The sequence below is a fragment of the Eriocheir sinensis genome, chromosome 47 (assembly GCF_024679095.1).
Source record: "Eriocheir sinensis breed Jianghai 21 chromosome 47, ASM2467909v1, whole genome shotgun sequence".
NCBI lineage: Eukaryota > Metazoa > Arthropoda > Malacostraca > Decapoda > Varunidae > Eriocheir > Eriocheir sinensis.
In genome coordinates this window covers 8,784,351-9,006,850 of record NC_066555.1, presented here as the reverse complement: position 1 = coordinate 9,006,850, position 222,500 = coordinate 8,784,351, and the positions used below count along the sequence as shown (strand labels likewise).

The 222,500-nt window shown below is 42.2% G+C and overlaps 3 protein-coding genes and 1 long non-coding RNA gene across 6 annotated transcripts in view; 2 read left to right on the top strand and 2 right to left on the bottom strand.

The window, feature by feature from the left end:
- LOC126981371 (uncharacterized) overlaps positions 1-7,165 on the top strand; it is a 7,454-nt gene extending 289 nt beyond the window's left edge. The window contains exons 1-5 of the long non-coding RNA XR_007733918.1: positions 1-723; positions 1,764-1,849; positions 1,955-2,043; positions 3,370-3,479; positions 7,022-7,165. The exon at positions 1-723 is cut by the window's left edge and continues 289 nt beyond it. This is a non-coding gene — a long non-coding RNA (uncharacterized LOC126981371). The remainder of the gene's footprint in view (positions 724-1,763; positions 1,850-1,954; positions 2,044-3,369; positions 3,480-7,021) is intronic.
- Positions 1-15,371, bottom strand: part of LOC126981369 (probable glutamate receptor) — a 203,177-nt gene extending 187,806 nt beyond the window's left edge. Inside the window, exon 1 of the mRNA XM_050832393.1 lies at positions 14,850-15,371. The gene's annotated coding sequence lies outside the window, so the exon portion shown is untranslated. The remainder of the gene's footprint in view (positions 1-14,849) is intronic.
- A 12,527-nt stretch (positions 15,372-27,898) lies between these two features.
- Positions 27,899-63,502, bottom strand: LOC126981368 (probable serine hydrolase). 3 transcript variants are annotated; one of them, XM_050832390.1, is made up of 5 exons: positions 63,308-63,502; positions 55,166-55,229; positions 47,133-47,284; positions 42,394-42,623; positions 27,899-28,674 (listed from the first exon to the last, which is right to left on the bottom strand). In XM_050832390.1, exons 3-5 carry the CDS (start codon positions 47,272-47,274, stop codon positions 28,063-28,065), a joined length of 984 nt encoding a protein of 327 aa, XP_050688347.1. In that variant the 5' UTR covers positions 47,275-47,284; positions 55,166-55,229; positions 63,308-63,502; the 3' UTR covers positions 27,899-28,062. The 3 variants fall into 3 exon arrangements, with proteins under 3 accessions (XP_050688347.1, XP_050688349.1, XP_050688348.1); XM_050832392.1 differs by having other exon boundaries at positions 55,175-55,229; XM_050832391.1 differs by lacking the exon at positions 55,166-55,229.
- A 19,949-nt stretch (positions 63,503-83,451) lies between these two features.
- Positions 83,452-214,249, top strand: LOC126981367 (DNA damage-binding protein 1-like). Its single transcript, XM_050832389.1, has 24 exons — positions 83,452-83,612; positions 98,735-98,883; positions 101,915-102,041; positions 110,780-110,915; positions 111,028-111,166; positions 111,315-111,464; positions 128,266-128,407; positions 131,226-131,447; positions 143,200-143,359; positions 162,070-162,178; positions 162,435-162,613; positions 169,040-169,200; positions 178,147-178,277; positions 186,874-187,058; positions 189,600-189,723; positions 189,871-190,078; positions 190,917-191,095; positions 195,726-195,806; positions 198,181-198,351; positions 198,531-198,640; positions 200,394-200,563; positions 206,720-206,837; positions 207,334-207,442; positions 212,644-214,249. Exons 1-24 carry the CDS (start codon positions 83,543-83,545, stop codon positions 212,725-212,727), a joined length of 3,414 nt encoding a protein of 1,137 aa, XP_050688346.1. The 5' UTR covers positions 83,452-83,542; the 3' UTR covers positions 212,728-214,249.
- Positions 214,250-222,500: the final 8,251 nt, after the last annotated feature.

Here is a 222,500-nt window from a genome sequence, read left to right as displayed (position 1 = left end):
ATCAAGATCTGTGGGTTGGTTTCCCTTGGGCTACAGGCAGGAGTGGGGGTGGTAGTATTGAAGAGAGGGTAGCCAGCTCTTGCAGAGTTCATAATACTTACAATGTGGCTTCTTTGGGGGTCCCAGAATGCAGTGCAGTGGCAAATGACTCTCGGAGAATAGAATGGAGGTCGAGGGGGGTTCAAAGGGTAGGGTTAGTTTAACTTTATTGGACACTTGGCGTCGGCCTCGTAGGGTGGAACTGTTGTAGTCCTGATGTAACTGTAGACTGGCAGAAAGAGGCAGGCAGAGACAGATAGACAACAGAGGCATTGCGGCGGGCTTTTCAGTGGCACACCATGGGGGGGGTTATCATTGTTACTTTTAGTAGTAGTAGTAGGTCAGGACATTTTTGGACAAGTTGGGGGAGGAGGAAGGAAATGGCTTCTTCACTTCCCCTAACCAAACCTTGAGCAAACACTGCAGACCTCTAAACACCTGCTGTATTAGGAGCTCAGTGTTCTCTGTGCCTCCTCCTCCTCCTCCTCCTCCCCAAATTATAAGTATGGTTTTCGTAGTCATTATGATCATTAGTGTTATTATTAACAGATTGCTGCCGCTGCTGCAGTGAAGAAGCTCCGCCACGGCTCAGGTCCAGCTGTTACCGGGCCCCCTACCCCCAGGATGGAGGAGGAAGCAGCCACCTTGTTGGGGGAGAAGCTTGCCACCAGCTGGGACAAGAAGGTGAGCCGCTGCATCTGTTATAATCTGTTCCGCTGTCAACTCTCTCACTTGCACTAGAGGAAGCAGCAAGCAGTCAAGCTTTGATGTACTATATTATGAAATGGTTGGGGTGAGGAGGGGTGATTTGTTTTCTCGCTCGGAGGGACCGTCAAGAAACGTGATACCCCCGGGTGTAGTGAAAAATGGGAAATTGTAAAAGATACTACTACGGAGATTGAAAAAGCCCCAAACTTCTCGGGTCATCAAAGTAGCCATAGCAATCCAGGCAGTTAGTTTTCAACTCGGTGGTGCTCAAAACATTCTCCCTTGCAGGCCAGAAATTGCAGGAAATAAGTTTAAATTCTCCCTTGCGGTCCAGAAATTGCAGGAAATGAGTTTAAATTATCCCTTGCAGTCCAGAAATTGCAGGAAATAAGTTTAAATTCTGCCTTGGAGGCCAGAAATTGCAGGAAATAAGTTTAAATTCTCCCTTGCAGGCCAGAAATTGCAGGAAATAAGTTTAAATTCTCCCTTGCAGGCCAGAAATTGCAGGAAATAAGTTTAAATTCTCCCTTGCAGTCCAGAAATTGCAGGAAATAAGTTTAAATTCTCCCTTGCAGGCCAGAAATTGCAGGAAATAAGTTTAAATTCTCCCTTGCAGGCCAGAAATTGCAGGAAATAAGTTTAAATTCTCCCTTGCAGGCCAGAAATTGCAGGAAATAAGTTTAAATTCTCCCTTGCAGGCCAGAAATTGCAGGAAATAAGTTTAAATTCTCCCTTGCAGGCCAGAAATTGCAGGAAATAAGTTTAAATTCTCCCTTGCAGGCCAGAAATGGCAGGAAATATGCTAAAATCCTCCCTGGAAGGTCAGAAATGGCCGGAAATAAGTGTAAATTCTCCCTTGAAGTCCAGGTGAGGTGACCTGGCCCTGGGGGAAGGTCACACTGGGGTCAAGGAGGGTTGGTGGCACTTTGACCCTTGGTAGTGTGTGTGTCAGTCAGTCAGTCTGTCAATTTTTTTTTTTTCTTCTATTTTCAACCTAATATATATTTTTTTTCCAGCAGACCTCCAGAATGGCTTGGACCATCAGTCACCTCTCCTTGAAGATGACAACCCCGAGCTGCACGCCATCATTCAGAAAGAACAGGTCAGTGTGTGTGTGTGTTAGTATGTCAGTTAGTTGGTAAGTTAGTTTGATGTGAAAGTATTTCTCTCTCTCTCTCTCTCACACACACCTTTTTTTTGGTTGCAGGTGAGGGCAGCAGTGGCGGGCAAGGTCAAGGGCTTCTGCCAAAACGTTGACCCCAGTGTGCAGGAAACAGCGTCTTGCCCTGCACTAAGGTCAGTCTCTGTGTGTGTGTGTGTGTGTGTACTGAGTCAAACTTTCATTGTGTTGCATCTACTGAAGTTCTCTCTCTCTCCTCGATAAATCATCTCTCTCTCCTCAATAAATCCTCTCTCACTTCCTTAATAAATCCTCTCTCAATAAATCCCTTCTCTCTCCTCAATAAATCATCTCTTTCTCTCTCCTCAATACATCCTCTCTCTCTCTCTCTCTCTCTCTCTCTCTCTCTCTTCAATAAATCCTCTAATCAATAAATCCCCTCTCTCCTCAATAAATTCTCTCTCTCTCTCTCTCTCTCAATAAATTCTCTCTCTCTCTCTCTCTCTCTCTCTCTCCTCAATAAATTCTCTCTCTCTCTCTCTCTCTCTCTCTCTCTCTCTCTCTCTCTCTCTCTCTCTCTCTCCTCAATAAATCCCCCCTCTCTCTCTCTCTCTCTCTCTCTCTCTCTCTCTCTCTCTCTCTCTCTCTCTTGCGTCATTCCTTTCTGGGGCATTTCCAGGGGTAGTTTAATGACCCTTCTGGTAGTGTGACCCTACTTCTGTATCACAAACCTATAAACCACACATTTGAGAAGGCTTTTGGAGGAGTTTGGGGCATTTCCAGGGGTAGTTTAATGACCCTTCTGGTAGTGTGACTTCTTCTGTACCATGAACCAAAGAAATACACATTTAAAAAAGGCTTTCGGAGTAGTTTGGAGCATTTCTAGGGGTAGTTTAATACCCCGGTGGTAGCGTGAACCTACTTCTGTACCACAAACCTAAAAACTACACAATTGAGAAGGCTTTCGGAGGAGTTTTAGGCATTTCTAGGGGTAGTTTAATGACCCTGGTGGTAGCATGAACCTACTTCTGGACCACAAACCTAAAAACTACACAATTGAGAAGGCTTTCGGAGGAGTTTTAGGCATTTCTAGGGGTAGTTTAATGACCGTGGTAGCGTGAACCTACTTCTGGACCACAAACCTTATTATTGTTATTATTATTATCATTATTATTGTTATATGGATGGGAATGTCTTTAAGGAGGAGGAGGAGGAAGAGAAGAATTAGTTGATAATGAAGGACTGGGAGGAGGAGGAGGAAGAGAAGGTCCTTCATTATCCACTATTTCCTCTCTTCCTCTTCTTCCTCCTTTTTCTCTTCTGTTTTCTTTCTCCTTCTTCCCCTTATTTTTCTCATCTTTTTGTTCTTATTCCTAATCCTCTTCCTCCTCCTCCTTCCTCTTCTCGTCCATCTTTTGACTCCTTATTTTCCATGTATTTTTATTGACTGTTCTAACTGAACTATCAACAAAGCAATATTAACAAGTCTCCCCTTTGACCAGGTTTCCCCGTGACCCGCGTGCCTATTTCATTGACCAGTGGGGCGAGCAGAGCTTCTGAGAGCCCCCGCCCCAGCCCCGAGACCCGCGGGTCGTGACCCACTGGACTCAAGGTGGGTCTGGCTTCCTAGGCTGTCCACATCCCTTAGGCAAGAGTTCACCAGCATCTTCACTCTTTCATCCCTATATATAGAGATAGATGGATAGATAGACAGACAAAGATACACACACACACACACACACACACACCGAGGTCACAACTCCTTGCCCGACGCCGTGTACCTACCCACTGCCGGGTGAACGGGCAGGGGCTACTACGCGGGGAAGAAGATAAACCCAACTCGTCTTCGCCCAGCCGGAGAATAGAACCCCAGTCCTTCTGGTGGCGAGGCAGACGCTCTACCCGCTGAGCTACCGGGCCGTGGGTGGTGAGTTGTTTGTGGGCGGCATTTCCAGAGTTAGTTTGTTTTGTGCCCCTGGTGGTAGGGTGACCCTTCCTCTGTACTGTGTGAGTGTGTATGGCATTAGTGGGGTTAATAATATGGAGGAGAGGGGAGCCAGCTCTTGCAGCGTTAATACTATTACTACTGACAGCGGGGATTCTTGGGGGGTCCCAGAAGGTGACCCGTGACTCTTGGAGAATGGAGTGGTGGAGGTCGACGGGGGTTCAAAGCCTGCCCGCCCACCGTCAGGCAGGCAGGCAGGCAGGCTGGGTCAGGGGGAGGGAAAATGGGAGTGGAAAAGATATTACAACTAGTAATTTGCACTTTTCTTTTCCCTCTCCCCAGTTCTAGGTTTGCTTCTTCCCTTCTCCCCAGATCAAAAAAGTTTCCCTTACTCCCCTATCTTCACCCCTTCTCCATCCCTGTTTTTTCCTCCCCAAATTTGCACTCTTTCCTCCTCTCCCCAGTTCTGTGGTTCCTTCTTTCCTGCTCCCCAGATGAACAAGTTTCCCTTCCTCCCCATCCATCACCCCTTCTCCATCCCTGTTTTTCCTCCCCAAATTTGCACTTCTTTTTCCTCCTCTCCCCAGTTCTGTGGTTCCTTCTTTCCTGCTCCCCAGATTGACAAGTGTGTGGACAGAAGACTCCTGGGCCATCTCAGCACCCGAGCAGAACACATTGGACAGGGCTTTCCCAGGAGCTGTGGGAGGCATTTCCAGGGGTGGTAGTAATAGTAGTAGTTTGATGTATGACTGGTGGTAGTGTGACCCTTCTGCTGTACCAGGAACCTCTGTAGAACACATTGGATGACCAGGCAGGCTTCTGGAGGAGTTTTGGGCCTTTTCAGGGATAGTTTTTTGACTCTGGTGTTAGTGTGACCCTTCTACTGTACCATGAACCTCTTTAGAATGCATTGGACAAGGCTTTCCTAGGAGCTGTGGGAGGAATTTCCGGGGATAGATTTATAACCCTGGTGGTAGGAGTGTGACCCTTCCTCTGTACCTGGAACCTAAGAAACACAGATTTGACCAGGCTTTCTTAAGAGTTTGGGACACGTTTCCAGGGCTAGTTTTGTGACCCTGGTGGCAGTGTAACCTTTCCTTTGTACTGTGACACTAAAAAACGCACATTTGACAAGGGAGTGGTGGTCATTTCCGGGGCTACTTTTGTGACCGTGGTGCATAGCTGGGCACCATAACAGGAAACCTTATTCCCGACAACTGATAATGGAAAACCTTATCCCCTCTCTCTCTCTCTCTCTCTCTCTCTCTCTCTCTCTCTCCTCAATAAATCCCCACCCTCTCCTCAATAAATTCTCTCTCTCTCTCTCTCTCTCTCTCTCTCTCTCTCTCTCTCTCTCTCTCTCCTCAGTAAATCCCCTCTCTCAATAAATCCTCTCTCTCTCTCTCTCTCAATAAATCCTCTCTCTCTCTCTCCCCTCAATAAATCCTCTCTCTCTCTCCCCCCTCAATAAATCCTCTCTTTCTCCTCAATAAATCCTCTCTCACTCCCTCAATAAATCCTTTCTCTCTCTCCTCAATAAATCCTCTCTCACTCCCTCAATAAATCCTCTCTCACTCCCTCAATAAATCCTCTCTCTCTCTCCTCAATAAAACCTCTCTCTCTCTCCTCAATAAAACCTCTCTCTCCTCAATAAATCCTCTCACTCCCTCAATAAATCCTCTCTCTCTCCTCAATAAATCCTCTCTCTCTCCTCAATAAATCCTCTCTCTCTCTCCTCAATAAATCCTCTCTCACTCCCTCAATAAATCCTCTCACTCCCTCAATAAATCCTCTCTCTCTCTCCTCAATAAATCCTCTCACTCCCTCAATAAATCCTCTCTCTCAATAAATCCTCTCCCTCAATAAATCCTCTCTCCTCAATAAATCCTCTCTCGCTCCTAAATAAATCATCTCTCACTCAATAAATCCTCTCACTCCCTCAATAAATCCTCTCTCTCCTCAATAAATCCTCTCACTCCCTCAATAAATCCCCTCTCTCTCCTCAATAAATCATCTCTCACTCCCTCAATAAATCCCCTCTCTCTCTCTCTCTCTCTCTCTCTCTCTCTCTCTCTCTCTCTCTCTCTCTCTCTCCTCAATAAATCCTCTCCCTCAATAAATCCTCTCTCTCCTCAATAAATCCTCTCTCTCCCTCAATAAATCCTCTCTCTCCCACAATAAATCCTCTCTCTCCCTCAATAAATCCTCTCTCTCTCTCCTCAATAAATCATCTCTCACTCCCTCAATAAATCCCCTCTCTCTCCTCAATAAATCCTCTCACTCCCTCAATAAATCCCCTCTCAATAAATCATCTCTCACTCCCTCAATAAATCCCCTCTCCTCAATAAATCCTCTCACTCCCTCAATAAATCCTCTTTCTCTCTCCTCAATAAATCCTCTCTCTCCTCAATAAATCCTCTCACTCCCTCAATAAATCCTCTCTCTCCTCAATAAATCCTCTCTCTCCTCAATAAATCCTCTCAGTCCCTCAATAAATCCTCTCCTCAATAAATCCTCACTCCCTCAATAAATCCTCTCCTCAATAAATCCTCTCACTCCCTCAATAAATCCCCTCTCTCTCCTCAATAAATCATTTCACTCCCTCAATAAATCCTTTCTCTCTCTCCTCAATAAATCCTCTCACTCCTCAATAAATCCTCTCTCCTCAATAAATCCTCTCACTCCCTCAATAAATCCTCTCTCCTCAATAAATCCTCTCACTCCTCAATAAATCCCATCTCTCAATAAATCATCTCTCACTCCCTCAATAAATCCTTTCTCTCCTCAATAAATCCTCTCACTCCCTCAATAAATCCCCTCTCTCTCCTCAATAAATCATCTCTTTCTCTCTCTCCTCAATAAATCCTCTCTCCTTAATAAATCCTCTCTATCTCTTTCCCCCTTCTACTTGTAATTTCTTCTCCATTTTCCTCCGATCATCACATTTTCTCTTTCTTGCCTCCTTCCTCCCTCCATTTGGTTCTCTCCCTTCCTTCCTCATCCTTTATTCTCTCTTTCTCTGATCATCACATTTTCTCTTCCTCTCTCTCATATTTCTCTTTTTAGCATAGTTTCTCCTCCTCCTTCTGTTATTGCATCTTCTTCATAATGGTATAGGTCTCTCTCTCTCTCTCTCTCTCTCTCTCTCTCTCTCTCTCTCTCTCTCTCTCTCTCTCTCTCCAATCCATTAATAGAGTTATTCTCCTCAGGTGTGTGTTGATGCTGGGACCAAGAAGAAGAAGAGGAGGAGGAGAAGGAAGATGATGATAATGGCAACAGGAAGATCAGAAGAAGAGGAGGAGGAAGACCAGAAGAAGAACAAGAGGAGGAGGAAGAATGGGAGTACACACACACACACATTATATATATATATATATATATATATATATATATATATATATATATATATATATATATATATATATATATATATATATATATATATATATAATGACAAACAACTATTTCTTTATATTTTTCACTTTTATTAGTTCATACAACTTACATATACAATACATATTATACAACATATGCATAACTATATACATTAGATCATAGACTGAGTGAGAGAGAGAGAGAGGGACTCTGAGAGGTGAGATAGAGAGGTGCCCCCTCTCTCTCTCTCTCTCTCTCTCTCTCTCTCTCTCTCTCTCTCTCTCTCTCTCACCTCACCACAGCTCACAGGACCCCACAGATGTACCCCCCACAGTATGTTGACAACCCCCCCACAGACACATACCCCCCCCAGCCTCATGAAGGACCCCCTCCCTAGCCAACATAGCACCCACATAGCCTTATCAATGTTACTATGTATATGTAGGTGTGTGTGTGTTTTTCTATTAATAAAAAGTTAATTTGTAATGTTTGTGTGTTATATTCCTATGAGAGAGAGAGAACGAAATGAGAAGCAAAAGAGAGAGAGATGAGAAAAGGAAAAGAAAGAACAGAAGAAATTTACTGATAAAAGAGAGAAAGGTATCAGAAGGGAGAGAGAGAGAGAGAAAAAGGCAAGGCAAGATAGTGTCTTAACTAACTATGGAATGACAAAGAGATGACCAGAGAGAGAGAGAGGTAAGGCAAGATAAGATACAAACAAAATCAACTGTCAACTGTACGTACATAGCTAACTGTATGAGACTCTATGTTATATATACTCTATAACAAAGGCAATATTATTTTAGCAGAGAGAGAAAGCTATCTCGAATCAGTATTTAGCAAACTGTATAGGCCTACCTAGTGAGAGGAAGCTCAACTCTATAACACAGGCAATATTATCTTAACAGAGAGAAAGAAAGCTAGCTCCCCCAAAATTGAGTGTGTATCAAGACACCTCTCCACCTGAAATTGACCTCTCTTTTGGCTACTCTTTACTTTTATCTTTTACAGGAGCAACGAGTAGCGGGCTTTTTTTGGTACTCCTTACTGCCCTGGAGACGTGTCCTTTGATGTGAAAAAAAAAAATGAATGAATAAATAGAAATGAAAATTAGTCCGTTAGATCGAGGGTTTACTGTACTTGTGTTGAGAGCGTCCATAACACCGTGGGCCGGGCCAACCCGCCGAGTCAAATGCACCGTCCAAACTGTATGTAGTAAATCTATGTGAGTGTAACTGTGTGTGACTTTAAGCTTAAAAAAAAAAAATATATATATATATATATATATATATATATATATATATATATATATATATATATATATATATATATATATATATATATATATATATATATACTTCTCTGTTCCTTCCCTTTCCTATCCTTCCCTTCCCTTCCTTTCCTTTCCTTCCCTTCCTTTCCCTCTTTCCTTCCCTTCCCTTCCCTTTCCTTTCCCTTCCCTTCCTTATCCTTCCATTCCCTTCCTTCCCTATCCTTCCCTTCCCTTCTCTTCCCTTTCCTATCCCTTCCTTCCCTTCCCTTCCCTATCCTTTCCTATCCCTTCCCTTCCCTTTCCAATAACTTAACAAGGGACTTCTCCTTTGTACGGTGACCTCCTAAATTCATGACCCCTTGTGACCTTTCCTTGGACTGGGGTGACTGGTTCTTGAGTCTTCCAAGATGGCCTTTCTTCTGTTCTTCCTTCGTTCTTCAGAGCTGTGGATAAAGACGGTTATTAACATATTTTTTCATTAGTATTATTTTTTATTCTCTGTCTCTCTCCTCATTCCTCTTTCCTCTTCCTTCTCTCCTCTCCCTTCTTTTATCTCTCTCCTTGTTATTTCTCTCTCTCTCTCTCTCTCTCTCTCTCTCTCTCTCTCTCTCTCTCTCTCTCTCTCTCTCTCTCTCTCTCTCTCTCTCTCTCTCTCTCTTTCCTTTCCTTTCCTTCCCTTTCCTTCCCTTCCCTTCCTTTCCTTTCCTTTCACTTTCCTTTCCTTTCCTTCCCTATCATTTCCTTTCCTTTCCTTTTCCTATCCTATCCTTTCTTTCCCTTCCTTGCTTTTCCTTTCTTTCCCTTCCCTTCCCATTCCTTTCCTTCCCTTCCCTATCCTATCCTTTCCTTTCCCTCCCTTTCCTTTCCTTTCGTTTACATATGGGGCAAGGCTTTCCTAGGAGTTTTGGGTATTTCCAGGGCTAGCTTTATATAATAATATAATAATAATAATAATAATAAACGGTTTATTTCATGAAGTACCAGGCAGCCCTAGAGCTGAAAATATACATCAATGGAAGATGAAATGAAATGAATGAGACAAATGAACAAAGTAGTATGATCGAAAATAAAAAGGAAAATAGAAATAACAATAATAGCAATAATCATAGTAAAGATAATAATAATAATCACGATAATAATCACGATAATAATAATGATAATAATAATAGTAATCATAATAATAATAATAATAATCATAATAACAACAACAATAAGTCCTAATGAAAAATATTTACAAAACATACAAATTGTGCTGCTCTTAATTTGCATTGTTGATATATTTGACCATCACGGGCACTGCGCTGTTCTTATAGCGGTCAGTCCGTGCCCGTATCGGGGCAATAATGTTGTGGTGTCGCACTGATTGCTGAGGGCGGTTCACTGCGGGCGCTGATGATAGTTTGACCTTAATTCTGTACCACATAACTGAAAAACATATTTAAGAAGCCTTTCATGAGAGTTGTGGGGGGCATTTCCCAGGGTAGTTTTATGGCCCTGGTGATAGGCTGACCCTAATTCTGTACCACAAACCTGGGAAACAAAACTAACTGTTCCAACCTTTCCTGAGCATTGAAATAAACGGAATATTTATTTTTAATCTTTTATCAACCTTAAACATGACTTGTAGAAGCAAATCACACCCTAATATAACGCATCCTTCTCTCTCTCTCTCTCTCTCTCTCTCTCTCTCTCTCTCTCTCTCTCTCTCTCTCTCTGATATATGGGAAATGTGTTAGATTTTTCCCATGTTTCAATTTTTGTGCATCGTTCTTTCCTCCGTTACTTTTTTGTTTCTTTTTATCCGAGGTTTTTTTTTGTGTCTGTCTTTTCCTCTGCCTGTCTATCTGTGTCCCAATTTGAGTGAGTGTGTGTGATTTTTATTTTTATTTTTCATTCTTTCTTTTTTTCTTTTTTTCTCTGTAACCTGTTCGGTTTCCCTCTTTTTCCTATTCTCTTCTTCTCTACGTCTCTTTCTCTCTTCACACACACACACACACACACACACGTACACACATACACTGTTTTCTTGTCTCCTGACCTTTTCCTCAAGCTGAAGACGATGGCGCCGTAGTCCTCCTCCTTCTCCTCGCATCTTAGGCATCACAAGAGAAGGGTTTACCCCCCACGTTGGGGTTTAACATCAGCTGCCTATCATAAAGAGGTCACGTCCTTTACAAAAGGTCATAAGTTACAGGCTGTGAGTTCGGAACGAGAGAAGAGAGGCGAGGGTGATATGTGATGAAGGGAGACGTAAATGGGGAGACGAAGGGAGATGTAAATGGGGAGACAAATGGAGGAAGAGGGAATTAGGGACGGAAAAGAGGGGGATAGAAAAAAGGAAGAAGCATATAGAGGTGAAAAGTTGAATGTTTGCGATGAAAGTGACGAGGATGATGTGTGGTGAAGGGAGATGTAGAGAGGGAAAGGGAGAGGAAGAGGTAATACATGAGAGAGGATGATGCTAAAGAAAAGAGGTAGAGAAAGGTAAAAACTTACATGGTAGGAGTTTTGCAACGAGAGATGAGTGGCGAGAATGATGTATTATGGAGGTAGATAAAGAGGGAGCAGGGGAAGGGAGGAGCAGGAAGAAGGAACAGGGTACAAAAAAGAGGAGGATGGATAGAGGAAGAGGCATATAAAGGTTAAATGTTACATGTTGAGAGATTGCAATGAGATTAGAGTGATGAGTGTGACATGCAATGAAGGTTTGATAACGAGGGAGAGAAGGAGAGGGAGGAAGGAGAGGAAATACGTTACGGAAAAGAAGATGGAGAGGCATAGACAGCTCAACAGTTTGCAATGAGAGAGAGCTAATGAGGGTAAAGTGTTATGAAGGAACAGGTAGAGGAGGAAAGGAGAGGAAGGGGGGAGAGAAAATACTGTACGAAATGGAAGATGGAATAGGGAAAAGGCATATAAAGTTAAAACTTGCTTGCTGGCAGTTTGCGATTAGAGTAACGAGGGTGATGTGACGGAGGGAGATGTAGAGAGGGAGAGGGAGAGGGAGGAAAAAGGCGAAGAGGCATATAAATAGAGGGGAAATTGAGTAGGGAGGAAACATGCATAAAAATCAGTCAGGAAATAGGGGAAGAAGATGAGCAATGAGAGGAGCAGAGATTGGCAAGTGGAAGGAACTGAGGGAGAGATGGAAAGGGGAGGAGAAAATAATAAGTATCATGAAACGGAGAATCAAAAAGAAGGGAAAAGAAGAAAAGGAGAAAGAGGAAAATGAAAACAGATAAACACAAATGGAAAAGGAGACAAGAAACAGAGAAGCAAGAAAGAAGGAAGAATAATAAGCGAGGAATAATAAGAAGAGGAAAAAAGAGAAGCAGAAAAGAAGGCACAAGAGGAAGAGGAGCAAAAGAAGAGGTGGAACAGAAACCAAGAAACAGAGAAGCAGGAAAGAAGGGACAATAATAAATGAACAGAGAGAGAGAGAGAGAGAGAGAGAGAGAGAGAGAGAGAAAACAGAGAGATGGAATAAGAAAAGGCATGAAACAAGAGGAGGCCGACAGAGAGGTGAGGAAGGAGGGAGGGAGCAGCATATATGTTTAGCTGTTAGTCAGAGAGAGAAAAAATACAAAAAAATAAACTTGAGATAAAATGGTTAAAGTTATGGTGGCGGTAAATTGTCATCTTGTAATTAGGAGTAATATGCCACGGCGTTTCTTCAGGACGTGTAAGTACATAATGATAGCTATTAGATGATACCAGGTCGTTAGAGAAGAAGGCGAGAGGGGAAAGAGAAGACGCTGGGGGCTGTTGGTTAAGGGGAGATAGTGGTAATGGTGGTAGTAGTAGTAGTAGCAATAGTAGTAATAGTAGTAGTGGTAGTAGTCGTGATAGCGGAGGCAGAAGTGTTGATAGCAATGGTTTATTTTTTAAGGCAAACTCACAGCCTGAAAGATACATGTGAGAGAGAGAGAGAGAGAGAGAGAGTGAGAGAGAGAGAGAGAGAGAGAGAGAGAGAGAGAGAGAGAGAGAGAGAGAGAGAGAGAGAGAGAGAGAGAGAGAGAGAGAGAGAGAGAGAGAGAGAGAGAGAGAGAGAGAGAGAGAGAGAGAGAGAGAGAGAGAGAGAGAGAGAGAGAGAGAGAGAGAGAGAGAAATCAGTTTTGTTTCAAGCTTGCAAACTAGAAACACACACACACACACACACACACACACACACACACACAGAAGCTCGAGTTAGAGAGCATTTCTGCTTACAAAGGTTCAATATTTAATCAACCTTTTTTTTTCGTCCACTTGATCCGGTAGAATAATTAACTTAGGTACGAAATTAAGGTGTTTAAATGTTGTTAGGGTTCAGTTCGCTTTTTTTTTTTTTTTTAGAGGGCAGGAGGAAATTGTATAAACCTAATATTTTCTGTGTCTTTTTTGTCTGTCTGTCTCTTTTCCTCTCCGTAATTTACTTTTCTCTGTGTGTCTGTCTGTGTTTGCTTTTCCACCTATCAATATACCTCTCTCTCTCTCTCTCTCTCTCTCTCTCTCTCTCTCTCTCTCTCTCTCTCTCTCTCCATTAATGTTTTCAATGTTTCAAGTGTAATTGTTTTTAAATATATGCAGACTCCCATAACTGCGTACAATTTTCTGTTTCGCTTGTCCACAAACGCATGTACTCACTCACTCACTCACTCATACACTCACTCACTCGCTCACCCAGTCTTTCCTCCATTTCCCACTCACTCATTCTTTCTCATTTTCACTTTTATCCTCACTCACTGATGCATTCAATTCCTCACTTACACACTTACCCATCCTTCCTTCCTTCCTTCTCTACTAATTCCATAATCATTATCGTCTTCACTCTCTCCCTCCCTACCTGACACCTTCATTTACCTTCTTATTGCTATTATGCTATTACTATTATTATTATTATCTTACTCCCTCCCTCCCTTACTATTACTCTCATTATCTCACTCCCTCCCTCTTTCCCATATTCACCTATCCATCCTCACTCTCTACCTCCCTCTCTCCCTCACACCCTCATTCACCTCCTTATCACTCCCTTTCTGTCTCCCTCCATCCTCACCCTTATTCAACCTTCATTTTCTCCATCCCTCCCACCCTTCCTCACACCCTCACTCGCCACCTTCTCTCTCTTTCTCACAGGTCGAAGGAGGGTGACAGCCGCTGAAGTGAGGGAGGTCGTGAACGCCGCCCTTGAGGAACAACTGCAGCCGCTCCACACCGCCCTCGGCCTCATCCGCCTCGACACCTTCACTGAACACATGCATCGTCGGGTAAGGTGGTTTGTGCGTGCGTGCGTGTGTGTGTAGGTGGATGGGTAGGTGGGTGGGTGGATGCAGGTAGGAAAGTGAGGAGGTGGGTTGAAGACAGAGAAAACATGATGTGGAAAAGAAACAATAAAATAATTAAAAGAAAACAGAAAACAACCTCCTGTGAGAGCAAAGTAAATCTTGACAGCCAATATATCGGTTCATGCCAGCCTTCGCAGTACCAGGAGCATATATAACTCTAGAATGACACCCGATGGTCTAGGGTAAGCACATGTGGTCAAGGCAACAACACTAATCTACATATTCCCCCTTAGAGTTAATATATGTTCACCACCCGGGTCATGTATCACCTAAAATCACCACAATCATCATCAATACCACCTCAAACACACATGAAATCACAACCATGACGATGAAAACACGAACAAATCAAGAGAAATAACACTGAAATAAATAAATCTGAAAAATTAGTAAAATTCACCCCGCCCGCTTTAGACGAGTCACCCTTAAAACACTTCTAGCTCCCGTTAACCTTCAATATTTCCTGAGTAACACAACCCACACCTCATATCTACAATAATACAACACAAATACACCCTAATATAGGAGTACCCAGGCATCTTATACTGGTCACAAGTCACGGATATAAGGTCACATAGGTTCGCTCCCATCCGCCGGTTACGCCCTTATGACCTCACCGCTAAACGCCCATAATTCCATATTTAAGACACTCACACCTCATTTGACCCCATACATTAGGTCATTCAGCTTAGTTCTTCCTTACTTCTTCTTAGGGATCATTAATAACTGACATAATAGGTCACTTATGTGGAGCCAGACACCCCGCAGCCGTCACCCCAAGCCTATTTTTATATGACCTTTCTGACCTTACCGGCTTATATCCCGCCCTGCCCCTTCACACACAGGAATATAATGCACGTGTCGCCATGCCCCTCAAGCCCCGTGCCGCTACGTACTCTACTCTACCGGAAATCAGTAAAAAACGATGAACTGAACGACCTCACAGCAGCCCTTTAAATCCAACTGTCCCGCCAGGCCGCCCGATACATTTTCCTCATTCCCACCTATTACAAGCCTTAATTCACTTCCCTTACCCACTCACAACAATCAGAAGGGACTATTTACCGTTTCCAGATGCATGGCTCCCTCGGCAACAGGATAATTCGCTTCAAAAAACACAAAAATAACACACCAGCCTCCCTCCACGGCTGGCGCCGGGTGTGTGCGAGAAATAACTCCTCGGGGAAATAAGTCGCGATACTTCCCACTACACATGTCCACTGGGGTAAAGACAGCAAAAAACGTCTTAATTTGCTTTTATTTATGTCTCTTTAACCACCTGTGATCTATATATAAGCGTTGAGATTGCCCAAACCAGCAGGAACTGAGTGAGTATCAGCTCAGAGTAGTTCCTCCTATGTAATCTCCTATGTGTTTGTTTTAAACCCTTCTACTGATTTTAAGTGTTTATCTGATGTATTTGCAGTGTATTAAAGCCGAAAAGGGATAGTTAAACGGTAGTAGTGAGTGATAGATTGAAAATTAAGCATGTTCCAAGCCCTCATCGCGAGCTATTTTCCGGCTGCGAGGTGATTCCTACCACCTCAATAGATTCTCGTACTTTAATTAAATGACCCTCGAACTGTCTTCTCCGCTCCAATAACTCGATTTATTTAGAGATAGGGTCGAAATGTTTAATTAATAGGGCTTTTTTTGCAGTGCTTAGGTATATTATCGCTGCCATAAATAGTTTTAGTTTAACCTCGGAAACATTACTCTATTTAACTGCCCCTTTGCCCTTTTATAGCGTGTCCTGTCATTAGTAAACCCCAATTAAGTCCTGCCGGAGCCTTAATAACAGCAGTAAAGCCTTGGAATCATTATTATTCGTTATTAATGGGTTGGTCTGGGTCTGGGTCTGGGACAATTGTAACCTAACTGAGTGATAATATAAAATACAAGCCCTCTTTCCATTTTCTTTGCAGTATTGAGGGATATATATATCATGTTGCTAACTCATCCCTTGCTCATGGTAGAAGATTCAGTAATATGTCTTTGATTAACTAACTCAAAAGATGGACAATTGTACCTGATATATACTGAACAAGCCCTCTTTCCATTATCTTTGCAGTATTGAGGGATATATATCAAGCTGCTAACTCATCCCTTGCTCATGGTAGAAGATACAGTAAAATGTCTTTGATAAACTAACTCAAAAAATGGACAATTGCAACCAACCTGAGTGATAATATATACTGAACAAGCCCTCTTTCCATTACCCATGCAGTATTGAGGGATAGCCTATATCTATCAAGCTGTTAACTAATCCATTGCTCATGGTGGAAGATTCAGTATTATGTCTTTGATAAACTAACTCAAAAGATGGACAATTGTAACCTATTTGATCTAATATATAATACAAGCCCTCTTTCCATTACCCATGCAGTATTGAGGGATATATCTATCAAGCTGCTTACTCATCCCTTGCTCATGGTGGAAGATTCAGTAATATGTCTTTGATAAACTAACTCAAAAGATGGACAATTGTAATCTATCTGATATAATATATAATACAAGCCCTTTTTCCATTATCCATGCAGTATTGAGGGATATATATATCAAGCTGCTAACTCATCCCTTGCTCATGGTGGAAGATTCAGTAATATGTCTTTGATAAACTAACTCAAAAGATGGACAATTATGCCTGATATATATACTGAACAAGCCCTCGATCCATTGTCTATGCAGTATTGAGGGATAGATACATCAGCTCCTAACTCACCCTTGCTCATGGTATCTTCCTAAGGCATTGCTAGACTTCTTTTTATATGCCAAAGATTGAGTACATTAAGACCTTCTCAAAGTCTTACCCAAGAGTTAGTACGTGCCTGATATAAAACTATGCTCATGATAAATAAGGCTTCACAAATGCTGACACTGGTGATAGCCCCATGGTAAGACACTTAATGTCAGGTAATGATCAAAACTAACACATACTTAATGGTTTTAATCCACCCATAAAATAAAGTAGTTGGGTGTCTGGAAGAGGCTGAGGGTCTGGGGGCTTGAGCTAGGGGGGCTTTAGGTAAGGGAAAATACATATAATTAATAGCTTGGACATCAATAATCTAGACCAACCCTTGCTTATGGTAGCTTTCCAAGGCATCGCTTATAGACTTTTTTATAATATAGCAAAAATAGAGTACCATCAAGGCTTTGTCAGTCCAATTACTCGAGAATTAGTTCAGTGTGCTATAATATTTTTTCTCGGCCATCCCTTGCTTAGGCTATTAAAACTGTTCTTGACAATGCTAGTAATTATCTAACATATACTGGAACCCTTACTAATGTTACATAACAAATTGGAGACTTAATTGCTGGGATATATGATTCATAGTTCGAGACCGGATGTTAATGGGCCTGGTGTTATTGTTATATTATGGTAGGTCTTATTGTTGGCAAGAACTATGTCGGGGGTAGTGGATGCGTTATGGGAGAAGAATGTTGGGAAATTGGGTCCCAGAAAGTCTAGTTTATTGTTGTCAATTAACATTTCAATTCCTTTTCCTACAGTATTTGTTGTTGTGCTGTTCAAGTATGGATGTCTTGCGTTTAGGTCTCCTAAAATATAAGTTGGTGAGGCCTGAGATGCTATTGTGTGAAAATCAGTGATTGGTAAGTAAGGTCTACGTGGAGGCAGATAGGTTGTTGCTAAGTTTATTGGACCTGTGCTCGTATCAACTGTGATTTGTAAGAAGTCAGTATCGAAATTGTCTTTTAATCTATATTTTATATTGTTCTTGATCATGACTGCAGAGCCATCATGTAACTCATTGCTGGAATTAAAGAGATGAGATGAGTAGCCATACATTTTGATGTTTTCGTTGTTTTTGAGACCGTGACTGTTTAATATGATTATGTCTGGTTTTAGGTTGCTATATGTATTTATGAGATTGTACTTATTTGTTTTTCAGTTATAGACATTGTGTTGTACTATTCTTAGTTCTTCAATGAATGTGGAGAAGTTGAGTGATCTACAGAGAGACTGTTCTACTTGCTGCTTTTTCTATCCTTGCTTTTACTTGGTGGTGGTGTGTTTTGCTGAGTATACCCGTTTCTGATCTTTCTGAAAATCTGGTCGTCCACAAGTCTCCAGCATTCCTTTAGGCTTATTTTGTTATTGTTTAGAGAGCACAATACGTCCTCTTCTCTGTATTGGCTACTGCTATATGTCCATTTGTACTCCCCTTGTAGTAGACCAGTTGTTAGTGCTCTTAAGCTGAATGTTTCTTTGGGAAAACCCACGCTCTTTCTGGCAATAATTTCTAGCCCTATGTCTTTTCCGATGATCTGCTCGGACTCATCATCCTCTGGATCTACTTGATGTTCAGCTTCCATGACCTTCCCTTCATCCTCCTTACATGTTTGGTTATCCTCTGTAGGCTGCGGTTGTGAAAATTGATAATTTTCCTGAGAGGGGGGATTATCAGGTAAATTGACACTGGGTTGTTCGCTTTCAGCAACTTATTAATTTCTATATTGTAGGTTCCTGGGTTGGCTATGTTCATCATATGTGCGTGCATCATGCAGGTCAATATTGTTGCTGCTGTGTCCTTTCCGATATTTAATGATGGGGTGTTTAGAGGTTGTGGAGCTGGGGCAGTAATCTGGCTATAAGTGACTTTGTTCTTTTCCTTATCTTCTTCAGTCTTTTTGTCTCTAATTTTCTTTCTCTCTGGACATTTGAAAGCTAATGTTCTGTGTTCACCTGAATAATTAATGCACTTTTTAATGTTTGAGTTGTAGTCTTTCCATGTATGTTCTTTGGAAGCAAACTCAGAACAGATTTTGTAGTCATTACCTTTCTTACACTGGTTGGTATAATGATCGTCTATTAGATAACATCTCAGGCAGGTAATTATTGGTATATAGTCCTCTATTTTGATGTTGTAGTCTGGGATGCTCATACTGAAACCCAGTAACCCGGTTTCCGTGGCCTTCTTTGCATTTCCGGTGGTTTTGAATTGGACTTTAACATGTTCTCTCTTGAGAAACGTCACCTCCAAGGAAAACTAATCGAATGTTCTAAAATACTTAATGGTTTCACGAATGTAGACAGAACAAAATTGTTTATGATCGATGACACTTTGCGAACGAGGAACAATGGCATAAAACTCAAATGTAGACAAGTAAATTCAGACTGCACCAAATTTTTCTTCACCAACGTTGTAGTGCGAGAATGGAATAAGCTCCCACCGTCAGTGGTCCAGTGTAACACGATTGACTTCTTTAAAAAGAAGCTCGACCGTCACTTCCTTGAACTTAATATTAACTAGAGTAGAAATGCAACGTTTTGGAGCCATCTGACTAATGTAAAATCACTTAGGTTTAAGGACAGACCACCTAGTCTGGACCATGGGGTCTGTGTGGTCTGATTTTCTATGTAATTCTATGTAATTCTCTCTCTCTCTCTCTCTCTCTCTCTCTCTCTCTCTCTCTCTCTCTCTCTCTCTCTCTCTCTCTCTCAATTCCTCCCTCGCACATCCCTTTCTTCCTCCTTCTCTCTCTCTGTCTATAGTGTCTGGTCAAGGATGCCGACTGACCTGAGTGGAGTCACCTGACCTCTCCACCTGTGTGGATGGCGGGCGTGTCTGAGTGTTGGCCGGGAGCATTACCGCCGCGAGGATTTTAATGTTTTTTTTTTTTTCATACTTATGTCAGCTTATTTTAATGTACATTCCTTCACGATATAATCTAAATATAATTGTGAAACCCCTTACCCATCCCAAAACGTAAGGGAAACTCAATAATAAGTATAGCATTTTTTTTAGCAACACTGTAAAATATGTATGCCACGTTTCTTTGCATGCTTACAAATATCTTATCCATGATAAGTTAACTGTTCTTCCATACGTTATAATACTAACATTAAATGTGTATGCATGTTTACTGATCATATTTGCCATGGTTTTACTTAAATTAGAACATTTCTACATCGCGGGCTGGGAGACACGCGGCAGGGCTGTACAAGGGATCCCGTACGCTTACTCCGCCCACAACCGCATGTTTAGTGTAGCCAAGGTATAGTGGGCATGGTAGGGTCATGAATACAGTTACACTAGAGATGGAGTTATTCCAACAGTTTGCTTTAATAAAGTGAGTTAATCACGTTGCCATATTACTGCCATAATTCATACACAGAATCTGCCATAATTTATAGGCAAATTCCATAATATTAACAGTGCGGCACAATAATTTGGTCCAGCTGGCAGCGCAACCCTGCCTTCAAAGACCCTTCCCATGTCCTCAATAACCGTTTCCCTTTTGTCTCATCAACACCATACAGGTGCCCTGCGCATTATTATCCAGATCCAGATCCAGAACACCAGAGAGCAGTTCAGCATGCTCTCTAAAGACAGTTCCTCTCTTTCTATACCACACTACACTCACACAACACACACACCTTTTCCCAAAATTCAAAATTCAAAATGGCGAAAAACAACACTGCCTCGGAGTCCCCGCCTGGGGGGGGACCATAAATTCCCCTAGGGAGGACTACCCTTCTGGCTGCCGACTTGATTTACATAGATAGATTTACATAGAAAATCAGACCACACAGACCCCATGGTCCAGACTTGGTGGTCTGTCCTTAAACCTAAGTGATTTTACATTAATCAGAAGACTCCAAAACGTTGCATTTCTACTCTAGTTGATATTAAGTTGAAGGAAGTGACGGTCGAGCTTATTTTTGAAGGAGTCAATCGTGTTACACTGGACCACTGATGATGGGAGCTTATTCCATTCTCGCACTACAACGTTGGTGAAGAAAAATTTGGTGCAGTCTGAATTTACTTGTCTACATCTGAGTTTTACGCCATTGTTCCTCGTGCGCAAAGTGTCATCGATCATAAACAATGTTGATCTGTCTACATTCGTGAAACCATTAAGTATTTTAAAACATTCGATCAGTTTTCCTCGGAGGCGACGTTTCTCAAGAGAGAACATGTTAAGGGTAGAAAGCCTTTCTTCGTAGGATTTGTTGCGCAAGGAAGGGATAATTTTCGTTGCCCGACGCTGAACACCTTCTAATTTAGCAATATCCTTTGCATGGTGAGGAGACCAAAACTGTACCGCATATTCCAAGTGGGTCTGACTAAACTGTTGTAGAGCAGTATTACATCTTTATTCTTAAATAAATAGTTTCTTTTAATGAAGCCCAACATTCTGTTCGCTTTATTTGCTGCATCGATGCATTGCTGTGAGAATTTGAGGTTTGACGCGATTTTGACCCCCAAGTCCTTGACGCATTGAACGCTTTTGAGTTTAACGCCGCGCATTTCGTAATCAAACTTTTATTCCTCGTTCCAACTTGAAGGACCTGGCACTTGTCTACGTTAAAGGGCATCTCCCATCTATCCGACCAAGCTGAAATTTTGTGCAAATCCTCTTGGAGGCTTTGCCTGTCTTCGTCAGTGAGAACCGAGTTACCAATCTTTGTGTCGTCTGCAAATTTACTAATGCGGTTATTGAGTCCAACATCCACGTCGTTGATGTAAATAATGAAGAGCACTGGGCCAAGAACCGAGCCCTGAGGACGCCACTAGTGACAGGCGCCCACTCTGAGTTAAATCCGTCAATCACTACTCTTTGTTGTCTGTTGCTCAACCAATTCGCGATCCATTGGTTTACCTGACCGTCAATACCTATTTGTTTTAATTTGTAAAGTAATTTATGATGCGGGACTTTATCAAACGCTTTCTGGAAATCAAGATAGACTACGTCCAGTGATTTGGTTACGTCATAAACAGTGAAGAGGTCGTTATAAAAGGTTAATAGATTTGATAGGCAGGATCTTTTGTTTCGGAAGCCATGTTGTGAGTCCCCAATTAATGAGTGGCTTTCAAGGTGACTCACAATTTTGTCTCTAATTATGCCCTCAAGTAGCTTACCTACAACCGAAGTTAGACTAATGGGCCTGTAATTACCTGGTACTTTTTTGTCTCCTTTCTTAAAAATCGGTGTCACGTTAGCCTTTTTCCAATCTGAAGGGACAATGCCTTGTCGCAAGGACATATTGAATACGGTTGTGAGGGAGGAGAGTATTTCGCTCTGGTGTCCTGATAACTCCTTGAACCTCCTCTTTATCAATTTCTGCAACATTCGTGGTCTTCGTTCTAATTTTCATTCTGTGGAACACCATCTCTCCTCCTCTAAACTTCATCTTCTCTTCCTCACCGAAACACAGGTTTCTGAGGCTACTGACAGCAACCTCTACTCTGTTCCCTCCTTCTATCTCTATCCTAAATTTCAATCCAAACCTGTATGTTGCGCCTACGTGCACAACGACATCACTTGCTCTCGTGCCCACGACCTTGACTCTTCTGAATTTTCCACCATCTGGCTAAGACTTCATTGTCATTCTATTACTAAATACATCTGTGCTGTTTATCTCTCACCTAACTCTACTAACTATGTAAAATTCTTTGACTATTTGAATTCTAAAGTGGAGCACATCTTGTCTCACTCTCCCTTCACTGAAATCTCCATCTTGGGAAAATTCAATGTTCACTACCAGCTTTGGCATTCATCCTCTTTCACTGACCAGCCTGGTGAACAAGCCTACAACTTTGCTTTCCTCAACGACCTAGAGCAGTTGGTTCAGCACCCTACACATGTTCCCGACCGTCTTGGAGACAGGCCCAACATTCTAGACCTCTTCCTTACCTCTAATCCTTCTGCTTACTCTGTCAAACTGTTCTCTCCGTTGGGCTCCTCCGATCATAACCTTATTTCTGTTTCCTGTCCTATCGCTCCTGTACATCCTCTGGACCCACCGGAGAGGCGATGCTTCTGGCATTTTGCTTCAGCTCGGTGGGATGACCTGAGGATGTACTTTTCCGATTTCCCGTGGAATGATTATTGCTTCCAGGAGAGACCCCTCTGTGTGTGCCCAACGCATCTCAGAGGTGATTGTCTCTGGAATGGAAGCATACATTCCACGTTCTTTCTCTACTCCTCATGCTAAAAAGACTTGGTTTAATCATGCTTGTTCTCGTGCTATTAAAGATAGAGAGGCAGCTCACAAAAGGTTCCAGAGCCTTCGTACTCCCGCTAACTATGACCTTTACATTTCAGCCCGGAATCATGCCAAATTTATTCTCCGACTTACCAAAACTTCTTTTATCAATAGAAAATGTCAACACCTTGCTTCTTCTAATTCTTCCCGTGACTTCTGGCATCTAGCCAAAAATATCTCCTCCAATTTCACTTCTTCCTCTTTTCCTCCTCTCCTTAACCCTGATGGCAGCACTGCCGTCTCATCTGTCTCTAAGTCTGAACTCTTCGCTCAAACTTTCTGTAAGAACTCCACCTTGGACGATTCTGGGCATATTCCTCCTACTCATCCCTCCTCTGACTCCTTTATGCCTGTTATTAAGATTCTTCCAAATGATGTTTTCTATGCCCTCTCTGGCCTCAACTCTTAGAAGGCTTATGGACCTGATTGAGTGCCTCCTATTGTCCTTAAAAACTGTGCTTCCGTGCTGACACCCTGCCTGGTCAAACTCTTTCGTCTCTGCCTATCAACATCTACCTTTCCTTCCTGCTGGAAGTATGCCTTTGTACAGCCTGTAACTAAGAAGGGTGACTGTTCCAATCCCTCAAACTACCGCCCTATGGCTTTACTTTCCTGTCTATCTAAAGCTTTTGAATCAATAACCGGAAGATTCAAAAGCACCTTTCCACTTCTAACCTTCTATCTGATCGCCAGTATGGGTTCCGCAAGGGGCGTTCTACTGGCGATCTTCTTGCTCTCTTAACTGACTCTTGGTCATCCTCTCTTAGCTGTTTCGGTGAAAATTTCTCTGTTGCGCTAGACATATCAAAAGCCTTCGATAGAGTCTGGCACAAGTCTATGCTTTCTAAACTGCCCTCTTTCGGATTCTATCCCTCTCTCCGTTCCTTTATCTCCGGTTTCCTTTCCGTCCATTCTATCTCTGCGGTGGTAGACAGTCGCTGTTCTTCCCCTAAACCTATCAACAGTGGTGTTCCACAGGGCTCTGTCCTATCACCCACGCTCTTCCTGTTATTCATCAATGATCTTCTTTCCATAACAAACTGTCCTGTCCACTCATACGCCGACAACTCCACTCTGCATTATTCAACTTCTTTCAATAGAAGACCCTCTCAACAGGAAGTACACGACTCCAGACTGGAGGCTGCAGAACACTTAACCTCAGACCTTGCTATCATTTCCGATTGGGGCAGAAGGAACCTTGTGTCCTTCAATGCCTCAAAAACTCAATTTCTCCACCTATCAACTTGACACAATCTTCCAAACACCTATCCCCTATTCTTCGACAACACTCAGCTATCACCATCTTCAACACTAAACATCCTCGGTCTATCCTTAACTCAAAATCTCAACTGGAAACTTCACATCTCCACTCTCGCTAAATCAGCTTCTTCGAGGTTGGGCGTTCTGTATCGTCTCCGCCAGTTCTTCTACCCCGCGCAGTTGCTATCCATATACAGGGGCCTTGTCTGCCTTCGTATGGAGTATGCATCTCACGTGTGGGGAGGCTCCACTCACACAGCTCTTCTGGACAGAGTGGAGTCTAAGGCTTTTCGTCTCATCTGCTCTCCTCCTCCTACTGATAGTCTTCTACCTCTTAAATTCCGTCGCGATGTTGCCTCTCTATCTTCTATTGATATTTCCACGCTGACTGCTCTTCTGAACTTGCTAACTGCATGCCTCCCCCCCTCCCGCGGCCCCGCTGCACACGACTTTCTACTCATGCTCATCCCTATACTGTCCAAACCCTTTATGCAAGAGTTAACCAGCATCTTCACTCTTTCATCCCTCACGCTGGTAAACTCTGGAACAATCTTCCTTCATCTGTATTTCCTCCTGCCTACGACTTGAACTCTTTCAAAAGAAGGGTATCAGGACACCTCTCCTCCCGAAATTGACCTCTCTTTCGGCCACCTCTTATGATTCTTTTTTAGGAGCAGCGAGTAGCGAGCTTTTTTTTTATTATTGTTTCCTTTTTGTGTGCCCTTGAGCTGCCTCCTTTGTTGTAAAAAAAAAAAAGAGGAGAAGAAAATATGGAGTACCTGGAAGGATACAAGCTCCAGTACAAAAAGAGAGAAATAACGTAAGGTCTGGACTTAAGGAATGCATTGCGAACGGATGGTGTGTCAGGCTGGGTCCTGATGGAGTGCAGTAAGCAGTTAGCTGATAAAATCCAATGGTTCCACCAGACTGGAAATGAGCAGACATTATACCAGTTTACAAAGGAGGATGCTGTGAAGATCCTTGGAACTATAGGCCAGGCTCTTTGACAAGTGTGGTAGCAAAGATCTGTGAAAGGCTTATCAAAGATAAATGGACAAACTACCTGGAGGGAAAAAATAAATTTGATGGAAAAACAGTATGGCTTTTGAGGAGGAAGATTTTGTAGAAAAAATGAACTGGATGTGGTTTTACTCAGCTTACTAGTAGTGGGTAAGGTCCCTTCAGACTGGAAACAAGCAGACATTATACCAATTTACAAAGGAGGATGACAGGAAGACCCTTGAAACTATAGGCCAGTTTCTTTGACAAGTGTGGTAGTGAAGATCTGTGAAAGCCTGATCAAAGAGAAATGGATGAACTTCCTGGAGGGAAAAAAACAAACGGACGGACAAACAGCATGACTTTCGAAGAGGAAGATTTTGTACAATGAACTTGATATGGTTTTACTCACAAGTGATAGACATAGTACAGGAAAGGGAAGGTTGGGCTGACAGAATTTACTTGGATCTACAGAAAGCATTCTACAAAGTGCCACATAACAGACTACTGTGGACGATGGAGCGCATTGGAGGACTTTTGAGGTGGATGCAGGACTTTTTAGAAAACAGGGAAATGAGGATAGTGATCAGGGATGTGTAAGGACCTCGTGGAGAAAAGTGATCAGTGGAGTCCCACGGGAGTTGGTGCTGGCTCCAGTCATGTTTGCAATTTATATCAGCAACATGATGGTTTTTTTTTTTTTTTTTTTTTTTTTTTTTATTTTTTCAAGATGCTGTCTACAGCACAGTAGGTTGTCTTGAGGGGCCTCTTGGGTGACCCCAGCCCATTGGTGGTGCAGGCAAATTCTATTTATAGTGGCTGCCTAAGTCACTCAGTTGCTGAGGAAGATTGGAAGTGAAGAGGATTGTCAAGCACTGCAACAGGACCTGGACAGGATATGGGAATGGAGTTGTGGATGGGAAATGGAATTTAATATCAGAAGGCACAGTGTGATGGAATTTGAAGAAAGCAAAAAGAGAATTTCAGGTAACTATACAAAGGAAAATAAGAGCATTACAAATATATCAATGGACAAGGACCTCGGAGTAACTGTATCAGATAATTTGTCGCCAGAGAAACACATAAACAGAATTGCAGGTGAGACATACAACCTGGTGAGAAACAAAGTTTTCAGTATCTGAATGAGGAAATAATGAAGAAACTGATTGTGACAGTGATACATCCAAGGTTAAAATATGCAGCAAACAGTGTGGTCACTGAGTGCAAAGTCGAATATAAGGAAAGTAGAGAGGATTCAGAGGGCAGCAACAAAGTTGGTTCCAGGACTAAGAGATTTAACATATGAAGAGAGACTGAAGCAGTTGAACTTACCAACACTGGAACACTGATTGCAGTGTATAGGGTGGTGAATGGAATGGAGAAAGTGGACAAGGAAGATCTAATAACATAGGACACAAGAGAATCAAGAGGTCATGGAAGGAAGCTGAAAAAGGAGGCCTGTAGAAGAGACATTAAGAACAGCTTTCCACAAAGTGTAGTGGAGACCTGGAATGGCCTGGAAAAAGATGTGGTCCACACAAAGATGATTCATGAATTTAAGGCCAAGTTGGATAATAGTAGATATAGAGGCGGGACAGTACCACAACTAGGTAAATACATACTAGACCTCACCGTGGTCAGACATGGGTCATGGCACTCCTTAGAGCAGCCAAAGATCAGTCTGTTGGTCCTCCCCCTCCCCTCCCCCACCCACCCCTCCCGTTTTAGCAAGAACCCCACATCTCAAAGAACTTTTTTGTGATATTAAGTGAAATCTTAGTGACAAACAGCAAGAGTGAAGTGTGTTAGTGGTGCCGTGAGGGGAAGCGATGCACACCTGATGTTGGGAAAGTCTGTTTGGGTGCTGTACAGTAGTGTTGGAGCCTCATCACTTAGGCGGGGCAAGATGCATGCCACTCACCATCAAGGCTGTGCAGATGTTCCCACAGCAAACTACTACTAGCTGTGCAATAACGACCCTTTCCATCCTGGCTCGCCAGCAAGGTTGGCACTACGGTACGGTACGGTTGAAATTTTGACAAAAAAGTACAGTATGGAACTACAGTACGACATTTTTCCTTATGTACAGTACAGAAAATTTTGCAAAATTCCGAACTGTACCGTACCACAGGTTTAACAAGTGATCCTAAGATTTTTTTACTTTCTTGCCCATTAGCATCTGGTAGGCTATATTTAGGAGGCCTGATACATGTATAGTTACTTTGTAAATGTGCCTTTTCAAATTTATTGATGTACCTTAATTATTTTTTCACAGGTATTTTTTTATGTATGTACATATATATATTTTCCTGATGGTACAATAATAGTGCGGAATTACAGTACGATATTTTTACCATACTGTACGGTATGGAAAAATAGCTAAGGGTACAGTACAAAATTATGGTATGGTATTTTTTTTAGGTACAGAGTACAGTTAAAAATTAAGTACCATACCGTACTGTCAGCCTTGCTCGCCAGATACAGGGATTAGCATATCACCACTAAGTCCATTATTGCCACCAATACCACCTCTACCTGCACCCATGCCATCAGCTGCCATCTAACCCAGATGACCTGGGACTAACACCAACCTGCTATCTGGAAGAGGATGCCCTCCCCCCTCCCTTACAGCACCACTACAATGTACCCCACCCACCCCCAGCTGCCATCATCACAAAATAACCATAGATAATGTAGGCCATTGAACCCCCAAACCCCCTTCATATTGTACTTTTTATTTTTTATTGATTTTGACAGTGTTTATAATATGTACATTTTTAGCCTCATGGCTGCAAACACTGAATAAATCAATTATTATTATTTACAGAGAGAGAGAGAGAGAGAGAGAGAGAGAGAGAGAGAGAGAGAGAGAGAGAGAGAGAGAGAGAGAGAGAGAGAGAGAGAGAGAGAGAGAGAGAGAGAGAGAGAGAGAGAGAGAGAGAGACTTAAAACATCTCAATTTCAATTATTACCAAAACTCTTCACAGACTACTACAAAAACATTCATGTATCACAAGCAGAATCCTCAATAAACTGCCCTATTAGTGGAGCTATAATATCTGGATTATTCATATGAACATGATGTGTCCCCTCTACCATTTTGTATACAAATCTTTTTGCTTTTTTTTCATAAATCTTTAAAATTTCATCATAGTCCTCTTTACTTTCATAAAAAGGTCCACTAGAAGCTTTAATTATCATCAGCTCACAGTTCAATCTGTTTGCAAATTCCTTCTGTTGATCAAATGTCATACCTAATAAGTTAGGAATTTTCAGCCTTGGATCATGGCTGAATGAATATAAACCATTTGGATATTTAACTGAGCCTCGTTTTAATAAGACTTTGGCAGCTTCCTCAGTGATACTAGAATCATATCCTTTCACTAGCTTATCTACAATGGAATGAAATTCATAACACTGAGGATCTCTTTCAAATTTAGTCTCAACTTCCAAAAGTTCTTTAATACTACGAGCTGTTCTTTGTGGCTGCTTGTCAGCTGGGGTTGCAAGTGGCTTAATGAGATCAACCACAACCAATTTCTTAACTTTTTCTGGAAATGTGCTGGAATATAGCATTGCTGCTGCACCTCCCATGCTGTGTCCCAGCAGATTAACCTGAAAAAAAAAAAAAAAATGAGGAATAAAAAATATACAATCCAATATATTAAATCAAATATATGTATCTTCGCAATACGTACAAGATAGGATATCTTACAGTGCAGAAATATAAGTAACTGCAACATTTTCAGTTTTGGTTAACTTTTTCCAAGTTTGCAAATGAGATTGGGGCCTGGGTTCAGCAGTCCCACAAAAAAGTATTTTCTGTATCACAAACTTAAAACACATGTAAATAACACAATATCTAATAGTCATACCTCAGTTTATGAGCTTAATTCATTCCGGATTTGTTTTTTGTTTTTTTTATATTTCACCAGTGAGGAGGGTGTGCTGGACCCCCAGGTGGATTAAAAACAAAGACCATTCTAAGGGCAGATGAACTCATGTTTATCAGAGTCAATGGCCATCCAGTCCCAGCTATGGGTGAAATAGTGGGTGGTAAACCTCATAGCCCCCTGCTGCCTTGTAGGGTTTGCCTTTTCTTTTAGGCAAAGGCTAGGGCCACCACTTGAAATAGGTGGTTGGGGTTAGCAAGGACATGCACCTGGAAAATTTGGTCCAAAAACTTATATGGCTCGAATCCAGAATATGTCCCCCAGTACCCGGCAGCCCTTGAGTGGGCAGGGGGTGCGAAGAATCTCCAGACTTAGCTTTAGAATAGGGACGATGAATGTGGGAACGATGAGAGGAAGAGGCAGGGAGGTGGTGGAGATGCTGGGTAGGAGAAAGGTTGACATTTATTGAGTACAGGAAGTGCAATTTAAGGGTGAAGGAAGCAGAATGATAGGAAGTGGGGAAGAAAAAAAGTACAAGATGTGGAGGAAAGGGGAGAGTGGTGAAGGGGGGAGAGTCGGAGGGGTGGGGATGATGGTGAAAGAGGAGCTAATAGAGGATGTAATAGAAGTGAGGAGGATAACATCAAGGACAATGCTAATAAGAATGGCAATAGGAGAGAGACTATTCAATGTTTTCTCTGTGTATGCCCCTCAGGTGGGGAGGACAGACGAGGAGAAGGAGGAGTTTTGGGGTGCTGGATGACGAGATGGCAGGTCTAAGAAATGAGGTGTTTATTGGAGGAGATTTGAGTGGTCATATAGGGCAACGTAGAGATGGGTTTGAGGAAGTAATGGGTGTGTATGGTCACAGAGAAACAGAGAAGGTGAGAAAATATTGGAGTTTTGTCAGGGCAGGGGACTGGTTGTGGCAAACACTATGTTCAAGAAAGAAAGAGAAAAGGTGGTAACATATAAAAGTGGAAGAGTGGAAATGCAAGTAGACTATATTGTGTACAGAAAGGTTGAAGATACAGCTGTCCCTCAAATAGTATGGGGGTTAGGGACCCAGGACCCCCGTACTTTTCTTTTTCATCTTCTGTTGTAAGGAGTTCGTCAGCCAGGACAGCTAGTAATGCATCTTAACCCCTTCAACATGAGGACGCGAATACTGCGTCCTTGCGTGCCCCGTACCATATCCGAGGACGCGCATACTGCATCCTGGCTCGCTTTAGCCAATATACGAGTTATTTTATCTCTATATTTATGCTTATATCTCAAAATTATCAATAAATTTATGTTTCTTAATATGCACCATTTAAATTTGCATGTTTTCATTTATAATACATGATGATTATGTTGAGTTTATGGCTGAAAACTTGTTATATTCAATAGCGACATTTGAAATTTGGCGCGCGAGGCGGTCCTGGATATGGCGCGGGGCGCTATTTTGGCCCGCCCATAGTGAAGGGGTTAAACATCGCCAGGGGTGGTCTGGGCGCCCAAGATGTCCCAACTCGCTCTCTCAAATGCACTGGCAGGAAGATCAGCTTATGCCATTTTGCTGCGAGTGAGACGCCGTTACCATAGCAATGACAAGGCTTAGTAAAAGGACGGCCTTTATCTCCACTCTTGCAGCACTCTTGGAGCACTGCAGTTACTGCGGCAAGAGTTTCTTTTACACTATGATAGATACAGCGAACACTTATCTCATTCACGTGGTATGCTACCCCTACTGCAACGTAACTCATCCCAAAACGTAACCTCTCCGAAATCTGAATTCTTTTGCAAGATGAACACCTTTCTCGAACGCTTTGGGGTGCTTTCAGCAGGTGTTTTGGTAGAACAGTGTTGACACTCACGCCAAGGCTATTTGGTGCGACGAGCTGGAAATTTAAAAATCCAAAAAAATATCTTCCATAACAATCCGCGTAAAACCAAAACCATAGCATTGGAAACCGTACTATGTGAGGGACGACTGTATTTGGATAAAAGGCGTGAAGGTGATCCCGCATGGACGGAGAAAAAAAAAAAAAAAATCTATAGTAGTAGTCTCAAAACAACGGAAAAACAGTATACAGTAAAACCTCACGATTTGCGCACTCACCATTTGCACAGCCTTAATTTGCGGCCATCATCCCACCATTTGCACAGGTGTTCTTGCCATTTGCACACCTCGCTGCTATGGTAACGGCGTCTCACTGGCAGCAAAATGGCATCCGCTGATCTTCTGAGGACGTTTACTAGCTGTTTTGGCAGCAAAATGGCGTCCTTTGATCTTCTGAGGAGGTTTACTAGCTGTTCTGGCAGCAAAATGGCGTCCGCTGATCTTCTAAGGATGTTTACTAGCTGTTCTGGCAGCAAAATGGCATCCGCTGATGTTGAGGACGTTTACTAGCTGTTTACATAGATTTACATAGAAAATCAGACCACACAGACCCCATGGTCCAGACTTGGTGGTCTGTCCTTAAACCTAAGTGATTTTACATTAATCAGAAGACTCCAAAACGTTGCATTTCTACTCTAGTTGACATTAAGTTGAAGGAAGTGACGGTCGAGCTTATTTTTGAAGGAGTCAATCGTGTTACACTGGACCACTGACGGTGGAAGCTTATTCCATTCTCGCACTACAACGTTGGTGAAGAAAAATTTGGTGGTCTGAATTTACTTGTCTACATCTGAGTTTTACGCCATTGTTCCTCGTGCGCAAAGTGTCATCGATCATAAACAATGTTGATCTGTCTACATTCGTGAAACCATTAAGTATTTTAAAACATTCGATCAGTTTTCCTCGGAGGCGACGTTTCTCAAGAGAGAACATGTTAAGGGTAGAAAGCCTTTCTTCGTAGGATTTGTTGCGCAAGGAAGGGATCATTTTCGTCTTGACGCTGAACACCTTCTAATTTAGCAATATCCTTTGCATGGTGGGGAGACCAAACTGTACCGCATATTCCAAGTGGGGTCTGACTAAACTGTTGTAGAGCGAGTATTACATCTTTATTCTTGAATACAAAGTTTCTTTTAATGAAGCCCAACATTCTGTTCGCTTTATTTGCTGCATCGATGCATTGCTGTGAGAATTTGAGGTTTGACGCGATTTTGACCCCAAGTCTTTGACGATTGAACGCTTTTGAGTTTAACGCCGCATTTCGTATTCGAACTTCTTATTCCTCGCTCCAACTTGAAGGACCTGGCACTTGTCACGTTAAAGGGCATCTCCCATCTATCCGACTGTTGAAATTTTGTGCAAATCCTCTTGGAGGCTTTGCCTGTCTTCGCCAGTGAGAACCGAGTTGCCAATCTTTGTGTCGCCTGCAAATTTACTAATGCGGTTATTGAGTCCAACATCCACGTCGTTGATGTAAATAATGAAGAGCACTGGGCCAAGGACCGAGCCCTGAGGGACGCCACTAGTGACAGGCGCCCACTCTGAGTTAAATCCAATCACTACTCTTTGTTGTCTGTTGCTCAACCAATTCGCGATCCATTGGTTTACTTGACCGTCAATACCTATTTGCTTTAATTTGTAAAGTAATTTATGATGCGGGACTTTATCAAACGCTTTCTGAAATCAAGATAGACTACGTCCAGTGATTTGGTTACGTCATAAACAGAGAAGAGGTCGTTATAAAAGGTTAATAGGTTTGATAGGCAGGATCTTTTGTTTCGAAGCCATGTTGTGAGTCCCCAATCAATGAGTGGCTTTCAAGGTAATTCACAATTTTGTCTCTAATTATGCCCTCAAGTAGCTTACCTACAACCGAAGTTAGACTAATGGGCCTGTAATTACCTGGTACTTTTTGTCTCCTTTCTTGAAAATCGGTGTCACGTTAGCCTTTTTCCAATCTGAAGGTACGATGCCTTGTCGCAAGGACATATTGAATACGGTTGTGAGGAGGAGAGTATTTCGCTCTTTGTTTCTTTCAGCAGAGTTGGATATACTTTGTCAGGTCCAGGACTTTTATTTGTTTTAAGTGAATGGAGAGCTTTAAGGACTTCATCGGTTGTTATTTCAAAATTAGGCAATGCATGCTCGAGATTTACAATAGTACTGGTGTTGGTGGTAGCGAGAGGAAGACTGTTAGTATTAAACACCGAGGAAAAGTAATTGTTTAAGAGGTTTGCAATGTGTTGGCTGTCAGTCACTAGTGCACCGTCGCTGCTTGTTAAAGGTCCAATACCACTTTTGATCGCCTTTCTGTTGTTTATGTAACTAAAGAAAGAGTTCGGATTATTTTACAGTTGGCTGCAATATTTTCTTCGTATCTACGCTTTGCCTGACCTACTAGTCTTTTTACTCGTCGCCTGGCATCATTATAAAGTCTAATGTTTTCGGGCGTGCTTTGTTCTTTCTTTAACCTGTAAAACAATTTTCTCTCATTGACTGATTGTTTAATTTCGCTATTAAACCACGGTGGGCTTTTATTAGTGTTAATTCGCTTCTCGCACAAGGGGACGAATGTGTTCTGCTGAGTGAGTAAGTGATTTTTAAGGCTTAGCCAGGCTTCCTCTACGTTGCCGTCATCTGATAGTTGTATTTCTGTTAGTTTTTGTCGGATTTCTACGAAGTTAGCTCTTTTGAAATTGGGCACCTTTACTTTATTTTCAGTCACTGATGATTGAGCTTTAATGTCGACGCGCACTAATTTATGATCGCAAGAACCGAGGTGTTCTCCTACCGTGACACTACTGATTAGGTTATCTTGGGTCGTTATAACAAGGTCGAGTATATTATTTTGTCGAGTTGGCTCAGAAACCATTTGGCTTAGATAATTTTCTTCTAGAAATTCGATCATTCTATGTTCTGGCAGCAAAATGGCGTCCGCTGATCTGAGGATGTTTACTAGCTGTTCTTGCAGCAAAATGGCGTCCGCTGGCGAGCTACAGCTGTCTACCACCCACGCGCCCTCTGCTGCCAGTGAAGAAAACTGCCAACGTACACAACATGTCGTTTCCCGCCATAACCCGATCGCCTCTCCTGGTCTCGTGGTGACTGCGATTATTCGATGTTTTCTGCCTCACCTTTGCACCACCATCATGCTGCACGCAGCGTCATCAAAGCCTAAACCCAGGAAGAACCCGATGATGACCATTGCACAGGTGGAAGTGATTAAGATCGCCCATATGTGTGCAAATGGTGAGGTTTGACTGTAACCGGCATGAGCTTCCCCCCGTTCATTTTCTTTTATTATTTTATCACAGCAAAAGAAGACAGCTCAAGGGCTTAAAAAAAAAGAAAACAATAATAAAAAAACAAGCCCGCTACTTACTGCCCCTAAAAAGATTAGAGAGCAGCGGCCGAAAGAGAAGTCAATTTCGGGAGGAGAGGTGTCCTGATACTCTCCTTGAAAGAGCTCAAGTCATAGGCAGGAGGAAATACAGATTAAGAAAGATTGTTCCACAATTTACCAACGTAAGGGATGAAAGAGTGAAGATGCTGGTTAACTCTTGCATAAGGGGTTTGGACAGTATAGGGATGAGCTTGAGTAGAAAGTCGTGTGTAGCAAGGCCACGGGAGGGGGGGAAGGCATGCAGTTAGCAAGTTCAGAAGAGCAGTTAGCATGAAAATATTGATAGAAGATAGAGAGGCAACATGGCGCCGGAATTTAAGAGGTAGAAGACTATCAGTAAGAGGAGGAGAGCTGATGAGACGAAGAGCCTTAGACTCCAGTCTGTCCAAGTGAGCTGTGTGAGTGGAGCCCCCCCACATGTGAGATGCATACTCCATATGAGGGTGGACAAGGCCCCTGTATATGGATAGCAACTGTGCGGGGGATAAGAATTGGAGGAGACGATACAGAACGCCCAGCCTCGAAGAAGCTGATTTAGTAAGAGAGGAGATGTGAAGTTTTCTGTTAAGATTTTGAGTTAAGGATAGGCCGAGGATATTTAGTGTTGAAGATGGTGACAGTGGCAGTGCCAGATAAGCGAGGTTCTACTGTATAAGGAAACTCAAAAGGATTCAGAGGATTGAAACTAAGATGGTACCAGAACTATCGATCTGTCATACGAGACTAGATTAGAGGAAGTGGGCCTACCAACACTGGGAGAAAGAAGAGAAAGAGGAAACCTGATAGCATTGTACAGGAACACAAGTGGAATGGATGTGTTGGACAGAAATGATTTAATAGAGATGGAAGAAAGGAGGCAACTAAGAGGACATAGTAAGAAATTGAGGAAGGGGACTTGTTTGAAAGACCTAAAGAAGTACAGTTTTCCATACAGGAGTGTGGATATATGGAATGGACTAAACAAAGACATTGTTGAAGTGGGCAGTGTCCATATAATGTACGTAAAGTTGGACAAATATAGATTGGAAGACAGGACTGACCAAGCTTGAGCTCAGGCCCTGTATACTACAAATAGGTATATACACACAAACACACTGAGGAACTCTGTGATGGGCGAAGGAGGTGTAAGAGGATGCGTGGAAGGAAGAAGAGGAAGAGGAGCAGCAGTAGTGTGTGAAAAGTAGGATGAGGAATAGGGCATGGCATGGGTGATGATTTAGGCAAGGCAATGGGAGAGAAGTGGGACGAGGTACAGAAGGGAGAAAGGAAGGGAAAAGGTGAGAAAAAGCAGTCCTGGGAGAGTTGTCGACCATATACAGTCAAGTCTCTTTTATCTGAGATTTTCTTAACCGAATTATTTGAACAACCGTAACTTTTATGAAATCTTTCTCATTTCATTTAACCGAAAAAATCAGAAATTTATCCGAAATTTGAACCTCGTGCCACTAGTGTTCGTTTACTAATATTCCACCAGAGTGCGTGCCAGCCACCACCAGCTCCCCTCCCTCCCCCGCTACTCTTAAGGGTAACCCAGTTGGTGGAAGGAGGGTGATGTATGTACTACTAGTGGAAAAATATTCACTAAAAATCAGGGAATTACCATATGTGAGAAACTGTTGTATGGAAATACACTTCAGGGTTAGGGCTTTCTTTGACTTACTAACAAATATTGAAAACAGGGTTTATGTTTTACCCATAACTCTATTTATAACCTCCCACACTTTGTATGGACCGCTGGGGGTGGTACACAGTGGTGGACACCGCTAACCGAAAACTTAGCTTCGCTAACTGGTAATCCACAAACTAAAAAGTTAGTTTCGCTAACGCTAAACCACTAAACTGATAAAGAAATTAGTGGAAGCTAACGCTAACCACTAACTTTTAATTAAGGATTTAGCTTCGGATTAGTATTTTGGCTCTAAAACCCTTAAAAACAGTCATAGTGACCTGAAATTTCAATATGTTGTAGCTTAGACATAGAGTTTCCCTAATAATTGTCCAATTACCCTACTTTAAGCCATAGTTTACCCAAAAGTGCAAGCCTTGGACTTATTGTGCCATGTGGCTCAACTGGTGCTGTCTGCCCACAATGGACAGCAAGAAACCTATATGAATTTTTAAGTGGACTTTAAGTTGGAACCGTGCCCACCACTGGTGATACGTACAAGGGGTGGGGGGGTACCATACAATTCAATTTTCATGCATCAAATATTTAAATATATATGTATTAAATATGAAATAAAGTCTTTTGGTAAGTAAAATAAACAAAATCAATCCACACGTCTTTATTAAGATTAAGAAATATGAGAAAGGCACATTCTCCTGAAATAATGAGATGAAACTTAAAATGGACGTTTTCACAAGTTTATAAGATGTAACAAAATAAAAAAAGGCACATTCTCCTGAATTTATAAGGTGAAACAAAATAAAATGCACATTCTCCTGAGTTTACAAGATGAAACAATATAAAAAAAAAAAAATTTCCTGAGTAAATGAGGCATGAATATATAATGACAAACAAAAATTTGAAAGAAACCTTATCGCATATTAAATTAATTAAGAGGTGGCTGAAAATGTAAAGTAGTGGCTAAGCTCTTAGTCTTGGCTGTCACAGGCACCAAAGCTCAATTAATATTTTCTCTTGTCACCTTCCGCAAATCTTCATTCCATGGGAAACAGGTGTCCCTCAAGCCGAACTGGATGCTCATCCACAGGAAAGATATATGATATTGGCATTTATCTTCAATACTGAGGATTTTGCCAACATAATGTACCTTTAAGCCTGCAATACACCCCCCTCAAGCTTAAGCTCCACCAAAACAAAGCCCCTTCCCCTGGAAGGGGTAAGGTGCATCAAAGTCCTCCTCCTGTACCTCATCAGAATACTCCAAAGAGTCATCCAGCTGTAATGTCACCCCAGGTTCATCCTCATCAGTGCTGTCTCAGGGGTGCAGCCAATGCTCTCCTCTTCTTCCCCTGCTTCTTCTGCAATTTCTTCCTCTTCCTGTCCTCTTTGGCCTTAAGAGTGAAGATGGCTTCTTCATCTTCTGTGAGGATGAAAGCTCTAACCTTCTTTCTCCTCTTTCCAAGCGGACGTACTGGAGCTTTGGGGTAGGGAGGAATGGATTCTGGGGCGATATCCCCGGGGATGGAGGTAACCACAGGGTTTGGGCTGAGGTGTCCTTAAGCACTGGGGTAATGGTAGAGGTTGATTTCTTAACCCGGACAAGAGCTGCCTTCACAGCAGAATGTTCACCAGAGGTGTCAAATGAGGGACTTTGAGCTGGTGAATGCACACCTTCATCATCTTCAACTGGCTCTGATGTTGGTGGTGGCCTCTCACTCACTGGAGACCTTAGGAAGGCCTCATCAGGGAAGATGTCCCTATTGATAGGCCAGATACCAGTGGCTAAGAAGCCACTGAAAATGTTGGAAGGCGTGCACGCTTTAATCAGTGCTTTGGAGGCAAATTCAGGCAGCATGTGCTCAGTAATGTGGGTGTGAGGGTGCATCAGAGAATAGTCTAATGGGAGACCTCACATATGAGTCTTGAAGGGGCCAAATACTGAAATGTCAAGGGGTTGCAGCTTGTCAGTCACATGGGGTGGGAGTGTCACAAACACAATGCCATTCTCAATGGCATACTCAATGGCATGAATGCTCATGTGACACTCCACATTGTCAATTATAAGCAAGGTCTTGTTGTTGTTGCTGCAGTAGGTCTTGGCCTTTAGGTGTTGCAAGGTTTCCAAAAAGCATTCTCCATTCATCCAGCCATTTTCATGGAGGATGCCTTTTGAGCCATCAATCGTTCCCCCCATGAACGAGTCATTCCTGAGTTTTCGGGGTATTATAAATACTGGGGAAATGTAATGGCCCGCAGCACTTATAATCCCCACAAAAGTCATGGAGGCACCTTGTTCATGAGAGATTTGAGAGGCTATTGGCTGTCCCTTCTCACGCACAACTTTTCAAAAAATTATATTAAATAATACATTTGCTATATAGAGGTGCAAGCTTCATGTCACACTTTATAATGTTTAAATGTACAATACATATCTTCAAATATATGTAATCACAGTTCAACAGCATGAACAAATGCAATTATATTTGATCTACATTTAAACTATGCGGCACTAATTTCTCAGCAACAGTTTCAAATAAGATAGTTAACACCATTACCAGCAACACATTCACATATTTTTTTTAACGTTTCGTTGATTCATGGCAGGACTCTAAGATCTTCAAAGAAAAATTATTGTGGGGGTGCTTCGTACTGAACGGTGCGACCCTGTATGGTACGTCACCGCGGCGGCCATTTTGTGCAGAGAAACACCACATGGCCCCTTTGAGCAGGATGACATACTTGATTGTCAGTAATCACTGTATTATTGTTATTCTCACTATTAAATACCATACCACTGCAATCACGACATTCAACATCATGATGTGCTAAAATCATAGTATGGAAAATAAACACACACTGATAAAATCGAAAACCTCCCTGTTATCAAACACAGCAGCGGTGTTGTCATACTGGTGTAGCCATCTTGCCCACACCCATTCTCTCTTTCTTCATTGAAGAGGAAATTTTTCTAGCCTTAAAAGATCAGGAGTTAGGGCTTCTGTACGGTACGCCCCCATGTACAGTATATACCCACATCACCCTACTGAGAAAAAAAAAAAAAAGTTGTGCTAACTCTGAAAGGAAAAATAGAAATATGTAAGAAGAGAGAAAGTGGTGTAAGCAGAATTGTGTTGATGAAGGATTACAATGTCGGGTCTACCTCACTGTACGGCATATGAAACCAGAAAGACCAACTCCCAGTTTCGTGGTTAATTCTGACGTTTCACAGACTGAAAAAGCGATGTACATTAAAGGAAGCAAAGTTTCAAGAGCTGAACAAAGTTTTATACGAGTGATCTCTTACTAAGCATGCTGAGGGACGTGCAGTGACTGGCCCGCTCATCACAGAAAATGCTAAGCATTTCTATGAACTCATGGAACTGTAAGAGCCATGTAAATTCTCTATTGGTTGACTACAAAAGTTTAAAAATAGACATGGCATCAGGAAACTAGATGTGTGTGATGAAAAAAATTTGGCCGACATGGACGCTGCAGAGGAATTTGTCAACATATTTCATCAGCTCGTTTACTTAACCCGTGCAGCATTTTTGTATTTTGTAATTCTCTCTCCACCCCAGCGTCGGAGGAAAAATCGATTTTTTTTTTTGCATAGAACAGCTTAAAACCATGAAAAATGAAGAAATGCAACATCTTTTAGCTACCGTCGCCTAGAGGTTGGTGTTTTTGGCCATTTCTATCCAATTCTATCAATTCGGTAAGTGAAATGGTCGTGTTAATTTCTGTAGACCTTCTTGGATTTGAGGGTGTGTATCCGAGTAAATCGTTTTCTCTCGACATATTTAGCACAGACTTATATATATTGTTAGAGAGTAACTCATTTTGAGCTTTTTGATAGTTCAACTCATTGTACAGTCGCCCACAAGAGTGTTTGCTCATGCACTTACAGTTTATAGAGGGTTCATAATTGTTGAGTTCATGGTATGTTTTTGGCATTATTACGAACAAAATATGCTGGTAAACCATTGCCGTGACTGGCCAGCGTCTGACAGAGTGTACCTCGGTCACAACCCACCCTCTTCTCACTCCTGCACCCCCCATCAACCAACCATCTCCTCACACCCACCCTTTCAGGACCTCACACCTAGCCCACAGCCCATTTTGTACAGAAACTGCCGGTGTAAAATTGCTGTGTGTGAACGTCAGCGCCTCAAGTAGCTTTCATCCAACTTCACTTTGACCCCACTACCACTATCCTGGCCACCATCCAACACCCATCCGTTACATGGCCCCCCTCCTTACCAAAATTGCCAGTACAAAATTGTCGGTTCTGGACGTCAGTATACCCACTATACCTCACCCACAACACTGTCAAACCACTTTCCAACCACCAACCACTTCAATTTCCACATCACAATCTCCAAAACCACCTCCAACATCCACACAAATAAAAAAAAGTGTACCCAGAATAACGGCTGCCAGGCTTGCCAGTTATGGCAATAAATAAAATATATTGGGTGGTCAGTATTCCCAAAGGATCAGTCTACCAGGGCACCACCACAGAAATCACCCTCAACACACTCCAGTGACGGGAAAAAATAATACATTAAAAACGTACGAAGTACGTATCTGACGCTCAGTGGTATTAAAAAATAATACGTATGTCGTACATATCTGACGCTGTATGGGTTAATCTGTTTTCCCTTGTATTTTATAGATTATTGTTCATCTGAAAAATTTGATTTAACGGCACTTTTAAAGTCCCATGATTTTCAGATGAAAGAGACTTGACCATACCCTTTAATACATGGTTTTTAATGTTTTTACTTTGCAAATTCGCACTTTGTGATGCTATTTGTCAACCATACTTTCACAAAGTAGGAAAGCCACCTATAATTAAGATATGTGGCCCTATAATGGCCCAATGCATGGTTAACTGATTAAGACTTGATTAAGGCTCCTCTCAACTGGAGCATTAGAGGGCCGTAATTGGATCTGTACATCCCAGGGTGCAAACAGATAACTAAAATAAATCGGTCCAATCCTGATGATGGATTTTTTGGATATCAGACCTTTAGCATAAAGAGTGCCGCTATTGGTCATACATTGGCCTGTTAAACAAATGTTTGCAGAGTACATGCAAATTAGCAGGTAAAAATACATAACTGCAAATGATCTTTATATAGAACAATTTGCAGAATACATATTTTAAGGAACAGAGTTAAAATAACAAAAGTATTAATCTTTACATGATACATTGGTAAGGGAGTGCTACAACACCTGAAAATTGAAAGTTCGTCTAATTTGCATAATTTATGCAAAATATGTTCTATTAAAATAAAACTGTGAACTAATATATGATCAATCTCATAAGATTAGACTAGACTATCTTAAGCTTTAAAACACACTTTTTTTCTAGTAAGAAGAAAATTCTTAACATTTGAATTTTTATTGAAATTTTAAAAAAATTTAGTTTTTTGTTTTTACAGCACAGAAAACAACTCGGGGCAACAAAAAGAAAGTGTAGAAAAAAAGCCCGGTAATCGTTGCTCCAAAAAGCAAAAAATAAAGAGTGGCCAAAAGAGAGGTCAATTTCGGGTGGAGAGGTGTCTTGATACACTCCTCTTGAAAGAGGTCAAGTCACAGGCAGGAGGAAATACAGACGAAGGAAGGCTGCTCCAGAGTTTACCAGTGAAGGGGATGAAAGAATGGAGATGCTGGTTAACTCTTGTATAAGGGGTTTGGACAGTATATGGATGAGCTAGAGTAGAACGTCGAGTGCAGCGGGGTCACGGGAGGGGAGGAGGCATGCAGTTAGCAAGTTCAGAAGAGCAGTCAGCATGAAAATATCGATAGAAGATAGAAAGAGAGGCAACATTGTAGCAGAATTTAAGAGGTAGAAGTGTCAGTAAGAGGAAGAGAGCTGATGAGATGAAGAGCCTTAGACTCCACTCTGTCCAAGCGAACTGTGTGAGTGGAGCCCCCCCCACGTGAGATGCATACTCCATACGAGGGCGGACAAGGCCCCTATAAATGGAAAGCATCTGTGCGGGAGAGAAAAACTGACGCAAACGATACAGAACACCCAACCTCAAGGAAGCTGATTTAGTAAGAGAGATGTGAAGTTTCCGGTTGAGATTTTGAGCTAAGGATAGGCCGAGGATTGTTAATGTAGAAGAAGGTGACAGCTGAGTGTTGTTGAAGAATAGGGGATAGGTGTTTGGAAGATTGTCGAGTTGATAGGTGGAGAAATTGGGTTATTGAGGCATTGAAGGACACAAGGTTCCTCTACCCCAATCGGAAATAAGAACTATACACGATACAAAATTGGTCCCAGCAAAAATCAATTCTATGGAGAACATTACCCTAGAAACAACTGAGAAACCTTTGGTAGATAAATTTTTGTATTGCTTTAGTATTTTCCCAGTCTAAAGCAATTACCCTTTTTCCCAATGGATTTTCCAATTGATAAGTTTGCATAATTTAAAGGGTGCTTGATGCATCTACAAGTGCCTAAAATCACCTAAATTCAATACAGCTATTGAATATTCAAGATGTCAGCACTCACCTCTTTCCATTCAAAATGTTGCACAACACGTTCAATATCAACTAGCAAATTCATGAACACAGATCCGATTCCCATGGGTGAGTGTGAAGAATGGCCATGACCTGGGAAATCTATGGCCACCAGGGAAATACTTTTGGGCAGCAGAGGTGCCACTGCATCCCATGTACCAGCATTGTCCATCCAGCCATGCAGTCCCAGAAGTGGGATACCTCCTTCATTCCATATTTTGCCTGTATATTAAAATAGTAATAATAATAATAATAAAAATAGCAATAATAATAATAATAATAATAATAATAATAATAATAATAATAATAATAATAATAAGCAACTGAAGAACTTCTAATTTCTTTCATCATGTAAATGAAAGATTGGTGGTGTAAAAGCACTATGAACTATTGTGTTTTGGTCTGAAATTGCCATACGGGCACTGATGAAGAACATCTATTTTGCCAAATTTTATCAACGTGGCACAAGCTCTTGAGCAGAAAACCACCCTCTAGCCCGTCCCTTAGGGGTTAAGACAAGTCAAAATCAAGATTATGGGTAGGTGGTGGCTGAGTGGTAGCGTGCTGAGCCCACATTCACCGAATGATGGATGACGCGAGTTTGAATCCCCACGCTACCACCTCTGATTTTTCAGTCACCGCCGAGTGGCTTAAAACTACCCACATGCTGTCCTGAAGACCACCCATCAATCCGGACTCTAGTGGACACCGTCCAAGTTAATCAAGAACGAGTTCCGGGGAGCAGCATGAGCCAAGAGAAGATGGCGCCACTATAAACACTTGCCTGTGCCATGACGGGCTGGGGCTGACTATCGTCCAGGCCCATCAAGCAAGCCTACCGGCGCTATAGGTTTAGACATAAAAAAAAAAAAAAAAAAAAAAAAAAAAAAAAAATACTGCTCAATTTGCTAATGTGACATCTTTCGATGCCTCACCCCAGTGAACCCTACACTATGGACCAGAAACTTGCCCCAGCCCTTTCATTAAGCCATGAATTTTGGAAAATCAACCACTTTGGTGCAAATCACCATAACTCCCTTATTTTTGGGGCTACAGAAATGTGTTTGGTATCAATCAACAGCAAAATGAAAGGGCTATATTTTTTTAATAAGTGACCAGGCTCAAAAACCGACTCGAAAGGGTAAAAATCGAATACATTTGCAAAAAACGACTGAAAAAAAAACTAGTTTTGAGTTCCCAACCTTGAAACCCACTCAGTGGTAGATATAATTTTTAAAGTAATTTTTTTGTATACCGGTACTTATTGTCTGTAAGTATTTTCAAGCAACGGACTTTTTCAAGCAATGGACTACCTTTCCCCCCTTTTAATCCATTAAATCGAGGGCCAAGTGTATATGAGTTTCATATGGGTTATCTTTACAAGCTACAACCATGCATAATATGTAGCCTAACTTTTGTATGTAGTGCATAATAACAGTGTTTAGGAAAGATTTTTCTGAGTATATTATTATGTACATACTAAAAGCAGAAAAGACATTCAATACTGCCATGAGTTATTTTTGTAGAAGCTTCAAACATGGGTACCATTTGTAATAAAAGAACTATGAAAATTATTATGTATGTTAAAAGATGTATGTTAAAAAAACAATGTACCATTGCACTTTTGAATGGGCATAATGGTCATAAGTTGCATACTATGGAATTTGAGGAATGTTATATACACTCAATGCACATCGAGGGTGGGTGAGGCAATCAAACTGCTAGGTGTAAATGCATGTTGTGCAGTGGCCCGGTGCTCAGCATGGGGTGAGGCAGTAGAACCAGGCCATGGTCAAATGTATCTGCACAAACAAGTGTGCTGGCCTAGTCAAAAGAGGCACCTCTTCCCAACTTCATATCTCTGCCGTGCTGCAACCGAGGGACTTCTAGTTTATTTCAACTTGTAGAGGAAAGATTGGCAGTGAAAAAGCACTAGAAACTTTTGTTGTCTGAAACTGCCATACACGGCATAGATGAAAGACACATAGTTCACCAAAATTTACCATTTACCATTAGGGAAGTTTCAAGCACCTCTGCTGCAAGTGCAGCACTCCGCAGGGCTGGCAACAATAATATGAGGTTAGCATCTAAAACAATCCTCTGTGCACTTGTTTGTAATGTCGCAGTTTATGAGTGAGTCTTGAGTGCTTTCTTGAAGGTTACTGGTGTTATTTCAATAAACTTGGCATTATGATATAGTCACTTAGCCATATTTCAGTTCACGCTAAAATATCAAGATTTTTTCCGTTTATAGTTTTACAAATATCCAATGTTTTATTTATTGTTTGTCAGATATTTTCTTTTATAGTATCACAAATATCCAACGTTTATTTCCATGATTGGTTACATTACAAATTCTCTCAATTTCAGTCTGAAAACTACATAACACTGGTCTTCGCTTAATGTGATTAATTTCAGGCTTCTTATGCCTCATATAATTTATGGATTTCTTTTCAGCCGTGGTGCAATCCTTTGATTTATGATCTCCAGCACATTTGTAGCATTGTAGGGCCTCCCTACTGCTCTTGGCATTACAGTTGGCTTCAAGATGGCCATATCTCTGACAATGATAACATGTAATTGCATGGTATCTGTCTCACTGTATATATTCCCCAATCTAATTTTAACTTGTCATGATTCTTATAAATCAGCTCTCTCACAGTTGGGTCGCACTTCAAAATGTACAGTATGCGCGGAAAGTTTTGTCGGCACCTGAAAAAAACACTGTTTATTGTTAGCAGGGGGAAAGGTTGTAAACACACATGCAATATTGAACTTAACAGTATTTACTAGCATTCCCCTTTTTCTTTACAATCTCATTGAGGTGTTTAGGGACACTGGATGCAAGGTTTTGTAGGTAAGATGATGAAAAGCTGGCCCATAACTGCTTGACTGCAGCCTTAAATTTAGACACAGATGACGTGTCCATGTCACGCAGCTGTTTCTTCATGTGCGACCATAAATTTTCAATTGGATTGATATCCGGGCTGTTTCCAGGCCAATCAGGAAAAAAGGGAACCTCACAATCTGTGTAACAGACTTTGCAACATGTGCAAGGACCGCATCCTGCATGAACACTTTTGCCTTTGTTTTTTCAAAAGATTCACACAACACATCACTCAGAAGCTCCAAATAATTGTTTTGGTTCACCTTTTCATTAGCAGGAAGAATCACCAATTCACCAACTCCATGACAGATAAAGCAGCCGCCCAGACTTGGGAAGTGAGGCGAGTGCAGCAACCTTCCAGGCGTCCTTGAACCTTCTTACCAAGCGCTGGACTGTCCTCAGCTGAACTCCAGTTTGATTTGCTATGAATGGGAGATCATGGCCAGCTGTGTGTAAGGTTTTCACCTCATTACGTTTATCCTTGCTAGTGACCATTTTGGGAAAGTTCAGAGGGTGGAAGTAAGCAAAATAAAGGCTCAAGTTTGACTCCGACTGGGGCTTCAAGCAAACATATGTTCTCTCTCTATCGCAGCCAGGCGAGGCTACCACTGGGTACCCGGGCAGTAGAGCGTGTAGGGGTTGCCAGTTAGTGGCATAAAAGCATCAAACAGTCTTGCTCTCCAAGGAACGGAGTTATGAGCCTCCTTCACTTTCCATGAAAACAAATGTCGTCGGCCTTTTGGCGACAAAAATTTCCGCACATACTGTAGTGCATTGTACCACCAGCTGCAGCATTACTAAAAAATCAGCTCAATTTTATTCTCAACACCCTGAATCTAGTGGCACACTGCATATCATGAACTCTGGTGTCATCTTTCCAACACTTAGTACGAATTTGCTCAACAGACTCCAATTTTTGAGCAGCCTCAGCCCTTGTGTTCTCATTGTCAAAGTTCACAACAATGTTGCCTCCATTTGTGAATCTCAAATCAGTTATTTGAATGCCATTCAATGCCTGGGAGACTTCATTCTTTATATCTGTTGCCTTCTTTTCCTGGATAGAAGCTTTTACAACTGAAAGATTCTACTTGACTTCCCTGTCCTTCTTTGCCACCTCAGCCCAACTGAGATCCGCATGGTCAGTGTGAAGCATATCAGCAACCTCTCCAAGCTCCTCCTGAACTTTCTCAGCCCTTGATTCCACTTCATCTTTTACAACTGATATTCCTTTAGACAATTCTTGTTTAAATTCATACAATTTCTCCACAATGTTGGTAGCCAGAGATGCCTTGTGAAGTGCAAATCCAGTTTATTTTTTGTAGATTATCCTGCTTGATTCCCATCAAATGTGAGCACATTTCACATGGCACCACTTATGATACAAACAGCATCCAATCCATTTTGACGCTTATACCATAAAATTTTCACAGACGTAACACCAATCTCTCACGTCCCTGATCCTGGCCCTGCCAGCCATTGTCAACTCAGCAGCCTCAATGCAGAGCTCACGCAAATAACGTCCACTCAGTGTCACAACTCACTACTCACTCCTTTATAAACATGGCACCCGTTCTGAAATCTGCAAACACCTTGTAGCTCACCGTCTATGGGTTAAAAAAGGCCAGAATACTATAAATACTTTTATATGCAGTGCTGCCAAAGTCAAGTAGGCAGTAAAGATGATTGCCAATCTTCTACATAAAAATTTAAAGATTTAAATGATAAATCTAAAGCTCCTTACCCAAGGTAGAAACATCAAGTTAATCATATCAGGAGACATTACTAAGTATAAAATTATTCTCTTTTTGGAAACTCATGTGCTCTTTTGTATTTTCTTGACTTACCTGCAATATGGCCAAATGGAACTGGTATTTTTATTTCTTTTGGTTCAGCCATCTTTTCAGTCTTGAGTTCCTGTGAAGCTGATGAAGATACATGAAATCTTCTGCCAACTAAAAAAATGCGTTGACAAGTTCTCTGCAGCATGAATGGCCCTCTGAAATACACATAATCATATTGAAAATATATGTTACAACTCGCACATCATAGTAAGTGATCCCAACATCATGACAGAATCTGAACTGCATTAGGATCCAATAACATGAATATGAGTTAAAATATAATTATGACAGAGTTTTGGACCATAAAAGAAAACAAACAAAAGAATGTTGATGCTCTAGAGATTTCCCCTACCTGTAAAGCTTCTCTCATTTTATAGGCATTTGTAAAACCAAGTACTTTAACCTTCTTTCCCTAAAAACATTATCTTGCCTTGTCAGTATTCCTTTTTCCTGCAAGTTCTACTTAACAGGGGTATTTCCTTTTGTTTTGGAAAAAAATAATAATTTTCTGTTGTATGGATTCTTGAGGACCGTAGGGCTTATGGGCAAGGCTGGCAGTATGGTACGGTACGGAATTTAAGGGGGGCAACTACGGGGGGTCCTCCTGCGCATGTGGTTCGTCCAATAGCTTTGAAGTTTTAGTATGTTGTTTGTAGGTGTAAAGGTATGATAATCTGTGAATTTCATTAAATTTGGGTGAAGTTTAGGAGAAACTCGAACAAAGTTTTTTTTTTTTTCACACATTATTTTTCAGTTAGTTGCTTTGAAAAAAATACCATAGAAACTTTGTTTACCTATCTACATTTCCCAGCAAGAAAACTTTGGATATTTTGTTTTGTCTTTGAAAAACAAAAAATACAAATTTTTGTCACATAATTTTCTCCACTTAATCATGAAACTTGTTAGATTATCTCAATCATATATATTTGGTACGTGTCTTTGATACAGTGCATGATGTCATCAACAGCCAATCAGGTGAAAGGGGGGCAGAGCTAAGCCAGAATGGGGGAGGGGCTTCTCGGTGCAAATTGGCCAAGTTAATTTGGACAGACTTTATAGAGCGGCGATCCCCACCACTGGTAACGATCAAAACAAACAAAATGACTGTGAAAGCGGCCCTAAGTGCATGTTGTGAAGTATAAAAGTGTGGAGAAGAGGAACTAAGAAGCGATACAAAGCATTACAGGTCAAAAGAAGAAGAAGGTCCACTACACTGGCAGGTGTTGCAAGAAATATCTCCCTGCTGAAATTAGTCATTCTCCTGTCCATCACGCATGCGCGCTGTGGGAATACACAGCATTAAAAGTGTTAATTTGCCTGGATTTGTTCTAGTTTGTCCGCTTGTGGTCTTTGTGAGCAGTGAGGGAAATATGGAAGCAGTAAGCAAGTTGAACCTCTCTGTGAGCTATTTTGCGGCTGCGGCAGCGGTTGACGTTCAATAGGCATTGACAAGTCAATCATGATGTTAGTGATTTAATGATTTATAACAGAAAGAGTTAGCAGATTATTTCATAACACAGAAAACGATCAGAAAATATTGGTTTGTCCAACTGTCCCACGGGTGACCGCGAGCGACCGCCCTTCCTTTAGCAGATGACACCACGTGGATCACAAGCGTGTATTCATAACTGCCAGCCAGTTGTAACGCAGCCGGCTTCAACTGCGGCTTGAAAACGACCTGTTCTCACTTCCCATTTGCTGTCTATTACCAAAGTAAGTATTTGGAGATAACAAGGGAGTAAAGTCGAAAAAAAATTGTGAAAACAAGGGAGTCAAGTCGAAAAAAAAGGGTTTGTTTTCCACGGGTTGGAACCAATAAGCGCTTTTTCATGTATTTCAATACCTTGAGTTTCGCGATCCTCGAGTTTAGCGCTATACCTTCGGAATGAAGCAAGCGCGAAACTCGAGAGGGTAATATATATATATATATATATATATATATATATATAGATATATATATATATATATATATATATATATATATATATATATATATATATATATATATATATATATATATATATATATTCACCTTCGGTGAAAAGATATCATACTTAGATCATCAACATTAAAACACTAGGTTATTTTTTTTATGTTACTCAAAAATCAATATATCAAAGAGAAAAATCATTTAACTTTGCCCCAAAAATGATTATTCACTGCCTCAAATTTGATATTCCATATTCGTTTGTGAGCATGCCATGGTATTGAAGGCACCTGGTGTTATGTTATTTGGTGTCCCATGTCAAAAGCTGGCGCTTTTGTTTACAAACACTTATATCTCGTGAACTGCACAGTCTCACAAAGCTTTTTAACAGAGTTGCTGGAAGGCTGAATCAGACATACAGTACCACGATCCTCGCTGTTTCTAGAACGACACTCTGTACATATTAATACAACTCGTACAGAGTGTAATTCTAGAAACAGCGGGGATGGTGGTAGTGGTACTGTATGTCTGATTCAGCCTTCCAGCAACTCTTAATTATGGTTAAAAAGCTTTTTGAGCCTGTACAGGTCTACGCTTGCTGGTCTGAGCATGCGCAGTTCACGAGAGACCAGTGTTTGTATTTGACGGTGGGGACACCAAATAACACAACACCGGTTCAGGCGTTTCTAGTATTACCGTCCATATGTACGTGTCAACATGTGGTTTTCAGGTTTTATAAGTTTTATAAAATACAGATGATGAAAATTTGAATTCATCTTTGTTTTTTATTTGAAATATCAATATAGTATCGTTTTTGCCTATCGGACTTATCGCTAGCTAGTATCAGAATTGTTGATTTATATCGGGTATCGGTTATTGGTCATCGCCTATATTTGTGTCTCCAATTAACGAATATCGGTTATCACCTATATATATATATATATATATATATATATATATATATATATATATATATATATATATATATATATATATATATATATATATAATATATATATATATATATATATATATATATATATATATATATATATATATATATATATATATATATATATATATATATATATATATATATATATATATATATATATATATATATATATATATATATATATATATATATATATATATATATATATATATATATATATATATATATATATATATATATATATATATATATATATATATATATATATATATATATATATATATATATATATATATATATATATATATATATATATATATATATATATATATATATATATATATATATATATATATATATATATATATTAATTTTCATGTCAGTACAGAAAATACCCCCCAGAAACCAGAACGTAAACTTATTATCTGATTTAAAAGAAACGAAATGGGAGAAAATGCAGTGATGATTTATTTAATTTCAATAACTTTGGTGTGGAAATTACACGGGATGATATTGAAAAAAACATGGATTATCTTCCAGTTCTCACATATTTGGCAGGCTATTGCTGCTATGTGGTTACCCTATGTGGTTACCCAAAAATATAAAAAAAATGTAATTTATGTAGATTTCCTAACATGTATTGAAAATGTTGAGGATTTGCCAGACAGTAACAGCTACATACAAGGCATTACCAGAGTTTTTCTTGTCTACCCTGATGAGGGAGTAGTCAATATAGTTATGTACAATTATATTGTAGTCAATAAACTAACAGCAAACCCTAACTTCACACATTCATTGAACCAGTGAAATGTCGCCACAGAAATAACAATGAATATCCTTGCAGATAATGATGTTTTCCTACCAGTAAATAATTGCGGTAATGAACACAGCATAGATAAAGTTCAGGAAATGTTAGTGTGGGCGTCAGCAAATGCCTTACTCAACAATTTCTGCACCAAAGAAAATGATCTCATACACCAGAGTAGGAAGGCGGGGAAAAAAGTAAGCTTAAGATGTTAATGGGATAATATTACTGAGGTTAATGTCAATCATGTTCATCATTCACTGTTCTTACTATGATAAAAAGTAATTAGAATTTGTAATTAAAACCATGTTGTGGGTTTCTCTATCCCAATTATAGAATCCAAAATTTTATGCCAGGGTAGTTGCAATGAATTGCTGATGTTAATATAAAACTATGTGACAGTGACAACTAATAAATGGTAAAGAACTAATTATATTTAAGTTAAAGAAGAATTACTATCTTATATATTATTCACTTATAAAGGTCCAGGAAAGCATTTATAAATTATTGCATAATATACGAAGCACCATGGCCGACAGAGTGAAGGAGAGGACAGAGCAAGGGAGAGGGAGCAAAAGAGATGACTGAGGTTGATGACGTCACAGCCCATCGCTCAGGCTTTTTATATAGATGGCCGTGCCTGGGTCCTCAAACGCGTGACACCACAGCCCGAGTTCAGGAAGATCAGCGGACGCCATTTTGCTGCCAGATCAGCTAGTAAACGTCCTCCAGGAAGATCAGCGGACGCCATTTTGCTGCCATTGAGACGCCGTTATCATAGCAACGACAAGGCTTAACTGAGAGGCGCACAAAAGCGTTTGATAGATGGGTCCGGGTGGTCTGGGCGCCCAAGGGCGGCCCGAGTCGCTCTCTCAAAAGCACCCCCGGGCTGCATTTGAGAGAGCGACTCGGGCCGCACGGACCGATCCGTGTGCTCTCAAACGCGTGACGCCACAGCCCGAGTTGCCGATCCGGACTGATTGCTGCAGCTCAGTTTGGAGAGGTGGAGCGCCTCCGTGCTGTGATGATGTCATCAGCAAATATGGCGGCCCAAACAAACACATATAAGTGCTTCCATTGAATTTCACCTCTCTGTGCCACCATAACCAATGCAGCTTCCTTTTCATCCTCTGTTGCAAGGAGCTCGTTGGCCAGAACAGCTAGTGATGCATGTTTAAACATCGTCAAAATCAGCAGACGCCATTTTTCTGCCAGTGAGACACTATTACCATAGCAACAATGGTAGATAATGCCTACCAGTGCGCTTGGGCTAGAATGAACAAAAAAAAAAAAAAAGGGTGTGTGGGTGGAGCAAAATGGCAAGGGCCAGAACCAAATTGTATTTTCTCCATAGGTTTAGTTATTCCTATGACGCGGTTTCCTATGGCGCAATTAACTGCGCCATACACGACTCAACTGTACGTAGTGAACCCACCAAAACGATGCTCACTTCACTGGTCTGGCGTAGCGCTGGCGGCCAGCTGCGTCCACATAAACCGCCTACATCACACTCACGCCCTCTCGCTAGCACCAGTTCAGGTAGCTTGTCACCTCATCGCAAGGTTTCTGTCCTGCTAGTAGAGTCCATGGCACCAAACATGGTGTATCTTCATTGTTTATCACTGACATAAGCAAAACCACTGGCTACCCGTGATCCATCCAGCGCCATGCCCTAGAGACTACTGCAGGTTCTGCCGCAAGTGCAGGCTCCCGAACCTCCTGCCCGAGCTGTTCGAACACGTGAATCCTGACTAACCTGGTTTCGAACCAACCACCAACAACCAAACACTATAACACTCCACTTATGTATGTACCTACACGGAGCATCACTATTGGCTGAATACAACTTGCAGCAGTCACCGCTGAAAGCCTTGTGCTCTTCTTCCCTGGTGACTAAGAAAATGGAGTGCGCAGCACAGACTCATAATTATTTGTGCCATTAACGTTTCTGTCGCTGTCTCGTCTCCCTGTCTGTCGTGTCGCGTCTTCATTGTTAACTCTTCTTGTTACTCGTTTATCTTCAACTGTCTGTCCTCGTCCTCCTATTGTTAACTTATATATATTGTTTGCCACATACACTCACACTTATATGTCATCTACACTACACAACATTCATATACACGCAGACACACACAAACACCTATCCTATGTGTTTTGTTTGTCCTTACAACCTTTGTATGTTTTTTGTGAAATAAATAACCCTGACAGATATTGACTTTCTCTATCCATGAACCAATTAGCATCAGAACACTCACTTAACACCAACAAACTTTGACGTGTCCTCAGCAAAGAAGATTATTGGGTACTTGAGAACAGCACAAACCAATTTACAAACAGAGAATAATTAATAACCTGAATTCCAATGGAAAATTTTTTAACACAAGTAACCTGCGTTCGAACCTGCTTCACGCATTCATAATACAAGTAAGTAAATACAGTCGTATATGACATGGTTGCAAGATTATGACAAAAAATTACTTACTGTTTGGATGCTTCACAAGTACCTTAATAGTGGCTTTCAAGACAAGGTAGGCAAATCATGTTAAACAAATAGGGCAGATTAATGGGAAGTAGCCCAAAAAGTCACGTGCAGCCTCGTCAAGTAGCCCAATACACTATACTCTTCGCCCAATCTAGCAACACTCATACGTACGTGTAGGGGAAAGCATAAAGTACCTAATCTAACGTAACATAACCTAACTAAACTAATGTTGGTAATTCTTTACAAGAGGTCCGCCTCCCCCTCCCTAAAATGGGAAAAATTCCCTACTCCTGAATGTTTATGGAAACTTCCCGTCCCACACTGCATATTTTCAACAGCTCACACTGTATGTTGAATATATTTAACCCCTTCCGCACCGGGACGTACACATGTACATCTTTTTTGCTTCAGTAAACCATACCGGGACGTACGGGAGTACATCTTTTTTATTAGCGCTGAAATGAAAGTGGTTTGGAGGCATTGGGTGGTGTTTATGGACAGACTTTGTGTGCTGCAGATGGCTGAAGCTCCGCCCACAATCCTGGGACCCAATCAGAGTCCCAGATGCCAATGACGTGGGGCAACGTTACGGCATAGAAGCCCACTCACAGCGCTACACCCCTCAGTTTGCCCCAGGCATCCATACAAGCAGGATTACAGTGTTTTTGTGCTCCCTACCCCTAGCCATATTTGATTCAGTTACGTGACGGACTTTTTTGCATGTTACGGCGTCATGTCGAGTGATGAGCTTTTTGAGTCGGGGTCAGAGTACCTGCCAGGTAGGTCTGATGAGGAACAGAGCAACGAAAGTTATGTTAGTGGCGATAGTGACGTTCAAGACGACAGTGATGATGAGTTATTGGATGACACTGAACCTATTGTTGACCAAGGGTGGTGGTTCATGTCCGACCCATTCCCTTTGTTCAGTGACACGGGCGACCGGGTGGAGAGCGGTACGGGGGAGTGGAGCGCTGGAAAGCGGAGCAGTGCCAAAGGGGTTAAACTACTCCAACCAAACTTTACATAACCTAACCTCGACTCACCTTCTAACAGGGGGGCCTTGCCCCCCGCGACCCCCCCTGCTAAGGAGACTGAGTGAAATTGCGTGGTTTCCGTACGTGGTAAAAAATCCCTCAAATATATTTAAACTACGGTCAATTTAGTTTCACCCAACCAATGATATTCTCAAGTGGTTCATGTTTTCTGGTGATAAATGTAGTGAACTGCATGATTTTGTACCTCATTTCTGTCGCAAATGTCTACTTTTCGAGTTATGCCTCTTTTCAAGTTATGCCTATCCCCTCCCCTCAACGATCTTGGGGGACCTGTGGGAACACGGGGTTTTTGGGTGGGGGAGCATGAAATCGAGTAATGTGCACTTCAAATGATGTTGAGAAATCAACAGAATCATATTAAAACACCAGTGAAAAGGCAAACATTACAGTTTGGGCAGCGGTGGTGAAAGTGGCCATTGGGAGGTAAGCAGTGTTGCCAACGATTCGCTACATACAGCAAAATTAGCTGCGGCCACTGGAAGGTGAGCAGTACTTCCAATGAAGCGCTACATAGCACAAGGGTGAGTTTTTCTGGGAAAATCGTTATTGAAATACTCTGGCCAAAGATTTCTAACTTTCCTAGATGGAATAGTAACTAAGAGATTTCTATTAATTATTTTTAACAACCTAAAATATGCATTTGTGACGATTGATGACAGGATAGGCATAACTTAAAAAGTAGAGATTTGTGACGAAAATGAGGTAAAACATCATTCAATTCACTAAATATATCACAAGAAAAAGATAAAGAACATGAGAAAATTGTTGCTTTCGCCAAGTTCAGGAAATGAAAACCACAACAACAGCATTACCTTACTGACCAGATGTTGATGGTTTTGGTGACGCTACTGCTGCTGCTGCTGCTGCCTCTCCTCCCTGTAAATACAGGGAAGTTTACAGTCTGGGCACTGTACTTCTAAAGGAAGGACACCATGACTTCTTAAAAGATGTTTAGTGCAGCTTTGTCGTCCAGATAAAATTGTTTAATAAACTCCCAGTAGTTGTCCATACAACCAGCACACACCGTGGCCATCTTTGAACTAGGGATGTACCGATGTATCGGTATCGGTATCAGTATCAGTGGTATCAGCACATTTTAAGAGTATCGGTATCGGGTGATTTTCTGCTGATACGACCGATACTTGAAGGAGTTTTGCACGTCGCATGTCATTTGTTGGAAATTCAACAGAAATTGGATTTTCTAAATTGCTGAAAAATATTAGAAAAGTGTAATGATCTAGTATCATGATATATAATTTGGAATTTCCCGCGATTTAATTTTCATCACTTTAAACGATAAGATTCATATTACTTTGAATACAAGTATATAATACTTAGTATTACTATAGCCTTTGGTACCGCGGACGCATACAATACAGGTTTAGTACTATAGTCCGTTTCGTTCCGTCTGTCCACTCACAAACATAGATTTGGCACCTGCGCATTGTGAGTTTGTAACTGCGTGAAGATCAACTTTATATTTTCAATGATATATTTAAATGTTTGTGTATACAGAAAACCCTGAAGCCATCGTATATGAACCGCACACAGAAGATTTTCATCGATAATTACCATACAAGCACATGGAGGAACAATTTGTTTATCAAACAGTATAGTCTGATCATACTCGAATGGTCTATAGCATTTCAGATACTCATATTTCATCTCATTCAGGTGCCACATCCATCAAAATTCCCGCTTTGTTGGTGGCTAGATGGAATGAAACAGACTATAGTAGTTTTGGCGCGGGATTGGCAGAGCCCCTCCACTCCCCTCATTTGCCTGCATCAGTCAGTCAGACGGTCGCCCCGCAACAGGGCACACTGCCAGGGTCTGGGGATTTCTTCACAGTCTTCTGCCTAAATGTACGGCAATTAAGGTAAAGCTCTAACAGGAATCGCCTTAATGCTGAAACTGGTGAAAGGCTTATGTTTTTAAATTACAATTTAAAAATGTCAAATTTCAGTTATTAAAAAACAGGCAAAACTGCAATGAATGTTTTTTTTTTTTTTGAGGGGGTAATTTTTCTAAGGAAATTGTTCACTTGTAGAATTGTTTCGGAAATTTTGCTTTTTTAAGTTAAATTATCATAACTATAGAAATTACAGTATTTGCCTTTTGCAAAAATCCATACTCCATGCATAATCAAATAATTAGTACGACTTTATATTACTATGTTTTTCATTTGATTTTTTACCCATGTCTTTAACCCTTGGAGTACGGGTGGCGAGATATTTCTCTGGATGCTGTGCACGGGGAAAATTTAGACATTAAAAAGAGGTGGAAATGGTGTCTTTGCAATAATTGTATATTCATGTAGTATATATGGTGGTGTAATAAAACTTCTCTCCTAATAATAATAAAAAAAGTTATGACAGCCGAAAATATTGCGCATTTTCTCGTGGCCGTGACGTGTCGCGTGGAAGCAGCCCACACACTCTCTCTCTCTCTCTCTCTCTCTCTCAATGTCACTACCATAGCAGTCATCAGTCAGTCACTTTGATCCGCTCGCGCTCTACTTCCGCCCGGAGCAGAGGAACTGCTTGACGCGTCACGAGACATGACAGATGTATTCCGAACAAAAGTGGAAAATGATCTGTGGCCTTCGGTAGGGCATGCGCTGAGACGATTGAGAGTGTGTACGGATGCCAGATGCCTCCACCATTATTCTGAGTCAAGAACCGGCAGTATATTTGAAACGTAGGGAGCGAAGAGTGTGATGATTATATATATGATCCCCATATGGGTGGGGTGTGTGGTAGCATACTTACATATACAGTCGCCGTAATCTAAGGGTTAAGGGACCTAAGTTTATTAATAAAAAACTTGATAAAAAGAAATTCTTGACTATGGACACCTTTTTTCAGGCCAGCACTGATTACTTTCTTTTTCTTCCCTTCTATGGTGAAACAACGAGTAGTGGGTCTTTTTTTTCTTAACATTTGACATTGCCCTTTAGTTGCTGGAATTGTTGTATAAAAAAAAAAAATCAGTGCACAGGTATCAGTATCAGTATTGGTCAAATATTGGGGTATCGGTATCGTTAAAAATTTTGGGATCAGTACATCCCTACTTTAAACTGACTGGCAAACACTAAATCTTACTGCTCCAATGGACCGCAGTTTCGAAACACCAAACACGGTATTTCTTTACAACTACTGCTTCACCCCCACCGCCACCCTCCCACTCCGTCCCGCGCTGGGTATTCCAATGGCCCACACCGAATGTCGAATAAATATACTTAAACTACCTGTGAGGGAAGACTACTTATTTACCCTTGTTTCACCTCAGCAGGTGCACTTCGAGCCCTGCTAATCCTCTCAAAGGCCGCGGTAACGCGCTTCGAACCCTGCTCCATACCTCCAAGGGTTCGAAGGAACGTGATGTGGAGGACCGGCGTGGAGGTGTGGGGGAGACTACCCTGGGACTCAGCCGACATTAACACCTTTACCAGCCTCCCATTCTGCTCACTGCTGAGCGGGGTTGTGGCTGACACGAGCCCTGCCAGTCTGCTGTCCCCGTCATTGCTCTCCTCCTCATCGGACGTAGTGGCTTCATCTCGCTGCCTCATCTCCATTCTACTTGTGGCCCCTGGGCCCTTCCAACTCCAACGGCACGACACCGTCTCGCCGCCACGTCACCACCCTGCCAGTGGCCCCTGGCCCTCTCCAACCGGGACTATGTTGATGCTGGGCGACGCTACACCAGGAATACTATACTTATCCCGTGTGTGTGGGTGTTGAGGAGGCAATTAATGTAAAAGCCACTCTAGTGTTTATCTCACCATGCACCCAGGGAAGCTGAGGGATACCAGGCCTAACGAGGGACTTGATCTGGCGTCCCCTCCACCTAACCACGCCTGGGCCCTGTCCTTCACACTACCCCAACCCAACTTTGTATAACCTAACCTCTAACTGAGGGGGGCTTCACCCCCCTCGACCCCCCTCCTAGCCAAGGGGGACTTCACCCCCCCACCCACCCCACCCCCACACACATTATAACGATCTTGGGGGACCTGTGAGAATTCAGGGGGTTCTGGTGGGGAGAATATTTAAATTATTCCAACCGAACTTTATGACCTAACTAGCTTCGTCCCTCCTGGACCCCCCCCTCCCCACATTGTAACTATCTTGGGGAACCCGTGAGAATTCGGGGGGTTACGGTGGGGAGCATATTTAAATTATTCCAACCAAACTTAACGACCTAACTAACTGAGGGCCCCACTCGACCCCCCTCCTAACCAAGGGGGGCTTTGCCCCCCCCTGGACCCTCCCCCCACATTATAATGATCTTGGGGGACCTTTGAGAAATCGGAAGGTACTGGTGGGGAGCATATTTAAATTATTCCAACCGAACTGTACGACCCACCTAACTGAGGGGGCTTTGCCCCCCTTGACCCCCCTCCTAACCAAGGCTGGACCCCTCCCCATATTAATATGATCTTGGGGGACCCGAGGGAAATCGGGGGTTCTGGTGGGGGAGCATATATTTAAATTATTCCACCCGAACTTTATGACCTAACAGCGACCGGGGGGGGGCTTGGCCCCCAATGACCCCCCTCCTAACCAAGGTCCTGGAACCCCCCGATTTAAATGATAATCCCTTACCTTTACTGGACGGAATATATATTGCACCCGCCGGCCAGTCTTCTAAACCCTTTTTATAGGAGCAGTGATTAGCAGTATTTTCTAAATTATAAATTTTATTATTTCCCTTTTTTTTGCCTGTGAGCTCTTTCCTTTGCTGTAAAAAAAGAAATGGCAATGCAGCTCACCTCCTCATGGCCGCAGGTATTTTTGCTAAATGTAGTGGATCGCATATCGTTGGCAACACTGTTCACCTCCCAATGGACTGCTTCCGCCGCTCCCACCAAAACAAATGTAGGTTATGCCTTTTCACTGGTGTTCTGTGATTCTGTTGATTTCTCGACCTCATTTTAAATGCATATTACTCGATTTCATGCTCCCCCACCCAAAAAACCTGTGTTCCCACAGGTCCCCCAAGATTGTTGATGGCAGGGGATAGGCATAACTTGAAAAGAGGGTAAAATTCTCATAGCTGGGCATGATAACAGAAAACCTTATTCCCGATAACCGATAACTGATAATGGAAAACCTCATCGGTGATAACCGATATTCGTCAACTGGAGACACAAATATAGGCGATAACCGATACCCAATATAAATCCACAATTCCGATACTAGCTAGCGATAAGTCGGATAGGCAAAAACGATACTATATTGATATTTCAAATAAAAAAAACAGATGAATTTAAATTTTCATTATCTGTATTTTGGAAAACTTACAAAACCTGAAAACCACACAGTGACACATACATAGGGACGGTAATACTAGAAATGCCTGAACAGGTGTTGTGTTATTTGGCGTCCCCACCGTCAAATGCTGGCGCTTTTGTTTACAAACACTGCGCATGCTCAGACCAGCAAGCGTAGACCTGTACAGGCTCACAAAGCTTTTTAACCGTACTGAAGAGTTGCTGGAAGGCTAAATCAGACATACAGTACCACTACCACCATCCCCGCTGTCTCTAGAATGACACTCTGTACGAGTTGTAATTATATGTACAGAGTGTCGTTCTAGAAACAGCGAGGATGGTGGTACTATATGTCTGATTCAGCCTTCCAGCAACTCATAATGTGTTAAAAAGCTTTGTGAGACTGTACAGGGCTACGCTTACTGGTCTGAACATGCGCAGTTCACGAGAGACCAGTGTTTGTAAACAAAAGCGCCAGCTTTTGACATGGGACACCAAATAACACAACACCAGGTGCCTTCAATATCATGGCATGCTCACAAACAAATATGGAATATCAAATTTGAGGCAGTGAATAATAATTTTGGGGGGCAAAGTTAAATGATTTTTCTCTTTGATATATTGATTTTTGAGTCTAACATAAAACATAACTTAGTGTTTTAATGTTGATGATCTAAGTATGAAATCTCTTCACCAAAGATATTTCATAACCCGAAGTTTTTTCATACAACACCAGGCGCCTGGGCCACGCACGCGCAATGGGAGGAGACAATTTTTTTTTTCTGAGAGGCGGAAAAAGTAGCGATTATCGCTATTTGGTTACAAAAGTAACGAAGATACCGATATATATATATAAATAAGTAGCGGATGGCCGATAACTCAATTTTGTTATCAGCAATAAAGTATCGCGATAACTTATCGTGATAACGCCCAGCTATGAAAATTCTAGTGTTTACCCATACACCCCCCTCACCCACAAAACAAGCTTGGGGACCTGTGGGAATGCGGGGTTTTGGGTGGGGAACATGAAATCCGTCGCAATCGCGCTTTTTTGTGGGGGGGGACAAAAATCTCCTAGATCTAGGGAAATTCCCTACATTTAGGGCAGCGCCAGTAGCGGATTCAGATCCAGCCCCTTCCCCCAACGATCTTGGGGGACCTGCGGGAAGTCGGGGTATTTGAGTGGAGGAGCATATTTAACCCTTTCCTTGCACACAGTGCAGACGTGACTATCCCCTCAGGCGCAGTCAGGCAGCCCAATGGGGGGTCTCGTTTAACCTCTGTATCTCAAAAACTATTCATCACAGCTAAAAACCAAAAACACCATTGGAAAGAGGAGGTCCAGATCTATAGGAGTCGGTTATGTATGCCTTTCTTGCGAACGTACATGCACGTTCAGGGAGTGTTGAATGTTAACACTTACGTCGGTGCGTGCGGGATGATCAGCCATATTGAGGGAACTGCGGACATCTCTCCTTCAGATTCTGGCAAGGGAGTATTGCCAACTGCAATATTTACAACTATTTGGTCAAAGAATCTGTCAGGTGATAGGTGAAGCTATGCAAAAATGCCACTATATTGGGCAAGAACATCCACCAGTTACTCGTCCGTACATTTACCGCACTGGGCTGATATGATTTTCCACCAAATTGGCAATCCTGTGTTGTGAGAATTAGTGTTGGAACACTCTCATACGCAGGAGATTTGAGTGCGGGTGGAGCTCGCAGCGAGCACTTAGTACCACAAGTAGATACATCTAACGCTCGCTGCGAGCGTTTAGCAATGAAAGGGTTAAACTACTCCAACCGAACTTTACGACCTGCTAACAGGGGGGACTTTGCCCCCTTCGAGCCCCCTGCTAAACAAGCTGTGCCCCCCCCTGGACCCCCCCGCTCTTTAAGTGCCCCAATTGAACTTTACAACCTAACAGCTAACTGAGGGACATTGAAAGAGGTGCTTCTTCAACATTAGCTATTACATTACTGACGATGCCAAGATGGTCCGGCGGCTTCACCAGACCCGTCCTCCTCTGAAGAAGCTTCATCACTAATCTGCTTCATGTGTTCGTACGTTGTACCAAACCTGCTTCACGCATTCGTACGTGCTACCAGTAAGTGAATACATAGTCGTATCTGACGGTTGCAAGATTCTTATGAAGTAAATTACTTGCCATTTAGATGCTTCACTGACCTTAATACTGTAACAGGGGCTTCGCCCCCCTCAAACCCATTTTTGGTATGGAGAGTGAGTGAAATTGCGTGGTTTCCGTACGTTGTAAAAAATCCCGGAATGTACGAAATTTCCTTACATCGAAGTAATTGTAAGGAATTTCCCTACATCTAGGGTATTTTTCAACCCCCTACCTAACTCAAAAACTATGCATAATTGACGCATTTCATTTTTACCACCGCATTCCCTGCAGTCTCAATGACCCCCTAGCCAATTTTGGTTGTGAGGGGTGAGTATGGGCAAACACTAGAATAATACTGAAAAGAGGCATAACTCGAAAAGTAGACATTTGCGGAGGAAATGTGGTACAAAATCATGTAATTCACTACATTTATCACCAGAAAATCATGAACCACATAAGAAAATCGTTGGTTGGGTGAAACTGTAAATTGTCCTAAACTACTCCAACCTAACTTTACATAACCTCCTAATGGGGGGGCTGTAGCGCCACGGCGACTAAGCCTGATGGGCGAGCCTCCCATAACTCCCTCTGCCAGGGAGGTACCTCTTTGGCCAACTGGTAAAGGAGTGGCTCTCCCGTTACGCTAGTCGCGGGTTCGATCCTCGGCGCCAGCAAAATCTTTCCTTGTCTGGATTAATTTCTCGTGTGTTTCATTACACGCGGTGGTCGTGTGGGTGTGTAGAAAAGAGAAAATTCGGGCATTTCACTGGTGGCAAGGCGGTAGCATCCTCTCCTGTGATTCTGTTGTGTCTCCCCTAAGGGGTAACAGTTAAGAGTGATGGCCCATGCTCTCCGAAGTTCATGAAAAATGGGAAATCTTAACACACACAAATTAATCTACATAGGAATGGGAGCCGTGTAGTGCCACAGCGACTAAGCCTGATGGGCGAGCCTCCCATAACTCCCTCTGCCAGGGGGGTACCTCTTTGGCCGACTGGTAGAGGAGTGGCTCTTTCGTTACACTGGTCGCGGGTTCGATACCCGGCGCCAGCAAACCTTTCCTAGTCTGGATTCATTTTTCATGTTTTGTTACACGTGGTGCTCATGTGGGAGTATAGTAAAAGAGAAAATTCGGGCATTTCTGGGCTTCGCCCCCCTCGTCCCCCCCCTCTGCAAAGGAGACTGAGTGAAATTGCGTGGTTTTCGTATTAGGCAAAAAATACCTCGAATATATTTAAACTACTCCAACCTAACTTTACATAACCTTCTAATGGGGAGGCTTTGCTATGGAGGCTGATTGAAATTGCATGGTTTTCGTACGTGGTAAAAAAATCCCTGAATGTAAGGAATTTCCCTATATCTATGTAAATGTAAGGAATTTCCCTACATCAAGGGTATTTTACAACCCCCTATGACTCAAAAACTATGTGTTTGCGACGCATTTCATGTTTACTGCCGCATTCCCCGCAGTCCCAAAGGCCCCCTAGCCAATTTTGGTAGAGAGAGGTGAGTATGGGCAAACACTAGAATAATATCTATATCACTTACTCCTTATGTGACTGTGGGCCAGGATGTGTTGCGATGAAGGGTGTCAGCAGGTAACTTGCAGGGATACGTATTCCTCCAATAGGCAATGTTCTTCCTCAGTGTTTGTTAGGTCATGGGACAACGCCCTCTAGTCTATAGCCCCGGCAGTGTGATACCATCAGTGTGGGGGTGGGCACTGTGGGCAGGTACCGGTACCAGTACCGGTACTAGCGGTACCAGCTAAACGGTACGGTACCGGTACCAGAATGCTCGGTACCAGTACCAGATTGCTCGGATTTATTTATTAGATTTATTGGATAATTCTTCCTGTCCAATTCTTTTTTTTTTTAGGTTGCTAATATATATTGTTATTGTTATTAGACTATGATCAAGTACATCCACAATAACTATATGTATACATGCTATTTTTTTATCGAAAAAATAAATATTCACTTCATTCAGAGATTTACATAGTTTTACATAGAAAATCAGACCACACAGACCCCATGGTCCAGACTAGGTAGTCTGTCCTTAAACCTAAGTGATTCTACATTATTCAGAAGGCTCCAAAACGCTGCATTTCAACTCTAGTTGATATTATAGCCTTTTCCATTTATAACGTAACCCGTTTCTGGGTCATGATCTGTAGAGTCCCTTGATAGATAGAGTCCCGACAGCCTAAGATTTGGACGCCATTATTGGCCCTGTCTTCGCCGCGAGAGCGTGTGCTAGTGTTTGAAAAGTGCGGCGAAAACACAGGGCCAATAATGGCGTCCAAATCTTAGGTTGTCGGGACTCTATGAGGGACTCTACAGATCACGACCCAGAAACGGGTTACGCTAAATGGAAGATGCTATAAAAGTTGATGAAAGTGACGATCGAGCTTATTTTTGAAGGAGTCAATCGTGTTACGTTGGTTGCTTGTTCTTGTCATATATCACAATGCCTTGCAGTTGTTCAGTATCTGGCTGCAAGTCTGTAAGTAGACTATTTAACGCTCTAGAGAAAGCACCTTAGTCTGTCTAGGTCAGGGGCGTCCAAACTTTTTTAACAGAGGGCCACATGCGGAAAATATACGAAGGGTCGGGCTACTCAGTATATTTATGGATGGAGATAGATTTTAGAGTTTATAGTTTTACAGGAACTACCACGTGTAGGTCAACTGGCCTCTTGCAGATTCCTTATTTTCTTATGTATGTATTTTTATTTTATTTTTTAAGGAATGTAATTAAGTAGATATAGACAAGTGTACCTTTGATGGAATCTATTTTCTATAATGTCTTATTTATGTTTACAGGATAAACTATTTGATCCTATTATAAGAGGATCGAGTAGCATCATGCTTATTAGAGAGGATTTGAATGTAAGCTTATAGTTTTCATTGTACTTATTATTATTACACAGCAAGATATGAAGATAAAGCCAATCCCACGCTAAGGCCCTACTACTGTGAGCCATAACAAAGAGACAGAACATAAGAACATAGGGAAACTGCAAGAGGCCGAGTGGCCTCCACAGGACAGCTGAATCCCTCCCACTACTCACGATGGGTGAGGTGTACGTAGTTTCAGGGGTTACGAGTCTCATGCCTACGGACACATTCTGAAAATTAATAAAAAAAGCATTATGCAGTTACATTATGCAGTAGCTAGGCTACTATTAATAAATATTATGACAACGAATCTGCCATTGACACATATAATATTACAGTATTAGGGAAAAGAATGTGAGAATGGACCGTATTGGCTATACAGGCAGCGCCACACGTGGCCACTCGGTGAATTGTCAAAGCAGTAGGCTATACTTTCCATAGAATTCAAGTTCTGGGGCCGGATTCATGAAGCCACTACAAGACCGGTCGTTGGTAAGTCTTTAAGTAAATCTGTCCTCTACGAATGATCCTTGTGTTTAGGCTGCTCCGATGACAATGAATGAAGTACTGGCCTGGTCGACAATTCCTTCATTGTCACTGGAGTCGCTTTAAGATCAAAAGAACGTTCCTAGATGATGGAGTTACCAGAAGACTTACCATCAATAGGTCTCGTAAGTGGTTTGATGAATCCGGCCCCTGTACTAGAGTGCGTCTGAGGCTGCCTCCAGGATACAAGGCCTTGGTGCCGCCACCGCTCCAAGCCAACGACTGCACACACTTTATTCTTACCAGATTTCCTGACTGTATACTATTTAACATGGAGAAAAACTGAAATCGGGTAGGAGTGAGGTGTGTGCAATCATCGGCTTGGAGCGATGGCGGGATCATGGTCGTGTATCCCGGAGACAGCCTCAGACGCACTGTAGTCTATAACTTTAACTCTATGGAAACGACAGCTTGGAGTTGAGTGGCCACATGTGGCGCTGCCTGTATAGCCACGGTCCATATATATGTAAAACATCACGAGAAAACAAAGTAGCAAGGGCTATCGGGTTGTGAACGATCGAGTCATTTCACCATTTACAGTTAATCTTATGCACTTATTACAACTAACTACCACAGTACAGCATAAGATCCATGATAAGAACTTCAGCAAACTTACCTCGTACAGAAAAGTATTTCAAAATACAGTAGGGATCGAAGAGCAGACGCCTCACGTACCACGGTTCATACCCGCCGCCAGCTATATATACTGTGTCGCCGTCCAGCACATGGTCCAGCAGCACTGATCGTCTGTCAGTGATCGAGATTATCTAACACATCATGATTGCCCGACTTTTTTCCCCATCACATTATGGATATAGAACTCCACGTAGTACATAATTTCATTTTAATTTACAGATATTAATAATGATAACATAATGATTGATTTACAAAAAAGTAATCGAAGAAGGATTCACGTCACTGGTGATTGTTAGTAATTATTGTGCTATACGCGCGCGCGCGCGGGTGTGTGTGTGTGTACACAAAAGTGTATATACTATATGCCCATGGTAGTTTGCAGTTTATGGAAAGACCGATCGATTCATTATCCATCGTATAGATACCTTTGGGCCACACTCATAAACAACGTCTTTTACACACGCATTTACAGCATGTCACTGCAGGAGACGATAATTAAAGTCGTTGGAGTACAGAGGCCCTCCGTCGATTTGACGTCACAAATTTTGCTGACGGTGGCCGCCCTTCTCCCGACGGAGGCCCGACGATTATTAGCCTTTTCCATTTAGCGTAACCCGTTTCTGGGTCATGATCTGTAGAGTCCCTTGATAGATAGAGTCCCGACAGCCTAAGATTATTGGCCCTGTCTTCGCCGCGAGACCGTGTGCTAGTGTTTGAAAAGCGCGGCGAAAACACAGGGCCAATAATGGCGTCCAAATCTTAGGTTGTCGGGACTCAATGAGGGACTCTACAGATCACGACCCAGAAACGGGTTACGCTAAATGGAAAATGCTATATGTTTGCTAGGAGTACGGAGGCCCTCCGTCGAATTGACGTCACAAATTTTGCCGACGGTGGCCGCCTTTCTGCCGACGGAGGCCCAACAGTGATGGTTTGCTGGGCAACCTCCTGCGGCAGCTACTGTAATGGCTCTGACACAACGCTGCGAGGCCCCAGGGGTCCTTGCCAGGGGCCCAATTAACACAGACCCCAGCAAGTCCGCCACCCCGGCACTTGCCGCCACCACACGTGACGCTTCTTGTTCCTCCGCGTGCGACGTCGCCACTTCTCGCCGCTGCCTTGATCTCTGCCTTCACCTCCTCCTTCAAGCCCTGAAACTCGCCTTTCAGAGACTGCACCTCCTCCAGCAGTTCCCTCTTCACGCTGTCGCAGGCCTTGTCGGTGTACTGATGAGTTTCCACCTTCAGAGACGAGAGACTGCTCTGCAAAAACCTCGGCAAGATGGCGGGCCCTCTCGTCTGCCCTCTGAGCCTGCTCATCCGCCCTCCTGGCCAGCTCGTCGGTTTTCCTCGCCTGCTCGTCTGCCCTCCTAGCCTGCTCGCGTGCCATCTCATCTGCCCTCTTAGCCTGCTCGCGTGCCCTCTGAGCCTGTGCCTCACGGTCCACTGCCATTTCCTGCCTCATACCGGCCAGCATGGCAGCGAGCATGTCCATCTGGCCCGGTTTCACATCAACCGCGCCTGCAGCCTCGTGGCCCGCCTCCTCGTCTCCCTCACGGCGGCCATTGGGGGACGCCATGACGATTCGGCATGCCTCATTAGCTGTTCACTGTTCACTATATCCCACTCCTGACACCAAATGTTACACCACCGGCCCGCACACCACACTCCAAACACGGGCAAGCGGTGTGCCTCAACCCCAGACCACCACTCACGGGTCATGAACACCCAGAACAGCCACAAGACACACAACGCCAACGCTCCCAAGGCCGCCAACCACGAGGGAAACAAGGCAGAGCAAATACACGCTCACAGTGCAGGTTTTCCACTTTACCTTACAGCTCCAACCACGTACGACCACTAGTTTACAAGGCACAGTAACTCCAGGCACTCAGAGGGGCACAGACACGGCACAAGGCTCACGGAGGCGAGCAGGGGCACGGAGACGGGGCAGCGCGTGTTGACCGGGCGGTTGCTATATCCACTGTTTCTTTCCGCGGCGTGGCTCGCTTCCGATGCACCCCACGCCGCCGGCCATCACACAGCCCTATATATATATATATATAGATAGAGAGAGAGAGAGAGAGAGAGAGAGAGAGAGAGAGAGAGAGAGAGAGAGAGAGAGAGAGACGTTGACCGTTGACCGTTGATGAGGTTTCAATTACAACGTTAGCCTCAATAATAGTCTTCGATGCACTTATTATCAAACATCGTAGTGAGTGAGTGAGTGAGTGTCTTAATTTCTTTCACGAATAATATCACATATAACCATTAGTTGAGTTTTCATGTCTGATATTTTCATTATAGTATCACAATTAAATATCCAACGATTATTTCCAACACACTGAACATTCATCATACACAATTTATCTTTGAGTACAGACACTGATTAATAGCCATGATCGGTTATGTTACGAGAACTACACAACACTGGTCATTAGCTGAGTGGTTGATTTCAGGCTTCTTGTATCTCACACAATTTATACATTTCTTCTCAGCCATGGTGCACTCCTGTGATTTATGATTGCCAGCGCATTTGGAACAATTTGGGGCGTCTCCATTGGTCTGGGCAGTACAGTTGGCCTCAAGATGCCAGTATCTCTGACAATGATAGCATATGTAATTGCATGGTATCTGTCTCTCACTGTGTATATTCCCCATTCTCATTTCAACTTGTCGTGATTCTTGTGAATCAGCTCTCTTACAGATGGGTCACACCTCAATATGTAGTGCATCGTGCCTCCAGCTGCAGGCTTGCTAAAAACAAGCTCAATCTTATCCTCAACACCCCCAGTAGCATGTAAGAAATCATTGCGGTCTAAGATGGTCTCCTTTATTTTTTCCTTGGTCTCCTCTTTATGCACATTGCAGATCATGATCTTTGGCTTCATCTTTCCAGTTTTTGAGCAGCCTCACCCCTTGTTTTATTTTATTTTATTTTTTTACGTCGTGGCTTATTGCGCCGGTAGGCTTCTTTTCGGTGGATCCTGATGGTCGGCCCAAGGCTTCTTCCCGGTGGGGCCTGATGGTCGGCCCAGCCCGTTCTGGCGCAGGCGAGTATTTATAGTGGCGCCATCTTGCATTGGCTCATGCTGCCCTCCTGGAACTCATCTTTAATCCTAGAATCTAGAGTCCGGTTTGATAGGTGGTCTTCTGGACAGCATGTGGGTAGTTTTAAGCCACTCGGCGGCGGCTGAAAAATCCCACCTTAGTGGCACCGGGCGGGGATTGAACTCGTGTCGTCCTGAACTTGGCGCCGTCACGCTATCCATTCAGCCACCGCCTCCCCCTTGTACTCTCATAATCAAAGTTCATGACAATGTTACCCCTATTTGTAAATCTTAAATCAGTTATTTGAATACCATTCAGTGCTTGGGAGACTTCATACTTCATGTCTGTTCCCTTCTTTTCCTGTGTAGAAGCTTTTACAACTAAGAGATTTTTCTTGACCTTCTTGCCTCTCTTTGCCACCTCAGCCCAACTGGATTCAGCATGCTCAGCACGTTTAAGCGTGTCCACAACTGATCCCAGCTCCTCCTGCACCTTCACAGCCCTTGATTCAACTTCATCCTTAACCACAGATATTTCCTTAGATAATTCTTGCTTGAATTCATCCATTTTTTCCACAATTTTGGTAGCCAGAGATGCTTTATGAAGGCATGGGTTGCAAATCCAATTTATTTTAGGTATATTCTCCTGCTTAATTCCAGACAGATGAGCACACTTCCAATGACACCATTTAGGGCACAGACAACATCCAATCCACTTATCGCCCGTGGGATCAGGGATGGCCCGAAGAGTATTTAGCTGGGCCCCCCCCCCCCAGCTAAGGTAAGGTTAGTTATGCCCAACTCAGTAATTTTTTTACCAACTCACATACAAACATTGAGAGCTGCTCTCGAGGTCATTGAGTCATTCTGTACATTCGTCTAGTCTCATTTGTTATTGTTGTGTTGCTGCCAGTAATGCCTAACGGGGTGTGTCGTTAGTGTAGGAGGTAAGGGCAGTTTTGTCTAAACTTTGCTGGTCGGTGCTAGGTTTGATCAACTATAAGCAGGTACAAAGAAACTGAACATATGAACATGTCATCTTTATGACAAATATTATCATTGTTACAGTTTTTCTGGGAAGTAAATATTGATGTACTCAACAAAGGGCAGAGGACTGGTCTTGCCAGTCAAGCTCCACTCCAAACAAGACTTCATACAGTTACAATGCGTATAGAAACTATACAATTTAGGAAATAGAAAAAAAATGGCAGAATTCAATTACCAAGGTTGAAAAAAAAAAGTATCGAAAGAGATTTGAATACTTATATCGTAATGCTTTGGTATAAAATAAGACTAGCTGTCAGTGGCATAAAACAAGACTAGGCATAAAACAAGACAGTCAAGACTAGAAGAAATAACAAAATAAGTATCCTTCAAACAAATAAATCCAGTTCACACCTCCAGACCACCATCTTGGGAGTGGAATAGACTATATGGGTCACAGTGGGGTGTTCCCTGATATTGGCAGATATAAATATTTGTTATTTGTTATTAACATAATAACAATAACAATAACATAATAACTACATAGGTGTTAATAAATGCCTTTTGCCTTACCTTACCTACAGTTTTTGCATCATCACGGTATTGTTACGCCAGAGGGTATATTTTGGGGGGAATTTGTGTTATTTGTGTGAGGGGGTGCTAGTTTGGGGCGCGGAGGACTGGTGATGGCCGGCGGCGTGTGGTGCATCGCGGCTGCCGGGCCGGGAGCCGCCGGCCGCGGCGCGGGGCAGGTAGAGTGGTCTGAGCTGCGAGGGACGTGGGATGTGCGCCGCTGCCCCTGCGTGCCCTGTCCGCTGTTGTGAGCCCTGTGCTGTGTCTGTGCCCCTCTGAGTACTGGGAGTTACTGTGCCTTGTAAATCAGTGTTCTGTACGTGTTGGAGCTGTTAAGTAAAGTGGAAAACTTGCACTGTGAGCCTCTTTGCCCTGCCTTGCCCGCTCGTGGTGTATTGGCGGCCCTGTGGAGTGTCGACGTGGTGTGTCTTGCTGTTCTGGGTTGTTCACGGCCCGTTGTGTGGTGGTCTGGGTTAGAGGCACACCGCCTGCCCGTGCTTGGAGTGTGGTGTGCGGGCCGGTGGTGTAACAGTATTGTTATGCCAGGGGGGGTATACTTCATGCATATTTGTGTTATTTGTGTGGGGGGTGCTAGTTTGCACGCGGAGGGTTGGTGATGGCCGGCGGCGTGGGGTGTATCGCGGCTGCCCGGCCGGGGGCCGCCGGGGCCGAGCCGCGGGGAGAGAGAGCCGTGCTGCGAGACAGAAGAGACGTGCGAGCCGCTGCCTGTGTGAAATGCCCGCCTTTTGGGGAGCCCTGTGCTTTGTCTGCCCCCCTCTGTGTACTGGGAGTTACTGTGCCTTGTGAACCAGTGTTTGTACGGTGTTGGAGCTGTTCAGTAAAGAAGAAAACCTGCGCTGTGAGCCTCCTTGCCCTGCCTTGCTTCCCTCGTGGTGTGTTAAAATTGGCGGCCCTGTGGAGTGGCGACGTGGGATGTCTTGCTGTTCTGGGTGTTCACGACCCGCGTGTGGTGGTCTGGGGTTGAGGCACACCGCCTGCTCGTGCTGTGGAGTGTGGTGTGCGGGCCGGTGGTGGCGTAACAGTATTATAGATTCATTCATGATTATATATATTTTTTAGATTCACACTGTTAACTAATTTTCTCAATATTGTTATGCCGGACGTGTTACTTGGGTTCCGTACGTGTCGCCGTCAGGAGACTCCGTGGGAGGGAGATATGTAAACTCTTTGCACAGCTTCTGTAGTTTAATAATCTTCCTTAGTAGTACACTTCACTCTGACTCTTCACTTACCCCTAGCTTACTATGACTGGGACTGTCCCCTCTCGCCCTCTTCTCCTATATATATCCAGAACAGTACAGTCTAGAATGTTACAGTATATTTTAGATCATACAAGAACATGTAGCAAAAATATATGCGAGTTGGCAACACTTCCCGCCTGGCGTCTGGCCGCGCCCCACGGGGCGCGGACGGCTCGCCTTGCTCCCCGCCCCCCTGCTCGCTCCTCCCGGAGCCTTCTAGAGGCCCATGGACGCCGGGGGAAGCTTCCAGCACAACACTACCCCCCCTTCTTAATTGTGATCGTCCCGATCACACACTTAACTATATACAAACATAAGAGAATTAATCAAAAACATAATAATCGTCGTATCGCTGTGGACGCCTGCGTTGTCTCTGTCTTCTGCTCGGTGCCTCCTATGCGTCTGTCTCCTGGTGCGCCTCGTCGTCGTCCGCTTCTTGGGGTGTCCCTGGAACATCTGCCGAAGCCAGGAGGTTATCTCCCTCGGCTGAAAAGTCCAGAAGGCCTATGTCGTCGTCGACATCCTCTCGGTCCTGGACCTCCCTTGCGTTTTCGTCGGCTGCTGGGTGTCTGTAGTTGTTCCAGGTGTAGTTTCCCGGACCGTGGTACCTCCATAGGCGGTTGACGTGGACAACTTTCGGCTTGGTCCCTTCCGTTCTCCGGATTCGGTAAGTCACGTCGGAGAGGCGTTCTAGCACAGTATAAGGGCCTTCCCAGGGGCTCTGTAACTTCGGAGACTGTCCTTTCTTCCTCTGCGGGTTGTAAAGCCAGACTGGTCTCCTTCCTTGAGGTCAACGTGGCTTGCCCTCATATTGTAACCACGCTTCATGACCTCCCCGGAGAACTTCAAGGCACCACGGACTTGATGGTGCACCTCTTCCAGCCGTTCCTCTAGTTAACGGGAAAAACTGGAGGCGTCCCTTGGAAGGCTTTCCCCAGGAGGCCTTCCTGTCAGTAGGTCCACCGGCAATCGCAGGTCACGTCCAAACATCAGCTTTGCCGGTGAATACCCCGAAGTCTCGTGGGCGGCAGACCTACAGGCCATGAGTAGGGATGGGCAAGTACCGTTAATTTGAGTACCGGTAGTACCGGTACCGAAAACTCAGGTACCGTTAGTACCGGTACCGGTACCCGAAGGAGTATTTTTTTATCTATGACTTCTGATGAAATTCCCAAATAAATTTCCTGTAAAGAAAACTCTCTCTCTCTCTCTCTCTCTCTCTCTCTCTCTCTCTCTCTCTCTCTGAATGAAGTGAATATTTATTTTTTCGATAAAAAAATAGCATGTATAGTTATTATGGATGTACTCGATCATAGTCTAAAAACAAAAACAATATTTATTAGCAACCTAAAAAAGAAAAAGAATCGGACATCAAGAATTATCTAGTAACTCCAATAAATAAATAAAATAATAAAATAATGGAAACGGGAGCTGTGATGGAAACGGAAAGCAGGACAAAATGGTGGGAACTTGGGGAGACGGTCAGCGAGGCAGTGACTCAGCGTCTCCATACAGGGCCCATACCGCGTGATACCACTTGGAGGCGGGCGAGCACCGAGCGTCACTAAGATCCAGACGGTACCGGTACTAGCGGCAATGCGCAGTGCCGAGTGATCATGACGCTTCCCGGCACCCAAGTGATCATGAGGTTTCGCGGTACCAGGTACCGGTACCTGGTACCGCTAGTAATCGGTTCCTCGCGGTAACCGGTACCGGTGCCACTTGGGTGCCGGGAAGCGTCATGATCACTCGGCACTGCGCATTGCCGCTAGTACCGGTACCGTCTGGATCTTAGTGACGCTCGGCGCTCGCCCGCCTCCAAGTGGTATCACGCGGTATGGGCCCTGTATGGAGACACTGAGTCACTGCCTCGCTGACCGTCTCCCCAAATTCCCACCATTTTGTCCTGCTTTCCGTTTCCATCACAGCTCCCGTTTCCATTATTTTATTATTTTATTTATTTATTGAAGTTACTGGATAATTCTTGATGTCCGATTCTTTTTCTTTTTTAGGTTACCAATAAATATTGTTATTGTTATTAGACTATGATCGAGTACCCATATCACCGAGATATCCACTCACCGAGTGGTGATCTCTCTCTCTCTCTCCCTCTCTCGCTGAATGAAGTGAATATTTATTTTTTCGATAAAAAAATAGCATGTATAGTTATTATGGATGTACTCGATCATAGTCTAATAACAATAACAATATTTAGTTGCAACCTAAAAAAAATCGGACATGAAGAATTATCAATAAATCCAATAAATAAATCCGAGCAATCTGGTACCGGTACCGTACCGTTTAGCTGGTACCGTTAGTACCGGTACTGGTACCGGTACCTGCCCACCCCTAGCCATGAGAAGCGCAGGCAGCTTCTGATCCCATGAAGACCGATCATTGTTGCACTGTTTGGCCAACTCCTGGCCCAACGTCCAATTAAACCTCTCCACCATTCCATCTGACTGTGGGTGCAGAGGGGTGGTCCGGGTCTTCTTGATGCCCAGAAGCTTGCAGCACTCAGCAAGGACTGTTGACTCAAAATACCTTCGCTGGTCGGAATGGAGCTCGTTAGGCACACCGAAGCGACAGAAGAACTCCTCCACCAAAACCTTGGCGATGGTAGTGGTTTCCTGGTCAGGGATGGCGTAGGCTTCCGGCCACTTGGTGAAGTAATCCATTGTGACGCAGATGTACCTATTTCCGTTCGTCGTCAGAGGCAAGGGTCCTGCTATATCCACTGCCACCCGTTCCATGGGGGCTCCAACCTGGTATAGTTGCAATGGGGCACGGTGACGCTTCTTGGGGCCCTTCTTTGCACAGCACACCTCACACGCGTGACACCATTCTTCCACGTCCTTCCTCATGCCAACTCAGTAGAACCTTTGGTGCAGGCGACTCAGCGTCTTCTTTACCCCAAGGTGTCCGCTGGTGATGCTGTCGTGCATTTCTTTCAAGACGCCTTCCCGGGACTTCACAGGTAGCACCGTGGACCAGTAGTGGTCAAGACCATCATGAGAGACCCAGCGTCGCTGCAACACCCCGTCGTCCATCCGAAGAGTGTCTCACTGAGTCCAGTAATTCTTGGTGGTAGGGCTTTCTCTCGAGACCACTTCCCACCCAGGTCGCGTTGACGACTGACTCAGCCACTCCATAATTGGTCTCAGATCTCGGTCCTCCCGCTGCAGTTTTCCCAAGTCTTCCCATGGCACCTCCGCTGTCTGTTCCACTGTAGTGCGGCGGCACATATTCTGGACGCTTTCCCTCTGGAGGCAATGTTGACACTCAGGTAGGCAGGGGCGCCGGCTCAAGCTGTCCGCGTTACCGTGTGTTAGCCCAGATCGGTGCACAATAGTGTAGTGATGCTGCTCTAGTTTACCTATCCAGCGAGCAAGCTGGCCCTCAGGGTTTTTCAGTGACTTCAACCACCGCAATGCAGCGTGATCCGTGCGGATGGTGAAAGTTGCACCGTACAGGTAAGCATGGAAAAAGTCAAGGCTCTTGACTACTGCCAGGAGTTCTTTCCGGGTCACGCAATAGTTTTTCTCGGCTGGGGTGAGCTTCTTGCTGAAGTAGGCCACAACCCGTTCCATGTCGGCACATGTCTGGGACAGCACTCCACCAATCCCCTCATCACTGGCATCACAATCCAGTATAAAAGGCTTAGAGGGGTCTGGGTAGATGAGTACGGGCGAGCTGATGAGGGCCTCCTTGAGCTTCTCAAAGGCAACCTGAGTTTCCGCTGTCCACTCAAACTTAACCCCTTTCTTCGTCAGGAGGTGCAGTGGTGCAGCAATCGTAGTGAAGCCTTTCACAAACCTGCGGTAGTATGAGCACAACCCGAGGAAGCTCCGCAGCTCCTTCACGTTGTTGGGTGTCGGCCAGTCCCTTACCGCAGCCACCTTCTCAGGATCAGTGCGTACTCCAGCCTCGCTCACGATGTGTCCCAAGTATTGGACCTCCTTTTGGAACAGACAGCATTTCTTCGGGCTGAGCTTAAGGTGTGCAGCTCTAAACCGGGCGAAAACCTCTGATAGCCTTTCCATCTCCTGCTCGAAGGTCTGGCCAAAGACAATCACGTCGTCGAGGTAGATGAGTGCCATCTTCCAGTGAAGTCCCTCCAGCACCCTCTCCATCCGCCGCTCGAACGTGGCCGGCGCGTTGCACAGGCCAAAGGGCATGACCTTAAACTGCCACAGGCCTTGACCGTAGGAGAAGGCTGTTTTCTCTTTGTCCTGCTCTGCCATTTTGACTTGGTGATACCCAGACTGTTGGAAACCACTTGGAGCCCACCAAAGCGTCGAGCGTGTCGTCGATCCGTGGGAGTGGGTATGAATCCTTGATGGTGAGATCGTTGAGGGCTCGGTAGTCCACGCAGAACCTGAGGGAACCGTCCTTTTTCCTGACGAGCACTACAGCAGACGCCCACGAGCTGCTGGACCGCTCGATTAACCCCTGTTGCCGGAGATCATCCATTACCTCATCCATCTCCTTGCGACGGGCTGGTGCCATCCTTCGAGGAGCTTGCTTCACTTGGCGGTGACTACCTGTGTCGATGTGGTGCTCTACCAGGTCCGTACACCCCAAGTCCAGGTCTCCTGTGGAAAACACATCTGCATTCCTCACGAGAAGCTCCCTGAGCTGTTCCACTTGGGGCTCCTCTAGACACTTGGAGCTCCTGTCAAACAGGTCGTGCAGGTAGTCGGGCAGCTCCTCCTGGGGCTTCGTCAGGGTTCTCCTGCAGACACAGGTTCTTGGTTCCTGGTCGATCTCTTGGCACAACCCCACCATGGTCCCTTGTTCTATTTTCTTTGGGCTGAAGGAGACATTGGCCACGACGACAGGCACTTCCGCTGCAGCAGGGTCTACCAAAGTATTGCCTACAATCACCCCGTTTTCTACCGGACATCGACTTCCACTCTCTACCACACACAGGCTAGCCGGGGGGGCACTCGTAATTTGACAGGGTAACAGCATCTCCGACCTCGGAGGGATAATGGTGGTGCGCTTGACCGTCACTGGCAGGTCTTCCTTGTTCACAGTCGTCAGTGGCACCCTCCTTCCTCCTACAGTCAGCTGCTTAGCGTGGAAGTCCAGCTCGCACCTGTGGGAGACAAGATAATCCATACCTAGGATGCAGGGGTCGTCTATGTCAGCCACGTAGACAGAGAGAAACTCTTCCTTTCCTCCGAGCTCAAACTTCACGTCCACTGGGCCTCTGAGCTCTGCGTAGTGTCCTGTGACTCCGCACAGTCGATGCGGCGTCTTAGGAAGCCGACGATGACTCACCACGTCAGGCCGCACCAATGTGCATTCCAAGCCTGTGTCGACGACCACAGGCCACAACACTCCGTCAACCTTGCCCTCCACTTGGCAGCTTGTCATGGTGGTTCTCCTGCACACTGATATCTTCGGGGCATGTACAGGACAGACTGGTCGCTGCCCCTGTGAACCAGTCCTTCTTAGTTTCCCGAGTGGTGGTCCCTCGTTGGGGGCACATTTTTTCCGGCACTCATTTTTCCAGTGCCCCTTTTCTCCACAGGTCCAGCACTTGGGTCCTTCTCTGGGCTTCTTCTTAGCGCCACCTTCATATTCCTTCTTCCTCTTATAGCATTCGTTCTCCTTGTGCCCAACCTTCTCGCAGTACCAGCACGTTCCTTGGAACCTGTCTGTGTCGCTGACAGCGCCCTTTCGTGCCCTAAAGCCAGAAGTCGAGTCGTCCCTGAAGCTTGACCAACTAGACCTAACAAGGGACTCAAACTCCATGGCACGTGCCAGAGCTTCCTGCATTGATGTTGGCTTAGCTTGGTTCACTTGTATCTTCAGCTGAGGGCTGTCCAGGGCATCGATGAATTGATAACGCAGCAAAACCGTCAGCAGGTCAGGGGTGGCACCTGGGTATGCCTTGTGCGCCATGCTCTCAAGGTCCTGATTGAGTTCCTGAAGAGACTCGCCGCGCCTCCTGTTGCGGGTTCTGAACCTAACCCTGAAGAGCTCGTTCTGGTGCTTGGTCCCATATCGTTGCTCCAGCGTCTGTGCCAGCCCGCTGTAGCTGCCCTTTGTCGCATTGTCGAGCTGAGCAAGGACCTCCAGCGCCGCCCCTTTCAGGCTAGTGGCCAGCTGTACCGCGCACTCTTGGTCATGCCATCCGTTCTGAGCTGCCAACAGCTCAAACTGAGCGCAGTAAGCCTCCCAGGAGGCCTTGCCATCAAACTCCTTAGGCTTCTTTCTAACAGGCGAACCCAGCAGACTCATGGGGCTGGCGGAACTTCTTGCGGGGATAAACTCAGGCGAAACAGGGCTCAAACTACCCCGGACTTGCGTAGGAGAAGCATCTTGGGTACAACTAGCCCCTGCAGGCACTGGCTGTCCGTTTCCAGCCAAGCAGTCTTCAAGGGCCTTCACTCTGTCACTTACTTCTAATATTTCTTTGTGTGTCGTCTCCCGTACCACCTCCATCTCTTGTTGAAGATTTGTGTGTTCTTTCTCCACTTCTATCAGGCGTTGTCCCAAGTTCGTGGTCACATCAGTCATTTCTCTTCGCACTGACTCACTTCCATCTTGTACTGCTTTAAGCTGTAGCTGTAATCCTGTGAAGCGATCTTCTAGCTTTTCTTTGAGTTCTTGGAGTGTTCCTTCTTGTTGTTGCTGTGCTCTTTCTTGTTGTGCTTTGAGTTCTTGGAGTGTTCCTTCTTGTTGTTGCTGTGCTCTTTCTTGTTGTTCTTTGAGTTCTTGGTGTGCTTTTTCTTGTTGTTCTTTGAGTTCTTGGAGTGTTCTTTCTTGTTGTTCTTTGAGTTCTTGGTGTTCTCTTTCTTGTTTCTCCCCCTGTAGTCTTAAGGCTTCCAAAAGTTCAGTCAACATGTTGTCCCTCTGGGCAGCTTGGGAATGAGTCTCCATGGCGAAAAAACAAATGGCTATACTCCTGACGCCAATGTAATGCCGGACGTGTTACTTGGGTTCCGTGTCGCCGTCAGGAGACTCCGTGGGAGGGAGATATGTAAACACTTCGCACAGCTTCTGTAGTTTAATATTCTTCCTTAGTAGGTAGATAGATAGATAGATACTTTATTCGTCAAATTGCGATACATTAAATTTTGTATACAAAATGAAATTCATTTTGGCTTAAGAGCTCCCTAGTAGTTATTTGTACATTAAAAATAAATAAAATCAATGAAGCAAAAAAGCATTTAAAAACATTAAAAACATTACATGCAGTTATAAGTTATTTCTACCTTTATCACAAACTATCATATACAGTTATTATGACTACTTACACCTAAAAGTTATAGTGATGATGGGTGGTTAAAGAGAAGAATGCTTTTAGGTACAAATGACTTTCTGTACCTGTCAGTACGCTGCATGGGCAGAGCTAACCTTCTACCAGATCTTAGATATGTATAGCAATTATGTAGCGGATGAGTTATATCTTTCTTAATCCTGTCTACTTGTTTCATTGTACCTGTCTGATAAAGATTATCTAGTGATATGGTCTCTGCACCTAGTTTTCCTGCCTTTTTAACAATCCTTCCTAGCTTGTTTTTATCTCTACATGTAAACTTTCCATACCAGGCAGTGATTGAAAAGTTTAAAACTGATTCTAATGTTGATTTATAAAATAGGCTAATTATCACTTTATCCACACGTAGATTGCTCAAGATACGTACAAAGTGTAATCTTTGGTTGCATTTCCTTGCCACCATATCTGTATTAACACTGCCCTTTAACTGGTCATCGATCATAAAACCCAGATACTTATACTGGCTTACTCTCTCTACGTTTTCCTCCTCAATTTTTAATAGATCTGGTACGTGTTTATTTTTAGTACTGAAATCGAATATCATCTCCTTAGTTTTCTTTACATTGAGCTCCAAAAAATTTAATTTACTCCAATCAACAATTTTTTTTACTTGAGTTAGATAGCTTTCATAATTATCATTATCAATTTTTCCTAGGATAACTGTATCGTCAGCATATTTTATAATAGTACGATCCTCAGACTCACTTCTACAATCATCTGTGTACATGGTGAACAGAACGGGGGACAATACACAACCTTGAGGGGCTCCTGTGTTGGTGACAATCACATTAGACTTAACATTATTTACATTGGTGTGTTGGGGTCTCTGTGTTAAAAAGCTAAACATCCATTTTAAGATATTTCTATTTACACCCATTTCTAGCATTTTACTGAGCAAAATGTGAGGTTGCATTGTATTAAATGCTGAACTAAAATCAATATACAGTGCTCTAACTTGTGATTTAGGCTTATCTAAGTGCTTGTTAACATCATTTAGTAATATTAGTGTTGCATCCTGTACACAAACTGTAAGTAAGTAAACTGCATAGGGTAGTAGTACACTTCACTCTGACTCTTCACTTACCACTAGCTTACTATGACTGGGACTAGGACTCTCTCGCCCTCTTCTCCTATGTATATCCAGAACAGTACAGTCTAGAATGTTACAGTATATATTAGATCATACAAGAACATGTAGCAAAAATATATGCGAGTTGGCAACACTTCCCGCCTGGCGTCTGGCCGCGCCCCACGGGGCGCGGATTGCTCCCCGCCCCGCTGCTCGCTCCTCCCGGAGCCTTCTAGAGGCCCATGGACGCCGGGGGAAGCTTCCAGCACAACAATATTCTACCTTTACTAATTTATCAAGTTATTCAAAGAGGGCACTGCCTTGAGATGGATGGGGGCACCCTGCCTTTCTATTTTCTGGTGCCCCCCACACAGTTTATTCTTGATAATAATAGAAAACAATGTTATAATTACTACAATGTTTTGTAAAGGAGATTCTTGGCCTGGGGGGCCCCGGAGTAATTGCCCCCTATAAATCCGGCCCTGACGGTAGTGAGGAGCCTGGGGAGGCCACTGATATTTCATGGTTGACTCACTGATAATGTGACTGATTCACGGTCTCTCGGACTCTCCCATGAATGTATATATGCAAACCATGTTAACAGTAGTAATGGCATGTACAATTGTACCACGCATTATATATCCAGTCATATTTTTTCAAATACCTACAGGGTACTTACAGTAAGCACAAGGCAAATTGCGTTACACCAACACCACTGCTATAGTCCCTAGGCATGATACAAAAAAATAAAATAATAGATATTTGAGAAGCATTACCTGCAACATATTGTTACACCACCGGCCCGCACACCACACTCCAAGCACGGGCAGGCGGTGTGCCTCAACCCCAGACCACCACACACGGGTCACGAACACCCAGAACAGCAAGACACACCACGCCGCCACTCCCAAGGCCGCCCCAACACGAGGGAAGCAAGACAGGGCATGGAGGCTCACAGCACAGGGTTTTCTACTTTACATAAAATCAACAACTCCAACACGTACAGAACACTGGTTTACAAGGCACAGTAACTCCCAGTACTCAAAGGGGGGCACGAACACAGCACAGGGCTCACAAAAGCGGGAAGGGCACACAGGGGCAGCACGCACGTCTCTCGTCTCTCGCAGCTGGGTTCTCTCCCCCCACGCGACGGGCTCGCTTCCATCCCGCCCGCCGCGATGCACCCCACCATCACAGCCCTCTGCGCCCCAAACTAGCACCCCCCACACAAATCACAGAAATACACATGAAATATACCCCCTGGCGTAAAAATATAAATTAGGTAGCGTGGCTCCATGCAGCAAACCACGCTGTCTCCTGCTCGGTTACGCCATTTTCCTCAGCCGGCTCGGTGTTGATGACGTCTTGGGAGCATTTTGACAGCGACAAGCGAATCACGCTCAGTACGTGATACTAGAAAGCTATAACAAAACTATAACTATAACAAAAAGTGGCGGCAGTCAACATAAGAAAAAAAAAAACATTATTCTGTATTCGAATTGGCAGAGTGCTCTTTATAAAATCTGTCTCACCACGCCTTACTAAAACCAGAAAAAAACCGGTAAGTCAAATTTGAGCATTTAATTTTTTTTTTTATACACTAGAGACATCGATCATCTTTCACGTAGTAAATAAAATAGAAAATCCTCTTGTTCGGCTGCTCTTCCCCGCTTGGAGCTCATCAGCCTTGGACCATCACTCTTCTTTTATACCAACTCAGAGTAAACATTGGGGGTCACGTACGTGCGATATATTATGATGCTGTTCATATATATATATATATATATATACACACACACACACACACACACACACACACACAAATATGGGATGTTCAGATTATCCTGTCAGCATGGCTGATAGTTAATTTAGAAATTGAAAGAACTAATTAAGAAATATTTAAAAAAGGCAGGAATTAAAGGGCAGTATGTATACGTATATATACGTTTTAATTGGTCTTTCGATTCTTAAAGGAAATTAAAAGTGAAATTGCATATATGAAAAACTGTTCAGCTGGATTTGTCTCATGAGTCCCTGTTTAGACTGCTATGTGTAGTGCGGCGACTATGCCTGATGAACGAGCCTCCCAGAACCCACTTATGGCCAGTGGGGTACCTCTTTGGCCGACTCGGTAGGGAGTGGCTCTCTCGTCACGCTGGGCGCGGGTTCAATCCCAGGCAGCCGGCGAATACCTGATCTTGATTAATTTCTTGTGTGTTTCGATACACGCAGAGGACGTGTTGGGAAATTGAGGGAAAAGAGAAAATATGCTCTCGGGGCATGACAGTGCCATGGTGGCATAGCGGCGCATGGGCATCCTCTACTGCAATTCTGTTGAGTTTCTCCAAAGGGGTATCAGGTAGGATGGCCCATACTCTCCGAGGGTAATAGAAAATGGGAGAGTTTGAGGTATGTCTCTACGGGGACGTTGTGGAATAGTGAACCAATAGAGGTCGCATTTTAATTAAAGGTCTCAACACACAGAAATTAATCTACATAGAGGGGAAAGTCGTGTAGTGCGGCGACTATGCCTGATGAACGAGCCTCCCGTAATTAACCCACTTAGCCAGCGGGGTACCTCTTTGGCCGACTCGGTATAAGGAGTACGTGGCTCTCCCGTCACGTTGGTCGCGGGTTCAATCCCAGGCAGCCGGCGAATACCCTCACCTTGTCTTGATTAATTTTTTGTGTGTTTCGATACACGCAGAGGACGTGTAGGAAAAAAGAAAAAAAAATGTCCGGGGCATGACATATATGTGCGATGGCTTATATATATATATATATATATATATATATATATATATATATATATATATATATATATATATATATATACGAAAAATCTTTGACTGTCCATATCTTGGGGGGGGAGCAGCCGCCCTTCCAGCTTCCCCGGTTCCGCTATGCTTATCAATTATGATCCCTCATTACTCAGATCCAAGTCATCCAACACAGACGGGGAGGCGTTGCAAAGCCTTATCCCCAAACCAATTGAGGACTTTACCTACCGGTGTCGTCCAAACTATAACTGATATACTATCGGCTAGTGCAGATCGAGAAAGCCAATCCAGCAGATTTATTTTGAGATCTGTGTTTCTTACCTACCACAGGCTCAAGAGCCAATTAATGTGACGGAGATTAGCACCGAGGCCATGCGCAGCTATATAGCGAATGCCCCATGCAACTATCTTTTTTTAGATGCTTTCCCGCTCCAGAATATCTAGACACACACACACACACACACACACACTAAAGATATTATTTTGCGTATTTATGTTAAAATGAAAACTTAAGATGTACAATGTTATATAGTATCAACATGTATTTTTTTCTGTTATGATTTGAGTAAGAGGAACTAATATAAGTTGAAAAGTAAATGAAATTCTCCAGTACGTGAGGCTGAGATAACGTTACCTTCTCCCTCCGCGGCGTGAGAGCGTCATGGGAAGTGGCTGAGCTCGGTGTGCAGAGATGGCAACGGCGGCATATAATTATGTTGTTACTGCTCACAAACCCACTGCCGTCACAGCATGTGCCACTGGTGAGCATTTTTTGTTAAATTCGTCTTGTTAAGCAAGTTATTACCTTCAATTTGAGGTGGGCCGGCCTCTACATGATGAAATCAGCATGGCCCAACTATTGTCTTTGATTGTTGATTTGAACAACTTGCCTCTGAAAATGTCTCCATATACAGTGAATTATGGTCTATCATCATATGTAAGAGTAAACAAACAATGGTGGTTCTGGCCTGGGAAGACTGACACCATGGGCATTTCGTCCTGTGAGGCTGTTTACTTGAGAGCTGAGGGAACAATTTCATGACATCACCCTAGTTACTGAGCTGCTTGGTAAACAAGTCAGTGTCCTAAAGATATTTTAGTAGAGATTGGTATTATTAGTGCGCCGACATCACGTTTCCTACTGAGCCAACTGCTCTTCTCACATGTGTTCTATGAACCTTCAAACCTGAAAATTAATAGGAAAGAGTGTACAGATCAAAACAACTGTGGAAATAGCCATGAAATGTGTGGTAACCTGTGCACAACGAATGTGCATCACAAAGTTTGTCTTGTATTTATTGTTAAAAACAAACGACAAATCTAATTAAAACAAATCTAACAACCTACGTAGCCTATCCTAACCTGCCTATAGGTTTTGCTGCCTGCGGCTGTGTGGGTTCCCACACATTTCATGACTTTTCGGACAATAATCACGAGAGGGAAGCCACCTCTGGTGAAGTTAATACTTGCAACATGGATTTATTTTTTAGTCTGATTGCAGTGCAGTAACAAGTGACTTCTGGTAAATACAAGGGGGTCGACGGATGCGAAGCCTCTTTTAGAAAGTACCTTGTATCTGTACAACACACTGTTGTATTGTTTTTCCATCACAAATGGAAAGGGGGTTGAGGGGGCGAAGCTCCCCCGTTAGGTCGATTACATAGTTATGTTTGATTATTTGGTTAACATGCAGGAGGAGTAGGCGTGGTCTGTGAAGCACAAGGGACATATATTCCATATTGTTTATATCATTGTATTCAGGTTAATTTATTGAGTTTTGGATATGGCCTAAAAAATATGTTCAAATTGGAATAATATATAACATAAGTAATTGGAAACGCAATCAGCCACACCTCCCCGGATCACGGCTCATCACACACTAAGAGCTACTTGATTGAGTAGTATGCTCTCATTCCTGCTGTGCCAGTTATATGGGTCAGAAATCAGGGTAAAATTCTAGTGTTTGCCCATACTCCCCCCTCCCCCCCATACAAGCCTGGGGACCTGGTGGGAATGCGGGGTTTCGGGTGGGGAACACGAAATTCGTCGCAATCGCGTATTTTTTTTAGTGTGTGTTTGTGGGGGGGGGGGATAAAAACTCCTTAGATCTAGGGAAATTCCCTAAATTTTGGGATTTTTCCTCCCACCACCACCAAAATGAGTGTTTGTGACGAATTTAGTGTTTCCCACACGGAACCCACATGCTCATTGGATCCCCAAGCTTGTTTTGGGAGAGAAGCGTAGTGAACCCACCAAACGATGCTCACCTCACCATCTGGCATGGCGCCGGAGGCCATCTGTGCTCACATAAACCGCCTACACCACACTCATGCCCTCTCTCTCTAGTAGGTTGTCACCTTATCACAAGGTTTCTGTCCTCCAAATAGAGTCCGTGGCACCAAACACAGTGTATCTTCATTGTTTATCAATGACACAAGCAAAACCACCGGCTAGCTGTGATCCTTCCAACGCCGCGCCTTAAACAGTACTGCGGGTGCTAAAGCAAGTGAAGGCTCTCGAACCTCCTGCCCGAGCTGTTCGAACACGTGAATCCTTACAGACCGCAATTTGAATCTGCTTCACGGGTTCGTATTTCCAGTATGCAAGGTGATTGTGGCTATTGGATACGAATCCAGAATACGATAATCCGCCTCCATATATCATAGTTAAAAAAACAAAATACATGTCCCTCAACCATAATATGAAGGCAGAAGTACTAAAAAAGTAAAGAAGAAGCTGAATTAATCCCCTTCCCCCAACGATCTTGGGGGACCCGCGGGAAGTCGGGGTATTTGGGTGGGGGAGCATATTTAAACTACTCCAACCGAACTGTACGACCTGCTAACGGGGGGCTTTGCCCCTCCCGACCCCCCTGCTAACCAAGCCCCCCCCCTGGACCCCCCCCCCCTCTTAAAGTACCCCAACCGAACTTTATGACTTAACAGTTAACTGAGGGGCATTGAACACAAGTAACCTGCGTTCGTACGTGCTACCAGTTAAGTGAATACATAGTCGTGTATGACGGTTGCGAGACTCCTATGACATAAATTACTAACCGTTTAGATGCTTCACTATGACCTTAATGCTCGAACCTCCCTTTGGTATGGAGAGTGAGTGAAATTGCATGGTTTACGTACGTTGTAAAAAAACCCAGAATGTTTGAAATTTCCCTACATCTAAGTAATTGTAAGGAATTTCCCTACATCTAGGGTATTTTTCAACCCCCCGTAACTCAAAAACTATGCATTTGCGATGTATTTCATGTTTACCACCGCATTCCCCGAAGTCTCAATGGCCCCCTAGCCAATTTTGGTTGTGAGGGGTGAGTATGGGCAAACACTAGAATAATACTGAAATCAGCAAACATAAGAGGCTGAGTACGAAAATTTGGCAAATTTGGTGGCCGAGTAGTTGTCACAGCCAGTCGCAAGCATTGACTGATTGTTTTGGCCAGTGAGATACATATCTAGACTCAAAGCCAATCATATAGTTCCTTTTTTACTTGCAATGGGAAGCAGGAAAAATTTGAAGTTTGAACTCAGTCTGTGCCCAGAAGTGGAGTGTGAAGCACGTTCCTTGACTGACTTAGAACCACAGAAGTAGGTAAGTATTGCGTTGGAATTCAGTTTCATGTTCTTTTGTAGACACAGATTATGATTTCATGGGCAGAATGTGATTATATATTTTGTAGAGAATTTAGTTTTGAGCAAACCAGTACCAGTACAGGTCAAAAGAAGAAGAAGGACGGGTGGCAGGAGGAGCATAAGGTTTGAAGTCGGTTGGTGTATTTTTGAAATAGTTTCTAATTACTGTTGTACCTTCAGGGGGTGGGGGGGTCGAGGGAGGGCGAAGCCTCCCCTATTAGCAGTTAGGTTACGTTAGGTTAGGAGGGTGGAGGGGGTCGAGGGGTGGCGAAGCCCCTCCGTTAGTGGTTATGCTATGTTTCCTTAGGTTAGGGGGGGTAGGGGAGCCGAGAGAGGGCACAGGCGCTTAGTATTTCACGTGAAACTGGCTGATGGGGTAGTGGCGGCTGCAGACGAAGCGAGAGATGTTGAGAATGTGTGGTTAGTGCGGGGCTAGGCTAACCCCGCAGCCGCCACTACCCCATTGGCCAGCTTCACGTGGAAATACCATAGCGGCAATTGCCACCATTGGTAACGATCAAAACAAACAAAATGACTGTGAAAGCGGCCCTAAGTGCATGTTGTGAAGTACAAAAGTGTGGAGAAGGAGGACCTAAGAAGTGATACAAAGCATTACAGGTCAAAAGAAGAAGAAGAAGGTCCACTACACTGGCAGGTGTTGCGAGAAATATCTCCCCGATGAAATTAGTCATTCTGCTGTCCACTACGCATGCGCGCTGTGGGAATACACAGCATTAAAAGTATTAATTTGCCTGGATTTGTTCTAGTTTTTCCGCTTGTGATCTTTGTGAGCGGTGAGGGAAATATGGAAACAGTAAGCAAGTTGAACCTCTCTGTGAACTATTTTGCGGTGGTGGCAGTGGTTTACGTTCAATAGGCATTTAAAAGTCAATCATGATATTAGTGATTTAATGATTATAACAGAAAGAGTTAGCAGATTATTTCATAACACACAGAAAACTACCAGAAAAATATAGGTTTGTTCAACTGGCCCACGGGTGACCGCGAGTGACCACCCTTACTCTAGCAGACGACACCACGTGGATCACAACCATGTATTCATAACTGCCAGGCAATTGTAAGGCAGCCGCCTTCAACTGCAGCTTAAAACGACCTGTTCTCACTTCCCATTTTCTGCCTATTACCAAGGTACGTATTTTGAGATAACAAGGGAGTAAAGTCGAAAAAAACTGATAACAAGGGAGTAAAGTCGGAACCAATAAGCGCTTTTACATGCATTTCAATACCTCTTGTTTCATGATCCTTGAGTTTAGCGCCATACCCTCGGAACGAAGCAAGCGCGAAACTCGAGAGGGTACTGTAGTGCTGAAAACACAAAGATCGCACATTAAAGCACAAATGCAATCGGACACGAGTACACGCATGTTATTTCTATGAGATTAAATCGCGGACTAAGACTAGAGCCGTCATCTAGCGGTCAAGAATTTCTGTAGACCAAGCAAGAATTTCCCCAAATCTTTGCGTTTCTTGTTCTGGCGCGTCAGATTTTCAAGAATTCCCCCCAATTCCTGGCAATAATTGGGGGTCCTGCACAAGCTGTGGCGGGGCTGAGTACGACCACTGTCTTGCTGGCTGCACCTCCATAGGCCTCCCCCTGGTCACGAAAAATGGAAAACAAAATTTTTTGCCTAATGAGCCCAAAAATATCTCCACATAAAGAAAATAACATGGAAATTTCCTCCTTACCCTTTTTTAAATGCCCCGACAGCATTTAACTGGCACCTGTGGCGCGGCGCTGCCAGACATAATCTCACCACTGAGATATTTTCAACTCCTCCTCTAACAATTGTTTTTCTTTTGCACAACACTACATTCTTATGATATTGTATCACTATAAGAACACAACTAGTCTCAAAATAGTAATTCTGAACGGGAAACATAAAAATGAAGTGTGGCATAACACATGACCTACAGGATCAGCGGGAAGGTGTCTGTCTGGCTGGAGTGAGCTTGACCACGGGCGGGTGGGTGAGTCACTCTTGGACGAGGTGCATTGCTTTCATCTTCGCTTGATGAACTCCGACGTCTTGCCATCTTCGTTCTGCCACCACTTTGTGGATATAACCACCTAGAGGTGGAAGGAGGTGGAGAAGATAGTTGAGTAGGTGATGGTCCAGAGCATATGTTTGAGGAGTAGTCAGCTGCTGCTGTGTCTGCTGGATAATATTCAGATCCACTTGCTGATTGGCTTTCTTCACTTTCTTGAAAAACATAATCTTCATCTTTATCACTATCATCTATTGTAGATTCACTGTCAGTATCACCCTCCTCTTCATTCAAATGAAGCTGAATTTGCTCATCAGTGAGAGCGCCGAGTCGACGTCTACGTACTATACTGTATAAGCATGCTCTCAACCAATAAAACTACCGTGCATAAAGTCATCACTTGAGAAAAGATGCCTGACACTTCAATAAACGTAATTATAAACCGCTAGAGGCATTTCATTCACGTGGGAAAAAAATAATAAAACGTCATATGACGTGGTTGACCAGAGGGAGTAACAACATTAACACGTCAGGTGACGTGGTTGACCACGAACGGGTTAACCGCCCAAGTCTGCACCATCGTGTTTACCAAGTAGGCTTTCTAGCAGATCCAGCACTGCCACAAGAAACTTTTTACAGGTCCTGTTTTACAAAACTGGAAGGCTGATTGCTCTGTGCTGTTCATAGGTGCGCGCCGGCGGCTTTATCGCTGTGTAGCTGTGTTAGCAACCGCGGGCTTTACCACCCAGGTCAACCAGAAGGCATACCAGAGTGATACCCGAAGCGGTCCGGGTCGGCAATGGGCAGCAAGTTCTCCTAGCAGGCTTCTGTACGGATGCCCGGGCAGGCACCCCAGGGCGCTACCCTTTTAAGCCCGGCAATGAGCCTGAAGGCCCACAGACGCCGGGCAAGTACGCCAGGCCGCCCCACTCTGAGTGTAAGTGGGGAGGATAACCAAGGAGTCAATGACAACCTGTCGCATCTGCTTGCGTGGTGATCTGTGGCTGTTTAGTTACAGTGTGTTGCCCTTGCGAGCCAAGGGGGGGGGGGGGGTACTCCCTGCACAGTGCATCCAGCGGGACCACGGAGAGGCCAGCCACAAGAAGGAACCATGATTTACGGCCAGCCCGCACCTCCAGATCGGGCTGGCCCACGGGACTCCTGAACCCCTGCGGGCCCCTTTACTCGCCTTACCGTAAGCATGGTAAAATCCTTCTTTCACATGTCGGACCGAGGGCGGTACTTATCCGCATTTCTTATTTCGCCCTCACTCCCACAGGAGTGATAGCGGACTCGCACTCCTTCTCCACAGGGACGGAGCCCTGCTCACCAAGTCCAGTCTGGATTTAGGCAGTCATTAAGGCTTAAGCTAGGGTTCGCACTGTGTGTTTCATTTAAACAGTCCTTTGACGCTCCCACCATTTAAACCTGCAATGCCTTGACTCTCGTCACTTTGATATGGTCTGCAGCACTCGGCAAGGACGTTTACGTGCTAGTTGTACTGCAAAGTACACAGTTTTCCTGCGAACCTTCGCACCAGGGCGTCAATATCATTGCTACGTGCAAGATGGGGCGCCACCGGGACAGAGCTTAGAGGCATCGTGTGGGCAATTTGAATGACTTTTGGCAGCGCACAACAATTTTTAAAATTTTTTTGGAAAAAATCAAATGTATTTTAAAAACTCCTGGATACGGGCGAGGTCGGATACGGTGCACCCAGATAACTGAGGGTTTACTGTATTTCCTTCTCAATATATTGCATTTGAGTTGACAATCATTTTGATATGTAATACATTGGATTTTGTAATACATTAGGTTTTTGCAATGTTCATTGTTGATAGTTAAGACCCCAACTTTAACTGCAGTTATTTCAAAACTCTTCTGACTAGACGGTTCATATGAATTAATTTGTCTAGGTATTATCCCTTTCATTGCTAAAAGCTCGCAGCGGGCGTTAGGCGTATTTGCTGGTGGTGGTAACCGCTCACTGTGAGCTCATGCCGCACTCAATTCTCCCGCGTATGAGTGTTCCAACACTATTTTTCAAAACACTGGATTGCCAATTGAGTGGGTTCTTCACTAAATTTGGTGGAAAATCATATCAACCCAGCGCGGCTAATCTACGGACGAGTAACTGGTGGATGTTCTTGCCCAATATAGCGGCATTTTTGCATAGCTTCACCTATCACCTGACTGATTCTTTGACCAAATAGTTGTAAATATTGCAGTTGGCAATACTACCTTGCCAGAATCTCAAGGAAAGATGTCCGCAGTTCCCACAATATGGCTGATCATCCCGCACGCAGTGATGTAAGTGTTCTTATTCATCACTCCCTGAACATGCATGTATGTTCTCAGGAGAGGCACACATAACCGACTCCTATAGATCTGGCCCGCCTCTTTCCAATGGTGTTTTTGTTTTTTAGCTGTGATGAATAGTTTTTGAAATACAGAGGTTAAAAGAGACCCCCCATTGGGCTGCCTGACTGCGCCTGAGGGGACAGTCACGTCCCGACCCACGCTCAAAGAAAGGGTTAATGAAGGGGCTGGAGGGGTCCGTTGCATCCCTGGAGTAATTCAATGAGACAAATAATTGAAACAGGGTTGAAAGGGGGTGAAGCCCTCCTGATAGGAGGTTACATATATATTCACCTATCTTAGTATCCTTAGGCCGCGGCCACACATGGAGCGAGAAAACGGGCGAGAGCGAGCAGGTAATGGCAAGAAAGAGAGCTGATAACCGAGAAAGTGAGGAGAGTTGACGATTAACTTTTCTCGCTTTTCTCGCGCGAGATTGCTCGGTCAGAAGGAGTGACATTACAGACATGCTTCTCTATTATTTGCCATAACTCATCTCATATAATATTATGAGATAGGACATTTTGGTACCGTTAAACACAACAGTGATTGCAGAACTTGAATATGTTTGTGAAAACTCAATAGAATAGAAACTAAATAAATAGTGACGAGTTGAAGTTAAATTATCACTCCATAATGTTTATAACACATTTTACATATAGCTACCATTTGCAGCGGCTGTGAAATGAGTACTAAAATAAACAATTCCATCTTATAGAGAAAAGCCTCCTGAACACGATGGTGTATACAGATTTTTCATAAAACGCCAAATAAGTGAAGCATGGAACTATTTATAAAAACATTTCACCTCATCCCTCGTTTGCGCCGATGCACCGACGGGGGTGGGTGTGAGGCTATACTGGTCTGCGGGTCGTGTTGCCATGACAACCCTCGCCTTGCCCCTCTTTTAGTGTGGCCAAAGAAACTCGCCATGCCGCTCTCGCTCTTGCTAGTTTTCCTTGCAATGCCCTTTCTCTTATCTCTCCCTCCGCACCACCATGCTTACACATAACTGGTCCAAGGTACTTAAACTCATTGTCCTCCTCCATTTCTTCACCATTCAAAATTATTTTTTCTATATGGGCATACAAAATCTACAACCTCACTTCTGCTGTGCTCACAGACATCACTTTACTTTGTTGACATTTACTTTCAGTTTTCTCCTGTTACAGACACTATCAAAAACACTGACCAAATTTTGTAAGTCACTTTCATTTTCTGCAATGAACACCGTGTCATCAGCAAACAGTATCGAATTCAGTACGCACTTCCTTCCCTCATTGAACATTTTTACTCCAACTTCTTTTCTGCATTAATAAAATTCTGCATTAATAAAAGAAGAAAAACAAAAAGTAGAAATATACACCGAACTTTACTGTCTCCAAATATACATTGTATAAAGAAAAATACATACATACATTCACTAGGGGAGGCGGTGGTTGAGTGGTCAGCATGTGGGCCTAGGTTCGTGTCCCACCAAAGCAAACTGATATTTCAAACCATCGCTGAGTGGCGGAAGATTGCCTACATGCTGCCCAGATCTTCCATCAACTCCTAACTTCAGCAACTTTGTTCAAGTGGAGCACCAGGGAGCACACGGGTCAAGCAGTAATCATATATCATGGCAGCCACTTTAAGGAGACCGACTGAGTAAAATCCTGTCTTCTTTCCTTATCACCCAAATTGCAGATTTGATTTTTTTTGATGATTTGTTTTGCATAAGTGAATCTATAGTGAACGTTTGAGCAACTTTAATCCATAGTTCTTTTTTTTTTTTTTATCAAAACGTCAAAATGTATAAAAAAACATTTTGATGAATACTGACTAGGTTTTCCTTTATAATTCCTTGCAAAATTGCCTGACAGTAGTTTACATCATAGGTAAGAAAGCTGTTGCGGCAGAATTTTTGTTTTCTCTTAGAAGTATTACTCACTCAAAGGTGAGGGTGTCAGGGAGCCACTGCCTCCCTCATTGTTGCCAGTTTTTGTTTGCATCGCATGGTGTTAGAAACTATCTGGCTGGTAGGATTTGCTTCCTTCCTTTTCTGTTTTAATCTTCTTTCTTGGTTGTGATGATCTGTCAGAAGCTGTCTTTCCTTGTCTTGTATTCGTTTTGACTTTTTGTTTTTATGTTGTATGGTGAGATGGGCTCTTCTCTCTTGAAACTGAAGTAGAAGGCTGTGGTAATGATGGTGTTGATGCAGAAGGATCAGGAACAGCGGTTGTGGCAGCAGGGAGCGAGGGAGAGGTGGTGGCGAGTGAGGCAGCAGCGGTGGGTGGTGGCGAGTCAGGCCTCGCTGCTCCATGCGGAACGCCTGTCTGTCTCTCTTAATTTTCTGCTCGAGTATGGCGTGCCTTCTTCAAGCAGACAATCCCTTGACAGTGGCAGCCTTTCTTCTTGGCATTTGAACTGGATGAAGCCAGCATCATCAGCAGTTTTGTCATAAGAGGAAAAAAAGGCAGTGTGAGGGGAGAGCGTACACACCTACATCTATCGTTTGCGTGACAAGGACACGCAGTGATGAATTATGGTGAGAGCTACGGGACAGTATTGTTCCGTGCGCACAGGAGAAAGTATCTGACACCACCAGAGAGAAAACTATTCTTGTCTTAATACTACAGTGTTTTTCTTACAATTTTTTTTCTAAAGGTATCTTCTGCCTCACCGACCATTTAAACTCGGTCGGTAAAAATTCTCCCTGTAATGTTTTCTCTATGCCCTTAGGATGATCATTGGCGAAGTTTCTCATTTTCAATATTTTTTTGCATTTTTCACCTCGGTCGGTCTCCTTAAGAAAATTTACACCTGTGCCACTAATGGGCTGGGGCTGTCCAAGTGGCCCCTCAAGAGAGCCTACCGGTGTTACAGGCAGCACCTAAAGGGGGGGGAAAAAAAAAAAAAAAAGCTCGAAAGTTTATGAATCAAATTTTTACACTGAATATACCAATACCAGTGGATGTTTATGAGCTACAATCAGAATTTTCATATGACCAATAGTTATTAAGAAAACAGTAAATCTGAAACACATTTGAAAATTATTATAAGTATATATTTGTTTCCATCACTCAACTCCACCCACGGGAGAGAATTGACAATTAGTTTATTCGTTAGACCTAGCTTGGATGATTGATGCACCAAATTTTAATGCAGTTCAGACGAAAACTTTATTTTTGGCTTTTTTTTTATGCAATTTGCGTCTAAGCTGAGTTTGTATGTGGAAGTACGCTAGATCCTTGTTTATCCGGCATTCAATACAACGGTGCCCTCAAAACAACGGCACAAATCTGGAGCCTGGATTTACAAAAATTCTTAACTTTTTTTTTTTTTTATGTGCTGCCTCTAGCGCCTGTAGGTTCTCTTGAGGGCCTTATGGACGGTCCCAGCCCATTAGTGGCGCAGGCTAATTTCATTTATAGTGGCTGCCGTAATGTATGACTTAAACCTCGCCTCTTAAAATTGTCTCTTGTATGGTGTAAGAAAAATGAAAGTGTCCACAAAACTATAAAATGTATGAGACATGCTTAACCCGTGGGCTTCGGCTATGGGAAAGCCGAGAAGTGGCTGAGAAATGACAAAATTACACTGCATTTTGAGACTAAGAAAACAGCATGGAACGTACATCAGAGTACTAATCTCATAACCATAAAGCCGTTAAAAATATTTACTTTTACTCAAACTCTATTCTTCTTGGGTGGTGTTTGTTACAAAATAAACAGTCTTGTGACGCTTGGCATCAAGCCGAGAGTTGCTTGTTGTCTATTATAGAGAATTTGACAAGTGATTACTGTATGGATAGCTAATTCAGTATGCCATGAACTTACAGCACCACCTATGACAAAAAAGTCCACCTCAGTATCACTCACCCACCACAATGACCCAGGGCATTCATGGTGGGTTGCGCTATGCCACCAGCGCCTACAATTAGCTCGAATTAGGGGTTTTATGGCGAGCCCTTTTTAGGGTCTACCGTACCACAGCCACGACTCGTGAAAGCCCTGTAAAGGGTCTGCCGATGTTCACAGGTTAAGAGGCGAGTTTTAAGAGCACCAGTAGGTGCATACACAATCATCTTGTTTATTATACTGATACTATACTGGTAATGTACTGGTGAGCTTGAACAGATCGATTCTTCCGGAGGTTAATATTTTGGAGTGGGCTGAGTATCGCATGTAAATGCTGGAAGGGGCATGCGCAGTAGAGGGGGGCCAGGGGGGGACCGATCAGTCCGCCATGCTGGACAGCATGTGCGTGATCTTCCACCACTTGGCGATGACTTGAATAATCATTGTTTCGGTGGGGGTTCGAATCTATTTCGCGCTAGGTCCTCGGGCACTCCACGCCTGGCACGCTAACCACTCAGCCACCCCCTCCCCAGAGTTTCACTTAAAGTTGAACACTTCAGTAACTGAATATGTAGTAACAGTACATTATAAATGTTAAATGATGATCTAGTCAAGAAATATGGGCATTTTAAGGTAGCATTTATACTTATAAAGGTTATGTTTATCATCGGTGCAAGGTAATAGTCTTGTTTGTAAAGAGCACGTGTTCCTCACCGTACTATAGATCAGTGTGTTGTGCCACCGTATCAAGACCTACCTTTCACCGTTATTACTGGACCAGTCATTCGGTAGGATAGGTTATATTTACTCTATTAGCAATTCTATAGGAGTTCTATTCTATTGGGGAGGCAGTGACTGAGTGGTTAGTGTGCCGGTCCCGCGTTTTGCCTTGTCCTGGACAATGTGGGTTCGAATCTGCCGTTACCAGCCAAGAATAGATGGCGCCACTATAAACACTTGCTGGCGCCATGATGGGCTTGGGCCAACCACCAGGCCCAACCAAGAAAACTTACAGGCACTCTAGGCCTGGACATAAAAAAAAAGGAGTTTTGGCAATTCTATAGGAGCAAGTCTTAAAAACAATGGCAAAACGGTTTATCTGGCACAAGCTTCCCTCCATTCATGCCGGATAAACGAGGTTTTACTGTATGTGGTTGGCCTCATTCCAATGTTTGCATAAGAGTGCCAGCCTCAGCTAACATTATGTGGGAGTGAGATGAAGCTTTATTCTCATTGAGCTCATAAGGATATTGCTTTCTATTTGTCTAGCCCAATTTACAAGATATACACTGTAGTTCAGGTAACTCTCGATTTACGCGAGTATTGCGTCCTTGAAGAGGTCATGTAAATCAAAAACAATGGAAATCAAACAAGAGGTAGGTTTCTGTCGAAAAATAAATATTCACTTCATTCAGTGGAGAGAGAGAGAGAGAGAGAGAGAGAGAGAGAGAGAGAGAGAGAGAGAGAGAATATCCATATCACCGAGATATCCACTCATGCACTGTCTCAGCCTCACTCGTGTGAGGAAGAAATGAGGGACACCATGAGCGACTGGCTAGTATTGGTACCAGTACCAAGCAGTCTGGTACTGGTACCATACTGTATAGCTGGTATTAGCACCGGTACTGGTGCCGGTACCTGCCCACCTCTATTGTTGAGTAGCGTGGCAGTGTGGGTACAGTATTGTTGTTCAAGTGGCGCGCGGGAAGAACTGAGCTCAGCTGTGTGGCCGCAGCGCTGTGTGAGTCCAGTTGCATGAGACATATGGTGGCCGCTACATTAAATATTGCGTATAAGTGGAAAAAACGTGTAAATTAAACATTTATTTGCATTTTGGACCCTGCGTTATTTAAAAAACGCGTAAACCAAACTCGCGTAAATCGAGAGTTACCGGTAGTAGGATATGCTAAAGTACCTGGAGTTGAAAAAGAAAATTGTGGACACATTGTGATTGCTATCTACTGTGTGTCCTTTCTTGACAGGTAATGGAAGTCCTCAAATAATTTGTTTTAGTTAATCTTTCTTAAATGCGCTGCTTGAATGTGCTGAACAAAGTGGTAAAAGTCCAGGGTGAGTACTGAAGACTGGATATTGCCGGAACCAGTGTATTAAATATCCGGGAATAAGCCATTGGCCCCGGATAGTAATGATTCTTTCGCAGACTTATGTGGTTCCTGGACATGTGCATCCACCTAATAGTTGCAGACATCGAGGGTCAAGCGCACTTTGTTATTGCATATTTTAACTGATTTATACTTAAATATGATCAAAAGCAAAACAAAGAGAAAACCATAAGACCCCCCAAAACAAAAAGCCCTCCAAAAAATATTAAAAAAAGAAAAAGAAAGATCCAGTGGGTTGGGTTATAAAATAAAAATCCTAACCCATCACACTTGTAGCTTACCTGTACGTCACCCAGTCACTAAGGGTCAAGAATTTCATTAACAGGCATCGTGAAGTCAGCTTGAGGAATGAGTTTGAGGAATATGCCGTGGATCATTTAGAGTTGAATTTTCAGGGAAGGTTTTAGTGAAGAGTTCATTCAGCTTTACAGACAGATGTGACGGCTGTAGAGCCTTTGGAATTAAGCAAAGGTAGGAAAAATTAAGTAAGTATATTTTGGCTGGATGCCAGAAATTTCTGAGAGAATTAGAATTGGCAAGATTTTGAGATTTTCCATTAGTAAAAGCAGTATTTGGTAATATGAAGAATAGATTTGGCATGATTGCAGGCTCATGCAGGGGCGTCATTTCAGATTTTTCTTGGGGGGGGCAGAGACAGTTTGGTGAGCAAAGAGGCACCACGCGATGTCTTATTCAGTCACTGCCGCTGGTACATTTGTAAGGACTTTCCTGCACCAATAGTACCCGCTCACTGCGCAATGTATATTTGTAAAACTGCTGTGGATTTTTGCAATGTATATGCGGGCAAAGAAAACACAATGTATATACGTAGGTAACGGTGGGTTGACTGGGGTCACTATTGGATTTATACAGGAGAGGGGTACACAGCGCATGGGTAATGGCCTCGTCTCCTCCCTTGTCGGGAGGTTTACATCGAGCTGCTAAGACGAAGGACAGAGGGCAGAGGCAAGCAAACACTGGTGGTCTGTCCGTCGGTGGCTCACCATTTTTTCACCACACTCTTACGCTGGTGCAACACACAGACAACACTCATGCAAAGCTCCACACTCATACACACTGCACACAACAAATCACGACACTCATCTAGCTTACACCTCACTGTAGATCCACACACAGCACACAGTGACACAGGGCTAGATAGAGATGGGGAAAGCACTAGGCTTGGCACTCTCACAGGCCCCCACCATGACGTCACCAGTTCTGAGGCCCACCTCTAAACAGGCTACAGCACGCCTGTCTTTGCTGCTCGAACCCTAACTGCCGCTCAGTGTTGACTGTTCACACACACACACACACACACACACACACACAACAACAACAACAACAAATAATAATAATAATAATTAAAAAAAAAATATATATATATATATATATATATATATATATATATATATATATATATATATATATATATATATATATATATATATATATATAACTAAATCCAGCTGCTGTTACTTCTTGAGGCTTCGCTGGTAGGGGGGGCAAACTGAGGCTTGGGGGGGGCAACTTGAGTCTTGGGGGGGGGCAACTGCCCCCCCCAACACCCCCAAATGACCCCCCTGGGCTCATGTTGACCTCAGGAGTTCCACTTGATTGTCCAGAGTAAATTTTGTTGTTTTTAGTTGATAAGGGGTCATCAAGACAGCTAGTGGGTTGTCTTTGGTCACTCTGCGATGGATAAAAATTGTCAGCTTATGGCGCTGGGCAGGACTTAAATGCCGGTGTCCAGATTACTACACCTGCACGCTGACCACTCAGCCAGTACTTCCCCAGTGACTGGCCTCGTGTAGACTTTCTATTTTTTTGTATATATGTGTTTTAGTTAATAAAGTTTTGACTTAAACTTTGCAGACTTCACATTTTTTATTTACATTTTTCTTCGCAGGTCATTTGACATCTCCAACAGACCTGAACTTGGTGGTGGCACGGAACAACAGAGTTGAACTTCATTTGGTAACTCCAGAGGGGCTGCGACCCCTCAAGGAACTGCCTATATATGGCAAAATTGCATGTATGCACCTCTTTACACCTATGGTAAGTAGTTTATTTGCTTGATATTGTAATCTGTTCTTCCCATGCATTGTTACTTAGAAATTAAGGAGAAAGTCTGCCGTGGATTAAAATTACATCTATGGTCATGAATAATTTATATGTTGTATATACAGTAAAACCCCGATTATCCGAAAGCGGATTATCCGAAAAACCGGATTATCCGAAATTGATCTGGATAATGCAATTAAAATTTAATTTTTTTTCTATACTAAAACGTTATAAAACATCAAAAATAAATAAAAGTAACCACATATGTACTATATTAACACATTTAAAATTGATAAGAACAGTTAAAATGAATATGCTTTCTAATACGTCAAATAGCTTGTAACGAATAGATCAATGTATTAGACAAAAACATTAAACAAACTCTCAACAACACCACGTCCGCACCTTCGCCCCAGCAAGGACGTAAACTAAGTAACAAACTACTGCACGACTACTCTCACTCAAGACAACGACACAAACACGACTCCCTCTCCACTCCATGCCACATTCCCTTCCAACATAGTCATCATACTGTGTCTCCACCTGCACGATGCATCAAGGTCACACTTGCAAGCTTGCACAACCATTCACAATCGCACTCTGCAACATTCACAATTCAGATCTGCAACGCTCACAAGTATCAACATACACTGGTCCAGACAAGGAGACACACAGACAAACATACAATAAAACATTTACATCACATGTTTTAAGCGTACTACTTTGTTTAGTGTAGCGTGTGTTTGTTTGGTTTCATTGTTTACATCGTCAGTCGGCAGTCGCCACACACTTCACACTGGGCCTACCTGTGCTTCGACCTCACTTCTTTCTACATCACCATGCCGAAAGAAACCGGGAAAAGGAAGAAAGTCGTCCTTACCATACAGCAGAACACAATGCCGACGATCAAACTGGCGGCGATCAAAATGGCGGCCATAAATCCTGATTATCCGAAAAATCGGCTTATCCGAAAGAGGCTTCCCCCCTTCCATTTCGGATAATCGGGGTTTTACTGTATTAGTACCTCTGTTTTCATAGAAAAATTTCAAGCTGATCAGATGAAATGAAAAATTAAGAAAATTATTTTTCATTGTTTTTATGAAAATTTTGAATTAATTTTTCTCAGCCATTTTTTTTACTGATTTTCTTGTGACACACACATCTGATAGTTCATTGTTCTTCTTACAATTTGTCAAGATGTTTTATTGAAAACTATTTTTGTTAATCTAAAAAATTTTTTTTTAATTTTTTAAATTGTTAATGGATAATTTTCCCATATATGAAAACTATGCCGTTTTTCAAAAAGACATCTTGACAAATTTTACTACGATATATGATCTTGTATGTCCTAAAGTTTCCTGAAAGTTGTGCAGAAAATGAAAGCAAAAAATGATTTTATGTTAATTTTTTACTAGATTTGAGAAAAACGCAATTAAAGTTTTGCTAAAGTTCTTCGGCCCAGTGAAGTACTATACTGTCAATTCTACTTTCATATGAATTTTATTGGATCAGTAATCACATATCAGTGAGTGCATTAACCCTTTCCTTTCATCACAGCTAAAAACCAAAAACACCATTGGAAAGAGGAGGTCCAGGTCTATAGGAGTCGGTTATGTATGCCTCTCTTGCGAATGTACAGGCACGTTCAGGGAGCGTTGAATGTTAACACTTACGTCGGTGCGTGCGGGATGATCAGCCATATTGAGGGAACTGCGGACATCTCTCCTTCAGATTCTGGCAAGGGAGTATTACCAACTGCAATATTTACAACTATTTGGTCAAAGAATCAGTCAGGTGATAGGTGAAGCTATGCAAAACTGCTGCTGTATTGGGCAAGAACATCCACCAGTTACTCATTCGTAGATTTGCCGCACTGGGCTGATATAATTTTCCACCGAATTTAGTGAAGAACCCACTCAATCGGCAATCCTGTGTTGTGAGAATTAGTGTTGGAACACTTTCATATGCGGGAGATTTGAGTGCGGGTGGAGCTCGCAGCGAGCGTTTAGCACCACCAGCAAACACGCCTAACGCTCACTGCGAGCGTTTAGCAATGAAAGGGTTAAGAGGATCAGGCACCTTGTCCCCCCTTATAAAGGTATTAATCGCTCAAAGGCGAGGGTGTCAGGGTGTGCCACGCCCCTCATTGTTGCAAGGTTCAATCAGTACTCTCCAGGTGCATAGCTATCAGTTGGAATTCCTTTGTCTTCCTCTTCTTCTTTATTGTCTAATTTGGTGTAGTTCTTCTCTTTTCTCTCATTTCTAATTCCTTTTCTATGTATTCATTTGTTCTAAACATTTTTGTGAGCAGGTTGCATTTTTCATATCCATAATTGTGTTCCAAAACTGTTACATGGGTTACAAACTTCACCGTGAAGATTGCTGCATGTTTGATTTTCCAACATTTATTCCATACTCTGGCATGCCAGCTAATGCGCCGCAGGCAGCGTGCGACGCACATGCAGTAGCCATTTAAATCTCCTCGCTATTGGTGTTTAAAATTATGTCTGACTGAAAAAAAATCTACCATTCAAAAGCCAAAGGATAGGGTGTTGCCATAGACCATATAACTCAATTTCGTATTTTTTAAAAATTATTTTCATATTTTCACGGCGGACTCTCCCCTCAAAGGCTCTTATAGGCAATGATCCCTTTGCTCTTATAGGCCACCCTTTACCAGAAATAGTAATGTTGAATGAAAGATTCATAGAAGGTAAGATGAGGTGACACTCACCACACTGATAAGTATGCCATTTTTTTTTGTTTGCAAACACTGCTTTTTGTTGTGTCTTGTTTACTTTGCTTGTTTCAGTTTTGGTAAGTAGTCCCAAGTGTGTATTTCACTTGTTTACTTAATGCTTTCGCAGAGTGAAGAAAAGGCATTATGCTGTAATTCTATCTGAGAAGAAAATGTCTTGTGTGATATCCAATTGTTGTGCCTTGTGTATGTTGCATTTTGAAGTTTTGGGAAAGTGATGTGACTTTCCAAGTGTATATTTCACTGGTTCATTTAACTCTTCCTCAGAATGAAAAGAAGGACCTGCTGTTCATCCTGACAACTCGATATTGTGCTATGATTCTGGAGTGTGTGGGAGATGGAGAGCAGCTGGAAATTCTTACCCGTGCTCATGGAAATGTAGCTGATAAAATTGGTAAGATACAGATAGTTGGATAAACATAGTGCTCAGAAAGTAAACATATGCACCACTGTAACCAGATTTCTCTATTATGTAATGTTTTAACAGTATTTCCTTCAGTGCTATTGGTACTGTATAACCAGATGGCATAAACATGTAATTTTGTAGTGCCCTGTATAGCTGAGACAAGATATTTGCTGCCATTTTTAGCTTTTTAAAGGCATCTATACATAATGCTTTATTTGGTTATTTCTGTTTAAATTGAATTTTATTAAGGTACTGTTCTGAGGCAAAATATCTTGAAAAATATTTTTTGTGTGTTTTGATATTTAATTTTTCTTCATACTTTAAATTTGATTAATCTACCATCAAAAAGGAAAGAGCCAGTCTATTGGAGTGTGCGTGGCTGGACCTTTTAATGCCCATGAATTAATCTTTTTAAGGCTATTTGAATGGATTTTTTGTTTTTTTTCACTTTATAGTAGTCTGGCCTTTCAGAACTGTTTTCTCTTTGTCCAACTGAGAAAAGAATGGGTTTAAACTCTGACTGAGGTAGACTAAAGACCCTAACTATGGTGCTGGGAAATTTTAGTTTTCTCTAGTTAGGGGCAAAAGTAGAATGTGGGGAAGGGGCCACCAAAATGATGTGTCAGGAGTGCCCGGTCTCTCAGGACCAATAGAAGTCTCAATAGACGTTGTTCACTCTAAATGTGTTGTGTTGTATTTTGTTTTTCTATCATATATCTTAAAACAACATATATTACCGTAATATTTGGCAACACCACAGACCATCTCGCCCTCCCTCACTCACAGTGAGGCTTTGGAGCATCCAAGAGGACTTTATAAGGATTTCAGATCCAGGAGATTCTCTGAACAACGCCACAGAACGATAAAAAGAAGAAGGAGGTTGTCAGTGGTGAAGACTATGAGCCAGGGGGATTTTAGTGCAAGATCTTGGCAATAAAGAGGGAGGTGGCACTCCGTGACACCTCACCTGTGTGTGATAATATTCTGCGAGTCCCCGATATATTTTAGTATTAGGGACTCGCAGAAAGGGACCAGATGCAATTCCAATTAACACAATAAATGTTAATAAATAATGAGAGCTAATAATGCATTATGGCATCTCCATGTCTATATTACATGCTGCAATATGCATAAAAAAACACTTCTCAACATTAACCCCTACTGGACGGGGAGCGGCGATTGCCGCTGGGCTGATAGAGGACGGGTGGCGGTGATCGCCACGCTGTTTATATTTCGCTCATGTTAGCCATTCTCCCAAATTTTTTCCTCCCCAAATATGTCAACACTTGTCCTGAGTACTTTTATCAGCGAGTCAGTGCGTCTGAGGCTTTCTTAGTGGATAGACGTGTAAAAGTAGAATATCTGCGTTTGAAATGCCTTGTCGGTCCGTGTGGCCAGTGGCTACGTCTGCTCCGATAGCTAATTCATCATGTACTGATCGCAGTGCAATAGAACATGAACTTGATATTTCTGTTGTAACTCTGGAAAGTGATTTTGAGTGGAGTGACAGTGATTCTGAGTGGCATAATACGAGTAGCGATGATGACGGGGCAAACACCTCAGGTTCACCAGCTCTGACCACGTGCACTGATGCGACACGTTCCACACCTGTTGCTGCCCCATCCACCAGTGGGCAGGAAATGACAAGGCCAAAGTCTATACATACCAAGTCAAGTCACTCTGCCTTCAAAACTGCTACTAGCACGCGCAGGGGGCGGTTTGGGGTGGAGCAGCGGGGTAACGTCATTTGAATCCAAATACCCACCAGTTCACGAGTGACTAAAGCTGCGGCGGTGTGTGCACTTTGGATGTGGATTCTCTCCTTCTATCACTGCGCGTCCAGGCAAGCCATTGACGAAAAAAATCTGCCTTTTAATTAAGCTATGCATGGCTGTAATTCCAATGCCTACAAACGGCGGTGTGGGGTGTGAGGGGGGGGCATGTTGAAGTGATTGATTTAGATTAGTCCGCCTTTCTTTGTTTTCTTTAAATCCCTGTTTCTACACTCTCTAGTTTGGCTCCAAGCAACGTCCTCCCACAAAGCTGTGTATGACTTGACTTTGTATATATAGACTTTGGAAAAGGCAGCCTTCTGCTCCCCTTACATCTTGCTACATTCTTCTCCACCTGTATCTCCTTCAAGGTCCAGGAGGAGGATTGAGTTTGCATTATCCTCTTCCTCTGCTGAATCTTCTCCTCCCAGTAGTGATGCAAGAGGTCATACATGAGGAAGAGCAGGCGGGAGAGGAATAAGAGGGAGGAGAGCGAGACAAACACAAGTTGGGAGGGGAAGGAGAGTGCGGGGTGATAACGTTATCACACCACCACAGCATGTTAGTCTAAGCCACAGCAAGCCAGAGTCGAGAAAGGAAACGGACACAGTGACTCTGTCACCAAATATCTGCAGTAATTACTCCCATTCAACACACTGTATCTCAATAACTATAGAATCTAAACACTTTGGGAAGATTCCATTGGAAAGAGGAAGAGTTAATGATAGTCAGAATGCATATTTCATTCACCTCGTTTCTCTAGTTAAAGAGTATTGATAAAGTGAATGTAAATGAAAATAAGAGATTGATGCGTGTTTGCCCGTACGGCGAGACAGGAAATTACAGCCCGTCCCGTCCCGTAGGGGTTAAAAGCGGCTTTTCTTGAAATGCAAATTATTGCACTTTGGGTGATAATATTGACATAACTGTTCAAGGAATCAAAGTTTAGAAGATATGTTAGGATGGAGGAATGGTTGGAGAAACTTTCTAATGTGCAACATATGGGAAAATGTCTTGCATTATTTTATATAGATGCTTTTAGTAAAAACTTGGTGAAAAATAAAAAAATAAATAACTTTGCAATTTTTTTCCAGATAATGAAAAAAGTTGAACATTGGAACTTTTGCATTTACAATAATAAATAAAAGGCCGCAGCTACTATTCCATAGTGTGAAAAGTAATTTCAATATTATTCGCTAAATATTCAGTTCAAACGATTTTTTTTTTTTTTTTTTTTTTTTGGAAAAATGAATTTTCGTGCAAAAACTATTGAGTCAAAATGGATGAAACTTCCAAGTTTTCTCCCTTACCGTATTTTGTGGCGTATAATGCGCACCTTTCTCATTTAAAAAATGCCAGGAAGTTAGCCCTGCGCGGGATACGCCGAAGGTACAAATTTTTATTTTTAATATTTTTGGTCTGCTGTTTTCCACCGTAGTTTTGAGGTTTGCATGGGGCTTTATGGATCAGCGTGACTCCTAGGCTGCCACACAACTTCTTCGTGCCATTCTCAGTGTTTCCGTGACTAACGATGGCAGGAGAGTTTTTCATATCTTCCGTATCTGATTCCCCGCCCGAGTGTCCACAGCCAGTGACCTCGACTCCTCATAAGCCTCCTCTTGCTCCCAAAAGAGCTCTCAGTGTGAGCGCAATTGGGAGAGAGCTGAAACTGACTTTTTCAAACTTCGAAAGTGGTGTTAATGGTGAAGACAGTAACATCAACAGCATTCAACTCCAACCCCTCGTCTTATCAGGAAGGTTGAGCCCTGTTATTGTGCAACCTGGCTTTGTTGGCCATCCTGTAGATCAATCTCATTATGGTGATAGTGACACTCACACCCCTGAGGATGCATCCCACCACCCTTCTGGGTTATCAAGTTAAGAACATGAGGGTAATGAAGGGGGTTTGTAACGGGGTCGAGTGCGTGGAGGGGGAGGGCGGCTGACAACCACAACCTACACAGTGCTGAGTACACAGGCTTGCTTCGACCTAAAAGTTACTGCGCTTCATCACATCACCACGGAAACACCACATGATGTAGAGACTTCGGGTTTGAGGCAGACTAAAGAGGAAGGATGGATTAAGAGAATGCTCATAAATTTAAACCTACTGGCTTAGGTAAAGCTGTGAAATTGATAATGGAAAGTGACCAATTTTCGGGAGAACGTCAGAACATTGCCATATGGGGAGAACTGATTTCACGGTACACCCCCGCCCTTTAGGGGTTTACAGAAATTTTGGGAAATTCTACATCATCAGTGTTTCTGAACCATACATATTTCTGAGCATTTTAAGCACTGAATATTTTTTTCCAAAATTGTTGTCTTAAAGTGAAGGGTGCGCGGTATTCGCAGGAGCTTGTTATACAGTACCCTCTTGAGTTTCGTGCTATGCGAGTTTCATGATCCTCGAGTTTAGCGCTTAGTCCTAAATTCTTACCATCACGACTTTAGCGCATTACCGCCACAAGTTTCAAGTTGCTTTCACATGTACGGGTCACGTCTACCTACCGTCGGCGTCATGCGTGCTGCCTTAAATGGCGGTGTCCAACCATTGGGGCTATGGGCAACCGCGGTTGCCCGTATGCCCAACCGGGAGCGAGTTGTTGGTTGTCCTTATGAATGGAAAACGGTTGTGAGTACGAGCGTGGGTACCTGGGTACCGAACGGCTGCATGTAAACAAACAGACGACGGCAGTGGCTGAGGAGTGAGGAGCAGTGGAAGATGGCCCACCAAGAGACTTGTAAAATGGACTGGCAGAGCTGCTTTGCTTACTACTTAATTAACAAGATAAAAGAACACACCGTGCTGTGGAACCACAGTCCAAAACCCTTTTTCTCCAGTCTATGAAAATTGCAGATCTCCTGGTGTTGTTTTCCTTTTTTTCTTCTTCTTCTTTTGACCTGTAATGCATGGCAGTGACAGTGAAAAGTAATAGTGAAAAATTGCAAAAGTTCATAGAAAAGCAAAATCAGGGAAAGAAAAGGACAGAAAAACACCTAAGTTCAGGGTGAAGTGTATAAGTGCTCACTGTTAAGTAACTAAGGGCCGCTTTCACAGTCACTTTGTTTGTTTTGATCGTTACCAATGGCAGCGATCGCCGCTGAATATTTCACATGAAACTGGCTGATGGGGTAGTGGCGGCTGCAGACGAACCGAGAGATGTTGAGAGTGTATGGTAAGTGCGGGGCTAGGCTAACCCCGCAGCTGCCACTACCCCATTGGCCAGTTTCACGTGGAAATACTATAACGGCGATCGCCGCCATTAGTAATGATCAAAGCAAACAAAATGACTGTGAAAGCGGCCCTAAGTGCATGTTGTGAAGTATAAAAGTGTGGAGAAGGAGGACCTAAGAAGCGATACAAAGCATTACAGGTCAAAAGACGAAGAAGGAGGTCCACTACACTGGCCGGTGTTGCGAGAAATATCTCCCCGATGAAATTAGTCATTCTGCTGTCCACCACGCATGCGCGCTGTGGGAATACACAGCATTAAAAGTATTAATTTGCCTGGTTTTCTTCTAGTCTGTCTGCTTGTGATCTTTGTGAGCGGTGAGGGAAATATGGAAACAGTAAACAAGTTGAACCTCTCTGCGAGCTATTTTGTGGCGGCGGCAACGGTTTACGTTCAATAGGCATTGAAAAGTCAATCATGATATTTGTGATTTCATGATTTTTAACAGAAAGACTTATCATATTATTTCATAACACAGAAAACCACCAGAAAATACCGTGACCGTGAGCGACCACCCTTACTTTAGCAGACGACACCACGTGGATCACAAGCGTGTATTTAGAGCTGCCAGGCAGTTGTAAGGCAGCCGCCTTCAACTGTGGCTTAAAAACGAACTGTTCTTACTTCCTATTTTCTGCCTATTAACAAGGTATGTATTTTGAGATAACAAAAGAGTAAAGTCGAAAAAATTGTGATAACAAGGGAGTAAAGTCGGAAAAAGTCATTATTTTCCACGGGTCGGAACCAATAAGCGCTTTTACATGGATTTCAATACCTTGAGTTTAGCGCCATACCTTCGGAATGAAGCAAGCGCGAAACTCGAGAGGGTACAGTACGCCGCAAAATATGGTAGATTGATTGAATTTATGTGTTAATTCACCAGCCAGCTACGGTGAAAATAAACTTTTAGGCGTCCACTTTCCTTAGATTTATTCGGCACGCGGTGTGGGGCGGCGGAAATATGCAGCGCATGACAGGACAGGGCGGAGGGGGGACGGTCCACTACATGGGCCGGTATTGTGAGAAATACCTCCTCGCAAAAATAAGCCACTCTGCTGTCCACCACGCATACGCACTGGGGGAATACACAGCAAGAAAACAAAAAATTTCCTGGTTTTGTTCTAGTTTGTCCACTTCTGATCTTTTTGAGCGGTGAGTGAAATATAGAAAGAGTAAGCAAGTTGAACCTCTCTCAGAGCTATTTTGTGGCTGCTGTGATGGGCGGCGGAGGATGCACAAGAAGCCTCGAAAAGTCTATTATTTAATGATTTGTGACAAACAGTCAGCAGATTATTTCATAATACACCGAAAACTACCATAAAAAACAGTTTCGTCTGTCAGTGCGAGATTGACACACTTGTAAAATTTAACCATACCCGTAACAATACAGCCCCCCTGCAGGGCCCCACTGCCAACCTGACAGCCTCAATGCATCGCCAAGTGTGCTGTGTGGCTATACAGGCAATGTGCAGACAACATACACAATAAAAAAACTATATACCTATGTTTGTTAGGTTCGTCGGTATTATTATTCGTAATTTTAAATTTCCGCTGTTTATAACGGACTTTCGGCATTAATGGACTAAGTTCCCCACCAATGAGTCCATTATATCGAGGATTTACTGTGTGTATAAATGATATGCCAGAAAAAGCAGTGAGTTGCATGAGTATGTTTGCAGATGTTGCCAAACTGTATAGAAAAATAAGAGATGAGAATGATTGTAATAAACTGCAGGAAGATTTGGATGAGATTCATGAATGGAGTAAAGAATGGGAAATAAAGGAAAAATTGGACAAATATAGATTGGGAAACAGGACTTTCTGAACTTGATCTCTGGCCCTGTATGCTACAAGTAGATAACTGCAAATAGGTAAGTACACACCCACACATGTTAACAGTGCACGTACATACCTACAAACACACACATGTACACACTCGCAAGTATCATTGCCACTCTGGTAGTAGCAGATGACCTCCATAGTCCAGCTCTTGCTTGTTTATGTTCTATGCAAAGTAAGTTATCATATGCACTGAGGAATGCCTCCCGTAATGTAAGAGGAGCCGATAAGCCAAGATTAAGTTGTAGAAATGCGTTTGTAGGCACGAAAGATATAGGATACATTTGAAACATTTGAAACATTTATTAATAGCCTATTAGGTGCAGTTACATATGTTGATGTATGTATTGTTAGAGGCCAGCCTTTATATAAGCATAAGCTTTTCAGGATAGTGGTAATGAACAACAGAACTGATGAAAAAATGCAGTCCACAGGTCCTGCACTGCCATTGTCGTTATTTTGATGAGGTGTTCTATTTTCGCAGAACAAATCCAGATCAGATTCAGATCCTGGTCATTGAATTAGAGCTGATTAGTGTTCTAACAAGAAGTGGTCATTCTTTAGATTCATTGATGTTTACTGGGTTTGGTGTACGAACAAACTGGTTTAACAGCATTTAGCCCCTTAATGACGATGATGCCGCTGGCGTCATATAGTTCTATCAGACGTGGGCAACGAGTGTGATGCCAGCGCCGGGAGGGTGAGAAGCTTTCTGGAATTTGAAGGGCGTGCGTAACTAGGTCTCTGTCGATGCTAAGTGACTAACTGGCACCTCTTTTGTTTCCGCGACGTCCCCTACCTCCACTCCGTGCTAGAAATAGTCTACAGTTCCTGCCTATGCATCATGGCGTCTGTAGAGCGATTCTGTTCCCTCAGCTGTCCATTTTTGGCGGTGTTTCTTTTGTTTCTGCTCATAGTGTGCGTGCTAAGGGTAGTCTTGACACCTCCACTGATATATGTGATGTTCTAGATGAACCAGTATCTAGTTCAGAGGAGTGGGAAGCGAAAGTTGGAATTTTTTGGGAATCATGGAATTTGTGTAAACGGGCTGTCTAAATAATAATCTGATTTCACAGTTGAGTTTTACGGATGATTTTCTACAACCTTTATTCAATGACATTCATTCCAGAATGAAAAAACTACAACACTTTACAAAAATTATTTTTCAAGTTTCACTGCAACTTTGGCTCTCTGTAGGCAGTAAATTTCCAGGTAAAAGATTAAAAACTATATTTTTTAGACTCCATTATGATAAAATGAGCAACTTTTCTTCAATACATTTTCCTGTATGACACACCAGTAAAAAGTTGGAAGTTTTTGGAAATCATGGAATTCCAGCCAAACAGTCAGTCCAAATAAAAATCTGATTTCACAGTAGAGTTATAAGGATGCTTTCCTACAACCTTTATTCAATGAGATTCATTCCAGAATGAAAAAAACTGCAAAAATTTACAAAAATTATTTTTTGAGTTTCACTGCAGCTTTGGCTCTCTGTAGGCAATAAATTTCCGGGTCAAAGATAATAAACTATATTTTACAAACTCCATCGTGACAAAATGAGCAACTTTTCTTCAATAAATGTTTCTCTATGTCACACCAGTAAAAAGTTGGAATCTTTTGGGAATCATGGAATTCCAGCCAAATGCAACAACCTAGAAAGAAATGGATTAGACAGGAGGGTGCGTCAGAAAATTTTCTATAAAACATCTTTTATGACTTCTCAGTTTCAAAGTTAATTTTCCGCTGACTTTTGCATTCAAGGGTCAAAAGGGATTAAGAACAAATTTAGTTAAAAAGCTGTGGTCTCACTGTACATGTATATAGATAGATAGATAGATAGATACAGAATGTACATTTAAATTCCCCCTTTGTTAAACAGGCAAACCATGTGAAACAGGAATGATTGCCATCGTCGACCCCCAAGCAAGGTGCATTGTGCTGCGCCTGTATGAGGGTCTTATCAAAGTTATTCCACTTGACAAGGACAACAATGAATTAAAGGCATATAATATCAGGTGGGTAGTGAGCTAATCAAAGGAAATATGTCAAAACATTTTTTTTTGTGATGCATATTTGTATTTTTTATTTGATATCAATTAGACTTTATTGATATATTTGCCTTTTCAGGGTTGACGAGCTACAGATTCAAGATATTGAATTTCTCTATGGTTGCTCAAACCCAACAATTATCATTATATATCAAGATACCCATGGGAGACACATCAGGACACATGAAATCTCTTTGAAAGAAAAAGAATTTTCGAAGGTAACTGAAAAATTGATCATTTCATTCTTCTTTCAATCCCAGCATTTGGCAATGACACTTATGATATAGTTTTGTAATATATTTGTTTTATATGCTTTTCTGTCATTTCTCCATGTTGAAGTAACTGGTGTACCTTAATCTCCAACAGATGCCATGGAAACAAGATAATGTTGAGATGGAAGCCTCAACCATCATTGCTGTACCAGAACCCTATGGTGGTGCTATCATCATTGGCCAAGATACTATATCTTACTTCACCAGCATGTCACATGTAACTGTGGCACCAGCCCTTATTAAGGTTAGACTTTTCAGGAAATTTGTGTTCCCTATTCATGAAAGTTAACTGGTATTTGCAATATCTGTAGTTCAGTGCATGTATTTAACAACTTTATTGGAAATAGTTGTAGTTTAGTGTAGAATGTCCTAGAATAGATTTTTCAACATTATTTCATCATAATGTTGAGAAAAAACTGAAATGAAAATTATGTATGTGTATGGAAGTCATTAGAAAATATGTCCTCCCATATCAGCTGACTATCTGCTTATTGTTATATTTTAGTCTATATTACACATTTTATTTTTTATTATTTGACTTAAAAACAACATAAATTAGTAAATAATTCCCTGTAGTATGACAAGCTTTGATGCCAAGAGAGTTAAAAAAAGAAAATTGCAAATGTTTCATTGCCAGTGCATAAGGTATGCTTTGTTTATCTCTTCTGGCTTCCTGACAGCTTGTAGTTGTTTTCCAGTTTTCATTTGTCTGTTTGATATTTTCGTTACATGACTTTTATAGAGAAATTGAGTTACAAAATATTTCAAAGTATTAGTTTGATATGTTGTGGCTCCAAGTATGTTTAGAAAGGGAATGGCAGATGATTTGTCATGCTACCACCATTATGTTTGGTATCCTTTGTTTGCATGTTTCAGCTGACCAACTGCTTGTGGATTGTTCCAGGTTTTATAACCCAGTTGATGTTTTTATTACCTGATTTTCATAGAAAGAAACATGAATTTGTAAAGAATTTCCAGTAGTGTGATACTTTACAGCGCATGGAAATATGTAAAGAAAATGGCGAGCATTTCTTCACAGCCATTGAAGTGTATCCTTTGTTTACATATACTGCATGTCTTTGAATGACACAGATTTGACCCGTACATTACGGCGATCGTATATATAAGTGCGCTACCACACACCACACCCGTACGGGGATCATATGTATAATCATCACACTCTACGCTCCCTACGTTTCAAATATACCGCCAGTTCTTGACTCAGAAGAATGGTGGAGGCATCTGGCATCCATACACACACTCATTCCTCTCAGCGCAGGCGGAAGTAGAGCGCGGCCGAATCAAAGTGACACTGACTCTGATGACTGCTATGGTAGTGACATTGACAGAGGAGGGAGGGGCAAGTAGGTAGAGAGAGAGAGAGAGAGAGAGAGAGAGAGAGAGAGAGAGAGAGAGAGAGAGAGAGAGAGAGAGAGAGGGGAGGGGAGGGGAGGGGAGAGGAGCGGGGCAGGGGGAAAATGCGCAATATTTTTGGCTGTCATAACTTATTTGTTATTATTAGGAGAGAAGTTTTATTACACCACCATATATACTACATGAATATACAATTATTGCAAAGAAGAAAGACACCATTTCCACCTCTTTTAAATGTCTAAATTTTCCCCGTGCACACCATCCAGAGAAATATATCGCCATCTGTACTCTAAGGGTTAATGATCTCTTATATACAGTAGTCCCTCCGTATGTAGTTTTTATGGACATTTTCAGTTATGCACGGTTCAGCATGGAAAAAAGGGTAAAATACAATTATATACAATTATGAGAACTCGAAAAAATATATACCGTATTTCCCATCATATAAGATGCAATTTTTATCAAAAAAGAAGATTGGAAAAAATCACCCTGCGTCTTATACCCCGATGGTTAGGTTTTGGTAGGCCTAGGGGTTATTGTTACTGGTATGAAACCAACACCCAAAACACTTCTGTTTGACACAATAGTTCCCAGATGTCCCCAGAATGAAATATAACATTTTGTGGTTTGAAAGCGTACTTTTTCATGCAGAAAATGCCAAAATGTTACTTCTGCGTGGTATGTGCCGAAGGTACAAATTTTGATTGATTTAAATAATGAATAGTGTGATGCAATAGAAAAGAAAAGTGTGGATAAACAGAAGAGAGGAGGAGATGTGAAGCAATAAAACCATACAGGTCACAAGAAGAAGAAGATGCGCCACACACGGTAGCTGAGGCGTGACGTGAACACTAAACGTAAAATACAACACTGCTAGTCAGAGTCATGCCAGTCCTCATTGACAGATTGACTTGGTCGGCTCAGCTAACGCCAGCGGATAGAGTCGTTCTGTCGACACCCTGCCACGGGCCGCCTTTGGCAAAGACCCATGCTGCCTCCTATAGGGAGGGAGTAAATCTTTAAAAACAAATGCCAGTCACCAGTGTGCTGGATACCTTGATGGTGACGGTTAGAGTGGGTATTACATGGGAACCACTTTGGCGGAGCAGGGTGCTGCCTGACGTGGCTCCGCTCGGCCACTGTGTGGCGCACTTGGGCGGATTAATCTGGAGCTATTTCTGCTGTGCAGCAGCCCGGTCAGCTGACGTTTTCTATGATACATGTTTGAAAGAACGGATATCTGGGAATGACTATATTGTTTATTGTAAACTCATTTTTGTTTCTCGTTTTAAAAATAACCGTATTAAAACATAATATGATTGACAAATTAATCAACATCTATTTCTACTTGAAAGTAGGTATACGGTCCCTGAAAGTCAAGATCAAGACCAAGAGTGCCCATGAAACATAGCATCCCTGTGTGATTACTTCCCTCAGTAGCTCGGCGAAAGTTATCGCCTGAACACTGCGCAGTGAGTGAATCCACCAACCAACCCTTTTGTTTACCATTCAAAATCACAGCTGCTCGGGGTAAGAGCACTGTAATTCTTCAACCAACAGTGGAACACTTTAAACATAGAGAAGGGCACAAAGCAACACACGGTATCATAGTCATAAATTTAAGTAAGGCTGCAAAATGGAATACTGCATACACATTGAGGAAAAAATGTGGAGTTTTATTTTTTTTTCTAAATATATCTTGCCAAGTTATAAGTGTGTCTTATACTCCGGTGCATCTTATATGGCAGCAAATACGGTATATATATATATATATATATATATATATATATATATATATATATATATATATATATATATATATATATATATATATATATATATATATATATATATATAGATATATATATATATATAGATATATATATATATGGAGATTTTCTTTCTATATATTTTGTTAAAATTGAGTATTTATTATTTTATTTTAATATTTTATGTCTATATAGTCTTTTCTTTAGTCTTTGTATGATCTTTTTAGTCTTTTGTTTAGTTTGATCTTTGTTCTTTCTCTTTTGTCTTCATCAGCAGGTTGTCTTACCTTGAGCCTTATGATGTGAGGGTGAGAATGGTAAGTGGATGGGAATGGTAAGTGGAATGGGTTCGGATTTGGACTTTTCTTCCTCCGCTGGCTGAGGTCTTGTGCTGGCATGCTCGGTCTGGGCGCTGCCTTGAAGCGTGTGGCCACAAGGCGTATGGCGGATTGATGGCGCGGCCTATTTGTCCTAGGCCTCTCGCCTGAGCCTGCCGAGCCTGGCTGCCCTGCCTTGAGTTTTTGATATGTTGGTTTTACAACGCCTCTGCAGCAGGTATCCAGAATTTCTATGTTTTCCAGCAGGTTTTGTTATTATTGTTTTCTCTTGTTCAAGGTGTCTTGTGGTCTTCTCTTCCATCCTGGCAGGTATCCAATTGAATTATGTTTTCTTCCAGGTGGTTTCCGATGTCAGTACAACAGCAACATTATGTGTCTTTTGGGGCTCGACAGCATTCATAATAACAACAAGACACAAGACACACATTGGCATCAAGAAAACAAGACACAACAACACCAAGACATCAAAAGAACCATCAAAAGCTGCCACCCTCGACATAAATGAAAAACATCACAAACTACAGAGAATTGATGAAAGAACAACTCAAGAAACCACGAAAAAAAAAAAAACCTCAGAAACATAAACACTCAAGAAAAAAAAAAAAAAACTGAAAATCAAAAAAAACACCAAAAGCAATTGCCAGCAGAAATAAAAAAATGCTGAGTTTTGAGCAAAAAACAACTTAGCATATCAACTATTGAGAGAACGACCAAGTATCTAACCTCCTCAACCAGACCAACAAACAGGCAACTCCCCACAAGCCCTTAACAAAACCCACACAAGCCTGACCACCCCCTACCTCCCTCCCACACACAACAGCATCAACAGATTGCCCCCCCTTGACCCCGAAGACCATCATGCAAACGTTCAACACTTCCGGAAGACCAAGAAAGACTTACAAGGCTTCCTATATGGGTGTATCCCCTACCCATCCTTACTTCGCATCATCAAGCCCCATCTCCTAACACGCTAACACCCCCATCGACATCCTGCCCTCACATCCTCACGATGCTGCTGAACATCTCCACAAAGATGCATACCCCCTGCCAAAGTACTGCCAGATTATTGTAATGCTAAGCCATGGGCTCACCCTGCAAAAGAAGGCGAACAACCTTCATGGGCTCAAAGAGAAGAATATGGTCAATTCGACAAACCAGATATATAACTCACAAGAGATAGCATACATATTCAGAAGCTCAAGATCCGAGAATACTACAGGAAGTCAGACTTTGCCTTACACAATAGCGGAAAGCTGACACAACAAGAAAACACGTCAACAACTCCATCCCATTCTCCACAAGCCATCAGCAAACAGAGCAATCTTCAGAGAAAGTATTACCAACAAATTCAAGACCACAAACCTCACAGGGAGGACATTCGTCCACAAAAACAAGTAAAAAGCATGAGCAATGGCAGCAAAGGCAGATCACTCACAGGCACTCACACAGCTCATGGCAAGTAAGCAGCTCAGCGCAGCACATCAAAAAACTCAAACAAACAACATCGTAGACAGCAACTTCAGCCGCCAAAGCAAGAAAAGCCATCACACCTGAAACAGATCAAACAACAGAAACAACAGAAAAATTAAAATTGACCAAGCAATTCTCTTCTCTTCAGCAACAAGGCAAGAAGAAGACACACAAAGAAGAGAGAGAAACAAGGGGCAGAAACCACAAACCAAAACCTAAAGAAAACAAGCCAATATACTACAAAACAAGAAAAAATACAAAAAAACCTAAAAAAAACAAAAAACACGAAAAACAATACTAACCAGAACAAGAGAAGAGATAGACAGCGTCATATACAGGTTCAACTGCACAAGAGCTCTCTTCCGAAGTCCTCTCTTCTGAGTCCTCTGGCTGTCTCGCGACGGCGCATATTCCTTCCATCTATATCCGGGCCTACACCCCATGGAAGAGAACGGAGACAGGAACAAACAAGAAAAAACTGGAAGAAAGAAAAAAAAAAATTAGAGAAGGATAATGCCAGGATAGAGACGAGGGATTCACAATATTGCCGGCCTCAACTAGAACTCAACCAGAGGCAAGGAGAAGGAGGAGGAGAACCCTACCGAGACAGCGCCCACAGCTCAGCCATCATCAATCATCGATCTAATCATGTATGGACAATGGAGCCACATGGTACGAGGCGATCCATGGAGGAGAGTAAGCAGGCTCCAGCTAAAAAGCCAGCGAAGCGCAGCAAACCATTCTCACCTCAACACCACCACACCTCAACTCCTCACAGGGGCTGCTGCTGCCTCTATTAAACCGAAGAACGGATCATCCACCAAAACCAAACAACAAGCGAAAAGTCACAACTCCCCCTATCAGAGAAGAGAAGAACACTAAGACAAAAAAAAAAAAGAAGTGAAGAAATAAAAAATAATAACCTAGCCATCACTCACTTTAAACAACATATATATATATATATATATATATATATATATATATATATCGTATTTCCTGCCATATAAGACGCACTGGAGTATAAGATGCACCCATAATTTGGCAAGACATTAAGAAAAAAAAAAGAAAAAAAAAAAAGAAAAAAAACATTTTCCCTGAACTTAATGTGTATGCAGTATTACATTTGGCCACCTTACTTACAATTATGACTGTGATACCGTATGTTGCTCTGTGCCCTTCTCTGTGTGTTCCACTGTTGGTTGAAGAATTACAGTGCTGTTACCCCAAGGTGCAGGCTGTAACTTTCGGCGAGCTGCTGAGGGAACTAATCACACGGGGATACACGTTCGATGGGCAATCTTGGTCTTGATCTTGACTTTCAGGGTCCACATACCTACTTTCAATTAGAAATAGATGTTGATTAATTTCTGTCAATCTTTTTCTGTTCGAACATAGTTATTCTTACAATGAGAAACAAAAACACGTTTACATTAAACACTTTAGTCATTCACGGATATCCGTTCTTTCAAACATGTATCACAGAAAACATCAGCTGACCGGGCCGCTGCACAGCATCTCCAGACTAATCCGCCCAAGTCCACCCCACGGGCGCTGAGCAGAGCCAGCCACGTCAGACAGCCCCCTGCTCCGCCAAATTGTTCCTGTGTTTTTATTGCTTCGCTTGTCCTTTTCTCTTCTGCTTATTCATACTTTCCTTTACTATTGCTTCACACTATTCATTATATAAATCAATCAATATTTGTACCTTCAGCATATACCGCGCAGAGGTAACTTTTTGACATTTTTTGAGTGAAAGAAGTGTGCATTAAATGCCACTAAATGTGGTATATTTCATTCTGGGGACATCTGGGAATTATTGTGTCAAATGGAGGTGTTTTGAGTGTTGGTTTTGTACCAGTAACAATAACCCCTAGGACTACCATAACCTAACCATCGGGGTATAAGGTGCATGGTGATTTTTCAAATCTTCTTTTTTGAAAAAAACTGTTGTTTATGGCGAGACAGTCATACCTTGGTTTATGAATTTAATTCGTTCCAGAATTTTGTTCGCACACCAAAACACTCATAAACCAAAACAAATTTCCCCGTAGAAATTAATGTAAATCCCATTAATGCACCATATCTCAATTTTTTTTTATATAAAAATCATTTTACATGTTATTTTATACAAAATTAAAGTAATTTTACTAACAAATAGCAATGATAACAATATAAAACACAAATCAATGTGACCATAGGAAATGGAGTACTCCAAATATTTTTTTTTCGCTCTGTGGTGGACATCACTTATTATGAGAGGATGGTCACTTAAATCAGGCTTAGTTGCCCTAAAATACGGCAGCTTTACGTGGAAACCAAGGCAAGCACTAAAGGAAGAAATGGCTTTCACAATGATACGCAGTCTACATACCTAACAGTGGCTACATAGTGCTTCAACAAAGACTTTATTATCATATTCAACAATAAGTGATGCTTCAGAGAGTGCCAACATTCATCTCCACTTGTACTACCTACCACATAGCTAACCCACTTTTAGGGGGGTCATTCACAAAGCGAGTGTCTGCATATCTAACAGTAACTAATACTTGAACAATGATGCTGGCAGCATATCTAGTAATAACTAACGTATCAGCTTCCTCGAGGTTGGGCGTTCTGTACCGTCTCCGCCAGTTCTTCTCCCCTGTGCAGTTGCTATCCATATACAGGAGCCTTGTCCGCCCTCGTATGGAGTATGCATCTCATGTGTGGGGGGACTCCACTCACACAGCTCTTCTGGACAGAGTGGAGTCTAAGGCTCTTTGTCTCATCAGCTCTCCTCCTCCTACTGATTGTCTTCTACCTCTTAAATTCCGCCGCAATGTTGCCTCTCTATCTTCTATCGATATTTCCACGCTGACTGCTCTTCTGAACTTGCTAACTGCATGCCTCCCCCCCTCCCGTGGCCCCACTGCACACGACTTTCTACTCATGCTCATCCCTGTACTGTCCAAACCCCTTATGCAAGAGTTAACCAGCATCTTCACTCTTTCATCCCTCACGCTGGTAAACTCTGGAACAATCTTCCTTCATCTGTATTTCCTCCTGCCTACGACTTGAACTCTTTCAAGAGGAGGGTATCAGGACACCTCTCCTCCCGAAATTGACCTCTCTTTCGGCCACTTTTGATTCTTTTGGGGGGGAGCAGCGAGTAATGGGCTTTTTTATTATTGTTTCCTTTTTTTTGTGCCCTTGAGCTGTCTCCTTTGTTGTAAAAAAAAAAAAAAAAAAAATCGGTGCCAACATTCGTCATCACTCATACCTACCATACAACATTAATAACTTTTTGGGATGGCCACTACTAAATCTAGTGATTAGGAATGAACTCTAAATAAAACTAAATAACTTGACAAACAAGTGAAAATTCACTTCACTGTCGTGCAATGTCACTAATCTTTGCTTGACACTACTGGAAAAAACTATCTGAATCTACAGGTGTGTATAGGTTGACACTGGAAGCCCCAGCCAAGACTGAGGAAACACTGTCTCTACTCTAGTCTGGGGCCGATTTGGGAAAAGTTGACTGGGCTGGGCATTTTTGAGTAGATTTTGTTATCCAATTGCTTTTACCTAATTTGAGGGTGCTGAATCAAAATCTGGTGGATAACATTCTCAGTTTTTTGTTTTTATCCTGTGAGAGTCAAATCAAATTGGTCAACTTTTCGCATCCGTTGGCCTGTATATAAATGAACATTTTTAATGAAATTCAGTGAGGGAGCAATTCATGTATGCAATAAAAGCAAGTAATTTCAGTTAATATTGAAGTGTAATGAGAGTACAATGTATAAAAATGTTTACACAAGTAACTCAAACAAGCATCTGCTCCTTATAAATGTAATTTGACAAGTAAAAATTAATTAACTGGACTTAATAATGATATACACTTTTCTTATAATTTTTCATTACAATAGCTTATATAATTTTCCTTCATATATTGTTATTAACATTAAAACACTGTCCTGAGCATTTACACAATCCAGTGCATGGCATCTCCGCCTTGCGACAACCACATCTGCGAGTGACACACTTCTCTGTACAACCTCAATTTATCAGATTTATACATGATTCAGGTACAGGTTCAGAGGTTAATAGCACAGGTTTCAGTTGACCATTTACTAGCTGCCATCCACATTCACTGGGATTTGGTATGGTAGGACAAGGTTCTATTGCTTTGAGCCATATCAAAGCCTGAAGATGGGCTCTCATGATGTGATGCTTTAAGGCATCACTTGTAGGCGGGAGACGTTCCTGCATGACACCTTTTGTGAACAGAATGGTTCTTGCTTTATCTGTTGTCATAGCTTCAGGCACAGTATATACTAAACATACAAATCTCTAAACCTCAACCAGAGATTCCTTAGTTATGGGATCTTTTCCTAAACTGGATAGAAACGTAGGGTGATCCAGATATACAGATAATGCTGTTCTTTTTGTATGGCTGTACAAGAAGGATGTGGTGTCTGATCCAGTGACAGCATGGAATGGCAACAATCCCTTTGCTGTATCATCTTTCAACTTCCATTGTGTCACCTCACGGGTGGGGATACGGGCTATATGGAGGTTGTCAGGGTCAAGCGCATACGTTTCTCTGAGGAGGGACCACAGACCCTTGCCGGGTGACGGCTCATGAAAGGGAGGGGAGGATGCCGACGGGCCGACTATCGGCTGAAGTCAGCCTAGCCGACCAAGTCGGTCTTTCAACGAAGACTGGCGTGTCTCTTTGTACTGGTCAAAGATGTGAGCGTGGGTTCCCATTGTTTGCTGCTAGACGAGAGTGCTCAAAGCGGAAAATAACGGGAATAGAGTTTCAGGTAGGGTTGCCACCTTGAGCTAAAAAAAATAAGGAATGCAACATCCCATTCTCCAATACTGAATGAATCCATATTTTATGGAACAGGCTGCAACCCTAAAATTTCTCTGGCCTGCCATGACTAACAGCCGCTGCCTACTGCTGGTGAAGGCAGGAGGAAGGGGGGAGGGACATTACGATGCATATTCTACACGTAGTTCAGGACAACCCTTGACGAATATAATTTTATGGACTGATTTTGTGGTTCACCAAAAAATGCACTCACTACAGTTCTAAAATACTGAATTTTATTTGCTTATCCATTCAGACAGCCAAATACGGTAGAAATGGTGTATGTAAAGCTAGGTTTGGTTAGTTTAAAATTATTCATCACGCAGTGTGGGGTGGCGGAACTACGTAACACAGCGCAGGACGGGACATGGCGGTGGCGGTGCACTATACGCGGGTCGGTGTTGCGAGAAATACCTCCTCACAGAAATAAGTCGCTCTGCTGTTCAGTACCCATGTACACTGGGGGAATACACAGCAGAAAAAACAGTGGTGAGTGGTGAGTAAAATATAGAAACAGTAAGCAAGTTGAACCTCTCTTTGAGCTATTTTGTGTCGGCGGCAGCGGGCAGTGGCGGGTGCATAACAAGCAATTGAAAAGTCAATCATTTATTGATTTCCTGAGAAAAATACTATCTCAATAATAAATAGCATCATATTTTGTCTAGAAATAACCAGTCACCATCTCAAAATTAGTAGGTCACCCTCTCGTGAATAATCCCCCGTTTCAGTTTTCATTTTATTATGATTCAAATAAAAATATTCCGAAATCCGAAAAAATCTGAAATCCACAACACTTTCCGTCCCAGGAATTTCGGATAAGGGATTTTCAACCTGTAATATAAATAATATAGTATATTATATGGATAATTTAGTATAATATATTAGTAATATAGCAATAATATATTGCTGAAAACACAAAGATAGCACACTAGAGCACAAACCTAAGCAGACATGAGCGCGCGGGTGCTACCTTAGTGAGTGTACAACATGGACTGAAGGCGGTGTCACACTGGGCATTTTCTTCCAACCGTTGGGGCTTGGAGCAACCGCGTTTGCCCGTACCCCCGACTGGGAGTGAGGTGTTGCTTTGGGTAAACACTCCTGACCTCTCGTCTTTGAAGTCACGATCGTACCCACAATCTCTTCTTCCTTCCATTTAATTGTAGCAACAAGTCCATAATTTAAGTAACGGTATATCTTGCAGTAAATGACCCACTTTTGGTACCAAGTGCATTCGCAGGAACATGGGGTATCACTGAAATGATTTCATGTTAACCCTTTAACACCTGAATTATTTTCTCACTGATAAAAAAATATCTGATACATTCTTTATGTTCATTTTGCTGCACAGTTGACATGTTTAAAAAATTTTTTTGAAATATTTCAATATTCATGGATTTTCTCAAACGTGACAAAAACGTCACACTCGTCCTTTGTGCATTTTAGTAAGTCATTTAAGGAGAAGGAGGAGAAGGAAGAAGAGGAGAAGGAGGGATGGGAAGAGGGGAGAGTGGAAACGGTTGAGGAGGAGGAGGAGGATGGGAGGGGCTGCTGTGTGGGAGAAGAGAATACCAAAGCCGGTGATGGAGGGGAGGAGGAAGAGGAAGGGGAGGAGGCGGGACTTGTTGCTGCTGCACTAACTAATAAGTCTACCTGGGCGGCGAGAGTCATAACCCTATTCTGTAACTCTATGATCCTCTGATCATCCTTCTGAGTCTTAACACAGAACCTACAAGTTGGAAGTATGCCCTCGTACAGCCTGTGCCTAAGAAGGGTGACCGTTCCAATCCCTCAAATTACTGCCCTATAGCTTTACTTTCCTGTCTGTCTAAAGCTTTTGAATCAATCCTTAACCAGAAGATTCAAAAGCACCTTTCCACTTCTAACCTTCTATCTGATTGCCAGTGTGGGTTCTGCAAGGAGCGTTCTACTGGCGATCTTCTTGCTCTCTTAATTGACTCTTGGTCATCCTCTCTTAGCCGTTTCGGTGAAACTTTCTCAGTTGCGCTAGACATGTCGAAAGCTTTCAATAGAGAGTGGCACAAGTCTTTGCTTTCTAAACTGCCCTCTTTCGGATTCTATTCCTCTCTCTGTTCCTTTATCTCCAGTTTCCTTTCTGGCCGTTCTATCTCTGCTGTGGTAGATGTCACTGTTCTTCCCCTAAACTTATTACCAGTGGTGTTCCACAGGGCTCTGTCCTATCACCCACTCTCTTCATGTTATTCATCAATGATCTTCTTTCCATAACAAACTGTATAACTGTATAACCATAGCAAACAAGTCGCCAGGTCCTGACGGGATATTTCCGAGGGTATTAAAGGAATTAGGTTATGTACTCAGTGACCCACTAACCGACATCTTTAAGATGTCGGTAAATACTGGCTATGTGCCGAGCCTATGGAAAGTAGCTAATGTGACGCTGATTTTTAAAAAGGGGGACAGGTTAGTTGCTTCAAACTATCGCCCAATTAGCTTAACATCGGTTATAGGCAAGATGCTGGAGTCCATAATAGCCAGGAACATTTGGGAGCATTTAGAGAAACATAACTTAATTCACGACTCGCAGCATGGGTTCACAAAAGGTAGGTCATGCCTCACCAATGTCTTGTCCTTCTACAATAAATTATTTGAGGCAGTTGACAGAGATGAAAATTATGATGTAATCTATCTTGATTTTAGTAAAGCGTTTGACAAAGTTCCTCACCAACGACTGTTGCTTAAATTACAGGCTCACGGAGTAGAGGGTAAAGTTTTGAACTGGGTCAAGGCGTGGCTTAGCAATAGGAAGCAAAGAGTGCAAATCAATGGTAAAAGATCTGACTGGGGATGTGTTACGAGTGGGGTCCCACAAGGTTTGGTATTAGGTCCACTTTTGTTTATTATTTATATCAATGACTTAGATACAGGAATTAGTAGTGATGTTAGTAAATTTGCAGATGATACCAAGATCGGTAGAGTAATTGAGTCGGATCAGGACGCTAGTATTCTCCAAGGTGAACTCAACAGATTATATGACTGGGCGGATAATTGGCAGATGGAGTTCAATGTAGGGAAGTGCAGTATTCTGAGTGTAGGTAGGAACAACCCCTCACATAACTATTGCTTAAATGACACTCTCATAAGCAGGTCTGGGTGCGAGAGGGATTTAGGGGTCTTAGTGAGCTCTGATCTCCGTCCAAGGGCACAATGCATTCAAGCTAGAAATCGAGCTAATAGGGTACTGGGATTTATTTCAAGGAGCGTAAGCAACAGAAGCCCCGAAGTCTTCCTCAAACTATATTTAGCATTAGTTAGACCTCATCTTGACTATGCGGTTCAGTTCTGGTCACCTTACTATAGAATGGATATCAAAATGTTAGAATCGGTGCAGAGGAGGATGACTAAGATGATTCAGGGGTTGAGAAACTTGCCATACGAGGAAAGACTCAAACAGTTAAACTTGCATTCTCTAGAAAGGCGAAGGGTGCGTGGAGACATGATCGAGGTTTATAAATGGATGAAGGGCTTTAATAAGGGAGACATTCATAAGGTTTTGTTGGTAAAAGAACTGGGTAGGACACGAAGTAATGGGTTTAAACTGGATAAATTCAGATTCAACAGGGACACAGGCAAAAATTGGTTTACTAACAGGGTGGTGGATGTGTGGAATAGGCTTAGCAGTCATGTGGTGAGTGCCAATACAATTGTCACATTCAAAAATAGACTAGATGAATTCATAGACAGCGATATTAGGTGGGGTTAGATACACGGGAGCTTAGGGTCAAAGGAGCTGCCTCGTACAGGCCTACCGGCCTCTTGCAGACTCCTGCGTTCTTATGTTCTTATGTTCTTATGTCCTATCCACTCATATGCTTATGACTCCACTTTGCATTCTTCAACTTCTTTCAACAGAAAACCCTCTCAACAGGAAGTACATGACTCCAGACTGGAGGCAGCAGAACGCTTAACCTCAGACCTTGCTATCATTTCCGATTGGGATAAAAGAAAACTTGTGTCCTTCAATGCCTCAAAAACCCAATTTCTCCACCTATCAACTCGACACAATCTTCCAAACACCTATCCGCTATTCTTCGACAACACTCAGCTGTCACCTTCTTCAGCACTAAATATCTTCGGTCTATCCTTAGCTCAAAATCTTAACTGGAAACTTCACATCTCTTCTCTCACTAAATCAGCTCACTCGAGGTTGGGTGTTCTGTACCATCTCCGCCAGTTCTTCTCCCCTGCACAGTTGCTATCCATATGCAGGGGCCTTGTCCGCCCTCGTATGGAGTATTCATCTCATGTGTGGGGGGCTCCACTCACACAGCTCTTCTGGACAGAGTGGAGTCTAAGGCTCTTCGTCTCATCAGCTCTCCTCCTCTTACTGATAGTCTTCTACCTCTTAATTTCCGCTGCCATGTTGCCTCTCTATCTTCTATCAATATTTCCACGCTGACTGCTCTTCTGAACTTGCTAACTGCATGCCTCCCCCCCTCCCGCTGCCCCACTGCATGCGACTTTCTACTCATGCTCATCCCTGTACTGTCCAAACCCCTTATGCAAGAGTTAACCAGCATCTTCACTCTTTCATCCCTCACGCTGGTAAACTCTGGAACAATCTTCCTTCATCTGTATTTCCTCCTGCCTATGATTTGAACTTTTTCAAGAGGAGGGTATCTGGACACCTCTCCTCCCGAAATTGACCTCTCTTTCGGCCACCTCTTTGGATTCTTTTTAGGAGCAGCAAGTAGCGGGCTTTTTTTTTTACTATTGTTTTCTTTTTTGTGTGTGCCCTTGAACTGTCTCCTTTGTTGTAAAAAAAAGAAAAAAGATCACAACTAGAAGCATCTTTTCAGTTAATAGGGTAAGGTAACCAGTAGGTACGCAAAAAATCGGCGATTTTTTTTACACTCTGACCTGTACCCGCTATACTATTTAAGCAAACTACATCAATTATTGTTTGCAAATAAAGGAATGGCTATAGTTTCATGTGGTACAAGCATTTTTCGAATAAGATTTAACTGTTTAACGTAAAGTAAAAAAAAATTAGAAAAAAATGCTGTCGCTTAAACCTACCGCATAGATCCTTCACCATATCCTACTACAGTAGTAAGTACTGGTAAAATCTCTAGCTAGATTATAAGCTTTTAGAATTTAACCTTTTCACATATTTTATTTTATTTCTTTTTTGGTTTGTATGTATATTTGTTTATGTGTAATATTAATGTAAATAAAATAAAGCAGTAAAAAAAAAAAAAAAACAAAAATAAAAATTCAAATATTCTCTATTCTTAATTCAAAAGTCATACATTCCTCTGTCCAAGTAACATAATGTTGATTTAACTACCTACAATAACAACATATTACTACAATTACTTAAAAAAATAAATAAAAATAAAAAAAAAATAACTAAGAAAGTAAAAACCCCACTGAAAAAGTAATGATCCATATGTGAAAATGATCTCCAATAAAAAAAATTTTTTTAAAAAATTTTAATAAAAAAAAAGTAACAAAAAAATAATAAATCTAAAATATGATGAAATCCTGAATACTAAATAAATTAAAATTAAAAGTTAAAAAAGGTAATGTGAAAATGTAGTTTTATAAGAAAAGAATATAGTTTTAGTGAGGACTTCCAAAGGACTTCTTTCACACAATTTACAATTTAGTGGGAATCAATTTGAAGTGGAGATAGTTAATAGAGTAAATAAGTGAAATAACCATGATCACGCTCCCTGGCACCTGGGGATTGGGGGTCTCCAGCTAGTACAGCTGCTCACATATGATGTGTGGATTCATGATAGTCTGTAGTCTGGACTTTTTTCTTTTTTTTTTTTTTTTTTTTTTTCTTTTTGTTTTACTTAGTTTTTTTCTTCTTTCGACCCTGCCATAATACCATACCAATATATTATATATTTGTCCTGTAAAGAAGAAAAGAAAAGGAAGGATGACCAGTAGAGTGCATGTTGCCCTGTAGATACGAGAGTACCTACTGGACAACACTACTGGACAGCCAGTGGGGTAAGTTTGATGAGGTGGCACACAGACAGTTTTCACAGGACAGTGCTTCTTGTTCTCATATGCCATAGAGCTTGAGTTGCTGTGGATTGTGGCACGTCTCTCTAGCAGTCATTTGAAAAGTACCTACTGGTCTTCTTTTCCTTGTCCAGTAGGTACGCACTTTTTTCCAGTTTATAGATATTTACTGGAATAAAACCAACAACAAGTTATTGAAGTTTACACTCCCAAATCAACAAAAAAAAAAAAAAAAAAAAAATAACCGGAAACAAGGCAGACAACAAAAACGAAATTTGCAATCCTTAGCATTTCCCTAAGAAAACTACCACATTTCCTAATTGCATTCTTTAGGGTACATAGTTTTATGATATACATGTTATTTATGATGGAGGGATGGTTGAAGTATAATATGATATGAAGTTTGTTGATTTTGCTTTTTTTTTTGTGGGACATTAAACATTTTAAATGCCAAATGCGCTGGACTACTGGTTACCTTACCCTACATGTAAACAGACAGACAATGTTGGCAGAAGTGGTTCAGCATTTACCAGTTTCCTTTTCAACTCCAGTTGGCCCAAAATATTATACTACTGTGAATTCATAGTAGTGTACTTGATTTATGCAAATACTGTATTTACATGTATATATAAGGTTGCAGTGCAGCTGCTTAACAGCATGAGACAGCAGGAAACAAATATGTCTGGCATGCATGCAGGTGTTGCAGACATTGACTGGGGGACAGAATCTAATGTATGGCTAACTTCTGTTTCAATACCTGGACTTGGCCAAACATATGTCTAGTAATCCCTGGATTTTGTCCAAGTAATCTGATATCTGGGAAATTGAGGGTCGAGTGTATGTACAGATCACATTTATATCAATGCTTGATGTCAGAAGTGTTGTCAGAATTTATTTAGAAATTTGGTGATGTATTTTCTGCCCTGAAACAAGCTATTGGAACCTATCTTGTTTTCAGCAATTAGCATATTTATACATTTTCTTTTTATGGGGTGAGGCTTAGTCATGTCTTCCAAGGACATATTGATGATGTAAAGTGAGGACTTACTATAGAAATGTAATATCATATAATAGCATTAGGCATACAAATTATATTCAGTTCAGGCAGTCTTGTATTTCTACTGGATATATGCTTTTAAATTATAGTCCATAAATTGCTTGTGATGTGACACAAACTACAATTAATGATGATTTTAATTGAACTTATCAATCCAACAGACAAGCACTATTGTGTGTTATGGGAAAGTTGACGCCAATGGCTCCAGATATCTGCTTGGGGACATGTCTGGTAGGCTGTTCATGCTTCTGCTGGACAAGTCAGATGACCAGCCTGATGCCCTTGTGAAGTTGGAACTGCTTGGTAAATTGATCACAATATTTTTTTGTAAATTTTGCCATCATTAAGGATCAGTAATTGTAAGAATCTAAACTACAGTAGGATCTTGCCAGCAATGACATCCAAAATGTCTCTTTTTAACCCTTTCAATACGAGGACGCGTACACTGCGTCCTTGCGTGCCCCGTACCTTATCCGAAGACGCGTATTCTTCCTGGGTATTGTACGATAATTTTCAGGAAGTAGGTCTTATGTGATACAGTGTCTTATTTGACTTTCAATATTATTATTGTGTAAGAACATAAGTGTGTCTTGCACACATTTGTACTTCACAGTTACAACACATTTTCTTAAAACGTCCCATTTCTCTACAAAATGTTGATCAATGGCATCATTTCACTTTCTTGTTTCTAATGATGACGATGATGTTTTCATACCGGAAAGTTCTTACTTATTCTACAATGATGCTTTCAAATGGTCTGTGGTGCAGCAGTAACACAACAGTAACCTTGTGAACTCTATATCCACCCCCACCTGGCAGGGTTACACCAATAGAAACCTCAGGAAATGGTCATTGCCATAAGCCTAAGGAGGTGTGGCGTGGTGTGTTTACCTGTGTCGCCAGCCCCACAGCGACTTGCGCCACACCTGCGATTCTTGCCAAGAATTGGAGGGACTTCTTGAAAATCTAACGCACCGGAACATGAAACGCAAGGATTTTGCAAGATTTGTGTAATTCTTGCTCGCTCTGGGGTAATTTTTGATCGCCAGATAACAGCTTAACCCGTACAGCGTAAGATACGTACGATGTTCGTATTATGTTTTAATACCATTGAGCGTCAGATACGTACATCGTATGTATTTATGTATTATTTTTTCCTGTCACTGGAGTGTGCCGAGGGTGATTTCTGTGGTGGTGCCCTGGTAGACTGATCCTTTGGGAATACTGACCACCCAATATACAGTACTGTCTCCAATTTTGCGATAAATAGGTCGACGTTGCGGGTCACAAACGTTGAAATCGCAAACTTTGAACCATTATTCTTATGGGGAAAATTGAAAACCGTCAACATCCTTCGCTTGGCCACCCATCCGGGTCCCAAAATTCAATTTTTATTGAATATGAAATTGTGATATGACCCGAAAACAAAAGGAAAAGGCTGCTAAAACCGGGTATTTTCACACCTTGTTTTAGTCCTTGACTCCCATTTTTGGTCTTACCCACCCCCTGGGCCTTTCCATTGGCTGCGGGAAGCATTGTGAGTGGGATCCAGGCAGCCAGGCGCATGTGTGTGAGCAGCCCCGACTGTGTGCTGGGCTTGAGCAGCTGATGGGCGGCTGATGATGGTGATGGTGATGAGACGCGTGGCGTTTGCATCAGCACGACCCGAATGGGATTTTTATTGGGGCCCGTGTGTGTGTGTGTGTGTGTGTGTGTGTGTGTGTGTGTGTGTGTGTGTGTGTGGCTTACCAAAATTGCCAGTACAAAATTGCCGGTTCTGGACGTCAGTATACCCACTATACCTCACCCACAACACTGTCAAACCACTTTCCAACCACCAACCACTTCAATTTCCACATCACAATCTCCAAAACCACCTCCAACATCCACACAAATAAAAAAAGTGTACCCACAATAATGGCTGCCAGGCTTGCCAGTTATGGCAATAAATTAAATATATTGGGTGGTCAGTATTCCCAAAGGATCAGTCTACCAGGGCACCACCACAGAAATCACTCTCGACACACTCTAGTGACAGGAAAAAATAATACATTAAATACGTACGACGTACGTATCTGATGCTCAGTGGTATTAAAAAATAATACGTACATCGTATGTATCTGAGGCTGTACAGGTTAATCCTGACGGCAGCACCACCCTCACATCACTCTTCGCTCAAACTTTCTCTAAAAACTCCACTCTGGACGATTCTGGGCATATTGCTCCAACTCATTCCCCCTCTGACTTCTTTATACCTGTTATTAAGATTCTTAAGAATGATGTTTTCTATGCCCTCTCTGGCCTCAATCCTCAAAAGGTTTACGGGCCTGATGGAGTGTCTCCTATTGTCCTTAAAAACTGTTCTTCCACGCCGACACCCTGCCTGGTCAAACTCTTTTGCCTCTGCCTTTCAACATCTACATTTCCTTCCTCCTGGAAGTACGCCTACATACAGCCTGTGCCTAAGAAGGGTCACCGTTCCAATCTCTCAAACTACCATCCTAATGCTTTAATTTCCTCTCTTTCTAAAGCTTTTGAATCAATCCTTAACCAGAAGATTCATAAGCATCTATCCACTTTTGACCTTCTATCTGATCGCCAGTATGGGTTCTGCAAGGGGTGTTCTATTGGTGATCTTGCATTCCTAACTGACTCTTGGTCATGGATCATTCAGATGTATTGAGTGTTTGAGATCGTTTATATAGTTCTCATTAAATACATCCTTTTGAACGTGTTTTGTACTTGTAAGTAGGCAAACAAGCAGTCTGGTAGGGTACTTACAGCAACCACTAGCATGGTTACTGTAAGTATAAAGGTGCCTGGTGTGGTAGTGGAGTGTACAGTGTGAATCATGAGCATTTTGGTTGACCACAAAAGTGCTCAACAAAATGCGCGGATACCCAAGTCTTTAACTTGATGATATCCACGGGCTACCCCACAAATATTCAAATCCTTGGATGTTGAGGTTTGACTGTATGTTTTTATATGTCACAAATAACTTTTATTAATACTATCAGTTGTTAGGTACCAGTTAGTAGTTATTGGCCAGATCCAGTTGTATGTATCAATTACTTTATTTCATTCATGTGCTTGAAAGTTTTCACAGAGTATATGTTTACAGGGGAGACCTCCATCCCAGAGTGTCTAACATATTTAGACAATGGTGTGGTTTTTGTGGGGTCCCGTCTTGGAGATTCCCAGTTGGTTAAGCTCAACACTGAACCAGATGCATCGGGCCAGTATGTGACTGTGATGCAGACGTTCAACAATCTGGGCCCCATCGTGGACATGGTGGTGGTCGACCTGGAAAGACAAGGACAAGGACAGCTTGTGACATGCTCAGGTTAGTTTTACAGTACCACCATTGGTACTCATACAATTCATTAATGTTATTTCAGTGATTACTTCATATTTTATATTTTTGATAACATTTTTTTTTCACCTCGTTAAGTTACTCCTCACTTGATATGTGTAGTAATATTGTGTGAGCTTTTTAACGATGAAGAGTAAGGTGCATTATATGTAAAATTTGATACTTGTGGAAAGTAACTGAGAGGTGCTGAGAACTGGAGAGGGTGAATTTGATCTGGGAATGGAGGTTTGTTGCCTGTGCTTAAGTGCAACAAAGTTCATGAAACAAAAAAATAACCAAAAAACTATAGCCAACTTTTCATAGGCATCACATCTGTTGCTTAGTGGAAGAGCTTTTTCATCTTAAAATGTGTGCTTCAGCTCATAGCTGGTTTAGTATCTGAGAACTGGCTATATTGCACAATATTTCAGACTAGAAAAACAACATGTAATGTACATCAGTGCTTCTCTCATAACCATGCAATTGCTACTATTTTTTTTTCACTTAAAAACATAAGCCAATTTTTTTATACACTATATTTATAAACAAGTTTATAACTACAAAGCTGATGTGCACTGTGGAAGTAAAAAAAAAGGGGACTGCAACTTGTCACCCTGGCCTACAATTTACTCAAATTTGTGTTCTTTGGTTGTGGACACTGGTAGCTGTATGAACACAGTGACGCTACCCAAGTTTGGACACTGGTTGCTGTATTGAAGCATATAGGATAAGATGGGGTACAGTCTGTGCGGATAATTTCTGCGCCAGAATCCATATACAGTAGGCATGCCTTCTATGCGACTATATGGGTGACACATAAGCTCGCATAGTAGGAATTTGTGTACAGTACCCTCTTGAGCTTCGCGCTCGCTTCGTTCTAAAGGCATAGCGCTAAACTCGAGGATTGCAAAACTCGAGGTATTGAAAACACTGAGAAAGTGCTTATTTGTTCTGACCCGTGGAGATTTTTTTTTTTCTTCACATGTGGGCTATGGCGCCAGTAGACTATTGATCTGGGTCTGATGGTCGGCCCCAAGCCCGTCATGGTGCAGGCAACTGTTTATAGTGGCGCCATTATAATTGGCTCATGCTGCCCCCCCGGAGCTCACTTTTTTTTCCTCCTTTACTCCCTTGTTATCTCAAAATACGTATCTTGGAAAAAGGAAGAAAACGGGAAGAGAGAACGGGTCGTTTTAATGCCACAAATGAAGCCTTACGATTGGCTGAGCTCTGAAAACGCGCTTGTGATTCACTGGGAGTCCAATGACGTCATCGTCGGTGCTAACCCAATCAGCAGCCTTGCTGCCTTAAGGCGGTGTCACACTGGCCGTTTTCCTCTAACCATTGTGGCTACTGGCAACGCCTGTACGCCCATCCGGGAGCGAGTTGTCGGTTGTCCATAAGCTGGTGTCACTGGGCCTTTTTCTTCCCACCGCCTTGGCGGCAGCTTGGGCAACTGGCAAGTTTTCCGGGTGTGCGTCACACACATAAGGGGAAATTAGAAGGGTGTGGGGGGGGAGGGGCAGAAGGGAAAGTCAGGTCATGTCATGACACACACACACACACACACACACACACACACACACACACACACACACACACACACACACACACACAGGACCCATTAAATTACAGACCGGTATCACTCACTTGTGTGGTTGCGAAGATATGTGAGAGGTTAGTTAAAAACAGGTGGTTGGATTTTTTAAAAAGTGAAAAAATTATCTCAGATTGCCAGTTTGGATTCAGGAGAGGGAGATCGTGTGTCACCAACTTGTTACGTTATTACTCAAGGGTGACAGATTTAATACAAGAGAGAGAAGGCTGGGTGGATGGAGTGTACCTGGATTTGGAAAAAGCATTCAACAAAGTTCCGCACAGAAGACTAATTTGGAAAATTAGAAATAGGGGTGGAGTGGGTGGTGGACTTATTAAGTGGCTGGAGGGCTTCCTAACTAACAGGGAAATGAGAACGATAATCAAGGACAAGGTTTCCAACTGGTGCCCAGTGAGGAGTGGGGTCCCACAAGGTTCGGTGCTGGCGCCAATAATGTTTGCTGTTTATATAAATGATATGGTGGACGGAGTGACCAGCTATGTGAGTTTGTTTGCAGATGATGCAAAGCTATTGAGACGAGTCAATGATGTGAAGGACTGTGAGGCATTGCAGAGGAACCTGGACAAAATATGGGAGTGGAGTGGTACATGGCAGATGGAGTTCAACCTTGGGAAATGTAAAAAAATAGAGTTTGGTAGGAGTGGTAGAAGATGTGAATATGATTATAAGATGAGAAGTGAGATAATATGCAGAGGAGTGGAAGAAAAAGATTTGGGAGTGACTGTCTCAAAGAACATGTCAGCGAACAAACACATCAACAGGATAACGGGACAAACTATGAACTTGCTGAGGAACATAAGGACGGCATTTGTGTATTTGGACAAGATGATGAAGAAAATAATAGTTTCAATGATAAGGCCAAGGTTGGAGTATGCAGCAGTGGTCTGGTCTCCTCACGAAAATAAGAACATAAGAAAGCTGGAAAGAGTGCAGAAAGTGGCAACTAAGATGGTACCAGATCGGACTTATGAGGAGAGACTCAATAGCATGGGGCTCACAACCCTGGAGAGAAGAAGAGAAAGAGGAGACCTGATAGTGGTATACAGGGTGGCGAGTGGAGTGGAGCATTTGGACAGAGAGGACCTGTGTGTGTGGAACGAGAGAGAAACGAGAGGACATGGAAAGAAGTTGAGGGCGACCACGTGTAGGCGAGATGTGAAAAAGTTTAGCTTCCCAAACGAAAGCATTGAGCTATGGAATAGGCTGGAGGAGGAGGTGGTTTGTGCAAGAAACATTCATGATTTGGTTTGTGCAAGAAACATTCATGATTTTAACCCGGAAGCAGCGACGGGCCAAATTTGTGGCTTTACCATGTGGCAGCGATGGGCCAAATTTGTGCCATGATATAAACCCCCCAAAATAGATGATACATAATCTGATCACAAATGCTTTGATATATATTATGAAATGGTTTGTGTGAGTGATGATTTTTTCTCATTTTTCTCGCTTAGAGGGACCATTAACCCCTAAAGGGCCGGAGGCGGCTATAGCCGCTTTTCCACGGAAGGGCCGGGGGCGGTTATAGCCGCTTTGCTTTTTTCGCGCTAAATTTATTTACTTTTCGGTAATTTTCGATGACCATTCGTTGGCAACACTGCCAGAGATATGTTTAGGCTACTGCTTCAGAATCTTGCCCGCTCTCACGATGGACAGGCGTACTGACACGGATTCTGACGCGTCCGATTTCCTGCCAGACCCTGCCGAGCCCAGCAGAGCAACACGAGAATGAGAAGAGTATGCTACAATGACTCCCAAACCACACATCACAAGACTGTGTTACATAGAGAAAGCTTAGAGTATTGACTATATATAAGAATTAGAGCATGGGGGCATCCGTTTTCATTACGCACTAGTCAAGGCCACACAAGCGAAACGAACGCAGAGCGGGCAAGAGCCTCGCTAACTCCAAAAGTCTCTCCTCTTCAACTCAATATTTCTCCAAAACCACAGCACATAGAAACGTTTTCATGCAATAATTAAAAAGAAGAAGAGTTGATGATGACTATGACGACAAAGTAATTTGTTATTGCATTGTAGTTCAGCAGAATCAAGTGTGTGAATATAGGCTATTTTCGGTGTTTGGTGCTGAGGTGCTGGTCCTGTGGATGTTGTAGATGACCACCCAGGCCGGCCCTTTAGGGGTTAAGAAACATGATCCCCACTGCTACTGGGTTAAAGAAAAGTTGGACAAGAGCGGATATGGAGACAGGACAGCGTGAATGTAGCTCTTTTCCTGTATGTCACAACTAGGTAAATACACACAGAAAGGGAAATGAGAAGGGTGGTGGGAGGTAGGGGCAGTAGGGAGAGTCAGGTCATATCCTGATCATAGCCCTGATCTGACTCTCCTTTCTGCCCCTCCCTCCCCACACCATTTTCATTCCCCTTCTGTGTGTGTGTGTGTGTGTGTGTGTGTGTGTGACAAGTCAGGACATGACCAGACCTGAGTCAGGTCATGTCCTAACCAAAACCCTGCCCTGAGTCTCCTTTCTGACCCTCTGTCCCCACACCCTTCTCCTTTCTCCTTGATTTCATCCTCTCTATCTCACCTTTCATGAGAGGGGCTCATAACCAGAGTCAAGCTACACACCTCCTCTTGAGTTGAGGGCTCGCTTGGTATTGAGGCTGCACCGAGTTGAACCAAACGCGACATGGACGAGGCGGCGAGAAGTTCAAACGCGGTTAATATGTTAATAAGTCTCTCTCTCTCTCTCTCTCTCTCTCTCTCTCTCTCTCTCTCTCTCTCTCTCTCTCTCTCTCTCTCTCTCTCTCTCTCTCTCTCTCTCTCTCTCTCTCTCTCACAATGTTTGTAGGAAAACGTCCAGTGTGATACTACCTTTTAAGGCAGCCTGCTTGACGCCGATGGTAAGTAGATGTGACCCATACATGTCAAAGCAGCGCGAAAGTCGGAATGATAAGAATTTAAAACTAACTGTGAAACTTGAGGATCACAAAACTCGGATAGCGGGAAACTCGAGAGGGTACTGTAGTTGGAATACATATTCTTATGGGATAAATGGTTTATGGGTGGCACTGTCCTGACTGACTGACCTTTTTTTGTACCGCTTCCTCCCTCACTAAGTTCCGCATAGCCACACCCTTGCCACAGGATACAAAGAAGGCGCACATACATATACAGTGCTGGTGGTGGTGAAAGGCGCGGATCGTCATGTGCCATCCACCACCGCCAAAATCACTTGACCCCCACTGTCTCACTCTGATCTCCGAAGATCGTGAAAAAAGTTACATCCGGCAACTCACGTGAGAGCTCTCTCAGCTCTGCAGCTAGCCAGCACCAGTGGCTGTCTGCCTTTCCCAAGGGGTGGATGTTTGTCACTGATCACTCCAATTAGGAGCATGTTTGACTGTCAAATTCCTCACCCTTTTAATCTTTTCACACACAATATGTGGCCGAGAAAGCTTCTCAAAGAACCTCAGATTGAAGCCATATGTGCACTGGTTAGGGATAAAAACTAATCAGGAAGCAGCTTTAAACATGGGAATCTCACTAAGTTGGACCCAAAAATATCTTGCCACTGGGACGTGCATTGTACCATCCCCACTTAAACCAGCAGATCTTAAGCAAAAAGTTATTGAAAGGACTTTGAATGTCATTCACAGGCAGGTAGAGGCCCAACCTGGCATTACAAGCTGGGAAATCAAGCAAGAGAACCTGTGTTTGCTGGCATGAGTGAACCGTGAGAGATTACTTGAAGAGGGATCTGGATTACTGGAGTTGCAGGCTTGTGCGTAAACCGTGGGTAACACGTGCCCATTGTGTTAAAAGACTTGCTTTTGCCACTCAGTAGAAAGATTGGGGCCTTGATGAGTACCGCAAGGTGTTATGGTCTGATGAGGCAAGCTTTGCGGTGACACATCCAAAGAGGAAGGGTTTACCGCCCCCACGGCAGTGATTCATGTGACTCCCGCTACACAAAGCACTCTGTGAAACACCCTGATTCACTCATGGTCTGGGGTTGCTTTTCATACCATGGTGTTGGTAAACTAGTGTTCTTACCAAAGAACATTAGAATGAACCAGAACAGCTACTTTGAGCTTATCCTGGATGAACTTGAACCCTGCATGGATCAGTGTCAGGCTGAAGTTATCATGCAGGATGGGACACCATGCCACACTGCAAAATTAGTGCTAAACTGGTTTGAATTTTGTAATGTGAAGCTGCCAACACCTTGGCCTGAGGACCGGGACACTTCTCCCCTTCCACGCCTTCAAAACGCCATTCAAGAGATTTGGGACAACATTAACCAGGAATATCTTCAAAACCTAGCTGATTCCCTTCCCAAGCGTCTCCAGGTGGTTACGAAGAGCCGAGGGTACTCTATGCACTATTAACCCTCTCGCGCACCGTAAGTTTCCAATAAGTTTGTTCCATTCACCATGCATTTCTCAGGCCTGACCGGCCTTTTTCTGCCACCGCGATACTCTACATTCCCGGACGTGTTTTGCCCTCACAGATATATCGTACCTCAATAAATTTGGTATCAATGGCTTCATAAAGACTTGTACTAGAACATGTGCAAATAAAAATAGATGAAAATAAACAATACAGACTTGTTTCAAGTCTCCATATAGAGTATTGTAGACAATAAATCCTAAGTATCAACTCTTCCCCACTTGCTAGCTCGAAATTTTGTGGGCCAACTTTTTTAGCCGAATATATGTTTCAAAGCGGAATTTAGTGAGGATTCTTATGGTATTCTCAAAATCCTCATACACCTATTAGTTCCCGAGTTACACCAAGAAAACTATTTTTTTCAAAATAATCTACAGAGTTGACGCTCCTCATCTACGCTCATAGCTCATCTACGCTCCTTAGAAAGGTTGCCATATGTTACCATTAAGAAACTTATCCCAACAAATGATGCTTCCAAATTTGACGCACCTTCACCCGAAACTTAATTTTGAATCAATTTTTTAAACTTTTATGACGCGTTTCGCGTCATCGTGAGCGAGAGGGTTAATTTTGGTAAACAGCCGCTTAGTGCCATTTCTAACCCCATTGATCATTCACAACTGAGTCTTGGTGCATCAATGCCTTCTGCCACTGGCAGCACTGTAAACTTATGTATTATATATAATGCAAACTGGACATATGCTGTACAAAATCTTAGAATGACTGGCAACGAGGTGCTGAGGATGCGGTTGTGGCGGTGAGGTGTTGAGTGCGGCAGGGTTGGTAAAGTAAGGAAAGTATGAGGTGCGCCATGTGCTTTTCACAGTACCCTTACACACGTTATTGTGTTTACTGTAGATTTTCATTGCTTGTTTATGTTTTTTGTGCTTTGTTTTGTTTGACTGACTGAAGTATTGGGTCTTGCACTGAGCTCAACCTGCCATCTGGTGGCCCTGCTGGAGCCTCTGTCATAGTCAAACCTGCAGTGTCCTGGGGTCCAGCAAGGCTTAATTGACATTTTTCTGTACCAAACTAGCAAAATATCAGGTTACCATCATGTTTACACCAAAAAATCTGAGTGCTGTACATTATTCATATCGTTAGAATGACCATTGTTGGCAGAAGAAGAGCTTTCAGCAATATATACTAAAACACTCACTCTCGTGGTATTAGTGAAGGGTATATTAATTTTCTTTCAATTGTTCTAAGGTATTTTTTTCTTTGAAGACTTAGGTAAATTCAATAAGATATGCATTTATCAGCATAATAGCTTTCGTGCTGTAAAAAAAATTACAAACAAAATTTATCACTTGTAATAAGAGCAGAGCTAAAAACGTTATTGGGGGCCAGCATGTTCACTCAACATGTACGATATTGAGTAGTTTTACTCATAACACCACTAGTTAAAAATTTTCCGTTCAATTTTTAATGTCTCACTTTTCCTTTGCAAAAAAATTACCAAAATTACCATTTTATGTGTCCCATAATTCTACCACTTTTTTTTACCTTCAATAAACCATATCAGCGGTGTTTCCTTGCTTTTAAAAAAATCAGACGGACAATTTTTTTACCATCCACTCGTCTTTCAGCAGATATTTGATTTTTTTTTTATGTTCACAACTAATGGAGTTATTATTCTTCAAAGTACAAAAAATGCGCTTTCGAGATACAGTAAAACCTCACCATTTGTGCACTCATCATTTGCTCCCTCACCATTTGCACGGCCTTAATTTGCGGCCATCTTCCCACCATTTGCACAGGTGTTCTTGCCATTTGTGCACCTCGCCACTATGGTAACGGTGTCTCACTGGCAGCAAAATGGCGTCCGCTGATCTTGAGGACATTTACTAGCTGTTCTGGCAGCAAAATGGCGTCAGCTGATCTTGAGGACGTTTACTAGCTGTTGTGGCAGCAAAATGGCGTCAGCTGATCTTGAGGACGTTTACTAGCTGTTCTGGCAGCAAAATGGCGTCAGCTGATCTTAAGGACGTTTACTAGCTGTTCTGGCAGCAAAATGGCGTCAGCTGATCTTGAGGACGTTTACTAGCTGTTGTGGCAGCAAAATGGCGTCAGCTGATCTTGAGGACGTTTACTAGCTGTTGTGGCAGCAAAATGGCATCAGCTGATCTTAAGGACGTTTACTAGCTGTTGTGGCAGCAAAATGGCGTCAGCTGATCTTCAGGACGTTTACTAGCTGTTGTGGCAGCAAAATGGCGTCCGATGATCTTCCTGACGATGTTTAAACATGCATCACAAGCTGTATAAGCCAACGAGTTCTTTGCAACAGAGGATGAAAAGGAAGCTGCAGTGGTTATGGTGGCACAGAGGTGAAATGCAATGGAAGCACTTATATGTGTTTGTTTGGGCCTCCATATTTGCTGATGACGTCATCACAGCATGGAGGCGCTCCACCTCTCCAAACTGAGCTGCAGCGGGCGGTCCGAGTTGTCAACTCGGGCTGTGGCGTCACGCGTTTGAGAGCACCCGGGGCGGTCCGGGTGGCCCGAGTTGCTCTCTCAAAAGCACTACAGCTGTCTACCACCCGTGCATCTTCTGCTGCCAGTGAAGAACACTGCCAACGTACACAACATGTCGTTTCCCGCCATTGCCCGATCGCCTCTCCTGGTCTCGTGGTGACTGCGATTATTCGATGTTTTCTGCCTCACCTTTGCACCACCATCATGCCGCACCCAGTGTCATCAAAGCCTAAACCCAGGAAGAACCCGATGATGACCATTGCACAGGTGGAAGTGATTAAGAAGGTGGACAGTGGAAGAAAAAAGCGAGGGATTGGCCGTGAGTCTGACATGTTTCCTGCCGGCAGACCAGTTTTATTTTATTTTTATATATTTATTTTTTTTGCTTGTAGGGGGGGTTTTGGGCCATAACCACCCATATGTATTTTTCCCCATAGGTTATTAACCCTCACAGCGTCGGCGTCGTACATGTACTACACAGGCTGAGTCACCTTCCCAGCGTCGGCGTCGTACATATACGACGCGACAATTCTGACTTACCGTGACTCAGACTCAGATGTCATTCTTGACACTTTTCATGACTTAAACCTATGTTTTTTCAGCATTTCTGACATAATGGGAGAAAAAAAAATTTTGAAAAGTGCCGACGCTGGGGGGGGTCACGGGTGGGAAATGTTCCGAAAAGATGGGGGTTAAGTTCACCATTTGCACATTCACCATTTGCGCACCTTCAGACCGCCCATATGTACGCAAATGGTGAGGTTTGACTATCGGCTGTTTTGTGTATAGATCCAGTTAACGTACAAAGTTATGATTCTTAGAGAAGTTTACAGGGATAAAAACAACTTAGATACCTATGTAGTTGTATTTATGAATGGCAATGAATGCTATCAAAAAGCAGGTGGAGTGCAGCCCGACCCTTACAGCAAAAGAATTAAAGCAGAAAAAAACCAAGATACTCGGTAATGTGGCAATACATACACTTCAAAATTACTTGCACAAAGTGCTCAAGTACTGCAGATGTCGTGCTGTTCCCCAACCCTGGGTAACAAAGCGCTGGAGGCAAATGAGGATCAATTTCACTCGACTTTGGAGCAGTGGAGGAAAGTACTTTGGAGTGATGCGAGTACTTTTACTGTGAGTGATGGTGCCTGGAATTACGTGTACCGTAAATATGGTAGCGACCCTCTTAACCCTTAGATTACGGCAATCGTATACATAAGTGCGCTACCACACGCCCCACCTGTACAGGGATCATATATATAATCATCACACTCTACGCTCCCTACGTTTCAAATATACCGCCAGTTCTTGACTCAGTAGAATGGTGGAGGCATCTGGCATCTGTACACACACTCTTATTCGTCTCCAGCACGCGGCCTACTGAAGGCCACAGATCATTTTCCACTTTTGTTCAGAATACATCTGTCATGTCTTGTGACGCGTCAAGCAGCTCCTCTGCTTCGGGCGGAAGTAGAGCGCGGGCGGATCAAAGTGACAGTGACTGATGACTGCTATGGTAGTGACATTGAGAGAGGAGGGAGGGGCAAGTAGGTAGAGAGAGAGAGAGAGAGAGAGAGAGAGAGAGAGAGAGAGAGAGAGAGAGAGAGAGAGAGAGCAGGTGGGGTGCCTCCACGCGACATGTCACGGCCATGAGAAAATGTGCAATATTTTCAGCTGTCATAACTTATTTATTATTATTAGGAGAGAAGTTTTATTACACCACCATATATACTACATGAATATACAATTATTGCAAAGAAGAAAGACACCATTTCCACCTCTTTTAAATGTCTAAATTTTCCCCGTGCACAACATCCAGAGAAATATATCGCCACCCGTACTCTAAGGGTTAAGCCGTGGTACACATGCCACACCATTAAGCACCCCGATTCAGTTATGGTTTTGAGTTTCTTCTCCTACCATTGCCTGGGACACTTAGTCTTCCTCCCAAAGAACCTGAGAATGAATCAGCACAACTACCTGGACCTGCTGATAGACCACCATGACCCGTCGATGGCAGATTTCTTTATGCAGGATGGGGCATCTTGTCACAGAGCCAAACTAGTGACTGATGCTCTTGATTTTGGGAGTATTCGCTACCTCAACCCCTGGCCTGGCAACTCACCTGATATCAACCCTATAGAAAACCTCTGCAGAAAGATCAAGTCTGGGTTGCAGAACTACGATGTCTCCTCGGTACCGAAGCACAAGGACGCCATCCAGCAACTGTGGGACTCGATGCTTCAAACTTTCCTCCAGACGCTAGCAGACTCTCTTCCAAAGCATCTGAAGCTTGTTAGAAATGCCACAGAATATCCAACAGAGTACTAGAAAGTAAAAAAAAAGTGTTTTCTTTGTTCCTTGAGCCTTCTATTGTACCGAGTTTTGTTCAGTGCAGGTAAAAACCTTACCGCGCATATATCAACCATGCCTACTGTATGTATATTATAGTTGCACTCCTCTATTCCCACCATTTTTGTGCCTCTTGGTAGTTTTGTTTCAGTGATGCACATTATATCTAGTTTAACTTTGTTCAGATAGTCTTTTAGTTCAAGCTTCATTGATATAAGTCCATTGACATTAGTGTATGTTAACCTGAGCTTTTCCATTCCCTTCTTCTCTTGCCTTCTATTTTTGTTGCTTTGTACTTGTTCTCTTACCTCTTCCTGACCCACCACTTCACTCTGTTGTTTTGCACACTCCAAAAACAACTTTCTTTTCCTGACTGTTCTTTCTTCATTACTTTGCTTTGCTTCACTCACAATTTCTGTCATCCTAACTCTTTCCTCTATGCTTATATTTTTTCTTATGTATGTTTTTTATATTGTTCTATACCATTTAGGATCCACTCCGGCTTATAAATGTCTCAGTCGCTGTTTGTGACTTTAACTTAAGCTCTAATGGTCTATTTTTCCCTTCCTCATACCTTACATTATCTCAGGATTGATGTTTTATTAAGGAGACAGGAATATGAACTGGATAATGCAAAGAGTAATAGGATTTTTTTATGTCACCAGCTTTTGAGCTGAAAATGACCCTTTGACCATTTTAATGAGTGTTTTCAGCAAAAAATTGGTTAAGTTTTGGTCAGACCTAAGTCTCAACACCTAGTACTGTAGAAGTTATATTCTTGGTATTTGCTTCTTATAACGTGCAGTGGAATTTGGAGACAAATTTTCTGAATCCCCTCATTTCAGGAATATTAATATGCAATTTTCCTTTCAACTTCAGGAGCTTTCAAAGAAGGATCACTCAGAATCATCCGAAATGGTATTGGAATTCATGAACAAGCTTCCATTGAACTTGAAGGTATCAAAGGAATGTGGTCTCTCAGTGTGAACTCTCCTAAGCTTCACAACACCATTGTACTCTCATTTGTTGGTCTTACAAGGTTGGTATCTAAATGTGGGTTGTTGGGTATTGGGTGTGATATCCCTCCTCATGTGATATTGATATTATTGAAGTACGGTCACCTCTCGATTAACGCAAGGGTTACGTTCCTGGAGATGTCGCGTTATTTAAAATCGCATCATTTAAACATAATTTCCCCATAGGAAACAATGGTAGTGGGGGGTTACTTTCCTGGACACTGGGAAAGTCTGCCTATTTTGGGGATTTTGTTACTCTAACCTTAAAAAAAAACATTATTAATACATTAGTGGGTCACGGAAACAGCAAGGGCGCACGTTCTCATTTTGTTTAAATTTGTTCCTCACCCGCGCCCCTCACCCCCGCCACCCCACCTCGCCTGCCTCCGTCCTCTTCCTTTGACTGCCCATGCTGTTGGTGACAAGGATGACTCCTTTGAGTTGGAGTTTTCTAAAGAAAGAATTGCTGCATTGCATTTGTGAGTCACAGACACAACAAAGACGCGTCCTCGCACTCACCATCATCGCCCTGTTGATGCATCGCTGGTCGACGCCGCTGTCCACCGAACCCCTGCCCCGCCCTCCCCCCTCTCTTCCCACCCCATCCTTCCACCTCCTCACGGCGACGGCAACCGGCGACGCATCAACAGGGCGGTGATGGTGAGTGCGGGGACGTGTTTTTGTTGTGTCACTAACTTGCAAGTGTGGTGTAACAATTCTTTCTTTAGAAAACTTTAACTTTGGGGAGTTGTCTTTGTCACCAATAGCATGGGTGGTCGGGGGAAGAGGAGGGAGGCAGGCGAAGCGGGGCGGCTGAGATGAGGGGAGCGGCTGGTGGCGGGGGCGCGGGGCGGGGAGGGGTGGTGGCCGGTGCGGGTGAGGAGCAAATTTGAGTAGAGTGGGAGCGTGTGTTTTTGTTGTTTCTGTGACTCACCAATGTATTAATAATGTTTCAACGAACATATCGCATTAGTTAAACGTATATCCTTAAATATCAACTCGTGTTAAGTCAAAAACTCGTTATTTAAACTCGTGTTAATCGAGAGGTGACTGTAGTGCTATTTCAGTATCTGTTGCATTTCACATTACTTTTAGGAAATACTGCCATGAATTTTTTTTAATTTTACCTATTTTCTTAAGAATGCTGTCTAAAGACCAGCTCTCTTGACAAAGTCAGAGAGGCTGTAGCAAGAAACTGGTGTCAAATATACATATAGTAATCCTTTATTGTAGTAAACTTAGTTTAGTAGACGCTCAGTTCAATTGATGTAATATTTTACAATATTTATCACATAGTGGAGTCCCTTGTAGACAAAGTAGAACAAAGGCCCTTTGTTTCATCAAGTCCCTCCTCCTACTGGCAGCCTTCTACCTCTTAAATTTTGTCCCAGTGGTGCCGCTCTATCTGTGTTCTATTGATATATTCATGCTGACTGCTCTTTTGAACTTGCTAATTTCGTGTCTCCACCCTTCCTGTGACCCAATTGCATGACTTTCTACTCCTGCTAATCTGCATCCAAATCCCTTATGCATGAGGTAATCTGCATCTTCATTCCTTTATTCCTTCCCCTGGCAAACTCTGGAACAGCCTTCCTTCATTTATATTATCTCTTGCCTATGACTTGAACTTGCCTACGACTTAAACTCTTTCAAAGGGGAAGGTAAAAACACCTCTCCAAGGGACTCTTGCCTTTCTATTTCAGAATATTCATCTGAACACTGTTTGCGGGAGCAGTGCTATCGCAGGCTTTTTTGTTTCCTGCTTCTTTTGCACCCTTGAGCTGCCATCTTTTCTGGGGGAGAAAAAAATAGATGTTGATTAATTTGTGTCAATCATATGTTTTAATACAGCTATTTTTACAATGAGAAACAAAAATGCGTTTACAATAAACACTTTAGTCATCCACGGATATCTGTTTTTTCGAACATGTATCACAGAAAACGTCAGCTGACTGGGCTGCTGCCCAGCAGAAATATCTCTAGACTAATCCGTCCAAGTCTGCCCCACGGTCGCCGAGCAGTCATGTCAGGCAGCACCCTGCTCCACCAAAATCATTCCCGTGTAATAGCTGCTTTAACCATCACTGCTAAGGTACCCAGCACACTGGTGACTGGTGCGCCGCGGTGGTGTTGTTTTGTGTTTCGTGTTCACGCCGCTCCTCGGCTCCCACGTGTGGCGCGTCTTCTTCTTGTGACCTGTATGGTTTTATTGCTTCACATGTCCTCCTCCTCTCTTCTGCTTATTCACACTTTTCTATTGCATCACACTATTCATTATTTAAATCAATCAAAATTTGTACCTTTGGCATATAGTGCAGGGGTACCTTATTGGCATTTTCTGAGTGAAAAAAGTGCACGTTGCATGTCGCAAAATACGGTATATTCCATTTTTGGGAAATCTGGGAACTATTGTATCAAATGGAGGTGTTTTGGGTGTTGGTTTCATACCAGTAACAATAACGCCCAGGCCTACCAAAACCTAACCATTGGGTTATAAGACGCAGGGTGATTTTTCGAATCTCATTTTTTGAAAAAAATTGTTATATATATGAAAAAATACGGGTAGTAGTAGTTGTTGTGTTAAGTTTTTCTGATCAATGCAGTAAGTTCATCAACACTTACATGAGGCAATGTTTACATGTTCAGCTAATGAGGGAGGAGTGGGGTGAGAGCGAAGAAGGGAATTGGAATACGTATATCCCCTGATATGTTGAAGTTGTGACAAGATGACGAACAACAGCCGGCCATCTTTATAATAATAATGTATGGTTTATTTAGGTATGGCAGCCGTAAGGCTGAAAATATACAAGTCACAGATGCATTTGAAAGCAAATACAGTAGAACCTCGTTTATCTGGCACGAATAACCTGTTTTGCCATTCTTTTGAGACTTACTTCTATAGAATTGACAAAACTCGTAGATAGTGGAGGACGAACAGCCAAATTCCTCCTTCAGACTATGGCAGGACTTGTGTTACACACTGCACTTGCACTCTGTCTATATAATTTCACTTTATTGCACCAAATGTTCTTGAAGGTTCCTTGAAGAAATGGGAAGGGGCAGGAGAAGGTCAACAGGCTGGCTGGTGACTGCTAAAAAGTGCCGAGCTGAGGCTGCTACGGAGAGTGCCGACCCATGTTTTGACCCAGTAAGGTCAGGAAGGGACGTGTGACTCATTAACACTCATTAGCTACTGGTTCACATAAATGCGATAACTGAGGACAGTGACCTGCAATGTATGGGGTACGCGGGTGTGGCATTGATCTAGCGAGTTGCCCGCATGGTATATTGTTCTTATATACCGCCTACATGTCCACTCCAAAAATCTGCCTCCTAGGATGCTCTATTAGGGTGCCATAACACTTGATAGTAGTAGGTGACGCATCACGTACATAGGGTCCCTCGATTTTTTTTTTTTTTTTTTTTTTTTTTTCCAACAACACAGGTGCGTTGCTGGGGTCCATCGGGTTAAGTGCTCGAATAGACAGAGCCTCAGTCCATCGTCTTTTTTTGTCACTGGTATAAGTGGAACATTATATGGTGATTGTGGGAAAAGTTTAGGAAAATAGACAGGAGTGCCACTTTAATTAAAGGAGGTGAGTTAGCTGCTAAACTCCCTAGCTCCTACCTCAGGCTAAGACAGATAGAATTGGTCAATACAAGTTATGCACTTAGCTCAGAGTCCCAGAGTGTAGGGAATGATTGGTGGAGGTGTCAGAGAGATGCCCTGGGAAGAATGGTGACTGACAAGGTCCAATAGGCTCCAAGGTGCTTTGTTGGGGCTAAGGGACTGGACCTGGGATTTTCAGATTGCTCTTGGCCTTTTCTTTGAAATATGCTTCTCAAGGTTTGAGAAAAACTAAGTTGGAGGCCCAGGCGTGAAGATATCTTGGCGATGTCTAGCATCAGAAGAATGCCCTGGGGGTTTGCGTAAGGAATCATCATTGGTGAGAGTGTTTTTTTGGCCAGGAATGGACTCTCTTCCTCCACCTCAGAAACCTTACTACCCGATATTTTTTACATCTTTATCTTGGTCTTGTGCCTAGAGATTGCGGACCCCATGAAAAGACAACTTGGCATCCCAGAACTTTCGTACGCGTCCTGTTCCTGGATATACGCAAGGATACATGTACGTGTTGCCGGCATACTGTACAATACAAAAATTCTTTGGGGAGATTGAATCCCCGCTAGCTATGGGTCACATGTATTATTTTTTTTATAACTACAGTCAAGTCGTGTGTGACGCGGATTTGTAAGGCGCGGTTTCCTTTGACGCGGTATGGTTTCAGAACTGTTATGTTCAGATCACGTGGGTAAAACTATCTATGATGCGGTTCGTGGGCTCCCTTAGCCAAATGAGCGCAGAGTTGCCACGTTGGATTTTTTTCCGAAGGGGAAAATCTCATGGTGGCGGTTGGGTTGTTTTTTTGGGAGGATTTCTATCCCGTCTCTCTCTCTCTCTCTCTCTCTCTCTCTCTCTCTCTCTCTCTCTCTCTCTCTCTCTCCACACATTTTTGTATTCAGTGAGTTACAAATTATCCTCACTATCAGAATGATCATATAGCCAAAATTTATAGATGTAGTCAAGAAGAATGTTTGCAGTCGGCTGCTGTGGCCCCCACTCAAATTCCAAGTCACAGTCGTGCACTCTCCGACCGCTCCACATCTCTTCCCGTCAATCTTTTCCCCCTCCTTTGCTCCTTTTTTCACGTAAAGTGGACCTGGCCCAACTGTCTATTCTGGCACAGTGGCGGATCCAGTGGGGGGGGGCACCTGGTCACGTGCCCCCAAAAATAAAATATTATATTTTTTAATAATGTAATTAATAATAATAATAATAATAATAATAGTAATAATAATACTGTCGTCCCTCAAATAGTACGGTTTCCAATAGTACGGTTTTGGTTTTATATGGATTGTCATAGAAGATTTTTTTAGGATTTTTAAATTTCCCGCTCGTCACACCAAGTAGCCATGGCATGAGTGGCAACACTGTCTTATCAGACTGCCAACCCTGCGCATCTCCTCAGTCCATGTGTGTCCATAACATCCAGGAACACTGTTCTGCCAGATTGAAACCTATGCGCTTTCCCTAAGTCCGTGTGTGTGCACAAGCTCAGCTACTCTTCACCATTACCACATAACATAACGTGGGACCCAAGAGACAAGCCAAAATATCTGCTGAAAGCACCCCAAAGCATTTGAGAAAGGTATTCCCCTTGCAGAAGAATTCAGATTTAGGAGAAATTATGTTTTGGTATGAATTAAATTGCGGTGGGGAGAGCATACTACGTGAATCCGGGTCATGCCTGGCTCAGCTTCTACTCGCCGGCCAAAGTTACCAGTTATGCATTTTCTGCTGTAGTGTTACCACGCTGGGCAGCAGAGCCATCCTGGCAACGCTCCCTTCCATATTGTCAGCGAGCGAGCCGTGTCATACACTCACACTCTCTCTTACTCTCTACCACAGTTTCTATTGCACTCTAAATCATACTTGAAATAAGATACAAAACAGTAATTGTGGAGATTAACTCCTCGCCTCCAAAATACGACATTACGCCTCCATATTATATAGTTAAGGGACGCATATTTAACCCCTTCAATCCGGCGACGCCAACGTCGGTGTCCAAAGGGCGTCCGACGTCATCATCATTAGTCCTCTTTCAACCCTTTCCTTGCGCGCAGTCTGGACGCGACTATCCCCTCAGGCGCAGTCAGGCAGCCCAATGGGGGGTTTCTTTTAACCTCTGTATCTCAAAAACTATTCATCACAGCTAAAAACCAAAAACACCACTGGAAAGAGGAGGTCCAGATCTATAGGAGTCGGTTATGTGTGCCTCTCCTGCGAACGTACACGCACATTCAGGGAGTGTTGAATGTTAACACTTACGTCGGTGCATGCGGGATGATCAGCCATATTGAGGGAACTGCGGACATCTCTTTTTCAGACTCTGGCAAGGGAGTATTGCCAACTGCAATATTTACAATTATTTGGTCAAAGAATCAGTCAGGTGATAGGTGGAGCTATGCAAAAATGCCGCTATATTGGGCAAGAACATCCACCAGTTACTCGTCCGTAGATTTAGATTTAGTGAAGAACCCACTCAATTGGCAATCCTGTGTTGTGAGAATTAGTGTTAGAACACTCATACGTGGGAGATTTGAGTGCGGCTGGAGCTCGCAACGAGCGTTTAGTGCCACCAGCAGATACGTCTAACGCCCGCTGCAAGCGTTTAGTAATGAAAGTAACCTCTTAATCTTCTTCCATTTCCTCTTAATTCTCTTCTAAACCTCTTTAAGAGGAAGTGGAAGATGATTAAGAGGAATATTGAAAGGTTTAGAAGAGGATTAATCTTCTTCCATTTCCTCTTGATCCTTTCCATACTGTGACGCTGACGTCTGCGTCACGTATAGAAAGGGTTAAACTACTCCAACCAAACTTTAAATAACCAGACCTCTAATGGGGGGGCTTCGTCCCCCTCGACCACCCCAGTGTGGTATCACTGCACTGTAATTGCAGCAAAAAATGCATAACTAACAAATTGGGCCTGTGGGTAACAGCTGAGCCAGGTGGGACCTGGATTTCATAGGAGTGCTCAGGGAGTGTTTCTGGGGGGGGGGCACTAATTTTATACGGATTTTCGAATAGTACGGGGGTCCTGGGTCCCTAATCCCAGTACTATCTGAGGGACGACTGTAATTTAATAATTATTATTATTATTATTAGTAGTAGTAGTAGTATTATCATTATTATTAAAATGCATAAATGAATGTTTATCTATTAGTTTGCGTTAACATATGTTTTAAAACTAAAAAGAAAAGAAAAAAACATGCAATACTCCCCCAGAACAATAGTATCTACACTAGTTTTTTTTTTTTTTTTTTTTTTTTCCAGCAGAGGAGTCAGTTCAAGGGCATAAAAAAGAGGTAACAAATGTTAAAAAAAAAAAAGCCCAATACTCACTGCTCCTAAAAAGATGTTTGGAAGATTGTGTCGAGTGGATAGGTGGAGAAACTGTGTTTTTGAGGCGTTGAAGGACACCAAGTTCTTCTTGCCCCAATCGGAAATAATAGTAAGGTCTGAGGCTAAGTGTTTTGCCACCTCCAGCCTGGAATCATTTAGTTCCTGTAGGGTGGGTCTTCTATTTAAAGAAGTTGAATAATGCAGAGTAGAGTCATCAGCATAAGAACGGATAGGACAGTTCGTTTTGGAAAGATCATCAATGAACAACAGAAAGAGAGTGGGAGATAGGACAGAACCCTGCGGAACACCACTATTAATAGGTTTAGGGGAAGAACAGTGACCGTCTACCACAGCAGAAATAGAACGGTCAGAGAGGAAACTGGAGATAAAGGTACAGTGAGAAGAATAGAAACTGTAGTAGAGTAGTTTGGAAAGCAAAGTTTATTCACGCTACTGGACAAGGGGGAGAGAGGCTCAGAGAGCTGCGGCTGGTTGCTATTGATGTACAAAGACTACCTCTTAAATGTTCCAATTTTGGGCCTGGATGATATACATGATTATGTCACAGAATTCAGAATGTGGAGTCTTCTGTACCTAAAAACTCCTTGCCAAATACTGTACTTGTTACATATGAGCAGTGCTCACAAAACTATCCTGTTACAAAAAAATTATCACTTATTTATGCCACTTTGCCCATTCCATCTGCTACAGCTGAACAAAGATGTTGTACACTTAAACATTTAAAATCATACAGACGGTCAACTATGGGTGAAGAGATGATCTAACTAAATATATATTTTAAAGAAAAAAAGTGCCCCGATTCACCACTCTGAATCTGGCAGGCAAAAACGAAAGCGATCTGGCTAACTAGCCTACTAAAATCTACAGCAGCTTTTAAAAATCTAAATTGGTGTTCCCAGAGCCTTTCCTTTCTTTAGTCTTTCTCGCTGCCCAGTCCAAAAGGGAAGAAATCAGAGACACGGTGTATAAAGAAACTCATGAGAGAGAGAGATTTACATAGATTTACATAGAAAATCAGACCACACAGACCCCATGGTCTTGGCAGGAAAGTATATAAATGGTGATTGTTACCAATGATCTCTATATTTATGCTTACATCTCAAAATTATCAATTAATTTATGTTTATACATGATGATTGTGTTGAGTTTATGACTGAAAATTTAATTCTGCATGATTTCTTATATAATACATCTTCTATATGGATCCAGGCACCCCAGGGCGCTACCCTTTTAAGCCCGGCAATGAGCCTGAAGGCCCACAGACGCCGGGCAAGTACGCCAGGCTGCCCCACTCTGAGTGTGAGTGGGGAGGATAACCAAGGAGTCAATGACAACCTGGCACATCTGCTTGCATGGTGATCTGTGGCTGTTTAGTTACACTGTGTTGCCCTTGCGAGCCAGGGGGGGGCGGGGCAGACCCTGCACAGTGCAGCCAGCGGGACCACGGGGAGGCCAGCCACAAGAAGTAACCATGATTTACAGCCATCCTGCACCTCCAGATCGGGCTGGCCCACGGGACTCCCGAACCCCTGTGGGCCCCTTTACTCGCTTTACCGTAAGCATGGTAAAATCCTTTTTTCACATGTTGGACCGAGGGTGGTACTTATCCGCGTTTCTTATTCCGCTCTCACTCCCGCAGGAGTGCTAACGGACCCGCACGCATTCTCCACAGGGACGGAGCCCTGCTCACCTAGTCCAGTCTGGATTTACGGCAGGCAGTCATCAAGGCTTAAGCAAGGGTTTGCACTGTGTTTCATTTGAACAGTTCTTTAATTGACACTCCCGCCATTTAAGCCTGCACTGCCTTGACTCTCGTCACTTCGATATGGTCTGCAGCGCTCAGCAAGAATGTTTACGTGCCAGTTGTACTGCGAAGCACAGCTTTCCTGCGAACCTTCGCACCAGGACGTCAATATCATTGCTACGTGCAAGCTGGGGTGCGCTTTACGGGTGCGGTACGCCGCCCGGGCAGAGCTTAAAGGCATCGTGCAGGCAATTTGAATGACTTTTGGCGGCATGTGACAATTTTTATAATTTTTTGGAAAAAATCAAATATTTTTTTAAAATCCCGGATACGGGCGAGGTCGGATAAGGTGCACCCGGATAACTGAAGGTTTACTGTAGTGGCGATCGCCGCCATTGGTAACAATCAGAACAAACAAAATGACTGTGAAAGCGGCCCTAGTTAACCCCCTGGCCCACGCATGGCAAGGAGTTGGCTCGTTTACCATGCACGTGCTTCACATTCAATGGCTTGCAAGCCTGCTGGGAAACACACGGGCAAGATTCGCCCACTGACGTACGAGCAAAAACTGGGCGTCATCAGGAGGATTGAGAGAGTGGTAGGCGGGAAACAATGAATTTTCCCCGTATGTGAGAGCAGGTGGGATAAAATTGCGGCTAGCCAGTGCCAAATTGTATTTTCCCTGTACGTACTGAGTGAAAAAGTGGGTGTTGGCGGTGGCCGAGGGGATAAGGTGGTGAGCGTGGGGTTGGACTGAACATCAAAAGGCAGATAATGCCTTCCAGTGCACTCAGGCCAGAACGAACGAAAAAAAAAAAAGTGTGGGTGGGGCAAAATGGCAAGGGCCAGAACCAAGTTGTATTTTCTCCATAGGTTTAGTTATTCTTATGGCGCAGCCGTTGCTCAGAACCAATTAACTGCGCCATACGCGACTCAACTGTACCATGTTACCGTTACGTGGAGTCAGTATTACTGTAGCGATGGAGGAGAACAGACATATCTCCCACCAATCACCACCTTCCTCACTCTCACAATCCCTCCACACCTAACAATCCTTCCACACCTCAGAATCCTTCCTCATCCCTTCAGAATCCTTCACCTTTATCTAGTCCTTCCAGTCATCCAATTCCTTCCTCATCCCTTCAGAATCCTTCACCTTTATCAAGTCCTTCAACTCATTCTAATCCTTCCTCCTCAGCATCACCAATCCTTCCTTTATCTTCTCATCACCTGCAATCATCACCATTACCTTCTACATCACAAGATTCTTCATCAGCACTACCTGGAACCCCACGCACATCACCCAATTCACCACCATCTTCTTCATCTCCATTACACAGTTCACCACCATCACCTTCCTCCTCCGTCGCCTCTACCATACTACTCGTTGGTCAGGAAGACCTAGACATATTCTCCTCCGAGGAGGAAGACCTGTTCTCCTCCGAGGACCAAAGCCTTCCTCCGTACCCAGCCAACCCGGAGGAATAAAGTCACGTAAGTGCATGTTGTCTGAATTATTTCATATCAAGAAAGATTCATATTATTGAGATGGTTTATTGGTATGATACTTGACAATTCTGTTCAGTTTGACGCCGGAATCATTGTTAGATACAGTAATAGTGTTTGAAATTTTGCGCTCTCGCGAGCCCCGGATACGACATGTGCACTTTTGATGCGGCGCCAGGGCGAAAGGGTTAATGATTTGTGACAGAAACAGTTAGCAGATTATTTCATAACACCCCGAAAACTACCGAAGAAAAAAAGTTTCGTCTCCCAGTGCGAGACTGGCGCACTTATAAAATTTTACCCTTATCTGTAACAATTGGGGCTACAGTTCCCCCGCAGGGCCCCACTGCCAACCTGGCAGACTCAGTGCCTCACAGTCTGTCACCAAGTGTGCTGTGCAGCTATACAGACAACGTGCTCTCATCGTACACAATAAAAAAAACTGTATACCTACGTTTATTAGGTTCGTCGGTATTATTATTATTTTTTTTTAAATTTTGCCACTTATAACAGACTTTCGGCATTAACAAACTAAGTTCATCCGCAATTAATTCACTATACCGAGGGTTTACTGTATTGTATATTTGGGAATTATTAATCTAAAGCCATTCAGATGAAATTAACCACTTCACTACAGCTGGGCCAAAACAGTGCCCCGCGCCATATCCAGGATCACCATTAACATATATGAGCCATATATACTATTGAATATAACACATTTAGAAACTCACTGAATACATAATTTTCAGTGCTTACATAAAAAACAAGACTCCATGGGCCAAAACAGTCAAAAATTAAACGTGCACATAATTATAACATCAAATTTCAAATACATAATATTGAATATAACAATATTCTATATAACAAAAATAAATTCATCTTGTATTAATAACATAAAGCAATAATAATTAAATATTGCACATAAAATACATAAAATTAATATATGCATCTCCTCTTACACACCATATCCAAACATAATCATTATCCTCATTGCCTCTAAACCCACAATCATAGCTATCATCGACTCATCCTTTCAGCCTTAGACCAACAACCACCAACTCCGTATTTCCAGCCTAGCTTCCCCCTCCCACTCTCACTCTCAACTCCACAAAAACCATCCACCCTGTCCCACCTAAAACACCTCCTTTCTGACATCATCCCACCTCTGTTGTACACACCCCAACACCAAACACAACACACCACTCACACCCCCACAGCACTTGCCTCCCACCTGTCTCTTCCACTTCCCACTCCCCTTCTTCCTTTGCCCAATATCCTCCATCACTCTCCTCCCTCCTTCCCACCTTGTGCATACACTCCTTTTCCTTTTAACATTCCACAAACAAAACAACAGTTCCCTTATATTTTTCTTTATACATTTTTCCCTAAAACCCCCCCCTTTCTCACCCCCACACTTTTCCCTTAACTTTTTGAATCTTTAACATTTTCCACACAACCTTCCCTTTTTTTGAGTGCCATTTCTCCTCCACCTTTATTTCCCCTTTAACATTTGGATCCCACCCTTTCCTTTACACTTTAGTGCCCCTATTTTATCTGCTAATATTTCCCTCCCTCCCTTACCCTTTTTTCCTTGTTTTTAACATCCTCCTTTTTTAATTTTTCCCCTACCTTCCTCCATGCCCTTTTTCCTACCATTTTTCCTTCTTCACTTATATTCCTTGCACCTTTGTAAGCCTCTAGCTATTTTCCTGCTCCAAGCCTTTCTCCAACCTCCTGCAACAACCCCAGCCTTTCTCCAATCCTCTGGCACCTCTTGGTTCCCTTTCCCTTCTCCCATTTCTTCCTCTCTGCCGCTCTTTTCTGGCTTTTTCCTGCCATCTCATCTGCTCTCCTCTCATTGCTTTTTCTTCTTCTCCTCTCTCCTCTCTCTCCCTCCTCTGATCTCTTCCCTCCTCCTTTCCCCTCCTTTGTTGATCCTCTTACCTATGCCAGTTTTTTCTCCTCCCCTCACTACCCTCCCTTCTCCTCCATTCAAGTGCTGCTTCCCTTTCTCCTCTCTCCTCATTTCCCTTTCCTCTCCCCACTTCTCTTCTCTTTTCTTTACAAATGTCATTCTTTTTTCCCCATTTCTTTTTTAACTTCTTTTCTAAAAAAATTTTTTTAATTCTCTCCTTTTTAGCTATTTTTTCCTCTCCTTCCTCATCCTCCTCTCTCCCATCTTTTCTCTCCTTCTCTCCAATTCTTCCTCTCTCCTCTCTCTCCTTTCTCATCTCCTCTCTCTCTTTCTTTCTTTTCTTTTAGAGCATTTTTTTTAGTTTTGCGGTTGTTCCTGTTTCGCAAATTTTGCGATCCACGAGTTTTTCATTTTAGTTCTTATCTTACTTTCAGACTTTCTCATCTTAACATCTCATTTATTCATCTACTTTACACAAAGGTAGTATCACACCATATTTTTCCTCTAGTTACCTTTAAAGTGTGGCAAAAGAAGAGAGAGAGAGAGAGAGAGAGAGAGAGAGAGGAAGAGAGAGAGAGAGAGAGAGAAGCGTTTGAAGGAAGCGGCTGGGTGGACTGATTGGCTGGCTGCGACCTTACTGATTACTGACCTGATGGAATCACGCTTGGCTGTCGCCGAGGTCGATGGTTTCACTGCCTCACTGCCTTAAAGCGGCGCTGCCTTTGTCCGTTTGTGGTCTGTTTTTTGTCCAACTGCGGAGCTACGGGCAGCGCCCAAGAGAGAGCGCCCGATCAGGAGGTCAGCTGGGTTATCGTTCTCAGCGGCTCACCACAGGCTCAGCGTTGGCGCCAGCAGCAACTAGCCAGCAACCATCCAACACACATACATCACACGGTGTCATGGTGATTTGCCTGGGGTTATCCGTGCGCGTAAACATAGCGTAAATTTTGTTAACCTCCCTGTCAACATATAAAGTCTGCTAAAAAATAACATACTGTCATGGACTTGTTCCTGCAGTTAAATGGAGTGCTGCAGTTAAATTAAAGGGAAAAAACAGTGTGGGGTGTGGCATGCCTGTGGTTCCTCCATGCCAGTTCTCATTTTCACCCTGCAGTGCACAGCCAACCACCCATCTTGACTCACAAACACACACCACCACAGCACGCACATACCAGATTAGCAGATGTTTAGAACAGATGTTTCTGACAAGCAAGCGACTTCACCATTTTTTTGAAAGGTGTTGGGTTTGTTTGGTGAGTCACCAAACCCAAAAACTGGCAGCAAGAAGAGAGCAGCAGGTCTCTTTAACTGCTCTCTTCTTGCCATTAAATATGTTTGGTTTGTATGAACCACTCACCAAATAAGTTCTAACTCACTCTAGGAAATGACAAAGCCATTTTTGTTTGTGAGAAACATCTGCCATGGTTCATGATGAGTCTGATGTGTGCGTGCATGTGTGTGTGTCTTTGTTGTTACTTGATCCACGTGTTATGTGGTCGGAGTCTAGATGGGTGGGTTGGCTGCTCACGCGCAATATTGACAATGAGAACTGGCACGGAGGAACCACAGACACGCCGCACCCACAACTACTTCTTCCTTCCATTTGACTGCAGCAACAAGTTCATAACTTGGGTAATGGCAGCACAAGCCGCGAGAGCCCTTACTTTAGCAGACGACGCCATGTTGATACAGGGCAAGTGGAAGTGCTTTGTTTGTGTTGTGGATGTGGATACGGGCAACCGACCTTGGCTGTGTGTGACGCACACCTGGAAAAGTTGGATTTGCCGGTTGCCCAAGCTGCCGCCAACGTGGTGGGAAGAAAAGGGCCCAGTGTGACACCAGGTTACGGACAACCGACAACTCGCTCCCGGATGGGCGCACGGGTGTTGCCAGTAGCCACAATGGCTAGAGGAAAACGGCCAGTGTGACACTGCCCCAAGGCAGAGAGGCTGCTGATCAGGCGAGCGCCGGCGATGACGTCATTGGACTCCCAGCGAATCACAAGCGTGCTGTCAGAGCTCGTAAGGCTTCATCTGTGGCTTTATAACGACCTGTTCTCTCTTCCTGTTTCCTTCCTTTTTCCAAGGTATGTATTTTGAGATAACAAGGGAGGGCAGCATGAGCCAATAATAATGGCTCCACTAAAACAGTTGCCTGCACCATGAAGGGCTCAGAGCCGACCATCAGCCCCAGATGGATAGTCTGCCAGCGCCGTAGCCCACATGAAAAAAAAAAAAAAAAATAAAATAAAAAAATCTCCACGGGTCGGAACGGATAAGCGCTTTTTCGGTGTTTTCAATACCTAGAGTTTTGCAATCCTCGAGTTTAGCGCTATGCCTTCAGAATGAAGCGAGCGCAAAACTCGAGAGGGTACTGTAGTTCCTTCTTTTCTCCTCAACTGCCTCTTTTAACTCATCCGTCCACTATGCACTACCTTTCTTTCGTTTTCCACACGACCTTACTCGACTACTTCCTCAGTTTCCCTGACCACTGAACTTTTAAAAATCTCATAAACCTCCTTTACTCCTTCACTGTGTTCTGTCTGTGCTCTTGCTCTTCCAAGTATTTCCTCCACTTTCCTCCTATACATCTCCCTGTGGCCACTGTCATGCAATTTCATTCCTTCCCTTTTCTTTCTTCCTTTTCCCTCTGAATTCCCATTTCTCCTTCATCCTAATCTTGGCTACTACTGTGAAGTGATCAGATCCACCATACATTCCTCTCACAACCTTTGCATGCACTACATCCTGTCACAACCTCGTATCCACAGCTGTATAATCTATTACACTCCTCATGTCAGCCCTTGCCCACATATACCTGTGAATTAGTTTGTGCTGGAAGGTGTTTGCCAAGAACAGACCCTCTCAGCACAAACATCCACAAGGTATTGTCCATTCTCATTCACTCCATCCACACCCCACTTCCCAACCACACCACCCATGCCCATCCACTCCTACCCACACTCGTGGGGAGGCCAACAACACACACCCCTGTCTTCCCCTTCCCCCCTCGATCCCTGCCTACACTACTACCCCCTCCACACCCTCCCACAGCCCCTCCCCACCCTCACTCCCACACCCCCACACACCTCTACCTTTCATATGCATCTCACTCACACCTAGCACATCAATCTTTCCTTTCTGGAATTCGTTAATTATTTCCCTTCTCTTCCGTTTCTCATTCATCCTATTCACATTTATGTATGCTACCCTAAAGAGCTCCTCCCTCCTCATCCTCCTCCCCTTCCCTGGGACAGATGGAAACCCCCCCTCTGCCTGTAGCCACTTTTCATCCACCCCCGGAGGTGCCACTGGCAGCTGGCAGGGCTAGTGCAGTGCTCATTCTCAGAGGGACACAGGGCACCAGATCGTTAGGAAATACCATCAATAAATGATAAAAAAGATAAAAAAGGATAAAAAGATGAAAAAAGAACCGTCCCATAAAAACAAAGTGCCGAAGGTACCCGCCCTCCCCTTTAGTTCCACCACACTAAAAAATAAAATTACTTTATCATGAAACACTGCTAGAGGGAAAAAATGTAGTGTAATAACGAGGTCACCTTGTGAAGGCGGGGCAGGGCTTGGCTACCACAGATGTGTCTGTGGTAGTCCAGCGAGGTGCTACTAGTTGCCAACAATCCGATTTAGCTTTACCCAGTGGCACCTCTAACCTCATTGGTTACGATACTACCACTGCGCAAAATGACGCTCCACTCAACATAATATATCTCATTAGCAAAGGACAATAATTATGGCATGTTACCAGTGGTCAAGACATATGACAACGACGTCACATTCAAATTAATGTAACAAAGATACGTAATCAAAATTGTCACCTGTACCCTACAAAACTCACACAGCACAAGTCATATTACAAGTGGTGGCTCTCCATCTCACTTCTTAAACACCAAAACAAAGTAATCACTACACAGGTAATCCTAACATGCAATTCCTGCACTCTCGAGTCTGATAATTTACACAGAGCCGCAACTTTGCTCTAAAATCTTGCATTTCTACTCACGGTTAAGGTGATCAACACAGCCGTTGCTAGCTGGTTGAGTTCTGTTTCTGCTTGCTGAGGCAGCTGGCTGAGTTCTGGTACAGTCACTAGTTCTTCCCAACTCATCTCTATGCTTTGGAACTGGGCTGATAACACTTGTCATGCCTAGTTTTCCTCATAACCAATCACCTGTATTTCTTATTGATCCTCATTGGCTATACTCTTTCTGGCAGTGACTACCTATGTTATTAACTTCCTTGATATTCCTGACAATCTCTGAAAACACTTCCACTTTCACTTTTCTGCTGTCATTTGTTTTTAACATTTGTTGTCACCCATTTAATTTTTCAGCCTATGAGAATAGGTATTGCTTGCCACACCCTTTTCTAGCCACACCTATTGACCATGTGTGCTTTCACCCTACTTTTGGGGGGCCCGCTGGTATATGTTTATGAACTGATCATTATGTTTTCTCTTTTTCCTTTGTTTATCTTTTCCCCTCATGTGTTGCGGGCTGCCTGTCTCCGTTTAGGCCTGGTGTTTACACATCTGGCTTGCCTTCACCTCGATACCTTTTTTCCCCCTCGTCTATTTTCTTGTTCATTTCTGGTCAGTTTCTGTGGTTTTGCTTGTTATTGTTAGTGGCTCTTCTGGGGACCAGTACCACACATGAGCAAATTGTACTGTTTCATCTAACAAGCCTCCAAACACCTCTTCCTTGGTCTTGGTCCAGGACACTCACAAGTCCCAAGGGCTGCTGCTAGACAATGCACAGTCACACCCTTGGTTACCCATTGGGAGGTACAAGTGGGTTAACCCCTTCACTCCGGCGACGCCGACGATGGTGTCCGACGGGCGTCCGACGGCATCACCGTTAGTCCTCTTCTAAACCTCTTAATCCTCTTCCATTTCCTCTTAATCCTCTTTTAAACCTCTTAAGAGGAAATGGAACAATAAGAGGAATTTAGAGGAGGATTGAGAGGTTTAGAAGAGGATTAATCCTCTTCCATTTCCTCTTGACCCTTTCCATACTGTGATGCCGACGTCTGCGTCACGGTTGGATAGGGTTAAGGTGGAATTTCTCCCCCCAAACACCACCACACTCCTACAACTGTTGGACCAAGAGGTAATTTGCAGGATCAAAATGTTTTTACCAGTGCCGCTGTTATCAACAACTTTTGCAGGCTACAGACACAGAGGAATGGATTGGAATGAAGAGTGGGGTGGGAGGGAGGGGTGCGGGGAGCAGTGCGGGGAACGGCCTGAGGCGAGGAGGAGTGGGGGTCCTAATTAGTTAGTGGCCGAGTGAGTGAGACTTCAGGTGTGATTGCCGTTCACGTTCAGCCTGATGACGTCGCATTACCGAAGATTTCATACAAAAGTTAGCCGTGCACGGCCAACCTGGTTAAAAAATCCGCTTTGCAAAATTTTTTTGCGGTAGAGTTAGAATTCTCTTCCGTGAATTCATACTGCGTTAGACAAATTTCACATTACAATAAACTGTAAGATAAGGATATACTGTACATATATTTTTGAAGCCTTCATATCTTGCAATCTTCCACATTCTGTTTATATCTTAATATACTTCCACTTGTTATGTAAATATGACTAATTGGCTTCACTACTCTATCTTCATACTTAGCCAATCTGAGAAAGAACTTTCTCAGTATCCTCACTTTCATCCAATGCTGCCTTTACATTATGTTCTTTACCAGGTATAGTTCATTTTTCTCTAATTGTTCTGATTCATTTCTCTAGATTAAGAAGTTCATATACACTTCTAATCTCTCTTGGGAAGGAAGCAGGGGGCGATTAGAGAAGGGAGCGATTTCCAACTAGTTGTGAAGTCTATGACATCTTTCTTTGTTCGACTAACCAGAGTTGTTGTCCTTGATTGCCTTTACAACTTATTTTTTCTCTTTCAATTTTTCCTCAAATTGTTGCTTCTGCAGTTGGAGGACTTCACTGAAATCCACTTGTTGCTCTTTCTGAAAATTTCAAACCCTTTTATTTGTTTTATCCTTTATTAACTTCCTGTAGTTTAGCCCTTTCCTACTTTGCTCTAAAGTTTCTTTCAGTCTTTCGTTTTCCTCTTCCAGTTCCTTGTTTTCTAACTAATAAGTTTAATTTCAGAAATAAGATTAATTTCAGACACAGCACTACATTCAATGCCTTCAATTCACAAAATTCATCTTCCAGTACAGCTTGCTTACCTTATACTTTGGCAAATTCTTACCACAAAGCATTCAATATACTCTGCAGGCTCCTTATACTCAATGCTTCTTCTATCTGCTACACCTTCCACGTGTGCTACCCACCTCTATGTGTGTATGTATAGGTGCGTATGTACATGGATTTTTGTGTGTGGATACATAATCATATGTGTGCACATGTGCCATTTTTCTTTTCTTCACTTTGCTCCTGTGGGAAAGAATTGACATGATTTTTTAAAATTACATTACAGAAATACTCACGCTACAAAATAATTTTATCTTTTTCAATAACAAGGATACTCATGAAATATCTGCTTTGATGAATAATTAGTCAAAACTAGATCAAAGATCAATTGTCTTTTATTTTTCAGAGTTTTGACACTGAGTGGTGAAGAAGTTGAAGAAACAGAAATAGCTGGTTTTGTGTCAGACCAACAAACATTTCTCTCTGCTAATGTCAGATATGACCAGCTTCTTCAGGTAAAGTTATATCCTTGTTAGTTTTTGTGATATTTTATGAAGAAAATGAAATGCATATGTGTAGTGATAATTTTTCAGTGTTTTAGCCTTCAGTCTTTATACATATGTGGAGAAGGAAAAAATGTTTGCTTCAATATGTTTATAATCCATATGTACATGTTTTTAGTTACATTGGTTTCAGCAGTACATATTCATTTTTTTGCCTTCTCCTTATTATCTCTCTTTAAATTTCTAAGTAGTTGTAAAATTTTTACAGGTGACTGGCACTTCGTGTCGACTTGTTAATGAGAACAATGGGCAGCTAGTGTGTGAATGGCGGCCTCCTGAGGGGCGAAACATTTCAGTTGTGGCAGCTAATATGAATCAAGTGGTTGCTGCAGCTGGGCAGCACATATACTATATCCTTATTCACCCTGGTACCTTAAAACTTGAAGCGTAAGTATTTATTTCTTACTCCTGATGTTTTCACATTAGTGTGTTTGTCCTGGTAGATTGGGGTATCTGCAGACTTTCTTAACTTTTTTGATTTATTTATTTTTATTTTGGGGGGCAAACCAGAGTGCTCGTACCTAGTGGCATACCCTGGTGCCACCCTGCACACCTTCATCCTTACATACATCACCATACTAGTGGGAACTGTGGGGCTAAAGCAAGGTGGTGCAAAGGTGAGGCAGAAAACATTGAATAATCGCAGACACCACTAGACCAGGAGAGGCGATCGGGTGGTGGCAGGAAATGACATGTTGTGTACGTTGGCAGTGTTCTTCAGTGGCGGCAGAGGGCGCGTGGGTGGTAGACAGCTGTAGCTCGCTAGCTGGTTTCAAGGTTGGCAGTGGTGATGAAGGTGGTGTTGATGGTGATGGTGGTGGTGGTGATGATGAAGGTGAGGTGGTGATGGAAGAAGTGGTTGTGATGAATGTGGGGTAGTGATGAAAGTTGTGGTGGTGATGAATGTGGGGTAGTGATGAAAGTTGTGGTGGTGGTAGTGGAGAGGGTGGTGACTTCATCACCATGGACCACCACCTTCGTCACCACCTTCACTTTCATCACCACTACCACTATCACCACCACCTGCATCACCACCATCGCCACCTTCATCACCACAACCTTGATCACCACCTGCATCACCACCATCGCCACCTTCATCACCACAACCTTGATCACCACCACCGTCTTATCATCACTACCACTATTATCACCACCACCATCACCTTCATCACCACCACCACCTTCACCACCAACACTTCTTTCATCACCACCACAACCTTGATCACCACCACCATCACCTTCATCACCACCACCACCACCTTCATCACCACCACCACCACATTCATAACCCCCACCACCTTCATCTCCACTACCACCACATTTATCACCACCATCACCTCCGTCACCACCACCACCTTCAACACCACCACCAACTTCATCACCACCATGGACATGTTTACCAATACTATGTAGAAATTTAAATTTACGCGGGAGACGGCACTTGGGGGAACCGACCCTTAGTCAGTGGTGGGGGGCGAGGTACGCAAATGGCAAGACCACCTGTGCAAATGGTGGGACAACGGTCGCAAATCAAGGCCGTGCAAATGGCGAGGGCATAAATGGTGAGTGCGCAAATGGTGAGGTTTTACTATTCAGGTAACTCTTGATTTATGCGAGTTTGGTTTACGCATTTTTGAAATAACGCGGGGTCCAAAATCCAAATAAATGTTTAATGTACATGGTTTTTTTTTCACTTATACGCGATATTTTATGGAGTGGCCACCAGATGTCTCATGCAACTGGACTCACACGACGCCGCGGCCACACAGCTGAGCTCAGTTCTTCCCGCGCGCCACTTGAACAACAATACAGTACCCACGCTGCCACGCTACTCAACAATAGGGGTGGGCAGGTACCGGTACCAGTACCGGTACTAACGGTACCAGCTATACGGTACGGTACCGGCACCAGACTGCTCGGTACCGGTAATAATACTTGCCAGCCGCTCATGGTGTCCCTCATCTCTTCCTCACACGAGTGAGGCTGAGACTGAGTGGATATCTCGGTGATATGGATATTCTCTCTCTCTCTCTCTCTCTCTCTCTCTCTCTCTCTCTCTCTCTCTCTCTCTCTCTCCACTGAATGAGGTGAATAAGCATATTATTCTCACCATCACTCGTAGGTTATGACAGACAACTAGGCAAGACACAATTCACACGGTTCTGGTGACACGCGGCATGCAGCTGTTTGTTGTGTGGGTGTGGTTGTGTGGTTTGTAAACAATGCAAATGGCGGCCGGGCTGGTGTTGCGCGAAATAACTCCTCGTACAAGACTCATGATGTACAGTTTCTGATATCATATTTACCCCATTATTCTCACTAATATTAATAATTAATAATGAGCACATGGATATTTTTTTCCAATATGATTTTTTATGTAGCTTGTACTGCTCCTTAGTCATACAATCTTAAATAATGGCACCCGACAAAAATAACAACAACAAATGGCGATCCTCCTATCCTCCATTTTTGTATTTTTTGTATAAGATTAGCCTGTACGCCTGTATTCCCATTATAAGACAATATGCATGAAGATGAAGATGGAATACAATAGGGAAAATAAAAGTCTATAATATTTAATGGATTATTCAGAAAAATAAGACCCTTGAAAAAGAAGAAAAAAAAAAAAAAAAAAAAAAAAAATAAAAAAAAATTCACATATAGCAAAGGCTACAGCATTCTTATGGGCTAAATTTTCAGGCATTTTTATGTAAAAAAAAAAATGCTCATTATCGCCAGAAACAGTTTTATTCGAAACCAATTTGATTTTTGATTGTTTGAGGATTCAATATTTTGTAAAGGATATGGTTTACATGTGCTACTATATCAATGAAAGAAATGCAGGATTGATACCATGGGTGCTATGAGTAGGCACTCTACATGTCTTGACAAGGAAGAGACTGTACCAAGAGGAAGAACCAACTGGAAGAACTTAAACCTTTTTATATGGTTGAGCCATTGGGCTGAAGCAGCTGAGTCAAAAAGCAATTCCTCATAACCCTACTACATGACACTACTAGATGCTTCATAACCTACCTTTCAATGTAGTAATATTCTTATGAATGAATTTTTTTTTATAGAAATGTTGATGTTTCAGTACGTTCAAAATACAAAACTCCCATGTGTGAGTAACCTGTATATTGTACGACGAAAGTAAGCAGAATCCTAGACAGAAGAGATTAACCCTTTCCGGCTGTGATGATGATTTTTGTCGTCATGGGATTTTTTGGTGCAGATGCCAGGATGCCGACTTTCATTGTCATCCAATAAACTTTTCTTACTTATTAAGCCTCTCACGCGCAAGTTTTTAAGAGTTCTGTTTTTGTTTCCATTGCTGGGGCAGGGCTCCCAAGGTGGGGGATCACACCTGACAGCACAGCACAATTTTTTTTTTTCAATATTTTACTTACTAATTTAATTTATTTCTTGTTTTTTACATCATTTGGCTTGCATTTATTAGATTCTGCATTATAAAAGAAAGAAACGAAAGAAATATATATATATATTTGCTGACTCTGAATAAACATTGTATAAAGAAAAAAAGTACGTTCAACATCTTGTAGCTCGAAAGTTTGTGAGTCGACTTTTGATGTTGCATGTACCAATAATAGCAGATGTTTATGAGCTTTCTAACTCTGCCATCAGAATTTTACATGACCAATAGTTTTGAGAAAATGGAGGAAAAACTGAATCACATATTGGAAAATGTATTATAAATATATATTTATTCCTATTATCACTTCAAATCCACCCATGTGAGAGAGTTGACAATTAGTTTATTTAGTAGGCCTAGCTTGGATCTTTGCTTCACCAAATTTTGATGTGATTCAAACTTTTTTTTGACAAATTTTTAAAAGTTTTGACGCTTCTCATTTCAAAAGATGAGTTGCAGATAATTACACTTTGATGTGATTAGTATCATGGTGCATGAGAGGGTTAGAAATAAAATATATCTCAAGTCATCAAATGTTGGATGATAGACCGAGAGCACAGCTTGATACTTGTAGCTTGTCCACATAGGGGCGGAGCAAAGGCGGGGCTTGCTGTGGGACAACAAAGAATTTAGCGGCTTTTGTTTCTGTCACGAGGAATCAAGCATGCGTGACCTTTCCAAGGAAATATTTATATTTCCTTTCATTTTGCTTATTATTTATTGGAAATTTGCAGTACTGAATATTTTTTAGGGTGTAGATTTTGTTTTGAGTAATGTGTAAAAATTTTGCTTATCAGTTAAATTTAACTCGCATTTTTGGCATTATACTTTGTAGATTTTTCACTTTTGGACATTGCAAAAAATAGCCCAATTACTAAACTTTAAAATGACATCTAAATTGACCTTTCTATAATGAGCGTTGCTATGAGCGTTGAAAATAAAATGTTTCTATTCAACTTGTTAAAATTCCTGCCCGTGCTGGTCATGAGAAAAGTGTGGTTGTCACAGACAGCCTGATGGTGATGGGAAAGTGTTAAGTCTGTGCTGGGTGAGAATCCATTATCCCAGGACATAGGGCAAATGTGACATCTGAGTTGCCACAGTTTACCCCTCCAGCTTTTCCCTGGTACTCATTTATTAGTTTACCAAGAAAGGAGTACTAGCAGCTTGATTAACTGTGCTTTGACTGCCAAGGTTGCAATTCAAATCCAGGTCAGTGAAATTTTAGGTAAGCATGCTAACCACTACAGTAAAACCCCAGCTATTTGCCCCCAGGTATCTGTAATCACCAAGTTTCTTGCAAAAATCTGACCAGCCAAAGATTAAAGAAAAATCTCAGAATAATCATTGAAAAATTACCAATATTTGTCCAGCGTAAGATTTAAAACACTCGCGGTGTACTTCCACCACCACCAGAGTATGCCTGCCCTAGGTTCATTTGAGCCATTAGCCACACAACATTACGCACCATTATTACTCTGTAACAAGTATTGCCAAGATGGCGGCATTTGTCAAATGCCCAAACCATAACCGAGACCAAGCCCCACCGAGTCGCTGCCTGGGGGGATGTACAGGTTGGGGGGTAGTGTTCGTAAACAGAAAGCATGTCGTAGTTAATGAGTCTGGTCAGTGTCATCTCTGCTGCATCTTCTTACCTTTTACGAATGTTTTGTTCAGCTATGATTGCTTTTTCCAGTAAAGGGTCACATGTCACAGCAGCTGAGAGAATATTATGAGGGAGCTGTTTGTGCAACACCGTGTGTTTAACTGATCCAATGTTATGTTGGACTCACCTCCCCATCTGTGAGTTATATGGCTAACAAGTCAGCTGTATATCGGGCTGCCCTTTGTCCAACTGTAGTAGAGGTGACACTGGCTGCATTCATTAACTACAACATTTCCTTTGTTATCCCCCCCTCCTCTCAGGGCTTGTGTGTGGTCTTGGTTTGGGTGTTTGGCTAACATCACCATTTTGGCAAAGTTGCCATTGATATTACAACTGCAATCCCACGTCCACTACTTTACTACTGGTAATGTTGCACGATGTTGTGTCTAATAGGTTAAATAGCGTCTGGTAAGTATATACATACTTATAGTTAGGAGATGCATTTTGGGTGTAAAATATATGTGTAAACTTGTTTATTTGTTGACTAAGTTTCTTGATTGCATTGACACACACAGTCATTAGTTCAGTAGTTTTCAAATTCAACAATGATTTTGATTTTTGTGCACTGGCTGCAACTCATTCACCTGCAAGTACTAACATGCATGGCACCCAGAATGCTCTGCTTTGTGTATCACAACTAAGACTGCCGCCCCATTGCACAAGACTGTAATAAGGTGTGCTTCACTCCAGCTCCCTGTGGTGTCTTAATCTTTTATGTAAGAATTAATAAGAATTGTTGATAAGTTCTGGGACAGCTTTGCTCGTGTACGAACAAGTTTTTTAACTTTGGGTAATTTGGATTTCCAGATGAAGTCTGACCCTAATTATTCCAATTATTGGAGGGTTTACTGTACTGCAGTTTTGCAGTAGTCTATAACACTAGAAAGTCACTGAGTTTATGGCCTGCTAAATACTTGCATGATCAATGTTTTGATAGGTAAATGTTGTTTTGGTAGGTAAATGCTTTGGTATTATTCAAAATAAAGTAAAATATACATAGAATGTGCCTTCCAAGGATTGTAATTGATAAACTGATCCTGTAAAATAGAATTTTGATTCACAAAGTGTTAGCAGATTTCACCTTGAATATTTTTTGTTTCTAAAACTTTGTTTCATTTGAAGATAAAACTTCATGAATGTCACTCATTTGAATAGAATAAAAAAGACATTAGGATTTTAAAAGGAGTGTAAAAAAATGTAATGAATGCCTCTGATTTGTGTTGTTGCCAGATAGTGTCAGATATAAATGAATTCTGAGAGCTGTGACAACATTTCCTGTCATAATTGTACCAGTGTATGCAACGATAGGGAACAAAATTCAATGCTTTCTTTATATTTGTTAAGTATCTCTAAAGTTGGTTTCCAAATGGGAATATAATTGAACTTTGTGGGAGCAGAATATTAAGCATTGCCACCACATGCACTTTTATGCTCAGGAGGCGTGCAGCTTACTCACAATGAAGTGATTTTGTTTGACAAAACTTTTTATAGAAATGTTAATGATTCACATACTGCTCTGCAGTTACATTTTCCAATGCATTTATCTTATTTAGGAATTTTATCATAACATTGTATGAAGCATCTTTTTATTCCAGATTTTCACCATGTAGGCTACTTAATAAGAAACTTTATTAATACTATTAGCTTTAAGGTCACCTCAAGTCAATTTTCATCCTTTTGTTACTGAGAAGTTTAATCAGAGTTTATTTACCAGGCAAACTACAGTAGAACATGAAGTTGCTTGTCTTGATGTATCTCCACTGTGGGAGGAAGAGATGGCATCAGTGGTGGCTGTTGGTCTGTGGACAGATATTTCAGCACGGGTGTTGGCGTTACCTTCCCTTGAGGAAAATGCCAAAGAGTTTCTGGGAGGAGGTAAGCACTGTGGAATATGTTTGAAATATTTATTTGAAGGTAGGTTCAGTCTTTTTCTTAGCAAGTGTAACCATAGGAAAGATAAGAACTACAGGAAACTTTTGTTGATCTGAAATGCACTGGTTTGAAAATTCCAGTAATTTAAAGTTTTGAAGACAGAAAATAATTAGAAAAATTGTGCCTGAAAAATGGAAGGCATAAACTATAAAGTAAACCATCTAGACTGCTGGAGTTTATGAAAAAATCACTCAAGGTCCCCAATTAGCGAAAAATTGAGATCTCGGTTATTTCTTCACAAATCAAGTTGAAATTTTGACATGTAATAGAGATCAGAACATACCTTATTTTTTATTGAAGTGTTGTTTCTCCAAAGTCAGTGTTTTTTTAGTTATAAGGCATTTTGTCTTTTTTACTGTGTTTTTAAATGAGCTGATCTATGAAGAAAATGAACTTCCATCATTTTGCTTGACACAGTAGTTTGATAAAGTATTGTACAGTAGAATCTCGAATCTCGATCATAATTGGGACCGAAAATACTGATCGAGATTCGAAATATCGAGATGTGAAGTTGAGACCAAAGCCTTGCCAACTAACCTATTTCAACTATGTTAACTTGCCCTTACGATAATCGCGTTTCTCACTTCCGGGTTTTTTCACACCTTGTTGTGGTCCTTGACTCCCATTCTTGCTCTTACCCACCCCCTGGGCCTTTCAATTGGCTGCGGGAAACATGGTGAATGGGATCCAGGCAGCCAAGTACTATGTAAACAACCTTGACCACATGCTGGGTTTAAACAGCTGACTGGTGGCTGCTGCTGCTGATGATGTGTCGGTGGCATAGCCTTTGTATCGGTGCCACCTAAACGGTATTTTTATTAGGGCTTGTGTGTGTATGGCAGTGTTTATTATGGGTTTAGGCTTTTCAATTTGCTAATTCTTATTTTCCACATGTTATATAAGACTTCTTTCTTTTCTTCCATCTCTTCTTTTTCAAAAGGTGGAAGAGCAATCGAAAAAATCAGCGATCGAGATTCGTGTAATTTGATCGAGATATGTGAATCGTGGGTTCTTGATGGTGCAATCGAGATGCAAAATATCGAGATGAGATTGATCGAGATTCGTGACTTTACTGTACTACATTTCTGAGCCAAAGTTTGCAGATAGGACCAAAATTAGATTTTAGGCTTTTTTTTCTCACTAATCAGCAATAATCTGGCTCCAATTTTTTCTCCTTTCTTTTCTCTATTGAAAAAAAAAACATTGAAAATTGGTTAATAAGTTTTTGAGATCAACTCATTTGAAATTAAAGATTTTTGGTTTTGAGAAAAACCAAAGGGACGCCCACAAAGTTCGTGGATTGAGCAAGTCGATAGATTCTGCCATGAGGCAGTTCACTTTTACTAACAATAAAAAAACTTACAAAGTACGTGGGGCTGAGGTAGGACTCAAGCACCAACTAGTGAGCTCCAGCGGTGGCTGAGTGGTCAGCTTGACAGCCCCGTGTTCAGGAGCTCCAGGAGGGACGCGGGTTCGAATCCTGGCCGCCGCATACCTGAGGTTTTTCAGTCACCGCCGAGTGGCCTAAGACTACCCACATGCTGCCTTGAAGACCACCCATCAACCCGGGCTCTAGACAATTTCTCCAAAGAGATGCTCAAAGCTAAGTTCCAGGGGGCAGCATGAGCCAACACAAGATGGCGCCACTATAAACACTCGCCTGTGCCAAAACGGGCTGGACAAACCATCAGGCCCCACCGGGAACAAGCCCACCGGCGCAATAGGCCACAACGTATGTTTTGACCAAAGCCCTGATTGATTTTCCTTTTTGCCCCATCCTTCCTACATCCTTCTCATTTCACCTGTGTGTGTGACAGGTATGGACATGACCTGACCTGAGTCAGGTCATGTCCTGATCAAAGCCCTGACCTGACTCCTTTCTGACCCTACCTCCCCACACCCTTCTCCTTTCTCCTTGTTTACATCCTCTCTATCTCACCTTTCACGAGAGGGGCTCATAACCAGAGTGAAGCTACACACCTCCTCTCGAGTTGGGGGCTCGTGTGGTATTGAGGCTGCGCCGAGTTGAATCAAACGCGACAGGGAGGAGGCGGTGGAAAGTTCAAACTCGGTTAACGTGTTAACAACTCTCTCTCTCTCTCTCTCTCTCTCTCTCTCTTAAAAGGCGAGTCACATAGAATGATCAAATTTCTAGAAGAAAATTATCTAAGCCAAATGGTTTCTGAACCAACTCGACAAGATAACATACTCGACCTTGTTATAATGACCCAAGATAACCTAGGCAGTACTGTCATGGTAGGAGAACACCTCGGTTCTTGCGATCATAAATTAGTGCGCGTCAACATTAGAGCTCAAACATCAGTGACTGAAAATAAAGTAAAGGTGCCCAATTTCAAAAGAGCCAACTTCATAGAAATCCGACAAAAACTAACAGAAATACAACTATCAGATGACGGCAATGTAGAAGAAGCCTGGCTAAGCTTTAAAAATCACTTACTCACATAGCAGAACACATTCGTACCGTTGTGCGAGAAGCGAATTAACACTAATAAAAGCCCACCTTGGTTTAATAGCGAAATCAAACAATCAGTCAAGGAGAGGAAATTGTTTTATAGATTAAAGAAAGAACAAAGCACGCCCGAAAACATTAGACTTTATAATGATGCCAGGCGACGAGTAAAAAGACTAGTAGGTCAGGCAAAGCGTAGATACGAAGAAAATATTGCAGCCAACTGTAAAAATAATCCGAAATCTTTCTTTAGTTACATAAACAACAGAAAGGCGATCAAAAGTGGTATTGGACCTTTAACAAGCAGCGACGGTGCACTAGTGACTGACAGCCAACACATTGCAAACCTCTTAAACAATTACTTTTCCTCGGTGTTTAATACTAACAGTCTTCCTCCCGCTACCACCAACACCAGTACTAATGTAAATCTCGAGCACGCATTGCCTAATTTTGAAATAACAACCGATGAAGTCCTGAAAGCTCTCCATTCACTTAAAACAAATAAAAGTCCTGGACCCAATAAAGTATATCCTATACTGCTTAAAGAAACAAAGAGCGAAATAGTCTCCTCCATCACAACCGTATTCAATATGTCCTTGCGACAAGGCATCGTCCCTTCGGATTGGAAAAAGGCTAACGTGACATCGATTTTTAAGAAAGGAGACAAAAAAATACCAGGTAACTACTGACCCATTAGTCTAACTTCAATTGTAGGTAAGCTACTTGAGAGCATAATTAGAGACAAAATTGTGAGTTACCTCGAAAGCCATTCATTAATTGGGGATTCACAACATGGCTTCTGTAACAAAAGATCCTGCCTATCAAACCTATTGACCTTTTATAACGACCTCTTCTCAGTTTATGACGTAACCAAATCATTGGACGTGGTTTATCTTGATTTCCAGAAAGCGTTTGATAAAGTACCACATCATAAATTACTTTATAAATTAAAGCAAATAGGTATTGACGGTCAAGTAAACCAATGGATCGCGAATTGGTTGAGCAACAGACAACAAAGAGTGGTGATTGATGGATTTAACTCAGAGTGGGCGCCGGTCACTAGTGGGGTCTCTCAGGGCTCAGTTCTTGGCCCAGTGCTCTTCATTATTTACATCAACGACGTGGATGTTGGACTCAATACAGGTAACTCTCGGTTTACGCGAGTTTGGTTTACGCGTTTTTGAAATAACGCGGGGTCCAAAATCCAAATAAATGCTTAATTTAGGCGTTTTTTTCACTTATACGCGACATTTTATGGAGTGGCCACCATATGTCTCACGCAGCTGAACTCGCACGGCCACACAGCTGAGCTCAGTTCTTCCCGCGCGCCACTTGAACAACAATACAGTACCTACGCTGCCACGCTACTTAACAATAGGGGTGGGCAGGTACCGGTACCAGTACCGGTACTAACGGTACCAGCAATACGGTATGGTACCGGTACCAATACTAGCCAGCCCCTCATGGTGTCCCTCATTTCTTCCTCACACGAGAGAGGCTGAGAATGAGTGCCCGAGTGGATATCTCGGTTCTGGTGACACACGGCATACAGCTGTTTGTTGTGTGGGTGTGGTTGTGTGGTTTGTAAACAATGCAAATGGCGGCCGGGCTGGGATTGCGTGAAATAACTCCTCGTACAAGACTCATGATGTACAGTTTCTGATATCACATTTACCCCATTATTCTCACTAATATTAATAATTAATAATGAACACATGGACATTTTTTTCCAATATGATTTTTTATGTAGCTTGTACTGCTCCTTAGTCATACAATCTTAAGCCACCTGTGACATCAAGATCAAGATCATACTGTAATGCCCCGCGAGCTTATTTTCTATCCTTCCTATTTCTCAACACGTCCTCTGCGTGTATCGAAATAACACGAGAAATTAATCAAGACAAAGTGAGGGTATTCCCCGGCTGCCTGGGATTGAACCCGCGACCAGCGTGACGGGAGAGCCACTCCTTACCGAGTCGGCCAAAGAGGTACCCCACTGGCTAAGTGGGTTATGGGAGGCTCGTTCATCAGGCCGTCGCCGCACTACAATACAAATGGCGCCCGACGGAAAAACGGGATAACAGCAAGGCATGGACGATCTTCCACCGATTTGGTCTTTGTATAGTAGTTATTAGATCGCCCTGTATTCTATGGTAACATATTATAGGACAGCTACGGACTATGAAGGATTATAAACAATAATAAAGGTAAGTTTGCCGTTGTTATTGGATAAGACGAAAAACAGACCCTTAAAAACATCCCAAAGAAGAAGAAAATTATAAAAAATTTGTACATTCAGTGTATAACGCGCAGGGCTAAACTTTCAGGCATTTTTATGTGGAAAAATGCGCGCTATACGCCAAAAATTACGGTATTTATTTTTTGACAGAAACCAACCTCTTGTTTGATTTACATTGTTTTTGAATTACGCGACCTCTTCAAGAACGCAACACTCGCGTAAATCGAGAGTTACCTGTAATCGCATTAATAAATTTGCAGACGACACAAAGATTGGTAACTCGGTTCTCACTGACGAAGACAGGCTTGGTCGGATAGATGGGAGATGCCTTTTAACGTAGACAAGTGCCAGGTCCTTCAAGTTGGAACAAGATATAAGAAGTTCAATTACGAAATGTGCGGCATTAAACTCACAAGCGTTCAATGTGTTAAGGACCTGGGGGTCAAAATCGTGTCAAACCTCAAATTCTCACATCAATGCATCGATGCAGCAAATAAAGCGAACAGAATGTTGGGCTTCATTAAAAAAAATTTTTTATTCAAGAATAAAGATGTAATACTTCCGCTCTACAATAGTTTAGTCAGACCCCACTTGGAATATGCGGTACAGTTTTGGTCTCCTCACCATGCAAAGGACATTGCTAAATTAGGTGTTCAGCGTCGGGCAACAAAAATGATCCCTTCCTTGCGCAACAAATCCTACGAAGAAAGGCTTTCCACCCTTAACATGTTCTCTCTTGAGAAACGTCGCCTCTGAGGAAAACTGATCGAATGGTTTAAAATACTTAATGGTTTCACGAATGTAGACAGAACAAAATTGTTTATGATCGATGACACTTTGCGAACGAGGAACAATGGCATGAAACTCAAATGTAGACAAGTAAATTCAGACTGCACCAAATTTTTCTTCACCGACGTTGTAGTGCGAGAATGGAATAAGCTCCCACCGTCAGTGGTCCAATGTAACACGATTGACTTTTAAAAACAAACTTGACCGTCACTTCCTTGAACTTAATATTAACTAGAGTAGAAAAGCAACGTTTTGGAGCCATCTGATTAGTGTAGATTCACATAGGTTTAAGGACAGACCACCTAGTCTGGACCATGGGGTCTGTGTGGTCTGATTTTCTATGTAATTCTATGTAATTCTCTCTCTCTCTCTCTCTCTCTCTCTCTCTCTCTCTCTCTCTCTCTCTCTCTCTCTCTCTCTCTCTCTCAGCCACAATGTTTGGAGGAAAATGTCGAGTGTGATACTACCTTTCAAGGTAGCGTGCGTGACGCCGATGGTAAGTAGATGTGACCCGTACATGTCAAAGCAGCGCGAAACTCGGGGTGATAATGCACGAAAGTCGGGATGATAAGAATTTAGGACTAACCGCGAAAGTCGAGGATCGCGAAACTCGGATAGCGCAAAACTCGAGAGGGTACTGTAGGTAAATACACACACACACACACACACACACACACAGAGTGGAGTGCCTCAAGGATCAGTATTAGCACCATTACTTTTCCTTGTATATGTAAATGATATGTCAGAGGGAGTAAACAGTTTTATGAGCCTGTTTGCAGACGATGCAAAACTGCAAAGACATAAATGAAATAGTAAAGACTGTGAAATACTGCAAGATGACCTGAACAAGATTTGGGAATGGAATATGAAATGGGAGGTGGAATTCAATGTGAAGAAATGTCATGTAATGGTAATGGGAAAGAGTGAAGGGAGACCAAAATGGACATATAAAATGGGAGATGGAGAAATATTAAAGAAAGTTCAAGAAGAGAGAGATCTGGGAGTGACAATACAAGATAATCAACAGCCTGAGAGTCATGTTAATGGGATATTAGGTGGTACGTATACACCATGGTGAGAAATATAGGATTAGCATTCTACTACATGGATAAGGATATGATGAAAAAGTTACTAACCACTATGATTAGACTAAAATTGAAATATGCAGAGGCGGTGTGGTCTCCCCATAAGAAGAAACACACACACACACAAAAAAAAAACCAGAAAGAATACAAAGGATGGCAACAAAAATGGTTCCAGAACTGAAGGGATTGCCATATGAAGAAAAATTAAAAGGAAATGGACCTATCAACACTAGAAAAAAGAAGACAAAGGGGAGACCTAATACAAATTTATAAATTATTGAGTAAAATGGAAGTAGACAATGAGATTACTACTATGAGAAGGAATAAACACCAGGAACACAAGAGGACACAGTAAAAAATTGAGGAAAGGAAGACGCTTGAGAGACATTAAGAAATATAGCTTCCCGCAAAGAAATATACAGGTTTGGAACAGACTGAGTGAGGATATAGTATTGGCGAAGAGTGTGCAAAACTTTAAGGAAAAGTTGGACAAATACAAATATGGAGACGGGACCACATGGGCGTAAGCCCAGGCCCTGTAAGACTACAACTAGGTAAATACAACTAGGTAAATACAGAGATAGAGAGAGGAATATGAATATTAGAGAGTAAAAACATCTGTCTGCCACCAACGCGGGTTTTTAGCAGCTTTTGGGATGGGATTGAGCGGGAACACAGTCCACGACCTGGTAACTCTGGTGCTGCTATGCGTTAGTTTGTTGTCAGCAGTCGTCACAGCAACACTTTCGCTCATTACTCATTGTGATTACTGCATGTTGTTTGCTTGTTGAAAATGCCACAAGGTCCTGCATATTCCAAAATTCAAAAAAATTAGAAATTCACAACACTGTCCCAGGAATTTTGGATAAGGGATTCTCAACCTGTAGTAAATTGAAGGAGACATCCTACCTTATCTGAGCACCCTGTCCATTATGAAAATGACATACTCCACTACTAGACTCATGGTACATCAATTCTTTTTATTCCAAATCAGTATTATCTATTATATTGATTTTATATATATACAAACTATATTTACTGTGTTCTTCAATTGAATAAGCTATTGTAAATTGTTAGCCTCATTTTGCTGTCTTTATTGTGATTTTTGCAGTTAGCCCGTTCACTCCGGGATGTGTGCAGCATGCTTAGTGGCATAATATGGGGTGCAGTCCGCTGCTGCTTTTCTCACGCGCTGTTGCCAACAACTGATTTTTTTGTGTTTTTAGCATAATTTTGTCTGCTTTGATTATTATCCTTTTCATTTTGCTATATGACTCACTTTCGTGATGACATGTTTGTTGAGTATAAAAATGTGTATATTTGAACAATTCAAGCCACATAATGAGTGTCCTTAACTGGATATAAAATCCATCACCCCCTGGGGTTTGCATGAGGCACATAACTATCCAACCAACTCATCATCAAAGAACAACTTGAAAGCATTAGTGAAGGACATCAGACATGATACCCCAAATGCAGGATTCAGTCCACAAAACTGAAAAACAAACTGTGGCAGTGGATCAGGATGCTTTTTAGAAAACACGTCTCCAATAAACTTTCAACTTTCCTCAACCTCCCTCATCTCTACCTGAGGAGCCTCAATCTCGTCATTGTTCATGGAGGGATCATCCTATCCCTCATGTCTACCATATATTGATCCCCACTACCGTTATCAGAAAGGTCATCCATAATGATTGGAATACAAGTAACTTCCTTCTCAACACCAAAGACAAAGTGAGTGGGTAGGGGCTGTGTGTCAGGCCAGCCAGCCAGGGGGAGTGTTGCCATATGGGTAGTGTCACAATTATTTTGTTTTATGACTGAATGACGACCAAAGGGGGCAGAGCCAGATCTGAGTATGTGAGGCATTCCAAGGACACACCGCTCTTTTAGTAACTCGGCGCAAGATTTTAATTCCTCTTAGTCTAGAGCACAGAGGGATTAGGCGCCAGGTGCAACACCGCATGGCTGTACAGGCGAGCCATGATGCACCTAATGCGTCGCCGTAGTGAAGGGGTTAAAAACAATGGATTTTTTTTGCAAGTTTTTATTAGGTTTTCAATTTTTTTTTATTTATTTAAGGGTTAGTAATATATGTGTGAAAATATTCAAATTGAGCAATTCATTATTCAATAGAAATATTACTACAAAGCAAAGTTAAGTTTTATGTTAAAAAAAAGTACTGTATATGTATGCTTTCAAAAAATAGGCTACATCTAATTGACTGAAAATACTTTACAAAGTGGTATTTCCATTATTCATTGCAAACTTATATATCTTATTGATTTTACCTGTATTTTCCACAGACATCATCCCTCGTTCAATCCTGATGACCACTTTTGAAGGCCATCACTACCTTCTATGTGCTATGGGGGATGGCCAGTTGTTCTATTTTAGTTATGCCCCAGCCACTGGCTATCTCTCTGATAAAAAGAAGGTAAGGTTTCACCTGGTTTTAATGTTGTGTTTGTATCAGGGTTGTTTTGATTTAAATCAATTTAAATCTGAGTAAAAAATCATGATTTAAATCAAAATGGAATATACTGTACAGTACCCTTCCGAGTTTTGCGCTTGCTTTGTTCTGAAGGTATAGCGCTAAACTCGAGGATCGCGAAACTTGGGTTATTGAAAACACTGAAAAAGCGCTTAGTTGTTCCGACCCATGGAGAAGCTGACTTTTTTTTTCCACTTTACTCCTTTGTTATCTCAAAATGCATACCTTGGAAAAAGGAAGAAAATGGGAAGTGAGAATGGGTCGTTTAGAAGCAGCAGTTGAAGGTGGCTGCCTTACGATTGGCCGGCAGTTCTGAAAACACGCTTGTGATTCACTGTGAGTACGATTACGTCGTCACCGGCGCTCACTCCATCAGCGGCCTCACTGCCTGAAGGCGGTGTCACACATGCTGTTTTCTCCAACCGTTGGGGCCATGGGCAACTGCGGTTTGCCCGTACGCCCAACTGCGAGTGAGTTCTTAGTTGTCCGTACGCTGGTGTCACACTGCGCCTTTTTCCTCCCACCGCATTGACTGTAGGAGCAACCGGCAACTCCCAACTTTTCTAGGTGTGTGTCACACACGGTCAAGGTCGGTTGCCTGTATTCACATCCACAATGTAAACAAAGCAGTCGCCCTGGGCCTGTATCGACGTGGCGCTGCCTGCTAAAGTAAGGGATGTCACGACTTATGGTGCCATTACCCAAGTTATGGACTTGTTGCTGCAGTTAAATGGAAGGAGGAAGTGGTTGTGGGTGTGGCGTGCCTGTGGTTCCTCTGTGCCAGAAGTTCGCATGTGTGGCCAACCCACCCATCTAGACTCTGCCCACATAAACACGTGGATCGAGTAGCAACAAACACACACACACACTCACATGCACACACCAGACTCATCAGGAACCATGGCAGATGTTTCTATAAACAGAAATGACTGACATTTCCTAGTGTGTTGAATATATTTGGTGAGTGGTTCATACAAACCAAACATACCCAATGGCAAGAAGAGAGCAGTGTTAACCCCTTCATTACCGAAATTGTAAATTTTTGTAGTTTTTTCATTCTGCAATGAATCTCATTGAATAAAAGTTATAGAAAATCATCCGTATAACTCAACTGTGAAATCAGATTATGATTTGGACAGACCGTTTAGCTGGAATTCCATGACTCCCTCCAAAATTCAACTTCTGCTTCCCACTCCTCTGAACACTCCTGTGAACAAGATATTGGTTCATCTAGAACATCACGTATATCAGTGGAGTGGAGTGGAGGTGTCAAGACTACGCTCAGTATGCACACAATGGGCAGAAACTAAAGGAAGACCACTGAAACGGGACGGCTGAGGGAACATTGTCAGGGGGTGAGAAGTCGATGCTCAGCCAGAAAGGTCTTAAAAATAAGCTTGAGTCACCTCCCCTGAGATTAAAGTGCTCAGTGTGTCAACAGCGTTACCACCAGTCAAGTATAACGAGCAAGAGTCAAAAGTAAGCAATTAAATATAATTATTAGTTTCCAATACGACTCCAACCACGCACAGACACACGGAACTCCACCACCAACACAGTCACACAGAACACCACGACCAAAACCATTCACACACACAGCAACCACCCGCCAATCACACACCAAAGTTGACAGGTAGCTGGTCAGGGCTCTTGCACACCACCGTGACACTCTAGTTGCTAGGCCGAGTGTCAGGGGAAGAGAGACGTTCACGGGTTAGTACTCAGACAGGCCACTTCGGACGACAGGTAGGCAGGCCGCTCCAGCGACAGGTAGACAGGCCGCTCCGCACAACAGGTAGACAGGCCGCTCCACACAACAGGTAGACAGGCCGCTCCAGCGACAGGTAGACAGGCCGCTCCGCACAACAGGTAGACAGGCCGCTCCACACAACAGGTAGACAGGACACTCCACACAACAGGTAGACAGGCTGCTCCACACAACAGGTAGACAGGCCGCTCCACACAACAGGTAGACAGGACGCTCCACACAACAGGTAGACAGGACGCTCCGCACAACAGGTAGACAGGATGCTCCACACAACAGGTAGACAGGCCGCTCCACACAACAGGTAGACAGGATGCTCCACACAACAGGTAGACAGGACGCTCCACACAACAGGTAGACAGGAAGCTCCACACAACAGGTAGACAGGATGCTCCACACAACAGGTAGACAGGACGCTCCACACAACAGGTAGACAGGCCGCTCCACACAACAGGTAGACAGGCCGCTCCACACAACAGGTAGACAGGACGCTCCACACAACAGGTAGACAGGACGCTCCACACAACAGGTAGACAGGACGCTCCACACAACAGGTAGACAGGACGCTCCACACAACAGGTAGACAGGACGCTCCACACAACAGGTAGACAGGACGCTCCACACAACAGGTAGACAGGACGCTCCACACAACAGGTAGACAGGACGCTCCACACAACAGGTAGACAGGACGCTCCACACAACAGGTAGACAGGACGCTCCACACAACAGGTAGACAGGACGCTCCACACAACAGGTAGACAGGATGCTCCACACAACAGGTAGACAGGATGCTCCACACAACAGGTAGACAGGATGCTCCACACAACAGGTAGACAGGACGCTCCACACAACAGGTAGACAGGACGCTCCACACAACAGGTAGACAGGATGCTCCACACAACAGGTAGACAGGATGCTCCACACAACAGGTAGACAGGATGCTCCACACAACAGGTAGACAGGATGCTCCACACAACAGGAAGCCAGGACTCTCCACACAACAGGTAGACAGGATGCTCCACATAACAGGTAGACAGGACGCTCCACACAACAGGTAGACAGGACGCTCCACACAACAGGTAGACAGGACGCTCCACACAACAGGTAGACAGGACGCTCCACACAACAGGTAGACAGGACGCTCCACACAACAGGTAGACAGGACGCTCCACACAACAGGTAGACAGGACGCTCCACACAACAGGTAGACAGGACGCTCCACACAACAGGTAGACAGGACGCTCCACACAACCGGAAGACAGGACGCTCCACACAACAGGAAGACAGGACGCTCCACACAACAGGTAGACAGGACGCTCCACACAGCAGGAAGACAGGACGCTTAGACAGGGGCACGAAGGAGGCCGTACACCCGGACGGCACATGGAACAGACTGGAGGAGAAGGTGGTTTGTGCAAAAAACATTCATGATTTTAAGGAAAAGTTGGATAAGAGCGGACATGGAGACGGGACAGCGTGAGCGTAGCTCTTTTCCCGAATGTCACAACTAGGTAAATACACCCAGACGGCACAAGGACAGGCTGCTCTCGGCGACAGCAACACCAGACAGGCAGCAGCACACTCGTCCTTCGATAACCAGCTATCAGGGCACAAGGGAACCGACGCCACAGTTCTACTGTTACTCCAGCTTATGCGGTGACCCAATACACACCGCTAACCCATGACGACTCTTTGCCTCGAGCTGTGCTGGTGTGAGCCCTCTCTCTCCTCGGTGCGATATGGATACATGCTTAGCCAGGCCGGCACAGCACCAAAACAGCCACAACACCAGTCACAAAACCTGCCACTAAAACAAAAACCCCATTGCAAGTAAATAACAGAAAACACTTAATATCTTCATATATCACAACAGCTTGATAACAACGTATCAACACATACGCCACCCTACACACACAACAATGAAAATGATGAGACACTCACAAACTCAAAAGTGGGGAATGGCGCGGTGCACGGGCTGGAGGGAGGGTGACTGAAGGCGGCTAAAAAGCATGCTCGCACGCCACCTCCCAATGAACCAATCCAGTACTCGCTATGAAGCACTGAATCACGCATACTTACTCCATTCCGAATCAGTGAGCCAGTCAAACAAGGTGGCTTCCCGTCCTTGGAAGGCCGGCCAGCCCTGACAAACATAATTGCTCTGCAGACGCCATGATGCGTAGGCAGGAACTGCAGACTATTTTTAACACGGAGTGGTGGTAAGGGACAAAAGAGGTGCCAGTTAGTCACTTCGCATTGACAGAAACCTAGATACGAGCAGCCTTCAAATTCCGGATAGCTTCTCGCTCTCCGGCGCTGGCATCATGCTCGTTGCCCACGTCTGATAGAACTGTATGACGCCAGCGGCATCATCGTCATTATGGGGTCAGTCATCTGTCTGGCAGAGACGTACATCTATTTCTCCACTCACTGGTGTGAGGGAAAGAGGGCCTCCGTCTCTCCCTTCCCTCCTGTGGGGGTTGACAGTTTGTATGGCCTTGAACAATTTAGCCTGAATTTCACCCACATCCTTGTGTTTCTGGCCATTTCTGCTGGATTCCATAATGGATGGAAAACATACAGGAGGCAAAACAATACCAGCAATCATTAATCTTTTACATTGCTGGGCAAAATGATGCCTCCTCCTTCTTTGGAGGTCATTTATTAGTGGCTTATTCTGCTCGCAATAACACCTGCAACCAAGATCACGTTGCAAAGTTTCTTGCACTTTCTGTAGCGACACATCACCAAGAAGAGTGTGGGTTCATTCTTTCAATTTCCTGCTTTAAGGCGAGGAGTGACGTAAAGCTATCGTCTTAACACATTCCTGCTTGTAAAAAAAATGTTTTGGTTTCCCTGGTTATTTCTTATGGAGCGTGACCGTCCCCCCTCTGCCAGTCTTAAATCAGTGGATCACGTTTTGCAATGTTCTAAGCTTCAGTCTTGTAAGGCGAGCGTCCGGATAGCAGGCCGAAGGTTTTAGGTAAAATTCCTTACGGTTCCTTAGTTGTAGAAAGTCATACTAAAACGTTTATATAAGAAATCCAGCAAAGTTAGCATACATCTATTGATTTCTAGGAAAGTCAGGCAACCCTGGGTGAGTGGGAGAGTGCGGGCTGATGGCTGGGAACTATATAATGAAATCAGTGCCTGTGTAGCTGAAAAGGGATGGATTCCGCATGGCTTTCACTCGCCGATACTTGATACCGCAACACTGCACGTTACTTACCCACTGTATCCTGCTTTTTGCCTGCTGTTAGCCATGGGACAAGTGTCTAAAACGATCAAGCAGAGGAGTGACGCCTGGAAGAAGAGCAAGGACACAAAAAGACAGCGTGTTGAACCTGACACCACCACCGCCTCATGCTCCTGCAACTCTGATACCCCTCACTTGACGAGATAATACCTTGCCTTTAGGAAGGGCAGGTGGGGGGGGAGACTAGGAGCCTGATATGCTTAGAAATACATCTGATTGTATTATCAGATTGTAGGTAATCATAAAAAAACACATAGTATACCTGAAAACGCTTCCTAGTGTGTTATAACAGGTGTGAGATCGATTGATAAACTTTGTCAGCCTGTATCTCAAAATGCAAGTTATTCCCCTTCTAAAATCTATTTTGGAGCCAAATTTAGCTTGATTTCAATGAAACAAAAACAATAAGGCAGAAGAATGTTTTTTCATCCGATGTCCATCGCTGTTTTTTTTTATACATGTGAGCTGTCATTTTGTATTAATATTTTCTTGGTCAAAAAAAGCGAAAAAAATTTTTTTTACATGAAAAAAATAATAAGCTAAAATAAAAAAATCTAACAAATGCACATCATAACATGTCTTAGCCATAAAAAAAATGAGAGTTGTGAGGACAATAATAACGCTAGCATAACACTCGTAAGTTTCGGAAGGGGCTGTTGGGGGCTGGCGGGGTTGGGGGCTAGAATGGGGCTGAATGTCTAAAATTGATGTACATGTTTTCAATACTTCATACCATAAAAATCAGAGTGATTCATGCATATTTACCAGAGATATGGCAACACCGTTCCTACCCGGACTCTCGCCTTAAGCAGCAACGGGATACGGGCAACCGACCTTGGCCATGTGTGACGCACACCCGGAAAAGTTGGAGTTGCCAGTTGCCCTAGGTGGCACCAACGTGGTGGGAAGAAAAAAGCCCTGTGTGATACCAGCTTACGGATAACCGTGAACTCGCTCCTGGTTGGGCGTACGGGCGTTGCCTGTAGCCCCAACAGTTGGACGAAAACGGCCATTGTGACACCGCCTTAATAATTCTGGGAGTAAAAGGAGGTAAATACCAACACTGGTAATATATAAAATCATGTGTCCGGAACAATTATCAACCAAATGAGTGAACAGGCATTTAGTGGAGAGAACGAGGCAGCCTGGATTCAAAACAAACCTGCACCAGCCTGCCAAGTCTTCTCTCGTCTTTGATCTATTCTACCCACACAGTACAGACTTTCTGCACTCCCTTACCGTCTGCCATTTCTAGAGAATGCTGCAGAACTCCAGACAGTAGTTCTTTCCTTGCCACAAAACCATTAAGCATGATGCTGAGTAGGATAACATGGTGACGAGACGGCTCCAACGATTGAACTGATGGCGGTTTTGACAGCAGCAGCGAGTTATGCGGAGGTGGAGTCGTCAGCTCAGAATTTTCTACCAACCTGCTTTCTATCTATCTTCCTTGACATGTTAAACTATTGATAACAAGTATGACAGACTTTTGAACACCAGTGAAAATCATTTTGGGGTTTCATCACTAAAAGCACTAGATTCAAAGCACAGCATATGGTATATAAGGAGGTTAAACCTGTCTAACAGCTTAACCTCCACACCCTTTCAGTCATGGTGCTGCCATCTAGGTACGTTTTGGATAACTTGTCCGCTTCCTCCTTTTCACAAGTTTTATTGCCCCTCCTTCTCAAGACTCCTTGGTGGCACCCAGAATGGTGGGTTTGTTCCAGTTGACCTTTTGACTGGATTGCTACTGGAGTGTGCCTGAATCGTAATGTGACCATTGCCACCAATGTGGATGCTACCATTGAATTTCATGTAATAATATGTGACCAGACTGTGATTGGACTGACTTGATCGTGACTGACGCTACAGTGTGAATTGGGCTTTAGTTTACTCTCTTGTTCCCATTGTTTGTGGATACCAAAATGACGGTCTGGTTGTTCTGGCCACACTGGAGCCCCTCAGTGCTCAGTACTCGGGAAATTATATATACTGTACAGTAAAACCTCGGTTTACAAGTGCCTTAGTTTACTAGCGCTTTGATTTACGAGCAAAAAAAGTCACCCAAAAAAAGCCTTGGTTTATGAGCGGTGACTTGGTGTACGTGCATCTGGTTTGTACAAGTCGAAGATGTGAGTGTGAGTTTCCTTTGTTCACTGCAAGACGAGAGCGCTCAGAGCGGCAAAGAATGGGAATGGGGTCTCAAGCTGGTGTCACATTGGGCCTTTTTTCTCCAACTGTGTTGACAGTAGGCGCAGCTGACAACTCCAACTTTTCTGGGTGTGCATCACACATGACCAAGGTTAGTTTCCCGTATCCACATGGTACCATTTTCAAAAGTAAGGGCTGTTGTGGCTTGTGCTGCTGTTACTCAAATTATGGACTTGTTGCTACAGTTAAATGGAAGGAAGTGGTCGGAGTACGATTATGGCTTCAAAGACGTGAGGACAGGAGTGTTTACTCAAACCAGCAACTGTCTATACATACTTGTATAGTCAGGCAATGCATATTGAGTCTATAGTACCTGTGTAAACATGATTGGTTGAATGAAATTACATGAAAATAAATAGGAAACTGAAATATATCCCAGGTATCTAAAATTTTTGCTTATTGGCACCCTATTTTTTACAGCAAAGGAAGCAGCTCAAGATCAAAAAAAGTGATAATAAGGAAAAAAAAGCCTGCTAAACACTGCCCCTATAAAAAAAAAAAAATGCTTTCTAAAGAGTGGCCAAAAGAGAGGCCAATTTTGAAAGAGTTCAAGTCATAGACTGGATGAAATATAGACGATTTGTAGTTTGGTAGATAGTAGGTGTTTTACTGTATATCATTGTCAAGTTCAAGGTAAGCTGAATTCAGTGAGACCCAAATGAACCTGATCAGAGTGATAATATTGGCATAATTGAGCTCAGAAAATAACTTCAGCGCCTACTAAAAAAACTTGTATGGTGTTTTAGTCACGGCCTAAGAGTTAAGTTGGATAATTTCAGATTCAGCAAGGATATAAGCGAGAAGGGGTATACTAATAGAGGGGTGGATGAGTGTAACAGGTTTGGAAGCTATGTTGTGAGTGCCATTCTTCAAGTAAATGTTAGATATGAGTGAGGTTATGTTTATAGAAGCAGTCTTGTAGAGGCCTCCCAGCCCCTTCTGGACTCCTTATGTTCATATATTATTGTTGAAATCTGCTTTTTAGCTTGGCATAATTGTCATTTGGAAGACATTATGGCAAGCTCCCATTTTATATTACTTGTATGGCTGCACAACAACAGAAACGTCACCTTCAAGTCGCACTCTACGTTTGAGTCCTCATTTACCCTCAGAATAATTAAGTCATTTTGAAACATTCATTCCGTTTGTTTTATTCAGAAAAGAAAGTGTAAAGCAAGGTTTGCCCTGTAATATTTGGCAACACTGCAGCATGTTATCTATGTTTTAATGTTTGTCTGTTCTATGAATGTATGTAATGTTGTAGTCAGTGGATGTTACTTATTTTCGACTATTTCCTTTGACAGGTTGTACTTGGAACTCAACCTACCACGCTACGCAGATTCAGATCCCTCTCCTCAACTAATGTGTTTGCCTGCTCAGATAGACCCACTGTCATCTATTCATCAAATCACAAGCTAGTCTTCTCCAAAGTTAACTTAAGAGAAGTAACACATATGTGTCCACTCAATGCTGAGGCTTATCCCAACAGGTGAGACTGACTTTATGGTTCTGTTTGACATGCACAAAATTGTACATAAGTTGATTGTGATATAATAAGATAACTTCAGGGCTTTTGTTAGGATTTTTCTCTGGGGGATCCTAAACCCCTAGTCACCTTGTGTAAGTATCCCAAGCTAAAACTTGAGAGTCCCATGTATAATTTAAAAAATCAAACCTATTGGCTTCTGGTTTTCTAATCTGTTTGGGGATTGTAAAACTCTTGTTGATGTGCAACCTATCTACAGCAAACTCATAGTTTGGGTTCATTTCAAGTCAGAGAGAGGCTGCTTTTGTAAATTATAGAAACAAGGTTTGCAGAATGAATTCTTCTTTCCTGAATCTAATCACATACACAAATAACACACATACATCTCCTTGCAATCATCATGTTTATTTAGACACAAATTTTACCCACCACTCATATTGCCAACTTCTTCACCGTCCACATTTCGGCTCCATGTATCATTGCTGGTCTTACTGCTGTCTTGTACACTCTTCCCTTAATCATTACATTGATTCTACAATCACATAACATCCCTGACATCTTTCTCTAGTTTTTCCACCCTGATGGCACTCTGCTTGTTAGCTCTTTATCCAGATTTCCATCCTCAGGCACTGTCGAACCTACCATATTTGACGGCTTAAGGCGCATGGGCTTATAAGACACACTTCAATTTGGGCAGGCATTAAAAAATAAATAAATAAATAAATAAATAAATAAATAAACGGGTTTAAACCACAAATGTCAGGTGAAGGATTTTCACCTGACATTCGTAACCCGCCCCACTATCAAGTCATTTTTAAAGTTTCGTATGTATTCAGATCATTATTAAATCCCAATATTTTACATTTCAAAATCTTAATAGAGACTCGAAAGTCCTGCTTTGAGATGTAAACAAATATGGTGTAGACAATGACATTGTCAGAGGGGTAACGGGTATAAAATTTGTTCATCATATTTTTTTATCATTCTATAATAACCCATTTTCTTAAAATCTCGTCAATACTATCCATACAGTGGTACCTCGTGATTCGAACGCCTTTCAATTCGAACAATTCCCAATTCGAACACATTTATCAACCAAATTTTGTCCTCCAGTTCGAATGTGCGTTGCAATTTTAACACAAACAAACGGCTGCAGATGAAGACACCAGTGTAGCCAGGTTGATGAATGTGATACCGCGCAGTCCAGCCTCAAAAGCCGCCAACCCACGACTGCCATTTTTTCTCACACAGTCCCTTGAAAAATAGCCCAATTGCTCGGGAAAAACGTGGACCTGGCAACGCTGGAAGCCACTCTTGTCAGTCACGCTGGTGCTCCCCCGCTTTGAACGCCACTCTTTGTTGTTCTTGATATTTTTTGCATATTTTCTTGAAATTAACCGTCATTATGTCTCCCCAGAAAGTGAACAGTGACAGTGCAAGTGGTGGTCGGAAGCTTAAGCGTTATAGTATGGAAATGAAGAAGGAAATAATACAAAACCAGAGAAACTACCGACATACCTTTCATCATCACTGTCATCATCAGCACTCTCCATATCCGTCCATTTTTCCTTCCTTTGTGATCCAATTCCTCTTCTCTTCGGTTTATTCCACCCCAAATCATCTTCCCTCCCACTCATCTTACAACCATGTCAATAATAGGAGACGAGTACCACAGTGAACATCCCCCAGGCCCTTTGTAAACACTACTCTAGGCCCCATTGGAAACAGCGCCAATCAGCTGATCAGTGGGGAGCCTGCCAACCATGCGTCTTTTCTCCCGGTGCCCCACAAAATGCATTTACATGTGCCAGCAATATTTAGTTGACAATATATATCTGGTTGACAATATTTGAGTGACCTGGCCACAGGGCACAACATAAACCCATAAAAATGTTAAAAAAAATATGAGGATTTTTGGGCCTGGAACGGATTAATTTTTTCTACATTAACATCAATAGGATAAATTGCTTCCTAATTCGAACATTCTCAATTTGAACAGCCCAAATGAACCAATTAAGTTCAAATTGGGAGGTACCAATGTATGTTATTTGTGCCTATCAATTAAACAGAGTTAAACAATTTTATGAAGAAGGTCTGTCTTACCTCAATGATTCCTGCCTTTGTACTGAGGAAACACAGTGGGTCTTGCTCATGTCGTCAAGTTTGGTGCACAACCGTCCGCTAGTTAGTTTAGGTACATGCATGTTTAAGCTTCATCACTTAATTTTCTTACTGACTGGTGTTAAATGCATGGGAGATAGAACAGAGCCCTATGGAACACCACTGTTGATAGGTTTAGGAGTAGGATTGTGGGTGAGTGTAACAGTTTTGAGTATAATTAAAGTTTCAAATACAGGTTAAAATGGCTTTCATGGATAAGGATGGCAAATAAGTAACTGATTTTCAGCAGTTTATTTGTGTAAAGTAATTGACCTTCTACAGATTCCTTGTACCCTTGTATATACTGATGCACTCCTCCATGAAATCACGAAGCTTTTACAGTTTATAGTCATGGTTTAAAATGTGACCTAATATGTATTTCAGTCTTGCACTAGCAACTAGTGAGGGTATCACCATTGGCACCATTGATGAGATACAGAAGTTACACATCCGAACAGTTCCTCTAGGAGAAACGCCTCGACGCATAGCTTACCAGGAGGAGACAGAGGTGACTACCAAGCTATATATTGTATAAAATTATCATATTACTTTTACTTGGAAATACAAGACATTTTTGAAAATTTCCTTTTGTCATGGCTCACATACATTTCCAAGCCATTTAAAAGTACAAATACATTTTTTAAACTTTCTTCAGACATTTGGAGTCATAACAATGCGAGTGGATGTGATGGGCGACATTGGCTTGAGAAATGGAGGCACATGTGCGTCTTTAGGTGCCCATTCTACCTCTTCTGCTGTAACAACTTCCAGCCTACTGAAGCCATCAATGCCTCCTCCACCTGAACTGGGACAAGAAGTGGAGACCCACAACCTTCTTATCATTTCACAAAATACTTTTGAGGGTGAGGATAATCCTTGTATACAGTTATGCAGCATTTCTGTTTGTTTCATTTGCTGGCATCAAAGACACACCCCATTTTTAACTGCTATATTATTAAAAGATAATAATAATTATATCCTGACCTTGACCAACTTTACTAAGATGTTTTTTGATGACTTGCAGTATGTTTCTGTCATGTGGTGCTAGACCAGCACCATATTATAATACATATACCATACAGTAAACATGTATACCATACTGTAGCAGCAGCACCATGTGGAAGGTAACCTGCAAGCTCTGAAGGTGTTTACCATTGGCAAGTCTTTGTCTTGACCAGAATCACCATTATGATGACCAAGACCAAGATTTGGTAAAGGGAGTGTGTGGTCAAACCTCATACTAACATTAGAATATACTGTATTGATAACTGGTTTTACTACACCTTTTAAATAATTGCACAAACATGGTAAAGCATACAAATGATGATACAAATGCCATGCTGGAGTCAGCATCTGTCACACCAAGACTAAACCCAACATCAACACCAGCACCAATTCAATAACAATGGCTGCTGTAAGTGATTCCTTGTCATCAGTAGAGACTTCTAGGGCAAGTAGGGTCTGCTAGACCCTCATGGCCCTTCAACAAAAGCATGTTGTTTGACCTGTACGCTTCATACAAGCCTAGGTTGCGCCTGCAGGTAATACAACATTCAGAGTTCAAGACGTATGCTTATTTCTTTTAGTCTTTTTGAGAAAAAAAGTGTGTCTTTGACTCCAGTAAATACAGTATTAGATGAAAGAATTAAACATACCTGCACTAAAGATCACATAGATCAAAGTCTATCTTTTGTCTTCCAGTGCTACATTACCACAGTTTCCACCTTGGTGAATATGCCCTTAGCATCTGTTCTACACGCCTCAAGGATGATCCAACGGTATATTATGTTGTCGGCACTGCTCTTGTCAATCCAGAGGAATCTGAATCCAAGCAAGGGAGGATTATTCTCTTCTCATATGCAGAGGGTAAACTTCAGCAGGTAATATTCCATGTTTCTTTTTTTTCTTGGAAAATTAATGCTGATATAGTTACTTTTAATTGGACAATGTTTCATCACTTACATATGTGTTGCCTTCAGCTTCAATCCCCTTTTTTTATTATCTTACTATCAAGTGTGCTTTATAGTTGTTAGGGTGATGCAACACAAGGTTAAATTATGATGAAGTTTATTCACATTCTGTTGGTAATGGTAGCGAGTTTACTGAAGTTAATTAACAATGCTATTGACAACTCACTATTTTGTTGGTAATGGTAGCGAGCTTTTACTGAGTTACTTTACAATACTGATTACAACTCATCATTTTAATCACCAGTAGGGCATACTCATCACAGAACATTTCATAAAATATATATGTAAATATAGTCCTGGCCATAGCTAACAAAAATTACCCTAGTCAAGTTTCTATGGCGCATAATTATACAATAAAATGTATCCCTTCAACCACCGATATGTGTTCACAAAGATGATCATGGGGCAAGGTATTCGTGTGGGGTTAAAGATACCAAGGGGGTGATCATAAGCCCACGAAAAAGGGGATGTTCACGTACTACATAGTGACACACAACAAGTGAGGTACCAGCTCAGTCAGTATGTTAGGGAACCTGTGGGGTGAGGTTGAGGCAGTGTGTGTCAATTCAACTTTTATAAGTAACATTAACATTGTATCAAGATAACACTCTAACGAGCTGGGTCCCTAAGAGCTGGGTTCAACGTACCTGTGGGGGTGAGGTTGAGGTGGTGTGTGAGGGAGACTCGCTCACATCGTCGGCTCCCCCCCCCCCCCCCCAGAGGCTAGTGAATGCGTTTATCGGTGGTTTAGTTAACATACAATTGGCCCATTCTACCAGTTCAGCAGGAGTTCCGAAGCAACTGGTTCTCTCTCACTTAATACAGGTGAAAAATTCTGCATGTCGTTCCCCGTGATAAAAAAAAAAAATAAATAACAATCATTCGGTACCTTCACGATGAGTCAGAATCATGCGATGCTGACCCATCACTGGTTCGTCTGTCTGTCTGAATGTCTGCCCTGCCGCACCATCACATAATTCACAGTTAATACCTTAATTATTTAAGATGATTGATTGTTCTGGTTTTCCCTGCACTACACATATACATAGATTTACACTAAAAAATCTGAAATATCCACATGCAATCTCTAAAGTACAGTGGCACACCACACTTTGCATTTGATTGGTTTTGCAGATATTGTGAACAACTACTGGGTGTAGTTGGTTCAAAAACCATTCTCAGTCAGTCCCCATGGATTTCTGACTCTCTGACCTTGTCCGTTATATTCAAAATCCATTAAAATCAGTTCCATTGTACTGAGGGTTTACTGTATTTACTAATGAATGCTGTTTTCTGTATAAATTAGGTAATACAGTCATACATTGGTTTACAAGTTTAATTCGTTCCGGAATCTTGCTCACACACCAAAACACTCGTAAACCAAAACAAATTTCCCCATTGAAATTAATGTAAATCCCATTAATGCATCCCATATCAAAAAAAATTTTTTATAAACATTTTACATGTTATTTTATCCACAATTAAAGTCATTTTACTAACTGATAGAAATAATAAATAATATAAAACACAAATCAATGTGTTACGGTTGTTACGGAGACTCCTGTAACTGCTAATTACGTTAGAGGTGTAGGATTTGCACCAGGGTTTAGAAGCTGCAGTTTCCCTATTCTTGAGGCACCGGAACTATGTTTGACCACCAACGTGAAGTTAAACCGACGTATTGTCCGAGATGGAGGGTGATCGGGAGTCACAGTCACGTCCAGGAGGGCATACAAGCCACAGAAGCTCGCACCCCATTCCTGTTGTGAGCATAGTATCCGCCGTTCCTGTTTTCTTCTTTGCAGCACCATCCCTTTTTACCATCTTCCTTGGGGACATTGTTAAAGCACAAAGAACACTGTAGTGCTGAAAACACTTAAGATCGCACACCAAAGCACAAATGCAATCGGACACGAGTGCACGGATATTATCTCTATGAGTTTACAACGCGGACTAAGACTAGAGTTGCCAACATGCCACCCTTTCCTTAAAATATGGAATGCCAGTTGTTCAGTATTTGGCTGCCTGAATAAGTTAAGCAGATAAAATTCAGTGTTTTAAAACTGTAGTGAGTGCATTTTTCAGTGAACCACAAAACCATTCCATAAAATTGTTTGTCAAGGGTCATCCTGAAATACATGTAAAAATATGTGTCATAACTTCCCTTGGCTCTTCCTCCGGTCTTAAACAGCAGCGGCTGTCAGTCATGGCAGGCTAGAGAAATTTAGGGTTGCCACCTGTTCCTTGAAATATGGATTTGTTCTGTATTGGAGAATGGGATGTTGTGTTCTTTATTTTTTTAGCTCAAGGTGGCAACCCTAACTGAAATTATTTCCATTGTTCTCCTCTTTGAGCACTCTCGTCTTGCGGCGAACAAAGGGAACCCACACTCACATCTTCAACTTGTACAAAAAAAACGTGTTAGTCTTCGTCGAAAGACGAACTTGGTCGGCTAGGCTGACGTCACCCGATAGTCAGTCTATCGGCATCCTCTCCTCCCCTTCATGAGCTGTCACCCGGCAAGGGTCTGTGGTCCCTCCTCGGAGGGACGTACGCATTTGACCCCGACGGCCTGCTTATAGCCCATGTCCCCAACCTTGAAGTGGCGAGAAATAACTATATATAAAAAAAAAGACTTGACAAACAGGATGCCTGTATACCAAGTCACTGCTTGTAAACCAAGGCATGTTTTGTGATTTTTTTTTTGCTCGTAAATCATTCATTCGTAATTCATTCATTGCGCTTGGTGCAGGATGCAAGTATTCCCTCAGGTGTAGTTGGGCAGCCAAATGGGGGGTCGCTTTTAACCTCTGTATCTCAAAAACTATTCATCACAACTAAAAACCAAAAAACACCATTGGAAAGAGGAGGCCCAGATCTGTAGGAGTCGGTTATGTATGCCTCTCCTGCAAACTTACATGCATGTTCAGGGAGTGTTGAATGTGAACACTTACGTCAGTGTGTTCGTGATGATCAGCCATTTCCAGGCAACTGTGGACATCTATCCTTGAGGTTCTGGCAAGGTTGTATTGCCAACTGCAATATTTACAGCTGTTTGGTCAAAGAATCAGTCAGGTGATAGGTGAAGCTATGCTAAAATGTCGCTATAGTGGACAAGAACATCCACCAGTTACTCGTCTGTTGATTATCCGCGCTGGGCTGATATGATTTTCCACCAAATTTAGTGGAGAACCCACTCAAATGGCAATCCTGTGTTGTGAGAAATAGTGTTGGAAGACTCCCATATGCGGGAGATTTGAGTGCGGCTTTAGCTCGTAGCGAGCGTTTAGCACCACCAGCAAATGCGCCTAACATTCGCTGCGAGCGTTTAGCAATGAAAGGGTTAAGTAAGGCACTCGTAAACTGAGGTTTGACTGTAATATGAAATGGGTAATAAAAACTGGATCATAACTGCAAGCAGTTGTTCACATGATAACTGTAAACAAAGTCTTAAACAGATGATGTGTTGGTGCAGTGGCAGTGTGGCAGCGGTAGGGGCTCATTTACACCGGGGAAGGAGAGAAGCAAGTCAAGTGTGCAATAGTTACTTGCCATGTGTAGACATATTTGGCAAGACTTTTTGGCACGTCAAGTAAGAGGCAGGCTGCAGGGCAAGGAAAGTGAATAGCCAGCAGTCCTATTTTCAGGCAACTTAATTCGCCCCTACCCTACCCCACGCTGATTATTGGCAAGCTACTTGCCACTAACTTGACCTGTGTGATCACATACTTGGTCCTGTTCCTCTCTAGCTCAATAGCAGGACAAGCATTGTGTAGAAGAACACACACTGCTTATATATTGCTAATTGTTGTGTTCAATACTTTATAAAATGCCTGCAAGGTGGTTTGAAGAACATGCATGTATCTGCCAAACACTCAGCGCAAACTGGGAGGCTACTGGCTCAAATTACTTGCAGAAATACATATAAAATTGCTGTACATTTCAATAGCGTTCTCTTAGGAAAGAACTTGTGCCATCGCTTCATCCTATTGATAACTTTGTTGTATACTCTGCTATTCCTTTGTAGAATTGCTTGATATCTCTGCTACCACAACTGGATTGGAGTTATTTGTTGATTTTTTAAACACTTGAGAAACTGGTCCACTTTGGAGAAGTCATGAGGGATTTTAATAACAGAGATGGGTGCCTTTCTGCAACTATGCAGTGTACTGTTACACTAGTATAGGATATTTTCATAAATCAGTTCCTTCCATCCTGGGTTATTCCCCCAGTAACCCAAGATATACATAGCACACTGGTGTATGTAGCACATCCAAAGTTGCAAAATGTAAATAAAGGATATGAGATGGGAGGCCCCACATGGGATTCGACCTCACTTTTGAAGTTGGAGCCTTGGGGTAAATGTAGATGATCCAGTTTTCCACCTTTCAGTAATACTGTTGTGCCCAGACTTTCCATGGTAGAGTTTTAATTTGGATAAATTTGGGGTAACACAGTGTGATGAATCCAAGATAGTGAAAAGAATGTTGATGGAGTCCTGGCTGTGTATCATTACTTAGTTTCTTTCTTTTTAATACAGGTTGCAGAGAAGGAAATCAAAGGAGCATGCTACTCACTCTGCGAGTTCCAGGGCAAGCTACTCGCCTCCATCTCCAGCACCGTGAGTTTTGGTTTTTTTTTTGGGAAACTTTTTTATAATTAGAAATCGGAGACCTTGGAAAAATGCCACATATATATCTGTGTGTATGTATTTACCTAGTTGTAGTTTTACAGGGCCTGGGCTTTACGCTCGTGTGGTCCCGTCTCTGTATCTACATTCATCCAACTTTTCCTTAAAGCTTTGCACACTCCTCGCCGATACTACATCCTCACTTATTCTGTTCCAAACCTCTATATTTCTTTGCGGGAAGCTATATTTCTTAATGTTTCTCAAGCATTTTCCCTTCCTCAGTTTTTTACTGTGTCCTTTGTGTTCCTGGTGGTAATTCCTTCTTTTAGTAGTAGTTCCTCATTATTTACTTCTTCCATTTTGCTCAATAATTTATAAATTTGTATTAGGTCTCCCCTTTCTCTTCTTTGTTCCAATGTTGGCAGGTTCATTTCCTTTAACCTTTCTTCATATGACAATCCCTCCAGTTCTGGAACCATCTTCGTTGCCATCCTTTATATTCTTTCTATTTTTTTTTTTTCGTTTTTTCTTATGGGGAGACCACACAGTTTCCGCATATTCCATCTTTGGTCTAATCATAGTGGTAATCATCTTTTTCATCATATCTTTATCCATGTAGTGGAATGCTATTCCTATATTTCTTACCATTCTATACGTTTTCTGAATATCCTATTTACTTGACTCTGACTGTTGATTATAGTGTGTGTGTTACATGTATGTGTCAGTGCATGTACAAGTGTGTGTGTGTGTGTGTGTGTAGTTGATGCATTCACTGTGTGAGGACTGGAGTTTGACCATCAAGCAAGTTCATCCATGCGGTGCAGATCAGTGGTGCCAACTCCTCCGTAGCACTTACAGCGGAACCCGCCCATAAGAGTAGCCCCAAACTGCCAATTTAGAGCGGGAAACGTGGGAAAAACACTTGGAATCTGGCGATCACTCTGAGGACTAAACCCGTGCCGTGAATTTTTATTTAGGTCACGTCGCGGTAATCTAAATAAATCGTGTAATTTTAAAATATATTCTGGCTTTTTAGCATTGCATTAAGGGGAGTGTCCGCCATGTCTTCAATATTTAACGTATGATTCTAATTATATTCATGTGTAATGTATGCCTATGGGGAAGTAATAAATGCTTACTTTCAAATCTGTAAGTTGATATGTAATAGCAGGAAAAAATAAAATGTACTTTTTAACAAACTTCAACTCGAAATTCCTCTCTCATCTAATGACCTACGCTGCTGAAAAAAATACCAAAGAAACTTAGAACAGAATCCAAAAGATTCATAATGGAAAATTCATCATTTTTGCTTTTGTTAAATGATGAGAATTTTTTCCAGTTTTGTTGGTGAATCTAACGATATTATTTTTTTTCCGAGAATTGTCCCTTGACTGTAGAGAAAACTCATGATGAAAAGCTTCCCTGTCAGCTCCTCATTCCAATGATGTATTATTTATCAAAATCGGTCAAATAGTGGCGACAAAATTTCCTAGAAACTGAAATTAATCCCATATTCTAAAAACGAGAGTTAAAGTCCGCGGATTTATAGAGTTCGCCCTCTAAACCTAGATGCCTTCACGGTTGGTATTATTTACTGAATTGCAGTTTTATCTTTGTTTTGAAGGACTTTGTGTGTCTGATGGTGACCTTTCCTTGGAAATCGAGCCGAAATACAATAATTTTCTCTGGCTCCTCCAGAGTGACTGATGTATGTTTCAACTCTGCTGCCTCCAAGGCCATTGCAGATGCTAGTTTGCCTCGATACCATATGAATATTTTTTTAGGATATTTTCTACACTGAGACATGATGATGTATGCACCTGTGTATGAATATAGCTTTTTATTTATTTATCTTTATATATTATTATTAATTTTTTTTTTTTTTTATTTTTTTTTTTTTAGTTCCTTTTTTGTCACTTGCCAGCCTATAGCACTGGTAGACTTTCTTGAGGGGCCTGAATGGTAGTCGTTCCTAGCCCATCATGGCGCAGGCAAGTGTTGTAGAGTGACGTAAGTGACGAGTGAAAGAGGGCGGGGGATGGGAATTCAGCCATAACTCTTAAGTCATTTTTGCTTATTTCTTCATAATAGTTTGCCCAAGGTAGCCGAGGCGAATATGAAGACGTGTGATTTATTTCAGTTTTTTTTTTTTTTTTTTTTTTTTTCCCAATATTAATGGCGGACGCTCCCCTTAAACCAAATTCACGTAAATTAAACACGTAAAATAAGAGTTACCTGTATATGTTTTCTGTTTTATAAGGCTTTCTTTATTGACACTGGATATATGAGAAAGAGGAGATTGATGATGTGATTTATGATTAATTATGCTCAAACATCATTGGTAATTGTTGTGGATTTCTTGCAGGTGAGGCTGTTTGAGTGGACTAATGAAAGGGAATTAAGGCTTGAATGCTCCCACTTCAATAACGTTGCAGCTCTTTGCCTGAAAACAAAAGGGGATTTTATCCTTGTTGGAGACCTGATGCGTTCTATGACCCTGCTTCAATACAAGACACTGGAAGGAAGCTTTGAGGAGGTAGGCAAACAGTATATGTACTATTTTTGCATGGATAATGACTCCTCTGATATTTGGAGCTACATGTCATCCTTTCATCTAAAGACAATACAGTACCATCATAATCCATGCATAAATCCCTTTACTCTCTATACAAAGTGTACATATTTGCTGACGGAAATTATAATTGATTGTTTCAGATTGCCCGTGATTATGACCCAAATTGGATGACAGCCATAGAAATTCTGGATGATGAACTTTTTCTTGGGGCTGAGCATTCTCATAACCTTTTTGTGTGTCACAAAGACAGGTAAGTTGATAGATACCTGGTAGATAAGAAGACTGATACCTGTCCTGTAGGGAATGGGAAGTTAAGAACTGCAATACAAGTACATAATCAATATTTGACAATTGTTTGTTGAACAGTAATTCATTCCAGTTTTAAAAATTTATAATATCACTTTTCAGAAAATGCCAAATAAGGCTATTTTAGCAGTACTGGGCAGTGTCCAATATGAACTTTTTTTGCCATCTAATCCTGTTAACATATTTTTAGAAATATGTGCTCTGCTTTTAATTTTTTTGAACTTTTTTGCTGTACTCCTATCATTCATATTGAGACAAGGTACAGTCAAACCACGGTTTACGAGTTTAATTTGTTCCAGAATTTTGCTCGCACACCAAAACACTCGTAAACCGAAATGAATATCCCCATTGAAACTAACGTAAATCCCATTAATGCGTCCCATACCAAAAAAAAAAATTAATGTAAAAATCATTTTACATGTTATTTTTTACAGAATTAAAGTAATTTTAGTAACAAATCACAATAATAAATAATATATAACACAAATGAATGTGTTATGGAGACTCCCACAACTGCTAACTACACTCAAGATGTAGGCTTCGCCATGGGATTTAGCAGCCGCAGTTTCCCTATTCTCGAGGCACCGGAACTATGTTCGACCACCAGTGTGAAGCTAACTTGATGTATTGTCCGATATGGAGGGTGAACGGGTGTCAGTCACATCAAGGAGGGCATACAAGCTGCTGAGGCTCGCCCCTCCGCTCCTCTTGCGAGCATAGTATCCACCGTTTCTGTTTTCTTCTTAGCAGCACCATCCCTTTTAACCATCTTTCTGGGGGAGATTGTTAAAGCAAAAAGAAATCACACTGTAGTGCTGAAAACATAACACAAGCGCACGGATGCTATTTCTACAAGTTTACAATGCAGACTGAGACAAGAGCCGTTATCTGGCGGTCAAGAATTACACTAGACCAAGCAAGAATTAACCCCAAGTCTTGCGAAATGCTTGCATTTATTGTTCTGGCGCATCAGATTTTATAGAATACCCCCCAATTCTTGGCAAGAGTTGGGGGTCCTGCGCAAACCATGGTGGGGCTGGGTACGACCACTGTCTTGCTTGCCGCACCTCCATAGGCTTATGGCGATGACTATTTCCTGAGCTTCCAATGGGAAACCCTGCCAGGTGGGGGTGGATATAGAGTTCACGAGGTTACTGTTGCGTTATTGTTGCACCACAGACCATTTTAAAGCATCACTGAGGGAAAAGCTGGACAAATACAGATATGGAGACGGGACCACACGAGTGTAAGCCCAGTCCCTGTAAAAATACAACTAGGTAAATACACACACACACACACACACACACACAGGATATGATGAAAAAGATAATAACCACTATGATTAAACCAAAATTGGAATGTGCGGAAATGGTGTGGTATCCCCATAAGAAGAAACACATAAAAAACTAGAAAGAATATAAAGGATGGCAACGAAAATGGTTTTTGGACTGGACATTTTCTTTGCTCAATACATCTATTTGGATAAAGAAAAATTATGTCTTTCAAGCACTACATGTATATCATATCCCCTCATTGTTTCCTCACCCACCTCAGCTCACAAAATTTAGTCTATATTTACACTTAGAAAATACAGTTTGCCCAAGTGTGACCCCCTAACCACTTTGTTGGAGAAATAGTCAGTTGTATATGAGAACTTACAGAAATCTAATTACAGTATTTTGCTCTTATATTTGCAGTGCAGCCACTTCAGATGAAGAACGACAGCAGATGCAGGAGGTTGGAAGATTTCACCTTGGTGACTTTGTTAATGTTTTTCGCCATGGAACATTAGTGATGCAAGGTGTTCCAGAGGCCTCTACAGTGACACAGGGCTGTGTCCTCTATGGCACTGTACATGGTGCTTTGGGTGAGTCAACTTAGAATGTCAAATGTATAATTTTTCTCTGGTGCTATCATCATCACAGCACAGAGGCCTTTTTAATTTCACAGAACTGCAATCAGTTACCTAATACACTAATACCTCTAGTAACTGATAACCACAGGAACTGTCAGCCAATCGTAAGGCAGCCACCTTCAGCTGAGGTTTCAAAATGACCCGTTCTCTCTTGACATTTTCTTCCTTTTTCCAAGGTAGGTATTTTGAGATAACAAGGGAGTAAGTGGGAAAAAAAGTCAGCTTCTCCACGGGCCAGAACAAACAAGTACTTTTTCAGTGTTCTCAATACCCCGAGTTTCGTGATTGAGAGGTGCTGCATAAATGTAAATTCCAGATACCTGGGGTATATTCCAAAAGTTTCCCATGTAATTTCATTCACTTCAACATATTTACACAGGTACTATACACTCAGAAATGCATCTCCTGACTACAGTATGTATGTACCATACAAGATACACCTATACCATGCTGCAGCAACAGTACTATGGGAACTGCGACATTGTGGAAAGTGAGCTGCTCACTTTGGAAGTTTGTTTACCATTGTCTGGTCTTCGTTTTGCAGGGCCGTGATTTCTGGGGGAAGCTAAGGGGGCTATAGCTCCCTCAATGTTTTCTATATTGGCCTCAAAATACCCCTAAAAGTGATTTTCTCAACAGATTTCCCCCACCTGCATAGGTTTGCTTCATTCACCACCCTCATCCCCCCAGCTCATGAACCTATGATGCCCTCTAGCCCCCTCAAAAAAATCTGATGAAATTATGGGCCTGTAATGACTAACAGCTCATGGCCAGTGACCAAGACCAAGACTTGGTAGAGGGAGCCTGTAGTCTCAACATCGATGGATTTAACATCCATGGTTTTAATTATTCACATGGTAGTCCATGGATATAATTGAGGTAAAGATTTGGATAACCACGGGTTATCTTGAGCACTTCAATTGCCAGTCAAAGTGCTCGTGGCTCACTGCACACCCTGCTGCCATCCCGCGCACCTTCATTTTTACAATAAGTGGTTGCTATATGGCTAAAGCAATACTGACATACTGTAAATTCACTCTTACTAAAGATAATCTTATAATGCCCAGAGTATCCCTTACCAGACTTAAATACCCTTCCAAGTTTCACAGTTGCTTCGTTCCGAAGGTATAGCGCTAAACTCGAGGATCATGAAACTCGGGGTATTGAAAACACTGAAAAAGCACTTATTTGTTCCGGCCCAAGGAGAAGATGACTTTTTTCCCACTTATTCCCTTGTTATCTCAAAATACCTACCTTGGAAAAGGAAGAAAATGTCAAGAGAGAACGGGTCATTTTGAAGCCACAGCTGAAGGTGGCTGCCTTACGATTGGCTGACAGTTCTGAAAACATGTTTGTGATTCGCTGTGAATCCGGTGATTTCATCGACTGTGCTCAACCAATCAGTGGCCTCTAACTATGATGAAACATAAGCTTTGTGAATCTGAAGTCAATGTGTGAACACGATCACCCATCCGGTAGTTTCTCGGGAATTTTGTATGCAGATTCAAAGTCAGCTGCATTTCACGGGAAACTCAGAGAAATTCTTGTCAGAATCTCGGTCACCAGCATGTCGATTATTTTCTCGCGGGGTCGGTAAGTTGTGGTAACAAGAAGAAGAGGAGCACGTCAGATGATCGGTTCAGTAGCTATCCGGGTGTTTGTTCCAGTACCACAGTGAGTTGCATTAAGCTAGGTAAGCTTGGAGTAACCAGGTTAAGCAGGTCTTGGACTTGTCCTCACTGCTAAGTTCTCATAGCACTTAACGGTAGCAAGCTGTAACACACTCTCCCTTTGTCTCTGAGCTAACTATTCACGAACCAACAAATGCTTTCTTTTAATTTTTTCTCTTTCTTCAACAAACACCACAAAGCAACCTCTTCAAAGTCTGGATCCATTGTTTGTTTTGCTTTTCAGCTGATATATCCCAGAATGCAACAGTCCTCTGTGTGACCAGACTTGAGGATAAATTTGAGGCAAAAAATTGTCAGGAGATAATTTTGGTGGAAAATTCCTGAGAAACTAGCTTGTGTTACTGCGCCCTTAACCCGTCCGCTGTGATTGGTACAGATTTTGCTTTCACTGGTAGCATATACTCCCAGGTCTTTCTCTACCTCTTAGTGGATAGTGGACTGTTTCCCATGTGGTATTGGTATGCTGGATATCCTGTCCCAAGGTGCATGGCTTTACATTTTTCTTCATTGAATAGTAACAGCCACTTTTTGTCCCATTCCTGTAGTTTGGTGATGTCTTCTTAGGAAATCTGCAGTCAATGGGTTAAGCTGCTGGTGTCACACTTGGTCTTTTTCCTCCAACCATGATGGCGGCAGGGGCAACTGGCAACTCCAACTTTTCCGGGTGTGCATCACACACGGCCAAGGTCGGTTGCCCATATTCACAATGTAAACAAAGCAGTTGCCCTGTATCGACATGGTGGCATCTGCTAAAGTGCGGCTTGTGTTGCTGTTACCCAAGTTATGGACTTGTTGCTGCAGTTAAATGAAAAGAAGTGGTTGTGGGCATGATCATGGCTTTAAAGACGGGAGGACAGGAGTGTTTACCCAAACCTTATCAGAGAACTGTGCTGTGAAGATGGAATCCTTCTACAATTTTCATAGAATGGAGAAGAGAATTTTTTGAACTGGTCCCACAGCACGGGGTGTTCTCTTATCTTGTCAATTAAAGAGTAAACAAAGCAGCTCTGCCAGTCCACTTTACAAGTTTCTTGGTAGGCCATTTTCCACTGCTGCTCACTCATCTGCCACTGCCGTTGTCTGTTTATTTGCATACAGCCACGCAGTTGGTTGTATCCCCAATCATAATCCATCTGTATGGAAAACCGACAACTCGGTCCCGGTTGGGCCTATTGGCAACCCTGGTTGCCAGTAGCCCCAACTGTTGAAGGGAAACGGCCAGTGTGACATCACCTTAAGTAATCGCGTGACGGTGACGGTAGGAACCAACTTTGACTGGGGTTTCGAAAATTGCAGTGAGGGGAAACTGAGTCATATAAAGGTTGATAAAGGAGAATTGATACAGCTGATGAAAACTTTAGATGGAAGGGAAGCTATTGGACCAGATGGAATCTTGAGATGTGTTAAAAGAGTGTAGAAATGAATTGTTGGAGCCACTTTATGACGCAATAACACACATGCTTTATAAATACAGGAAAAGTGCCCTTAGAATGGAAAAGAGCAAACATTGTACCAATTTAGTACCAATTTATAAATGTGGAGATAAAACTGAACCACTAAATTATAGACTAGTCTCTTTAACAAGTGTAATGTGCAAGATTTGTGAAAGTATATTAAAAAAAAATGGGTCAAACATTTAGAAAAGGAAAATATGATAAATGAAGGACAGTTTAGATTTAGAAAAGGGAAATTGTGTGTTACTAACTTACTCTGTTTCTACTCAAGAGCAATAGACGTGGTGCAAGAGAGAGAAGGGTGGGCTGATTGTGTATATCTTGATTTGAAAAAGCTTTTGAGAAGGTTCCGCACAAAAGGTTAATCTGGAAACTACAGCAGTGAGGAGGAATGGGCAGAAAGGTTATCGTGTGGATGAAGGATTACTTAACAGGAAGAGAAATGAGGACAGTGATTAGAGAGGAGAAATCAAATTGGAGGAGAGTAGAGAGTGGAGTTCCCCAAGGCTCAGTTTTGGCACCAATAATGTTCATAATACAGTACTGTCTCCAGGTTTGTGATAAATAGGTCAACATTGCGGGTTGCAGTGTTGAAATCGCAAACTTTGAACAATTATTCTTATGGGGAAAATTGTAAACCGTCGACATCTCATCTGAAATGCCAGGCTGAAAGCTGGCAATAGAGAGAGCCAGAGGCCCCGCGCCCACGCAACCTAATGCATTCCACGGAAGGGCCGGAGACACACTGGTCCGAGCTCTCGGCACGAGTGGTGAGAGAGCTCGACCGCCACCGCGAAATGCAAGCTGCAGCACACTGGGCCGCTGGCCCCACACCGCATGAGCGTGTCCCGCCTGCAACCAGCGCTGCATGAACCCTGCGGTGGATCCCTGCCACTGCCCCGCCGCGCCGGCCTTAGCACGGATGGTGGAGGTGAACCAGGAGCAAACGGAGAGCGCCATGCCGGGGCTTTGAGGGCCCAAACGACGTGGGGGTAGAAATGTGGGTGGGACCAAGGATGAGAGACATGTAAAGGATAACTTGCTAAGCATTTGATTTTCCCACAATGCACCACGCTCGTGACGTCTCATGTAAACAGAGACATCACCAAAGACCCACACTTGTGGCCGCGGCGCCACTGGATTGAAGTTTCAGAGAACACCACACTTCATAATATGATGTGTAAATCCTTGAATAAAACCAAGATTCAAATGAGACTCTTGCTGGCGAGGGTCTCCAGTGCGCGTCACCGCCGTGACGTCATAGAACACATGATGTCATGGCTGAGTTGATGACGTTTCACTGAACTATTGGCCGCGGCCACACGTGTGGGTCTCCAGTGACGTCATGGTTGAGTTGATGACGTTTCACTGAACTATCCCTAGTTGGGTGGGACCATGGGGGTGAGGTGAACAATGGCAGTGGGCGGCAGAATACAGTGTTGTGATGGTGATGTCATGACCCCCTCCGGGGCGGAGGGGGTTAACTAGAGCGGAAACCACCACTTTCTCATGCACGCCACCCGCAAAGTTTGGGTCATATCGCAATTTTAGTTTTCAATAAAAATCTAATTTTTTGGGTCCCTATCGCAAACTCGGTGAATCGCAAACTTGAAACATGTAATCCTGGAGACAGTACTGTATATATAAACGATATGCCAAAGGGTATAAAAAGTTATACGAGCCTTTTTGCAGATGATGCAAAGTTAATTAGAAAAGTGATGACGGAGGAAGATTGTGAGGAGCTGCAAAAAGACCTGTACAGAGTATATAGATGGAACCAGTTATGGGAGATGGAATTTAATGCAAACAAGTGCCATGTTATAGAAATGGGGGGGGGGGGGGGAACATACAGGATGGGAGAAGAAAACTTAAAGGTGGTACATGAAGAAAAAGATTTGGGAGTAATGATGCAGGACACACTATCCCCAGAAAAACACATAAACAAGCTGTTTGGAGAAACCTACAGGATGATGCAAAATATAAGGGTATCATTCCATTTTATGGACAAAGAAATGATGAAGAAAATAATAACAATAATGATGAGACCAAAGCTTGAATATGCTGCAGTTGTGTGGTCACCTCACAAAAAGAAGGATATCAGAAAGCTGGAAAGGATACAGAGAATTGCAACTAAAATGGCCTCAGAACTCTCGAATATCATCATCATTATCAACATTTCATTTAACGTACGTTTTCACTCTTCCTGAGCGGTTGGACGCTTTATGGCTCTCCTCCATTCTACTCTGTCTTCTGCCTGATGCTCATCCAATCCCACCAATGCCAAGTCTTCCTGTATACACCTTCTCCACATTTTCGTAGGTCTACCAACTGGTCTCCTTCCTTCTACCTCCAATCTCCAAAACTCCCAGCACTGTATCCTCCCCTGCTCTCTTTACATGTTCAAACCATTGGAGTCTTTCCCTTCTGAGCACTGTTTCCAGGTGTGCCATTGATGGCAATCACTTTGGGCAGTAGACTCAATGGCAAGGTGTGTTGATGTGTAGTGTCTTAGTGCTAAGTACAGATGCATATTTTTTACTCTTTTATCAACATTATTTTGCCATTTTAGTCTACTAACACTAAGGGTCGCATTATAAGACATTTCAGCGCCCAAGAACACATATTTGACAAGACTTCCGTAGGAGTTGTGGGCATTTCCAAGAGTAGTTTTATGCTTCTTCTGTACCATGAACCTGAAGAAACACTCATTAGAACCCGATTGACCTCCTCTTTGACCTTTAGAAATAGCTGATATGAGAAGCGAATATATCTTATAATACCAACCAAACACTTATGTTTTGAGGAATTTTCTGCCCTGATGGTCACTAAAATTATTGTATGTTTGCTAATTTTTCAGATTATGCAAAAACATTCTAGCAAATCAGATTGCTCATTCACTCTCATGCACTCCTTAGTGACATATAAGTAAGATAGTTTTGCTTACAATATTTTCTTCTTTTTAGGTTTGGTAACAAGTCTGAACTTGGATCTCTACAATCAACTCCTTGAAATGCAAAAGCGACTTGCACGAGTGATAAAATCTGTTGGAAAAATTGATCATGACTTTTACAGGAGCTTCAGGTAAGATACTTTATACATAAGTTTCTTGATATTTGGAACACTACACAAAATTTTTAACAAATGAATTTATGCTGATGGTAAAAAATTTTGTTCTAGTTTTCCAGTTTCCTTATTTTTAAAGTTATGAAAGTTATTGCATGATTAAGGATTTCATTCTTCCACAATTCAGTTCACCAGCAGGTAGTAGATATTTCTCACCATGTTATACATTATACGTGTGTGTGTTTGTTTGATTTGTAAGTGAATACCATTCTGAACTTAGAAAACTTTTAAAAAAATTGTGATGCAGTCTGTATTCTTCAATTTTTGTTAATGGTAATTCATTAGGAAACTGCATCAGTTAACTCATTGCTAAATATGGTTTATATATTTTTATTGATTTTGCAAGAATGGCTTTGCCATTAACTACTATTATCAGAACATTTGAAGAAAGAATTTTACTGGATTGAAGAAAATTCCTTTATAATGAGTGCGTGTTTTTTTTTATGATTTTCAGTACTGAGCGCAAGACTGATCGCTGTGAAGGATTCATTGATGGTGATTTGATTGAAAGCTTCCTTGACCTTAGTCCAGACAAGATGAAAGAAGTTGCTCAGGGCCTCATGGTAAGTCTGATCATTAGTTGTGAATATATTCCAGACTGTCATTATGTACAGTGAACTTTGACATTTGCACAGGCACAGGCCTTGCTGATGAACTGAACTGTTCCTTCAAAAAAAATATGAAAATAAAAAAGTAGATTGAATGAAAAAAAAATGTAAACATTTGTGGAAGGGGCATTGAAGCACACTCAGTTGTGTGTGCTGTGTGACCAGTGGTGTCACAAGAGGTAATCTGGACTCAGAAACCTAAATCAAATTGGGAACTTAGGTGACATGCATTTGTAGGGAGGAGAAGAGGGAAGATAGTGGAGGATCAGGAAGAGACTTTAGAAGTGGACGGAAACATTATCAGAGAAGTGAAACGGTTCTGCTACCTTGGCAATATGTTGGATAATGAGGGTGGAATGGAGAGAACAGTTCAGACAAGAGTGGCAACAGCATGAAAGAAGTGGAGAGAGATGGGTGCTCTGTTAACCCACCCAGTGCTGGCCAAGAGTGACCCCTTACCCGCTCTCATCAATAAAACTCACCCTTCTTCATGTGTAGCTGGATTGACATGCAGTAGTGCCACTGCTAGGATGGGTTGGGGACGTAACAGTTTTTTTTTTTTTTTTTTCCAAATACTTAGGGGGAAAAAACTACATTGAATTTTGAAATTGTTTTATACTTAAAAGAAAATATAATAATTTCTACACATTATGTGTTACACACAACTCTGGCATCATAAAATTAGTGGGTGTAAATTGCTTCTGGAAAAAAGTTCTCAACCTGTATGGATCATCCACAGGCAGGGATGAACTGTACACATATTACCGGTGAAAAATAGAATTATAAGAAAAATAAAAATGAACCACAGTTGAAACAAAAATTATATATTCCATGGAATGGACCATAATAATGATTTTAGACTATTTATTGAATGGAAATTACTTGAGTTAGTGTTCACCAAAAAATAATGAGAAACAATAAAAAAAAGGAAAATCAGTCTCTAAAGTCTGTGGATTTTTTTTTAAAGTATATTTTTGCCATTTTTCATATTTTTTTTTCCTTATTCTAAACATTAGTCTTGCTTCACTTTCATGTTTGGTATAAAAATATATTTCCATTCAACTTAAACTTCAATTCTAATTCATTTTTTCTTTTTTTCTTTTTCTAAACATTAGTCTTGCATCACTTTCATGTTTGATATAAAAGTATATTTCCATTCAACTTAAACTGTAATGAATTTTGTGTTGTTTGGCATGTAAGTCTTTGGTGAGTTTGCAATATCGTAATTTAACTGAACAAATAAAGAATGCAAGTAAAACACTATAACAATTAGCTGCAAAACCTTGAAATGCGCAAGTAAGATAGGTGTTCGTATTGTACAGTATGTAGCTCCATCAAGTTTATATGATTGTTAATGTAGTTTGACAGATTTATTTTTTCCTGTGGATGTTTCATACGGTTATGTAGCCAGTGTACGTTGCATCCACACCACCACCTCCACCATGTGAACACAGAAATGGCAGCATCTTGTGCCTTGAGATTTTCTTTTGTCTTCTCGTTTCATCATAATTGAGTGTCTTTCCACATTCAGTACCTTACTTGCTCGCTCCAGGCACATTCAGGAACAGTATTCACCATGAAATAAGCACAAAAAATAACATCAGTCATGCAAAAAAATAAAAAAACTCGCATAAAATTCACCGCGGCATCGAAGCGCCTTCTCACCTCAACGCAGCTGATCGTGCCCGTTTTCTTTCATTGTGGTTAGGCGCAAACGAATGTAAATGTAATAGGACAGCCACAAGAGCCTTTGTATGTTACATCCACATGTACGGTTTCTCCCCAACCCACCCTACCGTTCCTTCCTGTTGGCCTTGGATGACTCTGCTTGATTTTTTCATATGATACATGTTGTGAAGATGCCGAATAATGTTTTTTCCTATATTTCCATCACCATTGATATGCATACTAACAAGGAAAATTAGTGCAGAACTCAAAAACACAGAATAATATCCATCACTCGTCACTAAAGAAAAAAATTCTGTGCTATTATACCTTATTATCTACACTTAGAAACTATTTCTTGGCTTACTTTCTCATATATATACACTGTACTGTCTCTAATAGTACATGAGAGTATGATACTCCTCAAAGCAAGGCTCCAGGCACAGGCATGGTAGGTACTGGCATGTTCATTCACGACCAACCAAGCCAACAAGAGTGAAAGAGTCAGACACTTGAGCACATGACAGGGAAGGACTACTGTAGGCATGGCGTAATTTTCAAACCACTGCACTCATGATTTTTTCAAATTATGATTTCTGTATATAGAAGCATACAGTGGTGGCACTGGATGGGTTAACAAATAAGGCCATCCCATTGAAAAATAAAGACAAGCTGTAAAATCTGTGTTTTTGTATGGAGCAGAAGCATTGACCTTGACTACGAAGCTTGAGGATGTACTGATGAACTGTGATAGTGAATGTTGACATTCATGACTGGCATCAACTGAAGAGATTGAGTATTTAGTGAAGAAGGGGCACGGAGGTGAAGAGTGGTAGAGCTATGCAGTGCCCTAATAGCCACTAGGTTCCAGTGGTTCAGTCATGTAAAGAAAAGGGAGAGTTGCAAATATCAATGTAGAAGGCTGAAGACTACTGGGGAGACCAATGAAGCCATCCAAGATGTGCAGTGATGAAACATGACTAAACTGGAATAGAAGAAGAAGCTCTTTACCAAACAATTGAAATGCCCCGAGATTTGATTTTCTAGTTTTCTACTAATCACGTCTACCCACATGTCCTCTGCGTGTATCGAAACACACGAGAAATTAATCAAGATCAGGAGAGGGTATTCGCCGGCTGCCTGGGATTGAACCCGCGACCAGCATGACAAGAGAGCCACTCCTTACCGAGTCGGCCAAAGAGGTACCCCACTCGCCAAGTGGGTTATGGGAGGCTCCCTTATCAGGCCTAGTCGCCGCACTACACGTCTTTCCCCCTATGTAGATTAATTTCTGTGTGTTGAGACTTTAGACAGTGACCGCTATTGGTTCACTATTCCACAACGTCCCCGTAGAGACATACCTCCAACTCTCCCATTTTCTATTACCCTCGGAGAGCATGAGCCATCCTACCTATTATCCCCTCCGGGAAACTCAATAGAATTGCAGGAGAGGATGCCCACCGCTATGCCACCAATTTGTTGCCTTCATATATGATTTTCTCTTTTCTACTATTCTCTCGGCCCCACACATCCTCTGCGTGTATCGAAACACAAAAGAAATCAATCAAAACAAGGAGAGGGTATTCGCCGGCTGCCTGGGATTGAACCTGCGACCAGCGTGACGGGAGAGCCACTCCTTACTGAGTCGGCCAAAGAGGTACCCCCCTCGCCAAGTGGGTTATGGGAGACTCCCTTATCAGGCCTTGTCGCCGCACTACACAATGACTACTGCTTCCAGGAGAGAGACCCCTCTGTGTGTGCCCAGCGCATTACAGAGGTGATTGTCTCTGGAATGGAGGCATACATTCCACTTACTTTCTCTACTCCTCATGCTAAAAAGCTTTGGTTTAATCATGCTTGTTCTCATGCTGTCAAAGATAGAGAGGCACCTCACAAAAGGTACCAGAGCCTTCCCACTCCTGCTAACCTGCTATTTCAGCCCGGAATCGTGCCCAATCTATTCTTCGACTTTGCAAAACATCTTTCATAAATAGAAAATGTCAAAACCTTGCTTTTTCTAATTCTCCCCGTGACTTCTGGCACCTAGCCAAAAATATTTCCTCCAATTTCACTTTTTCATCTTTCCCTCCTCTCCTTAACCTTGACAGCAGCACCGCCATCTCAAACTCTCAAACTTTCTCTAAAAACTCCACTCTGGACGATTCTGGGCATATTTACTCCTACTCATCCCCCCTCTGACTCCTTTATGCCTGTTATTAAAATTCTTCAGAATGATGTTTTCTATGCCCTCTCTGGCCTCAACTCTCAGAAGGCTTATGGACCTGGTGGAGTGCTTCCTATTGTACTTAAAAACTGTGCCTCCATGCTGACACCCTGCCTGGTCAAACTCTTTCGCTTCTGCCTATCAACATCTACCTTTCCTTCTTGCTGGAAGTATGCCTTCATACAGCCTGTGCCTAAGAAGGGTGACTGATCCAATCCCTCAAACTACTGCCCTATAGCTTTACTTTCCTGCCTATCTAAAGCTTTTGAATCAATCCTTAACTGGAAAATTCAAAAGCACCTTTCCACCTCTGACCTATCTGATTGCCAGTATGGGTTCCGCAAGGGGCGTTCTACTGGCAATCTTCTTGCTCTCTTAACTGACTCTTGGTCATCCTTTCTTAGCCGTTTTGGTGAAACTTTCTCAGTTGCGCTTGACATAACGAAAGCTTTTGATAGAGTCTGGCACAAGGCTTTGCTTTCTAAACTGCCCTCTTTCGGATTTTATCCCTCTCTCTGTTCCTTTATCTTCAGTTTCCTTTCCGGCCGTTCTATCTCTGCGGTGGTAGACGGTCACTGTTCTTCCCCTAAACCTATCAACAGTGGTGTTCCACAGGGCTCTGTTCTATCACCCACTCTCTTCCTGTTATTCATCAATGATCTTCCCGTGACAAACTGTCCTATCCACTCATACGCTGATGACTCCACTCTGCATTATTCAACTTCTTTCAACAGAGGACCCTCTCAACAAGAATCACAAGACTCCAGACTGGAGGCTGCAGAACGCTTAACCTCAGACCTTGCTATCATTTCCGATTGGGGTATAAGGAACCTTGTTTCCTTCAATGCCTCAAAAACCCAGTTTCTCCACCTATCAACTCGACACAATCTTCCAAACACCTATCCCCTATTCTTCGAAAACACCCAGCTGTCACCTTCTTCAACAATAAATATCCTCGGTCTATCCTTAGCTCAAAATCTCAACTGGAAACTTTACATCTCCTCTCTTACTAAATCAGCTTCCTTGAGGTTGGGCGTTCTGTATCGTCTTCACCAGTTCTTCTCCCCCGCACAGATGCTTTCCATATATAGGGGTCTTGTCTGCCCTTGTATGGAGTATGTATCTCACGTGTGGGGGGGCTCCACTCACACAGCTCTTCTGGACAGAGTGGAGTCTAAAGCTCTTCGTCTCATCAGCTCTCCTCTTACTGTGTTTCATTAGTGATGATTAGGTGGGTAATTACAGCAGTATTATATTATATTTCCAGATAAGTGATGGTTCTGGAATGAAGACGGAAGCCACTCCAGACGATCTTATCAAGACTGTGGAGGAACTAACAAGGATTCACTAAGGAAGTGTCAGCACTCACTGAATCTTAATATATTTTGAGCATCATACTGAATTACAGTACGTGTAGTAAAAGAAATGGTGTTTATCACGTACTGCACCTAATACAATTTTTTTTAGGTATTTATTATTTTAGTGTTTTCTTGTGTTTAAAATATTTATACCTGGATATAGCCACAAGTTTTGCCCTTTGTATTGATAGTTTTTATGCCATTATTACAAGCAGTTGATACATTATTTTTAATAGTTTTCTCAGTTGAATTCCTGTAATTGGTGTGTAGCACCTCAGGAGAAGATTGTCAATCAAAATTAGGAGAAAGAGAACATTTTTATTACCTTTAGTTCTGTTCCTGTTTTTTTATGCTTCACATCAAAGTATGCTTCAATTTAAAGATCATTCGCTGTTACAACAAGTTTTAAAAGAAGGCATACATAGGTCACATGAGGTGACGAATGTGACAAGAGACTTGTGCCAAACATGTTAATTGGTGGAAAGCATTTACAGACAAAGAAAATTCATGAAACATACAATGAATATTCAGTTCACCTAGAATCCTGTAGACCTGTTTTAGCTGCTTATTTTACTACCCATTATTTGACATTGCTTGCAGCAAAAACATCCTTTCCAGTTCAGTAATTTTTAAAAATATAATTTCTTGGTAAATTATTTTGTGTCCCAGAGGATAGTCTACACTACCCATAGAAAAAAATATATGCACTCCACAAGTCACCCTGCAGATTATATAATAAAGGTGCACATCACTGGTTGTAACATATGGTAAAATGCAATTTCAGTTGTAAATTCAGATGTAAATGAGTCTCTAAATCAATTATGTCAAGGGTATTACCATCATGTCAGTTTTAAGTAAACACCAAAATAGATCAGCTAATTAGACAACCATGATACTGAATGATTACATAGGAAACTCAGACAATTTGATTGACTAAGCAAATGGAACATGTAATTTGATAGTGATAATGCAGCAGTGTTGGAAGAACAATTGTTACTTGTCTCATATTGAGTAGTAGTTGTTCTTCCCTGTAATCCTAATTAGCTGCCAAAGAAATTTGACAATGATGAGCTACAGACTCTTGACAAACCAAAGGTGGTTCCACAGAAATATGATGAAGAGTCTGATAAGAAAAAGCTAAAATGATATAATTTGACATAAGATTGATAGCAAACTGTTACATATTTGCGTAAAGCCCTAAGAAGGTGTAAAGACCTAAGAAGTAATACAGAGCATCAGAGGTCTACAGAAGAAGAAGAAGAAGAAGGACATGTATACGTGTGTACCTCCAGGAAATAGCAGGCATAAATGCTGTAGTAGACAAACAGAAAGTAGGAGCAGCAGTTTACAATTGATAATAAATTCACAATAATTTCTTCTTTATATTATTGTTCCCCCAAAGCATTTCTTTCCATATGTTCATATAGTATGCTCTTACTAGTAATATTTAACAGGTGCCTGAAAAAGGCTGTTTATTATTAAAATCTTTTTAAAATAAAAATACATGTAAAAAGTTTTGTTGGTGCTGCCTTTCCCAAAATTTCCCCATTTTTATTAGTTGTTATTCCAAGCCATCCACATTTCCAAAGCTACCAAAATTTCTCAGCTAGCTCGTGTGACCATGATTTAATTACAGTGTGCCATTCACCGGCCTCACCTGTTGCAATGTGACTGAATTGCAGGCTGTTTCTTACACTTGACACTTTTCATTCAAATCTTAGAATTCACTGTAGACTAACTAACTAACCTGGAAGTGGGTCACTTCACCCACCTGCTGTCACCACTCCAGACAGTCACCCCAAGGAAGCTCCCACATAGCTGCCCTATCTATCCCAAGGCCATCCTAGCAGGATTGGTCAACTTGCCATAACCATGAGTTATGTGGGCATCTCCTTGGTCTCCTCCACTAAGGGATGTCTTGTAAAGAAACAACCCTGTGAGCAGATTGATGTCCGGGAGGCGTGCCACATGGCCATACAGCTGGAGTTGGCTTTCACAGACTAAGCTGATAACACTTTGATTCAGTTTCATTGCACAGTCGCTGGTTCAACATGAAGTCATCCCAGTGATACCCCATGATTTTGTGAAGGCACTTGGTGCCAAAGGCATCGACACACCTCTCCAAGTCACTATTCAATGTCCATGTCTCACAGTCATACAGTAAGAAAGGGCACAAGTGACTTAACCCTTAGATTACGGCGATTGTATATATAAGTGCGCTACCACACGCCCCACCCGTACAGGGATCATATATATAATCATTGCACTCTATGCTCCCTATGTTTCAAATATACCGCTAGGTCTTGACTCAGAAGAATGGTGGAGGCATCTGGCATCCGTACACACACTCATTCGTCTTCAGCGCACAGCCTACCAAAGGCCACAGATCATTTTCCACCTCCTCACCTTCAGCAATTATGTGAGAAGTACAGCATCATCAACAAAGGTCAGTGAGCTTGAAGTTGCCAACAGATGCTCCACAATGACTTTGATCAGCAACTTTGCCTAATACCCATCCTATGCAAGTTTTAGAAAGTGATGGAGCAAGGACGCATCCCTGCCTCTCTCTTGAATTAACAGGGAAGAAGCCGGAAACACCTTCCTGACACTTCACAGCAGTATTAGTCCTGGAGTAAAGGCCAATCATCAGGTCAATAATCCTTGCAGGAATTCCACAGGTCCGCAGAATGTCCCAGAGTGCCTTACAATGCACTGAGTCAAAGCCGTTTTGAGATCGACATAGGCTGCGCATAGCCCTAGTCGAAACATGGCTTTCCACAAATCAGTGAAATGCTAGAATCTGGTCAATTGTTGACTTGCTGGGTATGAACCGAGACTGCTCAGTAATGGTGTTTTTTTTTTTTTTTTTTTTTTTTTACAATAAAGGAAACAGCTCAAGAGTAAAAAGAAGAAAATAATGAAGAAAAAAAACGCAAATCAATGCTCCTATAAAAAAGAGTTACGAGGAGTGGCCGAAAGAGAGGTCAATTTCAGGAGGCAGGTGTCTGAGACTCTTCTCTTGAAAGCATTCAAGTCATAGGCTGAAGGAAATACAGATGAAGGAAGATTGTTCCAGAGCTTACCAGCATAAGGGATGAAAGAGTTAAGATGCTGGTTAACTCTTGCATAAAGGATTTGGACAGTATAGGGATGAGCTTGAGTAGAAAGTCGTGTGCAGCAGGGCCGCGGGAGGGGGGGAGGCATGCAGTTAGCAAATTCAGAAGAGCAGTCAGCATGAAAATATCAATAAAAGATAGAAAGAGAGGCAACATGGCGGCGTAATGTAAGAGGTAGGAGACTGTCAGTAAGAGGGGAGGAGTTGAAGAGACGAAGAACCTTAGCCTCCACTCTGTCCAGAAGAGCTGTGTGGGTGGACCCCCCCCACGCGTGAGATGCATACTCCATACGATGGCGGACAAGGCCCCTATATATGGACAGCAACTGTGCAGGGGAGAAGAACTGGCGGAGACGGTACAGAACGCCCAGCCTCGAGGAAGCTGATTTAGTAAGAGATGAGATATGAAGTTTCCAGTTGAGATTTTGAGTTAAGGATAGACCGAGGATGTTTAGTGTTGAGGAAGGTGATAGCTGGGTGTTGTCAAAGAATAGGGGATAGTTGTTTGGAAGATTGTGTCGAGTGGATAGGTGGAGAAAGGCACCTGGTATATGTAACATCAGTTCAGAACTGCTCAAAGCTGGAGGTGAGGTCATGATCCATGGGTTGTATGCGGTCTTGACTATAGCTGGGCGTTATCGCGATAAGTTATCGCGATACTTTATCGCTGATAACAAAATCAGGTTATCGGCCATCCGCTACTTATTTAAATATATATCGGTATCTCCGTTACTTTTGTAACCAAACTAGCCCCAAAAATTATTATTCATTGCCTCAAATTTGATATTCCATATTCGTTTGTGAGCATGCCGTACTATTGAAGGCACCCGGTGTTGTGTTATTTGGTGTTCCATCGTCATAAGCTGGCGCTTAGTTAACAAACACTGGTCTCTCGTTAACTGCGCATGTTCAGACCAGTAAGCGTAGCCCTGTACAGTCTCACAAAGCTTTTTAACACAAAGATTTGCTGGAAGGCTGAATCAGACATACAGTACCACCATCCTCGCTGTTTCTAGAGCGACACTCTGTACATATGAATACAACACGTACAGAGTGTCGTTCTAGAAACAGCGAGGATGGTGGTAGTAGTACTGTATGTCTGATTCAGCCTTCCAGCAACTCTTATTTACGGTTAAAAAGCTTTGTGAGACTACAGGTCTACGCTTGCTGGTCTGAGCATGCACAGTTCACAAGAGACCCAGTACGTGTTTATAAACAAAAGCGCCAGCTTTTGATGGTGTTGACGCCAATTAACACAACACAGGTTCAGGCGTTTCTAGTATTACCGTCCATAGGTACGTGTCAACGTGTGGTTTTCAGGTTTTGTAAGTTTTCTAAAATACAGATAATGAAAATTTGAATTCATTTATGTTTTTCTATCTGAAATATCAATATAGTATCGTTTTCCCCAATCGGACTTATCGCTAGCTAGTATCGGAATTATGGATTTATATCGGGTATCGGTTATCGGTTATCGCCTATATTTGTGTTTCCAGTTAACGAATATCGGTTATCACCGATAAGGTTTTTCATTATCAGTTATCGGTTATCGGGAATAAAGTTTTCTGTTATCTTGCCCACCTATGGTCTTGACTGCTATATGGCAATGGCAATCTGGTACCATTCCTCCTGACTGGAAGAGGGGATTGATTGTCTCTATCTCACTGTCTTGGGTTTGATGAAGTTCCACACCATAAATTAATTTATAAATTAAAACGGCTAGGTATTGACGGTAAAGGGCACCAATGGATTGCAAATTGGTTGAGCAATAGACAGGAGAAGGTGGTGATCGATGGATTTAACTCAAAGTGAGCACCTGTCACTAATGGTATCCCTCAGGGCTCCGGTTCTTGGCCGTGTTGTTCATTATGTTCATTATTAATGTGGACGTTGGGCTCAATACATTAGTAAATTTGCAGACGACACAAAGATTGGTAACTCGGTCCTCAGTGACGAAGACAGACACAGTCTTCAAGAAGATTTGCATAAAATTTCAGCGGTAGCGCTTTAGCGTGCGGTCGACTCTACCAGGCCATTTACACTAATAATAATAATAATAATAACAATAATAATAATGATAATAACAATAATAATATTAATAATAATAATAATAATAATAATAACAGTAATAATGATAAATAAAATATAATAATAATAATAATAATAATAATAATAATAATAATAATAATAATAATAATAATAATAATAATAATGATAATAAACAAAGCAAAATATTATTATTATTATTATTATTATTATTATTATTATTATTATTATTATTATTATTATTATTATTATTATCGTCGTTATTATAATTTTTTACTGGATTTCTGCAAAAGAAAGAAAATCTACGTTTTAATGGGTTCCAAAAATCATTAGGCTACGATTCACTAATGGTAAACAATTAGCTTCGAAGTAGAAGTGTGTGTGTGTGTGTGTGTGTGTGTGTGTGTGTGTGTGTGTGTGTGTGTGTGTGTGCGATTTGTAATTACTACGTGTAATTTAATTTAATTTTAATTTTTAAAGATAGACAACGCATATTTACATATATAGCTGGCTTGAAGGTAAAATGAATCCCTGTCGGAAAGTGAGACTGGTGGAGGGAATCGATATCCAAGGGAGTGGGACATAGTGGGGGGGGAGGGGAGGGGGAGGGAGCACCTGACATGCGTGTAGTGGGTCCAGCAGGGGCTGGTCATGACGCGCGATGCACATTCCATCCACGGATAAAGCAGGAGGCAGAAGCCGCCTACAGTGACTCTAGCCGTGCGCTTCTCCGGCTCTCCGTCACGGTGCATTACATACTGCAAGGTTAGACCCATGTTTCCCTTTTTAGTGAAGTTTCGCTCTATACGTAGAACGTGTGATTTACATTGCAGATGTGCCAGGTGCTGCATATCCTGCTTGACCCTGATAAGGAAAATTGTATCAAAGTTTTTAGAAACATCATGTGGAGCCTGCGTTCTTGTAAGAAGGATTGTAGAAATGTTAAACTATGCTAGACATTGAAAATTACCTATAGATAGCCTATGTTTATGTTTGTTAAAAACGTATTTTTCATACAGCCCATGTGCAAAAAAATGTTAGTATCATTTGTGTTTCTCAAAAGATCTGGTGACAAACTAATTTTCAGTTTGTCTTTGTTGTTCTAAACATTTTTTTATTAGACTTGATAAACTAGAAATTTGTGAGTAAGAGGCTCTGTATGTTAACTATGTTTGATACAAGCCAGCTAAAAAAATAATATATTTAATGATATGAACAGTCATTGTTTCTGGCCTATATAATATCTGATCACTGTGGCCAACAAATTACAGTATATCAAAAGAAAATTCAATGACTTAACATTACGGAAGCATAATAGTGATCAATACAACAATAGTACGCCTTGTGTGACAGTTTATGATACGTTCTATTTGTTTAACGAAAAATTTCCCTAATAAATAAATAGGCACTGTTCCGAACTTTCTCCTAAGAGGGAAATAAGCATGAAACTATAATCCATCAGTCTTTACCAAGTGTCTAATTTCAAGAGCATTAATGGCTCCATCACCACTTTGCACAAAGAACTTTAAATAAACAGTCCCATAAAACTAATCTCTATATTAATGAAGATACTCGTTTACCCAAATAACTTATATCTCAAGACACCTCTCCACCCGAAACTGACCTCTCTTTTGGCCACTCTTTAATTTTGTCTGTTGTGGGAGCTGTGAGTAGCGGGCTTTTTTTACTACACTTTGTTGCCCTTGAGCAGTCTCCTTTGTTGTAAAAAACCAAAAAACAACAACAACAAAAAAAAACAAGCACACGAAGGAACAACTTGTATATCAATTTACAGGGCTCCCACTTTTGGGGATTTTGTCTCCAGATTGGGACTTTTTCATGCATTTAGTGATAATCTGGGGATTTTGGCTTTTTTGGGGATTTTCTGGGGAATTCTGGTCGCCTTTAATGATAATTTAGGGATTTCCAGCTGGAGAGAAAGACTGAACCAAAAAAAACATAAGTGGTGAGTTGAAATACATAAATCTGCAAAGAGTTATTGGGTGCATGATGCCACTATCTTGTGCAAATGCTCCAGTTGAAAGATTTTTTAGCACTCTGAAAGCAATTAAGAATGATCACAGAAACTCACTGAAAAGGGAAAGCATTGTGGGACTACTCCATGGAAAACGCACTAGGTATGGCTAGTTTAACTGCTGATAAACTAAGTGTACATGATCACCAAAGGTTGTTAAAGCTTATGCAAAATGTCAAAAGCAATGCAACAGACACTAAACCTCATGAAATCATTGCAAAAGCACTAAAATCATAATACTGCATATGAAGTGTAAAGTAAATAATAAGCAACATATACTTTTTGTATGAGTGTTTTTTTACTGTATTTTTTAACAGTGCAAGTTTTGATGGAAAAAGCAAAAGTATGAACTCTCAAGTGTTTTTTCTTATATTGTGTTGACTGAGGAAATGTCAGACTACAATATCTCAGGATTCTCAGTTATTTATTGATTTTAGTTTAGTCTATTAATAATTTTTATTGAAGATAGAACGTGATGGAAAGCACTCTAGTCTATCTCAGCTGCTAAGGAATGTCTTTTTTTCATTTTAGCATTCTATTATGAATGTGATAAAACTTTACTTATGCCAAAAATATATTATGTTTACCAAAGTGTAAAGTACACAAGTATCACATACATTTTGAATGAAAGTGTTTTCTTAAATTACTGTATTTGTTACTAGTGCAATTTATGCTAGAAAAAGCAAGAATAAGAACTGCCAGTGTGTTTTCATATTTTGTTGAGAGGAAATGTCAACAGTTAATGCTCAGGATTTTCAGTTATTTATTGATTTTAGTTTAGTCTTTGTTTATATGTTATACTGCTTGACGAAAATCACTCGTCCATCTCAGCTGTTAAGGGATCTCATTTATTTATTTCATTTTAGCATTTAAGAACATGATGAAAATTTAATCATCACAAGAAAAACTCAAACATTGTGTTACAAATTCTTTTTTGTTTCGAGGGAAATCATTGTCAAAAAGGGAAAGAAAAGTGTATTATCTGTATAATGATATAAAGTAGACTTCTGAAATACTTATAAAGCAAATTTTTCCTATTATTTCGCAATTTTTTGTGGGGGGTACTGTAAGTACATGTGTCAATATTTGTAAACTAGGAACTTTTTGTCCAATCTAGGGATTTTTCAGCACGAGTCTAGGGAATTACTGATTTGCCTTTGTGGGAGCCCTGATATCAAACAGTAGGTATAGTCTGATCATACTCGAACGACCTATAGCCTTTCAGATACCCATATTTCATCTCATTGAGGTACATAAAGTGACATACGGCTCTGCAGGTGTCTTAACATAAGGAATTTTAATGTGTTGCATGTAAATAACATGGGTAGCATAATATTCGAAATAGCCCAGCTTCGCATTCAACCATGGAGGTAGGATTAGGAGGAGGCGGCGCGCGGTGGGAAAAAGTGAAGTAGAGTCCGCCATCTTGGGACTGGCAAGAAGCAGGTGTCGGCCGCTCCCAGCCTCACCTACGGTTAGCTTTGACTTGACTGCGCCCTACCTAGACCTCACTATAGACATGAATCACTGCATTCTGTCATTCGTCAAAGTCAATGGACTGTGTGTGGACGTGCCTCGCGGGCTGCTCACGATGCCAGTGTCCTGTGCTGCTTACGGCTGCAGCGCGAGGTTTGATAAGGAAAAATACCCTACACTTACATTTCACAACTAAGTAATATTAGGTGTAATCTAAAACTAAACTGAGGTGAAGATAAACTACGCAGTAACTGGTAAATGGAGTAAGATTTCATTATTAAACTACAGACTTCAGCCACTGAGTGTGGTGTTACAGCTTCTTATTAGGTATTATGGAATGAAATCTTCTTAAAAGTAGTTGTCTTAGCAATGGTGAATATAGATAAAAAAATAAACTTCTATCGTCAATATAGGTATTCCTTAACACACTATAAAATCTTAGTTATATGCGACAAGTGAAAGTTGATCCTTCACTCACTAGTTAAAGTAAAGGATAGAGGAAACTTGGTATATCCTTCTGATGGTGTTATTGATATTTGTATCACTTCAGAAAAACTGTTCAGAGAAAGAGTGTCCAGCAACAATTTAGGGCAGGGGGCTATTAGTAAGCTAGTTATTTCAGTGCTGGCTTATTGCAACCAAAAAAACATATTCCCCACCATAACTAATCACATGTATGACACAGACCCTCAGGAAAACCACCTGCGTCTGTTAGTTAAGGCAGTTGCTGAGACATATTTGCAGGTACGGTTTAAGTATGATGCTACACAGATAACTAATAAATTAGCAAGTAATGTTAAGGTAAGGAGCCGTCAGTTGTACACCAAACTTATTCATTTAAGTGACCAATAAATACAAACGAAACCTACTTTCAATTTCTCTTGTTAAATTTAGGATGGATGATTTTATAATAGTGTAGCCTACTTATAATTATGTACTTTACAATTAACTAATAAATCAGGTATTATAAGTTGTGCTATAAACATTTATTATCCACAAAAAATGTATAAAATCAGGGACTAGGTTACTTGAAAAATGGTCGTTAATGCATGTACGGATATTTGTATTTCTAGTATGTAGCTCATCGCACTGAA

Coding starts and splice junctions, on each gene's coding strand:
- LOC126981368 (XM_050832390.1), bottom strand. CDS start 47,274: ATGCTGCAGAGAACTTGTCAACGCATTTTTTTAGTTGGCAGAAGATTT. Junction 42,624..47,132: donor TCCATTTGGCCATATTGCAG/GTAAGTCAAGAA, acceptor TTTAATATACAG/GCAAAATATGGAATGAAGGA. Junction 28,675..42,393: donor AACATTTTGAATGGAAAGAG/GTGAGTGCTGAC, acceptor TTTTTTTTTCAG/GTTAATCTGCTGGGACACAG.
- LOC126981367 (XM_050832389.1), top strand. CDS start 83,543: ATGGCAACGGCGGCATATAATTATGTTGTTACTGCTCACAAACCCACT. Junction 189,724..189,870: donor CTTACCAGGAGGAGACAGAG/GTGACTACCAAG, acceptor AACTTTCTTCAG/ACATTTGGAGTCATAACAAT. Junction 200,564..206,719: donor CACTGTACATGGTGCTTTGG/GTGAGTCAACTT, acceptor TCTTCTTTTTAG/GTTTGGTAACAAGTCTGAAC.